At 38.1% G+C, this 247,145-nt stretch overlaps 57 protein-coding genes across 57 annotated transcripts; 29 read left to right on the forward strand and 28 right to left on the reverse strand.

The window, feature by feature from the left end:
- Positions 1 to 749: 749 nt before the first annotated feature.
- PKNH_1412300 (SICAvar, type I (fragment)) lies at positions 750 to 1,854 on the reverse strand (the record flags this gene model as incomplete). The annotated part of the gene is made up of 2 exons (XM_002261976.1): positions 750 to 1,632; positions 1,744 to 1,854. Coding segments are annotated over 2 exons (994 nt in total), but the record flags the coding sequence as incomplete, so codon positions are not given.
- Positions 1,855 to 7,611: 5,757 nt separating this feature from the next.
- Positions 7,612 to 8,076, reverse strand: PKNH_1412400 (cytochrome c, putative; the record flags this gene model as incomplete). The annotated part of the gene is made up of 1 exon (XM_002261977.1): positions 7,612 to 8,076. One exon carries the CDS (start codon positions 8,074 to 8,076, stop codon positions 7,612 to 7,614), a length of 465 nt encoding a protein of 154 aa, XP_002262013.1.
- Positions 8,077 to 12,366: 4,290 nt separating this feature from the next.
- PKNH_1412500 (M1-family alanyl aminopeptidase, putative) lies at positions 12,367 to 15,660 on the forward strand (the record flags this gene model as incomplete). The annotated part of the gene is made up of 1 exon (XM_002261978.1): positions 12,367 to 15,660. The coding sequence occupies one exon, from the start codon at positions 12,367 to 12,369 to the stop codon at positions 15,658 to 15,660; it is 3,294 nt and encodes a 1,097-aa protein (XP_002262014.1).
- A 2,907-nt stretch (positions 15,661 to 18,567) lies between these two features.
- Positions 18,568 to 20,403, forward strand: PKNH_1412600 (V-type proton ATPase catalytic subunit A, putative; the record flags this gene model as incomplete). The annotated part of the gene is made up of 1 exon (XM_002261979.1): positions 18,568 to 20,403. The coding sequence occupies one exon, from the start codon at positions 18,568 to 18,570 to the stop codon at positions 20,401 to 20,403; it is 1,836 nt and encodes a 611-aa protein (XP_002262015.1).
- Positions 20,404 to 22,986: 2,583 nt separating this feature from the next.
- On the forward strand, positions 22,987 to 24,186 carry PKNH_1412700 (malonyl CoA-acyl carrier protein transacylase, putative; the record flags this gene model as incomplete). The annotated part of the gene is made up of 1 exon (XM_002261980.1): positions 22,987 to 24,186. The coding sequence occupies one exon, from the start codon at positions 22,987 to 22,989 to the stop codon at positions 24,184 to 24,186; it is 1,200 nt and encodes a 399-aa protein (XP_002262016.1).
- An 885-nt stretch (positions 24,187 to 25,071) lies between these two features.
- Positions 25,072 to 28,984, reverse strand: PKNH_1412800 (GYF domain-containing protein, putative; the record flags this gene model as incomplete). Its single annotated transcript, XM_039113634.1, has 2 exons — positions 25,072 to 28,428; positions 28,604 to 28,984. 2 exons carry the CDS (start codon positions 28,982 to 28,984, stop codon positions 25,072 to 25,074), a joined length of 3,738 nt encoding a protein of 1,245 aa, XP_038970007.1.
- A 1,094-nt stretch (positions 28,985 to 30,078) lies between these two features.
- Positions 30,079 to 31,400, forward strand: PKNH_1412900 (conserved protein, unknown function; the record flags this gene model as incomplete). Its single annotated transcript, XM_002261982.1, has 3 exons — positions 30,079 to 30,824; positions 31,111 to 31,192; positions 31,323 to 31,400. 3 exons carry the CDS (start codon positions 30,079 to 30,081, stop codon positions 31,398 to 31,400), a joined length of 906 nt encoding a protein of 301 aa, XP_002262018.1.
- Positions 31,401 to 31,586: 186 nt separating this feature from the next.
- PKNH_1413000 (uncharacterized protein) lies at positions 31,587 to 32,375 on the reverse strand (the record flags this gene model as incomplete). The annotated part of the gene is made up of 1 exon (XM_002261983.1): positions 31,587 to 32,375. One exon carries the CDS (start codon positions 32,373 to 32,375, stop codon positions 31,587 to 31,589), a length of 789 nt encoding a protein of 262 aa, XP_002262019.1.
- An 833-nt stretch (positions 32,376 to 33,208) lies between these two features.
- PKNH_1413100 (translation initiation factor IF-2, putative) lies at positions 33,209 to 36,430 on the forward strand (the record flags this gene model as incomplete). The annotated part of the gene is made up of 1 exon (XM_002261984.1): positions 33,209 to 36,430. The coding sequence occupies one exon, from the start codon at positions 33,209 to 33,211 to the stop codon at positions 36,428 to 36,430; it is 3,222 nt and encodes a 1,073-aa protein (XP_002262020.1).
- Positions 36,431 to 37,413: 983 nt separating this feature from the next.
- PKNH_1413150 (apical ring associated protein 1, putative) lies at positions 37,414 to 37,683 on the reverse strand (the record flags this gene model as incomplete). The annotated part of the gene is made up of 1 exon (XM_039113636.1): positions 37,414 to 37,683. One exon carries the CDS (start codon positions 37,681 to 37,683, stop codon positions 37,414 to 37,416), a length of 270 nt encoding a protein of 89 aa, XP_038970008.1.
- Positions 37,684 to 39,205: 1,522 nt separating this feature from the next.
- Positions 39,206 to 39,409, reverse strand: PKNH_1413200 (conserved Plasmodium protein, unknown function; the record flags this gene model as incomplete). The annotated part of the gene is made up of 1 exon (XM_002261985.1): positions 39,206 to 39,409. The coding sequence occupies one exon, from the start codon at positions 39,407 to 39,409 to the stop codon at positions 39,206 to 39,208; it is 204 nt and encodes a 67-aa protein (XP_002262021.1).
- A 3,405-nt stretch (positions 39,410 to 42,814) lies between these two features.
- PKNH_1413300 (2-oxoisovalerate dehydrogenase subunit alpha, mitochondrial, putative) lies at positions 42,815 to 44,110 on the forward strand (the record flags this gene model as incomplete). The annotated part of the gene is made up of 1 exon (XM_002261986.1): positions 42,815 to 44,110. One exon carries the CDS (start codon positions 42,815 to 42,817, stop codon positions 44,108 to 44,110), a length of 1,296 nt encoding a protein of 431 aa, XP_002262022.1.
- Positions 44,111 to 45,959: 1,849 nt separating this feature from the next.
- On the reverse strand, positions 45,960 to 53,330 carry PKNH_1413400 (conserved Plasmodium protein, unknown function; the record flags this gene model as incomplete). Its single annotated transcript, XM_002261987.1, has 2 exons — positions 45,960 to 52,059; positions 53,266 to 53,330. The coding sequence occupies 2 exons, from the start codon at positions 53,328 to 53,330 to the stop codon at positions 45,960 to 45,962; spliced, it is 6,165 nt and encodes a 2,054-aa protein (XP_002262023.1).
- A 5,168-nt stretch (positions 53,331 to 58,498) lies between these two features.
- On the forward strand, positions 58,499 to 62,268 carry PKNH_1413500 (eukaryotic translation initiation factor 4 gamma, putative; the record flags this gene model as incomplete). Its single annotated transcript, XM_002261988.2, has 3 exons — positions 58,499 to 58,558; positions 58,710 to 58,771; positions 58,992 to 62,268. The coding sequence occupies 3 exons, from the start codon at positions 58,499 to 58,501 to the stop codon at positions 62,266 to 62,268; spliced, it is 3,399 nt and encodes a 1,132-aa protein (XP_002262024.2).
- A 1,620-nt stretch (positions 62,269 to 63,888) lies between these two features.
- PKNH_1413600 (ubiquitin-like protein) lies at positions 63,889 to 64,352 on the reverse strand (the record flags this gene model as incomplete). Its single annotated transcript, XM_002261989.1, has 2 exons — positions 63,889 to 63,980; positions 64,214 to 64,352. 2 exons carry the CDS (start codon positions 64,350 to 64,352, stop codon positions 63,889 to 63,891), a joined length of 231 nt encoding a protein of 76 aa, XP_002262025.1.
- Positions 64,353 to 67,596: 3,244 nt separating this feature from the next.
- PKNH_1413700 (conserved Plasmodium protein, unknown function) lies at positions 67,597 to 76,012 on the forward strand (the record flags this gene model as incomplete). The annotated part of the gene is made up of 2 exons (XM_002261990.2): positions 67,597 to 75,761; positions 75,955 to 76,012. 2 exons carry the CDS (start codon positions 67,597 to 67,599, stop codon positions 76,010 to 76,012), a joined length of 8,223 nt encoding a protein of 2,740 aa, XP_002262026.2.
- Positions 76,013 to 76,975: 963 nt separating this feature from the next.
- On the forward strand, positions 76,976 to 78,985 carry PKNH_1413800 (methionyl-tRNA formyltransferase, putative; the record flags this gene model as incomplete). Its single annotated transcript, XM_002261991.1, has 1 exon — positions 76,976 to 78,985. The coding sequence occupies one exon, from the start codon at positions 76,976 to 76,978 to the stop codon at positions 78,983 to 78,985; it is 2,010 nt and encodes a 669-aa protein (XP_002262027.1).
- A 609-nt stretch (positions 78,986 to 79,594) lies between these two features.
- Positions 79,595 to 80,557, forward strand: PKNH_1413900 (peptidyl-prolyl cis-trans isomerase, putative; the record flags this gene model as incomplete). Its single annotated transcript, XM_002261992.1, has 3 exons — positions 79,595 to 79,848; positions 80,001 to 80,274; positions 80,435 to 80,557. 3 exons carry the CDS (start codon positions 79,595 to 79,597, stop codon positions 80,555 to 80,557), a joined length of 651 nt encoding a protein of 216 aa, XP_002262028.1.
- Positions 80,558 to 81,020: 463 nt separating this feature from the next.
- On the reverse strand, positions 81,021 to 83,417 carry PKNH_1414000 (DEAD box helicase, putative; the record flags this gene model as incomplete). Its single annotated transcript, XM_002261993.1, has 1 exon — positions 81,021 to 83,417. The coding sequence occupies one exon, from the start codon at positions 83,415 to 83,417 to the stop codon at positions 81,021 to 81,023; it is 2,397 nt and encodes a 798-aa protein (XP_002262029.1).
- A 1,068-nt stretch (positions 83,418 to 84,485) lies between these two features.
- On the reverse strand, positions 84,486 to 89,203 carry PKNH_1414100 (conserved Plasmodium protein, unknown function; the record flags this gene model as incomplete). Its single annotated transcript, XM_002261994.1, has 2 exons — positions 84,486 to 87,901; positions 88,120 to 89,203. 2 exons carry the CDS (start codon positions 89,201 to 89,203, stop codon positions 84,486 to 84,488), a joined length of 4,500 nt encoding a protein of 1,499 aa, XP_002262030.1.
- Positions 89,204 to 90,505: 1,302 nt separating this feature from the next.
- Positions 90,506 to 96,586, reverse strand: PKNH_1414200 (uncharacterized protein; the record flags this gene model as incomplete). Its single annotated transcript, XM_002261995.1, has 1 exon — positions 90,506 to 96,586. One exon carries the CDS (start codon positions 96,584 to 96,586, stop codon positions 90,506 to 90,508), a length of 6,081 nt encoding a protein of 2,026 aa, XP_002262031.1.
- A 1,504-nt stretch (positions 96,587 to 98,090) lies between these two features.
- On the reverse strand, positions 98,091 to 98,918 carry PKNH_1414300 (septum formation MAF-like protein; the record flags this gene model as incomplete). Its single annotated transcript, XM_002261996.1, has 1 exon — positions 98,091 to 98,918. The coding sequence occupies one exon, from the start codon at positions 98,916 to 98,918 to the stop codon at positions 98,091 to 98,093; it is 828 nt and encodes a 275-aa protein (XP_002262032.1).
- A 1,135-nt stretch (positions 98,919 to 100,053) lies between these two features.
- Positions 100,054 to 109,873, reverse strand: PKNH_1414400 (conserved Plasmodium protein, unknown function; the record flags this gene model as incomplete). The annotated part of the gene is made up of 2 exons (XM_002261997.1): positions 100,054 to 109,184; positions 109,360 to 109,873. The coding sequence occupies 2 exons, from the start codon at positions 109,871 to 109,873 to the stop codon at positions 100,054 to 100,056; spliced, it is 9,645 nt and encodes a 3,214-aa protein (XP_002262033.1).
- A 1,845-nt stretch (positions 109,874 to 111,718) lies between these two features.
- Positions 111,719 to 112,921, reverse strand: PKNH_1414500 (ankyrin-repeat protein, putative; the record flags this gene model as incomplete). Its single annotated transcript, XM_002261998.1, has 1 exon — positions 111,719 to 112,921. One exon carries the CDS (start codon positions 112,919 to 112,921, stop codon positions 111,719 to 111,721), a length of 1,203 nt encoding a protein of 400 aa, XP_002262034.1.
- Positions 112,922 to 114,120: 1,199 nt separating this feature from the next.
- Positions 114,121 to 117,687, forward strand: PKNH_1414600 (conserved protein, unknown function; the record flags this gene model as incomplete). The annotated part of the gene is made up of 1 exon (XM_002261999.1): positions 114,121 to 117,687. One exon carries the CDS (start codon positions 114,121 to 114,123, stop codon positions 117,685 to 117,687), a length of 3,567 nt encoding a protein of 1,188 aa, XP_002262035.1.
- Positions 117,688 to 119,482: 1,795 nt separating this feature from the next.
- PKNH_1414700 (conserved Plasmodium protein, unknown function) lies at positions 119,483 to 121,672 on the forward strand (the record flags this gene model as incomplete). The annotated part of the gene is made up of 1 exon (XM_002262000.1): positions 119,483 to 121,672. One exon carries the CDS (start codon positions 119,483 to 119,485, stop codon positions 121,670 to 121,672), a length of 2,190 nt encoding a protein of 729 aa, XP_002262036.1.
- A 1,544-nt stretch (positions 121,673 to 123,216) lies between these two features.
- On the forward strand, positions 123,217 to 130,071 carry PKNH_1414800 (telomerase reverse transcriptase, putative; the record flags this gene model as incomplete). The annotated part of the gene is made up of 1 exon (XM_002262001.1): positions 123,217 to 130,071. One exon carries the CDS (start codon positions 123,217 to 123,219, stop codon positions 130,069 to 130,071), a length of 6,855 nt encoding a protein of 2,284 aa, XP_002262037.1.
- A 73-nt stretch (positions 130,072 to 130,144) lies between these two features.
- PKNH_1414900 (uncharacterized protein) lies at positions 130,145 to 131,575 on the reverse strand (the record flags this gene model as incomplete). Its single annotated transcript, XM_002262002.1, has 1 exon — positions 130,145 to 131,575. The coding sequence occupies one exon, from the start codon at positions 131,573 to 131,575 to the stop codon at positions 130,145 to 130,147; it is 1,431 nt and encodes a 476-aa protein (XP_002262038.1).
- Positions 131,576 to 132,571: 996 nt separating this feature from the next.
- Positions 132,572 to 133,128, reverse strand: PKNH_1415000 (uncharacterized protein; the record flags this gene model as incomplete). The annotated part of the gene is made up of 2 exons (XM_002262003.1): positions 132,572 to 132,786; positions 132,972 to 133,128. The coding sequence occupies 2 exons, from the start codon at positions 133,126 to 133,128 to the stop codon at positions 132,572 to 132,574; spliced, it is 372 nt and encodes a 123-aa protein (XP_002262039.1).
- A 936-nt stretch (positions 133,129 to 134,064) lies between these two features.
- PKNH_1415100 (transmembrane emp24 domain-containing protein, putative) lies at positions 134,065 to 135,335 on the reverse strand (the record flags this gene model as incomplete). Its single annotated transcript, XM_002262004.1, has 4 exons — positions 134,065 to 134,250; positions 134,473 to 134,643; positions 134,881 to 134,998; positions 135,193 to 135,335. The coding sequence occupies 4 exons, from the start codon at positions 135,333 to 135,335 to the stop codon at positions 134,065 to 134,067; spliced, it is 618 nt and encodes a 205-aa protein (XP_002262040.1).
- A 1,198-nt stretch (positions 135,336 to 136,533) lies between these two features.
- On the forward strand, positions 136,534 to 137,790 carry PKNH_1415200 (lipoate-protein ligase 1, putative; the record flags this gene model as incomplete). Its single annotated transcript, XM_002262005.1, has 1 exon — positions 136,534 to 137,790. The coding sequence occupies one exon, from the start codon at positions 136,534 to 136,536 to the stop codon at positions 137,788 to 137,790; it is 1,257 nt and encodes a 418-aa protein (XP_002262041.1).
- Positions 137,791 to 138,442: 652 nt separating this feature from the next.
- Positions 138,443 to 140,591, reverse strand: PKNH_1415300 (pinin/SDK/MemA domain-containing protein, putative; the record flags this gene model as incomplete). Its single annotated transcript, XM_002262006.1, has 4 exons — positions 138,443 to 139,750; positions 139,880 to 139,912; positions 140,189 to 140,250; positions 140,468 to 140,591. 4 exons carry the CDS (start codon positions 140,589 to 140,591, stop codon positions 138,443 to 138,445), a joined length of 1,527 nt encoding a protein of 508 aa, XP_002262042.1.
- Positions 140,592 to 144,545: 3,954 nt separating this feature from the next.
- PKNH_1415400 (KIR protein) lies at positions 144,546 to 147,033 on the forward strand (the record flags this gene model as incomplete). Its single annotated transcript, XM_002262007.1, has 4 exons — positions 144,546 to 144,560; positions 144,784 to 145,521; positions 145,695 to 146,522; positions 146,704 to 147,033. 4 exons carry the CDS (start codon positions 144,546 to 144,548, stop codon positions 147,031 to 147,033), a joined length of 1,911 nt encoding a protein of 636 aa, XP_002262043.1.
- Positions 147,034 to 147,661: 628 nt separating this feature from the next.
- PKNH_1415500 (ubiquitin-like protein, putative) lies at positions 147,662 to 148,341 on the reverse strand (the record flags this gene model as incomplete). The annotated part of the gene is made up of 2 exons (XM_002262008.1): positions 147,662 to 147,880; positions 148,027 to 148,341. The coding sequence occupies 2 exons, from the start codon at positions 148,339 to 148,341 to the stop codon at positions 147,662 to 147,664; spliced, it is 534 nt and encodes a 177-aa protein (XP_002262044.1).
- Positions 148,342 to 150,912: 2,571 nt separating this feature from the next.
- On the forward strand, positions 150,913 to 152,758 carry PKNH_1415600 (general transcription factor IIH subunit 2, putative; the record flags this gene model as incomplete). The annotated part of the gene is made up of 5 exons (XM_002262009.1): positions 150,913 to 150,942; positions 151,093 to 151,177; positions 151,312 to 151,447; positions 151,627 to 151,717; positions 151,895 to 152,758. The coding sequence occupies 5 exons, from the start codon at positions 150,913 to 150,915 to the stop codon at positions 152,756 to 152,758; spliced, it is 1,206 nt and encodes a 401-aa protein (XP_002262045.1).
- Positions 152,759 to 155,554: 2,796 nt separating this feature from the next.
- PKNH_1415700 (conserved Plasmodium protein, unknown function) lies at positions 155,555 to 156,457 on the forward strand (the record flags this gene model as incomplete). Its single annotated transcript, XM_002262010.1, has 2 exons — positions 155,555 to 155,912; positions 156,171 to 156,457. The coding sequence occupies 2 exons, from the start codon at positions 155,555 to 155,557 to the stop codon at positions 156,455 to 156,457; spliced, it is 645 nt and encodes a 214-aa protein (XP_002262046.1).
- Positions 156,458 to 157,582: 1,125 nt separating this feature from the next.
- PKNH_1415800 (serine/threonine protein kinase PK9, putative) lies at positions 157,583 to 158,689 on the forward strand (the record flags this gene model as incomplete). Its single annotated transcript, XM_002262011.1, has 1 exon — positions 157,583 to 158,689. The coding sequence occupies one exon, from the start codon at positions 157,583 to 157,585 to the stop codon at positions 158,687 to 158,689; it is 1,107 nt and encodes a 368-aa protein (XP_002262047.1).
- Positions 158,690 to 158,789: 100 nt separating this feature from the next.
- Positions 158,790 to 161,657, reverse strand: PKNH_1415900 (heptatricopeptide repeat-containing protein, putative; the record flags this gene model as incomplete). The annotated part of the gene is made up of 1 exon (XM_002262012.1): positions 158,790 to 161,657. One exon carries the CDS (start codon positions 161,655 to 161,657, stop codon positions 158,790 to 158,792), a length of 2,868 nt encoding a protein of 955 aa, XP_002262048.1.
- A 1,644-nt stretch (positions 161,658 to 163,301) lies between these two features.
- PKNH_1416000 (uncharacterized protein) lies at positions 163,302 to 165,215 on the forward strand (the record flags this gene model as incomplete). Its single annotated transcript, XM_002262013.1, has 2 exons — positions 163,302 to 163,370; positions 163,563 to 165,215. The coding sequence occupies 2 exons, from the start codon at positions 163,302 to 163,304 to the stop codon at positions 165,213 to 165,215; spliced, it is 1,722 nt and encodes a 573-aa protein (XP_002262049.1).
- A 1,954-nt stretch (positions 165,216 to 167,169) lies between these two features.
- PKNH_1416100 (zinc finger (CCCH type) protein, putative) lies at positions 167,170 to 169,727 on the reverse strand (the record flags this gene model as incomplete). The annotated part of the gene is made up of 5 exons (XM_002262015.2): positions 167,170 to 167,210; positions 167,375 to 168,396; positions 169,131 to 169,158; positions 169,418 to 169,540; positions 169,673 to 169,727. The coding sequence occupies 5 exons, from the start codon at positions 169,725 to 169,727 to the stop codon at positions 167,170 to 167,172; spliced, it is 1,269 nt and encodes a 422-aa protein (XP_002262051.2).
- A 3,631-nt stretch (positions 169,728 to 173,358) lies between these two features.
- Positions 173,359 to 174,446, reverse strand: PKNH_1416200 (conserved protein, unknown function; the record flags this gene model as incomplete). The annotated part of the gene is made up of 4 exons (XM_002262016.1): positions 173,359 to 173,540; positions 173,741 to 173,834; positions 173,998 to 174,099; positions 174,267 to 174,446. The coding sequence occupies 4 exons, from the start codon at positions 174,444 to 174,446 to the stop codon at positions 173,359 to 173,361; spliced, it is 558 nt and encodes a 185-aa protein (XP_002262052.1).
- Positions 174,447 to 175,893: 1,447 nt separating this feature from the next.
- Positions 175,894 to 177,997, reverse strand: PKNH_1416300 (CDP-diacylglycerol--inositol 3-phosphatidyltransferase; the record flags this gene model as incomplete). Its single annotated transcript, XM_039113638.1, has 9 exons — positions 175,894 to 175,962; positions 176,194 to 176,240; positions 176,468 to 176,563; positions 176,677 to 176,756; positions 176,870 to 176,924; positions 177,137 to 177,195; positions 177,410 to 177,449; positions 177,587 to 177,721; positions 177,955 to 177,997. 9 exons carry the CDS (start codon positions 177,995 to 177,997, stop codon positions 175,894 to 175,896), a joined length of 624 nt encoding a protein of 207 aa, XP_038970009.1.
- A 1,460-nt stretch (positions 177,998 to 179,457) lies between these two features.
- PKNH_1416400 (uncharacterized protein) lies at positions 179,458 to 180,408 on the forward strand (the record flags this gene model as incomplete). Its single annotated transcript, XM_002262018.1, has 1 exon — positions 179,458 to 180,408. The coding sequence occupies one exon, from the start codon at positions 179,458 to 179,460 to the stop codon at positions 180,406 to 180,408; it is 951 nt and encodes a 316-aa protein (XP_002262054.1).
- A 310-nt stretch (positions 180,409 to 180,718) lies between these two features.
- Positions 180,719 to 181,879, reverse strand: PKNH_1416500 (transcription factor MYB1, putative; the record flags this gene model as incomplete). Its single annotated transcript, XM_002262019.1, has 1 exon — positions 180,719 to 181,879. One exon carries the CDS (start codon positions 181,877 to 181,879, stop codon positions 180,719 to 180,721), a length of 1,161 nt encoding a protein of 386 aa, XP_002262055.1.
- Positions 181,880 to 185,110: 3,231 nt separating this feature from the next.
- PKNH_1416600 (exportin-T, putative) lies at positions 185,111 to 189,306 on the forward strand (the record flags this gene model as incomplete). Its single annotated transcript, XM_002262020.1, has 4 exons — positions 185,111 to 188,533; positions 188,663 to 188,752; positions 188,926 to 189,087; positions 189,247 to 189,306. The coding sequence occupies 4 exons, from the start codon at positions 185,111 to 185,113 to the stop codon at positions 189,304 to 189,306; spliced, it is 3,735 nt and encodes a 1,244-aa protein (XP_002262056.1).
- A 500-nt stretch (positions 189,307 to 189,806) lies between these two features.
- Positions 189,807 to 192,724, reverse strand: PKNH_1416700 (protein kinase, putative; the record flags this gene model as incomplete). Its single annotated transcript, XM_039113639.1, has 13 exons — positions 189,807 to 189,867; positions 190,052 to 190,093; positions 190,359 to 190,441; positions 190,549 to 190,591; positions 190,705 to 190,764; positions 190,931 to 191,000; positions 191,129 to 191,147; positions 191,255 to 191,355; positions 191,456 to 191,501; positions 191,678 to 191,753; positions 191,896 to 191,937; positions 192,166 to 192,357; positions 192,534 to 192,724. The coding sequence occupies 13 exons, from the start codon at positions 192,722 to 192,724 to the stop codon at positions 189,807 to 189,809; spliced, it is 1,026 nt and encodes a 341-aa protein (XP_038970010.1).
- A 3,772-nt stretch (positions 192,725 to 196,496) lies between these two features.
- Positions 196,497 to 200,444, forward strand: PKNH_1416800 (inositol polyphosphate kinase, putative; the record flags this gene model as incomplete). Its single annotated transcript, XM_002262022.1, has 1 exon — positions 196,497 to 200,444. The coding sequence occupies one exon, from the start codon at positions 196,497 to 196,499 to the stop codon at positions 200,442 to 200,444; it is 3,948 nt and encodes a 1,315-aa protein (XP_002262058.1).
- A 1,332-nt stretch (positions 200,445 to 201,776) lies between these two features.
- PKNH_1416900 (ADP-ribosylation factor, putative) lies at positions 201,777 to 202,879 on the forward strand (the record flags this gene model as incomplete). The annotated part of the gene is made up of 3 exons (XM_039113640.1): positions 201,777 to 201,802; positions 201,933 to 202,035; positions 202,385 to 202,879. 3 exons carry the CDS (start codon positions 201,777 to 201,779, stop codon positions 202,877 to 202,879), a joined length of 624 nt encoding a protein of 207 aa, XP_038970011.1.
- Positions 202,880 to 203,433: 554 nt separating this feature from the next.
- PKNH_1417000 (conserved Plasmodium protein, unknown function) lies at positions 203,434 to 204,224 on the reverse strand (the record flags this gene model as incomplete). The annotated part of the gene is made up of 5 exons (XM_039113641.1): positions 203,434 to 203,481; positions 203,682 to 203,750; positions 203,843 to 203,904; positions 204,008 to 204,059; positions 204,138 to 204,224. The coding sequence occupies 5 exons, from the start codon at positions 204,222 to 204,224 to the stop codon at positions 203,434 to 203,436; spliced, it is 318 nt and encodes a 105-aa protein (XP_038970012.1).
- Positions 204,225 to 205,552: 1,328 nt separating this feature from the next.
- PKNH_1417100 (uncharacterized protein) lies at positions 205,553 to 207,183 on the forward strand (the record flags this gene model as incomplete). Its single annotated transcript, XM_002262024.1, has 7 exons — positions 205,553 to 205,628; positions 205,770 to 205,891; positions 206,055 to 206,131; positions 206,290 to 206,406; positions 206,578 to 206,635; positions 206,765 to 206,899; positions 207,058 to 207,183. The coding sequence occupies 7 exons, from the start codon at positions 205,553 to 205,555 to the stop codon at positions 207,181 to 207,183; spliced, it is 711 nt and encodes a 236-aa protein (XP_002262060.1).
- A 1,926-nt stretch (positions 207,184 to 209,109) lies between these two features.
- On the forward strand, positions 209,110 to 211,698 carry PKNH_1417200 (pre-mRNA-processing factor 40, putative; the record flags this gene model as incomplete). Its single annotated transcript, XM_002262025.1, has 1 exon — positions 209,110 to 211,698. The coding sequence occupies one exon, from the start codon at positions 209,110 to 209,112 to the stop codon at positions 211,696 to 211,698; it is 2,589 nt and encodes an 862-aa protein (XP_002262061.1).
- A 3,275-nt stretch (positions 211,699 to 214,973) lies between these two features.
- PKNH_1417300 (choline-phosphate cytidylyltransferase, putative) lies at positions 214,974 to 218,291 on the forward strand (the record flags this gene model as incomplete). Its single annotated transcript, XM_002262026.1, has 3 exons — positions 214,974 to 215,009; positions 215,377 to 215,449; positions 215,710 to 218,291. 3 exons carry the CDS (start codon positions 214,974 to 214,976, stop codon positions 218,289 to 218,291), a joined length of 2,691 nt encoding a protein of 896 aa, XP_002262062.1.
- Positions 218,292 to 219,680: 1,389 nt separating this feature from the next.
- PKNH_1417400 (conserved protein, unknown function) lies at positions 219,681 to 221,954 on the forward strand (the record flags this gene model as incomplete). Its single annotated transcript, XM_039113642.1, has 3 exons — positions 219,681 to 219,848; positions 220,042 to 220,643; positions 220,817 to 221,954. The coding sequence occupies 3 exons, from the start codon at positions 219,681 to 219,683 to the stop codon at positions 221,952 to 221,954; spliced, it is 1,908 nt and encodes a 635-aa protein (XP_038970013.1).
- A 324-nt stretch (positions 221,955 to 222,278) lies between these two features.
- Positions 222,279 to 224,260, reverse strand: PKNH_1417500 (protein transport protein SEC20, putative; the record flags this gene model as incomplete). Its single annotated transcript, XM_002262028.1, has 7 exons — positions 222,279 to 222,434; positions 222,565 to 222,670; positions 222,828 to 222,882; positions 223,030 to 223,196; positions 223,377 to 223,466; positions 223,593 to 223,738; positions 224,099 to 224,260. 7 exons carry the CDS (start codon positions 224,258 to 224,260, stop codon positions 222,279 to 222,281), a joined length of 882 nt encoding a protein of 293 aa, XP_002262064.1.
- A 1,277-nt stretch (positions 224,261 to 225,537) lies between these two features.
- PKNH_1417600 (conserved protein, unknown function) lies at positions 225,538 to 228,012 on the reverse strand (the record flags this gene model as incomplete). Its single annotated transcript, XM_039113643.1, has 1 exon — positions 225,538 to 228,012. The coding sequence occupies one exon, from the start codon at positions 228,010 to 228,012 to the stop codon at positions 225,538 to 225,540; it is 2,475 nt and encodes an 824-aa protein (XP_038970014.1).
- Positions 228,013 to 231,639: 3,627 nt separating this feature from the next.
- Positions 231,640 to 233,688, forward strand: PKNH_1417700 (U4/U6.U5 tri-snRNP-associated protein 2, putative; the record flags this gene model as incomplete). The annotated part of the gene is made up of 1 exon (XM_002262030.1): positions 231,640 to 233,688. The coding sequence occupies one exon, from the start codon at positions 231,640 to 231,642 to the stop codon at positions 233,686 to 233,688; it is 2,049 nt and encodes a 682-aa protein (XP_002262066.1).
- A 1,584-nt stretch (positions 233,689 to 235,272) lies between these two features.
- PKNH_1417800 (DNA replication licensing factor mcm4-like protein) lies at positions 235,273 to 238,188 on the forward strand (the record flags this gene model as incomplete). Its single annotated transcript, XM_002262031.1, has 1 exon — positions 235,273 to 238,188. One exon carries the CDS (start codon positions 235,273 to 235,275, stop codon positions 238,186 to 238,188), a length of 2,916 nt encoding a protein of 971 aa, XP_002262067.1.
- Between the last annotated feature and the right edge of the window lie 8,957 nt (positions 238,189 to 247,145).

Below are 247,145 nucleotides of genomic sequence, written 5' to 3' on the forward strand. Positions count from 1 at the left end.
GTAGTCTTTCCTTACCCCTAAGTAGTCTTTCCTTACCCCTAAGTAGTCTTTCCTTACCCCTAAGTAGTCTTTCCTTACCCCTAAGTAGTCTTTCCTTACCCCTAAGAGTAGTCTTTCCTTACCCCTAAGAGTAGTCATTCCTTACCCCTAAGTAGTCTTTCCTAACCCCTAAGTAGTCTTTCCTTACCCCTAAGTAGTCTTTCCTTACCCCTAAGTAGTCTTTCCTTACCCCTAAGTAGTCTTTCCTTACCCCTAAGTAGTCTTTCCTTACCCCTAAGTAGTCTTTCCTTACCCCTAAAACCTACCTTTACTCCTTTCCTCCTTTAAAACATTCTTTCCTTCACTCCTTCAGACAAAACCTTCCTTTTCTCCTTTAAACGAACCCTTCCCTTCTTAGACCCTTTTCCGAACAAAACTTTCCTTCCCTTCCCTTAAACAACCCTCCCCTTTCCTTAAGGAAACCTCCCCTTCCCTTAAACAACCGTCCCCTTCCCTTAAGGAAACCTCCCCTTCCCTTAAGGAAACCTCCCCTTCCCTTAAGGAAACCTCCCCTTCCCTTAAGGAAACCTCCCCTTCCATTAAGGAAACCTCCCCTTCCATTAAGGAAACCTCCCCTTCCCTTACTCCTTTCCTCCTTTAAAGCCTTCTTTCCTTCATTCCCTTAATAAATCTTCCTTCATTTCTTTTTCCCCTCTATGGAATCTTCTTTCCCGTAGCATGGTGAAATGTTGAACTTTTTCTATTCTTACCTTTCTGTGTTTGGACTTCTTTATTTAACTCCTGTTTTAGGTTTTCCATGTTCAGAGGACTGGCACCTGGTGTACCACTGTCATCACTTACAGCTGACCGAACAATTCTTTTCAATGTACTCTCGGGTAATTTGTATTCGTCCTTTACTAAGATATCGGATAAGGAGACATCATTTGTATTGCTTTTAGTGTCATTCAGATTCATAAAAGTTGCCATACTTTCTGCATTCTGTTGTCTCAGTTTATTCAGTTTCGGGTCGTCCTGCTCCGGTTTCTTATTTTTGTTACAGACACTTTGCCAATATTGCCAGGGCATCTTTATTCTCCAACCTATCGCCCGATTCCCCTGGGCCCTTTTTCCGTCTGTCCAACCTTTGATTTTATCATGGAGAAGTGATCTACCAACAATTAAATCGGTATTGGTAATTTTTTTACATATATCCAAGTTCGTCCTATAATTCGGAACCAAATATGCATTCAACTTCTGCTGTATTCCGGCCGACACTTTATCCTGAACCCTCTCTATGACCTCGTCCAATTTACAATGATCCCCATAAATTTCCGATAGGGCAAGCATTCCCACAATGCAACGTGCATAAGCTTTCTCTGGAGTGAGGGGCGTAACGAAGGGGGTCTCATCTTGGGGACTCGTACCCTTCCCTGCTTTCTTCGTCTCTACTCCATTCATGAAATATTTTATTTCTAATATAGCTTCACAAAGTATTTTTCTATATTCGGGCTCCACCCCACTCCCCCGCCAAAATTTTCCGCCGTCTTCCTTTCCTTTTCCGCAGAGGTTCCGTATTTCATTTGACTCCGACCTTTCTGCTAGCCAGCTGTCCAATGTACTGAAAGCTGTTTCCAAGTTATCCTTTAACGTCGTCTACAAGGAGAGAAGATAAGATAGAGGATGTGCGCTCGAACATATATACATATTTATATATATGCACACATGCATACATATATAAATATACATGTATAGGCATTCACTTACTGCAATTTGCTCGGCCTTCGCTTCGGGTGCCTGCCCTGTCGTTACACCATTCGTAGACTTCCAATGTTCCATCCATCCTTTCAATAATCCCTCACTCGATGTTCCTGACATGGTTGTGTGTCTTCGTCTTCCAGAGAGAAAAAAAAAATATATATTTATATATATTATATATATTATATATATATTATATATAGAATTAAAGAAGGAAAAAAAAAAAAAAAAAAGAAGGAAAAATATTCTTCCTTTTTCCTTTTCCTTCTTTCCTTTCTTCTTTTCTTCCTTTCTTCTTTTCCTTCTTAAGAACTTCCTTTTCCTTCCTTCTTTTATATTCCTTTCTTTCTTTCTTCCTTTCTTCTTTTCCTTCTTTAAAACATCTTTCTTCTTTCCTTTATCTTCCTCTTTCTTCCCCTTAAATCTTCCTTCTTCTTCTTCTTTCTTCCCTTTAAACCTTCCTTCTATTTCTCCCTTAAAGCTTCGTTCTTTTTCTCCCTTAAAGCTTCGTTCTTTTTCTCCCTTAAAGCTTCATTCTTTTTCTCCCTTAAAAAACCTTCTTCTTTTTCTCCTTCCTTTCTTCCTTCTTCTTTTATTTCCTCCTTTGAACCTTCCTTTTTTTCTGCCTTAAAACTTCTTTCTTTTTATCCCTTAATCCTTCCTTCTTTTTTTCTTTCCTCCTCTAAAACCTTCCTTCTTCTTCCTTATCCCTCCTTAAAACATTCCTTCTTTCCTCCCTTAATACTTCCTTCTTTTCTTCTCATTCATTCTTCCTTCTCTACTCCTTTTCTCCTCTAAAAACTTCCTTCTTTAACTTCCTACTTTCCTTCCTTTTTTCCTTCTCTCTTCATCCTTTTCCTTTTTTTCTCTTTTCTTCCTTAAAGGTTTTTTTTTTTCTTCTTCTCTTCCTCCTTTTTATTCTATTTCTTCTCTTCCTCTCTTTCTTTTGAACACTTTTTTTCTTTCCTTCCTTAAACCATTCTTTACTCTTCCTTCCTTAAACCACTCTTTTTCTTCCTTCCTTAAACCTTCCTTCTTTTACTCTTCCTTCTTTACTCTTACTTCCGTAAACCTTCTTTTTCTTGCTTCTTTAAACCACTCTTTTTCTTCCTTTATTACTCTTCCTTCATTACTCTTCCTTCCTTAATCTTCCTTCATTCTTCCTTCTTTAAACCTTCCTTCTTTTACTCTTCCTTTCTTTACTCTTCCTTTCTTTCCTCTTCCCTCATTCTTCCTTCTTTACTCTTCCTTCATTATTCTTCCTTTTTCTTCCTTCCTTAAAGCACTCTTTTTCTTCCTTCTTTACTCTTCCTTCTTTAAACTATTCTTTTTCTTCCTTCCTTATTCTTCCTTCCTTAAACCATTCTTTTTCTTCCTTCCTTAAACCACTCTTTACTCTTCCTTCTTTACAGTTCCTTTTTTGCTCTTCCTTTTTTACTCTTCCTTCTGTACTCTTCCTTCCTTAAACCACTCTTTTTCTTCCTTCCTTAAACCACTCTTTTTCTTCCTTCCTTAAACCTTCTCTTTTTTCTTCCTTCTTTTCTTCCTTTCTTCATTCTCCCTCCAGAATCATCCCCTTCCTTCTCCACATTCCTTATCCACATTCCTTCCCTGCACATTCCTTATCCACATTCCTTCCCTGCACATTCCTTATCCACATTTCTTATCCACATTCCTTGTCCCCATTCCTTCTCCTCATTCCTTATCCACATCCCTTATCCACATTCCTTATCCACATCCCTTCTCCTCATTCCTTATCCACCTTCCCTGTCCTTATTCGTTATCCACATTCCTTTACCCCACTCCTTATCCACATTCCTTATCCACATTCCTTATCCACATTCGTTATCCACATTCCTTATCCACATTCCTTATCCACATTCCTTATCCACATTCCTTCCCTCCTCATTCCTTATCCACATTCCTTCCCTCCTCATTCCTTATCCACATTCCTTCCCTCCTCATGCCTTATCCACATTCCTTCCCTGCTCATTCCTTATCCACATTCCTTCCCTGCTTATTCCTTATTCCTCATTCCTTCCCTGCTCATTCCTTATCCACATTCCTTCCCTGCTTATTCCTTATTCCTCATTCCTTCTCCTCATTCCTTCTCCTCATCCCTTCGTTCCTTCATTCCTTATCCACATTCCTTCCCTCCTCATTCCTTCTCCTCATTCCTTATCCACATTCCTTCTCTGCTCATACTTCCTTCCTTCATTCCTTATCCACATCCCTTCTTCTAATTCCTTAAAAACTTTTCTGTTCCTTCCTTCCTTAGAGACTTTTCTATTCCTTCCTTCCTTAAAGACATTTCTATTCCTTCCTTAAACCATTCTTTCTCTGCCTCCCTTCCTTAAAAGACATTTCTATTCCTTCCTTAAACCACTCTTCTTTTTCTGCCTCCTTTCCTAAGAGGCATTTCATTCCTGTCCTCCTAAAAGACTTTTCTATTCCTTCCTTAAACCACTCTTCTTTTCCTGCCTCCTTTCCTAAAAGACATTTTTCCTTTTTCTCCCTTTATGCTTTGATTCGTTACTACATTTTCTTCTTTCCCCTCTAAGTAACATAGATGTAGAGTGCTGGGTTCCGGGTTTTTGGGTTCCGGGTTTTTGGATTCCGGGTTTTTGGGTTCCGGGTTTTTTGGGTTCCGGGTTTTCTGGGTTCCGGGTTTTTGGGGTTCCCGGTTTTTTGGGTTCCGGGTTTTTGGGTTCCGGGTTTTTTGGGTTTCGGGTTTCTTGGGTTCGGGGTTTTTGTGTTTCGGGTTTTTGGGTTCCGGGTTTTTGGGTTCCGGGTTTTTGGGTTCCGGGTTTTTGGGTTCCGGGTTTTTGGGTTCCGGGTTTTTGGGTTCCGGGTTTTTGGGTTCCGGGTTTTTGGGTTCCGGGTTTTTGGGTTCCGGGTTTTGGGGGTTCCGGGTTTTTTGGGTTTTGGGTTTTTGGGGTTCCGGGTTTTTGGGTTCCGGGTTTTTGGGTTCCGGGTGTTGGGGGTTCCGGGTTTTTTGGGTTCCGGGTTATTGGGTTCCGGGTTTTTGGGTTCCGGGTTTTTGGGTTCCGGGTTTTTGGGTTCCGGGTTTTTGGGTTCCGGGTTTTTGGGTTCCGGGTTCTTGGGTTCCGCGTTTTTGGGTTCCGGGTTTTTGGGTTCAGGGTTTAGGGTTTAGGGTTTAGGGTTTAGGGTTCAGGGTTTAGGGTTTAGGGGTTCAGGGTTTAGGGTTTAGGGTTTAGGGTTTAGGGTTCAGGGTTTAGGGTTTAGGGTTTAGGGTTCAGGGTTTAGGGTTTAGGGTTCCGGGTTTTTGGGTTCCGGGTTTTCGGGGTTCCGGGTTTTTGGGTTCCGGGTTTTTGGGTTCCGGGTTTTTGGGTTCCGGGTTTTTGGGTTCCGGGTTTTTTGGGTTCCGGGTTCCGGGTTCCGGGTTTAGGGTTTAGGGTTTAGGGTTTAGGGTTTAGGGTTTAGGGTTCAGGGTTTAGGGTTCAGGGTTCAGGGTTTAGGGTTTAGGGTTTAGGGTTCAGGGTTTAGGGTTTAGGGTTTAGGGTTCAGGGTTTAGGGTTTAGGGTTTAGGGTTCAGGGTTTAGGGTTTAGGGTTTAGGTTTAGGGTTCAGGGTTTAGGGTTTAGGGGTTTAGGGTTTAGGGTTCAGGGTTTTAGGGTTCAGGGTTTAGGGTTCAGGGTTTAGGGTTCAGGGTTTAGGGTTTAGGGTTCAGGGTTTAGGGTTTAGGGTTTAGGGTTCAGGGTTTAGGGTTCAAGGGTTTAGGGTTTAGGGTTTAGGGTTTAGGGTCTAGGGTTTAGGGTTTTAGGGTTTAGGGTTTAGGGTTCAGGGTTTTAGGGTTTAGGGTTTAGGGTTTAGGGTTTTAGGGTTTAGGGTTCATGGTTTAGGGTTCTCATGGTTTAGGGTTCCGGGTTTAGGGTTCCGGGTTTAGGGTTCCGGGTTCAGGGTTTAGGGTTCAGGGTTTAGGGTTTAGGGTTCAGGGTTTAGGGTTTAGGGTTCAGGGTTTAGGGTTTAGGTTTAGGGTTTAGGGTTTAGGGTTTAGGTTTAGGGTTCAGGGTTTAGGGTTCAGGGTTTAGGGTTTAGGGTTCAGGGTTTAGGGTTTAGGGTTCAGGGTTTCAGGGTTTAGGGTTTCAGGGTTTAGGTTTAGGGTTTAGGGTTTAGGGTTTAGGGTTTAGGGTTTGGGTTTAGGGTTTAGGGTTCAGGGTTTAGGGTTTAGGGTTCAGGGTTTAGGGTTTAGGGTTCAGGGTTTTAGGGTTTAGGGTTTAGGGTTCAGGGTTTAGGGTTTAGGGTTTAGGGTTTAGGGTTCAGGGTTTAGGTTTAGGGTTTAGGGTTCAGGGTTTAGGGTTTAGGGTTTAGGGTTTAGGGTTTAGGGTTCAGGGTTTAGGGGTTCAGGGTTTAGGGTTTAGGGTTTAGGGTTCAGGGTTTTTTGGGTTCCGGGTTTAGGGTTCAGGGTTTTTTGGGTTCCGGGTTTTTGGGTTCCGGGTTTTTGGGTTCAGGGTTTTAGGGTTCAGGGTTTTAGGGTTCAGGGTTTAGGGTTTAGGGTTCAGGGTTTAGGGTTTAGGGTTTTAGGGTTTAGGGTTCAGGGTTCAGGGTTCAGGGTTTAGGGTTAAGGGTTTAGGGTTTAGGGTTTAGGGTTTAGGGTTTAGGGTTCAGGGTTTAGGGTTCAGGGTTCAGGGTTTAGGGTTCAGGGTTCAGGGTTCAGGGTTTAGGGTTTAGGGTTTAGGGGTTTAGGGTTTAGGGTTCAGGGTTTAGGGTTTAGGGTTTAGGGTTTAGGGTTCAGGGTTTAGGGTTTTAGGGTTTAGGGTTTAGGTTTAGGGTTTAGGGTTCAGGGTTTAGGGTTCAGGGTTTAGGGTTTAGGGTTTAGGGTTCAGGGTTCAGGGTTTAGGGTTTAGGGTTCAGGGTTTTAGGGTTTAGGGTTCAGGGTTTAGGGTTTAGGGTTTAGGGTTCAGGGTTTAGGGTTTAGGGTTTAGGGTTTAGGGTTTAGGGTTTCAGGGTTTAGGGTTTAGGGTTCAGGTTTTAGGGTTTAGGGTTTAGGGTTCAGGGTTCAGGGTTTAGGGTTTAGGGTTTGGGTTTAGGGTTTAGGGTTTAGGGTTTAGGGTTTAGGGTTCAGGTTTTAGGGTTCCGGGTTTAGGGTTCCGGGTTTAGGGTTCCGGGTTTAGGGTTTAGGGTTTAGGGTTCCGGGTTTAGGGTTCCGGGTTTAGGGTTCCGGGTTTAGGGTTTAGGGTTTAGGGTTTTAGGGTTTAGGGTTTTCAGGGTTTAGGGTTCAGTGTTTGTACAGATTTGGTGCTTGCATTCGGCGGTGAAATGAGCGCAAGAAATTATAGTTTGCAATGGAAAAATAATGAAAAGTTAAATGAGTAACATGTAGTTGTGGGAGGAAGGATAATAGAAGTGGACAAGCTACCACCGAAAAAACATATATTATATCGGGTGAAGTGGGATAAAATTGAATAGTTCCTATGTATAATTGTTCGTGCATTTAATATGTACTAGGGTCCTTTATTTTTCCTTGCCTCTTATTCAGCAGAAATGGTATCTTCATGGGTTCGCAAAATGTAATGTGCGGAGAAATAATAGAACAAAAATTAATAAAAAATATTTATGGTTTTTCCATTTTGTATAAAGTTAAGACAGCACAGTATAAGATGGGAAGTTTAAGAAAAAAATAAGGGAAGAAAAAGAAAAAACTGACACGAACCCACAAGATCCATACTCGAATATAGTAGGAATAAACGGAAAAAAAAAAGAACAAATTAGCTTAATGGTTATATTTTAGCCAAACGGAAAAAAGGTGAAAACAGGGGTAAGAGCTTATTTGACAGTTCGAACACACATTCGTGAACCCTATTTTTTTTCTTTCTTCCATTTCCCTCCTTACGTACAGACGGGGAATGTAAAAGCGCTATTTTCCTTTTTTCGAAAATTTCTCCACAATTTCTTTTCCATGTGGATCATCATACGTAAGGGTTCTTAAATAGTGCACGATGTCAACCCTATCTTGAAAGTTTGAAATTCCCTTAAAATTCATACCAATGTTCGCTTCTACAAAATCTTTAGGATTCTTCATGTACTTCATTAAATTTAGATCGTTCCATATAATACCTGACGTGTGCATATCAGGTGATACCTGAAAAGGAGAATTTCCTTTGCTCATTCCAGCAGTTCTGTTATAAACATTAAATAAAGAGGGCCCCCAACTTGTGAACCCCGAATTGGATTGAGTGTTGTCTGGAGCTATGGAGTGACATTGCTTACAGTGCTTCTTGAACAGTTTCTCCCCTTTCACTTTGTCCCCTTCAGGTAGTACAAAATCGTTCGGTAGCTCATCATCTATCAGGTTGTTCTTTTTATTCCTAGCTAAATTCATCTTCCGGCTTATACATATGGCATCGGTTCTGTGTATTCGTTACGTACTTGTGGGGATTATTTGGAAGGTTCCTTCAGGGTTCCTCCGTGGTTTCCTCGCGGATTCACTTCACAGTTCGTTCGTTCTTCTCTTCTCCGCCAGCTGTACCTGCCTTCACTAGTTTCAATTTATTCTGACAGAGCAAATTTCATGCCTCAATTTACTTCTTACTTCCCTCCCTTCAAAACCTCCTCATAATTTCACTTCTCCCACTTGATCATCCGGTCAGGTCTCCCCTCTTCTGTGCTCCCTGCCTGTTCGAATTTTCTCCTTCCCTGCTTCACTTCCGTGCTCACTTCTTTCTTACTCTTTTTTTTTTTTTTTTTAAATTATCTGCGGTACCGCTCTGTCACCCCGTTTGTGTGCCACAATATACGATAGAAATAAACATTAATATTAATTATAAAAAAAAAAAAAAAATTCAAATTACTTTGCCTCCAGTTTGTGTAGAAAAAATGTGGCCACCCGTTTCCCTTACCGTGTGCGGATGAAAGATTAAAGTGGGATTCAGAACGGTATACAAAAATTCACGGAACGGCACTTGCACTCCCGGCGGAAGCCGCAGTGGAATACCAATTTATGCGCACCCGAAATGGTAAATTCCAAACAGACCCGTTTACGAACATACGAATACATCTATTTATATATTATTGCCTTTCCCAAATGGACAGTCTCCTCGTTGAGTAATTACTCCCGCTCAGCCCCCTATGGCGCAGCAGACCACTTCAAAGTAGAAGTTATGGGGGGTCCGACCCGCATGAATTTTGTGAATGTTCCAATAGGTATACGTGACAGAGTTGAATTCCTGCTTAATTAGGGAGAAAAATTATGCTCCCCCCTAACCATCGCAAATTTTGCCACTGATGAAGGCGGACCATACGAATGACTCACCGTCATCAACACATTCGTAAATGTATTATAAAGGGCCTGCTCCGTTTCTTCTTCTTAAAATGTTTCGGAGTAACAAATTTTCAAAGGTGGAAAATGGCTTCTATGTAATTTTTACAGTTGTAAAAACGAACCGTACGAGAAGGAAAAAGTAACCTTTAAAGTTATTCATCCTCGATTCTTTAAATTATGTGATGAGCCACGCATATACATATGCATTGTATACCCACTATGTGCTATACATTCTTTATGCTTTCACCCATTTACACACTGATCGGTCCTACGTGCGCTTCCTTTTCCTACCCCACCTTATAAGTATACCATAAAGGTCTCCCCCCACATACACCCTTGCGCAGATCTAACAGTTGCGCTCAGCTTAAATGAATAGCAACAAGGCATGTTCTATGTACTCCCAAAAAGGAGCATTCTGGAAAGAAAGTTACACATTTAAAATTTCGAGTTCCCAGCGGGGGGGGTTAAAAAAAAAAAAAAAAAAAGGAAGGAACTTTTTTTTTCCTTTTAAATTTGTTTCTCCTTAATTGTTATAACAATGCTGTTAATATGATCATATGGTTATAAGAACGAATGGATAATTAATTAAACACAGAAAACACCACTTAAGCTATATTACATGTTCGTTGTTCTCTTCCTTCCTATTCTACACATATTTCGCGATCGCTGAAGCAACGCTTTTTCCTCTTCTTAAATGATGAAGAAAAAAGGTTGCTTCAACGATCGCGAAGAGTTATGTGCAAATGCTGGCATCTTTTTTTTTTTTTTTTTTTCTGGGGGGGGGGGGGAGCAAATTTATGTTTAATCAATGGCTGTGCTCCAAAAAATCGCAGAAAGATAAGAAGCCGAAAAAAAAAAAACAAAAAAAAAAAAAATCACATCTGCCCATGCAACGTGCTTAAAATCGTTGTTCGTACGAAATGATAGGTGAATCACCTTCTTCAGCGGTGCAAACTCGTGAACAGAACTAAGCAACAAAATGAGCGTAAAAATTTAACGTGCAAGAACGATGGAATAAATAAGGCGTAACCGCCCCATAACACGGAAAAACAACGTTCGCGATTAGCACAACTAAAGAAGTAATCTACAACCTAAGGAGAAAGGAATTCTGCATCGACATCATAGGCTCCCATTGAGGGGGGAAAAAAAAAAAACGTGTTTAAAATGACGTGAATGTAACGAAAACCCAAAGAAAAAAAAAAAAAAAAAAAAAAAATGGGAACTTATTTAAAAAAAAAATCCTCCTTAAGAAGCAATTCACTCTTATTATTTAATGTGTGCATATATATATATTTTTTTTCTCCTATCTATGTGCAATGATAATTCCTACTTGCAAGCCCTGCTCGAGCTTCAATTGACGCACCCTGGACATAGAACGCGCCGCATTGAAGTTATGATAAAAGTAACGAATGACGTATTCCTGCGATTGCTCCATTCAATTGAGCCTTCCCTACACATCCACTAAATAGTGAAGCATGAAATTGGTGAACAAGTAACGAACAGAAAAGGAGTCACTTAAGAGGTCATTAAAAAGACTGCAAAATCGTCGCAAAATGGATACATAAGCAGGGAGAAAGTGCGTCGCGCCATTAAATTAAAACAACAAAAAAAAAAAAAAAAAAAAATGCATGAAACGTTTTACATTTTTTGCACATAAATTGATAAATAAATACATGTAGAAATGTTTATGTGAAGTCAGCAGATAAATTAACACATCGTTAATGGAGAACGCCATCACCCATGACCTCTGCAATGGCGCTCCTGTTTCTGTTTCCTCTGAACGTCGAACGTCTGCTAATTTGCAACCGTTGCATGTGGTTCCATGAACCGAATTTCACACTTTCCACGTGATGTGCTTCCGCGATTAACGTGAAATGCCGCGTTCCTACGTTGTCCCGTAATACCGAAAGGCGTGTGATTTTCACATCAACCGCGTCGATTCAATTTGGCGTAATTTCATGTAACATAATTTATTCAACCGATTAAATTGACTTGGTTGCTTTTATTTGATTCATTTTCATTTACATTTTAAATACCCTTTTCAAAAAATATACATTTTTTTAACTTTTTCTTAACTTTCACTTAAAAGATTTTTTTTTTTCTTTTTTCAAAGGAGTTAATCGAACTAAATCCGATTTACAACCAACAGCATATTTTTCTCCGACGTATTTTCCTACATGCCAAAAGTGTAAGTTCTATATCCCAAATTCTCTTTTCACGTGAGGGTTCAGCTATGTGCATTTCTATTTGTGTTTTCCTCCGAGTGTGGCATATATAAAGTACATTTTTTTACACGTGACTTAATTAAGTTATCCGCATTGGCGCCTCCTTGCACTGGGGATGATAAACTACTGTACCAGTGGAAAAGTGAAATAGCTTCCTTCTGCATGAAAAATCGTACAAAGCAAAGCAGGAGTGCAAAAAAAAAAAAAAAGAAAAAAATAAAAAAATAGGATATACGGATGTACATACATATATATATATATATTTATAGATATGCGCAGTTAATATATATATAAAAATACTATAAAGAAAGTAACAGTGTTACGCCTGCGTTACGGCACATTAGAACCGCAGCAGTGGTAGCAGCAGTTGTCGTGCCGAATTTGCCGCATTGCCAAAGTGTATACTTATACACCCCGCTTACGTGCTGTATGTAATGCCACCTCCTCTACATGCCGTAAGTGCTCATTTATACGAGATTGCATCCGCGGGTCCCTACATTCATTCCCGACCTTGCTCCATATTTATATATACGTTCCATTAAAAATTTCTGACCCCTAGTTCACCTACCCCGTGAATGTTTAAGTGTATTTAGTTTCATCCCCCCCCCGACACCGACAATACGCCGTGTTAGCATAAGCACTTATGCTGTATATATATAACTGAGGTCGCCTTACATGAGTAGTGGCTTCTATATTCGCCTGCGTTTTGCTGCATGTAAAAATAACAACCAAAGTCCGTAAGCAAGTGCCCACCGCATTTAAAGTCTAGCACGTGCATATATGCAATAATACATATATATATATATATATATATAATATATGCATATATATACCTCATATATATATTCCCCCATACATATTTTATATATATTTGTGGCCCCCTCCCTATTGCTCCCGCCTGGCGCATTCATTCGTATACCCCTGCGCGCACTGTGGAACTCTACACGCCCCCGAGCCACCGCCCCAGTGCAGCGAACGCCAGTTGAAATATTTAAAAAAAAAATTTTCTTAAATTTTAATTTGTTTATTTTTGTTTTATTTGGAATTTATATATTTATATATATATATATATATATTTTTTTTTTTTTCATTTTTTTTTTTTTTTTTTTTTCACCCTTCATCCAAAATGATAAGAGAAAGAATGCTCAACTTATATTTTCTCTTCATAACGGTATTAGCAGCGCTCGCAATTTACACGCCCGTCGATTACCAAAATACATGCATGATTAGCAGAAGCTGTCGAAAGAATTCATGCGGTATTACCTCTCGCGTGCTAAGTGGAATTCATGTGAACAAAGCGAGTACTAGGGCCAGGGCGCTGATCAGCCTATCCTCACTGATTTACCAACTGCAGTTACCAAAACTTGTCAGCCTTGACTTGTTTCGAAGGGATCTGTTTACAGGTGTCAATCAGAAGGGGAGGAGATCGCCCGTACCCTCGTACATTATCCAAAGCAGATTGATGAGTGAGAACATCGATAGTGGCAACAACAATATGAGCGCAACAGGAAATCAGGAAAAGAAGAGACCCGTGACGGGGGACGCATCCGATGCCAAAAATCCAGATGGTAGTACAATATCTGCACAGGACAAGCGCATGAAAGGAATTGACCAGAACGAAGGAACGTCCAGCGTATCTGGCTCTACCAACGCTGCATTCACCAATGGAGCAAGTTCCATCATGGAAGGAGGTGAAAATAACAATAATGGAACCGGAAACGAAGGAAAAAATGAACCCACAATACACTACAGAAAGGATTACAGACCAAGTGGATTTATCATTGACAACGTGACCCTTAATATCAACATATTTGACAATGAAACGTCCGTGAGGTCCACCTTGGATATGAAACTGAGCGATCATTACAGAGGAGAAGATCTTATATTCGACGGTGTCAGTTTAGAAATTAAAGAAATATCTATTGATGGTAATAAATTGATGGAAGGAGAACACTACAAGTATGACAAGGAATTCTTGACTATCTATTCCAAGTTTATTCCAAAGGGGAAATTCACTTTTGGATCTGAAGTTATCATCCATCCAGAAACGAATTATGCCTTGACCGGTTTGTACAAATCAAAAAATATTATAGTATCCCAATGTGAAGCCACTGGGTTCCGAAGAATCACCTTCTTCATTGATAGACCAGATATGATGGCCAAGTACGACGTTACCGTTACTGCAGATAAGGAGAAGTATCCTGTACTGTTAAGTAATGGTGATAAGTTAAATGAGTTTGAAATTCCAGGAGGAAGACATGGAGCCAGATTTAACGATCCATACTTGAAGCCATGTTACCTATTCGCTGTAGTCGCTGGAGATTTAAAACATCTAAGTGATAATTACGTCACCAAGTTTTCAAAAAGAAATGTAGAATTGTATGTATTCAGTGAAGAGAAATATGTTTCTAAATTGAAATGGGCTTTAGAGTGTCTAAAGAAGGCCATGAAATTTGACGAAGATTATTTTGGATTAGAATACGATTTGTCCCGACTCAACCTTGTAGCTGTATCTGATTTCAATGTAGGTGCCATGGAAAACAAAGGTCTCAACATTTTTAACGCAAACTCCTTATTAGCATCTAAAAAGAAATCTATAGATTTTTCCTTCGAAAGAATTTTAACTGTTGTTGGCCACGAATATTTCCACAACTACACTGGAAACAGAGTTACTTTAAGAGATTGGTTTCAACTAACTCTTAAGGAAGGATTGACTGTGCACAGGGAAAACTTATTCTCCGAACAGACCACCAAAACGGCTACCTTCCGTTTAGACCATGTAGATTTACTAAGAAGCGTCCAATTTTTGGAAGACTCATCCCCACTGGCACACCCCATTAGACCCGAATCTTATGTCAGCATGGAGAACTTCTATACCACTACTGTGTATGATAAAGGAAGTGAAGTGATGAGAATGTACCAAACTATTTTAGGAGATGACTATTACAAGAAAGGTATGGATATATACATTAAGAAGAATGACGGAGGCACAGCAACATGCGAAGATTTCAACGATGCAATGAATGAAGCGTACAAACTGAAAAAAGGAGACAAAACGGCCAACTTAGATCAGTACCTGTTATGGTTTGCACAAAGTGGAACTCCACACGTAACTGCAGAATATTCATATGATGCGGGTAAGAAAGAATTCGTAATTGATATTACGCAGGTTACCCATCCCGATCCAAACCAAAAGGAAAAGAAGGCTCTCTTTATTCCCATTCGTGTTGGTTTCATTAATCCACACAATGGAAAAGAAGTCATTCCAGAAGTTACCCTAGAATTTAAGAAAGACAAAGAAAAATTTATATTTAGCAATGTGAATGAGAAACCGATCCCATCCCTATTCAGAGGATTTAGTGCACCTGTATATATTAAGGACAACTTAACCGATTCAGAAAGAATCGTGCTCTTAAAATACGACACAGATGCATTTGTACGATATAACGTATGTGTAGATCTTTACATGAAACAAATTATGAAGAACTACCAAGAGTTGCTACAAGCCAAAGCAGAAAACAAACAAGAGTCTACCGAAAAACCAAAATTAACTCCCGTAAGTGAAGACTTCATTAGTGCCATAAAGTACCTCATGGAAGATCCTCATGCCGATGCTGGTTTCAAATCCTACATTATAACCCTCCCAAGGGATAGATTCATTATAAACAGTATTAGAAATGTAGACACAGATGTGTTGGCAGATACGAAAGATTTCATTTACAAACAGTTGGGAGATAAGCTCAATGATTTATACTTCCAGATATTTAAATCTATTCAAGCCAAGGCGGACGACATGACACATTTCGAGGACGAATCTTATGTCGATTTTGAACAATTGAATATGAGAAAATTAAGAAACACTTTGTTAACCCTATTAAGTAAAGCTAAATATCCAAATATGTTAGACCATATTATGGAGCACTCCAAATCTCCTTATCCTTCCAATTGGTTGGCAAGCTTAGCTGTATCAGCATACTACGACAAATATTTCGACCTGTATGAAAAGACATACAACCAATCTAAGGATGATGAGTTGCTACTTCAAGAATGGTTAAAGACCGTTTCACGATCGGACAGAAAAGATATTTACGACATTATTAAGAAGTTAGAAAATGAAGTGCTAAAGGATAGTAAGAATCCAAATGAAATCAGAGCTGTGTACCTTCCATTCACTAACAACTTAAGATACTTCAATGACATATCTGGTAAGGGATACAAAATGATGGCAGACATTATTATGAAGGTCGATAAGTTTAATCCTATGGTAGCCACCCAACTGTGTGAGCCATTCAAATTGTGGAACAAGCTTGACATGAAACGACAGGACATGATGCTCAACGAAATGAACCGAATGCTCTCCATGGAAAACATCTCCAATAATTTGAAGGAGTACTTGTTAAGACTCACCAACAAGTTGTGAACTCTCCCACCTGTACGTATGTATATTAATACATGTCCTTATGTACTTGATGCACATGCTGACAAGCGAAGTTGATTCTTCGTTTGCGCGCTGAGCCAAGAAAAAAAAAAAAAAGAAAATAATAATAAAATAAATATATAAACATTTAGACGCACAAACATATAAACACATCCGACTGCGTGCGAACAAACATGAGTGCAACCTTTCATGCACACGTATATGCCCCCTTTTTCCACCGTGCACCTGGCTGTGCACTTTACCCAGGAGGGTAACAGAGAGACAAACATCTAAAAGAACAAAAAAACTCGCATGTAAACACTGAAAAGTTTTACTTTTAATGTCCTCAAAGCGCGACCCTCAACATATAGAGGTGATTAGACGTTTTTCGCTTGCGGGAGGAACTTCCTCTATGTAGTAGGCGATGTTAACCTCGGTGAGGTGTTTACGATGGTTGTGACGATAACACTGGGGATGCATTTGCTACTCCCCGTTGTCCACGTGCTCACCGTGAATAGGACAACATGCTCCTTCTACCACCTTTATCTATCTATGCGTTCATTCGTGCGAAGGAGAATGGAGCACTCTCACCTGATGGCCTATTTGTGCACGTCGACGGTGATGATTATTCGATTCACTTTCACAAACTGCAAATCGAACTCCATGCACATTAGTTCAAATTCCCACGCCTCTGTGGAGTGCCACAAACCAGTGCTCCTACTAAGCACGGCAATTTAAAATTATGCTTCTCTGCCTCTATGTGTACCTCTTTCTTACGTGTGCTCATCCAACCTTCTTGCATCTTTGGATGGAAGAAAAAAAAAAAAAAAAACGCCATTCGATACTATATCCCCAAAGCGTATTCTCAAAGAGGATTTTCCCCTACCGCTCTGTTTAAATACGAGAGATGGTTGCTTTACAGAAGGGCTAAGAACATTCCTCTCAGTTACCAAGCGCAAGGGATGTAACTCCTTGCATATCCATTTTAAAAGAATTTGTTTACTCAACTGCATAAATGAACGATTAGCACAAAAAACGGAAAAAACTGCGCTGTTCACATGTGTAAACCGGGAAAAGGCGGTTGAATGAACAAATGGAATAGAAGAGAATAGCAATGCAAGCACACCTTCATGGAAAATGTACCAAACGATGTTCCATCCCTACATTCCCCTTTGCTGTGAAAAAAGCTATATAGGTGAACAAACATAACTGCCGTTATATAATTGCCATTATAATTACGATTTTTTGTCGAATGTTCTTTACCTCCTATAAGGTACACATAATGCATGCGTCCAACATATGGTAAAATTATCACAAGTTAGTTCCGTACCTCTGATAAAACAGGACGGAAGTGCATTTTAAAAGTAATGCCCCTTCTCTTTTTCTCGGATCAGGGCCATCTAACGATGCGCACGAGATTGTGGAGATACCACAGAGAAGAAGCATCGTCAACGTTTTTACCCAGCGTCCAGCACTTGTGGGTGCTTCTCCGGATAACTGCGGTGCATATAACAATGCGTCCCTTAACACACACATTGGGGAACGCTATACATTCTTCACTGTGGTGTAAAACTGGAAAGGCCATTTTTTACGCCGCCTGCTGTATGGATTCAATTCACCCGTATAGCTAAACGCAGAACTTCGCCCGAACATGTTCAAGTCCCATTGTGCCTGCTTAGTCTTATACGCTCACATATACATAATAGTGCCGTACGTACATGCTCTGCGATATTTTAAATTTCCCAAAAGTTGAGAGGCGCGAAAAGAAAAAGGAAAAAGGGGGAAAGGGAGCGAAACAATGCTACTTACATGGGTAGGGGGGAAATACATCAACAATGCTTTCATTAAAAGTATTCCAACTGGCATATTTGCAATGTTTTCTCCCCGCCAAAAAGGAAAGCACTTTATGCGTATAGCTGAAAATAACTTTTCTTTTTATGAGCCAGAAAATTTCTTGAATTACTCCATTGGGAAAAAAAAAAAAAAAAAAAAAAAAAAAAAAAAGCAGAGTTTTCATGTGGATACGGGCGAATGACATCGTTCCTTTAAACACCTAAATGATAACGCGCTTTATGTAAAAAAAAAAAAAAAAAAAAAAAAAAAAAAAAAAAGGTGCGTAAAGGCGTATATATGCTTAAGGGGCCTACGCGCGTAATAATTGTCCCAGCATTCATATTTCACCAACGGGATCGCAAACGAATTGACCAACAGAAGAAAAACACACCATTACACAAATTGGCAGCCCATCCTCCCATTTGAAGCAAATACACGCATACGTGCATTTCAACTCGCAGCCAGTCGCCACGCGAAACAAGCATGGCATAAATAGCAGTAAGAGCAGTGACTAACAGTAATTCAGAGTTATTAGCAACAAATGGCAATTTGAAAGAGAAAAATAAATTAACAAAACTGAAAAACAGCTTGCCTAAGGCCCCTTTGAATTGATAGTATTTTGAGAAAGTTAATTCAACATTTGACTTCACGAGAGCAAAGCACGGCCGACAAATGTTCGTGAATTTGCTCCTTGGCCATTTGTAAAATTTTTATTATGTATACAAAATAATGCGCAAGATAATATGAGTACAAATCTGAGTATGAATAAGCGCCAGTACGTGTCAATGTGAATGCCTTTTTTTTTTTTTTAGCCCTTCTGCTTGTATTTTTTTTTTTGCACCACTTAATACACTTCCGCGTTAGCGCCTTTTGACACACCCGCAAGAGGCCCACGCCCCCCCCCCCTGTTGCGCTTCGCTTCTTATCCTGTTTGAAGGCTGATTTCGTGCCATTGAGAAACTTATGCGCACAAGAAGGATAGGGCCTCGACGCGCAAGACTCACAATCTGAGCAAACACACCCCACTGTTGGACATCGGCGAATAGCCCATTCCATTTTCCACCACTAAACTCAAAAATGACGAAGGCATCCCCCGAAAATGAAGAACCCGGAATTGTCTACAAAGTGGCGGGTTCACTTGTCATTGCGGAGAACATGAGCGGAACGAGGATGTACGAGTTGGCAAAAGTTGGATGGAACAAATTGGTCGGTGAAATTATACGATTAGAAGGGAACTATGCATATATACAAGTGTATGAAGACACATCAGGATTATCTGTTGGAGACCCAGTGACCAAAACGGGAAATGCCTTGTCAGTAGAATTGGGACCAGGTATATTGGACAATATATATGATGGAATCCAGAGACCACTGGAAAGAATTGCTAATGTCTGTGGTGATGTTTATATTTTCAAAGGAATTGACATGACATCATTAGATCACGATAAAGAATGGCAATTTTATGCAGATAAAAAAGTAAAAATAAATGACATAATAACAGGTGGAGACATATTTGGCTATGTAGATGAAAATAAATTATTTAAAGAGCACAGAATTATGGCACCTCCAAATGCAAAAGGTCGAGTGACCTATATTGCTCCTGACGGCTCGTACACTTTAAAGGATAAAATATTTGAACTGGAGTATCAGGGGAAAAAATACACCTATGGATTGTCTCACCTTTGGCCAGTTAGAGATCCAAGGCCAGTCTTAGAAAAGGTAACTGGTGATACTTTACTATTAACAGGACAGCGAGTCCTGGACTCTCTATTCCCCACCGTATTGGGAGGCACTTGTGCTATTCCTGGAGCATTCGGATGTGGAAAGACGTGTGTTTCTCAGGCGTTATCAAAATATTCAAACAGTGAAGTTATTATATATGTAGGATGTGGAGAAAGAGGAAATGAAATGGCTGAAATTTTATCTGATTTTCCTGAATTAACAACCAAAGTTGGTAATGAAGATGTTGGCATTATGCAAAGAACATGTCTAGTGGCCAACACTTCTAATATGCCTGTGGCAGCAAGGGAGGCAAGTATATACACTGGCATAACCTTGTGTGAATATTTCCGTGACATGGGATATAACGCTACTATGATGGCGGATAGTACGAGTAGATGGGCTGAAGCTTTAAGAGAAATTTCTGGACGTTTAGCAGAAATGCCTGCAGATAGTGGATACCCAGCATACCTTGGTGCCAAACTAGCTTCCTTCTACGAACGAGCAGGGAAAGTAAAATGTATTGGGTCTCCATCTAGAATGGGTTCCATTACCATCGTCGGTGCAGTATCCCCACCAGGAGGAGATTTCTCAGACCCCGTAACCACAGCAACCATGTCCATCGTGCAAGCCTTTTGGGGATTAGATAAAAAATTAGCACAAAGAAAACATTTCCCCTCTGTTAATTGGTCTACATCTTTTTCCAAATACGTAAGGCAACTAGAACAATATTTCGACAATTTTGATCAAGACTTTTTATCATTAAGACAAAAAATAAGTGACATATTGCAACAGGAGAGTGATTTAAATGATATAGTGCAGCTCGTTGGAAAGGACTCCCTATCAGAGGATCAAAAAGTGGTGATGGAAGTCGCCAAAATTATTAGAGAAGATTTCCTACAACAAAATGCTTTTAGCGATTATGATTATATGTGCCCTTTGCAAAAAACCGTTGGTATGATGAAAATTATCTGTCATTTTTATGCTCAGTGCTTAAGGACTCTACAAGAATATGATTCACGAGAGAGGAAAATCGGATGGGGTTCCATCTACAACACATTGAGGCCAACTATAAATAAAATTACCCACATGAAATTTGAATCGCCGAAGAATTCAGATGAGTACTTTAAAAAATATTTCAAGGCTCTGGAGGATGAAATAACCGTTGGTCTTCGAAATTTGGTGGAAAAATGAAAGGGAACCTTTCTATACTAGTAAAAATCGTCAACCTGGATTTCTGCTTCCCTAACGTTGTCTTCCTTATACAGGGCGGAGGTTCCCAATAGTACATTTATGTTTGTATGTGTGCATACATGTATATATATATATGTATGTGTGTGTGTTTGTGTGCGCGGGTGAATCTGCGTAGAGTTAAATGATAAAATGTATGCACATAGCCTACACGCCCAGCGTGCCGTGTATAGTTAGCAAGTTCCCGTCCTTTCTCCCGTTTTCCTTTTTCCTTTTTACCCCTGTGCACGGTTTACCCCCGTAGCCACGACACACAAGATAGGGCAGAATAAAGAAAACAGAAATGATGGGGGAAATAATAAAGGTGTATCTGTGAACCTTACTGAAGCACACGACGAGCATAAAAGATGTATATGCCTCCCCCTTATGCAAACCCTGATTTTTTAAAAAAAGTTTTGCATCATTATTGTAACATTTTATTTTGCATAATTTTTCCTTTTTTAAAATATGCATCTTCAATTTCCTGCCTCCCCCTTTTTTTTTTTTTTTTTTTTTTTTTTTTTTTTTTAATGCCATTCCTTATTTTTATTTGTTTATTCTAATAGATGCGCACAACATGCATACTTCTCTACATGGAAAACAAACATATTACTGCAGTTCGTATGTATTATGTGTGCACTTACTGTGTATATATATATGCGAGTTAAAAATTTTTTTCTTCTATCCAATTTGGTTTTCTTAACCTCGGTGAGGGGTTCGTTTCACAAGACACACACGGGGTTGACTCCCTATTTAATGAATTGAATACAAATGTTCGCCAAGCGCGATAAATGATCAGATCCTTCTATTGCTAAATAGAAGGTGTAGATACGTGACTCATTGCTTCTCAGTGTGTCTAAGAAGTGTATAATGTAATAGCACCAGCGGAGGCTGCAATAAAGGAAAGTGCGAAGGAGGTGAAAAACAACCAAGGGGTGTAACTACCACGTCGCGCGATATATTACACACGATGTATTTATTAACTTTAATTTTTTATTTTTTTCTGAAATGTAGTTATACCTGAGGATAGCAAATCCCGCGATGCAAATTGTTTCCCATTGCGTTTCTTTTTTCCCCCGCCCTTAAGACAGAACATATCCAGGAGAAATTATAAGCACACATGAGGGCGCAGAGTTTGAGGCATCTGAATTTAGTAGAAATACTCCAGTTGTAAACAACTTAATCATTTGTTAAGACATCGAAATGGTCGTAAGGAAAGAAGTTCTATTCAGAATTATTCTGTAAAAAAGGGGGGGGTAAAAATTAAAATTTGTACTTTCACTTCCTGATTTTAAAACATATACGCTATTAGTTTTTCTTTTTTTTTTTTTTTTTTTTTTTTTAACATATATGATTAAAGGGTGATCACACTACTTGAAAGGAAATGTGAAAAAAAATCGCGTCACATCGTTGCGCTGCATAATACGCTGGTATTCTGTGGAAATGCGTAGAGAAAAATATCCCTCGAACGGAAGTACCCATTTCGTAAAGGAAAAGAATGAGGACGAAAGAGATGGTGGAGGGCTCTCATTATGAGTGTGCATGGAAGGCGTACATTCAATCAAATCGCCTTTCGATGAATGCATTTTATTTGCTTTCCCTTTTTTTTTTTGCTGTTCTTGCGATGGAAATGGTTGCACATTTTAATCTATTAAAAGTGGCGAAAAAGGCAAGTAAAGTAGAAAACAAATAAGTACACAAATTAGTAATCAAATAAGGGAGCTATTGGACTCCTCGCGACTTCATTTCATTTTCGAGAAATGCATAACGACCGTTGCTGTCACCCCCCAACAGATCTACTACTTCCCATTTTTAAAGATTTTTCCTGATTATTTTTTTTTTTTCTTCTTGTGAGACGGAGAAATGGCGTGCATGCTTAAAATTTTTCCTTTCCTTTTTTTTAAAACAAAAGTGTATACTAAAAGCACCAGTGTTGTAACTTGATCATTTTGAATTTTTTTTTTTTTTTTAAATCGTTTTGGTACACCATCATTCGGTTTAGCCTATTCTCCTATTTTAACCTTTAATCTGACATCACTGCAGAATAAACAAGAGAGCACACCCTAATGAAACGCAAACATAACATCAGCACATAAAGAGGCCACGCGTGTGTTTGCACGTATATACAACGTAAGTAGGAACCGTTCTGTCGACACGGATACTTTTGAAAAGCGTACATATAAGTGTGTACATAAACGGCACAGGGCGGTGAAGAAGGTAGAACAAAAAAAAAAAAAAAAAAAAAGGGAAGATAGTCCACCAAACTGGGAATATACTTCTGCATGTTTAGCTCCTCGTAAAGCAATTCTGCAAAGTTGATCGCCGTCCCGAGAACGTGAGTGCTGCTTGTGATCTGGTGAAGCAGGCCAATTAGGATATTTTGCCCTCTACAGTGTGTATGTAGGTATACATGTGGGTATTTTTTTTGAACCCCATAACAGTGCACGGTTAAACGCACACACAAACATTAGCAGGACGTGCATTTGCGCTACCAACAGAGGACCGCCACGCGAACATAGACACTCATACACACACGCACAAAGAAGAATGCACATTATAACGTCCCGCACAGTGCTAACAATAAGCATAATAGTGATAAAAATTATTCTGTGGAACTCGGAAGAATGCAAAGGTTTCATTTTGAAGGGAAAGGAAAGAGCAGTGAGTGGGGTGCTACGCAGAGGAATGGACAAAAAGAATAGGAGGAGGTTAACCAAAGAAGAAAATCTCAGAGATCAAATAAATGAACAAATTATGACATCATCTGAAAATGATAATTACATTAAAAAAAAATTAAAAGAATTCGAAAAATATAGAATAGCAACATACAGCTCTCAATACACTTTTTTTTTTCCAGGACAGGGAGAGCAATATATATCGATGGGATTAGATACATACAACACGTGTAAAAATGCTAAAGAAATGTATGACCGTGCCAGTAAAATTCTGGGCTACAATTTAATGGATATTATTAAAAATGGTCCAATAGAGAAATTAAAGGACTCAGAAATTTCACAGCCATCCATTTATACTGTTTCCATTGCTGCTTACGAAAAGTTGAAACAAGAAAAGCAAGACATAGTTATGAAGCTAAATTTATGTATGGGGTATTCATTAGGTGAATATTCTGCCTTAACATGTTCTGAAGCTTTGCCCTTTGAGGAAGGCGTATTTTTAACAAAGGAAAGAGGAAAAGCAATGCAGAACTGTGCCAAGTTATACAAAACGACTACCATTGCAATTGTTGGGCTAACCTTAGATCGTATTCACAACCTGATAGAAGATGTCAATAAAGAAATGGATGATGATATTTTTATTGTCAGTTATATGACTCCAAAAAAATTCGGATTATGTGGAAAACCGGAAAGTATGCAATATCTGAACAAATTGGCAAAGGAAAAATATAAAGCTATTTTTACTAAAGAGTTACAAATTTCCGGGGGGTTCCACTCGTCCTATATGTTCCCAGCTAGGAAGGCATTAGAAAACGCCTTAAGACAGATAATATTCAGAAAGCCAAAAATTCCAGTCATTTCAAATGTCGATGGCTGTGCTTATGATGACCCACACATAATCAAACAGCTGCTACTTCTGCAGTTGACGAGTCCCATTAGAATAAATGCCTGCCTAGAGAATGTGTTAAAACATGGATACGAGACTGGCTACGAGCTGGGGCCCGGAACGATCAACTCGAACCTTTTGAAGGACGTGTCGAAGAAGCAGAAGGAGGCAACGCCGTATATCTAGTGGGGTATATGCTTGTGTTGTTCCTTGTATTTCCATGCTCGTTCATGTGTCTCTTTCCCCCATGTAGCCTTCCCCGTGCTACTCCCGCACCTAATTAACCCCCCGAACAAACTGAGCACCAGCTGCAATTTTACCCTCGCAAAGCGACAAACCTATTTGTGAACTGTCCAGACAGAGCAAATGAGGGGCTGCTGAACTACGTAGCATCCTCCATGGTGCCATAAAAGCGTTTTTTCTTTTTTTTCTCTAATCAAGATATCAATCTCTCCCTTGTCGAGTGTCGCCCCTTAACGGGTAAAGACAACCAATGCGCGTTTGCGGTAAAGGTCTACATGTGCAGATTTACGAACGTTCATAAACACGCAAAAAAGCTTTGATCTTTTTCTCTTTCATTTTGCCAACTCCGCAGTTTTAAAAAGGCACACATTAAAGAAGCATAATTCTGGACGAGGCTTAAGTCTGTAAATTTAACAAAAGGGTAACATGACATAACATTGATACCTACGCGTAATGTGTATATGCATTTGCGCAATCGCGAGTTTACACGAGCGCCACTAAAAAAGGAGCATTAACACTCATATGCATTATGATACAAAAAAAAAAAAAAAAAGAAAAGAAAAAAAATTGAAAATTTTCCATACATATCATACACAAATTTTACATATTCATAAAAACTAAAACATTGTCATTTTATCAAACAAAAGGGGAAGGCGTCTCTAAACGAAAATAAGGGGAGACTGACCATCTGCACGTATGCTCAATGTGTTGCTTATACGCCCACAAAAAAAAAAAAAAAAAAAAAAAAAAAGTACACAAAAATATGTGCACACAGTGTTCCTCTATGATGACAGCTATTCCCAACTTAAAAGAAACCCCCTTTCACTATCATCTCTTCGTAATGAAGACACGGTGACGATCTCCTATAAAACGATCTGAATAGCAGTCATCATAAAAATTATCCGTTACTGTACTTTTCAAATTTTTATTGCCAACTTTGTTCAGTAAAAAATGGCTCACATTATTTTTACCCACGGGATAATCTATCACATTTCCTTCTTTTTCGGAAAAATTTTTACAAAAAAAATTGCCCTTTGAGAGAAATTTAATTTTTGCCAGTTTGTTGTCACTCTTGCCCATGTCACTTTCCCCCTTGTTCATATCATCACCCACTCCATTTTGTTCCTTATCCTTATAACTGCAATTATGGCCCGAGAGTTCTCTATAGCTCAGAAACGAACATGGCCTGGGTATGGGGGAACTGTTCTTTAAGCCCTTCTGCACTTGGCATCTTTTTTTTTTTTCATCCAATATGTTATCAAATTTCAAGTTGTTCACAACTGATAGTAATGTGTCCCTTTTTGCAGAAATGTTTTTTTTTTCTATCGATTTGAGGAAGCTATTGTACTTTTTTAGGTTACGTGTAAAGTCTTCATTTGGGAGCAAACTTCTCAATTTTCCGCTTGTCCCGTTTTCCTCACTCGCATTTTTGTACTTACTGAGCATGTTACACAAAAGCTCATGAACGTTTCGCTTACATGATGTCACCTCATCTTGCTGAAAACTTATATTGTCGCTTTTGACACCATAGGTTCCTTTAGCCATTTCCTTCTCTTCCGTTCTGAGCGAATTTTCTTCACTTTCAAATATGTCTACATCAAGCTTGTCAACCCTGTTAGGCAGTCCCATCTCGTCGCATCCCCTCCTACGTTCGTTTTCCTCATAATTGTTCATCTGGTTCTTCTTATTAAAAAGGAAATCGCTATTTGCAGGGGAATTCACAGGAATGTCATCTTTCTTCCCATCAGCACACTGTAGCAGGGATGATAATATCGATTTTTTCCTTCCTTCCATTTTGTTCCTCATTTCTTGCTCTAAAAAAGTAACATACAATTCATTTATTTCCTTCTTTTCATTATTCAAAGAATGACAATTTTCGAGTACACGATTTATTACGTCTGCCTTGTACTTTTCCTTTTTTATTTGAGATGTATTTTCTCCTGGGTCTTCCTCCTTCTCCCCATAGTTGTCACTTAAGACACTATTTCTAGCAGAACACCAGTGGCCTAATTCTTCCGCGTTGTAAACATCGTATTGATTTTTGCTCCACCTGGAGCTACGCCTTCTCCTTCTGTTTAGCCACATCCTTACACGGCGCTGTATCAAAATTATGCACTTTAAAAATTCATCATAACTTACGTAGTAGTTGTACACAACTTCTGCATTGTTCTTGTGGTTGAGGCACAGAGTGGTTGACTGTTCCTTGGAAACTTCCTTGCAGCTCCTTCCTTGCGGTCTCCTATGTTCCCTTTTGTTTTCCCATTCTTCTGCTCTTCCCTGCGCTCTCCCTTCCTCATTCATCAATTTAACCCTCTCAACACTTTTCAGTGACCCCTTATTTATTACTAACGAATATTCTACCTTCTTCTGCTTCCTTGGAGAACTTTCCAATTCCCCATTTGAGAATTTCCCCCTCGTGTGCAAATAACCCTTTTTGTCCGCCACCTGCTCTATACTTCCAAACGAATTTCCCTTAAAAATTGTTTTCCTTGGAGTAGCACACGCGGGGCATATTTCACATGAGCAATCATAAGCAACGCTGCGTATACCTCCAAAGGTAACCTTATTTGTCCCTTTCTTCCTCAAGTGTCTTCGCTCCATAGGAACCATTTCGTGATTGTCCTCGCCGATGTATATTGCCTCATCATGAATTGATAAATTGATTATTCTGTTCAGGTAAGATGTCATTCGCTTCTTCTTTATGTTGAGAAGGCACTCCTGAGCTTGACTTATACTGCTCATGGCAATTTCCATACACCTTTGCTTTTGGTGATATTCTTTAATTCGAAACTCTTCATTAATATCACTAATTATTTTTTCGATCATGTCCGCTTCGCTTGAAAATGAATCATTGGCGTAATTTACAGATGCTTTAATATGTCCAGTTGTTACACTCTGCCCGTTATTCTGAACGGTACTTTTCCCTGCGTTCTCTTCACATGGATATGTGTGTGATTTGTCATTTTCTTGGGGAGATCCAATGTTTGTCCTCTCATGAGTTGCATTATTATTTGTGCTGACATATGATTCCGTTGGGGTGGTGCAAGAATCTTGTTTCGACGCCCCGTTGGAAGTTAAATTGAGCGCCTTCTCTGCCCCACATCCAGAGGACCAGCCATGACGTGCCTCCACCTCGATATCCTCACAAACGACATGCCTACCCGAGTAAGCACTTTCCTTCAATTTAACCATTTCGTCTTTGATCCTTTTAATCTCCCTTTTCAGCCTTTTCACTTGATTTTTTTTTTTTCCATTTTTGTTATCATGTGCTGTGTTATGAATTGTGGCATTTGCCCCCTTTGTAAAATCTTCCCTTTTACTGTGAATATCAGATGTGGATTTCTTTTCACTCACTTCGTTGTTGTGCTTGTCGTTTAATTTTTGGGATTTTTTCTCCATGTACTGTCCAACGTACTCCCCTTCGGGAAAATATATTTCACTTCTCCTTATAACGTAGTCGTCCATGCCATCGGGGGTAGTAACTCCCCCTTGGATGAAAAATTTATGTTTCTCCGTTTGGCTCCCTTTTGAATCTTCCAATTTTGTATTGACTCCCTGGGAAAGAGTACCCTCAATGTTGTTCGTCAGGTTATCACCAAGCAGTTCATGGCTTCCCGAATTTAGTAAAACGTTTTTTTCAATATAGCTAATCACTTCACACATTTTGTAGTACTTATCCTTATCGTGTAATCTGATTAACGTATCGTCCTCAAAATATTCATTTATGATCCATGTAAAAATGGTGTTGCTATTGAAGGGGCCTTGTTCCTTCCCATTGTCGTCTATGTAGACCCAGTATAAAATTCTCCTTGCGTTAAGGAGATCATTGAACTCGTTAATTATATTCTTGTCTTGCGATAATCCGCTCTGTTCCTTTTGATCATGGTTAATCTTGTTTTCCATTTCTGTTTGATCTAACTCTGTGGAAAATTCACTTGGCAAAAATATCTGCTCATGAACATCTTTCAAATAATTACCTGTTTTTATTTCACTTAACGTGTGATTATATATTATTCCGTTTTTTAAATGAACTTTTATTTTCCCCTTTAGTTTATCATTTTCGAAAAGGATACAATAATTCTTATCGTAGAGTCTTTTGTTCTTCATGTTCAGTTCGCTTCGGTGCAGATAATCCACTTTGTCTTTGTTCAGGTCTTTCCGCAGCACGTACAGGATGAGTCCCTCCTATGGATGGAAAAAAGAAAAAAAGAAAAAAAAAAAAAAAATGATCAAGGGGGCCATACACACTGATGGGAAGTTATTATCTTTTTACGGTTAGCCCATCGGGGGAAGGATCCATCCCCTCTTCACACCCCTGCACAGTGCAACTTCCACCATTTTCCATGTCACATATACTCACGTCCCTCTCCAGCATGTTAAAGGCGTGTGAAATGTTCACTTCGTACGACATGAGGCATATTTCGTTCTGTTCCTTCTTCACGCACATGTACCATGGCGTTTCGTAAAAGAGTCCATTAGGTATTTCGTTCTTCAGACTACGCTGCGCGCCATAGGGGCGGCCACTTACGTCACCACTTGGTTGAGCATTTGTCCAAGTGCCTGATAAATTGGCTGACCCGTTGCATCCTCGATTACTTGACTCTCCCCTCGCGTCCCCACTCTCCACTTTAATGTGCAGACAGTACACCACATTTTCTTCCTCCTGCTTGTTCTCTCTAAAAGCTGTGTCCTCCGTGCACAGCTCAACTTCAACACTGTGGATGTACAGGTTGATGTCCATCGTGTTGTGCGATCAGGTCTGTCGTATGTGCATGATGCGCAAGCGATACACATGCATATCCGTACATACACACCCGAGCATGCTTATGAATTTGTACATTTCCAGCCATATGTCTAAGGACCTGTGTACATATGAACATAACTTTCTTTTACCAAATTGCTATCTCTCCTTGAAACAATTACATTGTGCTAGCCAGCATGTCGTGCGCCAACAGACCTTTTCGTATAACAAGGGAATGCACACATTGGGCATAGGCGAACGGGGGATTTTTTTTTTTCCCTGCAGGAGAAGAATGTTTAGGGGAGCTAAGGTACGGAAGTGTGAGGTCTCTCCTTGACTGTTCGGGTTGGATGACTTCGCATACACATGCTAAACGAAAAACTGTGTACGACACAAATGACATGTGTACAGATCGCGCTGTTCTCTCTCCGCTGGCATTTTTTTAATTCGCGCAAAAGTCGAAAAAAAAAAAAAAAAAAAAAAAAGAAGTAAAATAAAATAAAATAAAAGAGTAAAAAATCAAAATAAACAGATAAATAAATTAAACATCTCATAATGTTCCCCAGTGGGCGCGCGTGTTCCGTTTCCCATTTTTCGTTAGAGCAAAAAAAGGAAGGGTCGTCCAAGGGGGGGCTATATATCTTCTCTTCACCTTGAATTCCTTTTCTCCGTCGCTCAACCCTTTTTGCTGCACTCGAAATGGTTCACCACTTTTTTTAAAAAACTTCTTTCATTTCCAAAAGCTTTTCTAGCCGTCCCACCAACATGATGACTGAGCAGGCGCACTTTCAACCTTCTCGAATGTCGACGCGTGAAGCTTTCCCGAGGTCCAGAGTTTTCAGCAAAATGACCATCATGCATATGGATACATAAGTGCACCTGCGTGTACGTATGAGTTCACATTTTAGCGTACACGCCTGTAGATCCCTTTGTCAGAAGAGTTGCAGCGTCTCGACATAGCCAACAAGAGGAAAGAGCAGGGGGAATAAAATTGTTTTTTTTTTTTGGGGGGAGGGTTACCACGTCCTGTCAGATCTATCACCATGTTGTTCCCAGGTTGAAGGCGGAGTCAACTTGTTTTCCTCCCCGAACCAATGTCACGCGCACTGCGCCCCATGGGGAAAATTCTCCACTGCGTAGGTCACTCTGTTGGTCACTCATGTAGGACATACGACACAACAAGTGGGGTGACGCCTTACCTCTTCTCGAAGAAACAAATCACCTACACACAACACGACAGCAGAAACATCAATTCGAAGAATGCCTACCTGTACGATTTGTACAGATCCTTGGAGAACTGCAAAAATGCAAGTAGCCTGTACAAACTGAGCTGCAAAATAAAGGGGTGCCAAATATATGACCTCTACATATGGAGGTTAATGGAACAGAAGTTTTACGAATTTCATAAAGATCTAACACCCAAGGAAATTTCCTGTATCATTAATCATTTTAAGCAAATAAAAATAAATGATAGTAAAATATACGAGCGCTGTGTTGATATAATTCTTCCTTCCATAGGTTCCTATTCGTTACAGGATTTGTCTGTCCTGTGTTTGTCTCTGACTTATTTTAATAAAGTGAACTCATCCTTTATGCTCAGAGTAGCAGATGCAATAATTAAATTGTATGAGAGCGAAAAGAGCAAAATACAACAACTGAGTAAGAAAGAGCTTCAACAGATTTTCATTTCCTACGTACATATAATTGGAGCCTATAGCAAAGTAGGCCATAAGCATATCGAATTATTTAAAATAGCTTCTGTGTATATTCATTTGGCCCTTACTGCCGATATATATATTCCTTCCAAGATCTTTATCAAGATAGTCACATCCTACTCCACGTAAGTGCCTTTCCTGCTTGACAACACACCTGTATTGCATACACAATAAACTATGTTGTTAAGAAAAAAAAAAAAAAAAAAAAAAAAAAAAAAAAAGGGGGGAAATGCCATCAGAAATGACACCATACATATACATATTTGTTTCCTAAATGTACATTTGCCTTGGATGTATATAGGGATGGTTATACGCTGGGCCGTTATATACATAGCGGTACACATGTTGTATAATATGCCTGCTTGTACGTATATAAACTAGCATGTTTGAACGTCTGCCCCTCCCTTTCAGCGTCAAAATAAAACACAGCAAAATATTCGAGCAAATAGCCAAGCATATACCCACGGTCAAAATTACGGATGACGAACTGAAGGTTGGAGGGCGATTTTAAGCCGCATTATCTCTTCTGTTGTCACAGATGGGGAAACCACTCTTATTTTCCTCCCATTATATTGTTCCCATCATTTCGTTGCGTACATTACTTTTTCCCCTCCCTTTCTCAGAGCATAAAGCGGAGCTTCGATCAACTCGGTTACTCCTGTGAAACCCTAGACAAGTACATCCAGTACAGGCTGTCTTAGCTAGAAAGTCCTCTGCATGGATGCATTTTCGCGGTCCCACTGATTGGCATTTTGCCTTGGTAACATAATGAATTGGATTTTTCCTTCCCCCCGGAGTGGAATGCGCAGGGATGGGCACATGAGTACATGTAGCAGAACCCACGTCCCGAAATTCTAACAACCACGCGAAATTACAATTTGTACACATCATAAATTGCGAACCCGACGCATCAAAAACTGGACAACATCCCCCAAGTACGCAGCGTTGTGATTGTACGTATTGAAGAAGTTGCTTTCGAGGAAGATCATTTGGTTCTTGGCGTGAACACGCTCCTCCCCCAAAATGTCCATAACCTTTTTCCTTTCCCGCGGAGACAGGGATAAATCCCTAATGTAGGAACTGAAAAAGCATATGTTGTTTTCCTCGTGGTCCACAATAGAGGATCCATGCCATATGACTGAATATTGAAAGGAGTGAGGAAAACTAAATCTATCATGGTGCATTGTTCTTGGTAATGTGGCTTCATGTTGTAATTTTGTTAGTGGGGTGACAAATGTGCTTGGATTTTTTTTCTTCTCTTTTATATTTTCCTGATCGTGAGTTAGACCTAACAATTTATTTAGCCGATATTTATTTCTGAATTTAAAATGTCTCCTCGTCCTTTCCTTACCAACACAAACTTTCATAATTTCCTTTTTAATATTTTTGCTAATAACAGTTGGAGGTTCACACACGGTTGTCCTATCCTCCAGCCTCACAGGCGGGACTTTCAATTTTGTTCTCTTCTGTTCATCATTTAAGTTTACTCTCTCTCTTTTTTTCCGATTCTTCTTCCCTCTCATTTGGTTAAACATGTAATACCTTTGTTGAGTTTCTACATTTTTATATTTCAGCTCATTGTTCAGGCTAAGGTGGTGAAAATATTTTTCAGCCCACTTAAGGCTGAGTAAAATTTTGGGCTTCACGAGGTCCCATTTTTTCACAATGCTTCCCATTATGCATACTTACCTGAACTGTTTCTTCCCTGGCATTTCTTATTTTCTTTTTTGGATGTTTACTTCAGCCGCTTTAGAAAATGTGTTCACGCGAAGTACCATATCAACATAATATTTCGATGCTCCTCTGTTTCTGCGTAAATGGTGGGATTTCCCTTACGATGGGAAAATTTCAACCGCAGGTAGGGGCATACTATGGTACGGAAAAAAAAAAAAATAAAATAACAATTTTTATGGCTATAAATCAGTGTAACAATAGTGCGACTTACAGGTAGCTTCTCTCGCGAGTGCTGTGTACACATGTGAACGTATACCCCAGGAAGTGTTTAGGCCAAGTGGGTGCCGACTCTTCATACATATTTGTGCACGAAATTAGGGGCACACAAAGATTGGGCTAAAACCACGGGAAGGAGAGCAGCTTAATTAGAAAAGGATAGAAGCGAAAAGAAACATGTATTTTCTTTCCTTTTATTATTTTTTTTTGACTTCCTCTTGCATCATAATATTTTTTTACAAAATCTACATGGTGTGAAGATACACAACGGGGGCACAGCTCATGCAGGGCCTAAACCGTTACATAATAGTAGCGAAACTTCAAAGTGACACTTTACCGTGGGAAATAACTCGCTTGTGTAGATTGCGACAGTACAAAAGCATTATATCCCTTTCCCCCCATTCATTTGTAAAGTTTATTTTATTTTTTTTTTTTATTTTTTTTTTTTTTAACCCTCTCGAGTAGTATCGCTTCTGCCTCATGGCCGTCCATATGAGCACACTCCCCCCCCTCCCCCCTGGCACAATGGTCTAGCTAGAAAAAAAAATAAATTAAAATAATGATCACTCTGTGCTGCAAGCTCCTATACAAAGGGAAATTCATCCCCGTGGGCCGGAGAATATTCAGGGAAAAACTGATAAGTGGGAGGAAGCAAAAATCTCCCATCATTCTGTTGCCGCCGTACATATCCATACACGAGCTTAGGTTAATGCTGAACATAAACTACGAGACCTGTTTCAAAGCGGCAAATGTGTACAAGAGTGGAAACCAGTATAAGTGGAAGGATTCGGAAGATAGGACCTTCCAAAGTGTAAACAAAAGGAACGTTATTATCCCATACAGCACTGCTGCTTATGTGAGTAAAATTTTTAAGTTTAAGCCGAGACTCATTGAGGTGGAATTATTTTGCGAAGAGGAAGAGAAAAAGAGTGGGACACTTCAGGATGTGTACAGGAAGGTCTACTTAGCGGAAGAGTACCATGCAAATGTTTTGAGGCTCCAAGGGGAGTCCACAAACGATGCCAGCCATGGTAACCATGCAAACGTTGCTCCCAAGGATACTTCTCCCTCGGTGCAAGCCAACCCAAATGAACCTCGCAGCCAGAGTAGTTGTTATGACCCCCCGTGCTTACCGCCCAAGGAACAAAGAAGCCCTCTCGATGAAAAAAAAAAAAACTATTACACCGTCGTGTCTGTGATAGGCCACATCAACCATGGGAAAACCACCATGCTGGACAAAATGACAAACAACAATTTGGCCTTAAGTGAAGCGGGCTGTATTACGCAAAATATAAAACCTATACATTTCGAACGTGGGCCTTTTAAGTTCACCTTTGTTGACACTCCAGGACACAAAGTTTTCCAAATCTTCAGAGGAAGAGCAGCTTTCCTCTCTGATATATTAATCATATTGATTTCCCTAGAAGTAGGAGCTGAAATACAAACAGAAGAAGCAATTAAGTACGCAGACAAATTTGGCATCCCCGTCGTCTTTGTTCTAAACAAAGCAGATCTGTATGGAGAAAATGAGTCCATAGTAAAAGCAGAGTTAAGAAAGCAATGCACGAATATGTATGATCAGGGGAATTTAAAGCATAATTTTTCAAAAGAAATTGAAAACGCGATAGCTATATCCTCACTGACGGGTTACAATTTGGACAAGCTAATGAACAGACTGTTTTTTATTTCTCATTATATTGACTTGCCGTATCACAGTGTGAACCGATTTTACAACAATTGTGAGGCAATACGGGATGCTGACTTAGGTGTTGGGAACTCCCTCGGGGGGGGAAGCGCGCGCGATAATCCCCTTCATGGTAAAACCCTCAGTGATAATAACCCAGATGGCAGGACCCCTCATGAGTACACCCTCCATGAGGAAAAAACTCACCCAAGCATGTACAACACGGAGAAAGCAAAGGAAAGGAGAAAATCAGATCTGAACTTACTGCAAAAGTATATTAGAAAATCTGACTGTCTACTAGCTATAGACAAAAACCCAGTAGGAATGGGCATGGTGGTAGATATAAGCAAAGACTCCAGCAAGGGGACAATTCTTCATGTCATTATCCGAAACGGATTCTTCATCGAAGGAAGTTATTTTATATGCGGTTCTGCATATGGAAAAATTCAAAAAATGTATAAGTTTAATAGTAACTTTAAGGAGAGCTGCAGCTATGCCTCGATAGGTATGGCTGTACTAATCAGTGGAATGAAGAAACATGGAAACGCAACAACGGATGATCTAATTTTTACCCTTCCACAGAGTAACGCTTTTAGGTTATGCCAGTATAGACTAATGGTAGAAAAGTTAGCCACTCTACAAGTAAGTGGAAAAGAAATCAAAGTCTCTTGGGAAAATGATATGAAGAAAAATGAATTTCATTCGGAAGATATTTATCAAAATCGACTCGCCATGTCGGATAAAAGAAAAGCCATTGAAGAGTTCGGAATAGAAAAGGAAAACATATTCGAAGATGTATCCGTGGAGGAATTTCACAAAAGTAACACGCAAAGGAAGAAGGAGGAAGAAGAAGAACAAAAATCTGTTGTAATCGAATTGGAGGAAGAAAACAAATATGAGGATCTATCCAGGGTTAAGAAAAAAAAAATACAATCCATCCTCTCGCAGGGTGATTCAGATGAAAGCATTTTAGTACCTGAAGAAAACACCTTTTCCTTTTTTGAAAGCCCCAAACAAGGTGAACACCTGGACCCCTTGGTAAGTTCCCACTGGGGAGGAGTCCATTACCAAGAGAAGGATCAGCCAAACAGTTCAAGCGGTGCTCAAAAAATAAATCCCTTGACACACGATCAACAGGAAACAGAAAACGATATCACGAACGAAAGAAATAATAATTTTCAAAGCAGACCTTATAACACGGAAAGTGCTACCTTGTATGAGCGCACAGAAGTGGGAAAAGAGGAAGATGCACACGAGGAAAAAGGAAAGACACATTCGGTTTGGAGAACATCATCCCATGGGAGAGGAAGGAAGAGCAGACACGCGCTGAATTCCGATGCAAAGAATGGACAACCTTCCCAAGAAGCGTCGGATTCCAATAGCGAACAATACACCGATGAGAAGAAGCTGAACGACCCATGGTACTACGAAGAAAGCGAAGAAACGTGGGCGAAAAAAGTCCTCCAAAGAAACGATGAACTTATGGAAACGTGGAGAAACAAAACAAGGCAAAGGGAAATCGAAAAGGAGAGACAAATTTTTTACGAAAAACAAATGATTTTGAAAAATGAAATTTTAAGGAGAAAACTTTTGGGAGAAGAAAAATTAACTGAAGAGGAAATTAATGCATATCTGTATGAGGAAGAAAAAAGCAACGCAAATAATTCTCAAGAATCAAGTAGCGATGAGCCTATAGAACTACCGCAAAAAAATTGCCCAGTTATACCCATCATAATCAGAACCAACTATGTTGGAATGTTCGATATATTTCTAGACGAATTTGAAAATCTTCAAAAAATTTATAATGTTAAAATATCGGTCGTTCATGGTGGAATAGGTCCCATAACCCCAAACGACGTTGTGCACGCAGAGGTAGAAAGTAATTTTGGCTATTGTTGCATTTATGCTTTTCAAGTCAAAGTTTTACCTGACTCAGTAAAGCAATCAGTGCTCTCCAACATTGTGATAAAACAATTCGACGTTTTCACGGACCTAATAGACGATGTTGTGAATAGAATTAAAAATGTTAAGGCACTGATTGCACATAATATGTATGTGCGAAGTCTCAAAAGTGAAAGAACACAAGAAGGGGTGTAAGTCTTATTGTGAAACGCATTGCGGTTCCTTTGAGAAATAATATATTGTCATGTTGAGCGGTGGGGAAAAACCAAAATATGAAGAGAATGTATGGATCATGTTCTTATGACTCCTTAGGTTTGAATACAATGTTCAGGTTTTTTTTTTTTCTTCTTTACACTTCCAACTATTGGAAAACTTATAACAGCTCCATGGCTACCAAAATTGTAGTGTTTCCTTTGGCACCTCTCAGTTGCCCAGATAAATATCAAATGGTGAAGAATTTCATTCAACATATCCTTCTTAACTACAAATATTGCCCATTTTTTGTTGGAGGCATTTTTGTTCCAATTTGGCAGAAATCTTCAAAAGGCGGAGGACAGCCATATGTGCTCATGTACCATACAAACATGTATATGACATCCCCCCATTTGTTTTCAATACGTTCAGGTTAATTTCGTTTTAGCCGAGCAAATTTATCTTTACTTTATTATTTATTATTATTATTTTATTTTTTTTTTTTTTGCTTATGTAAAGACTTCTCGAATTTGTTAAATTTAAAAAGTGGAATTCACTAAAAAAAAGAGTTTCATAATTCAAGCAAGAATGCTCACATTGCTAAAGGTTACAAAGGGGAACATTTGTGTGAATCATTAAAAAATGGCAAAAAAATAAAATGTCAATTTAAAGAGTAGTGTGTAACATTTATAAAGCAAAGTTTAAAGGTTTACAAATGTAGTTTTGGCGAAAGGGTTGTAAATTTAATGCGCCACAACATGTGCATCTCCCGTAAAAAGGTTTTTATGCGCGTTAATGTATTAGAGTTAATTTTGTCTTAAAATTTCTTATTCCTTTTAAGCGTATTCATCTTAGGAGAGTCTTACCTGATCCATTTTATATTTTCTTGCCCGCGTTGGTCGACACGATTGGGGATGATGTTTCGTTCTCTTATTTGTGAACCTCGTTGTATTGCACTTTTTCTGTTATCTGTTATTCCTTGAATTCTATATAATAATGGTAGAAACTTCGATCGGGTTAGTAAAAACTGTCTTGGGGGTGTAGACTTGTACTGCCGGTGCGGACACAACTGCTGGTACAGACATAACTGTTGATACAGGTAGAACGGCCGGTACAGAGACAACTGTTGACGGTGCAGTAACAATTGTTGCTATGTGGGGGGTCTGAACTGTGTAAATCTTCGATGTTTGAACCACAGGTACAGACATATACGACCTGTAAACGGCCGAAGAACTGGGAACATAAACGATAGACATCTTTACGAAGGGGGTATACTAAGGATTAAAAAATTATTATCAAAAGGGGCGTATAAGCTGTGTAAATTTTGTGTTCCGTGGAAGGCGCTTAAAAATTGAGAAATCTTCGGTGTGCTCAAAAATCGACTGTTAGACTCGTGCGATGTGATACTATAACAATTGTTGGAGAAAAATGTTTTAAAGAATAAAATAATATAAAAAAAAAAGGAATGCGCAAAAATTAAATGTAAATAAAGGAAAAGAATAAGCAAAACAAAATGGAACAAAAATGAAGTTATAAATTGTCTACATTTTTTCATAAATTATTTTATTTTTTAGCTAGCTATTTTTTAAAATTGTAAAGAAAAAAGAAAAAAAAAAAAAAACAGCTTTATAACTTTTTCCGTGAGCAAAAGGCTATTCTTTTTATCTTGTTCTAGTAACACCTTTTCAACAACGGTGTAATTTTGCTGGAAAAGTGACATCATATACTTTTGACAGCTTTACTTTTTATATGATTTCCCGTATTCTCTTGCTTTTTTGCGTGCAAATAGATAGTTTTTTTTTTTTTTTCTGAGAAAGTAGCAAAAATTGGCTAGTAATATATAGCGAAATGTTTTTTTTTTTTTTTTTTCCGCAAATATAGCTATTAATACGGAAAATTGCAAAGAAAAAAAAAAAAATTATTAACGGGAAAGGTAATTTTTTGTTATTTTTTTTCTTTTTCTTTTCTTGTCCTGTTTGTTCATGCTGCCGTGTATCGCTGATCTGTGAAGGGTGATTGCCAGGAATTTTTAAGCTAAATATTTTATAACCCGTTGAGCCAGAAGTCACTTTTGATATCCTAGCAGAATTAACCAACACAGAACAAGCTAGGGTTAATATAATTACACATATGTGTTCTGTTTAAGGCCCAAACAGAAAAAAGTTTACATTCGGAGTTAAATTTTTTATAATCTAACATGTGAGTTGATTCTTAAAATGGAGAGAATAAAAAAATTCAATAAAACTCCTTTTATATATATAAGCATGTTTAAACGTAAAAAGAAAGCACACAAGCGTTCATAAGTGTAAGGAGCAAACAGGAAAGAAGTGAAAGGAAATCAAACTAAGGAGGCATGCATATATAACATGTTTTTCAAACCTATCATAGAAGGAAATTCATTTAGAAAAGAACGACACAGATAATTCGATAATTAATTTTTTTTTTTTTTTTATATGTATACATATTAGTAAACGAATAAATATAAGCAAATTTTAAGGTCCCCCCTCAGATTGTTTTTCCTCTCCAATAGTAGACATCTAGAAAGTTATTTCATTGGTTTACCATAAAATGTTTCCTGAATAATATTTTTCTGCTCCTTGATAGTATTTCCAACTGGTTAATATCCCTTCTTAGCACTAATGAAATGTTCCAACCTGAGCAACACCCTCTTGTGGTTGTACATAAAGACAGAATTCACCGCCAAGTGCATACTCCTATTCCTCTTCATTAAATTTCTCTTCATCCTTCCCATTGTCTATCATATGTCCAAATCGAATTTTAAAGGATAACAGTCGTTACGGGCGCGGCGTATGAGTAGCTAAGACATACTTGTGGGGAAGGGATAACTTGAATATTTTTAATAATCGGTATGGTTTGTGGAATCGTATACACAACTGTTTGTGGCACGACACTGTACGTAGTTGTGTAAACAACTGGCGCAGGACGCACCGTCACCACGGGGGATATCACTGTTGCGAACATTTTCTAAAAAGGGGAGAAAATACACAAAAAAGTACGTGTGTATTGGCGTTGCGTGCATTTTCGTGTATTGTTAATCCACGAGAAGTTGTTGGATAAGCTCCAATTGCACGAAGTAATTTTTACGCGGATTAGAGGCATATATATACATATATCTGTTTTTTTTTTTTTTTTTTTTTTTTTTTTTCTTTCGCTGCTGCCTCCATGGATGCCTTACTTAAATAAAGTAAGGGTCTATTCTTATCAGGGCAAACAAAAATTTGGCAAAAAGAAAAATATGAACTATTTTAAAAAAATCTTCGCAGTGTGATGAGGCATCAACTTTTTTAAAAAAATTCCAATTTCACAGGGTCTACGTAATAATTGCAGTAATGTGTAATTATCATGCCTATAAAATTTGAATGAGCAAAGTGAGATGAAGTTCCTTTGTTTTGTAGAGGGTGGAATGGCTAATGGTTCTTCAAAATGAAAATTTCACCTTCACACGACAAAATGGACGTTGCAAAAGGGTAAACGCGAGTGAATATACATATGCGTAAATATGCATATGTATTTACATACACAAACGTGTCTACCTCCTTGCTGGAAAGCGGGCTCATAGTGTCTTCTCGTGGACAGTCTTCAACAGTATTCAATTTTTGTGAATTAACTTCCGCAATTGCAATTTAAATGGGATTGATGTTATTTTCGCAGTTTATTTGTAGGGCTAACAAATTGTTACACGAACAGGTGTTTATAAATTTGCATAATTATATAATTGTGCATTTATACACTTACGTGTGCGCCAAAAATGTATATCCCATTTTAATGTCTTTATGTGATTTATATAGGCATGCATAAGTACAGATGTACGTGTCACATGCGTAAATCTGTTGGTCCTTTAAATTTCACTTTTTTTTTTTTTTTTTTTTTTTCAAATGAAAGCATTCTTTTTCAGAAATAAATGAATGCAGTTTTTTTATTTTATTTTTTTTTTTTCCTCCCTTTTCTTTTTCATTATCTGCATGTGCATGTAGATTCTTTTTTGTTTCTTGTTGAAAGAAGCTAAAATGGCAACAGTTTTAAAAAAAAAAAATAAATAAAGGGAACGTACCTTTTAAAATAGCCAATTAATCCGAACAAATACAGTCTTACGTATACACACTAACATCCTTCAAGGAAAATCGCAATATTACATACTGTTATTACTGTTTACGCTTCATTTTTTTTTTTTTTTTTTTTTCCTTTTAATTTTGATAAATTATGAAAAATATATCTAACTTTGCAGCTACGTAAGAAAGAAGCAACACTTAAGGGAAATTTTAAAAAAAGACGCATAATCACACGATGCGGAAAAGTTACAAAATTGGAGGGGGACAAAAAATACAGCTTTGTTGTAGAAGCCACTTTTTCCTTAAATTCAAAACAGGGAACATTAATCTTGTAGAAATGATGTACTTCATCGGAAAGGAATCAGTGTGTAGTAGTCCCACGTAACATCCCACCAAAAAAAAAAAAAAAAAAAAAAAGTTAATTTTTTCTGTTTTTACATTGTAGTAATTTTTTTTTTTAAGGGGAACCACCTAAAGAGAATCACAAAAATTGTAAAGGTGGTAATCCGCTATTAATTGCTTATAACTAGACATGGGACACACTCAAGAAAACGTTAAAGACTTCTTAACTATGCGCATGTTGTAGTGGTATAACCTACTGATGTTTGACTCAGTGAGCCTAGCTCGTGTGCGTTGTAGCTATTTTAGCAGTCAGTCTAAATTATCGACACTCTGCTTTTGTGGCACATGAGATGTCAGAGGTTTTTATGTGTATTATACTCATCCTGTGCACAATACGGGGATGCCGTGCATACCCCGCTGGAAGAGCATTTTACTTTTAGCCGTTTTAGCGCTCCCAATCGAAAGGGAATTCCAAAGAATTTATTTCTCCTCCCATTTGGTCAGAAGGGGGTATTCAGTACATTATCAATCCCTTCTCTTTGTTCTATTATTCCCCTTAGATAGTGCACACCATAGATATATTATAATTCTCAGGTCTGAACGTTTTCACCTTGCTTGTTCGTTTTCCCCACCTTGGAAAAGTAAAATTGTTAAAAGTGAAAGGATGACAAGCCCATATTTTGGTTAAAACATTACACAATATAAATATGGCACAGTGTAATATGGGAAGCTAACGCTAAGTTTTCGTTTTAGCAAAGGAAATGGCATGTATAAAAAAGTAATTTCACATAATCCTGCGTGGTATGGTAAAAATTTAGTTGTCCCCTTTCGATGGGACCACAAATAAATTTTAATTTAACCATTGTTATCTTTTTGCAAATGGCTAATACTTGAATTTTTTCTTTCTATTGTTCATTTTATTCGTAAACCTTGCGGGAATGAACAGTGTTACGGCAAATCCTATTCAGCGCAAGTAATGAGAAACTTTTTTAAAAGGTGTAAGAAGGGGGGATGTGTCAAAAGGATGCTTAAATGGGGACGTTCGCAAAGTAGAAAAAATTGGAAACACTGGAAAAGTTAATGAAATTGGCAAAATAGGCTAAACTGATCAATTGACAAAACTGGGAAAACTGCCAAAATTCTTGTACACCCCGTGAAATACCGTGGTCCTGGAGAAACAAACTGCGCTCGCTCACATTTGAGTACACCACAGCAAACCTGACACATATACTTGCCGCAGGAATCAGCGGGAATTTCTTTCTTTTTTCTTTTTTTTTTTTTATACTTCCATATGAATAATGGGAAAAGTGCATAATGAAGGTGGCAATTCCTGGGAAGGTGCTTTACTGTGGAAATAAAAAAAAGATCAGAAGTTCGGGATTTATAAATGGTGCTAACATGGCGTGTATGTATGCATATAAAAATGTTTGCACAGCCGGGGAAACAAAGAAAAGTAAACATTTGACAAATGTTAGTATGAGTGCTTACATGGATGATACGGAAACAGGCTTTTTTATTGCTTCGTGAGGTATACACTTTTTTTTTTTTTTTTTTTTTTTTTTTTCTCTCCACGTTCATCCTATGTATCAGCTAAAGTACGAGAAAATAATTACCACATAATTGTGATTATGCTTCCTCCTGGAGGTACATTATGCCACCATCACCTCTCGCCCACATTTCGTGTTACTACGAAAAAGAAGAAAAAAAAAAATTAACAAGCTTGTTTTGTGTTTCCTCTATATAGCGCACCCTAAAAAACAGTTGTGAATTCACGTACAATTTTGTGTACACAGAACAAGGTGTATAATCAACACCCCACGCCACTTTTCCCCGACAAAAAAAAAAAAAAAACACAACTTGGAACGGGCAAACGGGAAGGTGAAAAAACTACACGTGGGAACTGTGATAGCAAGCCAAAACTGCAGGGGACACACTTGAATAGATATACACACGTATCGTGCGACGGCTAGCCAAAATGAAGAACTTGGTTCAAAGATACCTCTTCAGGAAAAGCTCCTTCCCCCGTTTCTGCTCCAAGAGGAGCATTTGCACCCTAAGTCAGAAGAGAAATTTATCCGCATATAAAATATACACAGACGGGCTCATCCACTCGGAATTCTCAACCGAATTAAAAACGACAAATGAAGTGAACAGACTTCCTATTTTCCGCATACTAGATACGGAAGGAAATTTATTAGACGGCCATACTGCCCCCTTTAGCGATGAAGAAATAGTGAACCTATACAAACAGATGGTTGAATTCTCAATATGGGATGAAATATTTTATGGCATTCAAAGACAAGGCAGAATTTCCTTTTACATTGTAAATGATGGAGAAGAGGGGATCCAGTTTGGTTTGGGAAAAGTTCTAACTCCAGAAGACCACCTATACTGTCAATATAGAGAAACAGGCATTTTATTGTCCAGGGGATTTGATTACCCGGATATCATTAATCAACTGTTTGGGAACAAATATGATGAAGGGAAAGGAAGACAAATGTGTATTTGCTACACAAGTAAGAACTTAAACATACACACCATTACAACTCCTTTAGCATCTCAATTATCTCATGCCGCAGGTTGTGGTTATGCGTTGAAATTGAAAAATCAGAAGGCTGTTGCTGCGACATTTTGTGGGGATGGTTCTTCATCGGAAGGAGATTTTTATGCCGCTTTAAATTTTGCAGCTGTAAGAGAATCCCAAACCATGTTTATTTGCAAAAATAATTTGTATGCTATATCTACTTCTATAAAAGATCAGTACAGAGGTGATGGTGTGGCTCCTAGGGCCCTAGCTTTAGGTATAGAATCCGTTAGGGTTGATGGAAATGATTTATTCGCTACCTATTTAGCTGCCAAAAAAATGAGGGAAATTTGCACAGAACAATCTAAACCTGTCTTTATGGAATTTATGGCCTACAGATATGGTCATCATAGTACCTCCGATGATTCTACCCTGTACAGACCAAAGGAAGAAAATGATGCATGGAAAAAAGATGGGGTCCATCCAATAAGCAGACTATTCCTTTACTTAAAAAATAAAAATCTGTACACAGATGAGGATGACAAACTGCACAGAAAAGCCGTCAAAGAAAAAGTTCTAAAAGAGTTGAAGAAGCATGAAAGCATTAAAAGGTACAATATTGTAGGTGGCCTCTTTGAAAATGTGTACCATGAGGAGGATTGGAATTTAAAGGAGCAAAGGGAAAACTTTGAGGAGTTTTTCAAGAAGCATAAAAACTGCTACGACACATCCAAGTTTGAAAGCTAGTTGAGCTACTCAAGTCGAGCCATCGGCCGGAGCAGCAGTAGCTGTATAGCTTGTGTCTCATTTTCTTCAGCTTTTTGCGTGCGATTAAAAGGGACGAGGTTGGGGGACACGGTGTGTACCCAGACAGTTCGTGAGTGCGTCTGCATCTATCGTCTAAACCAGTTCCAAAATGGTTCCGCCAAAAATTACTCGCATGACCTAAAAATTTAGGGAGAACAAACAGAGCAAGCTCACCTAGCATTTTTGTTCTCCCGTAATCACTCCAAACAACTATTTTTTACACACTCCTGTGTTCCAACCAAACAGCTTTCAACAATTTACCCTTCATGTGCAATAACGGTAAAGCGGTTGAATCAAATAGTTTTTTTTGAAAAAGAAATTATGCGATTCAGTATAAAATGTACCATGAGAGGCGCACGCAATGAAGCAAATTCCACTTGCAGTTGTGAACAATTCAGCTACAGGCATCGAAAAGATGGTTCCCCATTTGAATGTGCACCTGTGTGTTCATGCAATCTTAGGCACCGCTAGAACATTTTACATGTATGAAGCCTTTTGCGCTACGGCAATAAAGGACAATGCAGTGAAAAATATAAGGCAGCCAATTTGCATGCACACATAGCTGCAAACATGTTTAAGACGGTTTCGAAAAAAAAAAAAAATTGGAAATTTGTATATATATAAATCGTCATGCCAATCTTTGAGAGCACCCAATTGACGGTCAACAGGGATCTTAAAAAGGGAATAAACTGCCCTTTTCTTTATCACCGCTTCATTGTAATGTCGCTTTCCCTTCATGAAGGTACCACACCAGGAGGGGGCTACTCGATTCGAGCAAAACACATGCGCGCATGAATCCTCTAATGAGCAAAAACAATCACAACTTTTCTTTCTGCCCATTTTGAAAAAAAAATTGATCAATACACCTTCCATTTTTATACGAAAAAAAAAAAAAATAAGAGAAAGCGGAATGTTTAGTCCCTCACCATTAAGTTAAAAAAATAAAATAATTTCCACCTTGCACACATGCGCGAGTAGCAAACCGGAGAGCGCTGAGGATGCCCAGATCGTTCTTTCTGTATATATTTACAAAATTATGAAACTCAAGTTGGAAAAAATGAACGAAACAAACGCGCAAAGCAGGAAGCATTTTGTCCGCTATGCTTCCGCGCCACCTCCCCCCCAATGATGCTTCTTCACAAGGGGACACGTAAAAAAAAAAAAAAAAAAAAAAAAAAAGGGAAAAACTTAGTGCAATATAACAAAATAGCAATGTGACTGAGGCACAACAATACAGCAACACTGATGGGAGAATCCCTCGGAAACAACGTCAAATTTGTAGACTTTCGTAAAATGTTACAATGGAAAAGTGGCCAATTCGTTTTCCTGGACGAATGAACGTTTATTAGCCTTTCTTTATTTTTCTTTTCATCATTCCATTACACGCACACACACATATACACACAAAAAAAAAAAAAAAAAAAAAAAAAAAAAAAAAAAAACGGATAACAATAACAATAACGCCTCTCCGTAAGCACACTCAACTTAGCGTCGACGAAGGGTAACATACAACTCTCAGTGAAAGGAAGACTGTCCATTAGTTTGCACTAAATCGGTACGGTTAAACATCAACATAGTATTTACAAAAAAATGAAAAATGCTAGTGAGGGCAAAAAAGGCTTACGCGAAGATTAACGTGTAACTCGCTGCGATGTGTATATGCCCTCACCTGGGCAACTTTCCTCCTCCCAGGCGATCCAGCCGAAGGAGAAACTGCCAGGGGAGCAGTTTCTCCGTTTGTCAGACGGATCGAGCGGAAACTATTCCGGTTCCTCCCCCCCAACATATATTATCCATTCCTCTCCGATATATATTCCTTTCTTCCATCTTCTGAATTCTCATCGTGGCTAGCATTCTCCCGATGAGCCATCATTCCAAAAGGTAATATTGACTGGACATAATTGTAGTACGAATTATTCTCCTTCTTGCTGTCGGACATGTACCCACGCGAAATGTGGGATTCCTTCGAATCGGACAACGAAAAAGAAGTTCCCTTGCTGTTACTACACGAAAGTTTCACATCTGACTTTGATTTAAAACTGGATAATCTAACAATGTCCAAAGAATTTGAAGAATTTTCATCCCCGTTTCGACTTCCCTTTTTGAAACACCTTGCACTTCTTGAACCTTTTGAACTTCTTGAGCTTTTCTTTTTGTTTAAAAACTTTTTCGAAATATTTTGCTTAAACTTCTGGTCCCGTTCTTCGAGGTATAAGCTACTGTACATGCTGTCACCCAGCTTACTGTCCATAGCACTTACGGAGCTCATCTCCTCTCTATGGATTTCTTCGTTCTCCTTAACCTGGTACTTGCTCTTCACGTAATCGCTTAGGTTCTCTGAGGAAAACGACAAGCTGGGCGTTTTCACTCCACGTCGTGTATTCCACGTGTCTAGCTTCTCCCCCTTGTTTTTTTTCCTTTCCTTCCTCTTCGCACCCGTAACATTTCTCACCTCGTCAAATTTTCCACTTTGGTATTTCTTCTCCTCTGTGGCTTCTACACCCCCTTTCCCTGCACTATCCTCATATGCATTTTTCGCAGATGAAGCGCTCCCGACGGAATTGCCGCTTCCTTCTGAGATTTCCTGATTAGACTGGCTGTATCCAAAGCGCGGCGAATTTTTCTGCCCCCTAGGACTGCTCTTATCCAGAAATTTTTCACCAAAATAATTATCCACCTTGTTTATATTACCACTGCTGTACGGTCTCTTCGTCAAAGCGTTTCCTTCCGACTCATTTTCTTTTACCTCCTTCGTGATGTTTTCATTGGATATACTCATACTGTTTGCAGTTTCTATACGACTGATAATACGCATGGGGAGAATTTCCTTCTCACTTGGCTTTCTCTCACCTTCTCTGTGCGGTTGCTTCTCCTCCACTGCACCGTTTGTTTTCTCATCATTCAAGTTTACCTCCATTTTGGTGGAGTTCTTTTTCTTCTCCTTGAGTTTGTTTATATACGAATATAATTTATCCACCTGATGGCTCATTTTCCGTTTCGTGACACCTCCCCCCTTTTTATTATTGACGTCACTACTTAGCATGAAGCTCTTCGACATAAACATTTTCCCATGTCCACTCATCCTTTTGGGACCGACCCCTTCGTGATCCTTCTCTAGTATATCATCATCCATATGTTCTTCATTATTTTCGTTGGAAGCAACACTGGGTGCACTCTTCAGAATCATTTCATCCATGCGCGTGGACATTTGTTTGGACTTCTTTTTTGATGGCTTGAAGCTAAACTTTCCCAAATTCTTAAAGAATTTATTAATTTTATTTTTTTTATTTCCTTTTTTTATAGAACCTATGCTCGAGAAGTTGTCGTATTCTTTGCCCCCCTCGTCTACCTCCTCTTCATCCTCATCATGTGAGTAGTACGAAATGTCTGAGTGAGTAATGGAGTTATTTTTTTTGCTTCGATTTTGGTGTTCCCCTTGGTGGGCATCATTATTCCGTGATTTTTCTCCCCTCCCCGTTTCTTCATCCGCTCCGATTTGGTCTACTACATTCTTCTCTTTTTCCTTGCCTTCACCGTAACGGCTGCACTCCCTTTTGTGCTCCCCCAATGAGCCTGACCCATAATCCACAAAAGAATTTGCCTTTTTATTTACTACGCTAGAATTTTCCTTGGAATTTCTTCCTAAACTCATCGAGTGCTCCTCCACAAATGAATATACCTTATTTATCTGAGTCTCTTTGTTGTAGGATGCGCGACGCTTGCTTTCTTCCATGTCTTCGTTTATTTGGCTCGTCAATATAGGTTCTGCTGCCTTAGGTCTGCCATTTTTTGTGGGTTCGTGTTTTCCTTGATGCCTACCTCCTTCTTTCCCTTGTTGTTTTTCTGGTTGGCTATGGCCTTGCTTTGCCTCCTGCATTTCCTGCTTGGATTCTTCCTTTCCTCCATCCTTCACTATGTTGAGACTTTTCCTAGCACCCACACCCATGCTAGCATTCGACTTCGCCGGAAGTTCAGAACTCTGGTCCTTGTGTAGTTCTTCAATGGACACGATTTTTTCCTTTTCCTCTTCCAAGTGTAGATGGTCTCCCACTTCCTTTTCTAAAATTTGGTATTCGAATTCTCCATCATATTTGTACTCTTCCTCATCAGAGGAGGATTGCCTCTCCAAAGCCTTGTCCCTTTGGTCTAGGCTTCCCCTTTTTACGGTGCCATTTTCCCGTGTTGATTTTCTGGAATTATTTTTTTTATCCCCCCTGGTGGTGTCTTCCTTACCCTTTACGCGTTTCTCCTTTTTCTCTCCCTTTGCGGAGTTGTCGGACGAAGATTCATCGCTGTCGGAAGATTTCTCCTTGCTCTTTTTTTTCCTGTTCAGATAAAAAATCTTTTTTAAAGTACTCATATTACTCTTTTTGTTTTTTTTTTTCTTTTTCTTTTTGTTATATTTACTTGAATCCACAATTTTGGAATATTCCATGGGGTAGCCATCTTCATTCTGTGAACTGTTCGACTTGGATTTGGACTTGGCCGCTGATTCGGAGCTACCCGACTTGCTTCCGGAGCTCTTCTTGTTCTGCTCACTTTTGAAGAAAAAGAAGCTGTCGAAGAAGGAGCCATTGTTTTCCTTCTTATTTATGCTTGACCGTCCTATTCGTACACCAGAGCTGGAACTGCTGCTACCGTGGGAATCGCTCTTCCGCTCAGAGGGGTTTTTTCCATTATGAGATTCGCATCCTGTGTGGGAACCGCTCCTAAGTCGAGAGTCAGTATGCAGATAAGAATCGTTGTAAATGTAGGAGTTGTTTACTCTATCGGGGTGGCTACTACGGACATCTTCCCCGATGTTGTCTTTGTCGTTATTGGCATTCGTATGGGTATTCATCTTCATAGTTGCATCTCCCTTCTTCGCGTTGTCTCCATTTTCCACGACCATGTGCTCCTTCAAATTAGTCGATTCCTTCACTGAAGTTGTGCCCCCCTTCTTCTGGTTCAACTCCTCATTTTCCTTCTTCAGATGAGACCCGTCTTTAGGATTACTCTGCTTGTGGGTCTTCTTATTAAAGCTGTAAATCAAGGACTGAACATATCCCTTTTTTTTATTGGCATATTTAGTACCCTCCGTATTGGAAATGGAATTCTTTTTCCCCTCTCCGTGTGTAAAGTTCGCCTCTTCATCATCACTATTCTTTTCTCCATATACGTTGTACTTTTTAAATAATGAACTGATCTTTTTGTTGTCGCCCTGAGCATTTAGTATCTTTGCGTACAAGTCCTGGTAGCACATAGAGCTCCTCTCAAAATCCAAAATAACCTCATAAATATTTTTACTAATAACATTATTTGAAGTAAAATTTTTCGCAATTTTTTTTTCCATGTCACATAGCTTCAAATTCATTAGACCTTTCATTCGTCCGCACCACAATTCTTTTATTTTCTTGTTTATACATTTCTCCAAATATTTTTTTTTTTCCTCCTTAAGCTTCTCCAAATCGACATTGCTCCCTATGTACTCCCTCTGAAGCTTCAAATCTATCCACTGCCATTTTGAACAATCCTTAACCCACTTCTCAAAGAGCTTAAAACTCCCCCATTTATCGTTTAGCAAGGTTTCCAGCTTTTTTATGTCTTCCTTGCTAGATACTATTTCGAACCCCGTGTACTCCATTGGGTTGCTCATATGTTTCGCCCTACCAATGGGGTCTGCAATATGTACGGTTGTAGAGGAGGTGACCCCCGTGGAAGGGGTGCATACATAATTTTTCATGTCATGTCCATTACCCAAGTAAACATTTTGCAGGGGGTCAATTCGCCCCCTTTCAACCAGATCACCATTCTGCACATCCACACTGGAACGTACTGTGAAGCCACCTGAATGATTGTTCGAATCCACGGGTTGCATAATCCGCGGGCTACTGTTCATCTTCTCCACAACGAATACATCTCCCCCATGAAGATCATTACATCCAATTCGATACTCCGCATAGGGGTTGTTCCTCATCATGGGGTGAACATTCGTGTGCTCCGTAAAGTTACGAAAGCTTCTCATTTTATCTAGTCCATTACAGAATAGAGAACATTCCTTAGCAACGCCCCTCATTATATTATTACTGTTGCTTTGCATTCTGCGACCATCACTCTTGCCATAAATATAACGAAGTCCATTTGCGTCATATCCATTGGTGACCGCTGCAGAAGTAGCCTCGCCGTAATAACTGTTCAAGTCGTCCGAGTAAGTACCCCCGTTTGTTGCCTTCAAATTAGACACATAAGTACAAGGCTGCTGAGTTTCCTTCCTTGCATAATGCACATCTATGGGAGCGGTGTGTGAAACGATTTTGTGGGTTCTAAAATTGGAACCCATCCTCCGAGGATCATCTGCAACCACATAGGAATGATTCAAAATGGTGGTAGACGGTGGATAATTTAGCAGCTGTTCTGAATTTATCAGGTGTGCTCTGTCCAGAACCCCACCGGTATGATCACCAAATGTTACATTTTTATTCATCATTTGAGGTGGAGGCATATGGTTATCCTTCCTCTCGTTGGTTAAAACACAGAAATTTTTAAACTTATTTTGGTTTACTCCGTCCTTATGATAGCTCCCTCCCTCGACATGAACACAATCGTATAGGGAGAAAAAGCTATTCAAGTCCTTCTGATATTCTGGACACATGATTTGCTTCTTCCTCTGTTCAGCTTCATATTTGGCATTCGTACCATTCGTGTGATATATCTCATTTGGATGTGGCAATGAGCATACATTATTTATTGCCTCAAAAATTATTTGAACAACATTTTTTTTTAGATTATGTATATCGTCGTTCATATTTTTTACTTCTTCATAGTAGGATTGCACTTCTTCCTCAAGACAGTACTTAAGTTGCTTATACAGGAAGCTCAACATAGTTTTTGCAAAAGTTAGTTCTCCATTTTTATCAACAATTTTTTTCATTTCATCCAATTTGTTATACACTATTTTTCTTATCAAGGAGTTAAATTTCTTCGTGTCATATACACAGAGAATTAGCTCCTTCAATTTTGTGTTGATGTATTTAAATTTTAAAAGATCCAATGTTATGTGATTCAAAATAATTTTATTTACATCATCCTTAACAGTACTGTCTTCTAGCATGTCGTATTTTGTTCTTAATTTATTTTTCCTTATGTCTTCTATCAGAATATCAATTATTTCATTTTGGAAAAGGAGTATATATTTCAAATCATCATATATTCTTTTTACATTACCCTTCTTCTTAATTTTGTCTATATCTATTTTTATTTTTTCGATTTCTTTTTTTAAATCTTCATGTGGTTCAAAATTATAATTTCTGTCCTCTGCCTCATTCTCCTCATTGAATTTTTTTCCACTCGTTTGCTTTTGAGCAAGTTCGTCCTTGCTCTCACTTTTAATCTCCCCCATGGAAGAATTTTTTTTTTTTTTTTTTTTTATCTTCATTTTTTTTTTACTCTCTCTTGACATTTTCTTGTCTACTTTTTTATCCTTTTTGTTTGTTTTTCCTGTTAACGATTTATCCACTTGTTTGGTGTCCCTTGGGCTACGTTCCTCCACGATTTTATCGGACAGGTCGTCGCCTCTGTTTAGCTCACTAAAGGACAGGTAGTACTTCTCTTCGTCTACGTTATTCGGATTGGAAAGTATACAATTGGAGTCATATATTTTCGAAACGTTTTCTTCAATTTCTTCCGATTTTTTTTTCTTTTTAAAAATGTTCATAAAATTGTTTTTCTTCGTTGCTTTTGTTTCCTTCTGATCGTAGGAGGGGGGTTTCTTCACCTTTTCCTTTTCTTTCTCCTTCTCCCTTTCCTGCTCCTCCTCCCTATCTTCCTCCATCTGGGCAATAGCGTTGGAGCTATCCAGCTCGTTCATCTCCTTCATTTCCTTAATTTCCTTTTCGTACACATTCTCTGTTCTGAAAAAAAACATTTTTAGGTATGTGCGCAGATGTATGTGTGGTTCATTGCGATCACCCCTGTTCGCACGGACAGACGGCGAATTCTTAACATGAATCCTTCACCAGCCAGAACGCACAAGTGTATGTTGATGGGGGGAGAGCATCTACTTGCGGAAATGTAAACATACGTGTGTACACACACGCATATGCATAAAATAGGGGTGGAAAAGGGGTCATTAAAATAATTCTTGCGCGAGCCTTCGCCATTTCTCTATTCGAAAAGAGGCAGGCATACTTGTAGACAAATTCGCAGATCAATCAAAAGTAGAAGTCATAAAAAAAATACTCTCTCACAGTAAACTTAACAGGCAAAAAAGCATAAAAAAATAAACACTGTCTGATGACCCTGACATGCTTCTCATTTAGGAAATAATCAGACTGCACAATTTACACAGAAGAAAATAATTAAAGGGAAAGTGTGAGGTTCAGTCTCGGACGGGTATTATGACCCGCAAAAAAGAGCAACTTTTCATTCTCATTCTCATTCTCATTCTCATTCTCATTCTTTTTTTTTTTTTTTTTTTTTTTTTTACTCTATTTTAATAATATATATTTTTTTTTCTATTATTCCTTTGTTTTGTCCCTTCTTCGTGTGAAGCTCTACCAAATGGTATTTAGTATTGAGCAATGCGTTGGAAATGCTTTATAAGGGGGGGTATGCTCATTACGTTTCTGTGACACAATTAAAATAGTTGCCCCTTCTTCCCCTGTGACACTCATTTTTTTCTCTTTCTCGCAATGCTTCCTTCACAGTAAAGAATTTGCGCATCTTATGATAGGTGTGAACCTTATACAGAGTTCCCCTTTTAATCAAACATTTGCGGGCGCTAAGTTCCTGTCTCTTCATGGAGACAAGACCACAAAAGTTGTGCGCGTGCTTAAATGCAGTTAAATAACTGTTAAATGCCAATTTGATGTCCAATCGCATAATGTACAGAAGAAACAAGTTGATCACCCTTCCTCCAACACTTATGTAAGACCATTTTGAAACAACATCTAAGTACCATATTGATGTGCAATAATAAAGGGTACTTTAATCTACACACACTATATGTGCACAACATGTACTCCTACAGGATGGACACCCTCTCGCATGTGGTGCTACATAAGACTGAAACGTTGCAGTTGTACTTATCGTTTTTGTTTTTTTTTTCTTTTTCTTACATGTCACTTGTGCCGGAAACATCTTGAGTCTTCTTGAAGGTGTCTAAGTTCAGCGAGTAGCTCATTATAATTGTTTTTTTTTCTTTTTTTTTTCCTTGTCTGTGCGTTCTCTGTTCATGTACGTTTATGTGTCCTCGCAAAATTGTTGCTTGGGGAAGACAATCTGTGGAACAGTTTGACTCCTCCTTGTGCTTCTCTTAAGCATAAATGACAAAAGTAAAATAAAGCTTGGATTAGCAGTAACGTAGGGAGTTTTTTTAATTCCCATAAGGTAGAAATAGATATATACATACTTTTACATAGATAACTCGTGACATATGCTATTTTCCCACCATTTTGAGGCTATAACTCTTGGCAGGAAAAATCAAACACAATTGCAGTTTGTGTTTCTTTGCTCGTTTCTTTCTCTTCCCTTTTCTACTTTGCGTAGAAATAACCTTCCCCCTCGCTATGTTTTTAACTGCTCTGCTGAAACGTTGTAAGTTCAGTTAATTCTTGCTAAAAAGGGGAGGGGGGCGCGCAGTCTGGACCAAACAAATTAGTGAAGAAATATTTTGGACGCAATGATCTTTTGCGCGGCATGAGCGAAAAGATGGAGAAGAAGCTTCACAAGAAGGGCAAACGTGAGCAACGTGAGCAACGTGAGCAACGTGAGCAACGTAAACAAAATTCAGAAAATTATACAAAACGCACAAAACAAAGGGAATTTATAATGAAACACACAAAAAAGGGGTAATCGCAGAATGTGTAAAAAACTGAGGAAATTATACAAGTTTTGCAAAACCGTTCCCAAATGCTGCAAAATTATACTAGCACATTTTTTCCCACGCATGCTAAAAAGTAAACGGTTCCGCCAGACGCTAAAAACACTAATTTTGGTCACCCCGCCTAATCACATTTGGTGAAAAAATTGACACAGCAAAACAACATTTCTGTGTATTTACCATAACTCTCTTTTAAATTTCTTTCCTTAATCTACGCTTGAATTTTTATTTTTGTCAACAGCAGACCTTTACATTTGCTTCGTACACATGTACAAAAATATGTGTGATGAATGCGCATAAATAGCCGTTGTTTTATATATATTTATATATATATATATGTATATGTAGAATAGCCCGTACAGGCAATACAAACACCATTTTGGCTAAGTTTGAAAATTTTGAAATCAACATTTTATTTCGTCCATCACCCGTTTGTACTATTTTAACTCCATTACGTGATTTTATTGATCCATAAAAGCAGACTTATGCGCATCTTAGTGTAACGATTTTTTCAACTTTTTGAAAGATGGAAAAATGGACATTTCACGCCTTTTTGTATGAACTTCCACATTTTATGCCAATCCTTTTCCGCCCCATTCGTGCGATGAACGGATATATATTCTTTTAAACAGCAAAAAATAATAAATAAAATGGTGAACAGAACGGTAAATCACGAAACAAAATAAATGACACACGAACCAAATCACCTGTGTTAATCACCTTTTCCTTTTATGTAATGCCCCTTATGTTACGTAACGAATAGTGTACACAGAAGCACATGTGAACGCTGTGTGTGTACTTTTTTTGTTGTTGTTTTAAATGGAATAATATACTTTTATGATATTTCCAAGAAATGTGCAATTTTTTTTTTAAACCATCATTTTGGAAAATATACAAATAAAAACATGCGATATATGTGTTACCGCGACACTTGCGCGCTGAATAAACTTTCGGAGGATGCACACACGTTACCCCCTTCTTTCTGAAAGACTCTTGTCCATTCTTCGTTGCATGTTTAGCAGAACAATTTTGCATGATATGCATTTATTAGTCATTACCGCGCATTTTAAAAACCTCTCAGGAAAGCATACAACGACGTTTACACTGTTATACATTTTTTCCTTTCGGCTTTTCTCACCCTCCTAACGATATAGCCAAAGTTGTAAATTTCATACAGTAAGCAAATGCGCAACGGCGACATAATTATCTGCAATACACCCCTTCAAAGTTTCTGCAGAATTATGGTTGTGAAGCATCAAAAATGGGCGTCACGCTGATGGCCCTGGCTGCGATGATGTGCCAAGCTAGGCATAATTCATATGTAGAACATTGTTATATGTACATACATATATCACACTGGTTAATAATAACCCCCCAAGTGATGAACGCGACAAGCAGAGTGATGGGGGGGGGGGGGGGATGACAAGGTACAAAGTTTAGCCCATTACTTCTACAGAGTCATGTCTGTACTTTCACTATAATATTGGCCTCCACTTCCCTATAGATATACACAATTTTGACTCAAACAAACCGTTGAGTCACAGAAATAGTGAAATGTTTCGTAACGCCCCTCCCCTCGGTGCATTGCTAATTCGACATGTGGCAAAATGCCTTAAGTGCCGAGGGGGAAAAAAAAAAAATTCCACGCAATACCACATAACACACATTGAACTCCTATCTGCCTGAATAGCAATCCACACAATTACTAAAGGAACGTGCAAATTTTCAAAAAAAAAAAAAAAAAAAAGACAATTGTTTACCTATTAATAAGCCCATATGAATCATTCTAAGGTTACATTGTCAAAGTTGCACATAAATGAAGAAATGAATGGTGCGTTCTCTTTAACACCCCTAAGACGTGCAATAATGGTAACTTGGCATGCAGGTGTACGAAAATCTGTACATGTAAATATATCGCAACATATTTCCGTTTTGCGGTGCCCCCCCAATTTCAATTAATTGTGCAAATACCATGCATTCCAAATGCGCATATGCTAACTGCCTAGAGGATGTAATTCCACGTTGCCCTTTTTCCTTTTCTGTTTCATTTTTTTTCCCAACATTGTTAAAAGTTAAACAAAAACAAAAAAAAAAAAAAAAAAAAAAAAACCTTTGAGCAGTAAAATTGTTCTGACCAGGAAAAAATATATTTCACTTCACCACGTTTAAAGTCGCATGATCCACAGGCGATTTAGCAAAAATCCGTGAAGAAAATTCTTAATGTATTCATTACGCATATGGTTATTGTTTATATGTTGGCAACATTAAATATGCAGTATATACCCCATATTATGTATCTACACTGTGCAAATCCGACAAACATACACTTTCTCTTTCCCCATAGCATGCACGTTTGCAGAAGCTCCTTCTGTAAAGGTTGCTCCGAAAATATGCGTGGAATGATATATTTCCCGTTCTATACTTAAGGGGAATACTTAAAAAAGGCTTCTTCGGGGGGAAAAGGCGTCAATTTTTATGCGAACCTTTGATTTGCTTACCACGCAAACGCTTAATACTGCATTAACCTCTATATACATCCTCTGTTTGCTATCGGGGAATGGGCAAAAGCCAAAAAGCGCTTTAATTTTATAGAATACGTGCAATGCGTATATAAATGATGGTGTATATTACCCACATGCATAATGTTACATACGTAGTATTTATTATGTCGAAGGTTATATTCATATGCGCAATAAGTAGTATAGTATAATATAGCACGAGGAACTTATATATGTATAATATGCAATAATGCATATGAATTTTTTGCTTCGTAGAGCACTGCATTACGCACTGTAAATAGTGACGGATTAAAAATTGCGAACTTATTTGCCCCCACCCACCACTAACCAAACACATTTTTTTTTGAAGGAGTTCCCTTTTCCCCCATTCATCGGGTTTTATGGCACTTCTTGTGCTAACATTGCGCGGAAAAAGAAAAAAAAAAAAAAAAAAGTGGAAAAATGTAATTTCCTCTTATCTTCAGTTTCGGCGGCAAATGTCACTCGTGCATAAAATAATATCGCGGGGGATATGTGATCATTGCGTTTATGCGCTTATAACATGTATTACATGCAATACATATATATATTCATTTACGCATGCTTCGTATGTATAGTAAATATATATATATATAAATAGTGCTTACATTTACATGCTGTACATTTGCGTATATTCCTTTTCCCACCATCAGGGGCTGCTCTGCGAGTAACCTGTTTGCATGTTTATGCGTTCAAGCATTTGTAATTGTTACTGTGAAAAACAAAAACCAACTGCGTGAACGCATTATGTTACCCCATGTACACCTCATTTTTCCTATAAAAAAAAACATGCGTGTTCTGCATGGTAAATTGTAACATACATGTACAAATAACGCATATAACGTTTGCACTTACAATTGCTGTTTTCATGTGATGCCACTTCGCAATCCACATACATGTATGGGCATTATATGCATATAAATACGTATACAATAAATGCATATGTAGTACTCTATGTTTATCTTCACATTAGTGCGTTTTAATTTATTCATTCACCCATTCATCCATTCGTCCGTTCGTTCGTCATTCGTTCTTTGGTTCGTTTTATTTTTTTTTTTTTTCCCTAGGAATTTTTTAAAAAAATAAACCGAAAGCGAAAATAGAAGGAAAATTGGTTTTCCATTTGTGCAGTTCCCACATCCCTCATGTTTGAATATAATTTTTTTTCGCAACGCCAGTGATTAAGCAATTTTATTTACAATTTTTCAGGGTGACACAAATTGCGTTCGCCACTTTTGAGCGTTATAAATCAGCAAACCTGTAAAATACCATCACTCTTGCGCCTGCCGTATACGCCAGTGTACATGTATATATATGTACCATATACAGACCCTCAGTTGTACCATCATTTCGCAACAAAATACGCACCATTAATATGCAAATGCGCATATGTACAGTATACACACGTACACTATACCTACATGCAGTGTACGTACGTATAGTATAAGTATGTACATGCCTTTTTTTTAATTAATTTTTTTCTCCATTTACGTGTCTCCCACGTTGGTGTTTTCCTCCTAGCTATTTTATGCTTTAACGTATTTTTGGCACGGGGATTGTACTTTCGAACGTACGCACAGACATACATTTGTAGAGGCATATTTGTTAGGCTCATTTATACAGGAAGATCTATACAGGAAGATTTATACAGGAAGATCTATACAGGAAGATCTATACAGGAAGATCTATACAGGAAGATCTATACAGGAAAATTTATACAGGCACATTAATATACGTACATATTACGTCCATTCGCGTTTGCAAGTGTACATATTCGCGAACGTGTTTGCATGAACAAATACATGTAAGCACATTCGAGCATATGTACACCAGCACGAATTTGTACATGTACGTATACCTCTTTGCCTACAACTTGCAAACACTTTCGGATAACGTCATACACCAGAGAGAGGAAAAAGGAAAAGAACAAAAATGAGCTGCATGGATGTAAAACAGGAAAATGTCCAGAGCAATAAAAAAAACCTGAACGAAGTAGGCCAGAGAGAATACGTACATGCGTGAAAACGTACTTATGTGTCCATATCCATGTTGGCCCATTCTATGCCCACCCATCAAACTGCTTTGTGTTGGTCCGTACCTTTGCCGTTACTCATGTGTATCCGTTTCCCTCCCTCCCCCCTAGGCCCAGAACATTGCATCTTCGCATGGAGACAGCAAAAAGGGGAACGATGACGACATGAGGAGGTAACAGGAAGGACGAAAAAAAAAAAAAAAAAAAAATTGTGCGCCACATGTGCGTATATAATATATATACGTAAACAGAGTAGTGACAGAATGTACGAATTCGTCATATCGCACTTTTAATACATGCACTATTTTAATAACGCGTGTGCCGCTTCACGAGATATGTTTTTTTTTTTTTTTTTTTCCCCCTCCTCTTCCACCTCTCTTATGGTACGCATAGCAGTAACCCCGGAAACAGCAGCGCCTCGAGATCCTACAATCAGCAGGGATTGACAAACAGCAAGCAGAGTAGCAATCCACGAAGTATGGGCAGCGATATTAATAACCTGAGCAGTGGGTCAAGTCACACGTTTAGGAATGCAAATAAATCTATCGAAAGTAGCGGTTTTTCCTCTATGAATAATAGGAGCCACGTGGTGCAACAAGGAAACTGGAGGACAAAGGAATACGGGAATTCACGAAGCTATAGAAACAATAACTATTACAGTAACGAAATGAATTCCAGTATGAACAGCCCGGAAAGATCCAAATATCATTATAGTAAAAGTATGAGCAGCTCGGATACTGTAAGGTATGATAATGGCAGATATTATAGCAGGAATAGTTATAATAAAAATATATATAGGAATGAATCCGCCATGAAAAATGGAAGCTCCGTAATCAGCGCAAAAGAAGTGAACAGGAACATTAGCAATAATAGTAGTAACGCGAATAATAGTGTTAGTGTCGGTAGCGGTACCATGAACAGCGCGAACGGTATGAATATCGCCAGTCCAGATGACCACATAAATAGTGAAACTGTGCCAATCAACCAGAATAATGCAAATAAAGATGATTTCACAAATGGGGAGGGAAATCATACCGTCAATTTTAGCAATATGAATAATAAGGATTTTTGCGTCAGTGAATGTAAGGATAACCAGTTTACAAAGTCGAGCATGCAAAGGGGTGATGGTACGGTTAACTTTAATAGTAGCCCAGATGAAAAGAAGAATATCAACTATCAGAACAACCAGTACAGTGGGAATTATAAGAATGAGGGAAGTGAGAGTGACGTACCAAGTAGAAATATGAACATGGATGAAGGAAATAAAAATAACTCCGCTGAATTTAATGAGAACATGAATTATAATTCGACACAAACCAAATATAATACGCAGATAGAAAATAATGCGGAATGTAAGAATGCCAATTCGACCACTGCTGGGTTTAACAACCAATCCAGTGGCCTAAACAACTCGACATCCTACAAACAGAAGTATGAAGGTAACAGCACCGTGAATAGCGCGATTCGGGGCAAGGATGAATATGTGCCTTATGGGGGCCAGGGGGCAAGCAATAAGTACTACGCACCGTACAGAGGGGGTAACAGTGGTAGTAATGATAGAGGAAGCGTGAGCAGGGTCCACTCGCATAGCGCCGTCTACGTGAGCTGTAATAACCAAAGTAGTAAGGGAAATATATACAGTAGTGAAAATGCCAACAGAAATAGACTAAATTATGCGTTTAACGTGAACGCTAGAAATATGGTTCAAATGGGTACCAGCGGAAGTAATGGGTATCCCGAAAAGAACAGCACGCCCGATGTTAACCGAAGCGACGTAGACTCAACAAATAATTCTTACTCGCACTCTTCCGGGAACCCCAATATTAATAATCAGGAGACCTCCAGTGCGAACCATTTGAACAATATGGATCCCAGCGATGAAGCAAATTTTACCAAAAGGGAGTGTGTAAGGGAGGATAATAACTATGACGCACCAAATGTGCAAGATGAAGGAGGCTGCCCTTTTGAAAATAAGGGGGATGCGAACACAAACGGAAATTTTAACACTCAATCAGATTTTGCTAACAAGGAAACAACAAATACTTTCAACAGCACCACCGTCATAACGAGCCCAGACGCACCAGACGTAAGTAGCAAACCCAGTTGGACGAATAACAATGCGGCGAGTAATACTAACTTTGTTCCAGGAGGAGCAAGACCTGACGTAAGCACCATTAATAAGCCTAACATGAACAGTGCAGATAGCCGAAATAATAACAATGAGGAAGAGGATAATGATGACTGGGGAGAACTAGGGGAAGACAAGTATATAGACATCAATTCCATTATTAAGAAGAAAAATGTTATTCTGAATCAGCTAGCTGATTTGAATATGTCCAAAAAGGGAAATGACAACAAGAACAAGAAAAAGGCCAAGGGGAAGAAGGATGATGAGCCGTTCTTCCACGCAGGGGCAGAGGCAAGTACATCCCTTGGGGAAAAGAAAAAAAATAAAAAAAATAAAAATAAGAAGGGAGCCGGTAATAATAAGGAGAAAGAAAATGACAAAGGTGGAAAGAACGCCAAGGATGCTGAAAATGGAAGTAATGATCAATCAGGCAGTAAGAAAAATGTAAAGAAGGGAAATGTCGGTAGCGAAACGGATAGCAAAATGAACGAAGGAAACGTAGCAGATGATCGTGCAAACGAAACAAATGAACTTGACAAAAATGATGACCCACAGCAACAGCAAAATGAGGAAAAAAAAGAAGAAGTGACTGAAAAACCTGCGAAAGCTATATATGTGTTTAAGAGAAAAGAAAATATGTCCCCACTGGAATATATGGAAAGACAAGTAAAAAGCCTTCTTAACAAATTAACGGTGGAGAACTTCCCAATTATTACAGAAAGAATGTGCCAAATTATGGACTCGCGTACAAATACAGACGAAATTCAAACCGTTGTAAATGAAGTTATTAACAAAGCTGTTTTGGAACATGATTGGTCAGAAATGTACGCCGATGTTTGTCAAGCCTTGAAATGGAGATCACCAAATTTTGAAATGAAAAAAAAATCGTCGTTCGAAATTGCACTCTTAAAAAAAATACAAGAGGAATATGAAAATTTACCAAGTACCTTCGAATCGACCATGAAGGAAAAATTAAAAAATGACGAAAATGAAGAAGAGCTAAGTTTTGTGGAGCAGAAACAAAAGAAAAGATTATTTGGAATTGTAAAATTGATAGGGGAATTATTTCAAAGACAAATTGTATCCATATCCATTGTAATTAGCATAGCACATGATTTATTAATTGCCTTTGAAGAACCAAAGGAATATTGCATTGAAGCTTTTCTTCAGCTAATTTATTCCACTGGATTTTTTATCGATAAGATGGAGAAGTATAAGAACATTTTAGATACCTGGTTTGGTCGACTCAAAGAATTGCAAAGAAAAAAAATGTATTCCAAAAGGATAAAATTTGTAATTCAAGATGTTTTTGATTTAAGATTATCCGAATGGAGAAAGAAGACACATAAAGATACAGCCAAAGGTTTGAATGAATTGAGATCCCAACTCGAGACGGAAGAAATGATGGGCGGGTCCATTCATCTGGCTCAACTAGGAAATATAGTCATTGTTGGGGAGAGGCATAATATCAGGAATAATGAATCCTACTCCAAGTATATGCAGGAACAAGAGAGACTTAGCAAGGCAAACCAGAAGAAGTGAAATTTGTTACGAACTCTCCAACCCACGAGGGGTAAAAAAGGTTGTCAACCCCATACCCCAAATAACGTACCTTTTCCTAGAACCTCACAACAGCACCCCACCATAACCCACCAGGAGTTCTATACCGCATTTGTGTTTGTATGCTTGTTCCTCACCAGGACGCGCACAAACACATTTATGGCCACGTGTTTGTATTCGCATAAAGATACACTCAACACGCTCTGCAGACGGACACATATTCTGCATATGACGGGTAAGGCGCAACTCAAACAAAAACGCATATAAAGTAAACACCTTGTTGTGATGCAGGAATTCAGTATTTTCTTACTTGTAATTTCTTCAGTATGTATATAGCTCCCCTAGTGTGCACGTTATCTTGATGTAAATGTCGCTATATTCTGCGCGTTTCTGTCAAGCGTGTGATTGTATACCCAGCCCGGTAGAGCGGTATGCATTTGCAAATGTGAAGAAGTGCAAATCGCTATGCGCGCACACAAGTTCAAATAACGAGGGAGGAAAGGGGAAAAAAAAAAAAATACCAAGTTATGCTAAGATATAATTATTGTATAGTATAATTGCAGTATCACCTGTCGCGTTTCGCATGCCGCAGCGTCCTCGCCATGTAATGGCGTGCCTGCCCAACTTGTTCTGTTTAAAAACACAATTTTTGGAAAAAAGAAAATTTGTAAGGAAATAAAGTTTTTGTTTTTTTTAAATGTAAAAAATGCATTTTTTTTTTTTTTTTTTATAGAGTATCCCTCCCTTCACATTTATTTTTATTATTTTATTTTTTTTTTCCTCCAATTATCTACATATGTACAAATTTAGAATATCATACAACCCCCCCCTTTTGTATTCATTTATGCTTTTACTATAACCATTAAGATTGTATTTAAATAATATTAAAAGGTACAAATTATGATGTATAAATTGTGGAGGTATGTCTACACATGTGAGCTAAGGCGAAATAAATACTGCTCATTGGGGAGTCCCACTGGAGGAGAAAAAACACTCATAGAAGGACAACTCCTGGCCCTATGAAAAGTTTTGATTATACTTTTGGTTCAAATTTCTTTTATACTTTTTATAAACGCAGAAAAAAAGTTGAAAGAGAGGGGATCAATAAAATATGCTTATCTGGTCAGCCTTTGCGTTCGCGATGGTGCGTCACATGCTCACTGACACATGTTGAGCATCACATGGTACGTGTGAAAGAGACGGAGGACCAGACATGATTTGGGGATGACGGTTCGCCAAAATTTGGAGGGGAAAACATACTTGATTGAATGAGCTAATATACAAATATGCATAAAGGCTGCACACCGGGAAAGCAAATTTCGTGTGATCGTCAAACAGGGTGCCCCTTTGTAGAACGAAAAAAAAAAAAAAAAGGAGAATTAGCCAAGCAACAAAGTGGGCAACAGCAAATGAGTAGATAAACTTTTGCAAACATTTTGGTACAAATGAGGCCAAAGAAAAAAAAAAAAAAAAAAAAAAGTGACGCATACACATCATTCACGATGTGCAATCGCGTAATCCTGGACGCGGAAAAAGCAATAAACATATTCACTGCAAATATGTTGGATAATCAAATTCAGGTCTCCTTTTGTTCTGTCAAGATTATCCTCCTCTGAGTTGTAAAATCATGTGAATGGTTGAGCCGGGCACCACTCTGTAGTCGCTGAGCTTCATGTCGTCGTGCATTTGTTTCCCTTGAAAAAAAAAGAAAAAAAAAAAAAAAAAAAATTACCGATTTGAAGTGTTACACGGGGTATGCCAAATACATACTGATAACTGTTTTATTGCAGCTGTGTGGACGAATTTGGAGAGACGCGAATGGGGCTCCCCCCAAATGATCAATATAAAGCGAAGGCGCATTGGGCATGAAACAAAAATGTGGAAAAAATGCAACAAAAGTGGTGCACTTTTGTCAAAGGGGGCACACCTGAGTAGATAAGCCTAATTTGCTTTGCGTCTATCCCTTCCTTTTCCTCAATTGCCATCTTTATTTGGAATACAGAACTGGATGGTTCAAAATTAAACGACTGTCTTTTCCCGGTCAGGGTTTTTACTAATATTTGCATTTTTCTCCTTTTTGTGTAAGTGGAAATGCTCTGCCCCTTAATTTGAGGATGTTACATTTCACATAATTTTTGAGCGTGCTCCTGGGGTTATTCAAGCGTGTGTAAATCAGTTAAACGTATCCTTTTTCCGTTTGATAAAAGTGGAGGAAGAAGTTGCGAAGAAATGTGAGAAATTGTATCTTAAACGAATTGCGGTTGGTTTCCTGTTTTGTATTTATTTTGTTTTCCTTTTTTCTCATAACATTTATACTTTGACTATTTGTTTATTTATTCATTTTTTTTTTTTTTTTTTTTTTAAATTGACTTAAATGATATTTTTCTTCCCTTCGTTGCGAAAGGATCATATCACTTTTTATGTGAAGTTGGAATGTGTATGTGTAGTGCGCGTAAAGGGAACCTTTTTTTTTTTTTTTTTTTTTTCCTTTTTTCCCATTTTTTTTTTTTTTTTTTTTTTTCCCTACTTCTATCCCCTTCTACAATTTTTACTCAAAAAAGGATAATTTACACAACATAATATTCTTTGAGGCTACAAGCAGAAATCCATAACTTTCTGTGTGTGCCAGTATCCCCACTGTCACATGAAAAAGGGAAATTTATTCCCTATTTGAGTCCAAGTTCTTAACACACTTTCCGCTCGCTTCACTGGGAGGGTGTGTAAAATTAACCATGATTACTTTCCGCTTCTTCAACATGTAAGAAGCATTTCGTTCCCGATTAATTTGGGAGTCATATCACCACGAAGGAGGAGTTATTCCACAGTGGGGAAAGAGAAATTCTTGACAACTTGTTCATAAGTCTTTCTTGGCATAGTCTTTTTCCCCCCTGTTTTAATATACACCTGGATAGTAGGACATTTTTTTACATTTTTAAGGGGGGAGGTTCAGAGCGAACAAATAAGGCACGGAGGGCACGGAGTGATAACCTTTAAGATGCGAAATGTAGCGAAGCCTATGAGCAAGATTTATTTTGTGCTATTTGCCCCGTGCACACAGAGCAGAGCATATGTGAATGTTCAAGTGCTCAGCTATAGAATTGCTTGGAACTCCTTTCCCCGCATGATTACTAAAAATAACCCCATGTTTAATTCACTCAATTTAACTACCCATTTCAATTTCCCATTGTGCATTTTCCGCCCTGTGAGTATCATTAGTACAAGAATTACTTCAAATCACATTTTCCTATTTCCATCAAAATGTCGGTGAACTTCCCATGAAAGCAATGCTTTCTCAGGTAACTCCAATTGTTCAAAATTGCAAAATTTTCAAAACAGTTTTGACGTGGCGTGGGAGGGCCATACATATGTCCATGTGCGTGGGGAAAATTGTCATTTCGTGTCATGAAGAATTAGATGAACACACGATGACATTTTTTAAAAATGTTTATAGAACAATAGGACATTCTTTTCTGAACATACATTTGTGCCATGGGGTATTTCCAAAAAGGGGGTACAACGGAAGGAACGGCCAAAGGGGAAAATAAAAAAAAATAAAAAAAAAAATAAAGCAACGCTCAAATCATAATGTGCAGATATAATACGCGAAAACATGTTCTTCCTGCGAGCAACCTCCGTGCACGATTACTCCTTTACAGTTAAGAAAGGAAAAATAATTTGTACACATTTTTGTGTCATGCATTCATTTTTACTTATTAAAAAAAGGCACACATATGCTCATGATGCCTCTGTAAATTCTGACACAGGTGAGTAGAACAAAATGGGGTAACATCGAATGGAAAAAAATTTAACGCATTCATTGCTACACCTTTAATTGGAAGAAAAAAAAAAAAAAAAAAAAAAAAAGTCATTAATGAAGAAAAAGACGAATGAGCAAATTGCTTAAGAATTAAGAATAAGCAAACATGTGAAGAATAATTCCTCTCACTTGGATTTTCACCCTTTCCGTTCGCACCAGTCGATTTACGTGTCGTGGGCTTAGCCTCGAAAAGAAAAAAAAAATGAAGTATAAACTGCATAGAATTAATACACACCTTTGCATACATATGGGTATTTCTTTTTACGGTAGAATTATTTTCAAAAAATGGCACTTGTCACAAAATTGTTGAACAGAACAAATCTCACAATTTGTCAAAGGGAAACTTCCTGTTCACTGCTCCTGCACGCGTGCATGTTCTACCAGACTGTTTGTTCTTCCTTGGATGTAGAATTTTTTTATATCCCTCACTGGTAATAATTTCTGTGCACTCTGAGCCTTTTTCTTATAACCTGTATCCCTCCTTCTTAACCTGCCGTACGCACAAGACGTGCAAGTATGCACCATGCAATTGCCAAAGATGAGGAAAATTCCCGGAGTGGCAGATTTAACTCTGGTGAAAAGGAAGAAGAATGCCAGAAAATGAAGAGCATCTGTTCTGCCTGAACTTTTTGAAAGGTTCTGTAAATTGTGGAAAAAACAAAACACACTCAGTCATTTTTAGTTTTCCAAAAATTAATTAATTAAAAAAAAAAAAAAAAAAAAAAAAAAAAAAAGTTGTTTTTAAAGAAATATATATTCAAAGGAACTTTCAGTTTTTTTGGCATATCTTCACGTTCACAATTTGTGAATACGTTTATGCTTGCATCTACATTTGTCAATTTAAGAACACGTGTAATACGGTTGGATATTCGTCGCAAGAATTATTCTATCGACGGAGTCCCAAGGGGGGCACGCCGTCAAGCCACATTTTATTCGCAGCATGCTCCAACATTTTACTACAGTTTGCAACATTTTATCATAAATAATATACTCTTCTTTTTTTTTTTCGAATGTGGACCCTCGCGGGAAATATGTTCTACACAGCTTGAGAAAACAAACCACATGTAGCATTCATTTTATGTGAAAATTGAAAAAAAAAAAAAAAAATTTAAAGGAACATTTTACTAACACATCCAAGAGTGCATAACGTGGCAGTACTTGTGTACAAAGGACTTTAAACCTGCGACGGAATAATACAATTCGTGTAAGGTATCCCCTTTCGGATCAGCCGGACAACCTCCTTACATTAGACCTTTCCTACCGCTCTCATTTTATGCTTTAAAGGGATTCGTCCTCCAAGTATATTTGCATCCATTCTTGCGACATTGAAAGGAAAAGGTGTATACGCGATTGTCTATAGGGAGTTGTGTGCCTCGCACTGTTCGGCCAACTCTACCGGTACTCTTTGCATTCTACCATGCATGCTATGTATGACGACGCATAGACACGCAGTATATGCCCCTTCGCATCACCACACTTGAATGGCTTCGAAAATGGAAGAAGCCAAAGAACGAATTCCCTTGGAAGATAAATGCTCAGGAAATGAAGAGCCCAAAAAAGAAAAAAGAAGCAACAGATGTAAAAAAGTAGAAATGTTACACAAAACGAAATCGAACGAGAAGAGGAAAAAGTCGTCTAAGAATTTTAAGCCCTTTAAAACGTTCAGATATTTTAAGCCCTTCAGACAGTTTAAAAATTCGAAAAGTTTGAAAAAGGCGAAAAATTGTAAAACTCACAAAAAGAAGGAAAAAGAAAGGGCAAAAAAGAGAGCCAAAAGGAAGGCGAAGAAAAATGCCCCCAAGGACCTTCTACCCGTGGGGCTGGACACACCGACGACACTCCCAAATGAGGGCAACCTTACTCTGGAAAACGTGGCCAAGTTGCCGTCCAACCAGCGCACCCCAACGGAAATGAGTGCCAGTTCCAGGAATAGTAGAAAAATAGAACAGAAAAATAATAGTAGCAATGCTGGATATGTTGCTTTGGCTGAGGATAATTTTTCTCCTAATCATTCTGATGACCAAAAAAGTGGACGTGCCAAAAATTATTATGAAATTAAGCACAGTGTAGATGAGGATCACAAGTTTCCAGTTCACACGTATGTAGAAACGGAGAAGACACCACCTGTGGAAGTACAAGTAGGAGATAACCTTGACTGCGTAGTGGAAGAAAATTCGCCAAAAAAGAAAACACAACTGGGGATCACCATAGAGAATTGCCAAAAAAACGCATGTAAGGAAGAACATTGGACCACTTTGAAGCCCCACTTGGATGATCCTCAAAGGGATTACTGCGGAGGGGAAGAAGAAATAACTCAGGTGAAAGGAAGAGAGACAAGCAGACAAAATAATCCGAAGGAACTACTCCAATATGACATGCACCGGGGAGAGCACGAAGTAGGGGCACCACATAACCTAATAGACATATTAGGAGAGAAAAAAACGTCGCGCATTCAATTCAGAGAGCTTATGATATCGATGAATTATGACACGAAGAATATCATCACCGTAATGGAAAAACTGAGCGAAGAAAAACTGCTCTATTTAACCATCCCATTTAATGAAAATTACGACATTGTAAAATATTTCAATTTTTTGCCCTTGGAGAAGATAGAAAAAATGATAAATTTGCTTCATATAGATAATTACAAAAATTTTATTCTCTCCTTTAGCCAAAAGAAAATAATTGAAATTGTCAACTACGTGTCTGTTAACACATCTATCAATATACTCTTAAACCTATCCAACAACAAGGTTGCATACATATTAAACCATATAGAGGAAAAAATTTTCATCAATTTGTTGAATGGAATACCTTTGTGTAAATTCTATCACATCGCAGAATATTTACCTATGCAAAAAATAAGTCTCTTCTCAAACAGCATAACTTACGAAAAATTGTACGTAATGCACAACTCCTTACCGTCTAAAAAATTACATCAGCTAGCCAATAACCTACCAGTACAAATTCTCAATAAGTTGATAAACGAATTGCCTTTATACAAATCTGTTAAGGTATTGAAAATGTTGCCTCCTTGTAAAATAGCAGAGTCGATTAACGTGAAGGAATTGACCCCTCATTTTGCCTCCGAAATTGGAAGATCTTTCAATGCGCCTGAAATTATAGAAATAGTGAATTACCTAAATGAAGGGAATGCAGATATTTTACTCAGCAGATGCAATTTAACGAAAATTATTCTCTACATAAATTACATTTCCATGGAAGACTTTAAATCTCTCATTCCAAAATTGCCTACTCAATTTTTAACACAAATTGTTAATGATATATCTTTGAAGTTGCTCGTGGAGTTGTTCCTGTCTCTGCAAGAGGAGAAGGCGATTCCCTGTCTGTATGCCCTCACCGAGAGGAAGCTCAACTTTGCTTTGCGCGTCATTCCGATGCAGAGGGTGATAATAGACACCGTGTTGAGGCAAGGTGGGACAGTTCTTCCGGGGTACCACCAGACCGAAGCAATTATGGGTGCGACAACTACAATTGGTACCACCGATGTCACCCCTACATGCTACGCCCATACAGGTGCTGATCATCCACATAGACACCTAATCAACATGATCTATGAGCACAATTTGGCCCTCCTCCTTAATCAGCTGAACGCAGATGAGTATGCCCCATTCTGCAATTTGATGTGCGCAGACAAGGTGGAAGAAATGGCTAACTCTCTCCGCGTAGACTGCAGAACAGCCGCAGCGCTTATCCTACATTTGCCTCTTACTAAAATGGTTGAGGTTCTCCAAAGGGTAAGAGAAAAACGAAGAGAAGAAATGACGAAATATATGCCAACCTTCATCTCACAAATGGTCCTTCACAAATCAAGTAACACGAAGGGTATCAGCAAAATAGAACAAATGTTTATCACTTGCAAATTACTACGTTTGAGGAAAATTTTTAGGAACAGTAAAAAAATTCCCACTCTAAAAAAAAATAAAAGAAAATTAAAATGTTACCATTTGAGAAAAAAAACAAATGACATTATACGTACTATTAATGTAAAAAATTATTCCATGTTTTTGAACTTCATTTCTTGTGCCAAAATTGTAGAAATGTATCAAGTCATCGACGACATCATGTGCAGGCATCCATATACTGAGCCTAAAGTTATGGATTGTCTTTTCTTTTTCTTTAACTTTTTTGGGAAAATCAGAGCCTCGAAGTGGAAGACAGAGGAGGGGATCCTACGGTGCATAAACAAGGACAATTCGAAAAATAGGGAGAAGTTGCATAATGCAGAAAATTCACAAAATGGGGAACCCCCACATGACACCTACAAACAGACGAAACTGTGCCCCCTCCATGGGAGCACAAAAACAGAGCAGTTAAGCCCTTCCCCCTCGATAAAAAAAATGAATCCCTCCACAGATAACACGACGATAAGAGAAATTACAACCCATGAAATACATACAAATAAAAGGGAAACGAAACACTTGGTGGTGAAGACAGGAAAATGCAATTCCAAAACCGACAGCGTGAGGAGCTCCTTCTACACATTTTTAGTGCACTTTGTTTGTTTCATAAAAATGCACATAGAAAATTACGTACTCCAGAATTGGGAAAATTTGCATAATGGGGAAGGAGAGGAGGAACCCACCCCCAATAGGCCACAAAGAAGTTTTCCCTTGAAAGGGGCGTTTCCACCAAATCACGAACAGGGTAGTAGTGCCCCCCTTGATGAAGACTCGAGTATGATCGAACCTCATCCTCACTCCAGAAAGGCATCCAGAATTCTGATAACCACCAAGAGCAAGTTAATCTTCAATAGTGTCAGAAAAATTATGAAAAATATATTCTTCTCTATTAGGAAGATAAACCAAATAGGGAATCCTTCACTCGTCTTAAAACACATCTCCATGTTTAACATAATACGGGCTGATATAGTCAAGGGAAAAAGTGAACGGCAGAAGGAGGATTTGAAAAATAGCAGTGGATGGGACTACTCCAAGGGGACTCCAATTAAAAGTACAAATATTAAAGATGGAAAAACCACTATCATTAAGGTTAAAAACACTGCCGATTTTCTCACCCACAGTGGCAATTTTCTCAATGAAAAATATCCACTCGTAAAAAATATACTCAATGAAATGAAAAAAAAGAATTGCACTAATGGGACAGTCGATGGGGAGAAAACTAATGAAGCTATGACTATAGAAGATGTTGTAAAAAAGGATGAATCTAACTATATGGGAATGTCACAAAATGGTATCACTACATGCGCACTTAAGGAAGGGGAATCCCCCATGTTGAGAAACTCCCGTACAAATGGAAGGGGAATAATTGGATCTGCGTTCAGCGTGAATAAAAGAGAGACATGGAAATATAATCTACTTGTTAATGATGAAGGGGATAACCACATCGAAGAAAGGAACGATCGAAAAAAAGACACATATGAGCATAGGGCTCTCATTAAAAAAAGCAAAAAAAATTACTTCAAGAAGCTGAAGAATATTTCCCAAATGACTAGTTTTAAAAGATTTACACGTAGTGATAAACACCACAGTAATATGCCACGTAAAGATACACCTACAAATTTAAGCATAAATGCTCCAATGGAAACTTGCCAAATAGATCGACAAAGCAGAAACACTACTGTTAACCCGCGCATTAATGAAAAAGTATTTTTTCCAACCCCAAATAGCCAAACAGAAGAAGTACCATCGGATGTATCCAGTAAAGGGAAAAAAAACAAATTGTCCCTCTTAAAATTCATATTCGCTTTGAACGATTCGAATGATGAGAAGTACGCTAATAACATAACCCTAATCATAAATTTTTTTTTTCTGAAGAAGAAAATATTTCTGAGCAAATGCAAGAACCAAATTGTGGGGTCTTCTCTAAACGTACTTATAAATGATAACGGCTGTAAGAGATTATTAAATTTTAATGCACCCCCTAACGACACATCATGTTACATTAATTCAAACATTGTATCTGTCCAATATGACGACACCGATGCTATTAAAAATTTGTACTCTTTGACATCTAGCAAATCGATTCCAATGTGCACTACACCGGGGATAATTCCATCCATTGATATGCGTACCGACTTTTCCACTATTCCACAAAAGGGGAAAACAAAAAAACCTTTCAAAAGTAAAATATTATCAACAAAGATGAACAAGGAGAACAATAACATGTCCATTAAAAATATGTGTAATGATTTAAATTCAAGTATCATTCTCTTTTGGAAATCCTCCCAATTTGGCTACATCCTCTTAGATGCACATAATTCTCTGCATATAAATATCCATGACCCCTCCACTCAGTTTTCTCTGAATCTGTTCAGGCAGCATGATGATGTATCTGTAGGGGGAGGTGCCTACAGAAAAGGTAGCATATTTTTCTCAAAAAATGGAAAGAAAAAAGTGAGCTTCAAAAAGATCAAATCCATGTTCTCAAGAATATTAGAGAAGAAATCTGACCCAGTTGCAATCACCTCCAGTGGTGCGATCGTGAAAACGGGACAATGTGGAGCAGGAGGATACATGGAGGGAAGACAAAATGGGGACGATTTCCTCGATAGAACTGTTTTACTTCCAAGTGGAAAGAATAATCTCAGCGAAGGTAAAGGAGGCGCACCAGGGGATGTGAGCAGCAGGGGGGATAATTTTGTCCATGCAAACGACCCCAAACCAGAGGAGCACCTAATCAGTGACGATAATGAAGTATATTTCGGCGACGAGTACTACAAGTGCTATGAAGGAGAGGTGTCCAGTGTGCTTGCCAATGAGGTAAGCATTAGAAATGGGGAGAGTGCCTCCGTAAGCGGTCCCTTTGAAAGACCCAGCAAAAGTGGAAAGAATGGAGAAGTGGCTACTCACCTGGAGGGAGCAACAAACATGAGGACACCAAAGAGAGAACACGAGCACCATGCAGAAAAGTCAGAAAATGAAAAAATCGGAGAAAACGAAAAAGACGCATCCAACGAACACAACAGAAAGAATTCCCTAAAAAATAAGCACAGCATAGTGATCAACAAATTTAGTAACATTATTAACGAGGCACAAAGAATTCTGTCTATAAAGGAAAAAATGATCAACCAGAAAATATTAGAACAAATACACCCCAGTTACATATCCCCAAGCTCCCTAACCGAAAGTGAAAAGGAAAAAATGAGGGAAATAAAAAACAACGAACTTAACAAAATTATGGAAGAAGAATTGCGAAAAGTAAATAAAAATTTCCAATCGAAAGATACATATTCGTTTGGAAATACTAGCTACACGGATGATGAATTTAATATAATTCTCTATCTAGAAAAAAAGAAAAAAAAAAAAGACCAAAAAGGGGCAAAGAGAAAAAAACAACTTATGCCTCTTAAGAGAAAAGAAAAATATTTTATTCCATTTCGTTTTAATCGAAGTAAAATACTAAAATTAAAATTGTTGACACTTATTGAAAATGCTTTATGTAGTTATGACGTCAACGTAGGGGAAGGTACGTTCATCAGTGAACTGAATCAACAGGGACAAGGTGAAACAACAAAGGAATATGTCGACTCTTCTTCCGAAAATTTAAATAATGTATTCCCCTTCCCCCTGGAAGAACATATCCCTTCTAACAGTTCTCACAACGTGGCAGAACAGTCCATTTTTTCATTTTTAAATTCGAATGCTTCTCAGCAGAAAACAAACTTAGATATTATTCCTCTGAATGATGAACCAAATGAGTTTCCAAAAAATAGGTTAACCCTATCGAACCAAGTGGGTGACATAAATTTGTTCGACCTGCATGATGACATGTGTAATAACGACCCCCCCCTGGAAATTAACATGAACACAGAGAAGAACGAATCAAGTACCCTAAATACAAATAGTAATATCCTCCAAAACGGAATGAACAGAAAAGGGGAGCAGGACCTACAGAATGAATTACTTCACAATGATGTAGATATTGTCCCGTTTGAACCAAGCCACAGTTCCTCTTCAACCCGCCTTGCAGATAAGTATCTCACGAATGAGTGTTCATCAATTCATCTAAGGAACTACTCCCACAACAAAATAAACACACACACAAACAGAATCTGTGAGAGCTCCTACGAAAATTTAAAGAGCGTACCAATACATGAAAGAAACAATTCAACAAAAGGGTCATCATCAAGTGAATCGAATGGAAGATTAAATGATGACACAGACGTAAATAAAATGTCGACATACGAAAATGTGTTGCAAATGTTTAATCAATCTATTCACCATTTGGAAAATGGAAATGTCGAAAAAGACACAGCTGCCGCTGATAAAGGAAAGGACGAATGGGGGAATTGCCCAGAGGAGGTACTACTAACACATAGCAGATTATTTTACAGGCATGGTTATAACAATTTGGAGAAACATTCAAAGGAAAGGGACAGCGGAAATCATATGAATAAATTGGATCAAGTTGATAGAGCCTCTCCAATGTTGGAAAAAGGGGAAGGAAACACATCTTCGAAGATTGTGGAGGATGCCAAACGGTGCAACTATTCTACACCCCACATAGTGGACCACTGTAAAGAATCGGAAGATCTCCACTTGGAATTAAGTCCACTGGAAAAATGCGTAAATAGACATGACATGTACATGAACGTTGAGCAAAACCGCGTAAATCAGAACGAGGAATCGCATTTGACGGAGAAAAGAGAACACTTCCTAAACGGTTTGCTCAGCCAGATACACAATGAGCGAAACGGGGATGACCACCTGGGTGGCGACTTCGATGGCAACTTAGCTGCGAACCCACATAACATGTTCAGCGTTGGGGCGGAAAAGGTGGGCCTCCTCAATCTGCACTGTCTGTTCGAAAAAAAGTCAGAGAATTTTTGCCTCATTAGCGAGGGATGCGCTAAGGCCAGTAATTACGTGAATGATAGCATGCTGATTCATACCAAGCTGTACAATGAAATCTTCCACATAAAGAAGGATGACATGTCTACCCCGGAAAAGTGTTCCATGCTCGGTATGTCCATCGCGCCTAATTGGAACAACTCGTTCAACTCGTTCAATAGCTACAACAGTGACAAGCGCCATAAGGACTCGACGGAAAAACAAATTATGTGCATTCACAAGAAGAAAAAAATACTTTGTAACATCTGCGGAAATGTCCTGAAAAAAAATATCCTAAAGGACATGTTCTTCTTCAGAATAAGCATAATTAATAAAAAATATTTTCTATCCAAACGTGCAAAAATCAAGATATATTATCAGAGTCCTTTGATCCGTGCCAACTTTGTTTCAAAGGACAATGTTACATACTCCTTGGAAAAAAATATGACCGAATATAAGCTCAGAATTATTGCCATTAATAAAAAAAAAATGCGAAAAAAATTGTCTCTCTCCAAATCAAAATTTTTCAGAAAATGTCTCGAAATTGAGTTAATTAGCAGTTTGGACAATATGTTAATTTCTCAGGTGGAAGAAAAAAAGGAGGTGATAACATACCAAAGGGATGACAGCAGTGTTCAGTCCTCAATGGACCATTTCAATACATATAAGCATCAAGGCTTGAGGGATAAAATAGAAACAAGAAAAAATTTGTCCTATGAGCAGATAAAAAATTATTCAAAACGCTTGTCCAGCATGAACCAGTCCTCCAACGATGTTCCACCTGCTATATACAATTCACACTTTGCCATATTAAACTTCAGCATCCTCGACGACAAAAATAAAAAGTACAATTTTTTTTTTTTTCTCTCTCCCCGTTGTGCATGATCAATTGTTCAGTGGGAATGAAATTTTGAGAGACATACTTTTGGAACGAGTTTACCCCCTATGCATTCGAGCTGCTCACTTTGGCTAGCTCCCCGATTTTGACTGTCCACATAAGTTCCCCTCTTTTTTTTTTTTTTTTTTTTTTTTTTACAGGAAGTATGACGTGGAGAGGTTTATAGTTCCTTCCACACTATTTTACACCAATGGGTAAGGATACATGATCGGAGAATATCCAAACGGGTGCGCACCGCAAGTTGTTTTCGCCAAAATGGATGGAAAGCATACTTGGGCCATGCTTCACCCAAGGATGCGGGCATACCATGACTCCCTTTATATTTTATATCCTTTACGCTTCTTCGCCAGTTGTCACTGTGTTGTGTTATTTTTTTTTTGCCATTTTTTTTTTTTTTGCCATTTTTTTTTTTTTTGCCATTTTTTTTTTTTTTTTGGATGTCGCATCTGTGCCCCTTTCTTTTTCTCCCAAGCCAATTTGCCCCCCCCCCTTTTTTTTTTTTTTTTTTTTTCCCTTTTTTTATGTCATTCATCCATTTTACACTATGATCCGAGAGCACGAGTTGGTTCAAAATTGAACTCTACTCTTTTAGCCCCTTCTCTTGTGCCACCTTCACACGCGGAGTAAATTTTTCCTGTTAAAAGATCAGGCAACATTTGCCCCCCAGTGGTCTTGTGCAAACTTCCTCTTCTATAAGAAGCCCATTTTGTTACACGCATTTTTTTTTTTTATTTTATTCCAACTCCACACTGCTTTGCTTCCTTTCGTGCCAAAAGGAAAACATGACAACGGGGGAGGAGAGGAAACTTCTTGCATCCTTGCTGTGAATTAAGCCAACTCTCCCTCCCCCCCCAAAAAAGTATAAATTTAAACTTCATACTTCGACGCTACATTGCGGGAAAGTGTACTATACTATGAGGGAGAAAACTAAGCTTTCGTCTAGCTCCTGCATAAAGGAAAAGTGAGTGAAGAAATTACCAACTGTCCATACAATATTTACAGAGAGGAAGGAAAAAATGTAAAGAAAAAAACGTTTCAACAATGTACTCCCACTACTGCACACGCCACTCCCCCTGAGCAACATCCAAAGGAGAAAAAAAAAAAAAAAAAAAAAAAAAAAATGCATATCTCGACATCACACCTACAGACATATCCCCTAATATGAATATAACCAGTTACCATGTACAAATATTTTTCGTAATATTTCTAAAAATATGTACGTGCAAATTATGCTACATTAATAAAGTATATGTTGGTAAAGAAGGACAGCCTCCTCAAAAAATTTCCCAAAGTGTGCATCAAATTAGTGCGAAAAATGTAAAAGCGAGTGGAACGAAAGAAAGAAATCAGGATAAATTAAATCTCACAAAATTGAATGGCGCCAGTGGTTTGTCGCCCAGTTGGGGGAGCTGCGAAGCGTTGGACGGAGGAAGGGCTTTCTCTGAAGAGACCCACAAAGTATCATGCAATCTGTTATCCATACTGTCTAGCAGAGACCACGGGCACGGTTTTCATAGCGGTAAGGAAGAAACGGTTATCCACCTCACAAATGCGTTAATTGGGCCTAAACGCTTCTTGAATAAATATTCATTCTTTAAAAATAACCATGAGGATTATCAACCCCACCCCAGTGAGGGAAGGACCCATAAGAGGCCTACACAATTGTTCCAGTGGACAAATATCCCCCTCCATAATGTTCTCCTCCATAATGTGTTTCAAAACGAAGTGGTGAATTTACACCTACACAACGTCTATCTAGAAATAATTCGCACTGCGCAAAGTACACTAAGGAGTAAAATATTTTATGTGGACATTAAGGAAGAGTTACGCAAAAGGAAAAACACCATTATGGACATGTTGCACCAGATTTATGCACTAGAATATAAGAGAAACACACAGAGGAGTGACAGAATCCGAGATAAGGATAAGACAAAAATTCGCATTTTATTCATCGGAGGTAACGAGTTCAGTTTGTTATGCTTTAAAGTGATCAGGTTAATCATAAAGTACGTAAGGAATGATATAGTGTTAGACCACGTTATTACCAAAAGCCCAAGAAAAAAGGGAAGACATTTGAAGTTAAAAAAATCACACATCGAGGAGGAAGCAGAGAAAGAGAAAATAAAAATTTTTTATTACGATAAAATAAGGAATGACACATATATGCTAAAAAATGAAACCTTCGATTTATGCATTTCTGCATCGTTTGGAGAAATATTTAATGCCTCCTTTTTTAAGAACATTGCTTCCAATGTGTACACCTTGCACCCAAGCTTACTGCCACTCTACCGGGGTGCATCCCCCATTCAGAGAAGTTTATTAAATAATGAATCCCTTTTTGGCTACTCAATATTTCTCACGAATTTGCGCATCGATGCAGGCCCCGTTTTGATAAGAAGTCCACATACATTTGGTGATGCTTTCAATTTTAACGACATAATTACGATATTATTCACCTTGGGGTCATTGCATTTGATGAGACATATTTTTTTCCTCGCCAATTACAAATTGGGTAGCACAAACGGGGAGTTACAACGAACAGTGGAATCTCCCAACCCTTCTACCATCTCCACACATAATAATAACAAACACTTAAAAATTCGCCATTTGCTATATGATGAAGAAAATATCACCCCACATAACGTCAAAAAGAAGCAGTTCATGCTGCATACAGACATTGGACAGGATAAAATGAATTACGCTTGGCTGAGAAATTATCTCATGCTCTCTTCGACCCATAATAATAATACATACGCACCGAAAATAAAAAGTGAAGAAAGGTATGTCTGTTTTTTTTGTTCAACCGCCTTGCATATTCATAATAAAGTGAGGGGGTTTATAAACTGGCCCAAGGTGGAATGTACCTTATACCTCGTCCACAAGGGTGGCCTCAAGGCCATGGAGGTGAAATTAATTAAAACGTCACAGGAATCGGGCGACCATATCAGCCACCAGCATCTCCACCAATTTAAACACCTGGACGCACTTCAGAGCCACAAGTGCTTCGACGGAATCCCGCGCAAATTGGCAATTTTTAACAGAGGAGCTATAAATATTCTCTGCAAGGACAATAGCCTGCTAAAAATTTACAAATTGCAACGGAAAAATAAAAAAATTATGGACGCTTCATCCTTTTTTAACAGCATCAACGGAGTTGATCTGCTGTACTAGTAGGAGTGTGCGCCAGTGTTTTATTATTTTATTATTTTTTTTTTTTTTCCATTCATTTTGCGTCATTTCGAGGGAAGAAAATTGAATTCCTTCTTCATTTTTGAAGCTCCAAATATACAAAATATCCCTACTTGACGATTTCAAAATTTAGGAAATGCTCCCCCCCACGGGGATCATTTGACTACTCCTCTTCGCGCAACATTACGGGGCGCACATTACGCATTTACTTTTTCTTCCGTACGTGTTTGTCAACTCTCTCATTTAAGTGTTCGTGACATTGAGCACTCCACGCCGCATGATCTGCACGTGCGCCTGTATTCCTGCACAATATGTATATATAATCCCTGCGTTTTCCTTGCCCTTCTTTTTCCCGCACAACTGCGCCTATGCATATTTGTTCTTTTCGTGGCTTCCACATTTGTTTACACCTTTACAAGAATGTTCATGCAAATCCAGTGGGACTTCACAAACCACACCACAACATACTGATACTTAAAAAAATGTAAAGAATTCCAACATATGTGATTTTTCCTACTACCAAAAAAAAAAAAAAAAAAAAAAAACGGTTGACTTGGCCAAATTGGTTAACTTTCCCCACAACGTGAAAAAATGAGAAGTCTCGCCAGAAGATGGGGTACCTTTTTTAAGTACTACGACAGGGGAAAAGTTTCATTCCGAAGTTTCTATTTTGCAGGGAAAAAACAATTTTTCATTCACCTCTTTTTTATTTCGTTAAATTCCTATTTCGTAAAAAAATATTTATTTTCCAATACGTCGACCGTTTTTCATTTGGAGGGGAAGGGGGTAGACGCCTACTTGGAAAAAAAGTACAAATCTGACAAACCCTACATTAAAACGGAGAGGTACCGCACGAGGGAAAAACAAACCAAAGCATAACTGCGTGAGGGAGCAACTGTGTGAATGTGCAACTGCGTAACTGCACCCCTGTGTGTGCCTTCATATACGTACACGCTTGTACACTCATGTCAAACGCTATTCCCTTTCTTTAATCAAGCGGAATTCTTTATAAGGACCTTATAGACGGAGAAGGGGATCCCATTGAAGAGGGTGATATCGTGTATATCCACTACCAGGGAAAAACGACGAACGACTTTCGCATAATTCACTCAACTTTTAATAGCATAATTCCACCAAAAATCAGAGCTGGGCAATACGATAAAAAACACATACGGGCCATCTACGAGATTGTCATTGGAATGAAGAAGCACACAAGACGGCAGTGCATCGTTCCCCCGCACCTGGCGTACCCAAACCATTTTCCTAGCCAGGTAATGCCAACAAACTTGGCAAAAAAAAAAAAAAAAAAAAATAGAAAATGGGAATATAAAAAAATAGTGCCTATTTGCCTCCACTACGTAATCCTCCCCCACACACAATATCAACCCCCCCAATTTTGTAATTTCCCTTTCCCCCTCCCTCCCCTAATAGCCGCTCCTTTACGAAATCGACGTTGTAAAAGTTGTAAAAAAAAATTCTCAGGGAAAGACATTTATCGAAAATGCTGAGAAAAAAATAGAACAAATAAAATCTTTCATATCGTCTTTTTTTTAATTTAGTTTTTCCAGTTATATGAAATTTCTTTATTTGACACGTTTCTAACGCACCCCTTTTGAAATTCCCTTTGGCCATTGTATTTAAATGGGGGAATATCATATGTATGCCCCTTTCCCAAATGGGTATACCTCCTTATTGTCCCTCCGTCAAAACAATTTATTTTTATTTTTTTTTTTAAAACTTGTTTATACCAAGGGTAATTTAAGCAATGCGCTAATTAATGCCTGGCTCGAGTTTCCTTTAGACCATTTTATAATTTCACAATTTTACAATTTTACAAATTTACAATTTTACAATTTTATAATTTTACAATTTCACAATTTTACAATTTCACAATTTTACAATTTCACAATTTCACAATTTTATAATTTTATGTAACAAAAAAAAGGGAACAAATGCGGAGATACAAAAAAAGAAAAAAAATAGACATGCATTTCCCCCTTCTTAAAATGGATACATTTCACGGGAGATTCTCATTCAGCTCATCCATTATGCACGATGTGATGTAGTTTAAGTTGTCTTTTCCGCGATCTGTGTCGGGCGCTGATCCGTTTTGCGCACTGTTATCAGGTTGTTTCAAATTATCAGTGCTCACCACGTCGGCGGAGATAGCCCCATTTAGTGCCAATTTGGAAAAACGCACCCGAATGTTCGTTAACCAATTTGTTACAATATTGACATTCCTTTCATCTTCCAAAAGAATGGAATAACCGATGTTGTTCCTCCTTCCAACCCTACCGCTCAAGTGTATATACTCGTTCACATTTTTCGGCCTACTGCACAACAAAACAAATTCTAAGTTATTAATGTGAAAACCACGAATGCTGTCAAAGGAGCTTATAATGACTGGGTATTTGTTTATATATTTTCTCTTTATCTCTTCCTCATTTTGTAGAACTGTCTCCTTTAAATCTTTTATATGTGCATACTGTTGGCACATTCTGTCCAGGTGCTTGTTATTTCCCGTGAGCGATATTTGCAATTCTTCATGTAAGAGCACAGAAAAAATATTCCTTTCGGACAGGTACCTCTTTAACGTTAGTAGGGAAAATCCATTTTTAACTAGAATTAGCACTTTTCTATTTTTAAAATGTTTTACGATTTTATAAGCCTCTTCCATTTTGCTACTGTACAGCTGATCCTTCACTACGCTGTACAGGTGGCGTATGCTGTTGGGGAGCCTCACTTTTATTATGTACTTTTGCAGGGACATATCCTCACCATTCTGGGTGAATAGACATGCCCGTTCATCCTCATCGGCGTAATCATCAACGTGGATGTTTTCCTTTTCTTGGTAAGCATTTGTCACGATTTTATCACCCCCAGTAGGATCCCCTCTCTCTTGGTTTGTATCCCACGTTGGAGGCTCATTAAAAGTGTCCCCCCAATGAGGACTATCCGGATGTATCGTATCCACAGGGTTCCCCTCTACACTACTGGTATCTCCATTCGAAGAGCTGTTACTCTCCCGCAGTAGGTAAATCTTCTTCTTGGCATTATTTCTATTCAAGCTAAGAAGCTTGAATATTCTCCTGTGCAGTTCCCTATTTAGGGTACTAGAACAACCCACAAAAACGAGGTTCTTCTTATTCATATACATAATCGTTTCTAGTATAAAATAGGCCGTTTTTTTCTTTGTACTGTTTTTCCTTCCACGTGATTTTCTCGTTTTTAAGGCAGGAAACATCCTATCTATTTCGTCAAAGAATACATATTTTATTTTTTGCAAAAGGTCTTTCAAGTTCTCCTTTGATAAGCTTAGAAGGAAATTTTTAAAACAAATAGGCGTTCCTATGAGGAAAAGGTTATCCCTTAAATTGGTAGTTCTTTTGGATAAGTCATTCGTGCTGGTACATTTAGTTAATGTGGGAACTCCCCCTATGTCTGCACTTCTTCCTTTGGCTTCTTCACCATTTTCTTCTTTTATTCCTACATCGTTTGATAAGTTCCATGATGAAACACACTTGGGCCCATTATCATCCTCTCTTCCATCCTTATCTATAAAGAGGCGAATTGCCCCCTCGTCCTTGCCACTCATGAGAGACAGAATATTCTGCGAAATTTGAACACAGAGTTCCTTAGACGGACACAAGATAAGAATTTTTTCTCCTTTTTTTAAGACATTTCTCGCCCTTTTCTCCATCAATAAATCTGTGTCCTCCCGGATGTCACATATTTGAGCATACTTTTCACTAAATGGTGTGTACTTGAGTTTACTCCTCTGCACCTTCTTCCTCGTTCCATTTAGAAGAAGCATTTTCTTGTAGCTATTTAGGTATTCATCACTGTTCAGATACTTTTCCCTTTCTATATCTTCATCGAATATAAATTCAGAGTTATAATAGAATTTCAAAATTAGGTAAAGTAGGCAGATAGTTGTTTTTCCGCTAGACGTTTTGGCATGTACTAGTATGTTATTGTTCCGTTCTAGCAGATAGATGACATTCTTTTGGAGGTTACTTAAGTGTTTTATTTCTTGGACGCTGCTATTACTTTCTAAAATATTTCCTGTATATCTTATTCGGTTTGTGTCTATGTTTACTCCCCTCTGGATTAACACAATGTTCTTCCTTCTGTCACTGTCCTTTGCATGCTTTTTTTTTACCCACGATATATTATCAACCCCCCCTTTGTTGCCACTCTTTAGCACAAATTTTGTTCTCACTGGGGCTGTTCCCCTTCTGATGAAGTTCCAATTAGAGTGGCGCCTTCCCCCAGTTATCCATTTTGTTGCAACTAAAGTGTTGAGGAAAACGAAAAAAAGGAGGTACCTTCGCGGGGCGCCCGTTCTAACACGGTTCGAATTTGATAAAACACTTTTTAACAACAAAAAAAATGCAGTTAGATAATTTTCCATAAAAATTCATGTTTGTTATGGAAGATTACATAGCGCCAGTTAGGCATTCACTCATATGTACATATATATACGAATACGCATATATACGTGCGTATGCATCCATTTTGTGCTTCACTTCCCTACTTGTCACTGTAAAAACGATTAGCTAACCTGAAGGACGAAGTAATTGCAACTGAACTTACTCCTTTCTCCCGCAATTACTACCACGCGCACGGCGCTATTCCGATTTCTACACACGAATGTTCGTAAAACGACGCACAGTTACACTCACATGTACATACGAAATGAGATATATACATGTGTGTAGTACATGTATACTTGCAATTTTCGTCCTTGGGCGCTCTGCGGTTTCAAACGATCGCTCATACCGATGAGCTTTTTCAAAAAGGTGGGGCATGAAAAAAATGCATTCTCACGAATTGTGGGATCACGTACAAATAGAAAAAAATATATATATACCTGTATCTCTGTACGTATGCGTGTAGAGGTATATTATGCATATTCATATGCCCAAGTTCATGCATAACTGGGGCAATCATGTGGCGCAAAATAAGGCGGATCAACCCATCATATATTATTACGCATTTCTTGCGCATGCAGCGCGATTTTTAGAAAAACTCCAAAGGTATTTACGATTCGAACGATGCTCTAACGTCCATTCTAAATTTCTGTCGTAAGGTCACCTTCCGTGAATCCTGATTTCTATTTATTCATTTTATCGAGAAAGTTTGCTTTGGTTTCAAATGGGCAACCATTTGGGCATTCCTTTCAGTTCCATTTCTTGCACTACAACTTTTTATCCCAGGTGAGTTGCCTTGCCCCTTTTCCACTGGGTCTTCAATTACACACGCTTAAAATTTAAAGCAACGTGGTTCGCCTAAAGTCCGTAAACATAATCATACCGTTCATCTGTACGCAAATCCGTGCCCCTTATAATGTTTTCCTCCACGTCGATTACAAAAATGAACCGTTAAAGGGATGTAGGCCTTGGCGAAATGCTCACTGTGTGGATCACCAATACTAATCGTAATTTTGCTATTAATAGCAAACCCTGTTCCACTCCCGCAACTATTGGTCCAACTTCATCTGCTGCGCGTACTGCTTGAGTGAAGACATCCTGTTCTTATCCTCCACAATCATTTCTTCGCTCATACTTATTTGGTTATTTATTTTGTCTAGGTAGACCTTTGATGAACTTAAGAGCTTACTGCGGAACTTCCACTTCAACTCTATTTTGCGCAAATCCAGCTGCAGCTCGTGCACTCGTTCCTTTAAACCGTTACACTCGTTTTTCAACGTTTTGGAAATGTCTTCCTTACTCCTTATCTGGTCTTTAACATTTTCAAAATAATGCAGTATGCTATTAGTTTCATTTGCCGCAAATTCTTTTATGTCTTCATTTAAGTACTTCCACTGCTCGTTGCTCAAATGAGTTAACGTAAAAGAGGAATAATCTTCGCCTTTTTGGCTAGCTATTTTTTTTTTTTTTTTTTTTTCTCCCCTTTTTTTTAGGAAAATTAAATAGCTAGCCATAACGGGAGCCAAAAAGCAATACATTAAAAGGAAGCGTATAAACACCAAATGAGGTAACACGAAAAGTATAAAATAAAATACTTTGCATTTCAAATAAACGTCAATGTTAACGAGACCCAACAAAAGTAAAATAGAATATATGGGCTGCTGACTTGTTAACAAATCATTGAAGCCGTCTATCCCATAAAAAAAATAATGAAAAAGAAAAAAATTCAAGTAAACAAGTAGCAGCATAAAACCGCACTTCAAAATCTGCCTTCTGTTAACATATAAGGCTTCGTACAACTTCTCACGCTTGACATAATTTGACGAAAAAATGAACATATTTATTATGACTAAAAAAAGGAAAAAGTAAAAGATATTCACAAATTTGGAAAAAAAGGAAAACAATTTTATGTATTCACTAAAATAGCTCCCCGAGTTATCTGCATTATACTCTATCTTGTTGATATATATGCACACAGTAAGCCACAGTGCGACTATAGAAAAGGATGATAGCTGAATTAGTAAATTTAAAACATTCGATTCGAAGAGGTACGTCAGATAAACTTTGAATTTGAGCAATGCGTCCATTTGGTGTGTCTTACCGCTCTTCCTATTTGGGGGAGTGTTCATGTTGCCATAGTTGAAACCGTAGTTAAGCGCGCCCTGTGGCATGTTGACCGCATCGTAGTATCTGTAATTCGCTCCCCCCACAGTAGGATTATTCCCGTATGCCCCCCAATTCGTATCCCCTGCCGCAGGGTTATTAGCATATGCGTCCCAATTGTACGCCTGTGTATAATCGCCAACGTTGTATTCCCAAGGCGAGTATCCTCCATAGATGAAACCATTCGCATTATCAGCAGTCCCTACCTGTCCACCTGATTGAGCATTGAACTGGCCCTCCAGCCAGCCACCCCTCTGTGCATCGGGCCTGTCATGCCGCACAGTAACCGCAACACATGCATTGTAAAAGTAGGAAAAATTCTTGAACAGATACAAGTACATGCTTATAAAGGGGCAAAGCAGAATGGTCAGGAAGAGGATATTAATTAATACCCCTCTTAAATGAAAAATGCTGAAGGAATTAAAAAATAAGTGATCGAAATATATTTTTTTCGATATATACCCACTAGGATTGAAGATGAAATGTAAATTCACCAAAATGTTATGGTAGTCATTCTTGTCAAACAAAATAAAAGATATTTCCACTTTTTCAATTGCATCATTAATCAGTAATGTTACTTCGTTTATTCCTCTCTGCAAATCTTTCGATTCGTTTCTTATGTCCATATAGCAGTTTTTTCTCATATAGTTGCATATGAGGCTACTGTTGGATGATTGTATTGTCTCTCTCGATGTAATGTTTATTCTTACCCGTTCATGTTTCAGGGTAAATATGTCTTTCCATATGAAGGTACTACTTAAATCATTGGCACCTCCCTCCATGGCGTGCGAGCTGTTGTCCAGAAATGAAGCGAAACAAGTTTTTAACCACAAAATTAGATCGGTCTTATTCTCTACCTTTTGAAAGTTAAAAATTTCCCTAACATTTACATTCACATTTTTTTTTAAATAATGAAATGTCATATTTGAGAAGTGTCCATTAGATGGATAGTATCCGATATTTTCTATCTGATAATGCAACAGTTTTTCACTTTCCCTTCCTTTCTTGTAGTTATTAATAAGAAACAGCATGATGAATATCAGTAAGGAGGTGTACACAGAGAGGGAAACTACGACTCCTTCACTCCTCTTTTTATTCGTAGTGTACTCCTTCGAAATGCGTTTTTTTTCCTTATTAGAGAAGGGCAACACGGTACTGTTTTTTAGGTTCAGAAATAGGTCCAGCATTTTTTCTATAGTAAAAAAGGCTTTCTCTTTTGTTTTCTTCTTCTCGGTGCCCTCTTCTTTATCCTTGTTTAACCCTTTCGTTATGCTCATCACGTCATTGTAATTTAAACTCTTATTGGTTCCATAATTTCCTGGGTCTACTTCGTATTCATTCGATTCCTCCTGCGAGTAGGTACTGTTGTCATCACTGCTCAAGGCTTGTTTATCACGTTTTTTCACACCATCGGTTAGGTGATCAATTGAGTAGCCTGTGTCCTCTTCTTTGTGGTCTCCCTCTTCTTCCATCTCATCTTCTACCTCCGAATATGCGGTTATTTCTAATGTGCTGTTATCATTTAGGTCTTGTCCACTTGATTTCGCCTTTTGTGCATCATTTTTTTGGAGGGAAGTAGCATACATTTCCTTAGCATTTAAATGATCGCTTCTGCCGTGCATGCCCCCTTTGTCACTAGTTCTGCACTTCGGTAATTTATGGCCATAGTTATGCATAAACGAGTTGTATAAGTTTTTGTTCCTTTTGATGAACGACTTAATTGCCAGAAAAAAAATAAAAGCAAAACTCATCGTTACGATAAAAAAGTGAGTAGGAATGGAATACAAGTAGGACAAAATATTCTCTTCATTTAAGATGGAAGATATGTTTATTCCTTGAAAATTTGCAAATATAATACACACATTGAAAATAAACGTTTGGACAATACTGGAGCTGACATTCTCTTCAATGTGAAAAAGGGTATAACTGAAGACGGAAAAAATTCCCAAGCATCCAAATATGATGCACAGGATGATGAAAAAGGGATGTAAAAAATCCCTCCTTATGTTATTTTCTACATTGCTGTATTTTTTTATCAAGAGGCCATACCGCTTTACGCATACGAAGAGACACACCTCGAAAGTTATGATGGTATTCGAGACGAAAATATTTTTAATTAACTCTATGCGTGAGAGGGTTATATTCATGTCGTGCAAAAGTTCGATAATTCCATCTTCGTGGGTTTGGTAGCGCATGGAGTCTACTTTGTACTTGCCATTTTCATACCCTACGAGGAGCTTGGGGAGCTGGGTCCGGGACAGGAGGAAAAGACAGAGAGTTACGAGGTTCGTTGCGAAGCATGCTGAGGGGGGAAAGAAGAAAAAAAAAAAAAAAAAAATGGAATTTGATAAAATTCACAAAAAGGAGAATAATGGAAACACTACCTACATTGCCAAGTGGAGCACAACAGATTGACAACCCGGAGGGAATGCTTAATCTATGGAGTACCGCATATATGCATGCACGCAAGGTGATCCCCCCCCTCCAATATAATGACACATATAATAGGTGTCCACTTACCAATCAGGAGAAACGAAGTGCAGTAGGACTTCACGTACAGCGTGAAGCCAACCATGGAGAATTTCCGAAGATGAATAATGACATACACAATGAATATGGCCATAAAGACAGATAAGGAAATAATGAAATAGGCATCAAACCGATTATATGAAGCAGACTGCGTTACAACCTCTTTGTACGTATCCCCATTTGGCAAGAAGGAAAACTTCAAAACGTTGTAGGAAAGTACATTGAGTAACGGATTGAAAAGTAAAAAATCAATCGCAACAGAAGCTATGTTATAATTAGTTAATATAAGGGCTGGTATAAAATAAGGATAATCAATCGAATAGGAAGTACCCTGAGATAGACGTTCTTCAATTTTACTGAAATCCTCTCCACATATTACCTGATATAATCCTCCAATTTTTTTATAAGACTTATAATGCGAAAATAAATAACTCCACTTTGTGTCAAAATAGGAAGAATTAACATTTCGAGTATCTTCCAACCCGCCTAAAAATGAACTGTCAGGGTAAACTCCAAATAATTTCCTGTACATAAAAATATTGTCCATCATAGAATTATCCTTCTTGTATAATCTCATAGTTATTCTCCAACATTTTCCAAATAAAACGTTACTATTTAGGAAATTATCTTGGGACACCCTTTGCGTTAATGCATTTTTTATCCATGAGGACAGATCAAATTTGGATCGTAAATTTTTAAATATTATGTAATCCTTCTTCCTCGGTTGGTAGGAGAAATCATTGTTCACTTTTTTTATCTCGTCAGATATTGATTTGTAAAAATTTTCAGAGTATGTCTTGGACTCATTTATGTTGTTATAAATGTGATTTTCCAAATTTTTTATTTTTACCAAATCGTTGGATGTATAAATCAGGATAAAGAATAGGATAATTAAAATAATTTCTATGCTTATCTTTATTAATTTCTTTTCGCTTTCTATTTTTTCTGACAATAGCACTATCTCTCTCGACTTCTTGTCCTTTTCCTCCTCCGTGTATTTAAACAGGGCTTTGGAGTATACTTTTAAAAATTTCAGGTTTCCTTCGTTGCAATTATTTTTCCCCTTCCTTTCCATTTTTCAGCTCGAATCGAGATATTTGATTTTCAGTTTCTTTACCTATCAGCTTTTTGGCATATACTATTTCATGTACCCTTCCAACTGGTTCCATTTTAACACCTTTGGAAATACGTACTCCCCCCCGTTGGAATATCCACCTGGGGGAAAAGGAATCACTAGTGAACACTTGCACACGGTTCTGGCGACGCCTCAGAGGAGGGCATTCCCTCAAGCAAGAAAATAGTCACTACTTCTGCGGCACTGAGGAAAACCCTATGTTGTGTAAACGCACTATCCACAGACGAGGAGTGGTATTCTTCCTTAAAAGAGATCAGTGAACTTAGTACTCATCCAGGGGTATCAACTGCGCCTCTACGTACGCACAGGCACATTGAGACAATTCCCTCGTTTAATTATTTCCTTTTATTAGGACTGGTTTTCGATGGAGGAAAATGCCTATCTTTCCGGCATCGAATTGTGCCAACGTCTTATATTCTGGCACAGGTGCTGATTGGCTTGCCACCTCGAAGCGTTTAGAAGAAGCTCGCGTATCATGACGAGGAGAGAAGAAAAAAAAAAAAACAACTTTACTATTACTACGATTTTCCTGCATCCCACTGGCAGGCATCTAATGTCGAGCTCTATGCCTCTTTCTGGTCTCCCTACTTCTCTAATAACTTTGAGAGCATGCCAGGGGGCAGCCAATTAGCAATATACCATGCGTCCAAAAAAATTCATACTACTGAGTGGCAAAATGGATATCTTAAAATGCTCAGGGGTAACGGATTTCGAGGCAGAATTAGCCGACTTTCTTTCCCCCTTTTATGTGTGCACATTTTTGCATTAAAAAAAAAAAAAAAAAAAATGCACACCTTTATGTAAGGAACAATATAAAAGGGAAGCTTAAAAGGAGCAAAGTATTATTTACTTTTTATCCCTCCCCATGGGGAAATACCCCCAAATGTAAAAGATTTGCATTTGGAAATTTTCGCGTCCTTTTAACAGCAGAGCATAAATTATGCCGCATGAATATATGACACAATTTGGTCAACGTTCTCCATTACGCGGGAAAGAGGACGAAAAAAAAAAAAAAAAAAAAAAAAATTAAAAAAGCACACATGTGAGAATGGGAAAAAATCTGCAACTAAGCAGGTGCAAACACAAGGGGGCAGACAAAAAAAACAAAACAAAAAAAAAAAAAAAAAAATGTGAACAATTTTTTTTTTCCCCTACAAGTATAGGTGAATATTTCTCCCGCGCGCACACCCTGCTGTTTAGGGAGGTAAAAGTGGAAATACTGAATCTGCTTTGTGGTACTTGTCACCTTGCGTTGTCAAATATATTGGAAGTGGACATGAGCCAGGGGTTGGTGACAATAATGTTAGACAAATAATCAACATTTTTTACCACATCCTTTTTGTGCAAGTTACAAAGTTCGGGGTGTTCATCTACACACAAATTGCCTGAATTTTTTTCCCTATCCAGTATATTCATAATACGCAAAATTTCCTTCCCCTCATTATTTAGCAAATGCTCCATATACTCCGAGTACTGCTCATCTCCTCTAATATTGCTTAAGGATTTGACACGAAATAAAACTAGCTGTTTTTGCAAAGGCGTTAAAAAAAATTTAACCAAGTCGATGAGGATGAGCAGTTCGGTATAACTACAAGTACCTTTCATCACGGAAAAAAAAAGTAGGTCAAACCATATGCTAGGGTTTAGCAAGTGGCTCAAATTGGTTTCTGTTGCAACCTTTTGCTTACTATTGAACGAGTCACATTTTGTATAGCACCATTTGCATATGTCTTCTATGACAAAATAGGTTTCATCGAAGAGTAGCTTCTCGATAGATATGTAGTCATATTCATGTGTGTAACAACTTCTGTGGAAGAAATTGCTTTGCCTACTTTGGTGGAAATCACCCAGTTGGAAGGGTAATGTTTTTCTGGCATATATTTCCTGACCATTTGTGTGAATATCACTAAGCAGGTCTGTTATATACACTTGATCATTGTTATGCTTGTATGGCGTCCTACTCATATGGTCTTTCCTTTTGGTTACACTGGGCTGTACCATTGTGGGGCTACATTCATCAGAGTGAAACTTATCATATGATAGGTTCTTTTCGTACACATTCTTTTTTGCCCCTCTTTTTAGCAAAGTCAATTCTCTTACAAAAGGGGAAGAATTTTTCGTTAGCACGATGCATAACAGTTTGGAAGCTAACATGACCTGCTTCTTCATGCTTAAGGAAATTACTTTTATTTTTAGGATCTCCCTTATCACTAGGAATATTTTTTCCATATAATCTTGGTGCATGTCTGTTTTCACATTCTTCTGAGATAACAAATCATCCTTTGTGTAGTAGCACCCGAAAATGTCTTTAGCAAAAACGAGGTTGTAGTTCTTCTGCGTTTTTAACCTATAGTATAATTTTATGTACAAGTCAATTGCCTCCTTTCTATACTTTTTATTCTTTTCATTTAAGTAGTTTTTTTCAAAAATCACAAAATCTGAAGTGGTAATTTTTTTTTTTATGTGAGCATTGGGAATGTTATCTAGGAAGATATTTGGATAAACTAAATCTCTACACCCTATGTACTGTTTCATTTCAGCTAGCCGAAAAAGTACGTACAGCGTTAGACTGCGTGAAGACTGTGTGCAGCTACTTAATGCCTTTAGGCACTCTTCTGATATTTCGATGGCTTTATCATAATTGCCATTATTTTTTAAAGACTCTGCTAGCAGGCATTTATTTTGTAATGTAACAAAATTGGGCACTTTGGCTCGTTCACAATTCTGAAGTGATATATTGTAGTACTTTATCGCGCTCTGGAATTTGTGCAGTCCCATTAGAATATTTCCTTGTAGCATCAGCGCAAATATGCACACGTAATGTGTAGAAATATCACATAACGTTGTCGAAATGGCTCCGTAACTTTCTTCTGCGTAGTGCAAAGCCTTTAGTAAATACCTTTTCTTTAACTCGAAATGGTCCACTTGGTCTAGCAACACCTTGTTCTTTCCACAATCTTCATCTGTCGTAAATACCTCCATTTGATAATCACCCTGGTTGTGATTTCTGCGGTCTGCATTGGGAATGTTACTGAGGTAATTTTCCCGCCCTTTGTCACAGATGCCCCTCCCACTGGTACATTTTCCTCTGCGCTCGTTTGCCCTATCATAGTAGTAGCTAGCCAATAGAACATTGCAAATAAGCGTGTGCACGCTGTTACCATGTCCTTCATAAAATTTGTTAAAAATGACGATGAGCTTGTAAATTATGAGCGCATCATCTATATTCCCCTCCTTCACTTTGCACTGAAGGATTAGGATGAGTATATCCCTCCTTATTGTCCCTATGTTCGGAATAACCCCATAAATGTAGTAGCAGACATCTAGACACTTCTTCACATAGCCATGCTCGAAATGCAGATAAGCCAGAAACAAAAACTGTTTGGATAACTCGAAAATGTTTTTATCCAGGCTAACATTTAGCAGGAGATAAATGCACTTCTTAGCCCTAACATAATTTATGCATTTCATTTTTTCATTCAGTATACAGTAGGGGTGGCAAGGAATATTATACTCATGGATAAAACTCTTGATCTTGTTGCATGAGCCAACTGTGCATATATTGCTCATCTGTAAAAAGTCGCTATTTTTCGGGTGTATTATGTTCACAACGTTTTCCTTTAGCATATTTTTTACCTTAAATTTTTCCTGCATAATAAAATTTGGTGATATTAGCTTTTCCACCGTTTTGAAACTCCACGTGGCATACTTTGGGAAGGATCCTTTTGTCTTGGGATAGAACAGAGCAATGTTACTCCTTTGAAATTTATTGCACAAATTCATACTGCTTGGGATGTTCTCCCTTACGCGACTACTCACGCTGGTGCTAGGTGTAAAATCCCTTTTATGTTTTTCTGCCGCACGGCTACCTCTCCGTAAGGATAACAATTTTTTTTTGCGTATCTTGTCAACCAAGGAGTACACGTTTTGGTGTCTAGCATTGCTACTAGCATTGCTACTAACATTGCTACTAACATTGCTATTACCATTGCTGGAGGAAGTAGAACTATCATCGTGATGCCTTCTGATTACATTTTTCTCCAAAGTATGTCGGTTTTCCGATCCTCCACTTAAACTACGCTCTGAACTACAGTAACTCCTCTGTGCAACTGTCGTGACACCCTTATAGAGGGACTTGTAAGCGTGCCCCCGCCTCCTAGCACGGGTGTCACTTCTGACCGTTTCGCGAATATACCCATGGGTATTTGAAGCGTTCGCTTCGTCATCACCGTGATCGCCCGATATTTCACTAACTGCTTCTCTTGATCCTTCAATCGTTTCTCCGATCTCCGATCTTCCCGCCCACTCGCAGACCTCCCTCAGGTGTGCAACATTCGGAAACAGAACGCTCTCTTTCTTCGAATCAAAGGAAGACATATCCTCCAAGGTTAGCGGCAGTCTCACTTTATAATTCCTCTTACACTCCTTGTTAAAGTAGACGCCCAAGTGGTACTCCATACATATGAGTAGTCCATAAATTTCAATCTCTTTAATATTAACATGATCGTTTAGGTTGATTTTAAATTTCCTCATACACTCTGGTAGTAGCACCTGGTGCCAGAACTGCAGTGAATCGAATGTCCTAATATTTAGGGTTAAGTTTACCAAGCGAATTAGAAATTTATGCGGCACATACTCCGGAAAATAATCCCACTCTGTGGAACACTTTTCACAGAAGCAGATAAATTTGTTGCATTCTTCGAGTGCCCCCTCGTCCCATTGGTCGTTTCTCCTCCGCCTGCTGCTACCACTGGGGTCGTCACAATGGTGGACATTCTCCTCATAAATGAAATGGGGCATAGGGTAAGGATTCTCATCAGAACAGGGTTGATTCTCCCTTTTACAGTTCCCGCTGGTACCATTTTTTTCTTTTCCTAGTGCTCCTAACAGAAAGGAATGTATGTGCTCATAATATATAGACTTTAACGTGCGGCAAATAATTTCTCTGCAGATAATCTCTGAGAGGAACTCAGGGTGTGTTGTATCCCCATCAGTGCGTAGTACATATCCGAGGTGATGCATGTTAACCCCGTGGGAATGATAAACATTCGTGATGTCAAAACTGTCGCTAAAATTTGAGATGATATTTACAACCTTGGGTAAAATATAATTATCAATGTTGTGGAGGCATTCCCTACTAGCGTCTTTCAAAAGATCGACGTTATTTTTATACTTTTTAAATTTATAATTTTTAATGTCTATAGATAAGGTAGTATTACATAATGAGTGTTCATAATAATTTTTTATAAACTCATATCTTATCCTTTTGGTAAAATTTCCTTCCGTTGACTTGTCAATATATGGGGGGAGTACCTCTTCTGTCCCCCTTACAACGAACAGATTGTCAATTATCGATTTGAAGATTTTTACATTATTTCTCTTTTTAAATATTTTACATTTGTAATAATTGGAGAATCCAAAGGGGAAAATGCAACTGTGGTAATTCATAGAATCGCTCATTTGCCTTATCTGTTGGTACAACTCGTGGTCATAGTTTTCCATCTCCAATAGTATTCTTTCATAGAACACTTTTTCCTTTTTCTTCTTTAGGTATTTTTCCTCGTTGTGTAAATTCATACATTTATTTTGAGGCTTCTTTTTCATTGTCTGCTTATCACTGAGGAGATGATCATTCGTATTGACATCGTCGCTGCTAATACCATCACTCATGTAATTGTTAAATGCAAAGCCTCTAAATATATCCTTAATAACGTCTACAGGGGGATGGGCCTCAGTTAAAGGCATTAGAGGTTCCGAAATGACGCGCATGCCCATGAAATCAATTTGGCTAGCCACAGGCAAGGAAAACTTTGAACTGTTTTTCAGACTAAATATACAATCACATAGCACCTTCTTCCCCTTAATATCATTGCTGTATATTTTTCTAGCCATATTATAATTTATGCCATTTCTTTTACTTCCCAAAATTACTGTGAACACGAGACTGTCAAATAGGAAAACTAAATCATCATCAAATTTGGGTTTGTATATTTTGTAAATGTGAGGATAGTTCTCCTTGGAAAGTTGGACAAAGCATTTTTTAAAATAGTTTATTGAATTATTCTCCGATTTGTTCTTGCTAAAAAATAGAGAGTATATTAATCCACAGGCCCCTATTTTGCTGGACATATGAAATAATTCTAGCTCATTATAAAACTCCTTTTCTCTTTCGCCCTCACTTTTGTCATCCTGCATATACTCCTTTAAGGCCCATATGTTTCGGAATGCGTAATTGATTCGATCGTGCCAGTTGGAACTTAAGAAGGAGTCTTCACTTTTGCACAAGAAGTTGTATAATGGGTGGCTCACATCCATGTTGTAGCTTCTACAAGGCTTTACACTTTGTAGTAGGTCATTAAATATGTTGGTTTTGTCTCCTAGGGGTGTGTTCTCCTTATGTTCTTCCCCTAATGAAGCACTCTTATCACGGAGTTTACAGTTTTCACCGATTTCATCACTTTGGCTGCTTTCACCACTTTCGTCGCTACAATTTATTCCACCGCTACTATTGTGGGTGCTATCTTCCAACATATTGTACCTGCCGACGGGTATATCCCCCTTGTCGACTGCTGTTCCTTCATCCATATCTGTGAAGTCACTCCCTTTTCTCATTTGCCCAAATAATTCCTGCAACCGAGGAACTTGGCATTTATTTATTCGTACCTTGTAGCAATTTTCGAATGGCTCATTACATGGAACAGGCGATACACTTTTTGGCAATTTATCCTGGGTGGTCTTTTCCTTCAATTCAATTTTTTTACTTACAGGCTTATCCATTACAAATTGGATAGGTTTCTTCAACGGAATTATTTTGGTAATTTTAGTGACAATCTCTTTTTTACTTTCTGCACTTTTGCTCACTTGAATGCTCTTCTTCTGTGTTACCACATTCGGGGGGAGATTATGGGTTGGCTTATTTAGGACGAACTTAACGTTCAATATATTTTGAGGATCTATTATTTGTCTTTCTTTAAATATTAATCTCCCTAAATTTGGTGACTTGAATAGACGCATCGTATTGCGTATTATTCGCTTTAACTTTCCTTTCCTTTTTTTTTTCTTCCTCTGTGTGGCTAGCTGTTGTCCGTTCTGCGCCTTCCCTTTCAGTGTGGTGTATTTGCCACCCAACTTTGTGCCATTTTGTTCTCCACTTTTTGAGTCACCCGATACACCACCACTTGTGTTAATTTTCGCGCTGTCTATTAAGTAATCTTCCGGAGCCTGGCAGGAACTATCGGAATCGTACCCCTTTTCCTTCTTCCCCCTAGACTGCTGCCTATTTTTCATGCTCAATGATGAAAAGGTGTTTTTCAGCATGCCCATTTTGGTGTCCCCGCGGATTGATTTATAAATCTATTTTTTTTTTTTTTTTTTTTTTTTTTTTTGATTATATGCTTACACTGTACATGCATAAGTTACATACGCATTTCGCTATCGTTCCCTTTGCATGCACGCATACCTACCAGTGTGGAGACCTGCGTCTCTTCTCTATTAACTTTATCGAGGTGATATAGGAGGGGGGGAAGAGGGATAATTAAAATAAATGAGAAAGGGGCTATACGGAACGGAGCGAAATAAAATGGTTGTGTGCATTTGCGCTGTACCTACACAAGTTTTATAATAAGTTGTATGTCGGAATGGCACTGAAAAGTGTGACAAATGAATTAACGTCTACTTTGTATTCTTTTCCTACCCTTGACAAAACGTTTTTCAATTCTTGGGTTTGTTTTCTAACCCATTTAACATTCCTTTCATGAGTATATTTCCTTATCATCGCGGCAATGCCGCTGAATTCTGAACACAACAGTTGTTCAGGCTATAACATAAATGGGCAAAAGACGCCCTTGCAGAATGCATATACACATAAAAAAGTGAACAAAGTTTTCGCAAGAATGGTGAGGAGGATATTTTGTGTCTTTTCTTATTGACACTAGAGCAGCATAGTGGGAAAAACACCGCCAAGGTAGCTCCCGGCATGCATTCCACCCCACGTACATATAGCATATGTATATATGTACACGCGTTTCTTGCGTGCTTCTATTTTAACAACAGGAGAAGTATATACATTCACGCACAAGGAACAAATAGTGGCATACACACTGAAGGAGTAAAATAAATAAAATAATAAAACTCAATTTTGTAGATAAAGGGAATACCTTCACGCTAAAAAAAAAAAAAAAAAAAAAAAAAAAGCAACGTTTTGCCCGCATGTTGATACAATTTTTCTTCCCCATACAGAAAAGTTTATATATTCCCCTTAGCTGCAAAAAACCAGATAAATCTTAATTTTTCGTGAATTTTTTCTCTTGTATTCCTTTTATTTATAAATGGAAATTTGTTTATTTATTTATTTTTTTTTTCCCCCTCACATTTGCGCGTGTCTGCAAAACAGTGCATGTGGTATGTGTTACTTAAAAATGGTGTTATCCTCAGAGGCGCTAGTCTAAAGGGAATACATTCTGTGTTATATTTTTTTAATAAAGTTTTTCCCCTTTCGATTTTCCATACGTTGATAAATCCACAAATTGGGAAGGTCTCCTTTTAGAAGATTTTTTTTTTTTTTTTTTTTTTACCCTCCATTTTATATATTCTGTTAAAAGAGAACTGTTTTATTTTTTTTGTCTTTCCGTGATTGAAATAAACATTGATCGTAGAGAGCCAGATGGTGTGCGACACAAATGGACAAAGGTGATCTACACAACTTCGTTAGAAGTATCCAAAGGCAAGCTCCCTTATACGTGTGATTATACTTATTTCCATATGTATGTTTGGGTGCGCTCCGAAGAATACACACTTAGGATAGCCAATTGATTCGCGTTTATGTCTATCATGCTGATATTTTTCCCTCCACATATAACTGCGTCAACGTTTTGGAGAGTTTATTAATTGGTAACCCCATAACGTTGTAATAGCAACCATTAATTTTTTTTATAAATTGGCAACCGACTCCTTGGATAGAGTAAGCGCCAGCCTTATCATACGGTTCACTGGAATTTAAATATGCCAGAATATCTCCCTCCAACAAGTGGTCAAAATATACGTCTGTTTTTTCGATAAATGTGATGGGCACTTTTGTTTTGTATAAAAATATACAGACAGCTGTATAAACGCAATGAACATTAGATGATAATTTTTTTAAAATTTCAAGGGCATGCTCCCTGTTCAGAGGTTTTTCTATTATTTCGTCATTCAGCGTAACGATTGTGTCGCATGAGATTATAACATTTGGCATGGGGTCATAGGTACTATACAAATTTCTGAGTTCATACTTTTTTGTTGCATCTGTACAATGCTCTTTGTTATCAGGTTGGCCATTTGACAAATGCCCATTATTACTCCCTTGTTGTGTGTTTTCTTTCTCCGCTTCCTTAGGATTCTGTTCCATGTGAGTATTTGCTTGCTCCCCAAACCAGACATGCTTTACTACATTTAGCCCCTTCTGTAACGCATTTTCTTTAACATAATGCTCAGCAGAAGCAAACTGTTTTTTATCTAAATTTTCCTCAAATCCTGATTCGCAAATGTATAAATTTGATACCCCCATTAATTTCATTAACTCTATTCTCCTTGGGGATTTGCTAGCCAAAAGAACCCAACATTTTTTTGCATCTGTGAAAATGTCGCCTAGGCCGATGATGTGCGAATGTTGTTTCATTTTCGTTTTGCGCGAAAAAGGAGGTAATATGGAAAGAGGTGAGAGATTTGGAGGATTCCTAATTGGGCGATATTGTCACACTCCATATGGCCCTAGTTATTCCGCTCGCTATGCCTTTTTGCCAGGCTTATCACTGCGAAGTGAGTAATAATTAAAATCAAATTGTTTTATTTCTTTTTTTTTTTTTTTTTTTGGCCGACTAAATGTAGGGGACCTCACAAAGGGGGGAACTTACTGCAGACAGTTGCATTGGGGTGCTGTATTCTTAAGCGGGGCATAACATACTGAGCATAAATTATCACGACCCCCTTTTTTTCATGCATACTTCTAATTATTTAAAAAAAAAAGAAAAGAAAAGAGAACATCACAATGTGTTTTCCTTTATCTGTTTGTTCACCCAATAGTAACACTTCCTATTTGGAACTCAATAAAGGGTTACCCCTCCGGCGCCTACAAAATTTTGCATATCCAGAAATATACACTTTGATGTGTTAACGCTTTTACTAACAAGTGGTCAAAAATTGCACAACATGCAAATTCATACAAAACGAAATAAAAAAAAAAAAAAAAAAAAAAAAAAGAAAAAGGAAAAAGCTATCCTCGTACATGCTCTGAAAAGGTAAAATTATGTCATGTGTAGCTTGCAATACACGTATATGAAAAGAGCCACTAGTGTGACAAATGCCATTTCTAGTTGAAAAAGCAACTTGGCTTGTATGCAGATCCACGTAGGAAGTAGCAACCGAGGAGTAATCCTAGCGCACGAATAAATCAAATGTGAGAACTTATTCCTCTATGCACACGCGTTTTCAATGTAGAGGTGCGCTAATAATGAGATCAGCCTACAATGTTAAGATGTCCTAGAACGTTTCACCACATCGGCGCACACCCATCTGTAGATTTCACGTAGCTGAAAAAAATTCCCCTACACTTTCCGTAGTAGCTCATAGAATTGGCGTAATTTCCGCAAAATACACACTGTGTACATGGCAAGGCAGGGCAAAATGGAAGCTCCTTCGAAGATAGGGCATCTAGCTAGGCGTTGAAAACATCTTAATAGAAACTCCTCGAAATGGCACGCTTCTTTAATATACCCCCCCCCTTATCAATGTGATTAACAGCCGAAGGCGCATTCCTAATTCACAAAACTGAAATCCAGCTTTTCCTTCTCCTGCTTACTCCGCTGCTCCGTGTGCTTCTCCGCGGCAATTGCCTCCTTGATGAGGTTATACACCATAACTTTCTCCTCCGCACTAATGTCCGTCAGGATGTTCTTAAAAAAAGAGGCATTCTTAAAGGCGATATTTCTAAAAAGATTTGTTACTTCTTTGAAATATACAGTCGTGGTGCCACTTTCCGTTCTTATCACTTTTGCGTGGGAAAAACACTTCTGTGGACACGAACTTCCTTCATCCACACTTAACGGATTAGTCATTTCGTCTCCATCCGCCTGGATGGTAAAGAAAGACTTTGTAATATCAACCCTCTTGGCATCACATAAACGACAAACTTGGTGAACAAAGGTAATGTACGGAATGATAATCTTCCTCAAGAGTGCTTCTCTACTGATGAAGGTGTCAAAAAATGAATTTAAAATTTTCACCGGATAGGTAATAATATCTTCCTCCCAAGAATTAGCTGCTACCAATTCTTCGTATTGCAAATTATCCGTGCAATGGTTAACCATGAGAATGGGGAGCATGTCGTTCTTTATCAAATTGTGTGTAAAATAAGAAACGATTGAATCTTCCCTTTTAAGTAAAAGGGTAAATATATTCTTTATGGCATTTAAAAAGGAGTGTATAATTTGATTCTTTGTGTGTCCATTTCCTTCTTCTCTCTTTTTGGAGCTTATATTTCTTCGCCTCATTTCTATGCCAATATTGTGGTATGTCATTTTCATCCTACGTGAGGCTGTGATAAACACGTTCAATATTTCCTCCGTGTAATGTACCTTGCTGTTTCTATTCATCATATCTGTTGTGTTGATAAAATGTATAAAAATGATAACCTTTATGTAAAATAGTTTTAAGCGTGGCAAATCCTGTTCCTTTACAATTTTGGCAATTTCCCCTTTGTAACTTTTCATATGGATTAGGTAATTTTGCAGATCACTTTCTCTGCACTTTTGAAAAAACAATTTCAGAAGTCTGGTGCTCAACTTTTCCTCCTTCAGGAGTTTCATCTTTTCCAGAAAGAGCGCCTGCAGCAACCCTCTTATTTTCTGCGCCATTTTGTCTTCCGTCTTTTTTGCACCTGTTGCTTCTGCATCCATAACTTCAGCATCTGCTGACTTCCCATCTTCCACTTTTCCCTCCTCCGCCTTCCCATCTTCCGCTTTTCCCTCCTCCGCCTTCCCTTCTTCCAACTGCGCCCCTTCTAACCTCTCCAGGAGGGCGTAGCAGCTGAGCACGGAGTTCCACAGCAGGGTCAGCATATCCCCATCGTGCACACTTCTGAATTCACCACCGCCGCGTTTATCTCCATAACGCCGCTTTTTCAAAAACATACCCAATACGAATAAATGCAGTGTGAAGACCTTTCCAATAACACCGTTGTGGATCCCCCCTTCAACGTACACATTTGCGAAATGCTCATGCGCGACAGAGACAAATTCGAGCACGCTTGGTAAAACCTTTTCGTTCACCAGCATTACCAAATGCTTCAGAACGTAATCCAAAATAGTTTTTAAAAAAGATATCCTTGATGCATTATAAGAATCCTGCACAATTTCACTGGGTACAGAGGAAGGTTTAGACATATCTCCACCTCCGTTACTTTTGCTTGAATTTTCAATCCTATCAGATTTTTTTTCCCTATTTTCAGCCGCTACTGAACTGGACAACTGCGTCTCATTCGGTATGATATCCCCCTGATCAGAAATGGAGTTGATAGCGTCATGGGACAAATCTGAAACAAATCCAGTTAAACTTAAGTACCCAAAAATGAACGAAAAGTATATCTCCTTCGTTTCCTCCTTTAATTTGTCTTTGTGCTCCTTCAAATGGTAACACAAAAAATATATTAACGTTTTGTAGAGCGTACAATTCTTCGCACTTATGATAAGCTCGTTGCTCCTCCTTATGACATTTAAAAATTGCAAAAATATTACAAATGCGCTAAAATAAAAAATGGATAAGCTTCTTGCCTTATCGTTCATGCAGGTAAAAAATCTGTGAACCACTTGATCCTGAAAATCCTTTTCCCCTCCTTCTCTGTTATGCCCAAAAGACCAAAAATACATAACAATGGTGTCATACAAAATGTAGCTAATATTTTTTACCACTGTTTTTATGTTAAAATTTCCAAGGTTCCTTTGGGCCTTCTCGCTATTTATTATATATAGGCAGAATGCTTTGTATGAAAAGAGGTAATAAACGGAGGAATCGAATTCTGAGAAGAAGAGTGATGAATTTATTGTAGGGATTTTCTTCCTTCCACTCACGTGTGCAAGAGCATCCCCATTAGAAGCGTCATGTCCATCCATGGAAATATTCCCGTTGATCATGTCGGACTTTTCGCGTACATATACTGTACTATCGGCCAGTTCTTCTCTAACAGCATGACTTCCTTTGACAGCAAAATAAAAAAAGTATTCCACAAATTTTGAGTGCGAGTTGCACAACCCAATTTCGTTTAGCAATAGAAATAAGTTGTACACCCTCATCAGTGGCTTCAGAAAAAAGTGCGAAAATTGAAGATATTCATTGGGTTTATCTCCCACCAAGTCTGAATTATTCCCTCCACGAGGGGGATCGCCCTCTAGGTAGCTAAAATACAAAAAATGAAAAGACTCATAGTACATCTTCAAGGACGTGAAAATATTAATTTCGTAATTTGCCAGCAGAATAATTTCATGGTTAGTAGAAAATTCATCCAAAATTATTTTGGAACTCTTAAAAATTTTTAAAAATAGAATCAAAGCTTTTATGGCTAGTCTAGACAACTTCTCAAATCTGATTCCATAATTTATATTGTGCAATATGATGTTTAACATCTGTTCAATATTATCATACAGGGAAAAGTTTTCCACGACACTTTCTATGTCGACGTTGTTAAATTTAATTTCTTCTTTGGAACACTTCTTACGTATGAGCACATCTTCGATGTAACTGATTTTATCCTTCATCATGTGTTTTCCTTCCCTTAGGAGGAAGTTATCACCTGGAGGGATATGTTCCGGTTTGTTCATTTTATTCCATGTGCTAGATTGTTGCGCTGAGACGAGGTCATTACAACTACTATCACTGTCGTGGCTTCTTCGCGTGCACGTGCCGCTATCTTTCCCGTTGCTCCTTGGAGACCCTTCCTTTCTGTATCCTTTTCTCGCGGCTCCATTCAAGCTTCTAGCATCACGAATCCTACCGCCCATATGTTTTTCCTGACCATTGGCTGGACCCCCCACGTTCAGTATCCCCTTCTTCAGACGCCTCTTTACATAACTCACATAGTAAGCGTCGTTGTGCACACACACAAGGGGGGAAAGACTAACCGTTTTTAAAAAAAATAACAACAATTTCATTACTAAATATTTCGTGTCAAAGGAAAAGGTGAAATCACTTTGCCTTAATTTGAAAACGTTAAAAAAGTACATGACCCTGTCTCCCCCCTTTTCCTCATTTTCTTCTTGTAAATTTATGTGCCTATTCTGGGAAAAATGCTTGCTAAACAATGAAGTGTGGAAAGTGACGGAGTCCTTCAGTTCCTCACTTGGCTGTTTCTCATTGGTTAGTAAATTATTTTCCTTCGTGGCATCGTGTTCAGACAAATTTTTATTACAATCACTCCTTTCATACTTAGCGTATCTTCCTTTGGATCGATACTTTATAAGGTCATACAGAAACATATTTTTAGAATTTAAAATTCTGTCAAACAATTTTATCCATTGGCTAACATTATAAAAACCGTACGTCTGTATTCTCATTTTCAGAAATTCTGTAAAACATTTATTCAACATGTCTCCACTGTGATGGTTGTAAATGACCAACAGATGATAATCAAAATTGTCGCTTAATGGAATTTGGATCTTTCTCTTCGACAATTTACACAGACACTTTATTGCGACTTGAATTTTATTCTTATCGCTTTGCAAAAATATGTTCCTCTGTATCAGTATAGATATTTTGTTCATAAATTTTTCCAACTTTTTTTTCTTCACCAAACGGAACATGATGTTAATCGTGGTGAACAATCGGCGGTCCGTTTTCTTTTCATAACAGGTTAGGAAGAGTTCGAATATGTTCACCACATGGCTCTCAACTTCCGAGTACATTTGTCTCTGGGAGGTGGAAAGCTTCATCTCCGTGGAACCTTTCTTACGAGTGGGTAATTTATGGCCCTTTTTGACCCCCAACTTTGTGTCCCCTTTTCTGCCGATTCGCATGCCCCCCTTTCGCAGAATCCTCAACAGGTTGTTAAACAGCTCTATGACACATCCCCCACGGTTAACTTCGAATCGGTACGTGTTGGTGTTTTCCGCCTTGAGTATATAAGCAAGCACGACATACAGGCAGTCCTTAATCCTGCACAGGTTGACTCGTGTGTGCATTCTTCGTATTACCACATTGAAGTTTCTCAAAACCACTGAAAATACTTTGTTATCGTGTGCAATAACCTTCAGCATGTTAAGGTAGGTATCGAAGAATTCTAGGATCTTCCCCTTTTTTTCATTAAACAGGTTATCATTCGCTAGTTTGTCCACATGACTTATTTTCCCCTGTGTGCACCTTGATAAGCCACTGTTGGAATATTTTGTCAATTTACCCTTCTCCGAGCGGTTATAAAATTTACTATGATTGATTCTTCTGCTCGTACTTCTCCTCATTCGTCGTCCTGAAAAGCTAAGCGGTTGACACAAATCCAAAGTTCGGAAGTTTGCTAGCGTGAATGTGGCTTTCTTTGGTTTAATTTTTTTTGTAGCTCTCCCCTTATCTACTAAAACCTTCCGACTAGGTGTGCTACTTGGAGTATCCAAAAAGGTACTGCTACAGAAGGAGCCGACACTTAAATTACTAGAGGGGAATGCCCCCTCCAGGTTAGACATACTATTTTCTTTCTTCACAGAAGTCACATTCTTCACGACATATGAATTATTATCTTCAATCTTGATATAAGACAAAATGACACTTTTTAAAAAAATGGAAAAAATGACACACAAATATTTTTCCTGCAGAATTTGTCTGGAGTATGCCTGATAAAATTTCGTAACATAACTGAAGATGTAGGAGTCTATATTATCATCTTGACAAATAAAATGAGTCAAATTTTTTATCAAAAGAGCATTTAAAAGTCCACTATTTTTATTAACAAAATGGCTATTTAGTACATTAAATATGGGTAACATACATTTGAATATTTTCCCTTTTTTTTTGTTAAAAAATTTAGTTTTTAAAAACTTATCCAAAATTAGCAAATAAATTATTAACTCGTTTTTATTTAACTCCACATTTAAAATACACCGATAAATATTTTTTATAATCACGTTGAAATATTTTTTTTTTTCTACACACAGTTGGAAAAGTTGTACGAAATGGATTAGCACCAATTCGTAATAGACTTCGTAGTGATTTGTCAGCATATATAGGACGTCCAATTCTGGCTCTTCTCCATACAGTTGTCTCTTCCTTTTTCCAATATCTTTAATACCTTCCTTCCTTTTTTTCTTTGCCCTGTGGTTTTCTTCTCCTCTCTGCAGGATGTTAATAACTGCGTTGTTGAAATTGTCCTTGTCCTTATTTTTTACCAAATATATTAGCAAATCCAGGAAGACGTTAAAGGGCGTTCCTTCGAAGGATTTGGCCTCGATCAGCGCCTCCCATATGGGGGTAAATGGTTTCTTCATTGGGACAGTCACAGTTGCCGCATTAACAGTAGTATTAGTAACTTCCTCCATCGCAACTATAGTAGTGCCACTGCTACTGCTATCCTGTTTGTAATTTTTCTCGCGGTAGTTTCCTTCACAAGGGGATCTCTCCTCGACAGATTTGATACCTATATTGGTTCCGTTCCTTCCAAGCGCGACATACTCTGAGGATCCTGCAGTTTTTGCTCCCTTCCCGAATTTATGCTTCACAAATTTGAATACGCGGCAAAAAATCTTCAGCATGTAAATCAGGAAAATCAAAAAAACATTTTCAATGTTTATCAGTCTGCACATTTGTGTAAATCCGTACTCAAAAAAGTGGAAGGAATTTGTTCCCTCCTTTTTAGAGTAACTTCCAGTGGTGGCGCTTTTCTCTTTTCTCTTTTTTGAGGAGGTTATCGTGGGGACCTGAACTTCGTAATTTTCAGAACCCTTGTCATAATGGTCTTTTTTCACCTGATACACTTGGCGCAAGAAATCGAACAGGGTCTGCACAATTTTGTAAATATGATCGAAAAAGAGAAAGGTCAGAATATCTGATGCTAGAATAGTATGCACAGTTTTTAAGATATACACTAGGATGAATAAATTATCCACGATAAAGAAATTCGATGAATTCATTTTTTTTTTTTTAATTTGTTCTTCATAGGAACTGATAAAGCATTGCATTTTTTCCTTCTCAATTTCGTTCAGCATTTCGCGCAGAATGTCCGTCAGCAGTTTAAATAGGATATTGTCATAGAGCTGCTCATGTTTATCGAAAATTTCCTGCATCTTTTCTTGGGTTGTGGCTACACACGGTTCCATTTCGGAGATTCGTTCACCAGCATCGATCTGCCCACAGTTCTGAACGGTTCGTCTGTTCCGCACCTCCTCGTACACAACCACCGATGAGATGGCATGAATAAGCGAAAAGGAAATAATTCTCCTCATCTCGTTGATGGTCTTCAAAGGGTGTGTCTGCACCTTGGACAAAAATAACTTGCAAATATCAAAAACGCATAGAATTAAATTATTCAAATGGTACAACCTATAAAACCTGCAGGAGGAGTACAGAATCTTCTCTAAAGAAACAGAGCTGATAATTAATATGCTTACTTGTTTTTCTATATCATCAAATGTGTTCAGAGTTAAGGAGGTCATGAAATTGGCGTTAATTATCGTAATGTAATTTACCAGAAGGGTTATTAAATTATATGTGTACTGAGGAAACTTTAAAAATACCTTAACAAATAAATGTATGATGTGTCTAACTAAATCTATATCAATGTGAACTCCGTTCATATTGTTCAGGATAATTTTCAAAAAGCTCTCATACTTATTATACTTGTCTTTTTTTATGCTACTATTGTTTACTATGATTTTATTGTATAAAATGATCAGCCCTTTAAGGAGAATGTTATATTTTTTTTTTTCATTCACATCCATATTTGTATCATTGTTTCGTATTAAATAATTCTTTACTTGATTTTGTATGTAGACCCTTACTTTGTTATCTTCTTCGATTTTCTTTTCTTCTTCCTTTGTTCTATTTTTTCCCTTGATGGCTCTGAACTCGTTATACCTTTTGTTGCTATTTGATGAGTCCATCCCGTTTTGACTGGAAGTACTACTCTTTCGATTGTACCAATTTGAATCATTCTCTCCTCCGTGCGTGGAATCGCCTGGGTGTGTGTCACTCGATTTTGTAGTGCCAATCTGTTCGAAGTTTTTTGTGCCCTTTTCACCACACTGGGTCGTATTACTCTGCACAATTGTCCTACCTTTCTGGTCTATTTGTTCACAAAATAACGAGCTGTTCTGTCTTTTCTCATTTTCCTCCTCATGTGCAATCCTTGTTCTCTCTGCGCGGTCATCGTATTCGTTCGTGTCGTCCATTTTCCACTTTTCCCTCTCCTTTGCTTTGTACTCCTTCTCCTTAACAATCGTGTAGGTGTCTCTTTTTTTCTCCCTCACCAACTGTTGTACAATGTCTGTGAAGTAGAAGAGGAGAAAATTGATTTCAAAGCTATTTGTTATATTGTTCGTGTGCAGTCGATTCTTTAAGTTTTTCTTTTTAGCGCAATTTGTGCACGCCACATCCAACAGGTGTAGAAATAGCTTGATAATTTTTATGATTGACTTTCCAGAAAATTTCTTCGAAAAAGAGAGTAAATTTTTAAAAGACTGGAAGAAAATGCTTCTTAACAGGGTATTACGTATCAAGGAGTAATACGTTTTGAGGATTTTTTTCTCCTCAATTGATGCTTGTAAATCATCATAACGCAGTTGTTCCTTTTCTTTCATTAATTTGTAGTCTTTCTCTAGGAGGTAGTTGATAAATGTATCACTGTCGCTTGCTTCCTCTCCAACAGATACGGATGAAGCCCCTCTCATTCTGGATCCCTTCTTCTGCTTTCTAAAAAATTCGTACACCTTCCCCGCAACGGCAATTGCATCTCCACCTTTCCCAGGGGTGTACACATTCGTTCCAAAGTGGTTTAGCACATCTGCGTAGTATGTGTACTTTTCCAACTTCCTCAAAAAGTGGAGTTTCTTCAATTCCGTGTAATCGTGATGATAATCGCTGAACATATTCAACAAGGTCTTCTTAAAGAAGACCAAAAAGGAAGGAAAGTCGTAAACAAATAATACGCTCTTTTTATTTCTCACAAATTTTTTATTAAAGAGGTTATCACTGAGAAATAAAAACCCATCCACATGTTCTAGCTTAATGTAATTTTTTCCTCCCTCTTTTTCTTCTAACTTTATATTGCTAATTTTTGACACTATTTCGTCTGTAGCGATTTTTAAAAAATCGGAGAAAAAACTTTTCTTTTTCCCTTCAACGTTTGTCGTTTTGCTTCCTTTATTATTCCTCTTTTTTTCCTTCTCTTGTGCATAACTTTCTTTTTCTTCATGGTCCTGATCATCTTCTCCCTCTTCCCTTTCCTCGATATCAACGTCGTCTTCCTCTTCCTCCTCATCATCTTCATCTGTTGCCCCATTCCTTATGAAGGCATCCTCTTCCGCCTTACCGATGCGACTTCTACCTGCACCGTGGTCGTTGATACTTCGCTTATAACTCACATTGGTGCAATTGCAGAATATCACAGTGAGAAGCTTGATGATGTGTATGAGGTTCACCAGGGAGATACATGTACTTAAGTAAGTATCATCAAGGATACAATTTACAAAAAAATCAAAGTCCAAGAGAGAGTATTCAGGGTGTACAATAAACATGGACATCACACACTTAATAATTCTGTATTTAATTAATTCATCCTTTTCATTAAATTGTCTTTTCAAAAATTTGTAGATCTTTTCACTATCCGCGGGGGTCATTTGCACTGTTTTTATTATTTTGTTTACACACTTTAGGTAGAAATACCTGGATTCTTTGCTGTCGGATTTTTTTATTTTTTCTGAGAAGGGGAGGAAAAGGTAGTGTGGTAAATAGGTGTATGTTGGAAAGCTAAATCGGTTTTACCGTGACATGCCAACATGGCTGCAGTGGGCTGGCATGCCACTTAAACGGAGACATTCCCCCATCAGGGGGGAACCCTATAAGACAACAGTCACCCTCGTGGTGAGTATTACTTGAGTACTCAATCAGGGCAGTCATGTGTGGACCGATCTGAGAATGTACATGTGCCAAAATTAAGGAGGTGAAAAGAAGCGTATTCTTTAAAAAGTGCTCATGTAGCTTTTTCAATTCACTTGGAGAGTTAACTAACGATCTGTTCAGGGTCATCTCAAATAACCTGCCATATAGTTCTCTAACATTATAGCTTGTATAGGTACACAAATTTAGATAAAATATGGCTATCAATTTTAAGACAAAATTTGTGTTATTTTTTTTTAAAATAAATATTAATGTATTTTCTACATTTTCAAAGGCATTCATTAAATGCTTTTTATTCACTTGATGGATCAGGGTATTTAAAATAAATAAATTTTTTATTATCCTGATGTTTTCTACATTATTCCTTGTATTAATGTTTGTTATATTCTCATACTCCTTCGTCATAATGTGGTAGCTCTTTTCTAACTCCCTAAGATGCCTCATCATTTTGTCCCCACCCACGTGGTGCTGCTCTCCCTCTGCGGTCATCTTTTCATCAGCGGAAATGTGGCAAATACGAGGGGAGGGGTCTCAACTGTGGTCATGCGCCCGCTACGAAAAACAGAGCAAATATTGGGGTTGTCTCCAAAAAAAAAAAAAAAAGGCCTTCACAAATAACTGACAGACCTTTTTCCTAACCCACACAAAGTTGTTTTTTTTCTATGCCTTTTTTCTTTTTCCGTGGAAATATATTTATTGTTATGTGTCCTGGTGGACTGCCCCCGATTGGGAAGTCTCAATGAGAAGGGGGTGGGTGGGTAGGCGCAAATGCAAGCACATAAAAAAATATATATATATACATATATACATATGGGAGTGTATAAATACATGTATTGTGAACAAACCAAAGGGGGGGAGAAGCCTTCTCATCGTACGGCTAGGTTCGCCCAGAACTACGCCTCTCTTCGCTCCTGCGAATAGGCGTACATTTGTGTGCCAACAGAGAAGTAAGCATCAATTGCAAAGTTACTTTACATTCTGGATTCTATCGATGGAGGGGTTCCCCCTTGGTATTACTTCAGCATTGCAACAAAGCAAATACAGCAAGGCATATTCCCCTAATTGCACTCAAAAAGGGTACTGCAAAAATGGAAAGGAATCTATACGCTCCATCAGTACTGCATTTTATTCGTACACTTATGCACCTGTAACTGAATGGTGTGAATTCCTTCCCCTTGCAAGATAGCCAAAAGGGAATGCAGCCTTTTTGCGTTTTTGCCAAGGTTAAAGGCACGATTTCCTCCCAGTTTGGGAAAAAAAAAAAAAAAAAAACAAAAAAACATACATACATACATACATACATACATACATACATACCTAGTGCTACATACGTGGCACATACTTACGCATGCAACGAACAGCCGCGAAATAGCTTGTTCCTCTCTCTTAAAAACGCTACCAGGATAGTTTCCTTCAAGTGTGCAGGACTTCCTGCGGGTGTTTTTCCTAGTACCACTCCGTTCGCACGTGGGGAAAGCAAATGAAGGCGCAATGAGGGGTGCGGATAGTTATTACTATTTATGCGGTCTAGGGGGGAGGTCTCATATATTATGTTTCATTCTGTTTTCGTTTCCCCTGCTTTACCTTTTCTGTAGAACACAGCGCACACCTTGGCAGAGCACATCCGGCGAAAAAAACATATGACAAATGAAGAGCTCGCCGTGTAGCCGACATAATTAGTTGTCCGCATAACCCGCATTAGTATTTCATCTTTCCCATTTTACCATATAAGTTTTACACCCCTTTATGCCATAATACTTCTCATATCGAGTTTATCATGTTTCATGCCGAGAAAAGAAGCTACGCGTTTAGGGACCTTCGCTGAGTGTTCTTCATTTCCTCAAAAATACACATGCGGTTGTAACAAATAGGAACGGCCTTGTGGCAAAGTTGAACCGGAGCGCGCAACGGAATTAAATTGAAAAAGGCAAATGGGTAAAAGGGAAAAGAGGGCAAATTGCCAAAAAAGAACCAAAAAAATGAAACAAACAAAAAAAAAAAAAGCAACGAACAAAGGATGGGACGGAGTTCACAGTGAGGATGCATGAATGGGGAGGTAAACTCTTCTTCGAAAAATGGAGTATTTCACAAATTGTGGGCGGCCTCCATGTCAAGGTTTAAGCATTGCAATAACCCTACGGTATACCTATTACAAATAGGCAATATTTCTTAGAGAAAGAATTGCACATGTGATGGTTTATAAGTGTCCACTCCGCAGTAAGACCACACAGGAGCGATGTGTCATCATGCGTTTATACTTCCTCTGTTCTACTTCTTCCATTTCTGTTCCACGCTGTGCCGCGCCATCCCATATATCAACCCTCACACTGGTGCTCAAAAGAAGATGCGCCCCCGCTTGAGGATGGATATGACGAGGCTATAAATAAATATTGCGGTAAATATTAGGGACACCACGTAAGAAACCAACTTCAGGCGCTTCGTCCTTCGCTGCTCCTCCTGCAGTTGACGGTTAACCAACTCTTGTTCGTTCTGCTCATCCTCTATCTGAGAGTAATGCTTATCGACGGCCTCATAAAACAACTTACGTTCTTCCTTACTGAGGTTCATCTTCTTGAGTGTAGAATCATTGACATCTAGGAAAGCCTGATCGACGTACACATAATTATGTTTGTAAAAATGTGGAGCTAGGGATTCTAAGTTATGTATTTTCAGAAAATTGGAGACATCGGTTTTTAGCATTGCCTCTTCGTAGTTCTTCCTTTTCCGGATTTCTTTCTCCTGATAATTTTTTTTTTTTTCTTCTTCCTTCAAAATATCATTTTTTTCATTTTTTTTTAAAATATCTTCATACGTTTCGTTGTTGTTGTTTTTTAAGCATCCATCAAATTTGTGCTTCAAAAAAAGCTCGCACAAACCTTTTTGGTTTTCCTTCGCTGCTATATGTAAAGGGGAATTATTTTCATTGTCGAGGCAATTCTTTATGTCTACCTTTTGTGTTAGTAGAATACTCTGGGCTATATTTCCTAAGTGCTCCTTCGCACAAATATGTAGAACAGAATTCATGTCCCTGTCTTTTATATTAACATCTGCACCTTTTTCGATGAGCAAAATGGCTGCTTCTTCTTTGCTCCTCTTAATTGAGCACATCAGGGGTGTATTATTTTCATTATCTAGGGCATTAATGTGGGCATGATTTTTTATCAGTAATTCTATTCCTTTAACGTAGTTATACTCACTAGCTACATGCAGGCTCGTTTTTCCATTTTTGTTTTTTTCGTTTACATCAATTTTTTTTTCGATTAATAGTCTACTCAAGTTTATCATGTCATGTCCAAGGACCATACACTTCATCAAGGCATTATCCTTCTCCTTCTTATCTTTTAAAAATATATTAACGTTACACTCATTGACGAGGTAGTGGCAACATTCGCCGCACCCTTTTTCGATACCCAATAGGAGGAGCGTTAATCCTTCCTTGTTGTACGAATTTAGGTTTACATCTCCTTCGCTTTCTATGCTGTTCTTGAATTTGACCACATCGTCCTTTAGAATGGCTTTCCAAACTTTGGAGCTCATTTTTCCGGGCGTCTGCGCGCGTACCAAGGGGGGGAGGGGTACCAACTATACGTGCAGAAACAAGCTGTAGGGGGGGAAAGGAACACTTGACAAGCTACTCCTCTTTCGAACTAGCCAGGAGCGAACCCCTACATTGAAAAGCAAGAGGAAGAATGTCACCGAAAATTGGAAATACTCACATGCATATATAAACGATACACAGCCTATGCCTCTTCCCCTAGGGAAAAACAGCGGAGGAAAAAAAATGATTCCAAATTATGCTTTTTAATTGTGCTTCTAAATTTTGCACCTCAAATTTACCCCCCCCAAATTTACGCCTCAATTTTGCCCCTCATTTCGTCCCTCAAATTTGCTTTAAAAATTTCCATCCAGGGCAATAACTCTTATATAATGCGAAAAGAGGATCAACATTTTGCACCCTTCATCGCAGCGTGAATTTTTCTGGAAGGGTACATATTTCTTCGTGGAACCTTTACCCTATGTGTTTTATCAACCACGCATGGTCCGCTTATTTATTTATTTTTTTATTTTTTTTTTACCTTCGCTCAATTTGTTCATTATTATTTTATTATTTTATTTATTTATTCTTTTTTTTCTTCCATTTGTGAATAGTGGTATACACTCCTGAACGCTCTACATTGTACAACCTTAGCCTTATTAACTTAAGGCGCGAACGCTTCTTCCTCCCCCTTTTTTTTGCGCATACTTTGCTGCAGAGGATGTTTTGTTTCACCCTACGTGGATGCGTATTCCTGTTGACATATCACGATCGCGCCACTTTTTTACTGCCTTCGAGATACACGTCCCGTATATTGAAGGCACATATCCCCTTAATCATGTTTCCGAACGAATTGTGGGATCTTGAACCCATTGTAGCTTAATACAGAGATGAAAGAAAAAAACTTCTTTTCCTTTTGAACCTACTTAATTTAGAGCACAGGTTGGCATCATTTAGGGTTACTTTTTTTTTTTTTTTTTTTTTTTTTTTTTTTTTTTTTCGTTCTCACTTTGAATGATCCCCTTTGCCGTTCCGGCTCTGTACCAAATTAGATCCACATCTAGGTATTTCCGAGTGGAATAAACTCTTACACTCTTGTTCGTCCTACACTGTTTAACATTTCACACGATAAGTCTCTCGCCCCCTGATTAGAGGTTCCTCCAAAATAGGAGCCTCTTTGTGTCCATGCCCCGAAGGTAGTATGATACCGCCCAGAAATGTTTTGCTCAAAATTGAGCGGGAAATAACCATTTTCCGCCAGCTCAAGAGACTAAATAAGATTGATAGTGAAACGAGGCGTCTTCAGGGGAATGGCGAGGGAACACTGGAAGCGAGTAGTGCGCGCAACAGGCACAGGGATAGCAAGGTGTATCTCACAAGTAGCAAAATAAGTAAAGACAATTCACGTGTTAGCGCGCTCCATTTGAAGGGGAAGAAGGATGCCCGATGGGAAGATAGCAATGCTAACTACACAAACATACACACACAGATTCACACACATGGTGACAAGAGGAATGTAACGAGTCAAAACGAAGGAGAGCGTTACAATAACAGAATTTTATCAAGCCGATTGCAAAATATCAGGGATAGTAATCCCCCAAGTGGTAAGGGAAGCCAGTGGCCGTTGCCGCGCAATGACCAATCAGGAAGTACCCCCACACACGGAAATGGAAACCCGAATTTGTACATAAACAAATTGCACGATTACCTGGACATTGCGCAAAAATCAGAAAATGAAAAAATAAAAATAAATAAAATATTAAACAGATTGAGAAACGAAAACTTAACCATACATACAATCCTAGAGGTACTAAAAAGTTTGTGTATCATTTTGTTAAAGAGGACTCCTCATAATTTGGATAATTTAATACCAGTAGATTATTTGAATACAAAAAATGCAGTGAAAAAATACAATAGTTATTTCGAGGAATATTTTACCCATGTGGAGAGGTATATACAGAACTACATTTGCCTTATTAACGAACGAAATATTTTTGACCTCTTCAAATATATGTACTATCTCAATTATGCTTTAAATTTGGAGGTTATTGAACTACTGTTGGAGAAGTTTTACCTACACATGGAAAAACTGGATAATTTGAAAACGGTGCAGATATTCTACATGGTCCAGTCCTTCTACAAGCACTTTTATTCGAAGGAAGTGGACAGTTACCTCACCCTAATTGTGGATGACAAAATAAGTACGACTTACAACGATGAACTCGTTAGGGGAAAACCAACCTATTGGAGTCACCCCTCGCAAGATAACAAATATACCTTTGGGGACCTGTTTGGCGAGAGTTCCTCAAAATGGACCCTAGGTAGTAACACGAGTGGTCTGTTTACAAGTGGGTCCCAAGAAAGGAACGACGACTTCCTACGGAGAGAGACACCCCCCCTGTGGAGAGAAGAGCTAAAAGGCGAACACAACGATGGGGAAATAACAAATTTTGTTTCCCCAAATAATGCACGTGTAAACGAAAGAAGAATTGGAGAGTCTCTCTTTTTCAAATCACCTGGAAGTGGTAACCCCATGGAAGTGGCAACGTCGATACAGGGGCAAGAATTTGGAGACTCTTCAAAACATATGAATGATCCCACTGCAAAGAGGAGAAAAAATATAGAAGAGGATGAAATTTTGACAATTTTTAAGTACATGGAAAATTTTCACCATAAAATGAATTTCTACTATACAGATAAAGTGATGACATTTTTGAAAAAAAATCGAAATGAACTCTCCACGGATACTCTCCTATGTGTAGCGAACATTTACCTAAACGGTGCTGACGAAAATATGAGCAGGAATTTAACCCAAGTATTACACGATCGAGTGGACCACATGAATGAGGACCAGTTAGTACGGCTAGCTGACTATTTGAAGAGAGCAAAAAATGTTGAGAGCATAATCATAGAAGGCGTGATGGTGAGGGATAAAAAAGACGGTAACCAGGACATTCCATTGGTCAGTAAAATTCTGCAAAAAATAAAAAAGGATAACGAATTGATCACCCCGAATAATCTTGCAGCGGTGTATTTAAACATGCATGAAGTTTTCAACAAATTGTTGCCCTCCTCAGTTAACATTACCTACGGAAAAGATGACCCTCTACAGAGGCAGATGAAAAAAAAGGAAAGTAACCAAGACCCCCGTGAGGATGGTACTTTAGATACGGTGGCAGATAGGGAAAATATTCCCACCATGGCTAACATGTCCATTGGAGATGACAAAAAAGGCTTGGTCATGACAACAGGAGGTGTATTAGAGAAAAATTCTCTTACGCAAGAAATGATTAAATTCTGTGATAACTACGTGAACAGCATTACTCATTTTCCATCCGTCCTGAGCCTGTACCTTTTGTACATAAAAAATGATGCGATAAAAAATAAGACAATACAGGCATTTGAAAAAAAAATAAAAATGAATAAACACAAATTGACGCAAGAAAATATTTCCAATATAATTCTGTCGTTGAGTATTTACCCCTACCACACGACGCAGATGTTTACGTATTTGGAAAATGTAATCGGTGAAAAATTAATGAGCGGGGGGGGGCGCGCTGACGAAGCGGGTGTGATATCATCAGGAGAGGAAACCACGGGTGTAGCTACTCCAGTTGTAGCTACCACGGGAGTGGGTGCAACGGTAGAAAATGATGTAAACTATTCGAAACACCCCATGTATGTGGACGCCAACTACCTAATTGACATATCACTCGCCTTTGGAATCGCCGGGAGGAAGAATCTAAACCTGTGGAAGTTTATAGATGTTCGCAAAATAGTTCTCACGTGTAATAAAAAACTGCTCCTATACCTATCATATAGTTTTCTACTTACCAATTATGTCTGTCCCGTGTCGTGGTTTTTCCTTATAAAAAGGATTGTGGATGATGTGAGGGCCTTCAACAAAAAACAGTATGAATTATTGTATGAAATATTGAAGTGTGCCATGATGTTTAACTACATAGACTTGAATAATTTTTCCAATGGAAATTCATTCGGTTATGTAGATCGCTGGAAAGGCAATCAGCTATTGGAGGACAATTCCTTCAACAGTTACAACAATAAGAATAGTAACTCACCTAGCCATTTTATTAAGACATTTCAGTACCTTCTGAATTCATCGTATTTTCACTACAAAATGAAGTTGATAAATAATCAGTATATTTCTAAAGTTCCGTACGAAGAGGTTTTTAATTACTTAAAATTAAAGTATGAAAAAAATGTGGAATTTAAACAGTTGTATATAATGCCATATTTGCTAACAGACTACAACGTTATCATTGACCCGCTACCCAGTACTCCTATTCACAGATGCAGTGGATACATCATGGGAGAAATACAACTGAAGCACAAAGTATTTCAGTGCGATAACTATGTGGTTTTGTCTTTTTATGATGGCATGTGGGATGAATTTTTAAAGGCATCACATACAGGCGGAGAGGTCGCTTACGATATCAAAGCCTTAGCGGAACACTTCAAAACATACACAGAGTCACACATAAAAATTAAAATTAACAAGGCTCCCACGGCTCGCGCAGATGTCGGTATGCACAACAGCGGTGGGACGAATGCACCATTTGCGATTGACAATAAAAACAAAGCCGGTGGACCCCCACCAGGCGTTCATTATCTCAAATACATAAAGAAGGACTCCACACAAGAGCAAAGAAACAAGTACCTAACACACAAGCCCAACAGTATGAGCTCCAATCAAGATCAAAACAAATACTTAAAAATTAAAACAAAAGTGGGGAGGAAAGCGCCCTGATGTTATTTGATTTTTTTTTTTTTTTTTTTTTTTTTTTTTTCCAAGGGGAGCTTCTTCACCTTGGCGAAGTGGTACATGGGGTGCATCACAAGTAGGACATCAATAGGGTATATCACATGGTGCAAATCATATGCAGACAAGAACACCCAAATGGTGCATTGCCAAGATTCATGACGAAGGAACTTAACACAGGTGCTGAGCGAAACCACATTCATTTGTACATGCGTGCCCCGAGGCACCAATGTCTATGGCTGTTTTTTTTTTTTTTTTTTTTTTTTTTTCCTTCATCACATAACCACAGTGAAAAGGAAAATGCGGCAAAAAAAAGAATGTTCAACCGATTTTGAGGAAAGCCCCTCTGAACAATTTGAATAGTATATATATGTATAACTATATATATATTATATTATTTATTTTTTTTTTTCTTCCAACTTTTTCTTACATAAACTGCACTGTTTAACCAAACCGATAAGCATACAAAGACCTTCACCTAAATGTTTTCTCCATTCTATAACAACAATCTGCCTTGTGTAAGGTTTTCGCCTGGTAAAAGTCCAACTAAGCCTTTTCCCACTTAAGAAGGGGCCCAAAGGAACAACACCGCCAAACACATCAGCAGAGCCATGATCAACAGAACCACCATCAACTACTATAATAAAAAATGTCGTAACAGGTAAAAAAACGTAGCAACTATCAAAATAACGATCAACCGCATGTGAAAATTACCCCCCCCAAAATGCGCCCCTCAATCTGCTACAAAAAATTAACACCTTTGAACCTTCGACAAAAGCTTCTTAAATGCACATATGCACTTACACATATATGTATATACCTATACGTATGCATAGTTATAAATGCAGTTTTCCATTTCCCCCAAATATGGTTCAAACATCAGCATAGGTACCTCCTATTGCTTCTCTCGATCTGTTGGTGAAAAAAAAAATAAAAAAAATATAAGCGGGACATTTAAACAAAATTTTAAAAGAGTCCACCAAAACGGGAGGAATATTCTTCCAAACAGAAACGGCATGCTATATCTATACATATATATGTCGTCATCCCGCGCAAGTGCGTAGAATATACATGTATTTTTGCGTTAATAAAATTGTGCATCTGAAAAATAATTTGCATATATTTATTATATTGTACGTGTAATGCTATTCTGCTGACAATTCCCTGTGCATGTTTGCCTGTACTACTTGTGATTCGTACATAGTTGAATCTGATCTCTACACCGTTAGGTACATGCCACTTTCTCCCCAGCGCAGTGCTGCTAAACTTTTCTTAGTGCGTCATTCGAGAACAGCGTATTTTTCTCAACGAAGCTCTCTATTGAGTAAATGCAAATTCTACCGATTCGTGAATATTTTATCATATCCTACCTGAACATGCTAAAGTGTGCTTTTTTACTTTTTGCGTTAAAGTGATATTCCCAAGTGTATCCATACGGTATGATCATTTTGTGAAGGTTCCAGAAGGAAATTCTAGTTTCCCACTTTTGGATGTACGGGCCAGTTTAGCCTATGTAGGGTATGAGCCTGTTTGTTTCGTTTATTTGTAGTGCAGATTTTGTTTTGTTCACCGTAAAGCGTGACGAAATAATGCCCGTGTGAGGCCCAGCGGCCGAATCTGAAAGTTATATTACCTCCCATTTGGCTACCTAAGGGAGGCAACGGGGAAGGGACATACAGAGCGAGCATAAATTTTTACGCTTTGTAAGGTCGCACTGGGAATATTCATAAAGGAAGAATCTGCACTCCCCCCATATATACACCTTTGTCTACCTTAGCCAAGGATGAGCGAAAAGGAGGTAAGCACCCTGCCCGATGAGGTGAAGGATCTGCTACAGTGTCTAAAAGAAGGATGCTCAAAATTCCAGGAATATCTATCAAAACTGAAGGAGTACCTAGAGAAAGATCGAATAAAAAACACGAACACCTTAGTGGAGTACATTCTGAAGAACATACATGAACGTGATTTTCAAAAAAACACATGCTACTTTTTACCAGATGTAATAGTATACATTCAAGGCGTAAATAAAATTCCAAAAAAAGATGAGCTGGATTGTGTAGATGTAGGACTAACCTTACATAAGCAGGATGTGAGAGAAAAATGGGTTGACGATAATTATGATGAGGTATATGGTCAGTTTAGAATAGAAATTCAGGATGAAAAGTTACGAAGATTTAAGGGTAAGGATTACAGAATGGATCTCATAATGACATGCACGAAGAATGTAAATTATATGGAAATAATGTATGTCCTTAGTAAAAACATGTACCCACGAAATGGTTACATATTATTCAACAACATTTTGCATAACTCAGAAATCAGCTATCGTTATAAATTGCTATCCTTGGAATACTTTGCCCATATAGTTAACAAAATATCTCTGGAAAGAGCAAAATATATTGCCCAAATTCTTCCCTTAGTTCTGGGAAAATTTTACAGCATAGAAGGAAAACCATACTACAACGACAATATTACCAGTATAGATGTTTTAATTTCTATGTGTAAATTTTCCAATGTCCTCTGTGATGAATCTATTAAGACGCAAGAAGACGATAAACAGGATGTGGCTCTACACTCAATCATTGCTTTTATTATGAAAATAATAAGCTACCACAATGCAGAATTACCAATAAATAAAAACATAGAGAAGATGATAAAATATATTCATTACGATAACTTGGAGTATGAAAAGTGTTTGGACATTTACTCCAAGTTATCTTCAAATTTATATCAGGATAGAAGAGAAAAGATGGTGAAGGATTGCTTATCAGGTCTCGTATGGAGATTAAGCATTATTAATTCTAACATCCCACGTCTATTAGAAAATGTTAATATATTAATGCCCAATGCAAAGGCCTGTGCTTTGGAAAATTCTACCTTAGAAATTTCCATCCTCGCCTACCTCATATTTGTAGAAAAAATAAATGAATCATCCTTCCCCAAAATATATTCAGAATTATATCTTCTCAATTTGATCATTCGAAATAGTTACAATTTACTTCTATGTATTCCTCAGGCAGATGACGACGTCAAACATAATTTGCTAATTAAGGCTTATCACCTCATCTGCCTCTCTGCTATTCTATCCAATATTATTCATAAGAGAGATGAAACAGTTTTCTGTAATATTTATAACTTCAGGTGGAGACCCATGGAATTTTTAAAAACTGTATATCGCACTATTCATGATAATAGAACATTAAAAACGTATTCCAAGGTTGTATACAATGCCTTGTGTATCATCATGAGGAATTTTAAATGGGATATTTTGTATTCACTATATTACAAACTGCTTAATGAGTCGCTTCCAGATAATGCCCGGAGTTTAATTGCTTCGTTCGTAAAGGATGAAATGCACAAACAAATGGTGCGTGTCGTTAAGAAGGCAGAAATGATAAAACAGGAATTTCACCAAAATGAAGACTTTGAAAAATTGCCAAACCAAGTTATCCAAGTGGAGAAAAATAAATTGTCATGTCCCATTACCCCCCCTGAAGATAATACACAACTAGCCAAAATGAAACAGATGGCTGAAGAAATAAATAAATTGGGGGCACAAGTAAAAAATATTATCTACATTCTCATCAGTGAAGAATCTGTACTTCTCAATGTAGACGCCATTACCGTCGTGCTAAACATAATCAAAATGATTCTGTTGAATAAAACTTTAAAACCCTTTTACAATTTTATTGTAAATATTGAAGAACCTTCATCTTGTTTTGTGCAAAGCAAAATTAAACATTTTTACACACAGATTAAATTGGAGAAGGCTATACTGGATAAAGAAAAGAAGGAGGATGCCAATTCTATATTTTACACCAACATGAATGGGTACTCACGTGGTCACGGGCCTCACCGGGAAGGCCTCACATACCAGAACACTGATGTTACCATGAATGAGCTTGACATCGTCCTTATGCTTTTGGGAGATGTTGAGCAGTGCGTAGACGATATCAAGGCGTCGCAGAGATGATGCAGAAGGTCTACCCAGCTCAAAGCAACTGCTCCTAAGTACATACTTCCGATGAGTAGGTACCCTACTGTTGCCGCTCTCCCCCTTTGAGTTCATTTGCCGCGGGCATATCTGCATCCCCTTGGCTTGTAAAATATTGTATTGTGAAAAATTCCCAAATGCTACATGTATCTACCTATATGATGTATGTACATGTACATACACATGGCTCCCTTTTAAGACAACTTTCCCAATTTTGTCGCACCTTTGCGTTTTTCTTTTTTTTTTTTTATAAAGATACCATTTGCGTCGTTTGTCTCCTCGTGTGCAATTTGTATATTTGTATATGTACTCCTAACTGCTGGCCATGACATGCCAATAATATGAACAACGTGTGCAAGGGGGAAGAAGAAACATTACCCAGTTGTACATGTTTTTTTTTTTTTTTTTTTTTTTTTTTTTTCATTTTTGCATTCCCACACTTGTATATGTACAATTTGATATTGGAAAAAAAAGAAAAAAACCATGCATACTCTCATAGCGAGTATCAGAACAGTCAATTTTCGTTGTACACCTAGATTTATATGTACCATACTGTAGCATACTTGCGCCACTATTCTTGTACTGCTATTGCTACAGCGACTGTTACTTTATTTTATTTCATTTTCTTTTCAAGAACATCAAACAATTTTTTGCGAAGTTTTAAAAATAATCAAAATTTTTGACAAAAACAGAAGCATTAAGTACGGGGGGGAAATAAAAGGAAAACGTGGGATTATTAAGAGACCTTCATCCCGGATGTTGTAAAGAACGAGGAGAGGGGGGGATAGCCACCAGACCCGTTTGGGAAATGCTCAAAGGCATGTTTTCCTAGCGGGCCTACACACTGCCCCCTATATGGCTATGAATTTTCCTCCACGGCAAATACGCCATAAAGTCGAAGAGATAGGACCCGCCTGCATGCAAAAAACAAATTGGTAAAAAAAAAAAAAAAAAAAAAAAATTAACACCTTATATTTGAAATGGAGTAAAAATGGGATACCCCTCCTGAGAAAGAGTCCTCTCCAACATTTTGTAAAGGGGCAGTTCCCCTTTGCCTTCACATTAGGCACTTCCATATATTTTACGCTTCCTTTTTAACTATTCTCCTTCCCTCCCCCAGTGTATACATTAATAGTCACATTAATAGTAACGGTGACAAACTTGCATACATTGAGTAATCCGATTTAAGCAGAACGCAATTGTTTGCCTTTCCCCTCAATGTGCATGATCCTTTGTGGTCACCTCGGTTGGCGCATTTTCTCAGACGGGTTATGCACAGAAAAAAAAAAAAAAAAAAAAAAAAAAAGGGACATAACTCCATACACTTTGAAGGAGAAGAAAATAGGAATATGTTTTCCATGGCGTGCACATTTCCTCTTTCATAATGTGGCAGTCCGCATGGCACTCGATGTGGCAACCCGTGTGCCAATCCGTGTGCCTACATATACCCCTCAAAGAGAAAACATTTAGGGAGTAGGAGTGATAGAGGGAGGCTGTTCCCCTTTGTTCAGTGGGTGATCCTGATGATGCAGGGCGGCACATGCGAAGATGGCGGCCACCACGTGAGAAGCGACAACAATGTTATAAGGGACAACTGTGTAATAGGCCAGAACTATGTTGTACGCGAAAACTACTTGAGAAACGTGTTCCAGTGCACAGACAAGAAAGTAAAAATCTTCAAAACATACCTGAAAAAAAAACTAAAGGTGGAGTCCTACACCCTGGGGGAATACTCTCTCAAACACGACGAAAAATTCAGGAGGATATTCTTCGCAAATATTTTAAAAGAACATGTCATTGCTAAAAGAAATAAGGACAAACTGTTCATCTTAAACGAAGTAATCATGGACAGGAAATTTTTCGAAGAAGATTTCTTCTATCAATATTTTTTACAAAATGTTTTGTTGCTAGAAGACTTAACGTTAAAAAGACTGGAGGGAAACCACCATGGGGATTTCCTTTTCAAAGAAAAAAAAAAAAATGGCATACTCAATTGGAAACAAGGTTATAGTCATATAAAAAAAAAATTAAATGAAAAGGGAAATGATCAAAAGAGTAAAATTTATAAAAATTCTGTACTTTTGTTTAATTCCACGAAATTTTCCTACGAAGATAAAAATTGTTGTGATTACTTTTACAGTCTAAAAGTTTGGGACATTTTCTTTAATTATGTTTCTTTCGATTTTTTAAATTATCTTCTCTCCAACACACTTATCTTCATATCTGACTTTTTTTTTATAAACCTCACTCACAAGTTGCCGCTGCAGAATTCCTTCCTTGTTCTAGTTAGCCACGTCGACCTCAAGTATGATCAGAACAAACAATTGCAAGACACGATATTTTCTAGAAAGAGGAAACTTCCATATAACACCAAACAGGTGAAAATCCTTTACCAGAGGGACCACCCTAGACGCACCCTTAAGAAAGTGCTTCTCAGGAAGGAGACACATGAAGTGGTGGGCCTCCAGCCAGATGGGAACCCACCCCAAGAGGGGCCTTCCCCATTGCATATAAATGGAACTTCAGAAAAAAGGCATTCACACAGAGGAGATGAGTCAGTGGAAGGGGAGGCCAAAGAGGAATTCCAATCTGTTAGTAAATCCAATTGTGCAAGAAGTGGAAGTAAAAGGAAGATCGACCAGGGGGGTATCGATGACAAAGTTATTGCAGGTAGGAAGTGCAAGAAGAAGAAAATGGTTCCAGAAGATACTTCAAAGGAGGAAAAACAAATAGACATAGATGGCTTAAAATATGGAATAGAAAATAGGGAGGCACAAAGAAAGATAGATACCCATCCAGACGACACACAAATAGATGGTCAACAGTATAAGTACTTATTCAAAAAGAAAAAGGAGGCAGTAAGGAGGAACGAGGTTAACTCATACGCTAATCACCTTTACCTAGTCCAGTGCAGTGGGAGAATCATCAAAAATGAGTTTCTCAATGAGATGAAGCAAATACAGAAGGAAACCGAGCAGGCGGAAGAGGCCCCAGGAGATGATATCGAAGTTTCGGAAAAAGGGATAGAAAATCTAAATGAAGAGGAGCAATCGGCGCAGAGAAAGGTACTTCCGCAGATAAGCTTCTTTTCTAATAATAAAGCGGAAGGGGGACCTCCCACGAACTGGAAGTGCAAAACCCCACAGGAGGAGAAGAAAAAGTGGAGCAAAATAATCATCAATCGAAATAATATCCTTCAACATAATACGACAAATAAGTATAAAAATTTCCTCCTAAATAAAAGCATCCTTTTCGACAAAATTGACAATGTTCCCTTGTTCACATACCATTTGCTAAATTATATTTTCAAGTCAGATCAAAAATACTTTTTCCATAACAACTTCATAGATGAATATAAGAATAAAATTTCCAAACAGATAAAATGCAACACGAAAAAAAACGACATATCTTCCCTTTTGCTAAGGAAGGAAAGCACTACATCATCAAACGTGTTACTGTGCAGTAGGAGTGAAGACAAAAGAAACAACGTATCCGCTCGCTTGAAAAAAACCAAGATACTCAAATATGTTTATTGTCATTTTGAAGAATTCATAAAAAATACGAGGAATGCAAATTTTGATAAAATGTATAGACAATATTTTCCAAAAAATAAAATGAAAAATAGAATTCGAAAAATATTTAAAACAATTAAATCACACATTATTCACAAGTATAAAATTGTAAACATACGCAGAAACAGAAAATTTATTAAACAAAAAATGTATGATGTTTTTTTTAAAAATTATGATTTCCTTTCATTTTCTTTTAAAACTTATCAAGTAATAAATTTCCTTGTGCATATCACGAAGAAATGTGTACCTGTGAAACTTTTGGGCAATCGCCACAATTTTAAGGTCTTTATAAAAAATGTGAAAAATTTTGTCCTACTTAATTATAAAGAGAATTTTACCATGGACCAAATGATGAAACACGTTAGGGTTAAAAATGTCTTCCAAAAGGGGGAGATTTCCCACAGGTACGAGCATAGACAGGGGAGAAGCGCCGAAGTAGCTGCTCCAGAAGGTAACGCAACCCAAACGATGACCCACGCACTTCCCAATCTTTGTTCTACCGACACTATTTATCAAAAAGACAAGACTTGGAAGTCAAAGAGGAGTACCAAACAAATACGGTTCTTCGATCCGGAGAAGAACAAATCCCTATTTGAAACCCTTAGGAGAAAATATTTGAAAAAAAAAAAAAAAATTCACATAGCACTTTTGAAAAGGCATTTACTAAACAGACTCATTTATTTCCTCTTCAACTATTTTATCATGCCCGTAATTAGGAAATACTTTTTCCTTACCAAGTCAGAGCACACTATTTACAAAACGATTTTTTTTGATAGAATATCGTGGAACTATTTCACTAAGGTTTCTAACTTTTGTCTGTATCACCAGAACTTCCGCGGTAAGAAGTTGAAGCGGAGATCCGAGTCGGGAGGGAAAGACCAGACACGCAATGGAAAGCTCAAAAGGAGGAAACTACAAAAGGATCATATCATTTCCAAGGGGGGAAAACTAGAAACTACTAGAGCAGAAAAAGTGATAAACGAACAGGAAGGTATAAATGCCTCTCCACGCGTGATACAAATTAGGGGGAGACAAATCGAAAAGGAGAAGAAGTTTCGCTCGCCTGCATTACCAAACAGGAAGGAGAAGAAAAGAAAAAAGAGTCAAAATGCCCTAATACGAAGCACAAAAAAAAAGGAAACCTCCAAATGTGGAAAGAACGAAAGAAGGGGTAACTCCTCCTCAGGCGAACCAAACAAACGTATCGAAGATCTATACGAAATGACAATTTTGAGTAAAAAAACGGTTAGACCCTATTTAAGGAAATTCTACTACAAAGTAAAGAAGAAGTATTTCTCCCTCAGGAAAAAGTACCTTCTGCATGGAAGGAAGAGGATCCCTCTAGGGGATAAGCAATTTGCACACTATCTACATTTTGTGGAGCAAAGGGGACATTTGTTCAGGTTTATTTGCAGACGATTTTTTAAGAAAACGAGAAGGAATTATGTTAAGCGATTTTACAGATTGGTGAAGCGGATTAAGAGAAGGATGATGGGCATAAAACATGACCCCGATGGAGGGGTAAAACGAAGGATAGACAACAAGGTAATCGTTCTTTGTGGAAAGAATGATCAGATCAAACGCACCAAAAAGAGGGCGCTTGCAATTACAACGTTATCCATGGGTGCTACCATGCGGGAAAACCTCCCCGAGAGGAAAAAGAAGAACATTCACATACATAAATTAAAAAGCATGATAGAGAAGCGCAATTTTCTACTGAAACTGAATTCAATAAATCGTTTTTTTTCGAAAAAGCTAAGAATAAATTGGGTACCCAAGAAAAAAGGACTAAGACCGCTAATAAATCTGTCTACACTGAACATTCCAGAAAGTGTAAAAAATCGAATCAGGGAAATTTTAAAAAATAAAAAAAGCAGCGAGTTTTACTTCCACAATATTTTGAATAATATGGAAAGAGATAGCAAAGAGAAAAAATCCGGAAAAAAAAAATACAACAGAAAGAACTTTAACCCCGTGTCGTTAAATCATATATGTAATTTTTCCTTAAAATGTTTGGGAAACGTGAGAAATAATAACAGAGCTTTATTTCAAAACACGCTAACCAAGACAAACGATACGGAGTTGAAGCTGAAAAAGTGGCTAGATTATTTGAAGAACTGGTTTTATCGAAAAAAGAAAAATAAAAAATATATAAAAAATAAATTAAAAAAAGGAAAGGTGATCTATGCATATATCTGCATCGGAGACTTCTCCAATTGTTACGAACACATAAAACATAATTATCTGTTCAAAATTCTGAAGCATTTTTTTCATGGAATTTCAAACTTTGAATTTATATATGTCTTTAAAAGATCCTTCCGTCTCTATAGCCATTATATGAACAACTCTCTGTTAACTTATTATCCTGTTAATGTCCAAGAGTTTGGCATACACTGTATTAAAAATTTGAGGGAGCTAATTGTAAAGTCAAACTTGAATAAATCCCACAGTTTCCTTTTGAGGCAATTCTTTAAGAATACATCCTGCACTGATTTGTATATTTTTTCAGATTCTTACAAAAGCGTGCAGGTAGAAACGAGAGACATCTTCATGACCATCATTACCATCATAAGATACTACTACTTAAACATTTATTTTAGCATCAAGGAGATAAAAATGCAGTGGAAAAATATTTTTTACTTTCAGCTTTTTCAGCATGAAAAAAGGGAAGGCATCTATCGCAGCTTCCGTAGTAGAAGGAAGTTGGATCACTTGCGCCGGTTGCAGGAGGGGGAGGAAGTAGAGAACACACTGGAAGGGGGGCGTTGCCTACCCGATGATGAGTCCGGAAATAGGATGAACTCAATCCAAGTGAAGCACCTTCCGTTAAGCGCCGCCATCACCACTAGTACATCTGAGCGTGGCGATGGTGAAGGAGGTGAAGATGAGAAGAGCAGTTCTACTAAGTTACCGAGGCAGAACAAAGACCAACTGATGGTTCGCAAGCCCGGCGAGAATGACAAAGAAATGATTCTGTTAACAAAAGGGGAAGGGGCCAACATAATTTGCTCAGATAAAGTTCATCCAAATTGTTCCAATAGGAGTGTCACCAACTTCCCCGATAGGAACCCCCGAGCAGAGACAGAAGCAGAAAAGGGCGTCCGCACGTACGCAGAAAAAAACTTCTTGACATTTCAAGACAAGAAAATCATCAGCGACATTTGCGGATTGCCGCAGGGATTCTGCTTGTCCAACATTCTCTGTTCCATGTACTACGCCTACCTAGACCGAAATGAAGAATTTCAAAATATTCTCTATTCGGAAAAGTACCAAGACAGAACCTCCACCTCTCATCTCCAAAAAAAAAATGTAAACGAGGTGAATTACCAAAGTTTGAATTCTCTGCTAATCAGATTTATTGATGACTTTCTCTTTATAACAGTTAACAAGAAAAATATGAAGCAATTTAAGAGACTCCTCCTTACAAGAAAAATTTGGGGGGAAAATATAAATTCGTCCAAAACAAAAATTTTCAAGCTCCCCCTTATTTTTAAGAGTAATTTGTTCTTAGACAATTTCTGGGGAGAAAAAGTGGTCTCCGGGGGGAAGAGGTGCCATACGGAGGGGCAGAGGCACCCAACCGTGCTGAACCAACCATGCACATCGGAGCATCCGCCTAGCCTGACCAATGAATACACCTCGCCAGATCCATACCTGATGACCCCAGAGGAAGAATGCAGAACCCCTTCTGGGAGCACTGTGAGTAGCGCAATGAGCGAACCGAAACGGAGGAGAAAGATAATCCCTGAACGTAACGAGACAGTTCAAAAAATTCCCACCAATGATAACTTGGCACGTTCCGCAAAATGTAACATGTCCAGGGGGGAAGAGAAAAGGAGGATTACCTCAGTAAAGGGAACCGTCAAAATTGTGAAGAAAAAAGGAGGAAAATTGAGCGAAGGGCAAACTAGGAAAATAATAAAAGAACTGCTCGAAAAGAGGAAAAGGTTTAGAGGAAAATCATCTTCTACAGGGAGGCAAAAAATTAAAAAGTACCTAAAACGGTTGTCACGTTTATTGCGTTTGAAAAGGCAAATGCGAAGAAGCGAAAAATCTTCCTGTGTAAACCGCTATTATGGTATACACCCTCGCACAGTGATGTCCATTGAATGGCTAAACAATACATACACATTTGACTTTGCCAACAACTGCGTGCACAGCATATCGTCTCAGTGGAAAAACAAACAAGACGCAACCATTAGGAACCACCTACACCTAACCAATGGCATTGGAGAAAAAAGCTCCCCCATAAATTACATGAAATTCTTGGTGGAAGGTAGAATCATGAGAAATGTCATATCGAAGATGAAAAAAAATAAAATGATTTACAAGAATAAACAAAATATCTACTTTGCATATAAGAACAATTTTATTCTTTTAAAAAGCTCCATTTTAAAATTTATTTGTTCTATTAAATCTTTGAAGAAAATGTTTAATGCCTTTTATAATGATGGTTATAATACGAAATTTATTTTTCATTTAATTTCATATTTGAGAAAGTCACTTATAAAAAATCGGAAGATTAAATTTGTCAAATTATTTTTGGTGGACACTGCTATGGAGGCCTTGCGGTATGCTCGGGTGTTCAATTCCAGCAGCCCCCTTTTCCCTTGCCTTCGCCGTCTGCGAACCGTCAGGAGGAGGCTCATTAATCGGTACAAGCGGAGGAACATGCGCACGAACAGGCGGGACCATTTGGTCCAGTACTATGGTCTGTTTGGTCTCCTCCGAGAGGAATTACGCAACACATGGCCTTACATGTTTAAAATAAGAGAAGACTCTTCACTCCATAACCCACTACGGTGACGCAAAAAAAAAGAGGAAATTAATTTATTCAGTTCTAGTGCAATGGCATCACCTTCCCTCCGTGCACCGCTTATTAAAGGCGTGGCTTGGTCTCGAGAGAAATGCTAGAGACTTTCTTTAGCGCCTGTAACCTTCCATGGCGCCCAACACGTATATTAAGCAAGCCCTTCTTACCAATATTGTACAGAGTGTGTGAGACACCCTTGTAGTAGTAAGGTTTGGGGCCATACTGATAGGAGCTAGGTTCCCCAGATTTCTGATAGAGAAGAAATGGGTTCGGTTCGATAACCCTAGATGCTCTCCATTTAAAGGGCCTAATATTGCTATAATAATGCTGAAATTTACGCCTGATAATGCCATGATATTTTCTGAAAGAAATTTTGTTTTGCTTTCTACAAAAGTATACTACATTGGATGGAATTTCCAGCAATCTCCTATTCACAACATTCCAGTATTTGGGGGCAGGAAGAACTTTTTTGTGAGGAAGATAATTTCTGGACACATCTTCAAGTGCCTCACTAAATGTTCTGCATGTATTTATATCCTTATCAACAATAGAAATGGAATTCAAATTGTACAGAGGGACTGTGGCACCAATTTGTAGAATCGACTGAACTGCTTCATCTAGCAGTATGTGACTAGAGCTACTTGGTGCATACCCATAAATGCCCGATGCCATATCAGGTAGGATGACGGAAGAAATGCACAACTCATTTAGTTGTTTTAACGCACTAGCGAAAGAGTACCTTAACTTGTTTGAAGACACATAATTATTTCCTTGCCAAAAATATGGCATTATTAAAAAGGCCAATAATTTTACTTTGTCACTAACATTGTGAGGCTTACACAAAATAACGTCTCCTACTTGTAACGACTTTGCATTTTCAACCATTTTCTTAAATTCCTTTTCGCTACTAAGTTTGTCTTGGCTTCCTGATAGATATTCCTCTCTGTGTTCATTTAATACATCTATTCGTTTCTTAATTAATGTCTTAATCGTGATAAATATTTCCTTCACTAATTCTCTCCCACCTCTATGTAGTACATATGCACCAAATCCGCTGAGGGGTACGAAGTTTGATACCATTGGGATGAGCATGCAGTCTGCCTCTTCCTCCAATATGTCGTTATGTACTACTCTTACAATGCCGAATTCATCTAATGTCATACTTTTCATTTCGTGCTGATACTTAAGCTTTTCTGATTTATGCAGATCCAACAGATCTACATCATCGTCCAAATTTTCTACTCCATTAGATGTATCAACTCCAGTGGAGCTTCCACATCTTTTAAAAAACAATTCATTTATTTCACTTTTTTTGTTCGGGAAAATTTCCTTTATTACACTTCTATTCTTCCCTTCTAAAATATCTAACGATTTTATATAATCCTCATGGTACCTCAGAGCCCGGTCGTTTATCGTCTTCAATTTCTTCGTCAAATATGAACTCCCAAAGTTTCTCCTCCCTACACGTGCAAAGCTTAGCCACGCTGGTGCCTTCATCCTTTCTACATCGTTGTGGCGCTTAGCTTCATTCCCACATTAGGTTTACTCTCTTGTTGATCTTTCCATTTAGGCCTTCTGAAAAGCGAACCTCTTTAATCAGAACTTCTCTTTCACCTCCTCTGATCGAATGTGTGACTAGCTCCTTTTATCTCCTCAACACTTTGCGGAGAAAGTGACAGTTGGAAAAAGTGAGCCACTTGGAAAACGTTAAAAAAAAAAATGTGCTTTTTTATAAAATTAATTTGTGCTCATTTTTAAAACTCCTTTCGAACTCCTTAAATAACACAGAAAAGAAAAATTTGTTGACACATTGAAGGGGATTAAAGGAGTGCCACACGTGGTGATTATTTTGTATGCTACTTCTCCCTAGGGAGTTAATCCTCCCCCCCTTTTTTTTTTTATTATTTTATTATTTTTTTTTTTTGCGAACGCTTCCATGTGGAACCTACGGCAGGATTAACACCTTTACCATTTTACGGATGTACCAAGTAGCGAAATTTTGAAACTTAAAATGTGATGAGTGAAAATTAATTATGTGTTATAAATTCGTCACACCAAATGGTTCATTAAAAAAAAAAAAAAAAAAAAAAAAAAAGAGGGACACATTCCAACAGTGTATAATTATAAATGTAGAGAAAACTTGACCAAAATAAAAATAAAAAGTTGTACTAAGGGTGGAAGAACATTCTCCGCTGTTCTGCGGTTTCTTCTGGAGACAAACCTTTTCGAATGAGAGACTTTTCTCACCATGTGTGTCAATCCCGCACGAGTGGCTATGCAGAATTTCTTGGAAGAGCTTTCTCCACTGCGGAAGTGTGTGTGAGTGTTCCGGCGTACGGAAAAGTGTGCTCCAGTTTCGCTTCATTCTAGCTCCAATTTATGCTGAACGGGTATGAAATTTACACAGGGACGATTGCGCCCTCCACTGGGGTACTCCCCAAAATTGTGAAGCTACACTAACTCTGCGCATTTCCCTCTTAAAAAGAAAACATATCACTGGTCGAGCGCCTTTCTGTATCCATTCAACTCAAACACTTTAATGATGTCTTTAATTGCGTCACTGTTGCTTAAGCCTTTTATGCCATGTTTTGAAAACACCATACAAAGATCGTTGGACAAATTGTTAATCCCACCCTCGGCGTCGGTGAAATTGAAATCCGGGTTCAGGTCAGGGTTATTCTTGAGTAAGTTTCTTAATAAGGCTTCATCTAAAGGAAAGGGTCCAGGGGGAAGAGGGGCACAAATGAAATAAGCATATTGCGGGATTCCCATATGGACTCTCCATACTACGTGAAGGTTGCCATATTAGGAGGAAGACCTCCGTGAGCATATGCACGTAGGAAGAATTTTTACAACAAAACGTTTGATAATGTGCGGATGGGAAGAGCTGTACCTTCCTTCTTAAAGTATATGGACTCATCGGCCTTTCTATTTCCATCTAAAAATTTCACGCCCGAAAAATTCCTCCTACACATGTACTTTATTTTAATAGTAACATTCCCATTTAGTTTATTTTTGGCAAAAACTTTTCTGGCGAGAACAGGTACCATTATAACTTCCTGTGCTTTTCGAATGCTTGGCAGATCAGCGGGGCGCGAGGAATGCTAACTAGTGGCCAAAAAGGGCAAATGGAAAACAATTATCCAATATGAGTAAGGCTGACCACAAATGACATTTGCGATGTGTTGAAGGATGAACACCAAATATCAAAACAGAAACAAAAATAAGGAATTCTGTTTTATCGCCTCTCAACTTAAAAACATTAGACCATGCAAATCTGAAATTGCTTTCGAAAGGAAGTGTTTAACTTGTTACAAATTTAAGAAAGAAAAGAAAAAAGTTAAACGCACATTTCGCGACAAAAAAAAAAAAAAACTTAAATTGGGGGCAAAATTTTTTTTTTTTTTTTCATTTAACCTATAAACAATGAACAAAAATTGGGAGATGCATAAATAAAGCATGTTTCTATATCTGTCAAGGAAAAAATTGCCTACGTGGATGTTCGCCTTTTATGGAGGAATCCATCAAAGGAATTTGTAAGCTGATTCTTTTCCCATGCAGGTGTAGCAATTCATCCTTAATCGCTTGACACAGTGGAGCTTAAAAAAAAATTTGCATCATATCCTCCTCTTTTATAAATATTATTATTATTTTTTTCTCATTGCTGGCACAAAACAGATTCTTCTATTGTCGCCATACGACTCTAACTGTGCTATGCCGCCATTTCACCAGTTCGGAAAAGTGTTTTTAAAAATCACAGGAAAAAATTAAAGTTTTTCAAAAGCTATGACACAAAAACATGTTTTTATATGAGGTACAGTTCATGGCAAAATTGGGGAAAATGCTTTTGAAACATACCTGTTCATCCATTCACGTAGGCATATGTGTGTACGTACTTACGCACCTGCTATGAGCGTATATAGGCATACGTGGGAATGGGAACTGCGCGAAACACTATACATGTCGTCGCCCGGCGAAAGAACACACTAGACGATGGTTTTTATGTCGAAAAAGGACTTTATGTAGAATATATGAATTATAGTTAGCAGAATTAGCAGTATTATTTGTACTTCTGACCACAGAATCAATTTCGAATTCATTTTTTCGTTAAATTGCTTGTACAAGTCTGCCGTCTCCATCATTTTTTCTTGTTCTTCATAGACTTCAAAAAACTAACAACAGGGAAGAGGGCATAAGGCATGATAATAATATGATTGCCACAAAAAGGGGAAAAGAAATGTTACATATTCATGTAAACGCACACATAAAAATAAAGCAAAAAATAAACATGTATACACAAGGATGTACAAAAAAGGAAGAAGAAGAAGAAAAAAAAAAATATGAACAAGTCAGGTAAAAAAAAAAAAAAATGCTTAATTTAAAATTTGCCTTACTTGTTCATACAACTGGAATGTTTGGTTATTTATTTTTTCAACATCATCTGCTGTACCCAACTCCATGTCGACCATATCATGGCTTTCTTTCACTCTCAAAGTGAACATTACTGTTATTTCTGCATTTTTCTGGTTCGCGTAGCAGAAGGAATAGATACCAGGCTTTGCAACCTTCATTTTGTGATTTGTTCAGGTGAAAAGGGAAAAATAAATTAACTCGACAGTTGTATATGAAATGTGTATACGTACATCCGCACACACACAGGAAGGCATGTATATGAATATCTCTCCCCTCTTGGACACACTTTTGCACTCTGCTTCGCTTTCCAAATGGATGCGAATGACACAATAAAACGTTTTCAAAATGAATAATCATTTTAAAACTCGTCCTGCTTCCGGCTTGCTTACCTTAATCTCGAATTTGTCCTGTATACTTTGCGACTTGAAAATTTTTTCCTTTTTTTTGTCATTTCTGTTGACTATGTACATTAAACACAATGCGCTCTTGTCGATTATTTCATATGACCTGATAGGGGTGGGTGGGAAATGAGGGGAGCGCTTACGTGTCTACCATTGCGTATGATATCTTAATTAGGATTATACTCGCACATGTCTACCACTGTATACATATATAATTAGGTATGTAGCACCGCATATATGTATGCGTACGCCACGTCTCGGTTGGACAGGCAAAAAGATAAATTCAGTCCTCGCGCCTACCCAACAATGGTGTTATTTTTCTCAACTCGGAAATGAATGCAATCCTTTTCCAGAGGACCTATGATAAAGTGGGTGCAGCGCGCTAGGTGCGATAGGAACACCAGCAGGAGTAATACAACAACGGGGATTTTTAAAAAGGCCATTTTTCCACTTCACGTGCTTGTCTCGTCACATACACGCACATATATATATGTGTGTATGTGTGTACTTCCGTATGTACGTATGGGGGCTCCCAGGCCTGCACTATACCACCCTAATTCTGGTGGCTCCTGTTTCAATTCCCCTAAGAAGTGTGTATCCCCCCAAAGGTTCGTGTGTGCATACGTATGCACCCGCGCGTTCCACTGTGCTCTTGCGATAATGGGGTGAACTAAATTTAACTATGCCCCTGATAAATCCAAGTGCCTTCTTTTACAAATGCGCAAACAAACACAATCGTGTGTAACTACACATAAACTAGCTGTTTTGAAAAAAAAAAAAAAAAAAAAAAAATCTTACTCACAAGGTGAACACACGGATAAGCAACACAAACTCGACAAAAAAAAAAAAAGAAAAAAAAGTCAATTTAACGATTAACTCATTAGCAGACTACCCTATGACAATCCTGCACTCCCATTCGCCATGCTTTCATGCGGGGTATGTAACGTATTTGTAAAAAATGCAGAGAGAAAAAAAAAAAAAGAAAAGAATGTTACACTTTAATGGTACATATGAGGTAGCATTAAAATGGAAGTCCGCACGAAACGGTGAAGCAGAGAACTTTTTATGTGAAAATCAAAAGCGGCGTATTTTCCCGGCAATCTAGCCAGAGATGCACATTCATTTATATGTAGCTTTTTCCCCGATATAGTTTAACGCAGTAATAACATGAGCAAGCGCGTTGTGCACCCCCCCCTAATTGTTAGGAATGGAATATATCACCTTTTTCCTCTCTTTGGCCTTTTCGCCTGCTAGGTGCCCTACAGTGACTAAGTTAGTACCATGCATCCGTGGCGCCCATCTCGGACTTGCGTGGTAGCCATGTTGGCATAACAGTGAAAGTTGGTTAAGGGGCAACGCTAATCAACAGATAAGGAATCAATTTTAAAAAATGAAGAAAATTGCAACGGGAAAAATGAAAAAAAGGAAAGTAGAGCATAGTAAAACATAGCAAAACAAAATAACATGAAGTTAGATTAAAAGAAAAACGCGCAACGGTGGAGCAGCGAAAGAACCCCCGCGAAGAAACCACGGCAACAGCCTTTTGCGGAAGATCCAGCGCTACTTCTCTACAAAGCGAAGAATACACATATACAGACCTCACAAAAAAGAACGCAGATACGAAACCAATAACCCTGCAAAATGAAGCAACGAATGAATGTAGCCCTGAAAAGGTGGTATTCATCAGAAAGGACAAAGAACGCGAAACCACTAATCTTAATTTCGAATAATCAAAATATACATTTTAATTTATCCTTAGAAAACTTCCTACTAAATAATTACAGCGACTTGTTGAAATACTTAAATGTGAACACAGTTGAAAAGTTTGACAACCCTGTTCTGTTCTTATGGAGAAACAACAGATCCATTATTATTGGAAAAAACCAGAATATATGGAGCGAGTGCAATTTAGAAAATATAAAAGAAGATAATGTTTTAGTGGCTCGTAGGTTTACAGGTGGAGGAGCAGTCTACCACGACCTGCAAAATCTTTGTTTCACATTTTTGAATAATACCCTAAATACAGATAATAATTTCTCCATCATTTTAAAAACTTTGAAAAGGCACTTCGCCATTGATGCGAAAAAACAGGGAAGAAACGACATAACTGTGAATGATCGAAAGTGCTCAGGTTCTGCATTTAAGAAAATAAAAAATGTGTTCCTTCACCATGGAACTATAATGGTGAACCTTCAGAAGGATGTTCTACAAATGTATTTAACTCCGGATAAGATAAAATATATAAAGCATGGTGTGTCTAGTGTTAATGCGAGGACTATGAACCTGAAGGAGGTAAATCCGAATATTACTTGTCAGAATTTATGTCATGCGCTGATTAAGGAATTTCAAGCGTTTTACAAAAATGAGGTGTCCGAGGAGGGAGAAGAGAGCCACACTACTACGCTAAATGTAGAAGACTACAATGATGGGAATGAGGGTGCCACTTCATCCGAACAGCTTAGCATGAACCTCAAAGAAGGGGAAAAGAACCTAGAGAACTTAGTCGACAACTCGTCCCCCATTTCAAGCCATTTTAATATTCATTACATAGACACAAATGAAAGCATTACGAAAAATCCAGAATTTCTAAAATATTTTAATCTCCTAAAAGATTGGGATTGGTGCTATGGAAAAACTCCAAAATTTCAGAACCGATTATGTAAACAATTCAATTTTGGAAAATTCGAAGTTTTTTTTAACGTATCTGATGGGATGATTAAGGATGGAAATATTTTTTCTGACTGTTTGGACGTCAACTTAGTGGAACAGTTAAAGTTAATTTTTAATAACGATGTTAAATATTCGAAGGACAGCGTGGCTTCTTTTTTAAGTGGTTTGCAAGTGGACAATAAGGAAACACTGTCGGAAATTTCAGAGTGGATTTTGCAGGAACTCTGACAGGATGTCGTCATACGCGGTGGGACCTTCCTAGTAAGTTGTGCATGGAAAACTGTACCTTTCTTAGACTTATTTTTTTTCCATGCGTCAAGATCGCCTACGGGGGGTCTTAGTGGGACACAACGTACCCAGGCATGATTACACATATGAACAGTGCGCATGTGGTACTCTGCCCTCAGCACATCGCTCCCTCCAATTTAATCAATCACCTAATATTTATTCCACCGAGTTTAATATTATACTGTACGTTACACCACTGAACCCAACGCACTCTTGCGCGCAAAGGCGATTTACAAAAAAAGAAGAAAAAAAATACGCGCACATTTATTTGTGCACGTGTTTGTAACTTATCATATACGAATTAAAAACAGCTAAAGACAAAAAAAAAAAAAAAAAAAAAAATTGTAAACATTAAAAAAAGGTAGTGAGGGAATGCCATTCTGATTAAAAAAGGCAAATATAAGTGAATGGCCAAACGAGCGCCTCACGCACATGCCACACCATCATCGCTCTTGCTGATGCGACGCTCTCGGCCTTTCGTTCCCATCCACATCTCGGGACATTTCAATGTCAAGTAGATGTATTTATTTATACATTATGTACATTTTCCATTGCGACCTGTTAGTTCATTGCCTGGCCTTCGCCCAGGTCTTCACCTCCTCTTTTTTTTTGGCCTTCCCCTTCTTTTCCGGGCATTTTTCTTAACCGCGACCCCGTCATTATCACCGACCGTTTCATTCGTCTCGTTCGCTTCGTTCGCTTCGTTAGTTTCGTTTGTCACATTCGCCGCGTTTGCTTCATCCAATTCAACCGTTTCGTTCGTCTCATTTGGCTCGTCCGTCCCGTTTTGCTCACCTGTTCTATCCGCGTCATGTTCCGCGTTTGCCTCGCTCACCTCCCTACATTTCAAGTCCTCATCGCCGGCATTATCTGGGTAAAAATCCTCGTTGCTTATATTGTCCCTTTCTTGGCACGTATTACTGTTTTGTGAGGTGTTCACCTCGGAGTCGTTACTTGGGCTTTTCTTGGGGGTGCCCTCCGTATCTTCTTCTTTCTCCTCAGTGTAGTGACTTCCATTGGAGGATTCCTTTCCAACCTGGTTTTCGTTTCTTTCCTCATTTTCCTCTTCTTCCTCGTTTTCCGTGCCTTCCTTTTCATCATCGTCTTCTCCATCCTTATAGTTTTCTTCCTCTACCTCCTCGTCATCTTCGTCGTCTTTATCATCATCATTTTCCTCATCTTCGTTCTCTACATCTTCTTCATCCTTGTTTTCATCGTCTCCGTTATTCTGCTCATCTTCGTCATTGTTCTCCTCCTCATCTTCGCTATGATTTTCCTTTCCTTCCTTCTTTGCTTCATCACCTTCCTGGTCAGCTTTCTCCTCGTGGTCCACCTTGTCTTCCACTCCAGTCGCTTCTCCCTCTTGCCCGTTGCGTCTTCGCACGATTTCCTTCAAGTTTTCAAACTGCACTACCCAGGGCTCTTCCTCAAAGTCCACATCATAATTCGACTCTTTAATAGCTTCGATTTTTTTCCTAATAAAATTGTCGGTCTCTTTTTGGAGAATTTCTGTTTTAGAGTTAAATTTAAAAGGGCACCAAAAAATAGTTGGCTGGCAATTCGTACTTATGAAATTTTTCATTTTTTCGTAATGATTAATTAAAGTTAATTTCATCAATTTTGCTTCGTCTGTTTTTATGTGAGTGTCTACATTTTTTATTTCCTTAATGTGTGTAATTATTCTTTTTTCTATATCATCAAGTTGGTGTTTTTCAAATTTTTTCTTTTCTTCTTGTAATTTCTGTTCCACTCTCTTATTTTGCATTTGTTGCCTGATGACCTTCTCGTTACTTTTTTCCTGTTCAAGGGCATCTTTTGCTTTTTTCAGGTGCTCCAAGAGTCCTACTTGAAGAAGCCTCCTGTTCCTCGTCACCGTTGTCTCATCCTGCTCTATCTTGGGCTACAAAGTTTGTGAAGGGAAAAACGTTTATTTATACCTATCCAACAACCGATGCATATTAGGTGCACGGAAGGCGATGTATGTTTTTATACAAAAACACGCCCTCCCACTAGCTTTTTATTAAATTACCCTTTTCTCTATCTTGAATTCGGGGAAGCTCTCCTAAAAATCGGAACAATTTTAAAAAAAAATTGGAGAAAATTACAAAACGTAACGCAATCGATGCGTTGGTTATGGGGTATTTTCCTTTAAAGCCTTTTATGGATGGGTGAGGGGAGACAGATTCCACCTCACAATAGGCAAGGGTCCCCCCCCCCCAATTTTGCAGACTCGTGCGAAATGATTCTTCCTTTGATGGAACCCCCAAGATATCAGGGTGAAAATGGACGGTTTCCATGAAGGCACCCGGAAAACACCACACCAAATATTCACGCTTACCGAGTTTTCCTCGAAGAACCCCCGTTTCTGCCTTTCCCTTCTGTTAAGCTCATCTTTGTCATCTTAAAAAAAGAAAAGAAATATTTCAAAATGTGATGAACGGAGAATAACATGTAGCAATATGGCACAATATAAAAACGAGTTTAATACACCAATGTTTGAAATGGAAACAAGTGCGGAACGAACACCCTGGGGAGGTAGGAATTCTGGAGTTGTGGTCGCACATTTTTTTTTACGAAAGCGACCACCGCACTCTGCTCAACTGTACCCCACACATACCTGAGCACAGGTGTGACAACCTATTCAAGTAATTCAAAATTTTCGTTTTAATGGCATCTCTCTCTAAATAGTTTTTTCTTATGGTTAACTTGAGTTTATCTTCCTCCGATAAAAAGCTTTTCATTATAATGCTCAAATATGTATTTCCCTCCTTTTATCGTTAAGGCATATTTCTTTGTATCCCTTTGGAATAAATGTGGCCCGTAGTCCTCTGCGGGAATATTTTTATTATTGAATAATTTCTTTTTTGTATGATCGAGTTAGGTGAATTTATTCTCCTCCTCTTTAATGTAGCCAATCATCCGTAAATCCTTCTTTCACACGCATACGTAACATATAGGAGATTGTGCGGAAGCATAAGAAGCGCTTCTTACGATTTTCCTGTCAACTGGACTGCGCCCGTTCAGCTTATTTAAAAGTTGGGAATGACCCCATGTTCCAGAAATTATTTCTTAAGATTGTTTCACTATTTCTATCATCATCTCTGTTTTTTTTTTTTTTTTTTTTTTTTTAAAACGGTTTCTGCGTGGGTGTACTATCACGCCAGGGCAAGAAAAAAAAAAAAAAAAAACAAGAATATACATATGCGCACATGCGCATGCAGGAGCATATAGTCTGGGGACAACATCCGCGGGTTCTTTCTCCTATACACGAGAATATATTCTTCTCACTTTTCCATTTACCTATTTAGCCACGTCCGTGATTTTATTTTTCCTGCCCAAACCACTGTACTCTTCGCCGTTTTTCTTCCTCGTCGGTGTAGCTCTTCATATTAGGAATACTCAAAAGTACTTAGTCAAAATCGATTGAGCCCTTTGAAATGACAGAAGGGAAAATTAATAAAAAAAGGGGGAACACATATTTACTAAGGGGCATTTGGTAAAATTTTAAGTGTGGCCCTATGGGGCATTAACTTTTCTTCTTTTTTTTCATTTATTTTTTATTTTTTCCCCTCTTTAATTGAGTTATTCCACCGTGGAGTGTAATGAAGGTGGAATTCATATATTTCGTAGATCCTGCGCAGTACACATTTTTTTCCACCGGAGGAAAGAATGTGACGCACAACAGGGCGATAAAAAAAATTAGTTAAAAATTATACCATATCGTACAACTAAAAAGGAGCGCATAATATATATTTTTTTTTTTTCGTTCAGTCTTTGCGTTTTAGCACACTGGTGTAACAGTACGTTCGCATTATTCTATTTATTATTATTATTATTTTTTTTATTTAGAATGTGTTGCTTGTCTGTTTTGTCCTCGTTGTGATTGTTTCGTTCATCCTCCCGTTGTGAATTTTTTTTTTTTCCTTCTTTTCAACCATCCCCAGAAGACCCTTTCTGATGGAGTGTTAAGGAATTTGAGGGATGCGATAACCGGGGGAAGGGGAGAGGGACTAGTCAGAAGATGGACGTTGTATGGTTAGCACAAAAAAGGAAATAATAATAATTGATTTCTAAATGGGGCGCGTAAGAAGCAGCCGTGTGCATACCTAAATGGGAAAAAACTTCCACATGTATAATTGTCCGAAATAAGGCGGGGACTTATTTTCCGTACCCGCCATGTTTATACGTACGATCGTAACCCGAAGCACATACGATAATATGCGCTTATATATTTGTCCCTATCCTCGGATCTAGCAGACTAAGTGAAATTACAATCGGCCGTTCCTAAATATTGACTTAAAAAAAATCCTCAAAAATGTTAATGATTTGTAGACAGTATAAGACTTCAGGTTTCGGTTCAGAATTTCGGGCTTCCAAGTAATATGAGCAGTGTTTCGGTTTTTGCGTTTCGATTCAACCTTTAGTGTTCTGGGTACTCAGGGGTTAGGGTTCAGGGTTCAGGGTTTAGGGTTTAGGGTTCATAGGGTTTAGGGTTCATAGGGTTTAGGGTTCATAGGGTTTAGGGTTCATAGGGTTTAGGGTTCAGGGTTTAGGGTTTAGGGTTTAGGCTTTAGGCTTCAGGGTTCATAGGGTTTAGGGTTCATAGGGTTTAGGGTTCATAGGGTTTAGGGTTCATAGGGTTTAGGGTTCATAGGGTTTAGGGTTCATAGGGTTTAGGGTTTATAGGGTTTAGGGTTTAGGGTTCAGGATTCATAGGGTTTAGGTTTCATAGGGTTTAGGGTTCATAGGGTTTAGGGTTCATAGGGTTTAGGGTTCATAGGGTTTAGGGTTCATAGGGTTTAGGGTTCATAGGGTTTAGGGTTCATAGGGTTTAGGGTTCATAGGGTTTAGGGTTCATAGGGTTTAGGGTTCATAGGGTTTAGGGTTCATAGGGTTTAGGGTTCATAGGGTTTAGGGTTCATAGGGTTTAGGGTTCATAGGGTTCAGGTTTTAGGGTTTAGGGTTCATAGGGTTTAGGGTTCAGGGTTTAGGGTTCAGGGTTTAGGGTTTAGGGTTTAGGCTTCAGGGTTCATAGGGTTTAGGGGTTTAGGGGTTTAGGGGTTTCAGGGTATCAGGGTTTAGGGTTTAGGGGTTTAAGGTTTAGGGTTCAGGGTTTAGGGTTCAGGGTTCAGGTTTTAGGGTTTAGTTTTCATGGGTTTAGGGTTCAGGGTTTGGGGGGTTCCGGGTTTCGGTTTAGGGTTCAGGGTTTAGGGTTTAGCGCGTAAGGTTTGATCTGAAGGAATAAAGGTTTCTAGTCCGAGGGTGTAATATTTGTGGTCTAAAGGAGTAAGGTTTGTCTGCGGGAATGTAGGATAGGAGGTAAGTGAAATGGAGGAGAATGGGGGGGAAAAGGAATTTAGGAGGATGAGGTAAGGGAAATGGAATGTAGGAGGATGGGGGTAAGGTATTGTAGGAAGATGGGAGTAAGTGAATGTAGAAGGAAGGGGGAAAGGGAATGTAGAATGAGGGTAAGGGAATGTAGAATGAGGGTAAGGGAATGTAGAATGGGGATAAGGGAATGCAGGATGGGGCTAATGAATGGAATGTAGGAGAGTGGAAAAGAATATACAAGGGTGTAAAGAGGAAGAGTAGGAAGTTTCTGGGGATATAAGAATAAGAATGTTTAAAGGATTAAGGAGGTTGAAGGGGGAAATATGAATATGAGGATTTAGAGGAAAAGGAAAAGAAGTAGGACTTAACGGGGAAATATGAATATGAAGGTATAGAGGGAAAAAGAAGGAAGAAACGAGGTTCTCAAGGGGGGAAAGAAAAAAGAAGGTTTAAAGGGGAGGGAAGGTAAAGGAATGTTTTATAGGAGGAAAAAGAAGGCTTTGGAGGGAAGAATAAGAAGATTCTCTCCTCGGTTTTTTAGAACAACAACATATGGCCTGGTAGATAACTCCCTAAGGGAAGAAAAAGAAGGTTTCTTAAGGGAGGAAGAAAAAGAAGGTTTTAAAGGAGGAAAAAGAAAGAAGTTTTTCAAAGGGGGAAGAAAAAGAATCTTTTCTTTTTTTTATACGTGTTTTAAAGGGAAAAAAGAAGAAGGTTTCTTAAAGGGGAAAAAAGAAAGAAGGTTTTCAAGGGGGGGAAAGGAGGCAGTATTTTTTTGGGGGGTGTATGTAATAGAGTAAAATAACAAATGGTGAAAGAAAAAAAGAAGGGGATAAAATTTACATATAATAGGAGGGCAGGGGGTCTTTTTTTGTTCTGTGCTTATTTTCCCTTTCTCCTTCTATTTTTTTTTTTTTTTTTTTGCTATTAGATAGCACAGTCGTTCATATATAGGTTCTTTCCTCTTTTTTTTTTTTTTTCCTTTTTTCACATGAGGAACCTATATATATGATGTAATATATGTGTTAACGTGGATGATGTTTTTTTTTTTTTTGGGGGGGGGGAAGGATTTGAACAAGGTATATATTTGTGGAGTGTGAAGGAAGTCGAATATTTTAGGTGCATACGTAATTATTGTTAAAAGTGTGGGGGGGGAGAAAAAAATAGGAACGAGGAAACCTTGCTTGACGGGGAAGGGGGAGGTAGTAGTAAAGAAACATTTCTATTCATGTAGTGAACAAACATTTCTATTAATGTAATGAATAAGTATTTCTATTTGATGTAATGAATAAACTTTTTTCTGTAAACATAAATGTAAGAATTACTTAGAATAAAGGAACAGTATACATGGCATTAGAAGAAAAATGGGGCCACCGGCAGTAAGGAAAAGAAGAACATAAGAAAAAGGGAATGGAGAGAACGAATTTCATCCCCTTCCCTTTTCCTTTTCTTTCATTTTCTTTCTTTCCTTCTTTCCTTCTTTCCTTTTAAATGTTGATAGCTGAATATATGTATACCAACCATTTTATATATGATAGAATAAACTAATGGGGGAACATATATATATCTTTTGTATTCCTAATTAATTTCTTACATTTATAGGTAATGGCTCAATGTGATGTGAATAAATTACCCTCAAAGAGAGTATACAGTAAATTAAGTGCAGGTTGGGCGTGCCGCTTTGAGACTCGTGATAAAGAAGATTTCACGGACACTATAAAAACTAATATATGGAATGCTTTAGGAGTGTGGAATGCTGGGAAAAGCTATTTGGCCGATCGAATTTATAAGGCTTGGTGTTATACTCACGGAGTGATGAAAACGGAATTCCAAGTGAAGAAGAAGGATGACCGTTGTAGATTTTTCTATTTTTGGTTAGGGGACCAATTGAGGACGAACTTCGGGGAGGCTCACTTTGAGAGCCTCATGGAATCAATTTATAGCACACTAGGGACTTACAAGTTCGATGGACGGTGCGATAATCCATACCCTAACACGAAATTGGAACTTTTCGAACGGGCAAAGGAATTATTTGATTATTACTATGACTACACTAACTTAGAGAAGAAGGATAACCAAAGTAAATGTCCCTGTAAGGAAGCATATGGCACCCTCCACCAAACTGCCCGATCATCATATGGTACTGTAAGTAGTAAATGTGCCCAGGAGTGGAAGGAATCTACCTACTGTGAGGAATTTATAAAGAACCCTACTAATCTGAACCCGAAGCCGCTATTGAAGGAATTAACCTGTGCTCCAGGAATATCTAAGGTCGAAGAAGAATCGGAAGACGAAGACGATCGAGACGACTCCTTCCCAATAGACAGCGACCTTGACAAAGTAAGACGCATTGGGGAAAGTTTCCCTTTCCCCCCATCCTCCTACATTCCCTTATCCCTTAGAACCCTTTTTCTTCCTCTCCTTTTTCTTTCCCCCTTTCCTTGTGGGCATTTATAAGGAGCAAAAATATATATATTGCACAATGTTCCTTCCTTAATTATCCCATTTTTTAGGAAAGTAAATTGAATGCCTTACCTTCAAGGAGAAACTACTATAATATGTTCGATGAAGGCATGACTAAGTGTAACGAGTTCACGGGGTGGCCTAATCAAATCAAGGCTGCATTAGAGGGTGATGAAAATGTTGAGGAACACGTAGAAGAGATTGCAAAGGGCCTGTGTCATGCATATGAAACGAAGAAGGGGGAAAATTCAGATTCTGAGAAACTTAGTCAGGATTATTGCGATTTTTTTTATTTTTGGGTGGGGGATATATTCTGGAATAATCTAGGTAAAAAATCGTTCAAGGGAATTATGGAAAAAATTAAGGATGCAGTAGGTAAAAGTACTTCTGATCATGGTTGTTCTTTCCGTTTTAAAACTAAGGGGTTAAATTATTTTTTTCACAGTAAAATTTTATTCGATTATTACAAAGACAAAGATGATATGAAATCTCGCTTACAGCAGAAGGGTGAGGAGGTTGTCGCAAAGTGTGATGATCCATATTATAAGTACTTTATGGCAGCACAACGTGCTTATCAATATATGAACAAAAAATGTCCATCGACAGATAAGGAGAGTACTAATAATGAGTGGTGCGATGAATTTAATAAAATGTATAAGGAATGTACTAATGTTGGTGTAGGGGATGATGGAAAATCTCATTGTAAAGTGGCAAAGACACCACTACCACCACCAGAACAATGCAATAGTCACTCCACACCGATCGCAGTGGACACTACATCTTCCTCTTCAGAAACCGGTTCTGTAACACCTGCTACTGTGGTTGGTGGTACATTGGCAACAGTTGGATTACCAGCAATTGGTTTCTATTTATACAAAGTAATTAAAATATACATGTATACACATATATGTATATACGTATACATAAATGTCTATATGTATATATACATATATATAGGTACATACATGCATATATACATATATATACATATATACATATTTATGTATATGTGTATATGTATATATATTCTTCCCTTTTTTTTTTTTTTTTTTTTTTCAGTATACTAATGTATTTGATGGAATAAAAAAATCCCTCTTTGGTGGCAGTAATACCGGAGGAAGGAATAGGGGAAGAGGAAGAAGATCTACCGTTCGACACACTGATCATTTTAATGGTTTTGATTCTTCTACAATGGGAGATGGTTCCACCACCCTAGGTGGTGGTGGTGGTGGTGGTGGTGGTTCGTCCACCTTAGGTGGTAGCTCCACCGATGTTTCTACCATCTATAATGATGATGATGGAGGACGACGACGTCGACCATCACCACCCAGAGGAAGGGCAGGAGCAAATAATAGAAGACCAGGAAATATACATTACTATGCTACGTAATATTCCTTCCCTTTCTTTCATTCCTTCTCTTTTTTTTCCTTTTCTTTTCTTTTTAATCTTTTTTTTTTTTTTTTTTTTCCTTCTCTTTTTTTTTTTTTTTTTTTTTTTTTAATTCTTAAACTTTTTTTTCCTCTTTAATATAGTGAATTAATTAAATTACATTTTTTTCTTTTTTTTTGGTATGTTGAATTATTAATTTTTTTTTTTTTTGCAATATTTCAATTAATGGTTTCTCTTTTATTTCTTTTTTTTTTTCGCCTTGCTTTTGTCGCATGTAGGGCTTAAAAAGAAAATGTTTTATATTTAAAAAGGAAAAAAAAAAAAAGGAGATACATGTGATGGGGGACATGGGCACGTAAGGAATGAGAAGAAATTTACGTGCAGTAAGTTTTTTTTTCCTCCTATAGAAATGAATCGGTTTTCCCCGCATGCCCTTAAGGAATTTTTTGTACTTTGGTCCATTTGTTTCATTCCAAAATTATTTCCTTCACTTTGGCCGTACAATTACTACCTTCCGTTTTCGCTATACAAATAATGCTTCTCATTTTCACTTTACACCTTTTCGTCACTGTGCGGTGAGGAAGATCATCACCCAAGGGATGCATGTGGCAGCTACTCTCACCTCCCCTCACACCCCATCAGCCCCATTTTCTATCTCGGGTATGTCCCTTTTATCCAGTATGGTGACTAGGCTCTCCCTACACATTTGCTCCTCCTTTAACGTCTTCTTGCTGTTCAGGCACTTGCCCCCATATATCAGTATCTGGTTCTCCTCTTTTATTTGCAAAATTTTCTCCACCTGTTTATGTAGCAGGTCGACTGCATCCATGTGACTGAGTTCGATGCACTGCGTGGAAAAATTGCATCGAAAAAAAGGGATGCATGAATATATGTTAAGGTGGTGAGCCTGAATATGCTCGTGCAATACCGCACGAAATTTTATTAATGAATCATCCTGCAAACAATTTTGTACGAATCCCGTACTGAACTTACATGCACCTTCCCGGACTTTTGATGGAAAAGATAAATCAAATAAGGCAGGGGTGCAGGTTCCGGCAAAATATAAATAATTTCACCTGAACAAATTTTATAGTGCGCAAAGGTTTTATCAAGATCTATTAGTTGGCTCCTAATTTGGTATAGAAAACCATCTTGTCCATTAAGAATCCCATTGCGCGTAAGGACATCCCGAATACTCTCATCTTCTTTATACTCCACTCTTTTTACAAAATTATTGGAACCCTTTATGTAGACCGCATGTACTTCTTCGCTACTGCTGCGTTCGCATATGTCAGTAAGTTCATCCATCACCAAAGTGGATGCTTCTTCGCTGATAGTGCTAAGCATCTGGACCTGGGGAAAATCATAAACGCATGCACAAAAATGTGTTTAGGATATACACACACGAATGACGCTCTGGTATTTTCGATGGTGAGAAATGGGAATTCCGCGCCCCCTTTAGCTAATGTGCTCTTATAGACAGAAGCACCGCTACTGGGGGAGAAAAGGCGAAGCAAAATGAACCCTTTTTTTTTTTTTTTTATTACCAATCAGTCGAAAAAATGTATGGTCAAAGGAAAGTATATCACACGGTGCGTTTATTTCGTCACCGCAAAGCTACAACGCTAGGCCCACTTTTCCCGCGCCTACAAAATTAAGATGTTGAAAACGGCACTTCATAAAAATGCCAATCGTCTCAACCTACATTCACTTACGACTCGTCTTCACTTAGAAGATTAGTTTATAATGGATGAAAAATAAACAATTCGATGTGCTGTAAATGCTATTTCCCTATTAAACTTAACTGTGCATAAAGGAAAATCATGCATCCAAATGGTTATGTTACTTGCATGTGTATCTTCGTGATCCTTGCACATTTTTTTTTTTTTTTTCTATTTACAGCTATTTGGGGCGCTTCTGGGGGGATATAATTAGAAATGGGGCCAAATAAGCATATCTGGAGAAAGGGTTTAATAGGTTCAAATGGAAGAAAAAAAGGAAGCACCCCAGATAGGCACAAAAAGAGTGGTACTGAGAGTGGCAATAGGAGCAGCGAGGAGATCCGCTGTATGGTCCATTTTACGATCCTGATGACGAACTGTGTAGCGGGGCGCTGGTACATTTTTAACGCCCCGCTGCTTTTCTACGCACGGGGCCATTCTCTACATGAGACCACATAACATGCCACGGTGCATCACATATATTGGTATAATTTTGGGGGGCGCGGGGCCACTTTTAAAATTCACTGTGTCGAACCTGGCGTTATTCTTCGTGTGCCGTCCGGGGGGGGCGGGTACTACAAGAAAGACGCGCAAAGAACGAAAGAGGAAGCGCTGAAGTGGGCAAAATGAAAAGGAAAAATACTCCCTGGAGCCCACTAGCCGACGTTGTCGCTCCCCATATTTTGACAGAAACCCTTGAAATTTATCGTCGCAACGGGAAGCGATATTTATTTTTTCCTTTTTTTGTGAGTTAAAAAAAAAAAAAAAAAAAAATGGTCCACGTACCCTTACACATTATGCATATGCAAATGGCAAATGCGGCGGGAGGCTAAAGCACATTGCATTTTTAATAAATTGCAGAGTTCTTTTTTTTCTTTTTTAACTCATTTTAAGTTTTCTATTATGAGGGAAAAAAAAAAAAAAATGTTAACCACAAGGAGGAAACAGCTTTTCACCATTTTGAGGTGTCCCATTCCCAGGCGAATTGTGTTAATAAATGCTTCTCACGAGTGGAGGGCTCCCCCATTTTTTTCCCCCTTATATCATATGAAATGTGTGAAGGATGTAAGATGCGGTGGGGAGATAGTTTTAAAGGAGAGAAATGAAGAAGGCACGCACATATACGGCATATTCCTTGCGTCCCTGTTGTTCAACAGTGAAGACAAGGGAAAAGTTACATTTGGAAAAAAGTTTACTGGGATCTTCTTCCTATAAGTTCTGTCTTCATTGATTTTCCACTATCTGTGCGGAAATGAAAGTATCCATCCATGCGTTAGCGCCACAACTATATCCATGACTCCGCCGCAAAGCATAAGAAAGTTACACAGTTGAAAAGTAAAATTAAGAGACTATGGGTAAGAAGAAAAGTATATATGCCCACATTATGCATAAGGGAATGCTTACCGTAGCGTGTCATCCCATGAAATAGGTACATCTCAATTTATCACTTCTGTTGGTTCACCACATTCTCCAACTTCGCGTGGGGGGAATAATCCCTTTCCATCATCTTAGACCGATTTGCTAGCTAGCACGATTAAAAAAAAAAAAAAAAATGTGCAACGGAACAGTTGGTGGTAATATAAATGGCTAGCCAGGACACTATTTTTTTTTTTTTTTCCCTTTGAACATATGCTAAACGGATAAGTTGCATGTGCACCATGTGCTAATCAACTTGAGTGCAAAACGAGGGTTATTCTTTCTCTTCAAAAAAATAGTAGATAATTTGGCTTATCATTTTGTGAAACCAACGCGTGTAATATTACTCGACACTTTCTGTTCGCTAAAAAAAAAAAAAAAAAAAAAAAAAAAAATTATGGAGAACACTCCCCCGTTTAAGTGGTTTACCCCTCCGTTCCGACAAACTGCGCTCCCAAAACTGTTACTTTCATTCCCTTTAACCACGTAAAAGGAAGGAATCACTTTGCCCTTTCGCTGGTGAAGAAGAACGGAAAAGAAAAGAAATAAAATAAATGCATTGCTGCACAAAGGCGTAACTGTAGAAATGAGTGCGCAATACATGTATCGCGAGGGGTACATAACTCGAACAGATTGATTGGAAAGTATAAAGTGATATACACTATGGCATAGAGAAGCCAACTCCAAAACGCATTTGTTCGAGACGAAACTAAACGAACGTGTGGGGATTCTTATTCACAAAATGCAGAAATCGCAAAATTTCGAAAATGAGGTTCGTCCAGGAAGGAGCAAATTATCAGTTGCCCTCATGCGCAAACTATTTTTCCGTTCCGCTTTTGTATGACCGCTCTTCCCTCCAGAGAATCATCTTCAACCGTATGCACACATATATCATCCTCCCTTTTCTGCACCCCCCCAATAGACCGTCCTAGTCGAAGAGGTTGTCCGAGATTTTGATAAAAATGAAGTTTTCGAGGAAATAACTGCCAAGTTTACCTGGGAGCAAGGTACAAGGAAGAAACATGTCACAGCTGTGTATAAAAGCTGCTTTGGAAATCTCCGTTTGTAACTCCATTTCGAGGCACTTACATGACCCCCACTTTCACCTCCTCACGCGGTTCCCAATTCCCCCACTTCACAGATGTTGAGCGATCATGGAACCTCCTGGTGGAAAACAACGGCGTTCTACAGCACGTCAGCCAAGAGAACTTTGAAGAAAAATCTAAACAAAAATATAAAAAGAATCAAGTATGCGCTTTGAGGAAAGGAATATTCAGGTTCGTCCTGCGTGTGTATCCGGGTGTGTTGGTGGGGGTTCTTTCTTAATGATATCACAGATGGGTCAATCCATTTGGTGTGGACGCGTCAGAAATGTGTACCCCCATGGGCACATACTTATAATGGTAGGTTCCTACAATAATTGTGTGCATATTTTCATTATTCATTCCCCCTACAGACATATCATAATCCTGTTCGACATGTCCAGTAGCATGAAGGAGAGGGACTTCAAACCTGACCGGATAAACGTCGTCCTCGAGTGTGTGGAGGTGAGAGTGACACGCAGTCGATCATATTGGTTGGGAGAAACACTCCGTGTGTTTTCCTTGTGCAGTGGTGTGCATAGGATCATCTCCACATGAATAATAAGGGGGTAAAGTGTAATGCCTCATTTTTGATGTGCTACATTTCCTATAACCTTCCTCCTCACCCCCCCCCCATGATAGAACTTCCTAACGAATTTCTTCTTCAAGAATCCAGTGGGGCATGTGGGAGTGGTGGCCCTGAAAAACAGTTCCGCCAAATTAATCCAGCCCTTGACGTCCAACATGGAGGATATTATGAACGCACTGGTAAAGGAGAGGAGTATGGGTTTGCAAGGATCCCCGTCCCTAGAGCAGGGACTAGAAATTGCACACGACTTGTTGGTAGACATTCCACTCTACGGAACGAAGGAAATCCTAATAATGTATGGGTCGATAAGAACATGTGATAAAAAAAATATTTTAAATATACTAAACCTAATAGTAAAAAATAACATGCATGTAAACTGCGTATCGATTTCTCCAGAAATGCATATACTTAAACATATCTGTGAAGAGACAAATGGGGTTTACAAAATATGCATGACAAAAAACGCACTCATGAACGAAATGAATAATGTTACGGAGACCCCTCTGTGGATGATTGGAATGGAACCTCAACTTATTCACATATGCTTTCCTATAAAGAAAAAAATTAGCACGCAAATCATGTGTTCCTGCCACAACCATTTAAACACCGATACATATATTTGCAACTTCTGTAACAGCTACACTTGTAAGATACCATCCAAGTGTAAGGTCTGTGGGATGCATCTAATTTCGATGCACGACTTGTCTCACATTACGAACAACCTTCAGGGTTCTCCACTTTTTATTGAAATTAAGAATGAGAAAAATGGGCCCAGCGCATGTGTTTCATGTAATAAGCCGCTCTACGATAAGGTGTCTCAATGCTCTAAGTGCAAAAATATTTTCTGCCTGGGTTGCGACTTGTACATTCACGAAGACCTGAATCAGTGTCCTTTCTGCTTGATCCTCGATACATGACTCGTACATGCCTCAGGTAGACTTGCGCGACAGAGCCGTCAACCTAATGACCCCATTATCCACCCGATGGAGCTAACATCCCGCAGAGAAAAACGACCTAATTACTTCTCCTCCTTTTGGCAAGGTAACGAAGAAATCGATTCTCTCTTCTCTCGAAATATTTCCAACTTTGAGAAAAACATTCATTTTTACCGTCTGTATCAAAATGGGGTAGTCAGCAAATGTGTTAAGATATATCACTTCAAATGAGCCATGTACACCCGCCCGCTGGAATGTGTCTCCCCCTAGGGGGAAAGTCAGTTCGATAAGCGGCAAGAAGTTGCTACTCAAGCGAAGGAGTAACCTGCAGGGTACATATTACCCCACCGTAATTTCTATTTGTTTTCCATACCCACACAGGAAGAAGAATCAGTCCGGAAGAAATAATATCATCCTTTTTATGAATAGGGTTCACCATCTAAGAACTGCAAACCATGCAACACATACATCGGTGTCCCTTATTATTGATTACATATGTTAAGGACCTATTTGTATGCATCTCTTTAAAATAGTTTTCCCTTATTTTTGGTATTCCCTCACGGTTATACATCCCGTTTTATATTTCCTATTTTATGTCCTTATTTTTTTTGTCATATGTTATATTGATGCTGACGACTAGCCATTACAATTAGTTGTCACCATTTATCGTTTGCTTTTTTTTTTTTTTTTTTTTTTCTTTTTTCACATATGCTCAGTTAATAGTCGTGTCGCAAAAAAAAAAAACGCTCGCTTCAACAAAGCTAGCTACATTTAGTATAATGAGAGGAACACATATTATACGCCCATGGTAGGAATAGAAGAGGCAGATGAAAAAATGTTATAACGAGTGAGACTGACCCCCCAAGGACACACAACCTTACACGGACATTGTTTTTGTTACTGCCTCGTAAAATCATCACGTGTGCATCAAAAAATGTTAAGTCACCATTATGTTCAACCGATGGAATATTTCTTTCCATTAAAGGTTGTTATGTGTGTGCTTACTCATACTAGCTATATGATTATTAAGAAAAGGAAAATGACTAACGTTGTGGTGTGTGGGAGCCTTAAATTTAATTCCCGCCCCGGATAGTGTGTCATCGCTCATTGAAATCCTTTTGGATATATTCCTTCCACTGAAACGTTTGTAGAATAAAGGATTACTAGTGGAGTTATCCTATGTTATCATTTTTTTTTTTTTTTTTCTGCAACGAAAATGTGAATGGTCAAAACGTTCTGAGTCACTGCTAGTGTGACAACTATAGGGAAGCACACAAAATACAGTTGTACATTTATGTAGAAAAAAAAAAAAGAAAAGCGAACCTTTGCTAAACACAGAAAAAATGTTTTCTCAATTGGTACAATAAGCAATGTTTAAGATGAAATTTCTCTATGAAAAGAACGACGAAAATTTCTTCCCTTTAATACCATTTGGAAGAAAAAAAAAAAAAAAAAAAAAAAAAAAGCTAAACTAGTACAGCTAAATATGTTACAACTTCATGTTGCTGTGGTACACACACGGACTCATGTGACGGCGTAGGCATGCTCTCACGATGTGACATAATCATGGAAAACCCAACAAATATGTACGACAAATTTATCTTTGTGGGATGCACAAGTAAGGAAATAAAAAAAAAATTACAAAGGAGCCAAGTTTAAACAAAAAGGGGGGAGATATTTTTGCCGCACCTTAATGTTTGAAAAATAAGCTATATAACGGGGAGTTAAAAATAAATGCTTTTTTTTTTTTTTTTTTTTTTTTTTTTTTTTTTTTTCGGCTCTTCTCACAGATTTTCAAAATATGGCAATATGAATTTTTCTTTTTTTTTTTTTTTTCATTTGCAAAAGATAATGAAAGGAAAGTGATTCTTCATGACCGGAATGAGGGAAAAAATAAGTGAATAAAAATAAAGCATAAAACAAGGCACGAATAAACAGAAAAAGGGGAAGAAGCGAAAGGAAGCGCAGCACCAATGTGGCAACCACACCAGCGATCTAACGAGCGAACGGACGAATTTGAAGCGTTGAGCGCCAAAGAAAACTTTCAAAGAATTTGCTCTGAGGAGCCATTTGGGTGAAAGCTGAACTCTCCCTGGCGTAGCCATTTGTCAGCAAAGGCCCGCACATCCAACTGCTCTTAAGGAAGGCGTTACGCATATAATTATATACGTGCACATTTTGCATGCACAAATACATGTGCACCGATTTTTATGTACCTACGTACTCGCACACAGATATATACTTGAGCGTAGTTGTGCCCTCTCGTCTTCCAGCCACGTTAGCGTTTTATCATTTCAGCCGAGCAATGCGTAACTCCCCTAACGTCGATTAGAAGCATATCTGCCGTGCAGAAACAGCCAAAGGGGGGTTAAACAAGGAACCACTGAACACTGACAGAACAAACCTTGAATTGTCAGCTCGTAGATTTCCCCTCGGAATTCTTCGACCAGTGTTTGTTGCTACGATGACTTGTTGCCTTAGAGGCGAAGTAGCACTGTCGAGTAATATCCCCCTTGGTAGAAACGATTTAGAGGCAGGGAGAAGTACCTTCCCTCAGGCAAAAGGTCTCTCACATTTGAGTTTTTCACTTCGCTAGAATCACCCCCCACACGTTCGCAATAAGATAGAAGGATATGTGAGATATTATCCCCTACCAATACCTTTCCCCCCTTGAAAGGCATCATCTTTTTTTTCTGAAAAAAAAAAAAAAATCTACCACATGGTAAGATACAAGTGGACCCAGTTAAGCAAAGCAACGACAAAAACAATCATCAAAAAATGGCAGGAACGTTAAATTTAAAAGAATTAAAAGACGAACCCATTTTATTCTACGAAAATGCATTAAGTTATGTTTTTTCTAATACAAGGGATGACAACAAAAAAGATGTTCCTGCTTGTGTGATTTACCCAAATGAGACCATAAAAATTGGCTTCCCAATATATTCTATAAAAAATATTAACAAGAATGAAAACGTAATAAATGATACAGATGTGCAAACGAACAGGTTCAATGAAGAACCCCTCATTACATATGCATCTGAGTCTAAACATATTTATCCACTTCGAGTAAAAATATACTATGGTATCCTCTATATGTTAATAATTTCTGAACTTTCTGCGATGGTATTTTTTAAAGGTAAGTTCCGGAGCGAGTATAGTGTGCACCCTTGTCCTTTATTCTTATACATCCCCATTGTTGAATAACGCGCGTCTGTCGCAGGAAGGAAATGGGGCACCACTTATTGTACCTCACTACAGTAGTTTACAGATAGGCATATACATGCGTATGATGATGTGTACTGACCCATACACAACTTTAACGCTTGCATCCTTTTTCATTCTTTTTTTTTTTTTTTTTTTTTTTTTTTTTTTTTCCACCCCCCCTCCCAAACAGACAACATAAACCTTACAACCACCGGAGAAATAAACAGAGGACAGGCTTTTGTATTTCTCTTCATGGCCCTCTCACACATACTTGTGATATTATCAAAGTTTCGAAAAATCAAGCCCTACGTATTTGACTTGTACACCTCGCTCAGTTTATTTTTTTTCATTTTATCCATCTTAACAATAAATTGTTTTAGTAGCTCTGTAATTTCCATATTGCAGTTTTTCATTTTTTTCTTCCATGCCAAGATTGATTATTACGTTATGGCCCACTCCTGCGTTGTTCCTCCCTGAGAGGAGCAGGATCATCGTCAAATGAGCTACGACGTTGGGCACCACAAATGCTCGCCACAAGATGAATGAGAATAGATACAGTGTACACACAATAATGTTTCAGTTTAAGTTTCAGTTTTAATTATAATTTTAATTTAATTTGCTCGATTTTATTATAACTTTATTTTTTTAATTTTTTTTTCCAAGTGTTTTAAGTTTTTTCTCTTCGTTTTCACCGCTTGTTTGTTTTGTGCCACTGGGCTCGCGACTTCTCCGGCACAGCCCCCCCCATTTGAGACGCGGAAAAAAAAGGGAAATACAGGAAGTAATGCCATTTCCTTCTTTCACCTTCATTCTGTGCGTCTTCTTTGCCAATGCCAAAACTAATGCCAACCTGGCTTCGCAACGCCATCATAAAATAACTAAACGAATAGAACGCCCCTCCCCTTATTCTTCATGCGCGCCTTCCGCAATGTTACCCCAAACATAGAAGGGGAAAGAAAGCACTGACGTGTTCCCTTCTTCCATGAGTAAAATATAATAGCCAGCGCATCGACATCTTCTACGCGAAAAAAAAAAAAAAAAAAAAAAAAAAAAAACTAGCTAAAAAACCACGTTGAGTAAAAATTGTTACTTTTTTTTTTTTTTTTTTTTTTTTTTTTTGTCTTCACCGGTTTAGACAGAGGCGAGAAATATTTGTTCCCTTCACAGGTAATACGATTAGAAGTACCTCTTTACCATAATGGGGGGGGTAGAGAGAGATTCACTATAACGCACTTTTCAGAATGTCCCGCAAATTATTGTAATGAGCTAGCCGTATTTGAAAAGTCCTAAAATAATACAGTATAATGTGTAACCACGAGCAAATGTGGATAGGTTCTAAAAAGTAAGGCTACCTAAACGAGAGGAACTACTTGGGGACGCATTGGATTACACCGCTTGAGAAATGTAACACTGGGTAATGGGCATACAGGTGTGGTAGAAACATTTGAGATTTTGATATATGAAACGTGGGAAACAGAGCGAAAACATGCCTAGTAAAGTGACCGCAGTGAACTCATAACAAACGAAGATTCCATCATCCTGTACCCGATTCACTGCATTTGTGCAGTTCATTCCTTTTGTATACTCCCCTGCTTGTTTAAGATGCACCTGGGTCGCGCGAAGAATACCGAGGAGGACTTCCTGTGCAAGGGGGAGTATAAACAGGTGTACCTGTGCCTGGACCGAAGCGAAGGCAATGACGCAGTCAAAATAGACATCAGTTACGATAACAATATTCACGATATTCTACAGCTCGGTAGAGAAAAATACAACACACAAGGAGAGTACATCACAGACTCTTGCGGAAATATTATACACTCAATTAGAGATATAATTGATGGAGACACTCTCTACCTAAAGGATCGAAGAGAGAAATTAGCCATTCATGGTAAGCTCAAAAATAACTTAATAGTAAATGATTATATCGTCCAAAAAAGAATCGGTTCAGGTGGCTTTGGAATTGTCTTCCAAGGTATACATATCCAGACAAAGCAAAAAGTAGCCCTGAAATTTATCCCCAAAAGTAACTTCCTAGATGTGACAGATGTCCATAGAGTCTTCATAGAAATACAAACGTTACGTGGTCTCATTCATAACAATATAATAAAAATGTATGATGTGAATCATTTCGAAAATTATGTTTGTCTAATTATGGAGTATGCTATTAATGGAGACTTAAAAAATTATATACTTAAGAATAATGGCTACCTATCGGAGAAGGAAGCTCACGATCTCTTCATCCAAATAATTAGAGGCGTATACTATTGTCATTCTAAACACATTGTCCATCGAGATTTAAAACTTGAAAATATTTTACTCGATAAAAATATGACTTGCAAAATTGCAGACTTTGGATTATCCGATTTTGTTAATGTTGATCAGAATATTAAAACGGAGGCTGGAACAAAAGCTTACATCGCTCCAGAAATTATTTTCAACCAAACCATTAACTACTCTGTCTTCAAGCTAGATATATGGAGTCTTGGAATTCTCCTATACATTATGACGCAGGGATTCCCCCCTTTTAAATACGCTGAAAATAATGATATAAAATACTTTGACAGCAGTACGCTTAACTATCCGAATGATATTTCAGACGATTTGAAAAATTTAATTTCGCTCATGCTTAATGTAGATCCTAATAAGCGCCCCATCATTGTTGAGATACTCAATCATCGCTGGTTTGGTAAATACGTACAAACGGGGTAGAATGGAAATTGGGGCGGGGGGCATAATAGGGTCAGAGAACCAATCAAAATATGACTACTCTTACACCCCACCCTTCGAGGGAACCCCCCCCCTCCCCCCCTCACAACTGCGCGTAGATCAAGTCGATTCGATTCCCACGACACTCGCTCCATATGCTGTGAAGCAAATGAACCGTTTTGATGTTTTTCTTTCTCAAGTACCTAGCCTTCAGAACGCTCTCTCCCAAGGGGTACCCACTTGAACTTGTGTTCAGTGCGCTGTAAAGGAACACGGCATATCTCCTACCGCTATATTCGAAGTAGATGTCAATTAGAAAACCTTCATAATCATATGCCTTCTTCACACATTCGAAGGGATGATCCCGATTTATATCACTTATATTTTCTTCTACCCCTTGCGCTTCTTTCTGTACCTCTTTATCACCTTCCGATCCCAACAACAATGTGTTCTCCTTGTACATTGCATCTACCACATCATCCGCGAAACTGTGCAGATACTCCGCAATCTGAAATTGCCAATAATTTTCACTAACCAAGTGAAAAATCCGCAACGTGTTGTACGAATCCAAGATGGACGGATCGATGAGATTGACATAGGATAAAGAAGAGTACAACAAACAGCACCGAGAGTCTCCCAATTTTTCCATATCAATTACACGTAACATACACTTCCAAAAGTTGGCGTCTAAAAATCTGTTAATACAATAACACCATAAGATGTCACATATTTCGTGATGACAAAACTGATGCATCCGTTGTAATATTTCATACTGTAATGAACTCAGCAACGTGTACGATGAGTAGAAGTACATATTACCATACGCATATGCTATTTTGGCAATTTCCTGGGGGGACAAATCACTCTGCTTCTTCATAATAGCCGATTGGATCAGACTGTGCAATTCTCTATTGCCACTCCGAACAAGCGAATAGGCATAACACAAGTTTGATAAATCTTCTGATGTGCACAGATTTAGAAATGTCCTTTCTGGGAGACGAATCCTTGGCTCATTCCCAATGTTGTTATCCCCTTTTTTAGTCCCCCCCATATTCAACAGGTAACGCTCAACAACCTCATGCATTTCTGTGTCCACCTTCCCATCCCAACTTACAGTTCGCCCAACGGTAATTGATAACCCAAGTAAACTGTTGGATAGTTGCTTCGGAGTCATGTTCTGATATAACTCCAGCGCTCTCTCCTTCAACTCGAAATATAACTCATTGCTGAATCGCACTTGGGGGTTCTTTCCTTCGACTGTACTGTAAGCCCAAATGAGCATGCTAACAGTGCTGGCGCTAAAATTTTTTATATTCTCCAGAATTATCCTTTCGCTCTTTATCAGCAAAAAAGGGTAATCCTTAAAATACTTGGCACTCGTCCATATTCCGTTCAGAAGTATAGACAGAGGGATGCCAATCGTGGGTTTCCTTTCGCCATTTCCTTCATCGTCTAACTGGAATACCTTGTCCACCCCAGGACCACCCTGGCAACTGACCCCCTTTGCCACAGCTCCCTTTTCCTCTTCCCCCTCCTCATGTGAAAAAATATCAACTATGGACTTAAGAAAATTACGCATCAACACATCGTCAGCCGCATTCATATTTTTGGAGTACAAAAAGAAGAGCTTCACTATCTGTTCCTCTGTCAAATTATTATACCTCTTATACACCTCGTTTTTCAAGTCTCTAAAAATCTGAACATGCTTGTAATTATTACTATTTACGTATTCAAGAATTTTTACAAAATTTTCATTATTCATTGACTTTACCTTAATTTGAATTAAGCTTAAGTACGTTTCTAGGAAGTCTTTACTTCCGTATCTCCCTATCTGATGAATGTTTTTCTCCTTGTTGGAATTGTTCAAATATATGTAGGCTACTTTCACTAGAGCGTCTTCATCCAAATATTTTATATTTTGAGAAATAACATTCTCTGCTAACATGCTGACTTCCTCTATGGACTGTAAGTTAATCCGTTTCGTTATATAGAGGTAGTTAATAATATCCTTGTATGAAAAAAAAAAAATTTTTTTATAAATTACGTTTAGCACATTTGCATACAACTCTTCGTACTTTTTTGCCATAAAGGACGATACGTAATCCTTCCATGTGCTCTCCCTGATGTTTAATTTTTCTATATACTGCACGTAGCTAAGGTGTATCTCCATCAATGTGTTAAGGTTAAACTGGGGAGTATAATAACTCCTTGCGGTGTGGTTAGTATCTCCGTCTAGATAGGGAGTATCTACTACACAGTTGTGCTCTTCCACTTGGTGCATTTCTCCCTTCGTCTCCTCCAATCGTTCAGAATATTCCCGTATGTTATGCTCCTTAACTTCTTTGTGGCTTGAGTGACTGGGCAGATTAATCCCCTCGTTCTCGAATATATTATCAGAAATGCCATCATGCTCATCATTTTCGTAAAATATAATTTCATTCTCCCCTACTGTCCCTATATCCCTCTTGCGACTGCTACGACCATATCTCCCTACCCAGTCATCCACGTACTGGTTAAGGGTCACAAATCTGAACTGCGGATTGTCCAGCCTCAAAATGTCACAAGACTCGTACGTTTTGTAAAAATTTGAAAAGATAATTTCATACATTTTAAATAACAAATACACATATTCATGATTTTTCATTTCGTTAGAATTGTTATCAAAATAGTCTTTAACGTCATCCATGGTGTTGGAAAAAAATATACTACGTAGATTCTCATTATACTTACTACTGGCATCTTTCCCAGGGGGGAGAAACTTTGATGCCAATGTTTTCTTCAGATTTACACCCTGAGAAGTATCTGTATAATTCTCATCTCCCTGCAATGTGCTGCAGTCGTATATGCTTCTAGCATATGCAAAATTCTTCACTCTTATTTTGATTGCCCTTCGAGGGGGGTTCCTCAACAAGGCTACACTGCTTATCCGCCCTGCATGGTTCAGTTCAAGTCGTTTTTTCAGCAGGTACATTTTAGTCTTCAAAAATTGTACGTTGTAAAAATGGTGATCATGGAAAATGTACAATAAAGGAAGAGGCGTGCGTGCCTTTCCTTTGTTAACAACACTGCGACCTTTGCTAACATGCGATCTGCTATGATGTTGCTGCGTTGGTCCCCTGTGTAATGCTAACCCTGTGTTCCTGTGCCCAATATGTTGTTACCTCTTCTCCATTTGCGTTATTTTACCTTTTTTTTTTTTTTTTTTCTTTTTTTTTATATTTAAGCTTACATAATTGTCCTCCTTGTGTACAAAACAAACATTAGGTGTGGGTATCGCCATCATTTCATGGGTGCGGCATCTCTTCCCTTCAAGTATGCCAGAAGAAAAAACAAAAATACTTAAAAAATTAGTACTGGTAGCGACAGCAAAAGCGCAATAACAGGGACGCTTTCATTTTTCCAACTGCTGTGGTTATTTCAGGAAGGCATCAAAAGAGGATAAAGATAAACTAATTTCTGAACGTATTTTCTCCCATTTTTGCAAAGTATTAATTTTTTTTTTTTTTTCCCTTACGATGAAATGTTCCCACGAACAGCTGCCACTGAGCACTTGTTGTGTGCAACAATCTGCGCCTTGTTCAGAAGAAAGGGACTAATAAATTCTACAGTGTACGTAGGGTGAGTATCGTTAAAAAGGCATGGCAGCAACTTCAAATTGTCTTACAAATTTGCATTTATGTGTGCATATTTGCAGAGTCGCGAGCAACTTGGAAAGTTCTGTCGTTCCTGCGTCACACTGGGTGAGGGAGGTTACTCCAACGCAGTATATTTCCACCCCGCATCACAAGGCATGTAATGCCATCGAACGGGTATAAACTGAAATAGTTAAAAATAAACAATAAGGAAAAAAATCATGTAACCCTGGAAAATAAATATTTTCCCATTCACTGTGTATGCCTTGAAATGTTTAACGTTCCCACATGCACACGCTTAAAAAAAAAAAAAAAAAAAAAAAAAAAACACACTTTTGTATTACACATTCATCTGCATATATAAAAGTTAACACAATTGTTCAGTTTATAATACCTGACTGTTCTTATCTTTTAGCTGTTTTTTTTTTTTTTTTTTTTTTTTTTTTTTTTTTTTTTTTCTCTCTCTTTTTTATACTGCTATTCAGAATAAAATACACACTTTTTTTTTCTTTTTTTACACCTTACTGTTCAGAAAAAAATACACCTTTTTTTCTTTTTTTACCTTACCGTTCAGAAGAAAATACACATTTTTTTTTTTTTTAAATGGCTGTTCAGAACAAAATGGCCATTTTGTTTATTTCACTTTAGCATAGTCCATTTTAACACCCCCTCCTTTATCATCAACCTCTTTAGCATATTCCATGTTAGTACGTATTACTTTTTTCCCTCCACCGCAACCCATACGCGGTATATAATCACGTTATCTGCTAAGAATAAAACGCACTTTCCCTCCACACGCTTTTATCCCGTTAAGAACTCGTCCCAACCTTGTTTCTCTTCTATTCCGCAACGCACCTTGCGTAACAGGGTGTGGGCACCACGAAGTGTGTATTTTCACTGAAACGAATTTTTTAGAAAGGACAAAGTTTGCTGGCCGTTTCCGGAGTTATAACCGTGGTTGTTTGCCGTCCCGCCAGACGTTAATGGAGAATTATTCTTACGGTTCTGGTGCAGGGAAAATGATACCGTCAGAACAGAGCATCAGCAACGTAGTAAGTATAAAAATGGCGCTACAAAAATGTAGCACAATAAGGGAGCAAAGAAATAAAAATGCTCCTTTTTGTGCATAAGATGATGATTCACACATTTGAGATAAACTGATGGTGGAAGAGGGCATACATATATTTAATTTGCCTAAAGAGACAACGTATTTTATTAGATCTCACCTTTTCCATTCTATTCAGCCAAGCAAGAGCACGTATAAGCAGCTCGACAGCACGAATTTACCCGACCCTAAGGAACCGGCAGATTACAGTTTGTACCAACACCCTGGAAATATTAACCTGGTGGATCAGAATGGGTACGTCCTAGAGGAGACTCCCTACTACAGTCATGGAGAAATAAACACCACCCCCTCGATGAACCTGTACCACGGTGCAGACATGTACGTAGTAGGTGCAAGCAATAGTAAAGACATAATGGAAAAACCAAATAACACCTTCAATATACCAGGAACTATACCATCGAAAGGGGCACCGAATTATGACTATATAAATTCTGCCCTAAATATCAACCAAGGGAATTACTATAATCCATACCAAGTGATTAACGACTTTGTCCCTGGCAGTGAGAGTATGAAATACGAACCGAAGAGCGGAATGGATGGGGAATACGTAATTCCGGAGATAAGCACAAAGATGAATAATTCCTACGTGATGAACGTAAACAATAGTAGCAATATAAGTGGGAAAATTGTACAGAATAGTATTAATGGTTATATCGATCCAGACAGCTACACGAATTTGTATGAATACGGGAGCGGGAATTATAGTGAGCCCATTATGAATGGCATAGCAAGTATGCCTGACATGAAAAACATGGCTAGCGCGACATACCCCAGTGGAATGGGAAATGTAAATTACGATTTGTTGATGCATAACTACAACGGTGATTTGTATAATAATATAAATAGTGTGAGCAACGCGCAGAACTCGGCTAGCATGGGTTATCTGGGTGGTTTGGACATTCCCCCCTTGAAGGTGCAACCGTACGGTGCGAGTTTTAACAGCTTCAATTATGACAGTATGAATTATGGCGGTGTCAATTTTGAGGGTACCAATTTTGGGGAGGCTAATTTGGGGAATACCCATTTCAGAGATTCTCATATCGCGGGTTCCCACTTCGGGGATGTCAATTTTCAGCCCATCCCCAAGGACGAGTTTCCACTCCTGTTTGATAAGCACAAAGGAGCGGACCTGTTAGGCGAGCGGGAAGGGAAATACTCAAAGCTTATTAGAAGCAACAACCACGCGGAGGGGAGTCATACCCACAAACACCCCCCAGAACAGTTACAAGCAATACTATGTCTACAAAGGTTGGAGGAAATCCCTACTCCATTCTTAAATTTCAAAGACATAAAATATTCAGTCAGTGTTTACTTTAACTCCTATGATGATATACTAGAAAAATACCAATCCCAATTTTACAGCTGTAAATTGAACGAATCAAACACATATGCTGACTGTGATTTGAAAAACGAAATAATAAAATTACCATTCAATAATGAAGAATTTATTTACCTAAAGGTGATAGAAACGTCTATGTACAAGACAGAAGTAACTGGTCGATTGCAACTAAAAGTGAAATCTCTTTCGCAGGAATATCCATTGAGAATACCTATAATAGGAGATGATGGGAATTCCAAAGGATTTTTAATTATGAACTTTTTTATCACCTCGTCCTTCTATGATTTAAAGAATGACTTGCTCATAACTGATCAGTCAAGTTTGCCCAGTCGGCCCAAGTCTACAAGGATCCGGAGAAAAAATAATGGTTTCCATTTTTTCGAAAATTTCACAAAGTGGTGTTGTGAGATAACGGACCATCACATGAACTAGACAAATGACATCTAGATATCGATATCACGCGAGCGTCTCTCCTCACTCGTTCCTCCATCCGTTTTCTTGCATGCTTTACTTCCTTCGTTGGCTCTATTTATTTACACATTTCATTTTATTTTATTTTTTTTTTTTGTTGCATTTGTTTCACGGAAGTTTGAATTTGTTGCATATACCAGTGACTCTGTCTTTCATTTGTAATTAAATTGCGCTTGCTATAGCGACTGACCTGCATTTGCGCCCTTCCTCCCCTGGCACAGGTGGTGTACTCGCGCCCGCTTGGGGGGAGGAGGTGAAAGAGAAATCTGCCATAAGAAATACACATATGCATAAACATAATCATATGTATTTGTAGATGTGCGCACTTGTGTTCTTGCTTGTTGGCTGCAGAATAAATCCGTCTATGACTCCTTTTTTATGAAATTTTTATAATTTCTTTTTTTTTTTTTTTTTTTTTTTTAAGTTCGTTTTTCACGTCCGTCACAATTATCCACTTAACCATTTTTATCATTCATATAGGCGATTGTTTTTTTTTTTTTTTTACGCTGTTCAAATTTTTATCAACAGAGAAGCACGGCGTTGAGGGCTTGCTTTTTCTAACACTAATTGAATATGATGTCGTTCCGTGGCCATTTTTTGTCATGTGTGCATGCATTAAATAATATAAGCATGGTTATCTTATGTGCCAATGCTACTCCTTTGTGAAGTGATCTACAATTGAGCATCCAACGAGTCTTTCGTCAACCGTTCTAATAGGGGCCACAATTTCATCCACAGTGCGACATGAGCCGCAAGGCGTTTTAAATCGAGTCGGGGGGGGGAGATATATATGTTCGTCTAAGTTTTTCGAAATTTACCAAAACACTGAAAATATGTGCATTACGCATTCTTTTCGGCATAACTTGGGTGTATAATATAAGCTTGCCTTTTTAAAAAAAAAAAAAAAAAAAATGAATTATAAAAATTGTGCAGGGACCACCGTAGCTGCAACTACAGAAAGGCACAAGAAACTGCACACAAGGCCCTCAGAAATGCACACGGGTCTGAAGAAAGCACAAATACGTCCATGCATGTGTGTCTACACAATGTGGTGCTCTTTACATGCGCGCGCCTACGTATATGCATAACTTCACGGCGTTACGTGGTGGCTAATTTTGCATTAAAAAATGGGGACATGAAAAGGGGCAGCGTACGCATGGGGCAAAATTGGGCATTTCGCGCAACTCTTCAGGTAAAAAGAGCTTATGCTGTGGAATGTAGTAAAAAAAAAAAAAAAAAAAAAAAAAAAAAAAAAAAAAGGGTAAACGAAAATATAGCAAAAACAAAAAACTCGCTCACTTGAAAAGCCATCCACACGCCTTTCTACACTTTTTTTTTTTTTTTTTTTTTTTTCTTCTTCCTCTTCTTCCTGAAGGGAAAACAAAGACTGCCCTCGCGTGCTCGCATAAAATGCAAAAAAAAAAAAATATATATATATATACTTTCACATGTCAACACAATTAAATGGTACAACTGAGAAGTAGAGGTAGAAGGGGTAATAAAATGAACTGTTTAAAAAAGGGGGGCTAATTATAATTTTTTTCAAAAAAAAAAAAAAAAACATATAGGTTATACAGGTTTATTGTGCACAAAGGGGGAAAGGCTGCAAAAATGTACACAGTCGCCCCGTAAACAACTGGACGTGCGCAAACGCTCCGTGAATAACCCAACTCTTGCGCGATTGGCACCAACGGCATATGCGCACCGATTCACGTGCACATACACATAAACAGGTGAAAATTTTTCCCACATCTTGGGGATGGAGAAGCAAAGGAAAAAAGAAGGGGAGCTTGGCCAAAATGGGATTCCTCGTCGTCGTAATCATTGTCATCGTCGTCATTGCCGACGACATCATCTGTCTGATCATCCTCTCTTCGACATATTCCCCTTCCTCTGGATCTATTAAAAAGGGGAATTAATCCTTGGACTCCCATTTCCACACTTTTGCGTTGCCAGCTGCGGGGCGGGGGGAAAAAGCAAAATAATCATCACGGTGAGTAACGAGGCGTCGGGAAGTGGTTAACAGATTTATACACACAAATATACGGGATATGGAAAAAGTCGCTGAGCAATTGTGCATTGCTCTTTCGACTTAACATAACGTATGACGAAAAACCTACCGTTGGAAAACAGGACGATGAAGTAGGGCCCAGAAAGGGGGAGAATAAAATCAGGGTCGTTAATGTTAAATTTCAGGGCCATGGATTCGCGATCCTTCAAATATCCATAGGGATTAAATTCGGGCAATGAAAAAGTGTATAATGCCTTGGTGGAGCCGTAAATAAGTATTGGCACATTTTTATGATTGGTCAAACCAGCCATGCAGAAAATAGGTAGAGTATTCATTTCAAAGTGATTATCTCCTTTAAGACTGAAAGCTAATATCTTGCCTTCACTCATAGCCGTGATAACGTTAGCTTCATACTGCATAACTGATACCACACTTCCATATTTACATTTTACTACATTCACTATTTCTAAATTTAAAAGATTAATAATTGTTATGTTGTCACCACATAGCCATAATGTCCTGTTGAATTTATTTTCCTCCGAATTGGAATTGCTGTTAATATTTCCTGAAGCACATTTGGAGGAAATAATTTCTATCATTTTAAAAATCTTCGTTTTCGTTTCGATTTTTTTTATAGTTACAAAGCTTAAGTAGGATTCTTGGTACTTCCAAAATTTCACTTCTCCATTTATACTGGACGATATAATAATGCCGTCGATGCACACAATGCTGTATATAGAATCTGTGTGTGCATACAATGTTGAAGAATCAGAAGAAGGGAGATGCATAATTTTTATAAGTCCATTATCTAAACCTGCGAAAATACACTCTTCCGCGTATAGTAGGGATAGCACCCTTTTTTTCCTCTTCTTCATTTTTTTGTTGCCTTTTGTTTTGTCATCTCCATATTCCTCTTCCTCTGGGGTTAACTCAAACTCTATTTTTTTTAAATGTTTTATGTCCAGCTCCTTTGATCCTTCTCCGGGAACGAATATCCACACGTTTATTGTGTACGGAGCGACCGACGTGAAGAGGTATATCTCGTTGTTCGGCCCATGTACTATTATTGCGCAATCGATGTAGGATCTTTGCAAAAAAAACGTGTCGACTAATTTTAAATTGTGCAAATTTCTGGAAGGAGGGAAAGACAGCAAGAGAAGGGGAGAAAACAAAAGTAGCAAAAGAGGGGGAGTCACCAATTCGGAGAAAAGGGGAAAAAAAAAAAAAAAAAAAAAGGGGGGGGAGGGGTATGGTAAAAGCGGTGGATAATAAAAGGACTGCGTTGGCTTCTTCGTCTGCCTCTGCTGTGGGGTGGCGATGTGAAAAGGAAGGGCAAAACAGGCGAAAAGACCGAAACGGGGCAAACTTTCTACCAAATCATCTGCACATAAAAACTGCCATTTAATTATCTTCACCAATGTGCGTAAAAAAACTCCGTCGCTATCATAATAATGTGCTTATTCGGGAAAGAACATGCCTCTCATATACACAAGCTGATATACAAAACGCGAGGCCGAAAAAAAAAAAAAAAAAAAAAAAAAAAACTTCACTGTGAGCAACATGTACATATGAGATTGATGCATTAGGCGTTGCAGGTGATGCACAATTCGTTCTCCTTTCTTTTCATTTTGTAGTTGTCCTTTTTCGCAACTTTTTCACACATTTTTTATTTCTCATTCTTCTCGCACATTACTTTTTTTCATTCTTTTGTACTTTTTTTTTTTTTTTTTTTTTTTTTCATTTTTTTTTCGCATTTTTTTCTTTCTTCCTTTTTGAAGCCATGCAAACTAACACACCCACGGCAGATACGCAACGCAAAGCAGCACATCACGCGCACACAATTGTCATGCAAAAATATATATTACTTGCAGTCGTCGGAGAAGCGGCACAATCCTGAAATAGAGAAATGCGCGAAAAGCGATAAGGGAGGGGGGGGGATATGAAATGAATAAATAAAGTTAACGCAGGGAAGAAGACTGTTCACAAAACTTTCGTATGGCAAGCTTCCCATGGGACTAATAACCCCAACGCAGTAGTGGCATGGAGATTATCAAACACACGTGGAGCTACATGTATGGGGAATGCTCCCACATAACAAGCGAATCTACATGACGAACGAGCGTTATTCAAAAGTTACAAAAATTTTGTTAACCCCTTAGAGTGTAGTGAGGGCAGAAGGTTATTCCTTTATCTCTGTCTTTGTTCGGATTTTTCTTCTGATAAAAATTCCTCCTATTGTTGTAGTTGTTTTGCATTTTATTGTTCCCATCTGATCCTGAATGAGGGGGGGTAAATTATAATGCAATATATGTATGTCAGAGCAATGGTACAAAAGTTCAGCCCAATTCATATTCACCCCTTCTTGTATTATATCCACACGCACAAATAATACAGAGCTCATTCCTACCATTTGCGTATCGATACTGATTCTTATAGCCATCTCGGAGATAATTGCCCCTCATATTTAATGCCTGCAGGGGGGGGGAGAGAAAAAAAAAAGGAAAAAAATTCAAACATGATTATAATCCATTTGCATATAAAAAGGATGAAACATGGGTAGTGCACGTTCCATACTGCGCCAAATCGAGCACGCTCACTTCTCCATTCGATGCCAACGTTATTTCCCCATAACGGAAATGATGTTATTCATAAGGGGATATTGTTCTATTATTCTACCGCACGCCGGCTCTACACCATCCGATGTGTCATATACCGAGTCTACTGTGTGTACTTCGTTTAACTTCACCCAATGGAACCCGTACGATTATGTTGATACGCACAGTTTATGCAGACTCAACGTGACATAAGAACGGACTGGTGCCACACTCGATCGGTCAACATAACACTCGGGCTGCACATCATTTCAACTGCGTGACACAAGGCTCTCCGGGCATGCTCTGACGATTGGCTCCAAATAAACGGAAAAGAAACACAACTCAGGGAAACCAACAACAGGCGACAGCGTTGTGTAGGCACTCACAAATAATGTTTACTTTTATTTAAAAAGGATCTTCAAATGGGCTTTCATGACATAACGATGTTTAATTTTCTACTTGGATGGTTGAGGGGCATGACATCAGAAATATTTTCTCCTTCTTTTTGTTTTTTCTTCCGCTTTGTTGCGCTCAAAAAAGGTTGGTATTAAATATATGTACAGTAGGCGGGATGAATGTGGGAACGTATGTAAGTACATAAATATATGTAATTATACGAACGTATGCAAATATTTCTCAAAGTGCGATGCATTACAAATACAAATATTTGCTTCACGCATATGCGTATCACACAAGTTCGCGCTTCATGTAAAAACGCCTGCAGCTTCGCTTTCGTATGTAACGGCAGCATAAATATATAAAAATTAATTACGCCTTAAAATGTTCACTACAAAATGATTTTAAAAAAAAAGAAAAAAAAAAAAAAAAAAAAAAAAATGACGTGGAAAAATTGTATAACTGTCAAAACAGATAGCCTTCTTTTAATTTTTTTAAATAACAGAAAAAAAAAAAAAAAAAAAAAAATCGTATTAAAATGAAGCAGAACATAATTTGACCAACGTTTTTTTTTTTTTTTTTTTTTTTTTTTGGGAAGGGGGGGAGGGAGCGGGCGTTTCCATAGTCAATACCCTTTTTTCGCGTGTACCGCACTTGCGGAAATATTATAGCAAGTATTTGATTCTTGGTCAAGCGCAAATATACATACGTAAAATATAGTAACATGGGTACATCCGTGTATGAAGAAGTAACGAATAACTTGGCCCGCATGGAAACGTAATATTCATTAACCCATGGGAACACGTAAGCCTTTCTATTATGCATATCACATGGAACATATAAATAATCGCTTGCCTACCTGCACGAAGCAATCACTTCATACAAATCATGCGCCACGCCACCCTCCCATCGTTATATGTCGGTTTTATTTTTCATCCATTTCGAATGGCGCCAATGGCACTGTTTCTTCTGTTATAACACAAGTTTCGCAAATCATTCTCGCAGGAATAAAAAAAAAAAAAAAAAAATTGTTACAACATACTGAGCCATACGCATCATATGTCCCCCCTTCGCCTATGTTCCAACTCTGTGGCATGATATTCAAAATAAAAAATTCCCTATGTGGGAAGTGAATATTAATGTAATGCTAGGAGGGTATAAAACGAAATACCACCGCTGTGTTGTGAAGAAGGGGAAGCATGTAAAAACACCTTTTGTGGGATATGTAATTGTAAAAAAAAAAAAGAAAAAAAAAAAAAAAAATGAATGGAAAAGTAATTCATAAAATGTGACTCCACTTATATATGGTGTACTTGTTTTCGCAAGGGGGGGGATATCATGGACATATTTACAACAGGGACATTCTGAAGTGAACCGCTCCTCCCCATTCCGTGCATATGTGCACATGTACACATAAATAACGAATCGTATGCTTTGAAAAGATGGTACTTCCTCCAACCTATTGTGTTTCTCTTTCCTCCATGTGAGCTACTTTAACTGAATGAACAACGACACACCCATTTTCCAGCTGCCTATTTTACTAAGTATTCCGGGATTGCATATATAGATATATATGTGCACACATAACTCTGCGAATGCAGGCAGCGTGTCGCACGCTTAAAACTTTCTTCGCATAACAACCTTAGGAACCTTTCAAAGGAAGAGTTACATATGCCATTTATATGTAGAACGAAAAAGGGGGACCACAACTGCTGTTACATTCTCCTGGAAATAAAAATAGTTACGTATATCAAAATGGAGAATTTTTTTTTTTTTTTTTATGCTTAACTTGCGAATATCCAAATGTTTACGTAAATATAGTCCCCCACGCTCACAACATGTAGGAATATCATCATTTTGCACGCTCGCCAAATTTCAATATAGCGTTTTTGATTCACCAAATTTTATGTCCAATAGTGTATTTTCCCATTAAGAGCACCTCCTCATCGTTCCGTCAAATTATCTAGGGAAAAAAAAAAAAAAAAAAAGACATTTCAAAAATACGTCCATTATATTTTCTGCAATCATCACACCATGCTTAGCCCTGTGTAGACTGCAAAAAAGGTTATTTCCTATTTGACCAAATAAATTTAAGAAAAGCGTTTTAAAAAAATTTAGCAATTTTTGACAAAATGTAATAAAATTTAACATATTTAAGGGAATTTATTAAAATTTGCCAAAAATAAGCGTTACTAAAGCGAAATGATTCGAACAAGCATGGCTGTGTGAAAGACCTACTTCTGCTCATGAAAGCAAATAGGACACACAGTATGTTTCGTGTTTGCAAAAAAGTATATAGATATGCAAGACATACCCTACTGCCATATCGATAAATACATACACTAGTTATGCAATTAAATGGTAGTGAGTACACCTGATAAAAGATTTTTGTGGGCAAATCAGAACATCCTTTTGTATGGGACAAGAGGAAGTAACTGAAATAGTATGCTGTGCAATGGTGTCCTTCATTCTTTACTCGTCCACTTCACGTCCTTCTTCCGTCTGCCCCCTTTTGCCTTCTACACTTCAATATATCATTTTGCGAGAAATAATCGGAGAGCTGGAAAAAACGCATGACCTGTTCAGGCAATTTCTACTTTTTTTTATTTATTTATTTTCTTTTTATGCAATACGCTTAGGCATCCTTTTAGCTAGCCGGGCCGAACGACACCGCTGCTAAAATGTACTTAAAATAAATTAATTAAAATGAAATAAATGAAGGTTAATTAAGTTAAATTAAAATAAATAAAGAGGATGAGCGAATAAACAAAATGAACGAAATATTGCAATGTGAGCATAGTCAGCAGAGTAAGCAGCATGAGCGTAGTACTTTAAGTTAGCAGAATTTACGAAATGAAACCTTATTTAAAATTAAAATTGACAACTGCGCCTTCCCAGGGAACCATCCCAAACGGATATACACATATGCTCATGATGAAAAAAATTACTAAAAAAATGGCAACGCGTAAGAGGTGCAAAAAAGGAGTGCTTGCACAACGAATTATTGAACATCAAATGTGGGATCCACTAGAATCATGCACATGCTTGTTTACACCCGTGTGTACACACTTCTGAATGCGCATTCATAAATGCACACATCGAACTAATATGTATATCCATAGAAGTCTTCAGAGTTATACTGATAAACATAGTGACCCAACAAGGAACATAGGGCAAAGGAGTAAATGACGCTCAAGGCGCTGCCAACACACAGCGCTCGACTGGCATATTTGCGTCTAGGCGAAGATTCATCATATTTTAAACTAAACAAATAGGACAGGCAGCCTAAGAAACAGAAAAAAAAAAAAAGGAGGGAGGCATGCAAATGGAAAACGTGTAAATAAATGGTGTGTGCACCTTTGCGCGGACGGTATACCTGCCCATTTGGGCACATTCCACGTATTATTGCATATTTGTATCAAAGAAGTGGAATCTATAAATATGCATATCGATATATTTTATTCCCTTTTCCCCTTTTAACAAACCTATAAATGGCACAAAGAAACTCAAAATGGTATGAATTCGAGGCTTTAAAGTGCTATCCTCCTTTTTTTTTTTTTTGTCCATATCTTCAGCATCCTACAACGGGCAAAACAACAACAACAAAAAAAAAAAAAAAATATATGGGTTATAAAAAGTAGACGAAATGGAAAAAGTGGAAATACAATCCTTGTGTGGGAGTAATTTTCAGAAACACGCAGTTTAAGAACAGAAAAAAAAGGGAAAGGGGTGCAGTTCATACCGATGATTTTTCATTTGCCGAAGGTTCAGACGTAAATTTTGGTTCGTCAGTAAGTTGTCGTGAGTTCAAATTAAAAATTCTTCTGTACTCGCTTTTTTGGTACTAAGGGTCAAAAAGGAAGGAGAAAAAAAAAAAAAAGTGTTGACAATTTTTCCTTACTTACACACGCGCACAGTAATAGCCTGCAAGCAGTGCAAACCAATGCGCAATCAATAGAAGTGATGCACACACGTTACTACAACGGCGCGTTTGTGTTCCCACGCAGTTACCTTTGTCAAATCCATATTAAAGAGGTCGATACTCCTCCGGTCCATCAGAATAGCATGCGGAAAACATTCGTCATCGTTTCCATTATTAATTAGTAAGGTATTTTCCCTGTTTAGAATGCTCAGATTGAAGGCATCCTTCAAATTAATTATTTCCTCCTGCTTCTCCGAAGAGCTAGCCATTTTTTTTTTTTTTTTTTAATTTACACGTATGTTCAGGTATTTTATATATAGTTATATATCTGTGTAAATTTAAATTACAAATTGATGTTTAACGCTTTGGCTGCTTCCAGAATATAATAATTCAGCATAGATATAAATATGCAATTTTAGTGAAAAAGTTTAAGAAAGCATACTAGTTTTAATCAACTTATTATTAAAATAATGTTTTTTTAACTGTTGGAAGTACTTTTCTAATTGCGTTCGCACAAATATGAAGGACAGTTGGTTTTTTGCTTTCTGCTTTTCTTATACCTAATTACCAAAAAAGGTAACACAAACTCCGAAAATTGACATAATTTTTAGTTTTAAAATCCTGCATACAACATATATGTATAAATGTTTTAGCATAAATAAATGAATTCGCTACTGCATATATTATTCCGCCCGCTATCTTTAAAAGTGGTAAAAAAGGAAAAAAAAAAAAAAAAAAAAAACGACGAAAATAATTAATGTACAATTGTACGCACATTCCGCCAGCTGATGTAAATTAAAATTTGTTTGACATTTAAAAGGAAAAAAAAAAAAAAAAAAAAATTATCCTTTTCAGATCTTCCTTTTTTCCCTTTTCCACGTAGGAAGAATATATTCATAACAAACGAAATTACAAATAAAAGAAAGGGTGTTTTCTTTTTTTTTAGTTCTTTAGTTTGTTATTTATTCTTCTGCTTCCTTAAGCGATGCATTATATGGTATATAAATTCGTTTTGTTACGCTACGAAGTTTCATCATTTTTACACCTTTTTGCTAATTTATATTTTGCAGTATATTCTTAGTTTCAAAAAAAAAAAAAAATGGTGCCGTACTTATTTGGTGCTATTACGTAAGTGCAGCAAAAATGCCTCTGTGGGGTTGCAGGGAGCATGCGATGATATGTAAAGGTTCGCAAACACACGAAAATAGTACATATATTACGTCGCATATGATACATGCACGCTTAGAACATGCACTATGTGCCCACCCAAATGAGATCCCCCCCCCATATGTACATACAAAATAATATACTCTTCTCATACAAACGTTATACACTTTGCGTACAAACTTAAAAACATCCATGTAACGCATGAACATAAAAAGTTAATTCCAAAGCGTGGGTAAAAAAGGTATATGCAATTACATATGGAACTCTCTTTTTTTAATTAATTTTCTCAATACTGTGTTTTTTCCCCCCTTTCAAATTGTGTACCTTAATTTTTTTTTTTTTTTTTCGTTGTATCTGATCTGATCACATCAAAATGTATCATTTTGTTAACAACAAGGTTTAAAAGGTTGAAAAGATAGTAAGGTTAAAAAGTTTGAAAAGAATAAAAAAAAAGAAAAAAAAAAATCCATAAATCAAAGAATTATTAAATGAATCAACACGTACACTGCACAACTAAAAGATGAAAAAACTTTGGTGCCATTATCTCTTTCATTTCTTCTTATTGTCCATATCCACGAGGCATTTTACGCCGTGTATTCCCTGCGAGATGTTCGTGAACTAGCCAAGAAGAGGAGGATGTTTGTGTGTGTGTGTGTGTGTGTACTCACATATGAACTGATGTGCTTATTTACATTCGCATTTTTGTGCGCGCAAATGCGCTTTGCAAAACATGCACAATGGACATATGCATAGAAATAAAAGCGGGGGGCAACACAGCCGCACATATATGTGAACGTAAGAAGCCACATAAGTGCTCGTGGCAATTTCAGCTTCTTCTAATTTGTGTACCATTTTAAATGCCGCCAGGGGGGAGGAAAATAGTAGGGCGTAATGGGCTGTGGGGAGGAAAAAAAGAAATAATAATAATATGTAAAAAATAAACTACACAATAACAAAATGAGTATGCACAATAAAATGGGTAACTGAGGTAAGGTAAACAGAACCAAATAAGGAAAAACACTCTTGTTGCAAAAATCTAAATATCCTAAAATTTCCTCAGCTGTTTGTGCCATACTTGCATATTCCTTATCTCTTTTTTTTTTTTTTCTTTTTTTTATGTTACCTATTATGTGGAGGATGTCATTTTTGGGGGTAACCTTAAACATGTAGGCGGCAAACCAGAAGGACTCGTAGGCGATGATGCAAATGACCATGACGACTGCGCGAAGGGGAAAAGATGTGTCGACGTGTATGCAGTTACGTATGTATGTTGGTATGTATATTCATTTTCATACACGCGCGCATGTGTAATGTGCCCAATGGTGCCCATACCCGGCCTCTCGTAGTACAGCTTCAGCAGCCGATTTCCCTTCTCGATTTTCTTGTGCGTTTTATTTCCCGCTATGGCGCATCTGAAAAGGAGGGGGCGAATATGCCATGGGGCGTATGCACACACAAGTATAGGTTCATGCACACACGTGCACCTAAGCATTTCTAAGAAACTCAAAAATAGTTTCATCCTTACGATGATGAGTGAAAGTAGTGCCCTCCTATGTCGGCAATCATGATTAGTCCAATCGCTGGGAGGAGAAGAAACAAATAGAAAAAAAAAAAGTATCATTTAGAATATACACACAAAATGAAGTGTATGCGCATATCAACACAACCATCACAGATTCTTTGTGCGGTGAAGTAACGGGACCACTGCGACTTTCTCATCCTGTTAGTGTTGTCTTAGCTCCGTCATATTCCTATACAGTTTCGCTAATCCCGTTCTGTTCGGAGAGCTTACCAATGATGTACTCATCGTAGACGTTTCCATTGAGCAGGTACAGAAGGGTTGTCGACAGTCTAAGGTGACACACAGGAAGGGAAGAAAATGAAAAAAAAAAAAAAAAAAAAAATTACACTTGATTGCTTAGGGTGACTTCACAGGGATGGTGCAAATTTTATATTTTGCGTCCTTCTTCTCTACAATACTGTGCATAGTGAGCCATTTAAAATTCTCCTTTTTTTTCGAAAAATAATGGTTATCTCCCTGTCGGAATCCAAACGATGGGCCTACCTGTCCGTGATTTGATCTAATATTTGGCCGAATACAGAAGCTGCGGGAAATAATATATGCACATGCAGGAATATACATTAATGGATACACACATATGTATGTACATATGTACATAGGTATGTGAGTACTTTTTCGCTACGCCGCGAGGTCTGCTCCCCTCCCTCTAGGCACACCTACTTTGATTAAACTTTCTCGCTGTCCATCCATCAAAGGCATCTAGTATTTGACTCGTTCCGTAAAGGAAGCCAAACAAAATTAGGTTCTTCCGACATATCATAAAGCCCCACAGAGCTAAAATAACCCGAATGTAGCCTTTGGAAGTGGGAGAGGGGGAAAAAGGGAATGTCAATGAGTCGTTAGATGAGTCCATAATCATAAACAAGCCTTACGCGTAGGAAAACATAGAGTGTAAGAGCAGCAGCATGCGCAGACACATTCCTTGCAATGCTCGTCTGAACGCGTAAATGTGATAATGCCATAACGGTAAAGTGGACATGGTTGTGCGCCCAAACGGATACAGACGTATATAAGGTTTTTCATCTAACCAATGATATTCGGTATATAGAAATACACATTTTTATTTTTCATTTTGAAAAAACGTTGAGTTCTGGTTTAAGCGGGTTGAATTATTTTTCGACTCTCTGAAGTTCTGCGGTGAGCGGCTCAGTTTTTTTTTTTTTCTCTCATGTAGCAGACAACTCAACGTATCGCATAGAGAATTTACAAGTATCGGTACTTAAATTAAGGATTGATATTTCGCAATTTTCTGCATACTAGTGTTGTTTAAAAATACACACATGGGGGTGTTAATGTATTACGACGTAATCATAGGCATTATCACCTTAAGCAAACTTGCGTACAAGCATTTCTCCTGTCAAATAATGTGGTGTGCCAAAAAAAAAAAAAAAAAAAAAAAAAAAAAAGATGGAGAAAAGATGCTTTATCTGTTAACTAGTTGGCAAATATTAACAAAAGAGACGAAAAAAAAAAGAAGAAAAAAAAAAAACAGATATACTTTGAGCAGGAATGTATGTGCCAGCTTGAGTGTGGAGAACAAACGAAATGGTAAAAGTTGCGAGTTGTGAGCTACATACTGAGTGATGCATAAGTACATACTATCTGGTACCCCCTTTCTTTTTTAAAAAAAAATTATAAGAACGGTAAGAGAAGAAAAAATGAACTTGTGAAAAGAAAAATACACAGGCATCTTTTTTACACATGGAAGGAATTTTTAGCCGAGCCGGGCGCGGCGCACTAAAGTTACAGTCTTCAGCATCGACTTCACCGTTTCAGCCTCTCCGTTTGGCCTTCTCCCGCATACGCGTAACCGGAGGCGTGTAATTACGCGGATACACAGAAGCACTACTCGCTTCCTATTTTTCAATACGCAAAAAGTTTACCTGGGCATTCTTGCCTAACCGCCCTTCCTTCGAAAACTTCTTTTTCTACCTCATTACGTTAAAATTAGTTGTGATTTAAAATACATCTCTCGCGTGCGTAATCGGATTTGCTTCTCCCATGTAGGGAAAATTATTCACCCAAAAAAAGAAAACAAAAAAAAAAAAAAGAAAAGAAAAGAAAAGAAAAATTTTATAAAAAAAAGCGCGCTCATATTTGATCGCACTTCGGGGGGGAAATCCTTCCATCGTAAGAATCAAGCAATGATTAAAAATTGCTAAAAAGAGAAGATTTCTCTTGTTTCGTTTTCACCCCCCTTTGAGCTTGCAACGCAATCCCACCTGCACGTAGAGGTAGAATTCACCTGAGTACGGTTGCTGCGCCAAGAGGGGGGAGGTGTCTCATCATTCGAAGAAATGAGACAATGTCGTACACACCGAATTGAAACCCTAATCTCAGAACCCCACCTACCGACCTGAACATATGTGAGAGCAGTGACAAACCATTGGGGAAGTCACCAAACCCAAGTGAAGACGAAACCCAACAGACTAGTATATAAACAAACATGTATACTTGCCGCTTCATATGAGAAAATATCTTAATAATATTTTCTAAAAGTACAAAATTACTGATCAGTAAAGTTGTGCAAAATGGTTGTGAAGGAGAACGACAGCGTCATTCTATACACGGACCAAGAGAACATTGATCTTGTGAAGCTCAGAAAAGATGGAGTTCTGACGAACAAAAAAGGAACCTTTCTACATAAGGACATAATAGGAAAAAACTATGGAAGCAAAATATACGACAGTGGGTGTAGGAATTATATTTATGTATTAAGAAGGACCCCAGAATTTATAGCCCAAAGTTTAAAAAAGAAAACGCAAACATTGTATGAACATGATATATCATTTATCTGTTTATTGTGTAATGCTTTGCCAAATAAAAAAATAATTGAAGCTGGAACTGGTACGGGTTGCTTGACCTACGCGCTAGCGAGTTGTGTTTTGCCAAAAGGAATTGTTCACACCTTCGAATATAATGAAGAACGTTATCTAGAAGTAAAAAACGAATTTTCTAATTTTGAAAATGTAAAAAATAATATCCAATTTCACCACAAAGATGTAATAAATGATTCCTTTGTACAGTTTGAACCTGAAGAAATAGATTCTGTTTTTTTGGACATGCCTAATCCATGGCTTTGTGTCCCTAGCATAAAAAGGGTCCTCAAGGAAAGAGGTTCTTTTGTTATTTTTCTTCCATGCATTGAACAGGTCTACAAAATTATTGAAGCACTAGAACAGAATGAGTTCTGCGAAATTGTTACTTACGAACTCGTCAACAAATCTTGGGAAATTATTCTTAATGAAGGATCTTCAACCCGATCAAAAAGAGAAAACTACTCCAAGGTAGACAGGACTAATGAAACGAGTCATCCTGAAGGCGACGGGAAGAACCTGTCTGGGGCCCAGGTAGTCACAGGTAATCCATTGTATAGACTTCGGCAGAAGGAGAACAAGACGCATACAGGCTACTTGATCTTTTCAAGGAAACAGCTTAGCGATGAACACGAGCAGATGGAAATTGAGATGAAGGGTCTTTAGGAATTGTTCCGTTGGAAGATATACCCAGTAGGTTACTAGACCTGGAAACGCTGGAAACAGTACACATTCCACTTAATGCCTCTTGCTGAGACTTTTCGACATGGGAGTTTTGTACATACTGGGCCAGAAGGCCATTTCAAGATTTGACGAGATGTATCTTCTTAGGGGTAGAGCTACGTTGATGAATCACCACCCCATTGCACATCCACACAGTGAAGATACAAAATGGTAAAAACGAAAAAAAAAAAATAAAAAATAAAATAAATAAATAAATTTGCAGCGAAGAAAGAAGGTTCATTCCTCATATATTTCAATGCATATCTCGTCTCCCGCGAACCAAACGCAGATACCTCCTCTTGTAGGATATTTCGTCACTGAGCTTTTTCTTCACCCTTTTATCCTTCTCCCCTGTACAAGGGTTGAAACCCTTTCTCATTTGAACGCGCTTGTTATTGGAGTTCAGATTCTCCATGTGGAGTTTCACTTCATTCCAATTTTTATCACCAAGGATAGACACCAATATTTGGAGTTGTATATCCTCTAAAAGGTTAAACCCTATTCTTTCAAGTTTCACTTTATCATGGCACTGTTCATACATTTTTGTTAACTTTATGAATTCCATAAAACAGGAGAGGGGACTTCTATTTGTATTTAATTCTCTAGCTATATTAGTCCACTCTCTTTTTTCATACTTTTTGCATAAGCTCAACAATTTTTCTTTCTCTTCTTTGTTCCATTTTTTTTGTTTTGGATCTTCAAAACAACAGTGGTAGAGCCACGTCTTTTGGCACTCCCTGCTTGTCTGCGTATTGGTTAAATATGATGCCACTTCATTCCAAAAATGGTTCGAAAATTCCGCAAAATTTGTTATTCCATCTGGAGGTGATCCCTCGGGGTAATCAGTAAATCCCTCCCCTCCTGTGGACAACTTTTGAAATGCATCAAAATGTAATTTTATTTTTGAAAGTAAATTTTTGACATCCTTACTATCTTCGATCTCCTTCCGTTTTTGCACCTTCACATCGTAAGGTAAGTTTTCATCTATTAAATACCGAATGGCATACTTTCTGGACGTTTTTTCCACGAGGTCGAAGAGAAGTTCAATTTCTCTTTTCGTCCATTCGCTTTTCTTATATTCATATTTTTTTCGATAATTTGATATACTCATTTGGAATTCAGTAATTTTTAATGCGTCTTCATTGGATGGAGCGAATCCATATTCCTTTTGGTAAAACATCGACATGTGTGTTCTCCCTTGTGCCTTTTCCCAATTTATTCTTGTTGGCTTTTTACTTGCTAGCGTTTTTATTTCCTTGTACTTCCTATCTATATAATCGTCCAGTTTTTCTATGTTCTCCTTTGTCTGTTCAATCAGTTTCTCTAAAACTGACAACTCCTTTTCCGCCCGCTCCTCCAAAGCCCACAGACTATCGAACTCATCCCCCTCGTCCTCACACGCTTCTCTCCACATGGCTCACCTGTTCAGATGGACCACACTGTGGTGGTGCTACGGTGGACCAGGAAAACTTAAAGCAATATCATAAATCTCGATTGGCGCGGAACTTTTCATGCTCTTCTCCTCATGCACTTCTCCTCACGTAGTTTTCCCCTTATGTGAACCTCCAAATTGACCCGCTAAGACGTACGAAGTGTGTGCGTTTTTATGCCGATCACATCCCTTGGCAACTTACCTATCGCACATAGTCGATGCCTGAAAATTAAAAAAGGCACTCAAGCAAAAGTTACTAAGCCAACGGTGGTTCTTTCATCCCCTCCTTATTTTTATGCTTCCTTTTACATTACACCTTTTGCTTGAATAATCAATCCGTAGAAATGTTAAATCCTCCGCCCTCTCCGTAATACATTTCTAGGTACATACGGTTAAACGTATGAGTTTATGTGTGCTCATGGTTGTATATATATTTTCTTTTTTTTTTTTTTCATTTTACGAACACCCTGCTGAAATGCTCCCTACTCTTCATTACCATTACTGATAATTCATTTGGCCCTTTTAAAATATGCTGCACATTTGCCCCTTTGCACTTCCAAATTGTGGATTTTTTATATTCTCCTTTTACGCGAATTGGCCAAATGGTTATTTTTAGTGGCGTGTCCACTTGCGTCCCGTTTTGCCGCAACGGAAATGAGTGTCACTTGGGGGCTATACACATGCGAACAGGTATATGCTTTCCTTCAATTACAGTGCATTATATATGTGGTTTTTTCCTTGCGATGTGGTCGCTTATATTTACCACGTAAGGTTTCTAATTTTGGAGATAGGGAAGGAGTTCGTCTTTACACGATTTTACGACAAAATGCGCTCCTTTGTCTTTGATAAAGAATGAGTCATTTGAGAAGAACCCATCGTGTGCAAGAAATATTAATAAGAAGTGGTGGCAACGTGGTAGAATTGCAATGGGAGATGAGGGCATGAATTCTTTCGAAGAGAAAGCGCAAACAATGCCGAATTAATGAAAAAAAAAAAAAAAAAAAAAAAAAAAAAGGACGGGTTTATCCGACATGCCACATTCCCTTTTTTTTTGGGGGGGGAACAGTTTTGTGAAGCGACTTATGGACCTGTTCCACATTTGTACGGCGTTGGAACGATCGAGAGGTACCAAAAAGAAAAAAAAAAAAAAAAAGGGTCGTCATTGGGTAGAGAAATTTTGAGGGGGGAGGTTCCGCCTTCACGCATGTGCTGAGTCCACGTAGTTATCAGGATGCATGCTTCTTTTCACACGCGAGGAGGTAAGAAGACTCCAGTGAAAGCAATTTTGGGGGGAAGGAGTTTCTTTTTCCTGTACGCATATTGCACTTACGATTTGCTACTGTGCAATCCTCCGCTTAGCACATGTAGGAACCCCAAACTGTACGACAACTGCTATGTTTACTTTTCACACCATGCACCGTTGCCCCATTTGTAGATCAAACATTTATAAAATATTCTGAGGTGAACCATGCGATGTTCCGAAGGACAAGTGGAGGGTGTCGTCCCTCGGAGTGCGCTACCGGGTAGTGGGAGAAAACCACAAATTTGTGAATACATATTTTATCATAAAATATATACTATACGTACGTAAACATATATGCGTATCCATTGCATACGTATATGTACATATGAAGATACATTTGCACAGGGTATGTGTTTCCTTTTTATGTGCGCCCCCCTCCCGCCAGTAGCGCACTGCCGTATATGTGGCAATCCCTTTTCCGCATCACGCATAATAAAAACGTGTATATTAAATTGGGGGGGGGAGCGATGACTCTTTTTTTTTTTTTTTCCATCCCAATTATTTGTCGAACCAAATCCGGTGTTTTACATATATATGCATATGTTACAGGGAAAATAGTGCCATTTTTTTTTTTTTTTTTTTTTTTTTTTTTCTTGCAGTAAAATAATTTTTTTTAGGAGAAACAAATCCGCGTGCATTTTGTCGTTGAAAATGAATTGAACGTGTGAACGTCGTCAATTCAAAGGGGCAATTCGGAGGAAATGAAAAAAAAAAAAACGCAAACCGAACGGTTAAAGAAAAACAAACAAGCAGCCAAAAAAAAAAAAAGAATCAACTAATCAACCGATGAACCGACCAACCAAAACAACCCAGGCGAATACAACTGAGCTACGGGAAATGAAACCCTGCAGAGGGCTCTCTGCATCCCCGTTGGTTATTACAAATACTCATGCCGCATTTTCAAAGTATCCCCCAAAAAAATGCATTCATATGGGTACTTCCCCCTAAGGAACACTTTTCAGTCGGTTGCCACATGTTGACGCGGCATACTTATTAATCCGAGGCCTGTTACAAGTGGATACGCAAGCGCATGTTACAAACGCATGTTACAAACATATGTTACAAACGCATGTTACTTAACAGCTGGTATATTCCCGCACGACCAAGGGGGAACCTGGAACCTATGCGGCCACTGCGTAACTTACTAGCGGGCTCACACTAATGCGAAAACTGCAGGCTGCCCTGTACAATATACATTTTTGCCATTTCGATACTCCCATTTGGCATCGTCTTCCGTCCACCGTGCGCAAGAAATAATTTTCCCCATTGGCACAGGTGGGACCCATGTGCTGCGTAGCTATGTAAGAAGGACAGAAACAGAAAGAGAGAGAAAAAAAAATTCCACAAGAAAGAGGAATGAAAAGAGAAAAACGCACAAAGTAGTACATGTTATGGGCGAAGAACACGATTGTATGATAAATTATTCCATCCTGCAAGCACCTTTAGAGTTCTTTCTCCATATTCGTGACCACCACCACCCTGAGTGGCAAATGCCATCGAGCAAACCCACTACCATACTTACAGCTACAAGAAGGATCAGAAGAGTAGGATAAGTATATGCATACATAGATACATAGGCATTTGAATAATTTTTTTTCTCATTTTTTACGCCCGTTGACCATTTTGATCGGACGCAGATAGAAGGAAGGTTCATTGGACGCTATTAAGGGATACCCATTGGAGGGAAACGCTTTGTTCGTTTTTGCAAGGCGGAGCTACCCATCGCGCACATTTATTGAGGAGTGCACCGATCGGCTTCCTTTGCGCGAGGCTCCAGAAAGGGGAGGTGCCAGAGAGGTCGAAAGGGGAGGTGCCAGAGCCGTCGAAAGGGAGCTCGAGGGGAGTTCTTTCCAAGGTGTACGCACCAAGATAAAGACAACACCACAACAATCACTACAACCAATCGCACCATGGACGAATTGGAGGTGGCCATTCTGTGCCTGTACGGAAATGAATGCACCCGTATCAGCAAGAGCGACGCACAAAAGTACTGTGAAAATTTCCAGAATACCGCAGACAGCTGGAAGTACTGCGTTGCCAAATTTGTGGATTCCAAAAGGTTGGAAGTGAAATTCTTTTGCATCCATGTAATTGTAGAAAAGCTGAAGACACTTAAAGGAGAAGACCTCCTGTATGTAAAAAATGCACTGTATAATTATTTGGAGAGTAAATACCCAACAGCCAATGACGATCCCTGTGTGGTAAACAAAATTATCCAACTGTACCTCTCGCTAATAGAATTTCTTTACCCAAACAACATGAACGATGGGTTCAAATTTCTCATAAATCTGATAATGGTTAATAACGACATGAATGCAAAAAATATGTATATAAATTTTTTTCTCAAATTAATGAACATGTTAGATGTAGAATACATAGACAACGTGTATTCTACGAAAGGGGTTCAGGTAGCTACCAATTTGAAAGAAGCAATAAAAAATAACGACCTTCCAATTATAATCGAGTGCTTATATTTTATAATGAGCACCAACGTTGAAGACATAAGTGCCCTTAGCATCTTTACCCTCTCCAAGTATGTTACCTGGATTGATATCAACTATGTCGTCAATGATAAAATTCTCGCCTACATCTATCAGACCATTAATGGGCAAAATAACTCCATTACAGAATCCAGCTTCTCCTTCCTAACAGCACTTGTACGTAAAGGAATGAACCCATTGAACAAAATTCAATTTATTGAAAATATAAATATCATTTATGTCCTCCAAAATATACCCAAAATTTTAGATATATCATATGATATGAACAAAAAAATTATGTTAAAGAAAGGGGAGCTTGTAAACTACATTTGCCTTGAATTGGTAGAATCTATTTATGAAATAAATAAGCTAAAGGATTACCCAATGAATAGTGCAAAGTACAACGAAATATGTGACAAGGCTACCGATATGTTGTTCTTGATTTTACCACATGCTTTGGAAATATACGGGATAGATGATTTCTTCGTCGCCAGCACAGTAGAAAAATTTTTCAGTCTCCTCTTCACCAAATTTAAGACAGTAATGGGGTCTGCATCAGCTGAGGAAGGAATGAGCGGCCAACAGGTAACTCTTGGGGCGTCAGCAAATGGATATAAAATTCCGCAGGCCAAAATGAACCTCTTTATTAATACCCTAATATGTAGCACTGTGAACAAATTTCAATTTCCAGCGTATATTGAAGAATTCTACGATGAGGAAGACGAAGATTTTATTACTTTCAACAACTTTCGGGAGAATATTGAAAAACTCTTCCAGAGATTAATACTGTTTAATAAACTGAAAGCCATCGAAATTATTAAGAATGCCATTATTTATATGAACGAAAATTTTGACAACTTGAAGTGGAACACCATAGAATCCACTCTCTACGCCTTCTACATCACAACTTCCATCTATACTGAGTATAAAGGAAGCACCATGCAAGCCGGCGGAAGTGCAGCCAAGGATGCCAACTCTTCAGTAGTGTCTACCACGTGTATAAGCAAAACGAATACAGGAACGGCAAATGCAAATACCAGTGGAAACATGTCCAAAGAGGTACAAGACATGCAGAACGGAGAATACAACAACTTGCTTTTTGACTGCCTTGCGGAGTTACTAAAAAACCGTAAAATTCTCAGCTGCAATAATAGCCTTATAAATATAAACCTCATGGAAATTTTCCAAAGACTGAACCCTTTTTTTATTAAAAATCCACAATACGTAGAATACTCTCTTCATGTTTTTATTACAAATGGGATTAGATGTAGTAAGAATAAAGTGGTAAAAAAGTCGGTGCATATTTTTAAAAAATTCTTGAAAGCAAATTCGTTTGTCATATGCAATTACATGAAGGAAATTTTGCAGATGTTGGAAAGCTTCTTAGAAATACCCTGTGTGTACCAACGGGTTGCTAGTAAAAACCCAGCAGGTAACAACAGTGCTAATAATACCACCTTGGCGGATATGCTATCCCTTGATCAAGACTACATAAAATCTATGTATAAATATATCTACGCGGGTGTGAATTATACCCACGAGGATCAGAACGACATTTATGAAATAGCAGGTTTGCTACTATTGCATTACGATTATTCCAGAGCAAAGAGGATAGCTAAGGGAGAGGTCAATGATCAAATTCACCTTCTGGAACAGCAAGGAATGCAAGGTAGAGGAGGCAACCCAACCAATATAAATTTTAACCGAATGAGCAGTACGAACAGTGGAAGTGGAGATGTAAAAGATTTAAACAATACCACTTCCATGCAGGGTATGTGCACCGACTTAAACACAAGAAATGAAAAAATCAACGAAGAGCTTATCCCAAATTATAAAGATAGAATCTTTTTCTTTAAAGGAATTTTAAATAAGTTACTAGAAAATCTATCCAACATAAAAAATGTCTATATAAATTCATCCAAATCGCAGCATGAGGTTCTATGTCTGAGTTTCACCTGCAGTGTTGTCATCAGATGTATAGGTGCATTATGCAAAAATGTAAATATTAACATGACAGATGAATTGATAAACGATTTAGACAATACGTTAGGAATTATCATCCACGAAGCGTTAGAATTGTTTTACAAAAATTACATTGTTAGAGATTCTGTGCTCTACACGTATAGAATTCTATCGAACCTTTTTAAGGAACTCTCTCTCAACTACACCATAAAAATTCTACCATACTTTTACAACATTTCGTACAACATGATAATGACAAAATTGCAGAAGACTAATACCGCCGGAGCAACGACTTCCGCTGTAGTGGGAACTCAGAACCCATTACTTTCATTCAACATGATGACCCCATCATCACATCCAACTGTTGGAGTTGGTTCATCAGGTGAAGCCTCAACGTGTTTCTCGAATTCTCAGGAAGAACTAAAATATCTGTTTAATGAACTTAACGAATTGGCCATATTAGTATGCCACCTAATATGCACGTATAAAGAAAAATCGTACGATACGTTTATTAAGCCATATATACAGAACATTACGCAGATTCACCTAAACATTTGGAAGTGCATAATTGTGCAGTCGTTGGAAATGCAAAGAGAACAGAACTCTGTACTATCTCCACTCCTCCTCATACTTTACAACATATCTTTAAACATTCCATCAGCCATTCACAATTTTGTTTCTCTCGATTTGATTGCCTTAACACATAAAGAATTTTGCCAAGCCTTTTCAAATGAAGATATGGTGAAGGCAAAATGTCCAGATGCCATTACAAGCATTTTGCTTGTTTCTCTAAATTATAGCAATACCTGTGATTTGAATATCTGCCTATATGCAGCTCAAACCTTTTCGAACATGTTGAATAATGCCACTTGTTTGCAGAATGCGCAAGAGGTATGTTGCCTGAAGGGGATTCAAACATATACCTTTGACAAAGTTGCCTCTTCAATCGATTTGCCCATTTTCTGTGCACCTACTTATACCATTGTCTAACGCCCTCCTATCCTCCTTCCCCCCATGCAGGTGCTGAGCAAATACCCACTCGTCCAAATCATCGACACGCTTTGTGTAACGCTCAAGTCCCTTGATTATTCGGATCCCAAGAATAAGAGGGTTATACAGGCACGCAAACATTCTCACAGTCGCCTGCTCCGCGACCCCCCCCCGAACACACACCAACGGGCCTAATTTTTAAACACGTGCATGTGTACCTACACAAGTGCACAAGTACGCAATTGCACCCGTCCATTCACGCTCCGTTTTCCACTCTCCATTCCTCACTGCAGATAATCCAAGAAGTAATGAACATCTTCCGACTCTTCTGCGGGTTCAAAGTCAACGCCGGCTGTCTACCCAGCAAAATTCTTGAGAGCGCTCAAATCTGTTTGCAGAATTCACTACTTTCAGTGTTCAAGAATAACCGAAACGACATCGGTGTCTTGTTGCAAGTAAGTGCGGCGAAGGAGAGTTGTGCAACGGAAAACGTGTGCATTGCCACATTCACGCAGGTGACAAGCCAAGCCTATTCATATAATTATACATACATATGGCTTTTTTTTTTTTTTTTTTTTTTTTTTTTTTTTTTTCCTTCTTTAACCCACTTGCAGGCCGTCAACGCGAACAATCAACAGCAGTTCAGACAAATTTTGTCAAATTTTGTTGCGTAAGAAGGGAGAGGAAACAGTGCGCGGTACGCATCAACGTAACGGTGAAAAATGTATACATACAACGATAGAAAAGCGTAACGCAGAGAAACTGACAACGCCGCCTCTGTGTATTCACAAAGGCTAACGTTTAACAAACCAAAAAAAAAAAAAAAAAAAAAAAATTGCGAAGCTTCCGAGTTTGCAAAATAAAACCCGAGTGCAATTTTGCCACACTGTCGCATGAACTCTTCATGTAGAAAAATTTACGAAATTAAAAAAGAAAAAAAAAAAAAAAAAAAAAAAAAAGTGAAAACTCATTTATGTATATTTTCACACCAGTTTGATACATAAATTAGATGTTTTTGCTAACTTATTAAATTGTGTACATGTGTATAATACCTCCCCCATGTGTCATACCATTCTTACGACAATTTTTTTCGCCCATTTCTTTTAACTTTTTTTTTTTTTTTTTTTTTTTTTTTTTACTTCCCCTTATTGTTTATCTGAATTTTTTATCCTCGTCATGTAGCAAAATAAGGGTTACTCAAAACTGCGTCAATTTTTAATCTTTCATTTGGATTCCTTAAAATAAAAAAAAATAAAAAATATATTTTATATATTTAAAGGGGCCCTATAATGGGAACAGAAGTCGCAGATATGCCCATTCCTGATATATTTTCAACCTGTTATAGTCGAAGACACATCATCCCCGCAAAGACACTACCCCCACAATATGAGTGTAGAGCAGCACACACAGAAAGCTTACCATTTCAAAAGACCATCTACGATGCCGATTAGCTCCCATTCACTGCAAAGGGTATTATGTGAAACGTGATTTCACTTCGCTCAAATGATGGATAGGTGGCACACTTAGGTTGGGAAAGGCATGTGATAATAAAAATGGAGCGCCATTGAAGTTTTCTTCTTTTTTTTTTTTTTTTTCTTTCCGTAATGCAATTCGGCCCCATTCGTGTAAATGAATTTCCGCAATTTGCCAACTTCTCACATCATGCATTATCAAGGATGTTAAAAATTAATTTTTTGGGGGGCGTCTTTCCTTTGTCCATTTTAACCTTTCCTCCAAGATGTCCCCCAGGATGGAGCTCCAGGACAAGGGTCGAATGTTCAGTCCGCACAGTTCCTTAATAAGATTTCTCTGAGGGAGTGCGAATGCGGTAAATTAGCGACGCAAAGAAATAGTAAACTTGCCAAGCACACAAGTGCATATACGGTTAAAGTCACAACGAGGAGAAGGTTCCTTACATTCCTGTTACTGGTTTGGCCCTTTATACTTTCGTAAAAACTCCTTAAAAGAGAGAAAAAAAAAAAAAAAAAAAAAAATTTTAAGCGATTATTTCATTGAGAAGAAATCGATTCGCCATGACGACTAAATAGTTTGTCTCTTTCACGACACTGTACATTCCTGGAGATCCCAACACTTCAATTAAATTTATAATCTGTGAGCATTCTTCGGATATGCTTTAGAGGGGGAAAGGAAGAAGTGGGTAGGAAGGTCACAGGTTTAATTCAAACTAGTAATAAACATGCTTTATTATTTAAAGAAAAGAAAAACAACTTATTTCACAATTCGGCTAGCTAGCCATTTTACAACTCCTCCATCTCGCTCTCTTGAATGAGTACTAACTCGTCTTTTTTGAATTTCCCCGGAAACAGGGGACAGAGATTTATCAGCTCGAAAATTATACACCCCAGGGCTGAAAAGAAAGAATCGAATATGAAAAAAAGTAAATAAATTTTATAGAAGAATAAGCAGAGCAATGCAAATGAAACGGAAAAAGAGGTTCCATGTTGCAAGACATAATGAGATTGATGCGCAACTAACACCATAGGTCTACGTCCGTCTGTAAAATGGTAATGAGGGGAAGTGTTTAATCAGTACGAAAATGCACATTAACTCACTTCCAAGGGGATAAAAGGCGATTTTTCAAATTGGAGAATTCAGTCTAACCGTGTAATACATGGAACCGCATAACAGCTCAGGCGCCCGGTACCATCTCGAACATATGTACGGAATCGAGATGATGCTTTCTTCAACTTTTTTTGCAGATCCTTGAGAGTAACAAAAAAAAAAAAGAAAAAAGGGGAGGTTACTATATTGGGGTGAATAATGGAGAAAGAGCAACAAATGTGCTTCTTCCGGTGTGCTTACCCAAATCACATATTTCCACTTTAAATGGGGATGAGCCTGTATCAATCTTTAGGAAAGTGTTAAGTGGAAGAAAGGGGAAGATGAATTGTTGTGTCTGTTTTGATGGTGAACCATTGTTCATCTGTTCGTCTGCCCGATGTTTTTTTTTTTTTTTTTTTTTTTTTTTTTTTTTTTCTACTTGCGCAGGTTGCATATATTGATTACTTCCTGTGTCGCAATTACCAAAATATTGTCCGGCTTCAAATCCCTGTGAGCTAAATTGTGTTCATGTAAGTGCTTGATTCCTTTACATATTTGGCTGATAAGGTAACAGTCCAGGAGGATGCATGTATTGCCGCAGTGTAGTCAGTCACTTGGCTAGCCGCTCAGTTTAGCGATGGAAAATCCAACATGTGCTAAATCCAAGACATATTCAAGGGGAATCCTCATTCGATCCTTACTATATAATGCTTTTTAAGTCAGACGCTGAAATACGATTTTTCCTGAGATGAAGGAAAAAATGAAACCAATTGGATGGTCGTTGTTCCTTTTTATGGAAATGTAATTGATCCAATATGCGGGAGGGGGGACAATAAAATGTGCGTTCTGCTCGTGGTGACTTTACAGGCGCTGACACAATGCCTTTATTTAGTTCTTCACTATTTTGGCCTCGTTTATTTTATCTATTAATACTTTTTTTTTTTTTTTTTTTTTTTTCCTTTTGTGCTCACTTGTTTTCCTTCCTCTCCTGTTTCTTAAATCGAATATATTTTCCCAGGCTGTACGTCATATACTTAAAGACAATGTTTTGTATACGAAAACCCTTCTCCGTCGTGGTGTAAAAAATGGATTTTAAATTTACTATGTTTTCGCTGTGCTGCATCTTCTGCAGGAGGTCCACTTCCCTCGAGACTTTGTTCCTCCTTGCTCGTAGGCGTAAAAGGAAGGGAGGGCGACATACATTTGAGGGTGACAGTAGATCTGTCTACAGGTGTATCGACGTGTGAATGCGAGGAAAAGCTGTCAAACCGAGCACTTCCTCATTAACGTAAGAATCTTGTTTTTCATACATATCACACATATCGCACACTTTTCATACCATTTGGGGGATCGTTTAATCGCGACGGGTTCCTGTGTGCATAGATCAATAGCGTAGTAGACCTTCCCAAAGGTGCCCTTGCCGATCAGTTTTACCAACTTATACTTGGGCTCTTCCTTCCTAACGCATTCCATTTTGACCTTCTTGGCCAAATTAACAAGATTATTGTATATGCTTATCGGCGTGTACATGCGCACGTTGAAGTATACCCACGCGTTTGCGTAATGTTCCACACATTGGCACCGCCTCTTATATTTGTGTGTACTTGTGGGACTTAAGTCTGGATGAATGCCAATTCGGATAAAAGGAAAAAGGACTTTCAGACAAATAAGACAATTGTGCTGCGGAACAAATATCACAAAGTGGGGACGAAAACAAGGACAACGATAAGTTAGCCACAAAGAAAAAAAAAAAAAAAAAAAAATTGGGAAAGCTTCTAAATGTTTAGAAATACCTCGAAACACTTCGAAGTGAAATATCAATTCAGCGTTGGCCACTCATTTTACCGCCAACCTTTGCCAAGGTCATAAAAAGGCAAATGGCAGAACAGGCCGTAGGAACAAAGAATATAGAAACGCACAACAGGCAAGCCTACTGGGATTACTTCATATGCAGGTACATAAAAAGGTGTGAACTATTTTTTTTTTTTTTCCATTTTTATTTTTTTTTAAAATATTTTATTCTGCTACATTTTGGAACTCGCGTTTTTTTATCTACAGTTTGGAGCATATCCTTTGTCCCTACACTTGATGAGTGAGATTTTTTGTGGGGGGGGACATCACAACACATTGTATGTGGTATTGTATATCCTACACTTATAACCCCCCTCTTTTGTCTTTTTTTTTTTTTTTTTTTTTTTTTTTTTTACTCATCGATGTTGTTAAAATCGAATTATCAGTGACACCCCCCTTCATGTACACACGTGTAAATTCCCTCCTCCACTCGTCCGCATAACAGTGTTCACGTCAGCGGGCCCGCTACGATGATCGCAAACAGTTTCCTTTTCTTCAATTTTGTAATGTATGGGGGAAATAAAAGGGCTTGCACACATTTCGATCATCACGGCGAGGGAACAAAAAGAGGTGTGCGAAATGTATTTCGTTTGGAGCATCAAATTGACGTAACCGTTACCTTTGTCCTCCCTATTTGTTAATCCCAATGGAGTAACACACATATATATATGGCAAAGAGAAAAAAAAAAAAAAAAAAAAAAAAAGGAAAAAGGGGAATGTTGATTTACTTTCATTTTGTACAATTCCCTCGTTTCGTATTTATCCCTCTTTCGCATTAGCCATACGTGGTGAAAAAATGAATAGCTACTACCTTTTCCCGTGTGTGTAATTTTTTTTTTTTTTTCCCAATTTGGCTTTTTATATAAAGTTGCTCTGTCCCTGTGTGAATATTTTCACAAGGGCCGAGTGGTACTAAGGTGTTCCATCTATTTGGCAATTCAAGGAAAAAAAAATACAGGGGGTGTAAAATGAGAAGATATACTCACACAACAGATTCCTACCCTAGATAGAATCGTGTGAAATCCGCCCCGTTGTAATAATCGCACTACTCGTTTTGTGTGCACCTGCGCTGATGAGGGTGTCACGCGGAATAGAAAAAATGTTTGTTTGTTTACAGGCGGAGTATCCATGCGATGTATCCCTCTGGATTTGCTTATTCTGTTGCCCTCCGCATCGTTTGGTGGAATGCAAAATGGAACAGTAAGCCCCAATGTGGATAACATTGGCTAGTAGCTACTTATCCTTCGTCGTTCTCGCGGCAGACCTTAAGATACCAACGGGGGGGAGGAACAAAATGGGAATTTTCTCATAAAAAAAAAAAAAAAAAAAATACAAATTGTAGAGAAATATTTCTATTCGTATTTGCGTACACCATCAGAATGGACCATTTGGAATTATTATTTTTTTTTTTTAATAATTTTTTTGTTTATTTGGAGGCGCATTCTTCGTACGCAAGTAAACGTTTTTACTTCGTCTTAGTGACTTTATTTTTATCGTTCCGGTGGGGATACAATTAAATGAGAAAAGCAAATTGGCAATTTTGTAAAGTATCGCTGTGGTTGCAACAAGGTCGAGGGGTCTTTGGGGACGACGTATGTATTTTAAGTACGCATAAATGTGTGAAGGAAGCTAATGGAGAGACCTCCCCCCGATTGCTCTGCATAACGCGGGGTGTTATACATGTCCAACGTGGAAAAGGGACAAGAATACAGAGTTGTACAGGTAGAACCGAATAGATAGCTCCGCGTGAGCAGTTCATAGCTCGTTCTTCGCAGCTGGTAGTGGTGTAGTTCTTACTTATCCGTACTGCATGAGGACAGTGCTCACCATGCTTTTTGGCACACTCCACATGTGGGCATGTATGCATGTGCGTGTACCTGCGTGTACGCGTAAAATTAGTGGTCGCCTTTTTTTTTTTTTTTTTTTTATTTATTTATTTTTTTTATGGCCCCGCATTTTGTACTTGTTACATGCAGCGATGCCCAACACAACGAAATGGATAACGTGCTGTACGCCTTTTTTTTTTTTCATTTTTTTGCCTAGCGGATAAAGAAGTGACTCCTTAACTCCATATTTTGGAGCATGCAAGTGTGTCCCCCTTTTCTGCATACACGCTCGACAAAAAGTTGATAGAAAAAAAAAATGAAAAAAAAAGAAAATAAAGAGAAATATTTCTGTGAAACGAAAAATAAATGATTTTACAATACGTACGTGAAAGAAAAAATACCAAATGAAAAATGACAAATGACACATCCATAGTGAAAGCAAAAAAATTCTACTTTAACATTTTGACACTTTTGCATTTTCAAAGTGGTAAAACGTTCATTTAGCGTTATGTATCACCAGTTTAATATTTTCCTGTTTTTTGTCATTTTTTGACTTTTCCTTTTTTAACTATTTTTTAGCTATTTCTTAGCTATTTTTTTTTTTTTTTTTTACCCCATTGTTAAAAAAATTATGAACAGTCAGAACATTTTTACATTTTAAGCTATTTCCCTCCTTTTTGTTTTTTTTTCTCCTTCTTCTCACGCACCCACTTTAACGTATACTCATTACATCCCACGATTTTTGTAAATTATTTACTGGCGTATACTAGGTATAGGTAAACGAATGAACCAAAACATATAGGAAAGCATTCTCAGTTCAGTGTATTCTCCCCACTTGTGTGTGTGTATCCCCTTCTGCCGAGAGTGGAATAACAGTGAACATTTCAAGTGTACCTATAAGCGCACACCCATACAGATATGTACGAGTGTGCGTTTCCTCCTGGGTATCTCCTAATGTGCGCTTGTAGATGTACAATGTACACAGCCAATTTGACCTGTGTGCACCCGTGAGAAAAAAACTGGAATGAAATCATGTGAAGTGAAAACACCCCATCCAAGGTTAATGTCAGACGTACTTTCCCATCCGATGGACGCAAAAACGTGATAACGCATGTCAGCATAAATGCTATATAGGTGGAAGTGGCAGCTAATTGAATCGTGTGCCCCATAGGAGGAGGGGAAAAAAAAAAAAAAAATCGTTAAGATTCGTGTATACATATAAGCATTCATGTATACCTACCTGCTGAGAATTATGCTGATAAGTCACGCACTACGAAAATAACCAGGGGGACAAATTGTAACCGTAAAATGATGCTAGGTTGACTAAATTACCTATCCTGGAGCGACACAAAATGTAAAAAAAAAATATAAATAAAATAATAATATATAAAAAAAAAAAAAAAAAAAAAAAGAACAAGAACAAGAACAATTACAGTAGGAGCAATAAGAAGAAAGCTCAATTCATTATATTCCCCCTGCGAATTATTTGGAAGCACATAGCAATCTGTGCAGGGAATTTTTTAATTGGACACGTGTACTCAGGCGCTCGGTTGGCACGACAGGGAACAGTGGCAAAACTGCATTGTAGCATAGCGTCGTAACTCTCACCTTGCTGTTCATCCAAAATGAAAGTAGAGGAATATAGACACCAAGTTGGGGGGCACTGTAAACTGATAAAACCGAAAGACTCATCGAAAGTGTACAAACCGCTCATAGAGAATGAATACATTTTCTACGAAAAATTAGCGAACTTTGGAGCGTCCTCTGCAGAGTCGGGGCCCTTGCACATTTTGAAAAAATTCATCCCCAAGTTTTATGGAGTGACTGAAATCGTCGTTGAGTATTCCTCGTCGTCTGAGATGGAGGACAACTTAGTTAGAAAACAGAAAAGGAGAAATGAACCGAATAGCAGTAAGGGTCGGAAATATTTCAGCTTGGAGGAGCGGGATAAGAAAGACAAATTGGATGAACAACCGTCAAACGAACCAACCAGCCAACGGACCGATCAATCGGCAAAAGAACCGTCAAGAGAACCGTCAAGAGAACCGTCAAAAGAACCGTCCGAAGAATTGCCAAAGGAATCCCCACAGGGTGAGACCGAAGGAGAAAAGGACACGAAAAGTGACAAGAGCGCCAAGGGGAAGAAGCGAAAGAAATGCATCCCACACATCGTCTTGGAAGATCTCGTGTACGGATTTAAGCGACCATGTGTGCTAGACATCAAAATGGGCAAAAGACAAAGAAAAATAGGTGCATCCTTAGAAAAAAGAAAGAGACAAGTAGAAAAGAGCTTCAAAACAACTAGCCATTCTCTTGGATTTAGATTATGCGGTTGCCAACTTTACAATAAAACAAGTGACAAATTATTTTATAAGGATAAATATTGGGGTAGAAATTTAACAAAGGAAAATATCCCATGGGCAATTCGAAATTGGTTTTGGAATGGTTCCTTACTATACGAAGAATTGATTCCTTTACTGTTGGAAAAATTACATCGATTTTTTAACTGCATAATGGAGTTACGACATTACCGCTTTTGGTCTTCTTCCCTTCTCTGGGTTTTTGATGGTGGACTAAATGATCAAAAAGCGAGATCAAATTCTCTGGACATACGAATGATAGATTTTGCCAATACCATTTATTTACAAGATAACCCATCTGTGGATGATGAATATATCTTTGGTCTTAAAAATTTAATTCATTCCATGCAGATCCTTAACAACACCATTCAAGGGATGAATTTCTTGCCCCAAGAAATTAGTACTTGTTTTTATTCTGAAAATTATAAACTAATTGAAAATTCCCATCGTCCCATTTTTAAGAAATCCAAGTCAGCCATTTTGGAAGAGAACTTAAGAAAAAAAAAAAAAAAAAAAAAAAATGTGTACATAAATTTTGAGTTCTTAAAAAATGCCAAAACGAGGCGGAAAAGTAGTAACGTTTATTCGAGTAATATGACAGGTGCCTTGGCAACCCAGTTAGCAGCTGGATCTCCAAAAGGGACAAGTGATGACGGATTATCATTTCAATATCTTAACAAATTTATAGGGAATAATAAAAAAGAAAAAATCTGGAATCAAGCGCAGTACTTTAGTAATTCCGACTCTCCCATCGGTAACCACATGAGCCTCTCCCCGTATAGCACTCCAGTGGGAACATTTATCAATAAGGAGGTATGCATCAGTGGTTGGCTAGATGAGTCGCTTCCTAGGAATGTTACACATGGACCTGGGGTAAGTCCCGATTTGAATATCCCCCTCATACCTCCTACCAGCGTTGACGACAAGAATGATGGCTCGGTTTCAGCCGAACACTCACATGGAAGCGATATCCAAGAAAAGGCAAATATAACCACTTTTAACGAAAGTGAGAAGGGGCCCATGGAAAATGAGCTACTAGCTCTGGAGGCACATCAAATAGATGATCACCGAAGGAGTGACCACCACTCGGGAATGCCATCGAAGGAAGACGAATCCGTTTCACCAATAAATTTGATTCAAGATCCTAAAGGAGTGCACCTCGATGATGAAGATGAACTTGTAGACATGCCGAAAAAAACAATTACCATCATTAAACATAATGAGAGATCAGAACAAATGTCAACAAATAACTCCATCGATGAAAGAAGAAACGTACGATTTGAGGGGAAGAATTTTGCTCATGGTCATTTCATCACGGCTATGCATGAAACTGATGGGAGGAATCGCCACTCGGAAGAAAACGCCATCGAGAAGGAAGAGGTACAAACAAATTTCTCCTTCAAAAATAAAAATCGCTATCCCGTAAATCATTCCGAAGAAGAAACATGTGGAGTAACCGAAAAGGGAGAAATTCCGCAGAGTGAGAATTACCAAAAGTGTGTGAACAAATCAGGTGAAAAACAGATTATTGATGACAAACAATCGCGCGACAATGCCCTGCTGTTTCAAACTCGTGAAAACGTTTCTTTCATGTCGGCAGAGGGAGATTTATTTGGAGAGGACAACTCAAACGACAGAAACGAAAGCAATGCATATGAACAAGTTATACAGGAAGTTATAGTAAAGACTTTAAAAGTCGCATCCAGGGGTAGGGATAATTTTTCATCCGTCAACATTGCGAACAAAATTCCTGTTGATAGGAACTACAAGAATAGGATAGAAGATGAAAGAAAAAACGGTGGATACCGCAAAGAAGGTGAGCCAAGGAGACATGAAAATGCTTTTACAAATTTTTATGAGTCAGAGGGAAAAGATCCACCTTACAAGCACGAGTATATTTTGTCAAATGAAGGGAATAGAAATGAAGTCGCAGAGAATGGGGATGAAGGGAGCGATCGGAAGGTAAGCGACGCCGAAGTGGAGAAAAAGGAGGAAAACAGGAGGAGCGCCAAACAAGACTTGGGCAACAAAGGATCATACGCGGAGAAGTACACACAGCAGTACGCGGAGCAGTACACGCAGGGGGGTTTAAACCAGGGCATGCTGAAAAAAAGGGAACATCGTATTAGAAGTGCACTTGGGCCGAAACTCCGAAACGATTCGTTGGTGAGAGAAACAAAATGGAATCTTCTAATTAGAAACGTAAACCTAAAAGTATTCATCAATCATATGATTAAGAAAGAAATTGAGGGAAAAAAGAACACACAGGAGTATCCTTACCTTTTCGTTAAGAATAGAAACGAAACGGACCCTCGAGCTTTGCACATGGAGAACAGACCGAGCAAAATCGGTGGACTCAACCGAATCAGCAGAGACAGTAGAGCGAGGGGCGGTGTGCCCCCCATACATAACCCCTATGTCTTCGAAAAGAGCCTCAGTTATAGTTACAGTCATCGTATCGCCCACAGTTTCCCCCAGAACCGCAACTACAGTTATAGCTCCGACTCTGGTCTCATTTACAACAGAAACCTGCAAGGCGGGCACCTGATGAAAATGCTAAAGAAGGAAGGTAGAATTACGAGCAAGAGGTGCAGCTCCTGCACGGATATACCCCTGAGAATAAAAAAAGGGAAAAAATCACAGAAAAAAAAAAAATATATAAAAAAAAAACTTTTTAAAAAAATTAACATCCTATCGGGAGTTAAAAATAACAGAGTCAAATCACCCCAAAAAATAATTTTTTCTAATTATGCCGTTCCTAATCAACATTCTGTGACCCCCCCAATAGAGTACACACCAAGGAGCGATTCCATTTGCAGAATTACACACAGTTTTGACATCTTCACCCCCGAGTATAGGAGAAACCGATACGTTCACTCCGTCATCAGCCAGAGGTACAACACAGACATGGACAGCACCACAAATAATCAAACAGGCAATATCCCATTTAGGGAAAAGAACCTGATACTACCCCTGACAGATACGAATTCTAATGAGAAATACCTTCGAAGGTCCATGTCCGAACCGAACTTATACAAATTTGGCTACTTTAGATGCATCCTTAACGACCTTAATGACACCAAAATTAATTACAACAGTTTAGTTGCAAATAGGTTAGATAAAATGATGAAGGTTCCAATTTACAACCAAATATATGGATTTACTTCCAACTCCAGCGACCTGGATTCGTCGGATACGTCATGGGGCTACTAATTATTCTATTCCATAGGGTGTGCAGGGAAAGTCTTCTCTCTCCCAAGATGAACCCCAACTGCTATAAATACCTGGACATGCCAACTTCGCACCAATATGGGTTCACCATGTTGTGATAAATTTGGCATGCTCGCTTTGCAACCCCCTCTCTCCTTTTTTTTTTTTTTTTTTTTTTTTTTTTAACTTTTTAGTGTATTTTTTTCTAGTCTAATTGGGCAGCCCTGACAACCTTTGCAATGTTTTTCAACGCTTTGCGAAGTTCATTTCACGCAATTTTTTTTTTTTTTCATTTTTTCACGTGGCGTTCGTTCCCGGGCTTTCCCTTTTTCTTTGTGATTCATTTTAAGAATGATTAACAAAAACACACTGGATAAGCAAAAAACTGTCTAGGAGAGAACTTTACGCAGAGAATTGATTAAAGAATTTCCCCCAGCCTTTTTTTTATTATTTTTTTTTTTTTTAACCTCACTACGTTCGTGTGCACGCCGTACGTATGTTCTTGCCTCCCACTTTATGACGCCCTCGTTCGGCAAATTATCGTCGTAGTGCAATAGGATTCCTTTTCTGTGCACACCTATGAATTCTTCTCTGTCTCACCTTTTTACCTCCGGAGGGGAGGAACAATTTTACAGCACCTGGGTTTAGCAAGCTTTCCAAATGCTGGGACAAACACCTGGAAGGCGAAAAACAGAATTGTCGTAAATTTCTTTTCCCCCTCACCACCATGGACACATCATTGGCGCGCGCTTTGGCCGCTATATATGTTCATCCCTAATAATGCACCTGTTTATTCCCCTATGCATGTACCACCCTGCCTACTTTTGAATGGCGAATTTTTTCATTATCTTGGTACACTGACGGGCACAGTGGCCTACATGTTGGCAAATTTTTTTTTTTTTTTTTTTTTTTTTCGCATTTTAGCCGATTCGATTTTTCCCCTCGATCATTTCTGCATTCGCTGCACCATTTGTTCGTTTTTTTCTTTTTTTTTTTTTTTTTTTTCCCCATACCATGCGAACTTTTGCGTGTACATAACTGCGTCCCCATGTGCATGCTTCACAAATACCGAGAGTAACATTTCAAGGGTTTGACCCCCTGCTTCCTGACTGTCAATTTCACTCATTTTGACATTGGGAAATTACTTGTGAAGCGACAGACACGTTCATAGGCACGCCTAACTGAAAATGCGTTGATTCGAACACACACTGGAGTGATTACACGAGAGGAATTGTCACACATCGACTTGCTCCTACGGTTAGGGACCACACGCACACACATACCCCAAGCCCCCACGCGCACGGAACGGAACGGATGACAGACCTCTAACTCAAAATGCTTGGTTGCACAGAAGAACCAAAGTAATATGTATGAACAGAAATACGTTCCTGCACGACTGCAGGGAAATGAAGTGTTTCCATATTTTACGAAAAAGTTTATTTATTTATTTATTTATTTATTTTTTCTTTTCATTTTGTATCGTCTTTTCAGTTTAAAAGATCCAACGAAAAAAAAATTCATCATTTTTGGATTGCCGTCCTCGGGGAAAACATCTATAATTTACTTCTTCAAGCTGGGCTACCTCATAACAACGGTAAGCCTACCTTCATAGAAGGGGAGCGGCGCGCACGCAGCTTTCTCCTGTCCCTCTCCTCATCGTTCGAGAACGATCACATGGTATCTTTGGTGTAGATTTTTCGTAGCTGCTCCAATTTTTACAAAAAATGTAGAGGGGAGGAAAACCATGAAAAAGGGAAGATGCACACCATGTGTTTTCCATCTGGCGAATGAAAAAGGAATAAATCCTTGACTGGTCGGAAAAGCACATTGCTAAACGGCTGCAAAGGTGTCGTGAGAATGTGTCGTGAGAATGTGTCGTCATAATGTGCCTTTGTAATGTTCACTCTTATAATGATCTTACGGAAACGCACTCCTGCTCTCAGGTAAGAACACTTTTCATCAACGAAGAAAGTTTCAGCGTGAAAATCAAAACAGACAAAAACACACTGGGCGAAAGGAATTACGAAGTAACCTTCTTCGAGGTAGGAACGGATTGCTCATACAGCTTAATAAAAGAATATGCCGACATTTCAAATGACATGATTTACATCGTCGATAGTACACACAGAAGTGCCCTAAGTGAGGCCCGAGAAGAATTCATCAGAATTATATATGATTTTCGATTTGTGTATAGAAAATGTAAATTCTTAATTTTTATGAATAAGCAAGATTCCAATGGCTGTCTCCCATCCGACGAAATTATAAATTATTTTGCCCTTCCGAAGGAGTTGCACTTTAGGTGTAAATTCTTTTCTTGTAGTACCCTATCTGGGCAAGGACTAAAAGAAGGCTTAGAATGGCTGGTGAGCACGAACGTTTTTTTTGATACAAATGATGATGCCGTTGAAAGGAGTGAAAGAACATTTTACAACTACTAGTCAAGGTGAAAGCTCATTTTTTTTTTTTTTTTTTTTTTTTTTTTTTATCCTGTCCTTTTGATTAATGCACATTTCTTAGCAAAGACAATGGTGTTCCTCAGACTGTTGTTTCCATCTTCCCAAGTTTCTACGTTTGTATACACATACGTAAGCACACTGAATAGATTTTTTTACTAATCGCTAGGATTTGTAATACATTCCTTTTTATTTATAAAATATTTTCATATGTTTAGCTGCATGCCTATTTTATATTTTTGTTGTGTCATTCCTTACGCGTGTGTCTCCACTTTTGTTGTATCACCCTGTCATGCGCTTCCACATTTTTTTTTTTTTTTTTTAAGTTTTAAATCATCATATGTGTTACATTTTTTCTCCTTTTGGAAATAACAAAATTTAATTTGCTTAAAAAAAAGAGAAAAAAAAAAAAAAAAAAGAAAGAAAGAAAGGCGTATCTCTCAATTATGATCATGTCCTTTTGGAAAAGGTAAAGATGATGAACTACGGTACAAAATACAAGATAGGCACGATAGCCCAAAATTGGAAGCTTTCCCCTTTTAAAATATGTTTAAATGGAGAATCCTTTCCCCTATAATATCATTAAGCTTGGAGGAGAGGGATAAAATGGGTGTGCACATATAAATGTAGAACAGAAGAACATGTTGCGAAGGCAGACAAATAAAATAAAATTTTTTAATCAGGAATAAAATGTCCTTATTTTAGTTCCTTCCCCTCGTTTTTCCTTTTCCACTATCCCCGTTTTCTTCCAACCCATTGTGTGTTTTCCTTTTAAAAATTAAATTACCTGGTCGAGCTCTTCCAAAATGTTCTGATCGCCTTCGCCCACATCTTTGTGGTACCTCTCGGCTAACCTCTGCAAGAAAAAAAAAAATAATAAAATAAAAAAATTCGCTCAACTCATAACAGGGTGAGAAAAAAAATGCACTCCTTCATTAACTCATATACTTTTAAAGAATTTTCCGAATATTCCTTTTCCACTTCATCCTTCATGTCCTTCACTTCGTATTCTTGCGCAGTGTAAAAGAAGAAAATTTGAACAATTTTGGCAACAGCGAGGAGTCACACAAAGAAAATATAATGATCACGATCTTCCGAAAATGTTAACCTTACCTTCACTCATTTTATCCCCAGGAATGGCATTCACAGAGTGCGAATTTAAAGGCTGCGGAACGGTAAAACAGAACAGAGCTTTTTTCCTTGGTTCGCATAAAATACGACTGGATTGTAGAGTAGAACTAACCTTATAGATGTTCAGTACATCATAGGGGAGTTGCGCGTACGCTGTACACACAAACGCGAGGAGGAGGAAAAGATGGAAGCATCTCATACTGGACAAAACAAAAGGGGAAAAAAAAACTACGCGGTTCGTAGTAGACATGGGAATAACTTGCAAAATTGACCCAATCAGGAGGGGAAAATATATGTTTTTACCCTTTGGAAGACAATATGCATTTATGCAAAACAAACAATTCGATTGGGTGTAAAAATAAAAAATACTTAATTTGGTTAATCCTTTTCTTTTTGCAGTATAGGAGTGCTAGCCATTTTGTCCCAATTTTATTATTTTATTTTATTTTTTATTTTTTATTTTTTACTTTTTTTTTTTTTTTTTTTTTTTTGCCGTTTCTTCGTTTAAACGCATAATGTACCGCCTTGCACATGTTCCCTTTTTAAGAGGATATTGATCGTGTGTGTAAATACAACAGACAGAAATTTACTTCCATGTAAGTTATTCCATTGCGGAGTTGGATAAAATGACAGACAGGCGTTAACTGTATATGTAGACACACACGGCGAAGCGTATACTTGACTTTCATGAACTCCACAGCTAAAGGGAGACCTGTTTTGCAGGCAGAACAGATTAACACGCTTTTGGCACTTTCCTGGGGGAAGGGACTACAAGATAATGTAAACCTACCTTTCTCTACAAGCACTCTAAAATACTTCCACTTGGAAAATTACTTTGCAACGTTCCTTCGATTTAATCAACTGGTTTGTTAACCTTTTTTTTTTTTTTTTTTTTTTTTTCCCATTTTTTGGCTCACTCAACATGCACGACCATAACATCACCGCACAGAAAAAAATCCATGCAAAATTGAATGATATAAATGCGGATTAAGTATGTTTGGTGATAATTTAAAAGAGATATTCCATCCCATGGTAAGTCACCCGTGGTAACGTTACATGCGTAACTGTCTGTGCACACATACTTGCCTTCGTCCAGCACAAGGGAAAAAATACGTATATTCGCGCATATACACACGCGTTCAGAGCATACGCATGCCTTTCCATTAAAATGTCTGCAGTGATTTATGCGCCTTGTTCCATAAAAATGTCGAAAAAATTACTTAAGGGGGGAGCGATTTTTAAAACGCAATTCCTATCTTTGAAATGAAGAAGCTATGCACATTATAAGTGAATGGTTTTTCCACTACAGTACTTCCCCTCCCCAAAAGAAAAGACCTTAAGAAAGAATATATGCATGTACGTATGTATATACATATATATAAAAAACAAAGTAAAGCATGTTTGCCTTCTCCATTTCTGCGAGGAGAATTACTTCCCTTACGTGCGTCCAACTTTTTCCCATCTCGTGCAACACCACTAACAACACCGTTGCAGTAACAAAAAAAAAAAAAAAAAAAATGATTAAAAATGAATAAAAATGAAGTGAACAACTTTTTGTGCCAGTTTGATTTCTCCGCCCTGGAGGAGTTGGACCCATCACTAGGTAACATCAACAGTGGGCATGCGGGAAAAAATCCTTCGGAGGTTTTTTTTACCCAGTCTACCTCACACAGTGTAGGAACTATCCCTACACCGCCCTGATGCTACACGAGACTGCCTCTGCATATGCGTGCTTTCTTTGCAGCGGACGGTTATACCGCATGTTACAGAAAAGAAGTTCCATTCGAGATAAAGGTGGAGCAGGCGAAAGACGGACCTCAGGAAATAGGTTCACTGGAAGTTATAACGGTGAAACTGTTAACGTTGGTAAGGAGGAGGGATGGACCATGCGCATGGTCTTGCATGTGAGAGAGTGAGAATACGCGTGATCCTTGTTGCCTTTAGTGTGGCTTAAAACACACATTTAGTGCATTGCCTTATTATGCGCAAATAGCTACAGAACTGTTATTTTTTTATATACCACCTGCAGGGGGAGGAATCAAAGCCCAAGCGCATCAAGATAGAGCTAACCTGCGAAGCGGACCTATTTTTTCACTTTACGCAAACGTAATGAATGAGCCGCGGTGATATCGTAAGGGGTCATTCCTCTATATTTTTCCGTAAAACTGAATTTCCCTATCACTCTACAGGTTTCCTTCGCTTGTCCATTTTGCCCCCTTATTTTCAACTTCCTATTTCCCCATCCCCCCCACACACCCCTACAGAGTAGATGAACGCTCGTTTGAAGCCATGCAAACTAGCCAAAAGCTTATGATTAATTTTTCTGAATATTTGGAAGTTTTAATAAAAATGTTCAACTCCTGTATAGGGGATCCGCACAGGTGGAAATGGATTACATCATGTGGAGCACGTCTTTTTTTTTTTTTTTTTTTTTTTTTAATTTCATTATACATACCAAACAGTAAAAATGTTTCACGTTGCGTTGTGGAAATTTACACGATATCATATTCTGACCTGTTTTTTTTTTTTTTCCGCCTCATTTTCTTCCCAAGCTTTTTGGCTGTTCTCACTGTGAAGAAAGATGGAAAAGCCCGGCTGGATTTCATAAAGGTGAAAAAAGGGACAGAATGTAATTTCTGTGCAGAATATGCTCTTCCGTTCAGTTCCTTTTTAAAGCATATTTGTGTTTTCGTGCAGTTGACTGATTTTTTTTTTTTTTTTTTTTTTTTTTTTTTGAAGAACGTTGAATATAAGTTCATCGAACTACTGGTGTGTGAGCTTGTCCAGTCCTCCGAGGAAACCATAAGGGAGAGCATTTCCTACAGGTATAATGCCATCAAGTCGAAAAACTCCATAATGTACAAAAGGTTGCAAGTAGGTGAATAAAAGGGAAAAAAGTGATTAAAGTATATCACAGGGATTTATATGTTCAGGCGCATTTCATACGTGATTTGTGTACTCGCACTAATGACACTTCCACATGCCTTCCTCGCACATTCCTCCAATTGTGCAAATCCCACCGAAATGTGTAGGACATAAATCTGTTAATCAAGTCGAAGAATCCATCCCTCTTAATGCAACTCCAAAAAACGGTAAGCAAACAAATGGAACTTAGGAAGAACAGACACTACATCAGAAGCATATATAACGCGAGTTGAATAAGTGAACATCTTTTTCCCTCCATGGAAGGAGATACCAATGGTTGCGCATAGTCGGATGCAAAGACCACCTTACATTATGCGTCGGTAAGCCTTCATCAGGCTAATACACTATTTACAATTAAAGAGGCTACTCAGAGGAGAATTTCCATGGGGGAAAGCGAGAACTCTCTATCACTTTTTTTTATGCCCTCCACCAATTACACCTTAAAATTAACATCCACGTGGAACCATCTTAATCAATTCCTTTTTGATGTAATCCTTCATTATAAGTTTTTTTCTTTCTCATTTGCGCAATAAAGTTGTTTAACCAAAAATTGGGGAGCCACGTGTATATGACTCTCCCTTTATACTTTTCGCCTTCGCAATTGATCAGATGATAATGAGGTCCAAACTTTATGCAAACAATGGATACCTTAGCGCCGTCACAAAGGTGGTATTATTTTATACACCTGCACAGCGTGATTTAGTTGGGGTGAGTTATATGTAGACAGTTGGACTTATCAAAATGGGCAGACAAGTGTCGTAATAGCAATGCTAGAAATAAAAGGAAAAAAAGACCATTCGGGCGTATATAAAAAAATGCGGAAAAAATATCATCCCATATTTCTCAGAAATAGAAATTTACAAACTCTTGGAAATCTTTCATCCATATGTACATAATTTTGTTAAAAAAATATTACATCCTCCGTTGGGGAGCTAATTCCTTTGTAAGGTGTAATAGCTTGAGAATAGCCAACTGCCATTTCCCCCTTTTGATGAACACAGATGCAAATGCGTCCTTTATATTTTATCCTTCACAGTGCCAACAAGTGCATGTATAACTGCTTTCTAAAACAAGGGTCACTAAAAATGAACCCAACACATGTTTGTTTCACTATAATTGGTGGGCATAACACAATCATTGTTTTACCCCTGCATGTCCCGGTTTCCCTGAACGAAAGGCGATTTTACTTTACCATTAAACCTCAGAGTGCCACAAAACGTAGCAGTATTTTTTTTTTTTTTTTTTTTTTTTTTTTTATGAGGACCACGGGGTGGGAATAATTAATCCGGGTGCCTCACGTACAAATAAATACGCAGCTCCTAATTGCCCAGTGATAATAAAAAGCGCAATGTTTAATATACCCCTCTGCCTTTTTATTTGCCATCACTTGCGCTTTTTTTTTGCCTATGAAAAAGGGGAACAAAACTTATTGGGATAATATTTTTTAAATCTTTTTTCTTAAAGGAGTGGCTCACTATCACTATGACTGTATGAACAATTTTTCAGCCAAGGGGTAGAAAAAAAGGGAAAAAAGAAAAGAAAATGAAACCTTGCCTGATTCAAAATAACCAATAAGGAATACTTGATGCTGTTTTTAAATTTTTTTACATCAAGATTCGTAATCATCCTTTCGCACAAAAGGAGATCCTCACTTGGTGTTTTTTCCCCCTTCCGCATTTCACCCCCAGTACATTTTCCTTTTTTTTTTCCATCAAATGATATCATCGGCGCACATTTGTGGCATGCAAATGCGTATGTAATATATTAAGCCGCTCTTCACACTTGACAGTTTTATTTTGTAATCCACTATACGGCATGGGCTACGGTCAGTCCATGTAATGCCCAGAACGAGCAAAAAAAAAACAAAAAAAAAAAAAAAAAAAAATGCTTCTATCGACACATGTTTACTTGAGTGAAGAATATGCAAAACAGGTAACTTCTATGTCCACGTGAATTGATTCAGCCCGCCCTTTGGAAGCATCCAATAAGAAATTAAAAAAAAAAAACAAAAAAAAGTAGGGTCTGTCCTCCCCTTCCACATAGTTACGCACAATTATGTTAAAGTAAGGACGCGGTTTGAGAACCTCCTCCCCCCAGATTGAATAACCACTCCGCACTTTTACGTGTGCTCCCCTAATGTGACAAAAAAATTGCCAACCATGCAGAACAAATCGAATACACCGAGCATTCCAGGCTTGCCTGGATTGCCAGGAATTCCGGGCCTCCCAGGTATGCCAGGATTACCAAATATGCCTGGCCTACCAGGAATGCCAGGTCTCCCAGGAATACCGAACATGTCTGGGCATCCAATGAACGGCCAAGGCATGAACAATAGTGGGCCCTACATGAACAATAACTCGATGAGTCAATTGCCCATGCCATTTATCCCGGGATTAATGCCACCTATGAACGCTTCAGATTATTATGGGAAGAATATGATGCACATGAACCCAGGGGTAGGGCCCTACGAGAACTACAATACCCTTATGTATGGACAACATACCAACATGAACATCCCGATGCCGCCAGGCTCTGTAGACATTATGGGAGACATGGCGGCTATGCATATGGGAAACCCTAATATGATAAAATTGTACAATAAAGATTTTATGAATAGCAGTTCTCAAAAGGGGGCTGACAGTAATATGATGGGGGGGCAGTTGGGCGGAAGCATGATGAACATGCCCATGAACTACATGAACCGTTACAGTGGAGAAAACCACGGGTGGTGTGAAATGGTCGCAAAGAATGGAAGGAAGTATTACTACAACTCTATAACCAAAGCTTCCAAATGGGAAAAGCCAGATGAACTAAAGTCCAAGGTGGAGCTACGAATTTCTCAACAAACTAAATGGAAGGAATATTCCTGTGGGGATGGGAGAACCTACTGGCATAATGAAGAGAAAAATATTAGTGTATGGGATGAACCAGAGGACATTAAAAAGATTAAACTTGAATGTGCTACCGAAGACGCAGAAAATCAAGAGAGCGTAGATAAATGCCCCAACAGCAGTAGCACTACGCATGAAAGTGTGAATAAGGGAGAAAACGCGAATAACACCCCCACGGGTAGTTTCGCAAAGGAGGTTCCAAATCAAACCACTGATGATGCTATGAACAATGTCAGTACGGACAGTACCACGGGGAAAGCAAACACATGCACGAATGATTTTGGCATGTATAGTTATCTCCATATGCAAAATGGGATGCCAATTGATCTGAACAATAACGCTATGATGCCCATCAGCAGCGTCGACGAGGCAAATCAGAAGAAAAATGCACCTGATAAAATCAATAACAAAATAACCATGGTGTGGAAAAAATTCGAAAATAAAAATGAAGCAAAAGAACACTTAAAAATATTATTTGAAGAAAAAAATATTAACCCAAAATTGACCTGGGAAAATGCTTTAAAAATTCTCGAAAATGATGACCGCTGGTTCAGCCTGTCTGTGCTGACAAAGGGGGAAAAAAAGCAAATGTTTTCTGAATATATTAGCCACGCTGCTAAAAGGGCTAGCGAAAATGAAAGGAGAAAAAGGCAAAGGTCCAGAGAATTAATTTTTCAAACATTAATCAATTGGAAAAAATTAAATGAAAAAACGTCCTACGAAGAATTTGCGGCCGAATTTCACAAAGAAGAATGGTGGGATTGGATTACAGAAAATGAAAGGGATGAAATTTTTCAAGACTTTTTAGATGATTATCGACACAAATTTAAAGAAGATCGAAGGAAAAAAAGAAAAAAAACGTCCGAAATTTTAAAAGAGAAATTTCAACAATATGCAGATAAAAAAAATCCTTTAAAATGGAATGATGTCAAAGTCTACTTCAAGGATGATGCAGACTTTAATTCTTTGCACAAAATTGACGCGCTAGCTGCTTGGGAAAGCTTCTTCGAAAAATATCATAATGATGAAAAAACAGAATTAAAAAAAAAGGTGTTTCGAATTCTGAGAAAAAAAAGAGATGCCTTCATTGAATTATTACACGAATATCATAAGAAAAATGTTCTTAATATGAAAACACAGTGGATCTTTTTTGTGTCCAAAATTTATAAAGATGAGCGTTATACAGACTTGTTAGGACATCAGGGGTCATCCCCCAAAGTGCTATTTGACGAATATATTGATTCCCTGCAGGAACAGTACCTGAGGCATAAATTATACATCAAGTGTGCATATAAAGAAATGAATTGCACAGTTGATGAAAATACCACCTTTGATGAATTTTTACAATTCTTCGCAAGTGTGCAGAGTAAATACAACATCCCGCACACAAATATGAATTTTATTTACCACTCTTTTCAAAAAAAATTGAAAGAAAAGAAAAATAAGGAAATTAAACATATTAACAAAGTTGCCAAATATTTCGCCAAAGTTCCCGAACTTAAAACTAGCATGTCCTACAGTAGAGTGATTAGCATTGTTAAAAACTCCAGCAAGTGGCCCGTGTTGTGTGAGCTGTGTCCAAATGAGGAACAAAAAATGGCTGCGTACAATACGTGGAAATCTTCTGCAAACTCGACGAAGAATTGCCTCTCCATTGATTCTTCAGCTTCTAATTCAAACAGAAATATAAGAAATGGAAAACGCAAGGAATCGTTTAGAAATAGTGACGATGACACGGAGGAAGAACATAACAGCAAAGCTCACTCCAAGTATAGGAAATATGCCAGAGAGGAATCTGATTCCAGTGATCAAACAATAGAGTCCTTACGCACCATTGATCATAATTCGCCAAACTAGCCATTTTGTAATTTTTTTTTTTTTTTTTTTTTTTTTTTTTTTTTGCCATGTAGCTATTTCAGTCAATTCTTTTACACTTTTCCAATTTTTTTACATTTTAGCCCAAACGTGTAATACATTTTGATACACTGTGTGCAGAGGAAAAAAAAAAAAAAAAAAATTACAAAGTGGCCAGAAAATGCAGACAAGTATGTATCGGTACATAATCAGATGGATGCAACATTAAATTAGACGAAGTAGAAACTCCCAGTCCCCCAAGGGAAAACATTGCAACACTAACCCTCCAGCTTGATGGGACGCTCAAGAAATACATCAACGTGGGTGAGTAAGAAACGAAGGAGAAAGGGATTAATAGACTCTTCCCCGCATGTTCATTCAGTAGTATAATTTGAAGGACATACATATGTGCACATACACAGATGTACATGCTCTTTTGTGCGTGTGTGCGCGCATATATTCACATGCGCACTCGTTTCCCCCGCGTACACACTCCTAGGAAAGCCATGATTTATGCCATTATGCATAAGTAGCTAATCTTACTTTTTTCATTTAAAATGGCAAATTATGAAAGAATCTAATAAGACAATTTTTTTTTTTATTTTTTTTATTTGTATTACTAATTAGCCCCTACAGCCCTGAGAATAACCCACCCCCCATTTGATTACATATTTAAATAAATTTGAAATTTGGTAATTGTTTTTTTTAAAGGACATGTATAAATATATTTGCATACGCGCATAAGTGCACATATTTTTGTACATACCTCATGGAGTCTACACCCAGCATTTCCATTTAAGCATACACATGCATGTGCGCACATGTGTATATTTAATGTTTTTTTTTTTTTTTTTTTTTTTTTTTTTTAATATATTTGAATAAACATTTGTGTTATCCTTCCCTCCCCTCAATTTAAAACATAATTCAAATTTAATTTAGTTCATACATTGCTTGTGTTGGCCGAGGCCACATTCGTATTATGGTAGTACTATCGTGACAGTGGGTATCCATTACGACGTCAGGCAACAGACAGGAAAAGATACCCAGCGTGTATGAAGTGGGCTCACCTATTTATGCCCACAAGAATGGTGCCATGGAGTCTACATATGTGTGTGTTTGTTCATATGGATGGCGTGTGTCTTGGGTTGCCCTTCCTTTATATAAAATGTACTCACCAATTTCTTGGAACATTCTTCAAATGCTCTAAAACAAATTTCCACAAATGATCAATATTTTCATACTCTAACAGTGCTTTCACCATTTTATTTGTATTTGTTTGAACAAAGTGGGAATACAAATGAGCGCGTAAGGGGGGTATACTCTATACCCGTGCATGTACAAGTGTTCCATGGTATCTTAAGAGAAGGAAACGTCCCTGTCCGTCAAAATATGTCTACGCATGGTAAGGAATGTTCAACATGTTACACAAAAGTGAAACCTCCATTTTGTTACTTTTTTTTTTTTTTTTTTTAACATGTATAAATTCCTACTGCGTAGGATCCCCGTTGGCAGAATTTTATAACTTGACATATACGCCGTGTTTTGCTTACAATTTTGCAATATTCACATGGCCGGTTCAGCGTAGGTTCGTAGATAAATAAACGGGAAGATTCACACAATTTGAAGGTTGCTTATATGCGCGTAGTACGCTCTGCATACCTGAAAACACGTACATTTATGTATATATATATGCACACATTTAGGAAGCGTTTTTTTTTTTCCCTTTTTGTACTTGCTAAAAAAATGGACGAGAAAATTTATAAAAAACGGAAGGCGCAAAAGTATTGCATTGGATAATTTTTGCGAGGAAGCAGTTCCTTACAGTGGCATTTTTGCGTTTTTACCGCTCTGGAAATTAAAATTGACATTGCGCACGCATACACTACCTATTGTGTATACATATAATATATCATTACGCATAAAGCATTTGCACAGAGGGAAATTAACTATGCAGAGAATGCCTGCGATGAATTACCCCCTTTTTTTTTTTTTTTTTTTTTTTTTTTTTTTTTTTTTTTTTTTTTTTTACTTTCCCACTTTTTTTAGTCTAATTTTTAAAAAAGTTTTTTAAATACAATTTTTAACCTTTTGTTAATTTGATTATTGTTTGTCCGAATCGGCTAGCGCAGCTTTTATGTGTATGCGCGTGCGTGATGCTATGCCTTTAGCGGCACGCGCACAAATGTCACGTACATATAATTATATTGCGCACATATGCGTACGTATGCATACTTATGCGCACTATAATATGTACATTTTCCCCCTTTTTTAAAAACGTACAAATTCGAACTGTGCAAGTATTTTCCTCTTTTAAAAACATGTTAATGGCGCCACCCCCTGAATGGAAACGCAGTGTACGCTCCAGTTAGCGAACATTCGTACGTACGCGCGCACGTTCATACATAGCGTTGCAATATGCGCACATATACACCATGTGTACAAACGCAATGCGCATCTCTCATTCTTACGCATTAACGCAAGCACCCATTTTTCTGCCCTTTATGCGTTTGCATTTCACACAATTTAAAAGAAGTACGAGTATTTTACTTTTACACATTATTTATTTATTTTTTTTATTTTTTTTTTTTTCCTCCATCCATTCGTGTACGGCAGGAATTCTTTCGAAAAATGTATCCGTAGAATTTTTTCTTTTTTTTTTTTTCATGGCATATACTCAACAGCACGTGTAACACTGTAGATAGTGGAACACGTACGCGTCGCCTGCGGTGAGCACACATCGGATAGTGAGCAGAGAACTGCAGATGACTTTCTCCTTTTAAAATTTCACAATGTCCCCGAACGGGTGTGTATGTCTGCATTTGTATATATCCGCACGTACGTATGCATGTATACTCACTGATACAAATGTACACACTTTCTAACTTGCGGAAAACAAAAGAGGAGACCGCACCTGTATTTTTTTTTTTCTTCTTCTTCTTTTTTTTTTTTTTTTTTTTTTTCTCTCTCTCCACTTCGCAAAATTGTGTATTATTAAGTACAAGAGAGGAAAAGAATGTGTACGGAGTATACATGATTTTGTAAAGGGCACTGCGAGCGAGTACGATAACTGTATTCATATATGCTGTCTTGCCGTGTGCACAGGCAAATATGTACACGTGAGTGCACGTTCAGTTCTGCAGGCCTATACGATAAAGGGATTTAGTACCCTATTGGCACAGCTAGCGTAACGATATACGGCACTAGCACTGTCCTGAAAAGCTACTTCATCAGTGTATGTTGCACCCATCCGTAACTTTAAAATCATGAGTTAATATAAAATGATAATTAAGGTCAACTCGGCTCAAACTTTGGAGGTAAGACACAGCAACAGGAAAAAGGGAGGGTCGTCTACCACCATCACCCCTTGGGTTGTCCCCATTCCTTTTGCACACGCGTACGTAACGAAATACGTAAGTGAGTATTTCCCACGTGACTTCACATCGAACGTTTTTACTTCGACGCAAAAATGAGATGTCTTTTTCGGCAAAATGGAGAGAAAGAAAGAGAGAACTGTCGAAACGTGTGGGGGGGGAAGGACCTCTGCACATGGCCGAATGTGCAAGAGTATTTACCTATAGATATATGTCTACATGCGTACATATGTAAGTTTCTTACTCACGTTTATATGAACCCATGTGAATGCACCAACCAATGTACATTCAACCTTCTTCCTTTCCCAAGAATGAAGATTCCAAACAGAATCAAAATGGAAATGCGTGCAAACATGAGAAAAGTGTAAGAATATACGCCGACGGTTAGAAAAAAAAAAAAAAAAAAATAGCAGTAAAATGAATCATATTGTTCAACTGTGATAGCGTTATAGCATCACCCGGAATTATGTGATATTTGGCATGGTGAAGCCAACGAAGTGGGGGGTCCCTTGCCTCTTACTCTGAGATAAGAACCTTGAAGGGGGAATCTCAAAATTTTAAATGCTAAATATGAATGCTGAATGATAAAATTAAAATATGAAAAAGAATTAATCGCTCTCTTTTGTTTCTCCTGTTTTCTTAGGAATATACGACCTTCTACACTTAGGTCACATGCGGCAATTAAAGCAAGCCAAGCAAATGGAAAAGGATGTAACGCTCATTGTAGGGGTTTGCAGTGATATAGACACTAGAAAATTTAAAGGACAAATTGTGCAAACGTTAGAAGAGAGAACAGAAACCTTGAAACACATTCGTTGGGTTGATGAAATAATATCTCCTTGTCCATGGGTGATAACTCCTGAATTTATGGAAAAGCACAAAATTGATTTTGTCGCTCATGATGATATTCCTTATGCTAATAATCAAAAAAAAAAAAAAAAAAAAAAAAGTAAATCGAATAGTATTGATGAACCTAATGACGATATATATGCTTGGTTAAAAAAGGCTGGAAAGTTTAGAGCAACGAAACGGACGGAAGGAGTGTCCACGACAGATTTGATCGTAAGAATTTTAAAAAATTATGAAGATTATATTGAACGATCGTTACAAAGGGGTATTCACCCTAATGAACTAAACATTGGAGTTACAAAGGCACAGTCAATTAAAATGAAAAAGAACTTAATAAGATGGGGAGAAAAAGTTACAGATGAATTGACTAAAGTCACATTGACCGATAAACCACTTGGCACCGACTTTGATCAGGGAATAGATATAATAAGAGATAAGGTGCATGGATTATTTAAATTGTGGAGACAGCATTCCAAAAAACTTCTAAAGGATTTTGCAAAATCATTTGATCCCATGTTTATAATTATTCGAAAGAAAAGTAAAAAAGACAACCTCTCGGGGATGTACTTGTCCGACTCCAACTTCTTCCTAAGGACTGTAAAAGAGGATTTAAAAAAAAGAAAAAGTTTAAGTAACACTATAAATAATATTGATGAATACTACTATTCAGCTGATGAGGATGATGATAATAGCAGGGTAACGAAACTTATTGGTGTAATTAGCAAAGTTGCTAATGAGTCTCATAACAACGATATGGATAATTATGAAACGTGTTTTGAGTTAGAGGCTTGTTTGAAGGATCGGCACAGGTGGGGAGGCCCCATTGGGGGCAACGCCAAAAGTAAATACACACGGGATGACAACGCAAAGTTGGGCCCAGACGAACTGCTATCATTTTCCAGTGAAGCGCAAGTAAAGAAAGGTTCTCAGTCGAATCATTCCAATGGAAGCCAAAATGAACAAGTAATGAATGCAAGCAGTGTAAACAGAAAGAGCGACTGTAATTTGTACAATAAGACTACATACCATGATATAATTGATGAAGAGGATTTTGCTATGGGGGCAATAGCCCACAAAGGTGTGGTGAGAAAAAATTCAAACGAGATGAGCTCTTGCAGAGAACACAAGAGCAGCAGTTACGATAAGGACGAATATAACAGCTGTTCAGATCATCAGTATGGAGATAGCAAATGTAGTTACATGAAAATAAAAAGGAGGAATAACTGCACTAAAAATAAATTATCAAATGTAGGCAAAATGGAAGATTTTCCAGAGGAGAGTCATTTTACTTGCAGTGAAGGAGGAGGTAGCCATAGTAGTAGTAGTAGTTATAGCAGTGCCAATGGTGGAATGGGGCATACGCCAGAGAGCAGTGACGCTTCGGAGTGTCCCAAAAGGAACGACAAACAAAACGATGCTACCGAGAAGGGAAATGGTCAAGGCGATGATGCACAGGGGGTGAACACATCCAATCAGGAGAAAACAAGCGAATCTAACAAAGAGGACAATGTACTTAAGGGTATTCCAAAGGAGAAGAAAAAAATTGTAATTTATGCAGATGGAGTGTATGACATGCTCCACCTGGGACACATGAAGCAATTGGAACAAGCAAAGAAGATGTTCGAAAATACAGTACTTATAGTAGGTGTGACTAGCGACAATGAGACGAAACTTTTCAAAGGACAGATTGTGCAAACATTGGAAGAAAGGACCGAAACGTTGAGGCACGTCCGATGGGTTGATGAAATAATATCTCCTTGTCCATGGGTGATAACTCCTGAATTTATGGAAAAGCACAAAATTGATTTTGTCGCTCATGATGATATTCCTTATGCTAATAATCAAAAAAAAAAAAAAAAAAAAAAAAGTAAATCAAATAGTATTGATGAACCTAATGATGATATATATGCTTGGTTAAAAAGGGCTGGAAAGTTTAGAGCAACGAAACGGACGGAAGGAGTGTCCACGACAGATTTGATAGTAAGAATTTTAAAAAATTATGAAGATTATATTGAACGATCGTTACAAAGGGGTATCCACCCTAATGAACTAAACATTGGAGTTACAAAAGCACAGTCAATTAAAATGAAAAAGAACTTAATAAGATGGGGAGAAAAAGTTACAGATGAATTGACTAAAGTCACCTTGACAGATAAACCACTTGGCACCGACTTTGATCAAGGAATAGAGAACCTCCAAATAAAATTTAAAGAATTATTTAAAATATGGAAAAATGCATCTAACAAATTAATCAATGATTTTACAAGCAAACTTGACACAACATCGTATTTGTCTTCTCTCCAAAACTTCGTCGACAATGAATACGAGTTTTACGACTCTGCTAGTAGCGTCTGCGACGAAGAAACCAACAGTTAAGGAGGAGGGGGGAGGGAGGAAACTCGTTTGCAAAATCGACCCGTTCGATAATATATTTGGATGTTCCTACCTTTCCGCATATGCTGTCCCCTTATTTATAAAAGTTTGAGCGGCTTTCAATTTTTTTTTTTTTTTCTTTTTTTTTTTTTTTTAACGATTAGTCTATTTTCATGTCATATGGAGTCCTCTTGGATTACCCGTCGCCGTGCCAACACACTAGCACTTTGATGTTTGCCTTTTATTTTTATGTGTATAATTAGCCCTCCTCCCCTTTTTAAGAAAATAATACAAATCAGCATTGTGTATGTGTGTGTGGCCTCTTCTGTATGCATAGCAGTGTACATGTTTGCGTCGTTCGAGCTGCTATAGCTATGCGATGTTATGCCATCGAATGCCACTTTATGCCGCCTAGTGTTTCACTATACCATGCAGTGTCACACTATTCCAGATCATCATATGTATGTCCATTTTTGTGCCTTTTTTTTTTTTTTTTTTTTTTTTTAAATCCCTTATAAAGAAAGCAAAATTAATCAACCACATAAAGCAAACTTGTGTTTACATATCATTTGACTCCTTCCAAAAAATCATTAAAATGACGAACCGTATCATTTGAGCATCCGCCTTGTGTGTGCAAGTATATCCGTTTTTTCTTTTCTTTTCCAACTGGCGCAACATAAATTGCAGATTATTTAAATCTTTTAAATGCGCCCCCTAAAGCATGACAAGTTGAGGAGAAATTTCTGTGCTCCTGTGGGACACAGGCGAAAATGTTCAGTGCTATCTTCTTCTTTTTCATTTTAGTGAACAGAAGGACGGTGTAGAAATAGGGAGAACCTCACCTGGGGGGGAGTCCCTTTTTAACTTTTCCTCTTCCTCTAACGTAAATTTTTTTTTTTTTTTTTTTTGCAGTTCCTTTTGGGCAGTTCAAGGTGTGTGGGGTGTATATACATGAAAAAGCGCTTGTCTATTTATCGCTCTACCTGTTCATACCAAGTTGTATAAGAATTCGTGCAGACCCTCTGGTAATTTTCAAAAGGGTAACATAAACTCAGGTGTTGTTGTTTTTCACTTTACATAGATACACTCTTCATCCAACTCACGCGTGTTGCAAAAAAAAAAAAAAAAAAAAAAAAAAAATCACTTCCATGGCTAGCTGTTAATACACATGAAAAATGTCTCTCCCTTCCTTTCCTGTCTGAGTAGACATAACAACGCGGGGCCCTTTTGACCCATTTGTCAATTTTGTTTCGTCCACAATTGGAGAATTTTCTTCCTTAGCAATTTGGTGATTTTCTCCTTAACACCTCGACGGTTTGCCTTTTCAATAACTTTACAATTTGGTCTGTTGTCATCCTCTTTTTCCAGTGTCCTGTACCTTCTCAGCGCAAAATGAAAGCCATAGTGGCCGTCACAATCATCATTCTACTGTTCAGACAAAGCGCTAACGTATCCGCCTTGAAAAATATCAAAGGGGAATTATCTTGGTTAGCCACAACCCCCGATGTAGGGACCCTAACGAACACGATAGAAAATTACAAGAACGAGGTGGAAGCCCAGGTAGGGAAAACCAAATGAATCCTTCCTCCGGGAGGTGTATACCCATTGAGGTTCACTTAAAGAAGTTTTTGTTCTTTCCCCCAAGTGTGCCCGATATGAATGTGTGTTTTTCCATGAATATTTTTCTCCATTCATAAAACTAAAAAAAAAAAAAAAAAAAAAAAAAGGAAAACGCGTAATCCCCTGCAAATAGGTCCTACACTTGAAGCAAAATGACAAGCTCACGAATGAAGTAGATTATCAGTTAAACGAACTGATTGACGTGATGCGTCTCGTGGGAGACACACAAGAACAACAAAAAAGGGAACTGTACAACTTATCCACCTCACTCGAAGTAACGAAAGATGCGTTGTTGAAAATGTTAAGTGAATACGAAAATAGAATCGACCAGTTAGAGTACATCATTATGGACACCAAGAAATATGACCCATACAAGGAAAGTTTTAATTATCCTATATCCAAGTATTGGCTGCAAGTGGACTTTCTTAAAATTAAATCTCTATGGAAGTATCAGAAAAGGAAACGTTTCACTTCCATCATACAGCCCATTGAAATGACAAACATTAAGTACCCATCATCAATTCTGTTGCTAAGACATCACATAGTTGTTGAAGGTTTCATCAATGTCGAGGTGTTCCAAAAAGCTTCTTCTCTCCAACCAGAAATAAATCAATCCGCTTCTGGTATAGTCTTCGATTTTATAGATGCTCACAATTTTAGGTTCGTCCAGTTATCCTTCTTGAATAACCAGGCTATTCTCTCCGTGGAAGAGGTGAGCACATCTCTGCATAGCAAGTAAGTGCCAGTCTCTGGTAGATATTGCTTATGGGTTCATGGAATCGCTTTGCATTTTGATCTTTTATTTCCCTTTGCCCCTTCTTCATGAGGAGCCTATTTCCCCCCATATGCATTCATATTAACCATTTAGTAAATTCTCCTTTTTTCGCTGCATTGCGGCATCTTTGAAGGATACTTTCTAAAGGAGTGGAGGCAGACGGAAAAGACTTCAACACGCTGACGTGCGAATTTGTGGCCAGAAAAATGAACGTCTTCTTAAACTACAAAAAGGTAATGGAAGTGGATTTCGCCGATAGAGGGATAAGAAGCAAAGGTAGAGGAAGCTTTACCATACATGGTGATCGACGCTCTGGAAATGGTGCGAACCGTTTTGTGGGTCTCTTCACCAAAAGTGGAACCGCAGAATTTAGGAACTTCCTCACGGGAACCCTCCAGTTTGAACATCTCCTAAACCATGCCCTAGTAATACCAGACAAGAAAGACATCTCCACTGTAGCAGTGACAAATTCTTATCGCTTCTCCAATAGGGAGAGTAAAGATGACCTGAGCGTGTACTCCATACCTTATAGCAGTAAAGACTACGACGATAACAAAGAGGAGGATATAATCTACGATGTTTATCCTACCCCAGAATCCAATTCGCGTTATGATGATGTAAACATATCGGGACATGCCAAGGGGATCATCATCCCTGGAGGTTCCCCCAAAGAAGTGATGCACAATTCGTGTGAGGAATACAGAAGCAAGAATTTTAGTCTGTCCGAATGGATAAGCGATAATAGAGAGGCATCAAACAACTGGAAATTGATATCCCAGTTTGGTATAAAAAGAATAATATTTCGCAACAACTACAAATATGCATTGATCAATTCGGCACTAATTTATAAAAAGAACCTATGCAACTCGATCAATATATCCTCCTACATTAAAGTCGAGAACGACACAGAAGCGGGACTCCTCTTCAGATATGACAACAGGGATAACATGTACACATTAACAATTTCAAGTACAAATAGGGAAGTTACTTTGAAGAGAAAAAAAAATAATATCGAATCGGTCATAAAAACTGAATACGTAAAAAGCATTAATTCGTTTCAAAGGCATCATTTACTAATCCGGGACACGGGAGAATGGGGCAACCTCACTGTATCCCTCGATGGTGTCAAATTGTTTTCTCTGCGCGGGGAGAATTATTTCAACTCCGGCAGAGCTGGATTTTACGTTGAACACGGTCACGCTGCGTTCGACACGTTCATAGTTGAGCAGCTCAATGGGGACATGGAGAGAAATCACTCCACTTTTGAATAAGAACATTGAAAAAAATAAAAAAATAAATAAAAATGGGGGGGGGGACTCCCAACATTTGGGTTGATACTAATCACCCTTCATTCTTCCCGTTAGATGGTATGGATGTGCCGCTCCTAATTATGTGATGAACACGTATTTTACATGGACAAAGAGTGGGAGGTACTTGTTTTGTTCCCAATTGTGGGGGGGAGAGGGTACTTTTCATCCATTCCGTTACCCATTTGTTGAGATTAACTCTCTCCACTTTGCATACAAACTGAATGCTCACATTTTGTTTTCCCTTTAGGATGTTCCTCCCCTTTCATCCACCCTCCTCATATTAATTCACAGCTCAGTCGTAACTGGAATGGGCACAAGGGTTTTCCCCAAATCGTCTGCCCCACTCGTTCCCTTTTCTTCATCACCCGTCTTAACAAAATGAAATATGCTTAATGCGAATTTGATCAAGTAGAGCATCAATGAAAGTAACAACTTTATAACCTGCAAAAGGGGGAAGAGTTCATTCATCATCCGTCGTTTTGTTTCTCTGGTTTAGTCGTCGTTATGCCATGTTTCATCATGGTAAACGCTTGGACGATAGCCGTCCTTGCAAGGGTATCACTCTTATTACTGTTATGAGGGCCCATATCACGCCCAGCCTGCGCAAGATAATATAGGAGCACACACCCAGAAAGAAGAAAAAAGAATACCACACATATCGTGTGTCATTTTGGGCCCTAAGAATGGGGTGAATGGGATACAAAGACAACGTGGAAAATGGGTCTACTGGATAGGAACAAAAAAATTTCACACACAGGGAACAAATTGATATGTACTGGTATATTTTCCCAAACATGGAATTTATCCATGTGGCATTAAAAAAAGCCTTGTTACTTTTTTTTTAAAGAAAACAACAGATCCGTGCTGGATTTTATTTTCGACTCGAACACTGCCAAAGGTGGTAGAAAAAAAAAAAAAATAAAATAATAAAATATACATAAACGTGTGCTTGCAGATAGCCACCTTTTTATGGATTTTTAGCTAGCCAGATAGCTTTTTTTTTTTTTTTTTTTTTTTTTCTCGATCGTATTATTACTGTTAAATATTTGATCCTGCTTCCTCAACTTGTGGGACGATTCGAGTAGCTCCGATCTGACATTTTTCATTCTGTTAATTTCTTCAATCATCATTTGCCTTGTGTCTTTTAAATTTGCATCCGTTTGTTTTTCCTCTGGTGACACTGAGAATGTTCCATGGTCTTCACTACAAGGAAAGGAGTATCATAGATAAATGCGACAAGAAAACTCTTTTTGCAGTTACGTACAGTTGGACAGGTATACCATATGGGACACATACACGTCGGTACCGCCTCTTGAAGTGCATACGATCATGGTAAAATCGAGTGGGAGGTCATGCGTCCCTATGAAGGGACATGCCCTGTACCTTTTACGCTTGGTCAGAAATTCATTCATACAAAGGCGGTGGTAGTCCTTTCCTTTTTTGTTCCACCAGTTGCTCAGCTTATTCTTATACCTGAAGGGAAAGAGGAGAGGGGAGTGCGCATGATACAAAAATGAGATGAGCGCGGAGAAGGAGTTAACCAATACGTTTGGCCCTTTCACAAAATAAAAAAAAAATAATCTCTTCGCTTTGCCTTACCTTTCCACATTCCCTTGGTGATACTCGAACTGCTGTCTGATGTCCTCCAAGTCTTCATCGGACACCTCCGCACAGAGGATCCTGTCCTTGCATTCTGCAGCTAGGCTGGAGTAGTGGACAATCCTCTTCGCGACTTTTCCTCGAAACTGCGAGCAATGTGGGGGAGGTATTCGTGTATAGCGTGGTGAAAATGTACCCAGGGGAAGCGCAGACGGTGATAGTCCGCACGTAGGTGAAGTACAATGGGCCCTCTGTGGTGCTCCTAAAATTGGGTACTTCCTCATTCGGTTAAAATTTCAGGACGAGTGCGAACGAACGAAACGCCCTTTAGGTCCCATCAGAGCGTGTGCACGCAGTAGGATTTTCCTAATGAAGATGTGCTTTACGAGATTTTCTGCACGCAGGGGGAGGGAGGAAAATGAGAAGGGCACTTCGCTTAACCCCCCCCACACACACAAAATCCATTGCGCTAAACCAACACAGAGTCATGTGCACTGAGGACGTACCAACAAAAAGGCGTCATGGTTATTCAGGTCATCCTCGGACAAAAATAAATTCTTCAGACTGTCCTCAATTATTTTCATGTGATTTATCATGGAGCTGATTTTGCTCAAGGTTTCTACATTTTCGTTTTTTTTCCCCAAGTTTGGTAAAAAAGTTTTTTTCATTTTTTTTTTTTTTTTTTTTTTTTTATTTGTGAAGAAATACAACAGGAGAGGATTACTAAAAAAAAAAAAGGGGTGGAAAATGGGTACCGTTCAGAGAAGTACTACCTGTGTTATGGCCAATACGACTTGGTAATGCAGGTTTACCCAGCAGCAAAATTTCCCTTCCCCATTTTGATACCTATTTGGTACCTATTAAAAACGTTCGACTGGTCACTAGCCGGATGCCCATAAGGCTCATACGCTCATCTGTAAATTCATACAATTATGAAATTCAGTGTGGTCACTTAAAAGTTCGATTAGAGGTCGAACATTGTTATTGTTCATATGTTGTGCAGGGAACAAATTTGGTGAAACCGTTTGCAGACGCACTATTGGAGTTTGCCTCTTTTTATCGCGGACATGTGCATTGTTCTTTTCGCTCAAAATAATTTTGCTCCCAGAAAACGGTGTTCAGCAGGGATACCTCCCCTTTTTTTTTTTTTTTTTTTTTTTAATAGAGTTCCAAATGTAAAGAAGCCTTTTACAGTGAAGCGCGCTTGAAAAAGGCGGTTTACTCCTATCGAAAAAAAAAAAAAAACGAACAGCTCCATCACATTCTCTGGAGCATCCATCTTCCGGGGGGGGCATTGCACCCTGATCAGTACAAAACAGATCTTCCCGAACCTACACACAACAAATTGACCTACTCAACAATTCAAGTTCATCATTTAAAAGAAATTTCGGGTAGGTAAAAATGAGTTCAGTAGATGGAATTACAAAAAACGATGGGGGAAAACGCAAAACGTTTGGGCTTTGAGAGATGCCACACCTTAGATAGTAGCAATCCTCTCCTGGTGATGGCTCGAAGACGTATCATGAGCACGGACGCACATGTGGCAGGTGCTCCTTTATGGGGCATCAACACTTTTTTTCCAGCCACTCTGATCTATGTCCATAGTCAACCTTAAAATGGAGAGGGGAGTTGAAATTGATGCTCAGATAAAGCATAATTATGTAGTGACTTTCTCCCCGTGACGACACCAAAAAAAAAAAAAAAAAAAAAAAAAAAAAAAAAAGAAAAAAACGGTTACAAAAGAACATGGAATTAACACACACATTGAAAAATAACAGGGGAGGATACATTACAATGGATGCTATGCAAATGCTTCCCTGGGAAACTTCCTCCACCTTTATTCTTTTCACATCGGTTAGGCAAGCCCGGTGGGTGGTACGTACCATATCTCCTCACACACAAAAAGGATCTCTTCTCCCACGGGCGCATACAAAAATTGACACTATTAGTTATGCGTGTCGATGTGCAGTAGGTCACTTGTGTCCGGCGCGATGGTCTCAATACCCTCCTGTGGCCTATGATTGGGCTCCACCAAGTTGCCTACCTCTTGCACCTGTTCCCCTTTGTCCATGTTCTGGCCTTCGTGGGGAAGCTGCACCGGTGCCGCTCCACTGGACGCGCCCCGAGGCACATTTGTGCTGGATTCCCTTTTCTTGCTCTTAAAATTATAGTTATCAAAATTAAGCATATTTTCGAGGTAAAATAAAATGCGTTTCTGTACACACGCATATTTGCTCAAACAGAAAATGTAGTTGTCCCTATTGAGCTGTGGGTTAACCAAATCCTCGAATTGAAAAAGCGCTCTGTTATAACTTGCCTCCTCACTACTATGAACCGAATTGGTATTTGCATTTTTATTGTTTGCATCTCCATTCGCTGTAAATTTATATTCATTCAGTGTATTCTCCATCTTATCGTTAGAAAGATTCATCAGTGGGTAAGGTGATTCATCCTCAAAGGGCTTTGTTTTTCCGTTCCATGCTTCATTCGTATTTGTGTTGTACTTTCCCCATAGGGAGCTATTCCCTATTAACTCTGCTTCCCCCTTGCTGCAAATGGAACTAAAAAATCGTTTGTCTTCCTTTTGGTTGTTATAGTTTGAGGGGTAGTCAAAATAGTTATGATTTCCTTCCACAGGTACGCCGGTAATACCGTTTGCATATCTGTGCGATGCGGTTAACTCGTCTTCCACTGGTTGTGGTTGGGCGGGAGAAGCATTGATCGGGTCGTACGAGGTGTTCGGAGCGACATCTTTGGACTCTTTTTTTCTTTTCCTCCTTTTTTTTTCCTTTTTCATTTCTTCGTACTTCTCGAAGAGGACACCTCCGTCGTCAGGGTTGCCCAATGGAGACGTTCCTATCGCAGTGGTACCAATCCCTGCGATGTCCATCTCCGCTGCGCCCCCATCCCCTGGCTGCTGTTCCCCATTTTTTTGATTGCTAAAAAAGTTGGAATCTAAATTTTTTATGTCGCCACTTTTAATGCCCAACTTGATGGGTATATGTTTCTGCTTTCCGGAGATGTAGTTGGATAAATCTTCTTCGTAATTTTTTTTTAAATTTAGGGAGGCCTCCACGAAATCATTAAAGGTATACGAAAGGTCGCAGCAATTTATATCCTCGTTATTCATTTCGCTTACGAACTTTCGGTCTACCCATATTCTGTTGCTTCTCCCTCGCCTCTTAACCAGGACCACATTTTGGTATTCATTTCTATTTATTTTCGTGGCATTCATTTGCTCGCATAATCCTTGGCTCTTTGCTCTTTTGTTGATTTTTCTGCTAACGATGGAGTCGTTGTGGAGGTGAGCATGGTGAGAGTGATGCGGGTGATGCGAGTGATGAGAGCGGTGTGTGCGATGTGCGCGGTGCGAGTGATGACACTTGGTGTGATGGTCACTCTCATGATGGCGGCTCCCCCGATGGTGGCTGGTCGTGTTAGCGCCGCTATACATGCTCTTGTAATATTTGTCCTTCTTCAACTTTTTGTAAATTTTCTCCATTTTATAATCTTTAAAATAATTCCACATGGGACAGACATAGGTCTTATCTTTTATTTCGTTTTTTCTCTGATCAAAAAGGATGGAGTTCAACTGTAGTAGAAGTAATTTTTTCTCATCCCTTTGTTTCATTTTTCGTAAAATTCTATCCAGTCGTCGAAAATCTTCTATAAGTTCCTGCATCTTTAAAATAATTTCGCTGTTCTTCTTCTTGTGTTTCCTCAGTGTCATTTTTTCTTTCACTCTCGACCTGAACACTGAATAGTGTGGCAAAATATTTTGGGAGCTATTCCAAAACATTCTAAGCAGTGGTCTCCCCAATTTTTTTCTTTTACTTTTCCAGTACGTATGGATATCCTTTACAACGTTACTCTTGAGGTTGATTTTCAAATCGGCCGTAGCTTTTATTGCATCCTTCAAATTTATTTCTTCTTTATTTTCCGAATAGCCCGTAATTTTTTCAAACTTATCAATTAGCTTACAGAAATCTTCATCATTTAATTGGATATTTATGGACGAGTTAAGACTTTGGAGGAACAATTCATCTTCTTTTAACAAGTCGTAATGGATAATTGATCCGTCTGTTAATTTTATCCCTGTCACTTGGTCTTTGTAAAGTTCATACCTGATGTAATGCGCGGGCTTCTCAAATGTTTTTAATTTACTTGTATACGTTTCGTCATCTTCGCATATTTTAAATCTTGGAATTACAATATTTTTTTTTTTTTTTTTTTCCGTCTTTTTTTCGCTACTTTCCAGTACTGCTTTCAATTCGTTCACTTCTTCCTCCGTCGGATTCTCCTTCTTTATCAGCTTCTTAATATCTTCATTGGACTTGATGATTAGTAGCTTCTTGTTCAGGAGGATGGGCTTGTTCTTAGCATTCTTCGCTTGCTGACCAGCTGGCGTTCCCTTCGTCATGGGTGCTGGTTTCGGCGAAGTTGGTGTACAAGGGGAAGGGGGGGGTGGGTGGGTTCGGAGAAATTGGTACACCCTGCAAGGGCTACGAAATCTTTGCGAGGGCTAGGGAATCCCTGCGGCCGCTTCGTACAACGCGAATTCTTCCTTCACGCTGATGATTGTGGGGGGAGCCGCCTCCCCCCCTTGGCTCTTCCAATGCACACAAGGACGTATCTACCTCTGCTCTATGCAATGCCTCCACTATTATTTTTGCAAATTTCCCAAATTAACTTTTGTCCTCTTTCTCCACACACGAATGAGCAACCTAACAGAGCTGTAGACAAAATTGTTCGGCTTTTTCAAAAAAATTGTTGCAACTTTTTCACAAACGGGAAAGTGATTAGCACGTGTCACTTGGGTCTGTCCTTCTTGCCTCGCCGTTTCATGAAGGAACTCTCTTTCGTGCGCATGCACAGAGTGTGGGTTACTCCTCGACAGGACCCTTGTGGCTACATTTGCTTTATGCCACCCCCTTTAATGTCTCAATAGGTTCTCCCTTGCACCAGTGCACCAATGGAGCGGCTCTTTATTCGATAAGAAAGCCAATCTGTAAATCGACTAAGTGACTAATAGCCACGTGTCTGTGTCTTCTCCTCCCCGCGGTTAGCGCAACGGGGTGGACGAAACCTACGTGCCCTTTTCAAATGATCGGTAGTTCCCTATAGGTGGGTCATTATCCACTTTTAAGAAATTAAACAAAATGTATTATTATTATTATGCAAAGTATTCCCGCGGGTGGAAGCGTAATCAAAAATGTTCACTGTTAATGAATTTTTTTTTTTTTTTTTCTCTCTCTCTTTATGTTTTTCCACATGGCCGGCTTATCGCAACACTGCGACATGAGCCCAAATTGCAATGTGATAAACAAACCCTTCAAATGTTTCCATATATTATGCTGTACGTTGTACGTATATGTATGCACATGTTGGGCGTAGCTTTACATTTCAGCCTGAGGTGGTTTGCCTTCCTCGGCCCATGCATGTATACAATATGAGCTGAATATACGCCGTAAAGAGAGGCAAAAAAAAAAAAAAAAAAAAAAAAAAAAAAAAAAGGGAAAAAGGAACTTTCACAATTTCTCCATCATTATCTTCATCAGATACTTTTCTCTTAATTGTGTGACCCTCTTCCTGTTGAGCAAATATTACTCAAAGTTGAGGTTACCCCCAGTGGCAATTTCTCACTTTCGCGTTTTAGCAATTTTTTTTTTTTTTTTTTCGTCAAGGCAAATATCCTTATAAGGCGCTTAAAGCTTTGGTGCGCTTGATGCCATGCCTTGCGCGACGCCTTTATGCGTACTTTTTTTTTTTTTTTTTTGTACATATAAATATTAACAATATGGGGAAGGAAGCTGTGAAATTCCCATTTTGGCACATTTTTATGAATTATTAGAGAATACGCCTCATGGGGGGTAATTCCTTCAAAAATGCGTTCCAATTTGTTAAGCTCCTTCTCCCATGGGAACAGTTTTTTTTTTTTTTTTTTTTAACACTCCCTGTTCTGATCAAAGTGGCATTTTTTTCCCCTCCCCCCTGTGCACAAAAAATATGTTCACTCCCAGTGCGTATAAACAAATTTATCGAGTCCAACATACACATGTCCTTACGTGTAAATATTCCCAAAAATACACAACATTTTTTTTATGTTGAAAAAGAATATGGAAGTGTTCGAGGAGATTTTTTTTTTTTTCCCCCTTTATAGAGGCACTGAGAATGTTTTCACCCCATGGAAAGTGTATATGATATCCTTCTTTTCTGTACGTTGTTCATCCTGTACAGGAGATAACGCCGAGAACACACACTGGTGGGAGTCCATATGTGCACCTACTCCAGCGGAGGGAATTATTGGGTGCCTCTCCAATTGCCTTTCCGTAATTACGCAGCGTTTCTGCACGTACCTTTGTTATAGGGGCGAATTGTTCTCAGTTTCTAACAAGCACAAATATATATACATAGACACATGTACGTGTTTGTAACGATATACGTAGAAACTCAAAATTGTTGTTCCTCTGCGAAAATTTAAAGCTAAGACAGCCCTTTGGGTAGGCCTATTTCCCGCAGCATCTCTTCTACCCAGGCATTACAGACATTATGTCGTTTCGGGAATAAACCCGTGAAACGCTCCATATGGGGTGAACAGAAAGAAACACCGACTCTTTTTTTTTTTTTTTTTTTTTTTTTTCCTTTGGTAAATGTGTGCGTGTACATCACACTCAGTGGGTCATTTGTGGAAGAAAAGGAATATATATATTATCCCGTTTGTAAATCTCTAAATGGATATCCCCACATATAGGCTTTCTAAAAAATATAAATGAATAAATAGCAGAGGTGGCATTTGCTACACTTTAGAAGGTAGTTCCATCTGCCTGTTATCAAGAATCTCTTTTGCAATACAACATTTGTGCAAAAATGGGAATAGTAATGAATTTCATAAGGTAACAATGTCGGTGATATCATGTCTACACATTGTGTATGCCATTTTTTATTAGCAAATGTAAAGGGTCTCTCCAAATGTACTTGGCAAGAGGGGTATCAGAGAATGGAACTTTTCCTGAAATATTATACCATCTTTACCTCTACGGTGATGCATGTTTCGTTTGGCAAAAGTAGGGTAGAAGCGCCCACTTAATTATGTGCCTCCTAACGCTTTGTTGCGTCGTAAGCAAGCATGGAGGGAATTGCACATATACCCATGCGTAAGGATGTGCGTAGGATTTAAAGGGCAAACCGAACTACTAGACGTCAGTTGAAAAACGAACTGTACATGGAAAGGTAAGTTGCATAAATAGGGCAGAGGGGGTTACAGGAATCGTTCATGTCCGGTTAGAAATACCTGATGTGAAGGGGTCCTTCCTCTCCTCTTCCCCTATCCAGTGGAATGCCCTTTCTGTTCCTTCGCAACTTTATAGTTATTGTAAAGTACTCCCCCGTTTGACATCTCCGCAACAGAATGACCAACTGGTTTTATGGGCTGTGTGCTCGGCACATTGCTATGCAGTACAATTAATTTTTCCCCTTTCTTTCGCTAAAAACATCTCACCATCGCTGCTCCTTGCTTGGCTGCTCCACCCTTACCATATATTTTCGAACCTCCATTTTTATCTTCCACCTTTTTAACCTGCACGTTTCAATTGATTTCACTTCCAAGGAGCAGTACATGTCACCCTGAACTGGCTGCCGCAAACCAAACGGTGAAAATATGACCCGTTTAGAAAAAAAAAAAAAAAAAAAAAAAAAAAGAAGCGAAGCGAAGCGAAGGCACATATTTTGTTCCCTAGGTAGTAGTTGTGCGTCGGCCCACTTGCTTTCCCCGCGCATCGTTCGAAAAAAAGAAAAAAAAAAAAAGAAGCATACATAAATTCATATACGTATAAGTACATACGTGCATATGTTTTACTCAAAATAGTAATGTTGTGGAATTACTCTCCCCATGTACTTACTCACATGTCGCACGCGTAGCTGCAAGGGTATAGCCTGGTAGAGATGATCACACGGCAACACTTTAGGGGAAAGTCTAAATGAACAGTGCCAAGTGGGTCCCTAGTGCACACGGAAAACGCAGGTGCAGGTAACATAAATACTTGTAGCCATGGAAAAGAAAGGGAGAAAGAAGAACCCAGATGACAAGGTTCATTCTGGTAACAAACGGGGGAGGAAGAAAAAGGAGAGTTTATCGGAGGAGGTGGAAAAAATGGACGGGAACGATGAGGCGAAGGAGACAGATCAAGCTGGAGAGGCCAATCAGACAATCCCGACAGAGGCCACCAATGTAACCTCTTTAACGGACGAACGACGCCTTATCCCGAGGGGCGCGGGCAGAGGGAGGGGCAGGGTTTGCCCATATCTGCGTACCATCAACAGAAACTTATTGGACTTTGATTTCGAAAAGTTGTGCAGCATCAGCATGTCCAACCTTCACGTATACGCATGCCTAGTTTGTGGGGTTTACTTCCAAGGAATAGGAAAAGGAACACACGCATACACACATGCACTGGAAAAAAACCATTACGTCTTCATCAATTTGGAAACATGCAAAACTTGTTGCCTTCCAGAAAATTACGAAATAGAAGATGCATCTCTAAATGATATAAAATATTTTCTAAAACCCACGTATAGTAGAGATCAAGTAGAATACATTTGTCGTAATTCTATTTTGGGAAAATCGCTAGACGGAGCAGATTTCTTTCCTGGATTTGTAGGACTCAATAATTTAAAACATACTGACTACTGCAATGTTATTATTCAGCTTGTGTGTAGTATTATTCCATTAAGGAACTTTTTTTTAGTATTCGAAAATAAGAAATATGTCAGCAAAAATATCGTTTCCTCTTTATCAGAATTGATTAAAAAAATTTTTAACCCTCGAAATTTCAAGGGCGTTGTTTCTCCACATGAGTTCCTACAAACAGTGGGTATTGAATCCAAGAAAACCTTCAAAATTGGATCTAAAAATGATCCGCTAGATTTTTTCCTCTGGCTAATTAGTAAAATACATAGGTATCAAGAGAGGGCGCTGCGGAAGGGTACTAAAAGTATGATGGGGAAGAAGAGGAAAATTAGTAAAAGTGGAGAAAAGGATAAAAGGGCGGATGGTCAATCGGGCGAACAAAATAAAAGACAGGAAGAGGATGAAGAAGATGAAGAGGTGGACGATGAAGAAGGCAAAATTCAACCTGGACACCACCTCTCGCAGTTGAATGCTATGTTGTCTTCCTCCAGCGAGTCATACATGTCGGAAGAAGCTGTCCCTGGTATAGATTTACCAACGAAAAGGAAAAAGAAAAAAAAAAAAAAAAAATGGAAGTACGACAAGGTAAACATTATCGACTATTGCTTTGATGGGGAATTAATTATCAAAACGAAAAAAAAAAAAAAAAAAAAAAGTTCCGAAGGAGATGAAAATATGAGCAGTACGCATAATACAAAAAAGAGAGAAAAGAATGATACGTACCATGAACGGAATGCACGTGAAGATGGCAAATTTTCTAACCACTTGAATAATGAAGGAGGAGTGGAGAATGACATGAGCAATTCGGACGAGGATGATACAGACTTGCAGGATGGAGAAGAATTGAACGAAGAAAAAAATTACGTAACAGAAAAAATTCCATTTCGAACACTTTCCTTGAAGTTGCCCAACCCACCCATTTTTAAAAGCACAACAGAAAGTAACATCATACCACAGGTATCCATTTTCGAGCTCTTGACAAAATTTGATGGAGAAACGGAATCCTTTTTAAATGAGAAATCGGAGCCAAGCACTTTAATCCTTTCCAAGTTACCTAAATATTTAGTGTTTACCATTAAGAGGTTTTCTAAAAATAATTTTTTTGTCGAAAAAAATGGCACCATTGTTAATTTTGTCATAAAAAACTTAGACATGAAGGATTATATACATGAAGATTATCTGGAGAAAAATCCTGTGACCAAGTATAACTTAATTGCTAATATTTTTCACAGTGGCTCCGTTAACAATGGCACCTACAAAATCCATGTCCTCAACCAGGCGTCCAATGAGTGGTATGAAATGGAGGATCTGCACGTGATTACCGTTTTGCCGCAGCTAGTTCTCCTACCCGAGTCTTGTGTGCAGTTGTATCAGCGCCAAGATGTGCAACTCAACGGGGAGGTCCCCTAAGGTAGCGGTGCTTTGCATAGCGGCGTGGTACGGAGAGTGCCATCCTCTCCATATTACCTCGCACAGATAGTATTTCCTTTGACAACTACTTTTCTCCAACTGTCCTTACAATAACTTAGCTCTTCCGGTTACAACTACTCCCCATCGCACTTACTTCATGCACATACGTGTGCCACATAAAAGGTGTGAAGAGACCCCTCACCCTCACAAGTACAAGCCTTCCACAAATGCATGTACTTGTTATTTATATTTCCCACATTGTGCGTCCCGAAGTTACACTCTTTAAGGGTTCACACAGCGCACAGGTTAACTTCGCCAATTTTTTTTTTTTTTCTTTTTTTGCACGTTTCGGCGTTCATTTTGTTTCCGTTTTGTTTCCACTTTGTTTCCATTTTATTCTCATTATGTTCTCATTATGTTCTCATTATGTTCCCATTATGTTCCCATTATGCTCACATTATGCTCCCAGTATGCTCCCATTATGCTCCCATTATGCTCACATTATGCTCCCATTATGCTCCCATTTTTGGACCATTTTGTGTAGAGGGGATGATAAACATGTATGAAAAAAAAAAAAACTTGCGTCGATCCCTCGAATTGTGAAACCTAGCAATCAAGGTGCTCCTTCCGAGGGTGTATATCCCCGCGGGGCAAGGAACTAGCCTGTAAATATCTTGTTGCCATGAAAAGGGTGCCAAATTTTCAATGTTCAATGCACATTCTTCTCCTCCAAAAAGGAGTGAATAAAATGACACACTGCATGATGGGAGCTTACAAGAATATGAACAGTGCAAATTATAAAGCGCATTTTTTTTTTTTTTTTTTTTTGAGGGGGGGATGAGGCGAGGCATATTAAAATGTGTACAAAAAAAAAAAAAAAAAAAAAAAAAAAAAAAAAAAAAGGAAACTCATGTCTTCGGTAAAATTGTCAAATCGAAAAGGAAACATTAAATCAAGTAAACATCCTTTGCCCGTAATGACATGCTCGTCCCAAGGGAAGCATCTTTAACTTTAAGTAAAGGGGATAGTCACTTTTTTTTTTTTTTTTTTTTTTATCACTTTTGCGTATCTTTTTTGCCCTCCGTTTACACATGCAATTTGCGCTATCGTTCCATTTTTGAACGACCGCCTCGCGAATACATTTTTTTACCCCAGCACCTCTTTTTCATGTCACCCTTTAAAGTGTATTGAGCAACCCAATTTGATTAGCACAACCATTCATTCGGCATAGGGAAGAACGCTTCGAACAGGAGGAGTGTGTATTCTTTTACCATTCCAAAGACAAAGGGAAATCTGCGCAGTTCTCCTCTTCTCCTCCTTACCCATTTAATCATTCATCCATTTTTCCTTTTATGTGCACCTCCGTGAATGAAAGAAAATCCGCGAGGTGTATCCCCGGGTTGAGGCACGCATAAGGAGGGAACGCACACACGTGGTCCACTCTGCTGCGCTCCTCACATGCATGCTAAACGGATTAACTTTTTAACGGATTAACTACTTAACCGTTTGACCATTTGCCCGTTTGACCACTTAACCGCTTAAGGGCTTAAGCCAGCCGCCTACCTGAACACTCATCTCCGAAAAATGGGAACGCCGCGACGCCGACCGGGGCAGAACGCCAGCCCCTATGCGATGAGCTCCTCGAACATTTTCGGAACGAACAATGAAATTTTCGGAAGCAACTTCATGAACTCGCCCGTCTCCAGCAGGAGGACGAAAAACAGTAAGGGTAGCTTCCTGAACAGTATGATGAACGAATCCAAGTACTTAAACGAGAGCAACGCGGGGTCGCAGTTTATGAGGTACGGACACACACCTCTAGCGATCAGAAGAATAAAATGCGCAAGAGCCGATATTGGAGACGTGGGAAGGGAGGCTTTCATGGAAGATGTGGAATCAGGAAGACTGCCCCATTTTATAGATTCCAACTTGGAGCAGATTAAAGAATTGTTCAACCAATTCTTCGACGAATTTAATATAACAAATTATAGCGATGTATTGCAGTTCACAGATGAGGACAGAAGCATCACAGAGTATATCCTCCTGCACAGGGATAACTTGAAGGTCTACTTAGCTTACTACGGATGGAAGATGATAAAATTTATCGAGACGGGTCGACAAAACGAATGCAAACTAAACAACGAAATGGAAGAAACGGATTCGGATGCTGTAAAAAATTTGGAGCACATAAAATCCTTCGAAGTGGACCTTACACATATTTACTTCTTTAACAAAAAACTGTACAAACTTATTATAGAATACCCATCTGATTGTATCAGCGAGATTGATAAGATTATAAGTGCTAAGTATAACTCCCTCTTGGCATTGGTGCTTGATGGAGACACAAAGTCAAATGCATCAGATAGGTATTCTCTTACCAACGCAAAGCAGGATTACTGTAGAGTACGATTTTTTAACAAGAAACATAAAGATACACCCAGAAAGTTAGGACCCAATCATATAGAAACATTAGTATGCATAAAAGGAGTTATAATTAGATGCTCCAATATCATCCCAGAAATGACCATGGCTGCTTTCAAATGTACTTCCAAAAAAAGAATAGGAGTTAATAATTACGAAAAGTGCAACGAAGAAGTATATGAACATGTCATACAAGGGGAAGTACAAGAACCTCTAACCTGCACAAACTGTAATAATAAAAACACCTTCGAATTATGGCACAACAACTGTTGCTTCTCTTCAAAGCAGCTCATAAAATTGAGTGAAGTAACTGAACATTTGAAACAGGGAGAAACCCCTCAATCCATTTCTATATATGCATATGATGACTTGATAGATTACACTAAACCAGGAGACACGGTTGAATTGACAGGCATATTGAAAGCTTCTCCAGTGAGATTAAACCCCAGATCCAGATGTTACAATAGTGTCCATAGAACTTACATCAACGTTATACATATTAGAAAGGAGAACAAACAGAAGATGAAATTAACAGAACAGAATGACACTGCATCAGTTATTTTAAAAAGAAATGACGATGGAACAGTAGAAGAAAATTTCGAAAAATTAAATGAACAAGGAAATTTACTTTTCACCACAGAAGTAATCCAGAAAATGCAGAAATTGAGCACAGACCCCAATATATACCAACGGTTGGTTGATTCTCTAGCTCCATCCATTTATGGACGAGATGATATCAAGAAAGGTCTCCTTTGCCAACTTTTCGGTGGAAGCAAAACTACAGATAAATTTAAAAATAAATATCGATCCGAAATCCATATTTTACTTTGTGGAGATCCCTCTACAGCGAAATCACAACTTTTACATTATGTTCATAAATTATCTCCAAGAGGAATTTACACAAGTGGAAAAGGTAGCAGCAGTGTTGGTTTGACTGCCTTCATTTCGAAAGATTCTGAGACGAAGGAATATATCCTCGAATCTGGTGCAGTTGTTCTATCAGATAAAGGAATTTGTTGCATTGATGAGTTTGATAAAATGGACGACTCGGCTAGGGCAATATTACACGAAGTTATGGAACAACAAACTGTGACCATTGCGAAAGCAGGGATTGTTGCAACGCTGAATGCTCGTACATCTGTTCTTGCATCTGCTAATCCGATTAACAGTAGGTATGATAAGAACAAAGCTGTTGTGGAAAATATCAACTTACCACCATCCCTTTTTTCAAGATTCGATTTGATCTATCTCGTTATAGATCAGGCCAATGAGGAGGAAGACAAAAAGTTGGCCACCGTGTTGTGTAAAAACTTTTCCTATGGTATGGAAGACGGATCTGATACCGACACGGACGACGAATCAAATTCAGAAGAAAATTCCGAATACGGTGACGAGTTTAATGTTCCTTCACAGTTCGACTCTGGAAATGATGAAGATCCATATCAAAGGAGGAAGAGAAATATAAGAGAAGATCAATCTGTCAACCCAAACAAGTCTTATAAAAAAAACTCCAAAAAGTACCTAATCGATTCGAACACCTTAGCGTTGTATATTGCTTACTGTCGCATAACGTGCAATCCAATCATTTCGCTAGAAAGCAAAAAGATTATTATTGATGAATATATAAAAATGAGATGCAAGGAAGGGTCCAAGTCTCCAACGGCTAGCCCCAGACAGTTGGAAGGACTTGTTCGACTGAGCCAGAGTTTAGCCAGAATGAAACTCAAAGATGTAGTGACTCCTGAGGAAGCCAACGAAGCTGTACGACTCATGAACATTGCAACGTTTCAAAGTTTGATAGATCCCCTAAGTGGTAGAATCGATTTTGATCAAGTGAATCTTGGGCAAACATCTCAACATAAGAAAAAATCAGATCAGATAAAGGACATCATTATGAATGCTCTCGTTCTGAGGAACATGACAAAGGACGAATTGCTTTCTCATTGTCACGAGACCATTATGAATAATCGAGACTATTCGATGGCTATGGATAGAAAATCCTTCGAAGAGGCTTTCCACGATCTCGAACGATCTCAGGAGATCACACGTCTCTGTTCTGGTCTCTACAAGAAGAAGTAGGGAAAACACTTACACACCCTTGCGGAGATCCTCTATGCGGATGCATGTACAGGAATATTTATCAGTGTATCAGGGAGCTGTGCTTGCGGGTTTTCCCTTTTAGCACACCTTGTGAAGATTAACGGAAAAGGTGAGACTTGTAAATAGGTGTGGACGTGCCAAGTAGCAAGAAGAGCAGGTACGTTTTCTGTTTTTCCTCTTTCATTTTTAAGTACCCCTTATTAACCGAGGAAGGAGTCGAATTTCTTTGAATCACTGCGAAGATATACCTTCTCCCATTTCGTGATGTACCATACATGTGTGTCAAAGTGTACTTGCCCTTTTTTTTTTTTTTTTTTGCATCCATCACATAGGGGTACATCATTTTATGGGCTGCGTTTAAACTCTACCACCCGTGTTAGGGGGAGAATTGGGGAGGCACATGCAAATATATAGATGAAAAAATGCATCGCTAGTTTGCATCGCAACATGTACGTAAGTGGAATACCTTTCAATTTTGTTGAACCCCTAACACGCGGGGCTCCCGAGCTTCCAGGGGGACTTTGAAGAGATAGAAACTGGAGAGAAGTCGAAGTGAAAAAATTAATTCACCAACATTTTCTGCTGATACAAGGGTTCTCAAATTTTTTTAAAAGAATGACTACAAATGAAAATACATATAATATCCCCCCGCCCCCAACGTACCTCTTCGCCACATTGCACAAGAATGTCGTAATAATATTTATTACTATTATTATTATTTTATTTTTTTTTTTTTTTTTCATTTTAGTTCTATTGTATTATTTGCGCATTCTACGGGAAATCCTCAAAAAAGAAAAAGATGAACAACGGAGGAGTGTTTCTCGCTTGGCGTGCACAGTTTTCCATACATAATTTTGTTTGCACCTTTTTTCATTTCCCATAACGTGTAATTACGAATAGAGGTTCACTTATTTAGTTGTATAACTCAATACGGCTTAAAAGGATAAGTGAAAAAAGAAAAAAAAGAAAAAAAAAAGACATATGCTCAAAAAGCATGTTTTCTTCCCTTTTTTACTAAAAAAGGGTTTGATAAAAAACAGGTTACACGATGTAGATTCTTTTTAAAGATTTCCGCATGGGAATGCCCCTACGAAGGAACACAGCGCTGTTATAACAGTTCTTTTTCTTAACATTCGGCCACCCAAAGCCCTTGAAGAAGCCAAAGTGGGGCAATTTATGCAAGCTGTGTTTTTTCATTTTAGCAAAATTTGGAAAATGACTGGAAAAGCGGTGTTCCCTATTTTTACGTCATTACTGTTGAACGGCATACCTATATATATACCCTCATCAGCTTTATCCTACCCTACGTTAACTATCCTCCTCCCTCTTTATGTATCTTCCCCTCTATGTCCTTAATTTTTTTTTTTTTTTTTCTCTTTTTTTTCTGTTATATACAGAAAATCAATTTGTTAAATTAATATACATGTATGTAGCCATATATATTGTATACATGGTATAATCATATGAAAGTTCCTACTTTGGGTACAATTTATGGAGAAAACCAAAACTACCCCCAGGTTCCTTCTTGAAAATGTTCCCTTTGGATGAGACGCTTATGCGCATTTGTGAATTCGTAGTGGAAAATGCATGAAAAAACCTTATTTTTTATTTTTTTTTATTTTTTTTTTTTTATTTTTTATTTTTTGTACTTGGGTATAAGGAAAAGACCCTCTAGTTAGGCATTTATGATTAATCCAAGAAAAAATTAACAAAACGTACAGTGTAGAAAGTATTCTTATTCGCCGAAAAGAAAAAGTGTCATCTTATTAGGGGGAATACCTTGTTCTGCTCCTGTGGAATCTACGGCAAGGGGAAAACGAGTGCACAATCCTGTCCCCTGTAGAGTATACATGTAATGGACATATATTACGCATACAGTAAAAAGCAAGGATTACAATATAGTAGGTATATACACGTATAAAATTATGAGTAACTCCACGTGTAGTAGAAAGTTTCCCTATTTATATTCCAGCCCTCCCGGGGTATTTGTGCATTATGGTTGTATATATTAACATAGGTAATACTTGCCGCAGATTCATAAAAAAAAAAAAAAAAAAAAACGATTCAGTTATGTAATTTTTTTTTTTTTTCTTTTCCTTGGGACTACGTTAGAGATGGAGATGTAACTTTTCTCCCCAATATGTTATAATTTTTTCCATAAGTTAGCGCATTGGCACAGAAAAATAATATTACCTTATTTTTCAGGTAAAAAATTGTAGAAAGGGTAATGGTAAAAAGAAATAAATAGATGAACGGATATAAATGAATTAATAGGATGAACGAACAAATAATTGAAAGAATAAATACATAAAGATATTGCTTAGCTATGTTTCCCCCTCTTTGAAACATAAACTTATGTATTTTTTTTTTTTTTTGGTGACAAGATAATTTTTTTTTTCCTGAAATTATTCTCCTAATGGAAATTTAATTTCAACGCTTTCTTTTTCATATTCTGTTTATGATAACATTATTTTAAGCTGTTCACGTCCTGTAAAATTACATAAGCATTGCAGCGTAAATTAATGTAAACAGTACAACAATATATACGCAACATAACGTACAAATGCTTATATTCTATTCGTCCTCGTGTTCATATTCATACATGTGACAAGCAGGCGCGAGTGAGTAGTGCCTCTACAGCTAGTATAATGCTCTATATACATTTTTGTACCATTATACCATTGCTGTGCTCACTTACCTTTAGTACCTGTTTTTCCCATGTTTCGTTATGTTTTGTATATGTTCCATAAATTTGTAGTACGCTTTTCGTACATATTTGACACCTTTTCTGTACATTTGTAGCAAGTTTTTAGTAAATTTCGTCCCGGTCTTTGTACATTTGGGCCCCTTTTTTGTATATGCTTGGCACGTTTTTCGTACATTTGGGGTATAATTTTTGCCTATTTTTTGCTCATTTGCCTATATTTTTAGTGCCTCTTTAGTGCCCGTTTCGTACATTTTGGCTTTATTTATGGCCCAATCGATGCTATCACGACTATTACATATACACCTGCAACGTGTACATGTGTACATGGGTTGCACGTGATGTGCCAGCATGCATGGTACATATAAAATATGTGACTTTATTCGGTGAAGTGTGAATTTAATGTGAAAGTGACGTGTGCTGAACGTGTGGGGCGAGTAGGAAGGGGCGAAAAGAAATAAGTATAACGGTAAAAGCTCAGGGCGAAGAAGACAGAGTAGCTTTTTCTGGCGCACCCCAGTACACCGCTTGATTGTTTGTTATTTGAGACAAAAGCAGAAAAGAGCGAGAAAAAATAATTTTTTTTTTTTTCCCACATATTATAAGGTGAAATATTATTGCAATTATCGATATAGTTGTATTAGTGAGTACATAATAGTATACTTTACTAATTTATTTATTTTATTATTTTTTGGCATTTAGTACCCACCAGTTGCATGCGGCTTGCACAAGTGTCCCTCTTCACATGAGCTGTTAAGGGTAAAGTTCAAAAATTAAAAATTTGAACTTTTCTTTTGATAATGAAACTTTTGTGAAGTTTGAACCTGTGTGTGAGCCCCCTGTTCTTTCACCTATTACTGCGTGACTGTCCTTTTTTTTTTTTTTTTTTTTCTTTTTTTCGTTTTTTTGCATGAGCAGGCAGTAACTGTCTCCTCAGATGAAGTGCGTGAAATAAAATTTCACAAAATCAAAGCGTATTAGGAAGAAATACATGCATGTAAAGTTACATAAATATGCATATACACATGTGTGTATACACAAGCGCGTAAAGAGAGAGAAACAAAATATGCAATTTGTGAAACATGCCTTGAGAGAACCACAACATTTTTCCGCATATGCGCATGTTGCTGTATATGTTACATCGCCTTCTTTTAATAGACAGCAAAGGTGTCTTTATAGCCAAGCTTTAATAGCAGATTTGAGCTTTTTTTTTTTTTTTTTTTTTTTTTTTTAGCTGTAGATATAATTTTTTTTTTTTTTTATGTACGGTCATGCAATTTAGTCCTTTTGGCGCTCTACATTTATGAAAGTGAAAAAAGTAGCTTGTTGTAATGCTTTTGCTATTATTTATCACTCATAATTTATAATTTCTTTTCACTCCCTTTTTCCTTATTTCCTTTTTTACATGTATTAATTATTGTGAGTTGTAAGCAAACACGTTTTGTTCATTAATGTGTTGTACTTTTTCCCTTTTCTTATTATAGTGAAAAATTACATAAATATATTTGCAACCTTAACGATTGTGTATTTTGTATAGCTCTCAGTACTGTTACACAGAGAACGTCGTTTATTAAAGTGTGGAGTTCACACGTCTGCAGGGCACGTATATATCATTATACGTATGTATACTGACATGTACGTGTGCCTCCATTCTATTCATGTGCCTTATTTCCATTTGTGTCCCTTTTTTCGTATTTTCACATATGCGTAACAATACCCCCTCCCTCCCCGGCTGCGTTCTTACATACTTTTGTTCATATACCTTCTGTAGCGATTACACATATGTATTAAAAACAGGAGAAAATGCCGTTGTAAGGGGAAAAAGAACAAAAAGAAATAAAAAAAGCCCAATTAGTCAATCCATCCACAATTCATCAAGTGAATCACATATCGCGCGGCTTTATTTTCCCATTTAATTTCCCTTGGGGGGAGTTCACCTGTGATTTTTACGCGTTACACGTTTTTTATTTTCAAATTTTAAGATAAAACACGTTGTATATATTTTTATTTTTTTCTATCACATTTTATTTCATCCTTTTATTTTTTACGTTTTAATTTTTAACTTTTAATTCATAACTTTTTTTTTTTTTTCTTTTTTTTTTTTTTTTAAGTTGTACATTACCAAGTATTCCCATCAAAAAGTCGTGTGGGCTGCCTCTTTTGTGCTGATTGATAATATATACAAGAGAGGAAAGTAAATAAATAAAAAAGCGAGATTAACCATCAGAAAAAATTCATTTATGCAATTTATAACGCATTTTTTTTTATGGCTAATCACTTTAATTTATTTACTTTCCTCTCTTGTCTTCCGCTATTTTTATGGTGCCGTAGGTTATGGAACACGTCGCTGTTTCAGCAGTTACATATGTGCACAAACATTCGCCCTGAAACGTTTCCACATTTCGAGCTAGTATATTTTTTTTTTTTTGCCAATACCTCATTATTTCTTCCCTAAGTTTATAAGAGTGTATATTCCAAATAAGGGTTCATTTTGAACAACTTCGAATACGTACTTTGTGTTTAAGATGCTATGAGTTTGTGTAAGATATATTATTTTGTTTTTACTTTAAAAGATGTGGCATGTATACTTCCTTTTTAATGCGCCATTTAATGATGCATCGCAGGAAAATTAAGTGGTAGAACCCAATGCAGTTTACGTGGCCCGTTACCCGCATGCACGCATCTTAATTAACTGCATATTTATAACTACATACGCCCATACAGACAAGCGCTTAGCACGACAGAGTATTTGTGCATATCATTGGTCGTACATACAGGAAGAGTAACTCCTAAATTAAAAAAAAAAAAAAAAAAAAGTGCGAACAACAGGAGCGGTGACTGAACACATGCATGTAACGAAATTAGAAATACGCAAAATAAACAAGCACTTGCATTTTGCACATATATACTTGCATACTTTACATACTTACATGCGTACATATTCACTTTCCCCCCTCTCTCTATTCGTAACACAACTAAATTTGTATTTCGAGCGCAGCAAAAATTTTGTTTCAATTAACAAGGATTTTTTTTTTTTTCTGTTGTTGATTAAAAATAAAGTTGTTATATATTCTTGAATTCATTCTCTATGCCCACATGTAATTAAGAAACAAATTATATATATATATTTTTTTTACTCATGTTGTTCCATGCGAACAATTAATCGGGAAATGCTTACAATAGTGTACATCAGGCGCATGTGATAAATTGCATTATTGAGTTTATCAAGTGATTCATTTATAATATTTTTCATGATTGCAGATGCTTTAAGATGTGGAATTCCCTGCCGCTCAAAAGGTATGATTGAAGCATATGTTGGCGCAACCTAAATGTATAACGCCAATCGGCAAGAGGCATATTCACCTACTTACTTATTTACTTGTTCATTCATTCACTCATTTTTTCACTAATTTATCGAATGTGCACCCATCACAATTACCGAATAAATAAATAACCCACGCCCAAGTGTAGAGCGCCCTTTCTACCGGTTAAAAGTTTCATACACTTTTATACACCCTGTATATAATGAAATATATCAGCCATAGGAAATAAGTAGAACGCGAACCCCTTCCCAATTTTGTTAGACCGCATAATTTATTTGTCGCTTTCCATGTGCTTACTTGCTAAGTACAGGCCTAAGAAGTATATATGTTACTGATAAAATTTTGTCTGCATTCTTTTTATTTTTTTTTTTTTTTACTGATTTTTGAAAAATATAAGAATCTCCTGTTCAACAATTAGCCGTCAAATTCACATAGCGTCCATGTGCATGTATGATTCATGTGTATACATGGACGTAAATACAAACTTGCTTATTCACGTGCTTTCGTGTGTGTAGTTATCATCTACGTCTCGAATCTGCCCTCCCCGCCGTGTGTTACGTGTAATCCAGATGATGCGATTGCGGCATATATGAGACTTGCATATGGACATGTTAATGTGACAGTTCAAATTGCAATGATGCAATCTTTTTATAGTCTACAGTAGCTGTAAAATTCCACCCCTCACAAAAAAAAAAAAAAAAAAAAATATCCGAAGAAATTACCATATATCACGTCACGCACACCTTCAAAGAGACGTTTATATTTCAGACTTTATATTCGAGCATATATTTAAGGAACATTAACTGAGGAAATACTTACCTCTATTAGCCCCTTATCCACTTCGTTTGTAAACCAAATCGGTGTGGGGGGGAAAAAGATATTACGTCCGAGATATTTCATCACGGCGTAGCTGTGGCAAAAAGTTTATTTGCTTTCGATGTGTTTGTTTATTTACGTGCTCGAGTGTACTTGAGTGTATGAAGGGTTGCAAATCGCAAGAATGCACACATAGTAATTGTGCAAGTGCATAACTGCAAAAGTGCATAACTGCGTAATTGAGCAATTACATAACTGCACAATTGCGTAAATGCACAAATACGCCAAAGGGGGCGCGCGCACACCATCCCACGTAGCCTACCGTGCTTCCATCCTAATTATATACACCAAATAGTGTTAGTGCGACGTAAAATTTTGTGCACATCTACCCATATGCCCCTCACTCGGAGAATGAAAAGTTTGAAATGTGGTAAGTGTGCCAAAATTGTGAATCCATAAATAAATGCATACCTAGAGGTGAATGACATACTTTGAAGTATACATTTTGTCAAAATATTGTTAAGAGTTACTTTCCCTTTGTGTGGAAGGAACCATTATGTTTGTTCGCTCCGTGCTCATTTACGCATTGCGACCCCGGTTCATTTTTACATAACGTTTATATTTTCTTGTGCATGCTTGTTTATGTGCACTTATGTGTACACTAATTTGTGTCTCAGCGAATTCCGCATAAATCGGGAAGAATACATTTCGCTTCTTTCTTTCCTCCTCCCATCCCTTTCTTTTTTTTTTTTTTTTTCACCTGCGCAAGGCCTACGTATGTACGTACACATGTGTAGCCGTGGTACGTTCAACAGTTATGCCTAGTTAAAAAAAAAAAAAAAAAAAAAAAAAAAAAGAGTAAAAGAAGTGGCTTGATTTTTATCTTTGAGGCAAATTGCCAGGTGTAATAATCTATATATAGCTAATATTCATTTTGTGGCTTGTTATCCGTTTGTTTATTTTGTGAGGCATGTCCCATCGCACGCGCCTGCCAAGGGAGGCAATTTTTGTTAGACGACATGGGCTAACGCTTGTATGCGCGAGTTTATATTTTTGTGTGAACATTTAAGTATTCGCGTATGCGAACGTTCCTATTCCCTTATGTGTATACATATGCGCGTATTTATGTGTATATTTATATGCATAGATTTACAGATGTATGTATTTACATAAGTATTTCTTTTTTTTTTTTTCTTCGTTTTCTTTCTTCTTCCTCCCCCATGTACACAATTTTGCCGAGCACAAGAATTTATTTATCAGCTTTAATTGTGGTATTTTCCTTCCTCACCCCATCCCTTTGTACTTACATCATTGTATTCTGCTTTTGTTTCACGTAAAGTAATTCCTTCTCCCTATTTTCTGCTTTCTAATTGCGTCCAAGTGTACAGCATTTTTGTTTTTGGGGGGGGGGCACCACTAATCTGCGGCATGTTACTAGTGTACATGTCCTCACGTGTGAACTATAACCGTACTCATATGTACATGCAACTGTTACGGTGCATCTACGTGTGATAGCTCTTTTTCCGTTTGTACGGTGAAAAAGCTCTATATTTGCTTTACGTGAACTCCGAGTTGCGTTTTTCTTCATATTTCTTATCATGTCTGACATGTAATGATTTTATTTATTTTTTTTTTTTACTGTAATTAATTTTAATTTAAGCAATAGAGCTGTTTCATTCCCTTCGATGAGCGGTCCCTCGCCCTTACCCTCATCTTTATGTTCACTACGCTCTTTCTCTTTTAAATAATCTGCGTGTAAATTCATTTTACCGTCGCTTTAAACGTTATATATGTTTCATTTTTTCATCCAGGTGCACTGAATGTTGTATGCCCTTATTACGACAACATGTCTACCCTATCCATTCACAAACAGTACAAGTCTTATCTGTATTGTGAGTGTGCCATAGAGGTGTATTCATATTGAGATGAATGAGATGCTTTTCATTCATTTTCATTTTCATCTTTTTTTTTTTTTTTTTTTTTTTTTTTTTTGTGTATGTGTGTGTGGATGATTTAAATTAATAAATCTAGTTGTTTAATTTGGGGCAACCATAAATTGGATATACCTCCTATTGTGTTAATTTCTTCTTCTT

This window comes from Plasmodium knowlesi (genome assembly GCF_000006355.2).
Source record: "Plasmodium knowlesi strain H genome assembly, chromosome: 14".
Lineage (NCBI taxonomy): Eukaryota > Apicomplexa > Aconoidasida > Haemosporida > Plasmodiidae > Plasmodium > Plasmodium knowlesi.